The 247,584-nt window shown below is 38.2% G+C and overlaps 2 protein-coding genes across 8 annotated transcripts; both read left to right on the top strand.

The window, feature by feature from the left end:
- Positions 1–20,438: 20,438 nt before the first annotated feature.
- CFAP54 (cilia and flagella associated protein 54) lies at positions 20,439–138,533 on the top strand. 3 transcript variants are annotated; one of them, XM_052774684.1, is made up of 69 exons: positions 20,439–20,611; positions 26,794–26,899; positions 31,258–31,401; positions 33,474–33,649; positions 35,447–35,501; positions 36,822–36,965; positions 37,394–37,507; positions 37,607–37,708; positions 43,777–43,975; positions 45,061–45,156; positions 46,278–46,390; positions 46,504–46,672; positions 47,295–47,380; positions 49,365–49,499; positions 50,438–50,588; positions 52,413–52,471; positions 53,485–53,613; positions 54,300–54,447; positions 55,267–55,344; positions 55,428–55,549; positions 58,897–59,070; positions 62,297–62,389; positions 64,787–64,972; positions 65,983–66,125; positions 68,734–68,881; positions 69,786–69,941; positions 71,601–71,723; positions 73,861–74,004; positions 75,383–75,479; positions 78,443–78,532; positions 79,675–79,801; positions 80,692–80,803; positions 81,762–81,910; positions 83,495–83,725; positions 84,149–84,285; positions 86,021–86,202; positions 86,905–87,132; positions 87,343–87,566; positions 87,664–87,799; positions 89,464–89,578; positions 90,591–90,743; positions 91,268–91,465; positions 92,371–92,458; positions 92,906–93,112; positions 94,698–94,764; positions 96,961–97,143; positions 99,321–99,407; positions 100,436–100,558; positions 103,179–103,232; positions 104,635–104,851; positions 105,264–105,358; positions 106,874–107,043; positions 111,869–111,971; positions 113,417–113,555; positions 114,509–114,666; positions 114,862–115,047; positions 115,780–115,906; positions 117,349–117,504; positions 118,630–118,738; positions 121,255–121,360; positions 122,131–122,223; positions 122,747–122,888; positions 125,024–125,224; positions 126,468–126,676; positions 129,745–129,930; positions 131,319–131,425; positions 132,247–132,436; positions 133,780–133,857; positions 136,398–138,533. In XM_052774684.1, the coding sequence occupies exons 1-69, from the start codon at positions 20,439–20,441 to the stop codon at positions 136,515–136,517; spliced, it is 9,546 nt and encodes a 3,181-aa protein (XP_052630644.1). In that variant the 3' UTR covers positions 136,518–138,533. The 3 variants fall into 3 exon arrangements, with proteins under 3 accessions (XP_052630644.1, XP_052630645.1, XP_052630646.1); XM_052774685.1 differs by lacking the exons at positions 20,439–20,611; positions 26,794–26,899 and adding an exon at positions 30,034–30,308; XM_052774686.1 differs by lacking the exons at positions 20,439–20,611; positions 26,794–26,899; positions 31,258–31,401 and adding an exon at positions 33,140–33,358.
- A 5,662-nt stretch (positions 138,534–144,195) lies between these two features.
- Positions 144,196–171,354, top strand: NEDD1 (NEDD1 gamma-tubulin ring complex targeting factor). Of its 5 annotated transcripts, none has more exons than XM_052774538.1 (15): positions 144,196–144,306; positions 145,424–145,567; positions 147,486–147,580; positions 149,028–149,144; positions 150,336–150,476; positions 157,826–158,055; positions 159,225–159,426; positions 160,380–160,566; positions 163,437–163,568; positions 163,769–163,816; positions 164,287–164,510; positions 165,258–165,414; positions 165,726–165,882; positions 168,222–168,288; positions 168,998–171,354. In XM_052774538.1, exons 2-15 carry the CDS (start codon positions 145,432–145,434, stop codon positions 169,100–169,102), a joined length of 1,998 nt encoding a protein of 665 aa, XP_052630498.1. In that variant the 5' UTR covers positions 144,196–144,306; positions 145,424–145,431; the 3' UTR covers positions 169,103–171,354. The 5 variants fall into 5 exon arrangements, with proteins under 5 accessions (XP_052630498.1, XP_052630502.1, XP_052630499.1 ...); XM_052774539.1 differs by having other exon boundaries at positions 144,210–144,302; XM_052774541.1 differs by lacking the exon at positions 144,196–144,306 and adding an exon at positions 144,364–144,458.
- The last annotated feature ends 76,230 nt before the right edge of the window (positions 171,355–247,584 follow it).

Raw genomic sequence — 247,584 nt, 5'->3', positions numbered from 1 at the left:
CCTTATTGTAATGGTTGCTCTCTCCAGAGAGTTTTAGGACTTAAGTGAAATTGCTTTCAGTCATGACACCTGGTTACTTTCCTATAATCCTGTTACATAAAAATGAAGTTTGTTCTAGCAAAGATGGTATCTATTCCAGTGAAGATGAAACCAGATCATTCTCAAATTTATGTTTTTAAGCCTGGACAGGAGGGTGTGGAGAGACATGGGAATAAAAGAAGTGGGACTGGAGCTAAAATGTGATGTAGAGAATATGAAGAGTATGAGAAAAGGCACATGAAAATAGAACCAGTATACATAGTGGATGTTGGAGATGAAATTAAGTACAGGAAATCTGGGGACAGAGTGAAGTGGGTTGAGGGAAACATAGGTACTGTAGGGAGGACTGAGTACTGCGCACGTTGTTCTGTGCGCCGCAAGTCAAGGCTACACGATGGTTGTGTTGTTGATGTGTGGAAAATTCCTTATATATTCTAGAGATCCTTGTGCATGCTCAGAGCAACTACTTTTTGGATTTTTTTGTGCACTGGCAGCTGGCTGTCAGGACTGCTTTCAAGTTTATAATGGCAGCTTTTGAGATGTCAATGGCAGATCGTCTATGCAAAACAAGCACTAAGGTAAGAGAAGGGGGACAGGATGGATGAAAGAGAATGCAAGAGAAAAGATACAGAAAAAGAATGCAGGAAATTAGGAGGTAAGTAGATGTAGGGCTTTATCTGGCAGTCTAGGCCAAAGGCTTTTACTCTCTTATAATCTTAGCAACACTAACTATGCAGGGTAGATAGGTAGAATTAAGACGTTACTTTTTAATGCACTACTGCCCCAGCTAGTTGCCCTACCCTTCTGCTGGAAGTTGTTACACCCTGAGGGAGAGGAGATGGGAACCATACCTGTTTCCCTGTATAGCGTGGCAATTAGCTTTAACCACTAGTGAGGGCAGTGAGGCAGGTGAGTCAGATGCCTATAGTTTCTTCTGCCACACCTCCTACAAGGACGGTACCCTCTGGCAGATGGGTGGGACAACGCGGTGTAGTCTGTAATTTTTTTTAAATCGGCACAGCCAGATCAGTCAGGCTTCTCTTCACTAATTTTTGCTGTCCTATGAATCGTCCTGCTTTAAGGCAGCCGTGTGTATATTCATATGTTGGTGCTAGATTTGGAAGGCTGCAACCAAGTGAGAGAGAAAAAAGGGTGGCATAAAAATGGAAGGGTATAGGTGGCAGCTTCTGCCTGCTCATGGAAAGAAAAGCTTTCTCTTAGGTGCCAGTGAGAAACTTTACATTTCTGCATGTGCATTTAAGGTTGAATTTTGATCCTGGGCTGGCTTTCTTAAGGAGAACCAAAAAAAAGAGACAATTGATTAAACTAGTATGTAACATATGGAATATTTCTGACACCGAGAAGATCAAAGTGCACCATCAAATGAGACGAATAATTTTGACAGATGTAAAGATAAAAAAAGAAGAGGCCACTCATAAATCCCAATTGGTTTAATCTTGGAATTCCTCACTGATTTCTTTTTGTGTAGCTTCTTGTTACTTACTTTGCCAAATCGTTGATTGATCAACTAAACTGTTCTCTAAGTCAAGCACAGCATTTTTTAAGGTCTGTTTCAGCACAGTATAAAATAATTAGAGCTATAAACAAGAAAGAAGCAGGAATGCCACAAACCCCCACATATCTATTACTTGTCATCTGTAGAGTCTAGCTGTTACCACAGAAGCATGTTAAAATTAAATGCTGAGCTTTATTTAACATACTTATTTGTTCTCTCCTTCTTTGCCTTTACCATTCTTGTTTCAAAGCTCTTTTGTTCACTTCACAACATGGCATATTCATGGTCACGTAGATACTTATAATCCACAATAAATTGCTGTACAATTATACTTAGCTTTTAAAAACAAGCAAATGTTCAGTCGGAGCTTTTGTAGCCACTACATAGGTGGCTGTTACAGTTCGTGAAGTATTTTGCAGGACAGATATTAATTTCCAGCAGTTTGTAGACCATACAGAATTTAGGATAAATGTCTACTAGAAATTAAAAAGAAAAATAATAAAAAAGAGGAGGGAAATATGTAATTGAAATTCGATATTAGCATGACTTCTTGTCATTAGCATTGTCATGCAATATTTTGTTTTAAAAATTAATTTACTTTTTTTATAATTCATCAAAACAGTTTATTTTGCCCACCAATAAGCTCTCCATAGAAACAGTCGTATCTTAGTAACATACCAAGAATAGAGTTCAGGGAATACACTGCATCTGTGTATACTACCCTTAAAGAGACATTTGTAGTTGTTTAATGGAATAAAGGGAAAGTTAAAAGGGAAAGTTGTCTTTCCGCAATTGTAGTGGCCACAGCGCTGCAACGCGACATGTCTCGGTGCTTCCTAGATTGATCTCCTTACATGTGAGATACAGGTGACTTCTGCCTGCGTTATTCCTTGGCCTTTGTGGGAGCATATCAGCAAAGATGTCAAACTGCTGTCCGTTGCAGCTGAGGTTTTATTTTTTGGTTTTGTTTTAATCGGATACTAGCGAATGAACTACACAGACACTCTTTGCTTTGGGCCATTGTCAGCTGAATTCAAAACTGTTTTGACTACTGCCTGATTTTTTTCCTAGTCTTTCTACATAGAAAAATCTTGAAAATCTTATCACTGGTGTCACCCCGTGCGGATCTGTAGTTGCTCTGTTGGGCACTACTTTTCCACCATGTCAGAGTCCAGCTGGACGACTCCAGATGACCCTAGCTTTACCAGCTCTCTTACTGTTTAGCCTCTCTCCTTTTTGCTCTCCCGTGGTTGCTGTAGGGCCCCTGTTTGTCCTCTGGCACCTAACTTTGTTCTCTCTGTTCCTTCCCCGCGCAGCATGCTCTCTGAACTGATCCAGGGCAACGATTACGATGACATTTGAGCTTCTCTGCAGCACCGTGTCGATATTTACACTGAGCTGATTATTAGCAAGTTAAGCATATGACTACACTGTAAAACCTACTTAGTTTAACCGGTGCGTCAGGGGAAAAGAAGCAGGAAGCAAAGAATGGTGCAGCGGCTATGTGTACCTTACGTGTTTGACCTGGGCCTTAGCCCCAGATGGGGTGGGAGCCCTGCTATTATTTTGTCCAGTTAGAAAGGGACAAGACATGCTTTTCAGCTGATTCTTAGACCGCTTTTTAGTTTATTAATTGCTGCATCCCAGCCGAGAGTAATGTCTGCCTTGGCTGGTATTCTTCTCTGATTCAGAATAACCCAGGCCATTTAACACTACTGTAGAGGAGAGGGTGTCCTAACCCCGGCCCTCCACAGAGGCTTTTAAGATGTCAAGCAACAGAACATCCTACCTCAGGTTTTGATTAAGGGAAAGAGTAGTTATCAGTTTTGGTTTCAGGCCCAGACTAACTGAGGGAATGAAGACAGAGTCAAGATAGCTCTTGTCTCAGCATGCAGTTATTAAAAGAACATGTCTGGAGGCAAAGAAGAGGCCTAGGAACCGGGAGAAACCAGGCCGATTTAAAAAGAAACTCTCTTTCCCTCTCTGTGGGGAGAATGAGGCAGAGAGGAAGCATCTGCTGAAGCATGGTTTTAAAAATTCTGTATTTGTGTAGTTAATCAAAATTTGCAGCACCGGCAGGCGAGCTATTTCAGAATAAGAAATGGGGACGTTTGGGTACTATGAACCGCTGCTGATGTTTTAGGAGGCTGAGGTGTGAAAAAAAGCAGAAGAGTTTTAGAAGCCATGGGGGCTTTTACACCCTTCTCTCACAACCTATGTTTGCCCACCCCAGCCTAGAGATGCTCTTCCCTCAGTTCTCTTTGGCTACGGCATCTCCATGCTCAGGTCTTACGCAGTTGTCAGTCCTCGCTCTACAGCCTGCATCATCTTTCAGCAGCCACAGTTTGCTTCCTTTGCCTTCCACGCGGATGGTAATGGGGCAGATAAGGGACCTTTTCCTGGTGGTGAGCATGGATGTGGGAAAAGGAAGAAGACAGAGCACCGATAGGAGAGCAGGAAGGCCCGCAGCGATATTGAAAGGTGGTCTATATGGAGGGAAGAGATTCAGCCTAAAGCAGCTGGTCTCCCCTCCTAGGTCCTTAGCGGAATTGGCAGATTGCTGCCCTCAGGAGCTGTCAAAGGCTGTGTCTACGTTAGCAATTTGTCTCAAAGCCATAGTGCAGTTTGGAGGAAAATCCTGTCATTGTCTCCATTTACCAGGTGGTGTTTCAGTTCTCAGAGTGGTTTTGGTGCATACAAACTAAACTCCTTAAGGAGGAAATTAAAACAGAAGCTCTGCTTCAAATCTGCTCCACATGCACCCTAGTGCTAATGGGGACAGTAGGTTCCAAAATAGCGTGTGAGCTGCACAGTCACAAGGTCCTCCAGCACATACCTAACACTTCTTCTCCTCAGAAAGCTTTGAAACACATGTGTAGCGGAGGTGTTTGGCTCCAGGGACCAGGCTAAATATAATCCAGAATAAGCCCCAAAACACATATCATGGAAAAATGAGGTGCCTTGGTATCAACTGTTTCATTCTACTGATCCACTCCTAATGTGCTGAATTACTTTCTCACGAAAATACCGCCTATTTTGCCTGTACCTTGAGCTGGCTTTGGGATATGGCAAATCTAACATAAACATGTACCTAGAATGTTTCTTGTATCTGGTAGGGGGGATGTGCACCAAGTTTCATTATATATGTTAGCTTTTAAGACAGTGCTTTCATCACTATTAATGTTGCTCATCTTAACTTGAATGGAAGAGATACAGGAAAATCTGCCAGCAATCACAGTAGTAGGTGTGCTGGTACTGTAGCTGAGGATACAGGGAGAGCTGTGGAATTGTACCCCAAGATGGGTAAAGGCACATGGGCTGAAAGCTGCATTTAGTAAGATGCCTATCCACCAAGAAAAAAAAAAAAAAAAGACAGGCATTGCTGCGTGAATAACTGTGACAATATAATTGTCTCCTAAATGGAAGCTACTACATGCCTGCTACAAGAGTAGAAGAAACCAAACAATTTTTAAGCCAGAATGATGAATAGATGTAGCAGTCAATACTTACTAATTACAAAATGATATAAATTCTTAACTGTTGTATTGTCTTCTTTTTTCACTTTTCCTATGATTTCCATTTATTTATGAGCTTCTTTATTTGCATAGCTCAGTGACAACACTGATCTAAGCTCCTGCAAGTACTGTGTGCTCTGTGCTGCTACTGTCACAGTCAAGGTTTAGTTGTAGCTACTCCTAGGAGCCATAATGTGCCCCCATCCCTCACATATCCTACTGTGAATTGAAAACATGTTCTAACAAAATGTTATGAAAGAGCATGCAAGATTACAAAGACATTTTTTGGTATGGAAAATTCTCGTGTTCTTTAGGAAGCTGTGATTTGTACAGTTTAATCTTTTTTTCTTACCATGTCAGATAAACCTAGACATTCTGCTCTCAGATGATAGCATGTTTGGAGATCTGAGAGAAACAGGGAGCTGCTGGAACATATTGCAGAAGCCTAAAGCACTTAGCAACAGAGAGAGTGTGGGATGCAGCGACAGAAGCCAGAATGTGGAAACAAGTGACATTGAGGCGGCTGTTTGGGAAAGAAGAGCTTTTACTTTGTGTATAATTTCAGTAATTCTAAAGAACTTCACAGTGTGGGAGGTCACTGTGGTCTCTGACTCTGCATATATTCTTCTCTGTGTGACTGTTTTTCAAGCTCCTATGATAATTATTACCCAAGAGTGCTGGATGTATTAATTTCCTTTTGTATTTCCTGTTTCTCTCAAAACCCAGAGAAGCAAAATTAAGATACTTGTTTTGCTTCAATTTATCCTGTTAAAACATACTCATGTGACATGCGCTATGAAGAGATGCGTATCAGGAAATAGCTTGATTGCAGAGCTTGATTCTCCACATAATAATATAACTCTCTTTCTGCATACAGTGAAGCAGCATTCTTATTTTGTAATAGGTCCAGTCTTTAAAATCATAATGTGTTCTGGAGTGATACAAGCATTCACCATGATGACTTTTAGTGCTTTGTACTAGAACATCCTGGTAGTGTACACTAATGATGGATGTCAAATAACTAGTAAAGAGAAGATGGCTGAGGTGCTGACCAGGGTAAACAGGGTTGAGGTAAAGAAAAATGTCTCCAACATCACAGGGAGTTTTAGAAGGGGATTTAGAAATCAGACTGTTTCTAAGCTCTGCAGGTCCCACTGAGGTAGAAATGATCTGGAGAACTGGAATTTTACTCAGCAATTGCTGGAAACTATTTTACTGAATGCATATGCATATGCATCTGCAAATGCAAAACCCTCCCTTCCTCTGAACAGTTATTGTGCACTTTAAATTGAGGGGTTGCACAGCTGTAGGGTTGAAACAAAGGCCATAGGCTATACAGGATGCTTAAGGAATTCGGAAACCTTATCATAAACATTACGTTTTGTATTTAATGAGGGTTGAACTAGCCATTAGCTTGTATTTTCTTTTTCCTCTCTTTAAATCTCTCTTGTGGTTTGCATTATTCAGTAATCTAATTGTGTCCACTTTTTAGGTATTCTCTATTGAAAATAATAGTCAAAGGAAATGATAGAGATGTACTAAATTGTGATAATAACAGAGGTGCTACAGAAATGCATAGAACAGAAAACAAGATTAATAAATTAATATATAATAATGATGCCTGAGCAACTATTAGTATTGAAAGCTAACAAATTTATCTACTCATTGAATAGTCCAGAGTAGAATAGTTTCAGAGTACTGTTGATATTCTTTAACCCCACATGTGATCTGTCATTGGGTAACCAGCCTTTTAAAGGGAATTGGATTCAGCCTAAATAGTGATCAACTGTGTACTTCCAAAATGCTGCAGTAATTTCAGTTATTAAAATGCAGTAATCACCTTACACTAAGTGGCAAAATGAAAAAAGTAAAATAAAATTAAATTAAATAAAAAAAGGAGACAAAATGAAGTCACTAGATCAAAGCTGGGTAAGAAACGTATTACCAAGAAAATTAATAAATTACAGAGACATCCCTAGACTGTAAGGGAAGTGTAGCGTAGGCAAGGCATTATCAAATCATTCAGGCTACAACAGGGTGAACCTGAAAAGTCATCCCATGACACTTACGAACAGTGATCTCTTCAAGCCTTCCAAAACACACTGGGACCTCTTACAGCTCATTAATGAAGAGAAGATGATCTTGGCCTGAACCTCCCTAGCTCCCTTTGCCTAGGAACAACGCTGAAGAAATGCTCCGCCATTTATACCCTCAGGGCAAAACACTTTCCTTGAGGAAGTTTCCCACAGGTCCCTGTCTGCAAACTTCTCAGGGACTAAGCGCCAGACTGTGTCTCTACATTTTAATGTCTCTTTTCCATATTAATAGCTGCTACAGAGCCCCAGAGAGGAAGTATCACCTGTTGAAGAGGTTTAAAGACCTGAAATTCCAGCACCATTGCTAAAACATATGCCTTGACCTACTCCCACTTAATGTTTTTCCTTTCTTCTTACTTTCCTCTTCTGTTGCTCTCAGCTACTGCTTTTCGATTCTTCTAAGGAAGACCATTATCTCATTATCTCAGATCTCTGCTGTACCCAGCATACATAATTGCCACTGTCAACCCTAAATTCTCTGACTCAGAAAAAGTAAGTCAGAGGCTTGAGGGAGCTCCACCTGCTCTGTGGAGATCTGCCGACCCTCTCACCTTCCCATTCAGCACTCCCACTCTCTGCCTTCTACTCCAACTGCTTCTCCGAAAAACATCTTAAATAATGGAAATTGTAGGAGCAGTAACATTAGCCCCCACCTTTGCCTCTGCTGAAAATCTTCATTTTTATTTTTAAATGGTGCAAAAGCTTTTCCAAAGACAAAAAAGAAACATTTCAGGATGCCACCGATACCATATTCTTCACAATAACAAATAAAGACCCTTTTCCCTAGAAAACGAGCCTGGAACCTGCCTTTTAATGTGTGAAGGCAGCCAGCATCACTATCACGCAGGGAGCTGGTGCTAGATACTCGTCAGGGTTGCTGTTATCAAAGGAAAGTTTGCCCGGTTTTAGATCTGAGAAACTGAGGCCTAGGGTCTGCCACAGCTAACTTAATCTTGTTGCTTGCCCCAAAACCCAAACTGCAACAAGCATACATATGAAAGTGAAAGTATCTCTTTTAGGAAGAATTCTAAACAAGGTATTATTTTTTCTTTTTCATGTATTTGCCTCTTCTGTCCAGACTGTCTCTCACAGTTCTCCTGAGCAGCCTCTGGGGCTGTACGTGAGAGACCTACTTCCATCAGTGTTCAAGGCGTGATTTCTTTTCTCTTAAGGGAAGACTCCCCTCCTGAGACCCTACTCTTAAACATCACAGGCACTTAGGATGCTGCAGCCCACTTTCCTTTCTTTTCCTCTGCTGTTCCTTGTGACTTCTCCCCTTCACCCCTTTGTTCTGTCTTTGCCTCCTTGCCCAGTGCTTTCTGTGGATTCCTATATTCTCTCTGGGCTCCCTCCTCTTCTCCCCCCCAAAAAAGAATACCACTTGCATGCTCTTTTCCACCCCGTACAACTACAACAGAAGTTGTACTATCAGCTACTACAGCTCCTTCTCCCTGTATGCCAGATGCCACATCTTACAGCCCTTGAGCTTTCCAAGGCAAATCGCAGTCTCTTACTGCATCCCACTAGCAACAGTCTCTCCCATCTTGTCATCTCCGTATTTTTATGTTCCCAGATCCTTTACTTTGTGCACCTGTGGGACTATGAATACTGGCCATTAAATGTGCACCCACACTATGCAAAGTAGTACCTTATCAGAAATACACAACATGATCCCAGATACACTGACTTCAGAGACAGACTGTTCTGGTACGTCCTTCTGCTGTAATTACATTGTTTTCGTATTTCCACACAGCACAGCGCTATGCCAAGTGGCTAAGCCTGTTTAGAGCTGGCTCAGATGCTGCATCTGATGTCAGATCAGGCAACAGAGTCATCTGACTTCTCACTGAAATTGGCATTTGGCGTTATAGCGCTGGTCAACTCATTTCCTTTTCTTCTTACATGTCCCTGAAAACACACCAATTTGCACTCTCCCTGAACTATCAGGCTCTTGCGAACTATAGATCATATACGTGCTGAAAAGCCAGAGAGGAGAAGCACATTCTTTGGAGCATGCAAGTTGCTGAGTGACGGGTAGGTGGGTATTGCTGGGATATCTGAAAGAACAGCAGGAGCAGTATTATAGTAGGATAGACATTATTCTCAGACATTCTTCAATATGTGTTTTAAGAAATTATTACGGGTTCTCTGGAGCAACCATGCACATCTGCAGCACAGATAAGGGCAGGCTCTCTATTCTCTCAGTCCCTGCAAATGATTGTAGGAAAACAGTGTGGACAGAGCCATCACACTGAATCTTCCTGTCTGTGACTGATCTGCTGCCGACCAACCGAGCTGCACAGACAAGTGGTCTCTGGGTTAGGGTCAGCATTTACATGTAGATGGTCTATGGAGAGTAGCCTGGAAAAAATGGAGGCTCCTAGGAAAAGACCTGATGCATTAAGTTTGTTATTTTAAGGAAACAAACCAAAGATCTAAAGAAAAGGACACTGTAATTCCAGAGCTGAAGAACACTTTTTGTAGCAGAGCTTCATGATGTGGTCCTTTTTTCTTCACTAAATCATGAGACAAATTACAAACCAGGGGCATAGGCCCTATTCGTAAACTTTAACCTTGAAACAGATACGACACCATATGCAACGCACTGGTATGTTTTGTTAGGTATTTGTAATCACTGCAGTTTTGTCATCTATGTTAATGGCACTGAGGAGACACTGAAAATCTTCTCTTTAGCTCTTTAAGACAGAAGATGTAGTTCTGTGGCAAGTAAGAAATGTTTAATTTGTGGCATAAAGTTTGTAAGCAATTTCTCTCTCCTCTCTCTGCAAAGAAAAGTGGAGGTAGCAGTGGTGTCTTAGAAGGCTTTTTCTTCAAGTATAGATATTTTAAAAAGTAGCTCTCCAGAAATGGCATAGTTCTTTCTCATATCGCTTCAAAAAATTTTGTTTCCTAATTAGCAAAGTAGGCTATGGCTATATTAACAAGGAAAGCAGTGCAATCGGAGCAGATCTGTACTGTCCCAGGGACCAAATGTTCACATAATACACATTTTGGGGGTTTTACTTTGAACTTGTTCTAGTCTGTTCCTAGGGACTGAATCTCCAGTACCAGTTGGAGGATGTCAGGTGTGCTCGTGGAGCGCACATTTCAGCTTAGTTCCATTCAGAGGGAGTTTAGCCCATGCACTCAAGATCACTCCGTAAGATGAAACAAGTGCAGGAGCTGGGGATGCTTCAAAAGTACACTCTTGATCACAACCAAATTGCTAATGTAGATGCACCCAGAATCTCAAATCTACAAATTAGCTTGGGATTTTTTAATTCATGTTTGATACCTAGTGATTATGTTTCTGATGACTAAATTATATTTAAGTTACCTTTGTGCTAACTCAGATGGATGTATAATGCTTTAGTTCAGTGAAGTTGCGTCTACCTTCTCTAAGGAATCACTCTGTCAGTCTTGTAATGGAATTATACAGGTACAACATAAAAAAATTTGCTCCTTTAAGGATAATTTATTAAGCAACTCTATTGCTAACAATACAGAAGAAGGAATAAAGTCTAGCTCACTTACTTTGATTCTACAAAGGTAAATACCATGACTTTGTCTCTAAATGTAATAGATATGCCAGAGTATATAAAGTAGATCCACTGAGTAAAAAATAGCCATTTTAATATATCCATATCTAACAGATGAAGCGCCATATGTCCACATGAAAGCATTCTAGCAAAATTTGGTAGCAAGCAAAACTTGCTACCAAAATTTCATCTACATTTGTGTGGCTAAGGTCTACACGCCTTTTATTACTGCATCAATTAAACATGGTAAAGTGCTGATAGCAATTTCTGGTTTTCCTTAAGTGCCATCATATGGAGAAAAAGCAATAGTTCGATCTTTCTAATTTGGAATTCTGAGGGAGAAAAGGGTAAAGATTACAATTTTATTTAGAGTATCTCTTGGATGAAAATAAAAAATGTAAAGAACAGACTGATAGTATGCTGACCAGAAATGTATGTAGTTGTATCTATAATGTATATAATTGTCTTTTGTGTTTTATAAAATGGCAATACAAATTGCTGTGCTAAAGGAATGGATGGTACTATTAGCATATTTGTAAGCAGCTAATGGATGGGTTCAGAGTAATCTTTGGAGAATGTGAAGTCCAAGTCTCTTGTTCATTAGAAAATGGATACTGTAAGGGTTGTCAGCTTGGCGGTTTAAGACTTCAACAGAATGAAAAAACTGCAAGAATTAGGACCTGTTGCCCTTTTTCTCTAAAAACCTATAATAGGGATATTGAAAACAGACCTTAAAAATGTCATGTATAAGATCGCAAATTAATAAGATGATTGAAGGATTCTTCATCCTTCACATAACTTTCCAAAAATCACATCACTGTTAAATAGGGATTCCCAACAGACTATATATATTCCAGATAGTTGCCGATACTGTTTTATTAATTTTTTTTCTTTGTTATGTAGCATCAAAGTGTATGTTAAGGCTCACAAGCTAAACTTTACTGAATTACAAATAACCAAGACCTTTATTCCGTTATTGTTTTGGTATTTTATATAGGTATGTATCTTTTACTGCTTCCCTTTCTCTGCATTCCTTTTTGTTCATCTCAAAAGAGAGAGCTCTCAGCCTAAAGTTTCACGAGTCCTGCTCAGTCCTGGAATACTACTCCATCTGAGTTCTCTCTGCATCAGAGAGAAGTTCAAATGTACAGCTAATAAACTTCACTTACTCTGCCTATTAAGAGAGGTATGTTTACAATTTTGTGGAGGGTCTTTCAGTCCGAGGAATAAGGATTAAATGATCTCATTCTGATTGATAAAACAGTGTTTCCAAGTTACTCTATTGACACTTAATATCATTTAAATAAAGTTTTATAAAATTCTGAAGTATTTTTAAAGTAGACTAAATGTTTAAATATAAGCCCTAGCCAAAACTTCTAGTAAAAAGACAATCTGAATAAAATCAAAACAGAAAAAAATCCTAGGCATTAGATAGAAATAACAATAAAAACGCATAGCAAACAAGGGTGGCTCAGTAAGAGAAGAAAGAGATATAAAAGTATTAGCTATTTCAAACCTATTGCAGTCAAAACTAGAAATCACTTGCCACACTGATTATGAGATGCAGGACCAAACACCAGGAAGAGTAATTTTTTTTTTTTTATTTAATAAAGGCACTCCACTCCCATTAAGCATTTGCACACTATTATTCCTTTTGAAACTAATACTGAAAATAATGGTCCGCCCTTTGAAGTGTTAAGGAAAAAAGGGCTAAAGGAAGGCTTACTTCAACCATATTAGCTCTAACAAATCTACTTCTGCTCTCCAGCTTAATTTCTGCAGGCTTACGTATCAGTGACAATCAGTGGTTTACCACCAAAAGAAGTCAGAATCCCTGCAGGAAACACCTGCACTTCTACCCATTCTTGTCAGCAGCTGGTTGCAAGTCTGGGATTTTAATCTTCCTTCTAGCAACTATTTACTCTTCTTTAGTGTCATTATACTTTTTGATATTGTAGCTTTTCCTACAGCCCTACTAGGGATTTAATGAACCAGTATCTGCATTTCTATAGATATACTGATAAACATATAATCCTGTTTCTGGACAGTTTTTATTTCATAAAACATAATCAGGCAACAGCACCAATTGCTCTAAAAAGAAATTATTCTAGTTTTTACTTAAACTGAAATAAAGCCAACATGCCCATGTTCCCCTCTTCTAGAAACTAGACAAATAACCTTCCCACATGTATGTAGAATGCAAAACAATTACTTGTTCTCAAACATTAATTTTCTAAAATTCTAAAGTACTGAGATAAAAGCCCACAATGACATAATTACATATATCATTATTAGAAATAATATCGTGAGAAATAATATATGCCAAGGTAATATAATAATATCTACCAAAGGCTCAGAATGGTATATATTACTAGAAAGAATAACCTAGAAAATATAGTTACATAGAATAATAAAAAAAAGTATTGTTGAAAAATATGAAATATCCAAATAACTATGTGAAGACAAAGATATTTTTTCTACTTCCTTGAATAAGCAAGGCTTAATAACCAACAAATAACTACTCTTCCACATTGAGTAATTTTCTACTGCTGACTTTTAAGCTGCTAAATCTCCTAGTCCAAGGTCAGGCTACTGCCCGAAACAATTTCTGTCAGCTGCTTGAACAAACCTCAATCAGCAGATACTTTGACCTTGGAGTGAAATATTCTGGCAAGTGAATGAGAAACTAATAAGAATGGAAAATGGAAGCAATGATGCCAAAAAGTTTCATACTGTAATGCAATAAGAAATGGCCTGAACAGAAATGCATTGATCTAAAAATATTGGAGGTCATCACCAGGTTATTTTAGGTCTCCCTTTGTTTGTTGCCAGTGGTTAATTCCTAGAAGAGTCTATTTTGATCCTGTGAGTACTCCCAGACCACATGCACAACAGAGAAAGTGTTATGATAAGGATGCATTTGGCTACTCAGGAATTATATATACAAACAATAGTGTTCTTTCCCCAAGATTATTTCGGTCTATCTACAGCATTTGTAGCAGCTCAGAATTATAACAGCAAATGTGCAGCAGGAGAGCACAAATAAAAATACACTTCCATATTTGGCTTAAAGAGAGATTTGGGGAGGTCTTCAGAACTAATTTATTTCTTGGAATAGGCTATGCTTCCTCGCATTTAAAGTTAGTCTTGAGAATCTTTATGACATGAAGAAAATGGATGATGGTTTTAAACAAAACATGTCGCTACTTTTTTTCCAAAATCAAATCTTAACTACTAGATGCCTAGCAATCAGCTAAACCAGAATTCATTTCTGCGCTCCCTCTCTGCTGCTTCTTTTCTCACGTTCCATAGAAAATATAGCCATCTTGCCTGTCCCTCTGCTCAAGAGATTGGATGTTGTCTTTAGCTCAGGCGACTCTCTAGGTTTTTATACATACAGCTAAGTGTTCTGCATTTTTAGTGTGTTTCCAAGATGCAGCTTTCATGCACATCACTAAAAATCTTGTTCAGACTTTCACCTTTTAATGAGTGGAAGGGATTTACAGGGCTTTTGCGGAAGACTTCTTTACTATTGCTCTAAACTAGCCTTAGGCATAGCTTCTTCATTAGAAGAACCCCTACAGCTTCCTGAGGTTTGAGACAAGATCTTTGAGTGAGACAAGAAGTTTACCTCCATGGTCTGTCTAGTGAACCAAAATTAGTACATCCTCAGAAGAAATATTTGCAGGTCCCTGGAAGTCTTTCCAAAATAAGCTATATCAATTAATGTCTACTTGAGTAGAATGTAGTTGTAAACTGGAATAAAGCATATCTTAATCAAATAAAGAAAATAACAGAAATTTTAGGCAAACTATCTCATTGAAGGAATAGTTCCATCTTTTGGAAAGTCACTAGTGGACTTTAATGTGTCCAACTGTTACCTTAGGGACTTAAGTCCATAAAGCAGATCTCAGAATCTGTGGTGTTTCAACTTAAACCTCTTACAAACTGCTGCATCTCCCTTCCCAAAGACTGGTTAACCCACTCAATGCATAACAATACAGCCTGAGTGGGTGACTCAAATCTCACAGATTGTTCACACAAATATTACACATTCCTACACTTACTTTGGAGGGGGAAAAAAAAATCAACTCAACAAGATCACTTCTCCCATATAACACATTTTCTGCAAATCAACTGAAATTCATCTATATGCTTAAGAATATTTCCCTAATGATAAAAAGAAACTGAGAAAACCTTTTTGTGAGCATTCACACTCACATTAAAAAAAAAAAAATTACTTCTATATTATAACCTTGAAAGCTTACACTTCATCTCTAGAATTTGGCACTGAAACCTTTCATATGATAGAACCAAAACACAGTGACAACTGTCACCCCAAACGCGAACGCAGCTCTGTAGGAACCTGGCAGTTGCACAGTTCTCAGTCATGGCAGTTCTTTCTCGTGTTGATCACTCTTTTCCCTTCCTCTTACTACACTGACACACTAGATCATAAAGGAAGCCAAGAACCGTTTTAGAGTAAAAACTTAGCATTTTCCTTCTCTTAGCATTCACTTGCGTTAAAACTCTCCCAGATCTGCTTTCAGTGTATCTTAAAGGACCATCAGTTGCTTGTCAAAAGATTCACAAGCTTCAGCTACTTTATTAATGTATGTTCCAGCGTTCAGAGGCCATTCCATTGTTTGCCAAATTTTGTATACAGCTCAGTGACAGGAACAGGGCTGGAATAGTGTACAAACGTGTGTCACCATCTCAGCAAAGGACTCAATCTGCTGCTTTGTTTGAAAAGCTATCTGTGTTGTGTCCTAAATAAGCCATTTCCACCATCTTTTCACATTTCCTTACCTTTCCAGTCAAGCACATACCTTCCTAATTCATGACATGTTTCTTCATGGTACAGGAAAAAATACAAATGCTGTCAAAACATGACAGTGTGTATCTCACCTCCTTACTAACTTTTCCATTGAAAGGCAGGAGGTAGCCCTTAGTTAAGGTAAGGAATCCACAAATTCTGTTTGAATATAAAGACAGATTTAAGCAAGGCATCTGAGTCTAAAGACACTCACTATCAGTAAGCCACAAGCAGCTCTACCAAACAGCCCTAAAACATGACGGGCAGAAGGATGGGAAGGAAATTATGACAGTATAATCCCTAATAGCTACCCATAAAAGCCCTGTATTCCTATATGTGTCTCATCAGTTGTAGGTATAGGCAAGTGCCACAGATTGCAATAGCAATAAACTTGCACATCTGCTTCTCCTCTCTGCTTCCCGTACAGTTAGTTATTTCAAAGGTACATTGATTCCAGCAAGCGGTTTGCCTCTTGTAAGCTTAGTACAAGTTCTTCCTTTTTCTCCTCCCATTGGACAACTTCATCGCATTTATAAAGTGTGCTCCTGGCATTCAGCAACTTAGTTCACCTCTTCCAGCTATCTGATGGCTTTTTAAGGACCTTTGTCAGGCAACTTAGAGCTATTCTTTTGTATCTCATCTGATTCCCCTATACCATGTGAATAGCAAATGCTGTACTGTCATATAAGACATTTTGTTTCCTTGACCTTGTTATCCTTGCCTAACTCACAAACTGAATTTCTCCATAAGAATCAGCACATACCTGCCACCGCTTCTTTCTCTAGTTACTTCTCCTTTTTAAATGCAACAATGCACTCCCACTCAAAGGGGGAGAACTGTGGATTCTCACTGGCACTTAAAACCAGGCAGGCATGCCGTAAGTAGAGTAAATGCAGATCCCAGTTCTGAATATGCTAGTCCATAAATATGTTAAACATTATTTTGAAGTCCCATGTCTTCATTGGCCTATCAGCCTGAAGACACAAAGTGATGGCTCAGAATCACCTCAACTCAGACTTTTTTTCCTAAAAGCGTCAAGGAAGAGATGACATAAATTTAGCTCTTTCATCTCTGGGAACTGTCAAGTTACCTTGCAGAAGCCTGGTAATACAGCTTCCATGACTGCCTCTGTCTGTGAATATCAAACAGCAAAATCTATAGGCACCATAATTCAGGTGTACATGTGCTACGAGCATCCTAGGAAGGGATCTGAACATGCATCTCAGAATTACTCATAGGAAACAAACTTTGACTGACGTACTAAATAGGACTTGGCAGACGTTACCTCAGCCCCTGTACCCCGATACCACTGGACACTCTTCCTGCCCAGCTCTGCCGTGGTCATAGAGCGTTTCCCCCCTTTGTTTGCTCTTAGTAACCTCTGCTGTTCACACAAGTGGAACCGACACACGAGAAGTAAGCACGCAGCTTGATGAGTTAGCAGCAAAGTTTTTCCCCTTTCTGACTCAAGCATACTCTTAGCCCTACAGCTATGAGAGCAGACACTTCCTATATGGGTTTTTACTAAGTTAACTTTTTGTGGGTCCTTCTGTTTCTGAGGCAGCTTCCTCCTATCTGACCTGGTCGTATTAAATCACAGGTTGCTATGACCTCTCTGCTTGGGTCAATGGATTTACCTAAATTCCATTTCTTGGGATCCTGTCTGTGCCAACCCTCCATAAGCTCACCTACTTTCTCCCTAATTTTATCATAATTCAGATTACTATCTAAATGTTCGCCTACCAATGATGAATAAATCATTAGCCTTCCAATCAAAAAATCACATTTTTTTAGGGTGTAGGGACATACGCAATTCAAAGAATTGCTGTAAACTTTCCAAGTCATACAGGTACTGGTATGTATACTCCAATTTTGAGGAAATTCTCCTATTGTGGTTGCAACTTCAATAGCCATCACTCTCTTACTGTTTTGTATAGATCAAGCTTTCCTCTGTAAACATCAGATTATGCACACTGTAGGCTTCTGAAGAATCTATAATCTTTTGGAAGTTAAAAAGTTCTATTCGTTTAACTATAAGCCTTTCTGACTTTTGGACCCATTAAATGTTTGACCCATTAAATGTTAGCTGGAGGCTATCTGAAGTGTAAATTTGAGTCTTCTGCAGAACAGTAAACCAGGAATCAGTATAGTAAGCATCCAAAATTGAAATAACATACACGCCATCATGCTTGCTGCGGTGTAGTTCCTTGCTATGGTTCTCCACGGCTTTCCACGCTGGGTGCTGAGAGGGTCAGAACTGCCCTCCTTTTACACTACACCTCCACGTAGCAGGGAGTGCATACTTGGACCCTGTCGAGCTCTGGCCCAGGAATTTTAGTCTGAACACTCTTCATGAGCTGGCTGATCAGCTATGCCCTGGTTAAGCTCCCAGTGGTTAAAGCTTTATCTTTACATAGTTCTGTAATCTTCCCCTTTGGGAAATGGCTATACTCCCTTTCTCTTATCATTCTCTTTGACTCAGTTTGTTTCTATGGCTGAAACACTAACTCAAACTGCTGATGTTACATTCAGTACACCATCTGCTAGCCAAATATTAGAGATATGCAAAGTTTTACTCAGCAGTCTCGTTTCCAGTCTCTCAAGTTCCCCTTGAAGCTTCTAGGCACTGCTGCTTTGTTAAGGGCATGTTTCTTCCTCCCCCCTGAATGTGAAGATCAGCCCTTTGGGATACAGCACCATCTAGTGAAGCAAACTAGCTCAGAGCTTCATAGGGACTTGAAAAGGATGCCACCAGCAGCACTCACAGCGGCACAAGCCGCCTTTCACAAGAGGCCAGTGTTTATTAGTCATCTGGAATCCATCACAGGAAGCTCTTTGGTTAGTGTGGCAAAGCACAGGCAAAATCTTTAGATGTAGCAGTAAGTGCTCCCCAAGCCAAGTTGTCGTATTTCAGTTGTCTTGTAAAATTTGCCTCTGTACCCAGTGATTTCTAAATCCCAGCATCAGCACCTTTGTGCCATGTGTTTTCATTGCAGGGTTTTCTACTGCCTCCACAGAAATCTGAGGAACCGGATCCCTCTTGCAGTCAGCCATTTGCCCCCATCTAAATGCACAGCCACTGTCGCTGGAATTAACTCCATGCATATGAATCGCCTGTAATGATTCCTGCCAACACCTTCCCATAGTCACACGATACCTGTAAGGCGATGGATCCACACAACTCCCAGCAGGTAACAATACAAAATCAGTGTGTAACATGAGTCAGACGCGTTAGTCATAAATGAATTAAAATTTTTGCATATTCCCCATAGTATCTATGTGATTCCCACATCATTTCTCTGGCCTGGCTAATGCAGTATTTTCTGGTTCCCATCATTCAGCATACTGATGCTGCATCTCTCCCATCATTCAAAGGATAGTTCCTTTACTATCATCTATGAATTACCTGCATGCACTTTTCAGGTACTCCTTTGCTTTACCCCTCCCTATTGATCCTTTTCCATTCAATGTCAAGAAACTGCCTTCAACTGGCCCTGGCTGCTGGGATTCATTGCCCACTCACCACATTTCTAAGCTTTCACTTTCATGTTTTCAATTAAGCTGTCCCTTATGCTCATCATGACGACGAACACGGCAACATAGCCAGTCTCCTTCACATCCCTCCCAAACCCCTTTACCATTATGCCTATAAGCAACTTGAAAACACATAGGCTGCTATGACTGCCTCCTATAACATTGATGAAGACGGCCTGGTCGTTTCCCAGTTTGCCACCTTATTGTTTTTAATAGACAGATAAAACTGTTTAGCGGGTTAGCACACTTTCTTCTTTTATCTGTAGTCGTGCAGTAGGGTGGCTCAGTGATGCAATCAGCAAGTTCAAAACGACATCCCTGGTGAAATACGTTATTGCAAAACCATCCCATGAGGTACGTCCTGGCCTCGTCCAAGCTTCCTCCAGCAGCCGTCGCGTGGCAAACCACCTCTGTACTGCAACGCCTTTTGCCAGCAACGGTCCTAGCTGCTGCCGTGACGCTTCTTCGACTGCCTCTTGGCACTTTGCAGCCTCAGAGAGAGAATCATAGAATCATTTAGGTTGGAAAAGACCTTCAAGATCATCAAGTCCAACCATTAACCATGCCCCCCAAAACCATGCCCTGGAGTACCCTGTCCACTCGCTTTTTGAATACCTCCAGGGATGGTGACTCAACCACTTCCCTGGGCAGCCTGTTCCAATGCCTGACAACCCTTTCAGTGAAGAAATTTTTCCTAATATCTAACCTAAATCTCCCTTGCCGCAACTTGAGGCCATTTCCTCTCGTCCTATCACTGGTTATTTGATAGAAGAGACCAGCACCCACCTCACTACAACCCCCCTTCAGGTAGTTGTAGAGAGTGATCAGGTCTCCCCTCAGCCTCCTTTTCTCCAGACTAAAGAACCCCAGCTCCCTCAGCCGCTCCTCACAAGACTTGTGCTCCAGGCCCCTCTCCAGCTTTGTTGCCCTTCTCTGGACACGCTCCAGCACCTCTGTCTTTCCTGCAGTGAGGGGCCCAAAACTGAACACGGGACTGGAGGTGCGGCCTCACCAGTGCCGAGTCCAGGGGAACAACCACCTCCCTTCTCCTGCTGGCCACGCTATTTCCGATAGAGGAAAAAAGCTCTTTCACCCGCTGGCGTTGAGGTGCGAGGACTCGCGGCTCGCACCCCTCCACCTGTGCGAGACCCCTCGCTCGCCCCCGCCCGCGGGGGGGGCCACAACCCGACCCCTGCCCCGACGCCCCCTTCCCCGGGGTCTGAGGGCAGATTTCACCCCTGAAGCGGGAGGGGGGTTCCGCGGGGAGCTCTCAGCACCGCCACCCGGCCCCAGAGGCCTCCGCCTCCGCCGCCCCGCCGGGCCGTTGCCCGCGGCCGTTGCCTGGCGACGCCGGCGCTTTCCCGCCGCGGCCGGGCCCGGAGCATGGCGGAACCCGCCGGGCCGCCCCCGCCGGCCGCTTTCTTCGGGGCCGTAGCGCCGGGTAACCCGGTGGTAGACAGCTTGGAAGCCGAGCTGCGAGACGTCCTGCGCTCCCTGCGGCGGCTGGGAGGCGAGGGGGAGGCCGAGCCGCAGCAGCACGACCTGCACCGCCGCGGGTAGGGGCCGTCTCCTCATGGTCCCCGCGTCGCCAACCGCTCGGGGAACCGCTCGCCATTCCCGCCTGCCCCTGCCTCAAAACCTCCCCTTCCCTCACCGCTCCCCTCTTTCTTCCTTCGCTCTCCGCCTCCAGCCCCTTCCCCTCGGCCTCCCCTTCCCTCACCGCGTCCCACAGGCCTGGCAGCCCCTTCCCTCCCTGTCGTTCACCTGGCTCAGCCGTGTGCCAAAACGCCCGCAATCCGCCTTCCCCCCGCTTTTTTTTTTTTTAATAATTAACCCCCCTCCAAAACCTGAACACCCCCCTTTTTTCAGCACTTCCTAGAAGGGAAGCCTTCATGGGAAAAGCACAAGGTGGTGTGGAAGTTGGCAGCACCGCTGTTGGCTGTATCAGAGCTGCCTGAATTTTCTGGTAGGAAAATCCCTTCCCAGCGCTGGAGCAACTGGCAGCCCACCAGCATGTGGTACTGCGTGCGAGGGTGAATACTTGTGGGCACGTACGTGCCTTTAAAAGATGCGCTCGCAGTAGGGCTACATGAGGATAACGCCACACAGCTCTTTCTGTGCATATGTCTGTGTCTACGTTGGTGTATTTTTATACACATAGATGCAGGCAGAGCATATGGCAAGTATAATTGCGCATATTTGTTTGCTCGCATACATGCATGTCTGTGGGTATGCATCAATCTAGATTTTGTAATGCAGTTAAGATAGAGCAACTGGAATGGGTGTATGATTCATAGTGCGTGCATATGTCTTGTACAGACTGTGCATTTCTCATGTAGCTCTCCCTATTGCATTTAGGCACATTATGAGGTAAGAGTTAACTGCTTCCTTTAAGGTAAATGGTTGGTTTTCTATCGTTATCATCTGAGCAGTGTCCTATTCTAAATTTACAACATAAAACCTGAAAGTTTCCCAGGTTACCAAAATTTAATTCAAAACCAGCACAGGAGTTAGGTTGCAGGGTGGTTAGTTTATCTCTTAGGTGCAGCTTCTACCCTTATGTATTTCACTCAGTACTTTCCTAGATGTAGTCCACAAATGACCCTTCCCCAAAGGAGCTGTATACATTTTCAGGAGGTACTCAGATTCTGCAGCCTGGCATTTGTCTGCACTGGAGATCTCTCCTTTTCTAAGCTATCTGGATTTCTAATTTATTTATGTGGCACGTTCATCTTCAGGTCTAGGTCTAGATCTATCATACAGGTATCAGTCCCCAGGCTTTTTCCTCTAGTGTTTTGAATCTCAGTATGTTGGCTTTTTATATTGCTTCAGCAGCTGATTTCAGTGCTTTGCTATTTTTAAGCCTTTCTGTAGCTTTAGACTTTTTTTTTTGCTTTAGCTGCTCTGTACTCTTTACTTTGAAAGTTATCCCCTCTAGGCCCCTTAGAAGAAGGAATGCCACTCAGCTGCTTCAGACACCACCAAAATTGCTGATAATGAACACATTTATTGTATCTTCTACACATTCATCGTATCTTCTGATTGGGAGTTGGGCACCCTGAATCTGATCGGTTTGCAATGTCATGCCAAGTTACCAGTTTTTGTGAACAGTGTCTCCAAGCCTTTCTTTACTTTGCCCTCTGGAATATTTTGACCTGAGTAGGCTCTGCCTTATTCAAACTGGTATTCTGTAGATGTGACCCATGTCCACACATAACTTGGTTGGCATGAGAGCATTTTCTCATCCGAAGAATTCTGCAGCATTCGTCATGGAGTTGAGAACTAACGCTACCTCGGTCTTGATCACAGAAGTCACTGGTAGTGATGATCCATACCAAAATTCCAGAGCATTGAGAACATCGTGTAACACGAAGCTCCCAGTAGCTCTGCATCCTCCCGTGTTCTTCATTTGTATAGGGGCAGTACAGAGGTAGAAGACTGAAAATCTGATTATTAGCGTATGTTCAGGCAGCTAGCAAAGTCATGACTATTTATTTGTGATTGTTAAATTTCAGGGTTGTTTCTCCCTTACCTCATTGTTTGATAACTCAAAAATGGAGTGTGTGCTGCTTGTAGAACCAGCCTTAGTCTAGTTGTTCCTAAGAATTTCTGCAGGTAATGGCTATTACAGATGCTTTCCTAAATGCTCTAAAGACTGCTTGCTGTGTCATTTGTCAAGCTACTTTTCCTGGCATGGGTTGACATCAAAGTGTTCTTGTTATTTGAGGAGCAAGAAAACCAGCTTCCACATGGCAAGTATGTTCAGTTTAGAAAAATAAAATTGTCAGCTTCCTTCCTCCAATGCTGTCAGCCTTTGGTGTTGATAAGTCAACAGTAAGGCTGTAATTTAGGTACTTACAATGTTCTAATGTAAAAAACAAAAATTACTGAGGACCTGCCCTGTACTGGAATCATGAATCTTTTCAATCAGAAGAAGTAGCAATCAAAAGTATTTTTCCCTCAACTAAACGAGAAGTTGTTTTACCCCAATTCTCTGGGCAACGGGGCCATCAAAAGATTACCTTGAACTATTGATTTTCTCTCATGTTGTGTGGCTTAGCCACCCTTATTTAATGACATCTTTTGATCAGTATCAGAGAATTCTTTACTGCCTGTAGTAAAGACTTTTGGCCCAGAAGTATAGCCATGTGGGCCTTACCCTGTGCACACTATTATGGGTTGACCTTAGGGAAATTTTTTTTATTATTCATAGAGTGGTTGGAAATAATTAAACTTCACCTCTGAGCTCCAACAGCCCAGTATTTTTTTAAGAATTCACTTGCTTAACTTGTTATTCTGGTGTCCTACAGCCTGTTTAAAGGAAAGGCTGATGAGCTGTTTGGGAAGTGTCTCACTCTCCTCCTTTGTCTGTGTCAAAGAAACATTCCTGTGTCATGAACTCACTTGTAGTTAGTCATGGCATTGTAGCAGATATGGTTTACCTTAATCTTCCCATTGAAGTTGAAAGTCTAGTCAGATTTGTCGCTACTTTACTAAACTAATTTATTACAGATTTGTTACTTGCTTATCACATTTAAGAATCTCATGTTAATATGAATATTCAAAACAAAAAATGAAGATGACCGTCACTGGGGACTTTCCAGCTGATCAGTCTTAAAGAAATTTATTAGTCTCACCTTCCAGAGCTTTATCCACAGTCATTCTTACTATCAGTAACTTTACAGCCCTACAACCTGATAATTACCTTTTTTTTTCCTTCTTTCTCCCTCCACCCCAGAGTATCCATCAAACCTCTTGGACTCTGTAAGTCTTTTCCTAACCTTCTTCCTTTGATGGTCCAAGGGAACTCTGCTCAGATGCGTAACAGATTCCTTTGCTCTGCAGCCTGTTTTGGGTTTGTGTGGCGGGGTTTTGGTGGCAGGGGAGGGGCTGCAGGGGTGGCTCCTGTGAGAAGCTGCTAGAAGCTTCCCTGGCTTCAAGCCGGACCCACCTCTGGCCCAAGGCCGAGCCCATCAGTGACAGTGGTAACACCTGTGGGAGAGCAGATTTAAGAGGGGAAACCTGCAGTGGGGGAAGAGATTGGAATGTGAAGTCCCTGTGCAGATACCCAGGTTAGCGAAGGAGGGGAGGAGGGTTGCTGGAGGAGGGGATGCCCCCGCAGCCCGTGGTGAGATGGCAGGCTGTCCCCCCCAGCCCATGGAGGGGAGTGGGGGAGCAGATGCCCACCTGCAGCCCGGGGAGAGAGGAGCCCACGCCGGAGCAGGGGGATGCCCCCCAGGATGGCCGGGACTCCATGGGAAAGCCTGCGCTGGAGCAGGCTGTGCCTGAAGGACTGCAGCCCGCGGAAGGGACCCACGCTGGAGCTGTTTGGGAAGAACTGCAGCCCGTGGGAAGGACCCATGTTGGAGAAGTATGTGGAGGGCTGTCTCCCATGGGAGGGACCCCACGGTGGAGCAGGGGATGAGTGAGGAGTCCTCCCCCTGAGGAGGAAGGAGTGGCAGAGACAAGGTGGGATGAACTGACCCCAACCCCCATTCCCCATCCCCCTGCGCTGCCAGGGGGAGGAGGGAGAGAATTCAGGAGTGAAGTTAAGCCCAGGAAGAAGGGAGGGGTGGGGGGAAGGTGTTTTGAGATTTGCTTTTACTTCCTATTATCCTTGTTTTGATTTGATTGGTAGTAAATTAAATTGATTTTGTTTCTTCCCCAAGTTGAGCCTGAGTTTTCCCTGTGACCATAAGTGGGGAGTGATCCCTCCCTGTCCTTGTTTCGACCCACGAGCAAGTGTTTCTTTATATTTCCTCCTCATCTCACTGGGGCTGGAGGCGGGAGCGAGTGAGTGGCTTTGTGGTGCTTTGTTACCGGCTGGGCTTAAACCACGACATAGCCTCTTTGCAGATTTATGCCTACTAACTGGAGTGGGTACTTCTCTCAGTATAAGTCAGCAGCCACCCAGGCTGTTAATTGCTTATGGATGGACCAGGAGGGACTCATTCCCCATTTGGAAGGTGCTCTTCATTAAACTGGGCTATGGTTTCCTTTAAAAACATAATGCCTTAGAATGTTTTACCCACATTGTTGCTTTTGGCCTAGTTTGTGCTGTTACTGCATTTTTCATTTAGGATACACCTCTAGAATGTCCTACTTATTTCTTAGCTACTTACTTTCAACAACTAAGAATTGTGCCGAGATGGTACTTTTAGAAAAAAAAGGATTATGACTGTTGTAATTCTTTGGTGTAAAGATCATTTTGACTGGTTTCTCATACAGCCATCTGTTTCACCTTGAAATGTGAAGGTGGCTTACAGCCTTCTGTGTGGAAAAAATGATGGTACTTATTGTGCTTTTTTTTTTTACTGGGAGTTGTCTTATAAGCTGAAATGAAGAGCTTTCTGGGAGACTGTGAGAATGGATTCCAGGTTCCTGAATGTCAGAAAACAGTTTAAGAAAGTGTCTTGCATTCTAGTCTACCATCACTGTCTTGAGAGATTGAAAGTTCCACTCCCTCACACCAGTAAGGATAAGGTTTACATGTGAGAATTCAGCTAGAAGGTGATTTTCAAACATTAATTCCGCTCTCTTCAGTTGTTTTCCTTCCTTATAAATTGCTACCTATGAATAATTTACCTGTTGTGGTTTCACAAGGCACTCTTTACTGAGGTTTCTGTACAAGTGATTTGTTAAGAGAATAAATGTAAGAGAGGCCTGGAACTGTCAACACTGTCAATACTATTAATAATTTGGTAACAGGATTCTTTTCTGAAAAATCCCTGTGCTTGTTATCAGTCTGTCTGATCAATTATTGTTTTCCACTTTGAATATAGCTTTCTTGAAGAAGTCTAGGGTGGGCAAGTTGTACACATGAGGGCACTAGTCCATCAAAGAGCAGTCAGAAGGGACTATAATACTGGTGTGATGTAGTCAGTTCCTCTGTAGAGGAGGCAAACTGCTTAGAGCCAGTTACCTTTTATGGGAGGCTTGCTGGTTCTGCCAAGTAAGTAATTTGTTACACAAAGTCATACTTGATGACAACTGTGGCTAGAATAACAGGCAGAGGCAACAGAAGAGCATTGCAACTGTTGCCATAAAATCTTTTCTATTTTAACAAATGTGTCATTTGCTTCTCTCTGAATCCTACCCTTTATGATTTAAAATTCCTGAACATTTCATGCCAAATGCAGTTCATGCTAGAGGCTTTGTAATGACTTTCTTTTGTGATTCGTGGTATAGCTCTGTATACCATAGCTCTGTATACTTTATAGCTCTATGGTTTATTCCATGGCTACCAGTTCCCAACTTTGCTGCTAGCTGGCATGCATTGTTATTTTGGGATCTTTTTTCCTGCTCTTAGCATTTGTAGTTTCCAGTCCAATAATTGCTGTGAGCTGTAATTCACTGAGTTTCTTTAAAATATCAAATTGCTTCTTCACACAGAATTTTTCAAATACTAGCTGAAAGGTGCGGCAGATTTTCCACTTGTGTGACCATGTTTGAACAATGCAAGGGGGTTAATACTAAGACATTTGATTAAGAATTTACACAGGAGAAAATTCATCCTATTTTAAATGTGTGATAAAAACTCGTGACAGAAATGAAACCCAGAAATGTCCTTGGCTGCCTGTTAAATCCAGTTTTAATGATCACTTGTTTTGAAGTATGTAGAGGTTCAAATAGATTTGGAAGAAAGGAGTTTTCACAATTTGAAGTTTTCCTGATTTGTTTACTTGTTTTATCTTGTTTACAGTTTAATCTGAAACCTTTTCGCCTGTATCTTTTTTAGAGCAAATACTTTGTTTAATATTTGGATCAAATATAAGCCTCGACTGCCAGAGTGGTATTACAATGAAAAACTTCTGAAAGTTGGTGATTCCCTTGCTCAGATCAAAGTAAGTCATATGAAAACAGAAAAGGCTCAGTCACAGTCTTTGTTTCATTATGTTTCTATGCCACTTTAATTTTTAATCATATTTTACTGGAAGCTATTTAGAAAGTAACAAAAACTTTTACAAAATAATTCCAGTGAGAGCTGGTGGTTTGTATCTCTTTCTTATTATTGTAAAATTGCTCTGATTTTTTGATCTATTTTCTATATCTGTATTTTCTATGCACCCATTGCCTTTTTAAACACCCCAAAATCTTTCTTTAATATTTGTTTGATGTTTCAGCATGGTAGAGTACAATATCTGACTGTGCCTATAGGTGCTGCTTAAGTACAAATTGATAATGAGAGCAGCGGTGGTTTGTTCCACTGAAATGTCAACTCAGTGCTCAGTTAACCAAACGTGAATGTAAAGAATGGTCAGGAGAGGAACAGAGAACAAAAACCAGAGTGCAATTACACATCATACAACTGTATGTATCGATGATGCTCCTGCATCTTGAATTCTGTGTGGACTTCTGGTCTGCTCCAAAAAAGTAAATTGCAACTAAAAAAGATTCAGGAGCTAGATTGTTGAAGACTGAGAGTATTTGGGGGATGTTTCACTACATAACTCTATTTTTATACTCTTACCTAGACACCTGTTATTGGCTACTGTTGGAGAACATCTGTTATTAGCTACTGTTGGAGATGGGGTACTGGGCTAGTAACTATTGGTCTGACTCAATAAGGCTGGTTTTATGTTATATTCTTACATAATAATTGTCCTTTGTGTCTGCTGGGAAAAAAGCCCTCAAAGGTGTGCTACTTATTACCTCAGTGATATTTGTGTCAGAAGATCATGTCGTAAAATCTCGGGCTTTCAAGGGTAATTACTAAACAACACTCGGAAGCAGCTCAGAGATGTACAGTTGAAAGCTAGTTGCAAGTCATTCCTTTTAGGATTGAAGAAGGGTGTGTGGTCCTGAGTGATACAGTTATGAAGCAGAAATACTGAAGGATTACAGAATTATAGGTTAATTTATTATAAAGGTTCAGTACTTGAAAAGTTGCTTGAGAGAACACACTTAAAGTTTGTAGAGAATTAGCATAACTTAGAGTAAGGGACAGCTGCTGAATAGACGTTATCTGCTTGGTGTGATTTTGTGTTTGTAATGATCCGTCAGTGGATTTTTCTACTTTTTGGCACAAACATGAGAAGATATTTATTTGGTCAATAATACTTTTCTAGCTTAAAACTCTGGCTATTTAGTCTGTCTGGGTTACAAGGCAGTCAAGTATATATTTTAACTGTGTCCTTCAGTCTTTCAGGCCTATGTCAGGCACAGATTTTTGATATTAGTCTTCGAAAAAGTTGATTGTAATAGAAAAATTGTAATTATAGCACAAAGTTTAGTGAAAGCCTATAATTTATTAGTAGAATTCTTCCATGCTTTTGGATAGGTTTCTGTAAGTTCTACTTAAATTTTGAACATAATGGGAATAAAAAATTAAGTTAAACCAAGTTTGTATCCTTTTCAGAATGGGAGTATTCAATTTTAATTCCCCCCCACCCTGGAAAGAGGAACAGATAACTGACATTGCGTTTAAATTGAAAATAATTTTTAAGAACAGTCTATTGACTTTTGCATTAGGAAAGCAGTTAAATGCCAGTTGTCACCTGTATTCACCATTTTTCATTCTGTGCAGCAGATGACACTATTAGATTCTGTCTTTTCCCCTAGAAAAGAAGAGGGCATAATTGAAAATGTATCAAGATAGCTTGAGGGGCCATCTTTTGGAGAAACACATCCAGTGAAACTGTTCTTCCACTATTATGTCCTTTGCTTATGGAATCCAGCAAGGATAAATGCTATTTTATGCTATTTATGTAAAGTGTATATATGTGGCTACTAGGTGAGCTTTTCCACAGACCATGGCAAAGGTATGAGTATTATGCAGATGTTACAAAGTCTTGCATATCTTTCACTGCATCTGCCCTAAAGAATTCCACAAAAGTGGCCTGCCTTCTGAATAAAGAATAGCAAGCTGAAGCTAAACTTCAGCAGCACTCAACACTTATTGGTAGGTTGAAGAAGGCATATAGAAGCATCCATAACTGTGTATCCATTGTAATTGGAGGTATAGGCTCATGGTGTAGGTTTAGGAATACTCACAGAGATTCTTAAGCTTCAATAACTGCATTTGTTAATAGCCTCTTTATTGACTAGGCAATTCCATTCATGTTTTCTTCATGTTTGTGTTTTCCTCAAGTTTTCATAGCTTCTGGGCCCTAGGAATTGCTTAGAATATTGCATGAAGCTTTTAGTGCTTGGGAACTGCTGCTCTCACAGCATACTCAGTAAGGTTATTTCAAACGCATCAAACCCTTCTCTCTGTACTTTACATTGGCTTCCCGTAGCACAACTCAAATGTAGTAATTTGGTCCTTATGTTCAAGGTGCTTAATGACCTGGCCCTAGATTGCATAAAAATAATCTAGAATTCTGAGTAAAGACTTCTGCTTGCGACTTCAATCCTCTAGTGTAATATGGTTTTCTGCAGTAAAGATGAAGTTATCAGTGTCATTGAAAAAGTTGTTTTGCTGGCCAGCCTAAAACTTCGAAATGAGTTCTCTGTGGAACTCACATTTCTATGTGCATTTCTTTGACTTTACAAACTTAGTTTTCATTCTATGAATTTTTTTCCCTGGAGAAAAAAAGGAACTAAAAACATGAGATGGATGTTAGTTATAGATTTTAATGCATTACTGGAAAGATGAATGTGGTGTAACACCAAGTTAAGCAGGCTAGAGCCTATTCCATAAGTATCCCTCTTGACTCCTAGTTGAAAACTACTGGTGATTATTTCAAATTTTAAGCCGCCTTTATGTTATATAATACTTAATGGTGCGTAGTCTTTAAAAATGACTTATTGAATATGAGTAGTCAATGGGTAAGCAGCAACTTAACTTTCTGTCCTCCTGCAATTTTTTTAATGCCTTCTCACTTTAGATTCCTTCCTATTATACATCTGCTATGTATCTTTTAGGACACACCTAAATTCATTATGTCATATATCTGGAAAGTAGTTAGCGCATTAGTCATCATACTCATCAGTACTGACTCATTTTTTTCCCCTCCCTCTCTGCCTGTATCTGCCTGTTATCTCTGGTCATATACATATATTTTAAACTGTTTGGGAGAGAAATTACCTTTTTGTTCTATATCAGTAACTAGGTTAATAGTATTCTGATACATGACTTTGGATTCAAAGAGTTATCACAGCCAGAATCTAGCTATTAGATGATACAAATGACTGACTGCCCATAGCTGTCTGTGGAAAGTAAAAGTTTCTGTGTATGGCTGCTGCTTTCACACAGCAAAGAGGACAATAGGGCCATGTGAGTTAGACTCCTCAGATGATTAAAAATTAAAGGTAAGTGTTAGTGTGGTGGTAGAAATTTATATTAAAAAAAGTGAGTGCGAGGAAATACTTCTGAATTTCTGTGATTAAACATTAAAGGATCATTTTTATGAATACAAATTGGTTACTTTTTCCCCCAGAATTTATCATGATTGGGGGGGTGTGTGTGTGTAGAATTAGTGAAGTTGGTAGAGAAACCTCTAAATCTTTGCTGCAGGAAGTGGTGGAGGTGATTCAGTAAATGGCACTTCCTCATCTGAGTCAGAGCTGAACCATAGACTCAGCATGATGTTAGAGTGGCTCAACATGCTGCTGGGGAGCTCTTTTTTGAATGAGACATAAAGCTCAACATCCTGTTTCTTAACAGTTCTTAAAGACCCAGTGGCAGTTTCTGGTCTATTAATGCTGACTTCTTGGCCACATGTAAATTCCGGTTGTCATTTGTTTAATTTTTTTTTTAGTGCGTCTTATTCTTCCTCTTCTCTTCATCTCTGCTTCTATTAAAAAAAAGGGGGTTGACATCAGGGAAATGGGAGAGAGAAGTGATGATGTCTGTATATTGTTTGTAAAGTTCTACATTATGAAGTACTTTTCTCAGAAGTGTAGTATCATTATCATTATTTTGCAAAGCTGCAGGACATTCCAGGAACCCTTTGAGTTTATTACATTAGCCCAGGATCATACTTTACAATTGTTCTTTGATATGTCATATTTCTGATTAAAATAAACAGAAACTCCCAAACCACAAGCTCTTCTTTTAAGTACTTCAACCTTTCATATAGTGAGTGTTCACATGAGAAATTACATTGCTAAATGTTTGTACAAAACTTTAGTGTTTTACTTCCAGCTGCTCTTTCACATTGATAAATTTTTTTACATAAAGATAATAAAAATAATAAGTTTTATAGAAATAGAAGTGTAATATAAAAACTATAAAAAGAACATATTATTCTTTCTTCAGGAATATAAGTTGGCACTTCTGCAGTGCTATGGAAGATACCTTCAGCAGTTCGTTTCTGTAAACCTTGATGATATAAATGATGTGCATCAATTTAAATCCACCTTTTTTCCAAATGGTTTCAGAGACAAAAATGCAGCACTTACGGTAGGTTGTTTTGTTTTTTTTTTTTTTGTCAAAGACATTCACAGATTCTAAATAAGTAGCCTATTTTATTCTCCACAAATGTACTTCATATTAATTAAATATTAATGTTAACTAATCTTTAATAGTTTGTCAATATAGATTGTATTGAGATTTAACAGTCATATGTATGATGTGAACATCCAGAGTTGGTGTACATTTTTGAGGATATAAGTGCTTATGCTGTCGTGGCATAAGCCAACTACTATCAACTTAATGTTAAAAAGGCAATTTTCTCTGAACGGGTTATTCTGTAACTGTCTACAGCAGTTTTTGCTCTGAAACAGTTGCTATTAACTGTTGTCAGAATCAGGATGTGGGCAAAATTTGATAACTGTCCTGCAATTGTAGAAATTTCTGTGTGGTGTGATCTAAGAACTGGGCAGAGCACAGGAGAATTAAAACATTGTACTGTAGTTTGTACTATAAATGTGCAAAAATACTAAATGTAAAAAAAGGTCATGACAGTAAAAAAGCAGCATTGCATTACTATCAATAGCTTATTTGCTCACTATGAACAAAAGAGGCAGCATGCTGAATAGTTTTATAAGTGCTCTAAGCTCTGGGAAGCTGAGTGACCTCAAGAGTATGTTGCCATCTTTTTGTGTTAATTGCTTATCAAGGTAGGGGCTTGCAATTTATCATTTCTTATCCATGGAAGAGAGTGTTTGAGTAGGTATAGGGGGAATGCTAAAAACATGTTAGATGTTACCTTAAGCAGTTCTTTGCTGAGAAGCTCTGTTTTCAGTACATGGTGGATTTTTCAAAATAAACTAATGCAAGTTATTCTGTGATCAAGAACAAAAAAGGAAACTGCAGGCATCTCCTGTGTATTGAGCTAATCAAATTCATATTCTTCTAGTTAGAGTTAGATTGTAAATAGGTGTTTAGTGAGGAGAAAAAAGCAGACAGTTCACTTAAAAGCTAGAAGCAGATGTCATGATAGAAGAGATACTCTGTTTATATATATACATATCTTTTTCAAACATAGTTCAGCTTCCTAGAGAGAATATGATCAAAGACTATGTTAATCCATTTTATTTTGGTTTTTAAAAAAATGCCTTGTAAATAAATTTGAAGTTCCAGAGATGGTTTCTCCTGTTTTTCTATATGTCTGCCTAGACCTTGAACCAATCATAGTGCCAGATGTTATCACGAGTCTATACTAAAATGCCTGTTTTATAACTTGGCATTTAGACACTGAGATATCCCTAAATTTTCAGATATGGAATCTAGCCTGACAATGATCTCTACAATTGGAAATGGATAATGATAATGTGTCAAATGATTATATCTAAAGGCTTTATATGTAAATTTTTTTTGCCAGGTTTCTGCAGCTAGCTTTTGGTTTTTAATGTAACACTAAGGAGATCATAGAAATGGAGTTCCAGGGCTTGAAACTTCCAGTTTCAGTGAGTTAAATGCAAAAAATAATATAATTTCAAATATTACCAGGTTAGTAGGCTTCTGAGAGGTTGATAGGTACTGACTGGCTGTGTCCCACTTAGCTTGCTTTCTCACATGTTAGTTTCTTCAGGTGATGCTGTACTCTAGATGAGCCTGAGATCACATTATGTGAGGTATTACAAGGAAGAGAAGGAACTAAGCATCTGTAGAAAAGAAAAGTTATGAGTGAGAAATAAGGTATCTGTGATACAGATGGAGAAGTGCAGAGAAGTGAAGACTTGCCTTAATTTACAGAGAAGCCAAGAATTAAATCCAGATTCTTTGAATATCAGTTTAATGCCTCATTCATCCTTTCTCCCTACGCCCCTTTCAGCAGCTCTAGTGCACTAGGTGCATTTTTGTCCTGTGACACAGTGGAAACGGACCCAGGCTAATGGTACAGCAGCCTTAAAGCTTTAGCACTTTCTCCATATTCTAATGCTCCTTTCAGTGTCACGCTGATTTTTTTTTTCTGGTATGCTTGATCTTTTCATACTCACCATTTTGTTCTACTTTGCTGATGTGAAACTGACATATGCATCTATTTTAACTGTATACATTAATTTAATGTATGTTTCCATGTATTTTAGTTCCGTGCTTTGCAAGAGAGAAATGTTTGCATTTATCAGATGATTTGCAGCAGTGACAGAAATCTTCAGAATCAAGAGTCCCTGCAGACTTGTTTCAATGTCTTGTCCTCATTACGACTCACTATGCAAGTGGCTCTACCTCAGGAGAATTTGTGTTGGCTTATCTACAATGGTACCTCAGGCTTTCCATTTACATTTCTTTGCTAAGCAAACCTGTGGAGGGAAACTTTATAAGTATTCTTTTAAGGTCAACCTAAGGGTCATGAATAAATCTCTAGATAGTCTTCAATCACAGCAGGTTTTTTGTAATTTTTTGTTTTTCTAAAATAAGGGATTTTTACATTGAAGCTTCTACATAGTATGCCTTTTTCAGGTGGACTGTTGTAAAAGTAATAGCTTTTTCATCATAATTGATCAGAGTGTACTAATAAAATGAAATCTAACAGCATAATAAGGGCATTTTTTGAGTGAACTCTAATTAAAAAAAAACCTTCAAGATTTTTTGGTCAATAAAATGTTTGTGTTAATGAGTTTGGTTTGGGGTTTTTTTTTTTTTCAAAAAGGGCATTGCAGATGTAATGTCAATCTTTTTCTACTTATATCTTTGTATTTTTTAAATGAACTTTAAGGCTAGAGTTAATAAAACTATTCTAAAAAATACTATGACATTTAAGAATTTGAATCTCTATATTTTAGTGTGCTACTTAAATGCTTGAATTAGCAAAAAAATTGAGGAAAAAATGGAACTTCTGTGAACTAGATACACAGAATTGTGTATCAAGATTTTTATTTCAAGAACAACAACAGTATATTTTTGCTTTAAAAGGCAATGTTATTTAGTCAAAAGTCAAAAGACTATTATTAATTCGTTCTACTGTGGTCAATGGTTGCAATATAAATTGAGGAGATATGTTTTTAATTAAATTTTGGAAAATTTACTTTCTCCAAGGTATAATTGGTCAAAATTTTTACTGGGACTGCCATTGCCCTCAGTCCCTACTTTTGAGGTGTGGTTTTTGTTTGTCTGTTTCTATGGGAAAAGAATTAAAACTAGAATGTACTCACCTGCCATTCTCAAGTCCCACTACCTGTGTGTGAGACAGGTCTTTGTACCAAGCCTAGCCAATAGTCTAATCTGATTAGAAGTAGGCAATAACTCAGATTTTCCCCAGTTACTGAGCATTTTTCTGCAATTTCTGGAGTAGATTTTGTGCCTCATTACACATTTGACTGATAAAAAGAAATCTTCCTAATGCTTGCTCCATTCTTGCTTATTGGCATAATAACACCCTTCTAGCTAAGACAGTTGACATTGTGATGTTTCCTGCTGCCACAGGTGTCCCTTTCTGAACACTTATACAGACAGAAGAATAGACTTCCCCCCCCCCCGAACTGCACTATCTTTTATACTTCCAGGGCTGATTTTTGAAAAGCAATTTTGTGACATAGCCTAAATTAAGTAAAACTTTGACAGGATTTTATTTGTAAGTCACTTTGATGCTCTTGAAAACTCTAGTCGCAATCAATTTTCTTCATTTCACTCATCATACTTAATATCACATAATAGTGGTGTTGTCTGCGAGGACAGTGCCATGACAGACTAAAAGAATCATGTAAGGTAAGGTCTGTGAGGAGAGCTAATATTTTCTTTAAAGAGGATAAAAATAAGATTTTTTTTTTTCTCCATCAGTTACTTAAAAATTTGCTATAGTACATTTCAAAAAGATTTCATTCTTTTGTTATACTACTTCATTGCGTAGGTATGTTTGAAGCTAATATTGCCCAAGAATTTAAGGGCTTCATCTTCTCTAATTTAAAAGTAGTTACAGAAAAATCATTAGTTTATTTTTTAGCCTCTGGAAATAACAACCCAGATATTAAGAAAAATTTTCAGTTGGTTAGCTTAACAGATTTAATGTAGGATTATGGAACTTGCCTGTTTTTCATTTATTTTAATTTATTTTTGCAGGTACTATTCATATTTACACCATATGCAGACATTTGATGATGATAGGTCAGTCAGCTAAGGTATGGCAAAATAAATAGAAACATTTGAAAAATTTACAGAAGATTGGAAAATGCACCCGTATTTTGCATAACACTGTACCCTGACTTTTCTGTTTCAATGTCATTGCCAATAGTAGCACTTTGTCACAAGGGAATAAAATGTCTAGGTTGCAAAATGGCCGATTTCTAAGCCCTCCTGCCTTCATGACTCTGCTCCTTCCTCAGTTGTGGGATAGACCCCAGCATAATGTCTTGCTGGTCTTAGAGATGGGGTATGTTAGACTGTGTCAGAGGATTCTAGATGCTTGGTTTTGGACAACTATAGCAAGTCCCAAGAATTGGCCTTTTGTTTCTTAAAATGTGGAAATGTACTGACACCTGGTGGCTAGGTTTTTAGTTGTAAATACTTGATAAAAATGATCCGGCCTTCCCCCCTGCCCTTTTCTTTTTAACTATGAATGTAATTTTTGTTTGTCTTGGCTTTACTTTTTTCTCCTAGAACTTGTACATAGTCTGACTCAGCCTTAATCCGGTATATTTTCTTATCTGTTGATTATATTAATCTTTTATGGAGCAGGAAAGATTTTTTTTTTCTTTGAACATCTTTTATTGAAATCAGAAGTGATTTAGCACCTCCTTTAACAGAGGAATTGATCATAGGTATTTCAGATTCTTTAAATTCAGACAAAAAGAAAACTTGTATATTGACTTAATTTAGGACTAAGGTTGTGCATATTTTGTGTACCTCAGGAAACAGCTGACCCAAAGAAAATACAAGGGGAAGATATTGTTCAATCAATTTAGTAGGACTAATTCTTAAAATTAAACTGCTGTAATGACTATGCTGGCCCTAAAGTTAAGAGCCGATAGTATAGTTCCATAGTTGTAAATTATTCTAAGCGCAGGCTGTCACTAAAGGCGGCAGACTCCATTGCATCCCAAATAAGCTTGCCGATCTAGTTGAAAACTAACTTAGAAAAAAATGGTCACCAGAGCTGATACAAAGGAGAGGGATAACTCTCAAGAGCAGATGAGAGAACGGTTGGACCTCTGTCTGGTGGCAAGGCTGTAGTGAACTAGAGTGGTTAAGGTAGTTTGGAGGCTAAAATATAATGCTTGACCACAGTTTCAGATGGGAAAAACCTGATAATATGCAGGAGGAATGCTTTGTAGTCAATAAAACATGTTAAAAATTAATACAATTTCTGTGATTCCCCCCCCCCCCCTTTTAATTTGTCCTACCAGGTGAGGATAAGTCTTTGTATGTGTCCTTTAGTAATAGGAAGTATATTTATATAGGTTAAAATGCATTCAGTTTGAAACTGGATTTCTTTAATACAGGTGCTGGAATACTTGCTGTGGGCCAGTATATGTATGGAATCATCCATTCCACTCTTATCTGTACATTACTTGACGTGGAGAGCCACCCTGTATACTGCAGTTTCTCAGTGTTATTTTGATTGTCAAGCCAGCGTTCATGGAGAGGTATCCTGATTTATCATACGTAGTATTTCAGATGCAATCAAATGGGAAATAAATATTTATTTAAACATTCCTGCTTATTATCAGATCATATGTGTTTAGAGTTCTCCCCATATTCCAAAATTTAACTGCAAAGTGGAGGTGTGTCTCAACATGTAAATGAGTAATCAATTCAAAGTTAAATACAATAGTACTTTTAATATAATCATAGTCATAGACTTCTAGCATTAAGTAGTGGCTAGCCCCCATGCATATATACAAAAAGTATTTTGCTAAGGTTTTCTTTTCCTTTTCAATTGTTATTTGTGACCTGGCTTTCATTGCAGCTCTTTGCAGTTGTCTGAATTTAAGAATGATGTGATTCTAAAATTAAATACCAACATACAGAATATGAAATGAGTATAATGGTTTTTTTTCAATACTTTGGACAGATATTTGCTCGCCGTGGTCTGATAAAAATTGATGAACTGAAGCAATTCGAAAATACCAGTTCTTCGCTGGAAAATTCAGAGACAAAAAGGGTTTTTAGAGAGGCCACTCTAAAGGTATCATTCTGCAATTCATTATAAATGGGTAGAGTAGTTACAATCTCTATGAAAAGAACACATAACACAGTTATTTACTTTCTTTTTTCTTTGTGTCAGATGTCAGTAATGATTTTCAAGAGAGCAGTATATGAATCCAGAAGAAAACCAAAAAGCTTCTTTCGACCTAAGTTAAGAGTTAGCCTGAAAGAAGCACGAAATGTAAGTCTAACATTTTGTGTAGTCCTTCTCTTTGTTTATGATTTGCATGTGATGAATATGTGATATAATTCTGCATAATACACATGGTGCTATTCACAAGAAGAAAGTTTTACTTTTTCAGTTTCATAGGTAACATAACTTATTAAAACTCAGGACAAACTTGAAAGGAGGGAAGGAGTCGTAATTATTACTTTAGAAAATACTGATTTTGCTAGTGTTTTTTTTCCTTTAGCTATAAAAAAAAGAGAAATCTTGTTCAAATTCATACTAAGTGTATCGGAGTCCTGAGTTTGCCCTGCCCTGTTAAATTACTGTGAAGATAAAGGCATACTTCGGAAAAAAGTTACTGTGTTTTTAAATGTTTTTGTACTTGCATTGGAGAACTCTCTTAGGTCTTGAGAGACTGTTTTTGAAGGCCACTTACTTTTTCTGCAAGGTACTGTGAATTAGAGAAAGGCATCCAGGATACATAGTAGACTTTTAAGGAAGTAATGAATTTCCTCAAATTTCTCTCTTTCCTTGTGTTCTTTACAGCCAGTATCAAAAAGGAGTGATCCATTTTATTATAAATAATCAAAGAAAATGCTTCTTTTGTGTGAGTGCATTGTCCCTTTTTTGGTCAGCATGGAGACTTTAATATTTCAAACTTCAGTAGTTAAGTTTATGCCATTATGCTACTATGTGGGTTTGTAACGGTTATGCATCTTACTTAGATTGTATCATCCATTTTTGGTCATAGGTCAGTAGGTCTTTTGAATTCAAGACCTTTCCTAGATGCAGGACTGCACAGATAGAATAGAAAGTTCTCATTTTGATTTTACTGCACCAAAGAGGATGCTTATATCTGAGTGGTTATTCCCTCTGTGATGGACAGATGGTTGTTCTGCTTCCCTACTGTTTGCAACTGTGATTTAAAGAAATTTAATTCCTGCAGTATTCCATAGGAAGCTGGTGGAGAGGAGCGACTGAAAGTACTAATCAGCAAGCTCCCAAAAACACACTCTTACTGAGTACTGTTGCCTGCTCATTGGGATGCTTTGCACCCGTGTAAGCAAAAGAGTGCGATCTCTTTGCGCTGTGACACCCTCTTGTGATAAAAAGCATTATTCTGTGGAATGTTGTTAGCTGATGGTGATATAAATATAGTTAGTCTGGCTTTATGGAGTAAATTATTTTCTTTTGCAAATACTGCATTATGAAGAATTACTGTTATTGCAGTATCATAGGAGTAAAGATGTTGGTTGCATGGGACTTCTGGAAGTCATTTAGTCCAGCCTCTGACTTGAAGCATGACTTTTGCCAGCGATAGATCAAATCAGCTGTGGCTTTGTCTTCAAAACCTTCAATGAAGGAGATTCTGTAGTCAATCTAGATAACCTCTTCCAGTACTGCACTACCCTCCTAATTAACATACTTTTCCTAATGTCCAGTCTGCAAGTCATCCCTGATGCTTTCAGAGTCATCTGAAATGAAGTCATCTAGTCCAGTCCCCCAAAGTTGAAACTGTGGTAATTAGTCCTTGTTGTACTATCTGTTTCTACTCAGAAGAGTTTGGCTTCTTTTCCTTGATAAGTCTTCAAGTACTTGTGAGCAGCTATTAGGTCACCCATTAACCTCCTCTTTGCCAGACTAAGGCATCCTCAGCCTATTCTTTTACATTTTATGCCCCTAACCATCTTGGTAGACCTCCATGGGACCCTGTCCTGTTTCTTAGCATCCTTCTTACACGGAAGAGCCCCAAAGTGGACATAGTACTCTAGGTGGAGCCTCATGAGTTCTAAGTAAGGGAAGGAAATAACCTCTCAGTGTGCTCTACACTTCTAGTGTAACCCAGTCTGCAGTTTGCTGCCTTTGTGACAAGAGGACACTGCTGGCTCAAGTTTAACAACCAGATCTTTTTTGGCAGCGCTGCTACTCCAAAAGTTGGTTTCCAGTCTGTACAGATGCGTTCTTCCCCAGATGCAGAGCTTGGCACTTCTCCCAGTAGAACTACATCCTCAAGTTTTTCAAGGTCTCCTCGGACTGAAATTCCATCATCCTTTAATTCTCATGATGTAGATATAGATCCATTACATAGGTACCTCATAATATAATGGCAAAATTGAGCAATCTCAATTGCATGTTTTGAAAGGCAAAAGAAAAGAGATACTACAGAGTGACATCTTTGTCACAGTTTATCTGATGCTAGAACAGATTCAAACATTCAGAGCTGAATGAATAGGTTAAATCTGGATTTTTTTGTTCATAATTATCCAATTTATTCATAAAATACTTTGGGATAAGCTACACAAAAACATGTACTGCACTAGGTACAGTAAAACCCAAATAATTTGAAATAAGAATGATGTGGTTTCTGTTTTAAATAATTGTTTAATAATGATATAATTTTTATTGAATTATTTCTTTGCCATTAATCTATATTATGTTGTTTTTTTTAAAGAAAATTGGCTGTATTAGAGAGACTTACCAGAAGCAACTGAGATTGCTCATTGGAACTGCTTATGGTTAATAGTAAAATTATGATGAAGTTATACCAATATGTTACAGATATGTGATTGTACTGAACACTTCTCTTACATAAGTTATTCATCAAAGCTTTTTAAAAGATTATCTGATACTTCAGTTTCAAATCATTGACTTGAATTGTAATTAATATTAAACAGCTGTGTGGACAGCACAATTGATCTGTTCCAAACCTCACTTACTGGAAATTTCCCATTATCCAAGATAGGGCCCAAACCTCAACATGTTCAAGTATGTGTGGTTTGCACATATAAAGGTACTTGTCAACTTTCTTGAAGTCAATTGATTCTGGAAGACTTAAGTACTTCTGAATGGTGATCATCTGAAAGTCTTGCTGAACAATTAGGATATTAGGAACTCGGCATGCTTTCAAATAGGGTGTGTGCTCATCAGGCACCCGCCATGTAACTAAGAACCCATGTCTGTCACATAGTAGGAATCGCATGCATCTGATCTCCAGAAGCTTGACAAATCTTCAGTAATTGATTTTGTTCTGCAGTGTCTGTTTGACTTTCTGACAAAACTGAATGCCTGAAGTTAACAACAAATTGTTAGAAATTACACTGTTCATAACTCCCCCACCAAAAGTCTTTTGCTTCTAAAATGTGCTACAACAGTTTTCATTATCTTAAGAAGGAATCGTATTGAATTTTCATATTTGTTTCTGCATGCCTTTTGTAGTTTTACAAGATTTGTTGAATGATGTAAAATCTGAAAGCACTGTTTTAATAATTATTTCAGAATATTTTGTAGGTTTATTAAGTGTCAAGTAAATGCAAAAATATGGGACATTTAGTTTTGCCTAATGTTTTGACTTTCCAAACAATTTCCTTTTTTAATTATAGAACATCTACAATGTAGTATCACAAGTAGAATAGTTATATTTAGAGCTCAGTCCAGCATGTTACAGGGCACATTATGCTTGGACTAGCAAAAAATTAAAGCTTTTCCTTCTCTTCTAGTATGTATGCAGTGGAATTTGATTTTGTACTTAAATCACCTTGAAAAATGGAAACAAGCTAGTCTAATCTATTTAGTTAAAGTTACCTTTCATTTTGAGTTTCTTCTGCACCAGTGCAATGTTTGTTTTCTAAACATGACAAGACAATGCTTATGCAAAAATATTAGTAGTAGTAAATTACATGCCCGTTCTGCTCTGCATTTTAATGAAGGTATTTAAACAAACCCTGCAATTTGTGCTTAGCTTGTCCTGGAATATATGTGATGTATATTGCTTTCTGCTTGCATAGATCTGATTTCTAGATTGGGATTATAAAAACAAATCTGCAGTGTGGGGAAAAAGATACATTGAATACAATGACACAAGATATTAAAAAAACCCGTATAGTTTGCTTTGAAATTTTTTTAGTCTGCGAACTTCATATTATGAGGATTTACTAAAAAAAAAGAAAAAGTTGAAAATTCGTTTTGGAGTTATTTTGTTAAGATAATGTGCATCACAGGATCACAGAAGGTTGGAAGTGACCTCTGGAGATCATCTGGTCCAACCCCCCTGCTCAAGCAGGGCCACCTAGAGCTGGTTGCCCAGGACCATGTCCAGTTGGGTTTTGAATGCCTCCAAGGATGGAGACTCCACACCCTCTCTGGGCAACCTCTGCCAGTGCTTGGTCACCCTCCCAGTGAAAAAGTGTTTCCTGATATTTAGAGGGAACCTCAAATGTTTCAGTTTGTGCCCCTTGCCTCTGGTCCTGTCACTGGGCACCACTGAAAAGAGCCTGGATCTGTCCTCTGTGTACCCTCCTTTTGGGTATTTATGTACATTGATGGATCCCCCTGAGCCTTCTCCAGGCTGAACAGTCCCATCTCTCTCAGCCTTTCCCCATAGGAGAGATGCTCCAGTTCCTTAAACATCTTGGAGGCCCTTTGTTGGACTCTTTCCAGTATAACTGTGTCTCTCACTGGGGAGCCCAGAACTGGACCCAGTATGCCAGGTGTGGCCTCACCAGTAGAGGGGAAGGATCCCCTCCCTTGACCTGCTGGCTGTACTGTGTCTAAGGCAACCCAGGGTACTGTGAGCCTTTTTTGCTGCAAGGACACACTGCTGGCTCATGTTCAACTTGGTGTCCACCAGGACCCCTGAGTCCTTTTCTGCCAAGCTGCTTTCCAGCTGGGTGGGCCCCCAGCATGTACTGGTGTATGGGTTTGTTCCTGCCCAAGTGTAGATCTTTGCACTTCTCCTTGTTGAATGTCATGAGGTTCCTATCAACCTGTCGAGGTCCCTCTGGATGGCAGCATGACCTTCTGGTGTATCAGCCGCTCCTCCCAGTTTTGTGTCATCTGCAAACTTGCTGGGGGTTATGGGAGGCAGTGCCAAAGGCCTTTCTGAAGTATAGGTAGACAACATCCACTGTTCTCCCCTAATCGACCAGGCAAGTGATTTTGACGTAGAAGTGTATGAAGTTGGTGAAGCATGATTTCCCCTTTGTGAATCCATGCTGACTACTTCTGATGGTTTTGTTGTCCTTTGTGTGCCTCAAAATGGTTTCCAGGATTAGCTGCTCTGTCAGGATCCAAAATTAAATATATTTTGTGTTTACTTTTACTATAGTCCTAGCAGAAACAGTTCCTCTTTCTTTGGAAAAGACAGGTAGCTATAGTATTGATGAGGCTTACTCATTATGTAAGTTATTTGAAAACAAAAATAACCCTTTAGCTTTATTACTCTAAATGCTGTCAGATATTGTACAGATCAGTCTTTTTTTTTCATCAGGTACACATCTGAGCTTGTCTGTAAGTATTACTTTGGAAGCTAAAATAAAGGATGAGGATCCAGCAAAGCAAGAAGGAAATTCCCAAATTTTTGCCTAGTTAAATGTGCCTAGAAACCTATCTAAAGGGGTTTTATTTGGGAAAGTGCTGAATAAATAGAACTGAAATGTTGATGGATTATGAGCAACATTTTAAAGTACTGTATCTCTGATTTACTTTATGTCTGGTAGTGGTTTGGTAACCACGTAAACAGAACATTGAAATAAAATTTCAAAATATTTTCTTATATAGATTTCTGATTTCTTAGCTGTCAATAGTGCAAATATATTTTTGTGTGTTCTGTCTTGTACTTCTATGTTATGCTGTTTGAAATGTGCAAGTGGGGGAATATAACTGTTCTACTTTCACTGTAGTGCTGAGCATCCTGATCTTTTTCTGATTTTCTGCAAAGTGTGTAGAACTTGGCTCCTTATGGTCAAGTCTGTATCATTATAAGGAGAAATCTGGGTGGCTTTAAACTAAATGGCTTAATACTCTCAGTCATAATTTCTATTGTATTGTTTTCTAAGTAAAATACCATGCAGCAGTGCGTCTGGTTGCTATGAAATTATGGCACTTCTCAAGTACTGTACTCACTTAGCATGAGGCTTTGCTATGCCTTTGAAGCATGAAATTCATAACAACAATATATTTTACAGTATATTATTTTCTGTTTTAAACGTGTACTTGCTTTCTGATGGACAACTGTTTTGAAAGACATCTTGTTTTAACTCGGTTTAGATATTACAAGGCTTACATTACCTTTTCTTACTCAGTTGCCATGGCCTCGCACTACTACTGAACGGCTGCTGACAGAAATGTTTGATGGTGTTGCAGCTCAGTTCCTTGCCATCTTGGAAGCTTTGTCTGACAGTAGCAGGCGTGTGTTGCACCCTGCTCCACCTGTTCCTGATGAAATTGAAATTCGTGATGTCATTTCGGAGCTTTTTTTTGCAGGCCTGGAAATCCTTTCAGGTAACAGCGTAAAGAAGCAAAAAGAGTGTTGGTGAGGAGCCCAGACCTCCATTTTATTATTTTTTTTCTTTGCTATAGAAGAGAGAACTTGCCTGAAGGCATATGTTTCATTTCTAACAATAGCACCTGTAAAAGCAGGCAATCTTTCTTATCTTCATAAAATTTAAGATAAAAATCTGGGTTGATCTCTGTGGTCTATTATATCAGTAAAAATCTACAGTAACTTACACATGTCTTTTCTGAATACAGTGGAGTTCACTTCCTTCATAGCAGCCCATAGGGTGCTGTGCCTTGGATTTGTGGCTAAAAGTGTTGATAACATACCAGTGTTTTGACTATTGCTGAGCAGTGCTTGCAGAGCATCAAGGCTGTCTCTCCAACCCTCCTCCCCACCAAGGCCAGTAGGCTGGGGGTGGGCAGGAGGCTGGGAGAGGACATAGCTGGGACAGCTGACCCCAACTCATCCAACAGCTCTTCCCTGCCATATGATGTCACGCTCACCAATAAAACCTGGGGCTAAGGGAGAGGATGGGGGGACTTTAGTGGTTATGGCATTTGTCTTCCCAAGCAACTGCTACACATTCTGAGGCCCTGCTTTTCAGGAAGTGGCTGGATATCTGCCTGCCTATGGGAAACAGTGAATGAATTCCTTTTTTGCTTTGCTTGCACACACAGCTTTTGCTTTTCTTGTTAAACTGCCTTTATCGCAACCTAAAAGCTTTTCTACCTTATTTTCTCCCTCTGCCCTGTTGAGGAGGGGGAGTGAGAGAGTAGCTGGGTGGAGGTCTGGAAGCCAGGCAAGGTCAACATACCATGGTGTTTCATGTATTTTTTCAAAAAAAATCACTCAAAGTTAGATTTAAAAACTTGAGGAAAAACATTGGACTTGATGATTCCTTCCAAACCTTTTTTGCTGGGCTCTGGACTGAATATAGCTATAGGTATAGAGATATTTTGTTAATAAAAGAATACATAGAGACTAAATACACTTCAGAATCATATTTCCTTGATATGATTACTGGCTAATTGGAATATAACAAGTCAAATACAATATAAACTGATTTAATGAATTGTCTTTATTAAAGGTGGAGTAAGCAGTACTGGTATTCAAGGAAGTGATTGCGCTGATCATTTTGGTATAATTAATGCATCATCAACCCTTCTGCAGTTGATACTAACAGGTAAACTAGCTTTGAATTTTCAAAGGATTCTGTGCCCGGTGATGCAAATGCTTGGTGAGGAGAATTCGTTTTCATGTTAGTAGCAGTTCTGTGCGTAGAGGGACTGCAAAATGCTGTCCTGTTTGCGTCAGAAATGCTTGTTTTTACATATAATGTTAAGGCATTCAAAAAGGGTTATGTACAGATATCATTACGATTTTCTTAACGCAAGTATTTAAATAGCATATAGTAATATGTGGACATTGTAATCACATAATGTTCAGCATAGCAGTTCACCTAGATGTGTTAATGCCCCTAAACAATCATTCAAAGGCCAAATTCTGCAATAATGTCCTGGTACGTTCTTATGGAAGAGAAGTGGGATGCAGTAACAGAAGGACTGTCATAAGCTTGTTGAGATCCTTGGACCAATCATTGTGCTGCTTTGGAAAATAACAGCTGTCTATTACTAAGTTAATATTGCTAACTGAGTGACCACGTGGCCAAGTGATAGGACAATGATCGTGGCATATTCTTAGGACTGCAGAACACTGCTGACTATATTAGCTAAGTCACTTGCTTAGAGTTCCAAGGACCAGGAAATCCCTTTTCTGCCTTACTGTGGTTTGGATAAACTTGAAGAGTGAGAAAATAGACTCCCTATATGTACACGCACATTTTCTGATACAGTAATGAGAAACGCTCATGTAACTTGCAAAAAATTGTTCATGTTTCTATGCTTTTTTAAAATCTAAATTTCTGGTAAGAAGGGTCATTATGGGGTGATACCCAGATTTAAGATCTTTCTGCAACAGGAGGGACTAGATCCTTGATATTCTCTACACAGCTACATTAATATCAATAATAGTACAGCCTCTTTGGAATGTAACAGGACATTACCGATGTATCATTAAAGTAGTATGTAAGCATAGACATTACAGCAAAATAATAAAGCTATTGTATCTTGTAGAGCTATTAAAACATCCTTCAAGATTATGCTTATTGTTCAAAAACATATGTGGAGTTTTATCTTTGTATTTATCAGTACCCAAATTATTAAATTAAATTAAACTTAAATTAAAATTCTGAATATACATATATATATATAAAAACCAGATAAAATATTTTTGTCATCACTGCAGGAGAAAAGAGGGTGTCTGGAGATGCTGCTGTGAAATTCATAAAATTAGCTTTCAGCTATGAAGAGTGGGATGTGTTTGATTCTGCTATTGAATTTGTTGTTAATTTTCTTCAGGTAATCCGGATGCTATTTAGACATTCTTTGTGTAGTCTTTTCCTATGAGCATAAGGAAGAGTCAAAGTACATATTTTTAAGACAAATTTCTGTTGTTTTTTTCTCTCAATTAGGCTCAAGATGACCCAACATGGAAGAAAGCTGAAATGGAACTCAAACTTCTTACACTGATGCAACCTTTACTATTTCCAAGGAAATTTAAACGTGGTTTTTCTGCTAGTGAAAATAATACCAAAGAAGCTAGGATGCCTCATGGTTCTGAAAAGAAGCAAACATTTAGAAGTGGGTGTTGTTCAGTTATAGCTGTGTTTGCATTTCAAATATTTTTTTCAGCAAGAAATTTTGTTTATTATTTAAAAACTATGTAATATGGTGCATGCAGTATTCTTTGACAAAAGCTAGCAACTGAGAAACTGACACCTATTGAATTTTGTCCAGTTTTCATTTGCTAAAACATAACTTCATACCATTTCCCTCAAGTATGAAAATGCCTGATGTATGTTAAACATACATCAAGTTATATGCACAGAAGTAAAATGAATGGATGTTTTCAGACAGGTTTTCAGGAAACAAGTGAAACAGACATGTTTGACTTATGTAAAATTTCTTGACATCGAAGCAAGAAAAACTTGTTAAAGCAACCGTAATGTAATTCTATGACATTCCAAAAAACTGCAAATATCTTGAAAATTTTCTGTTTCCAAAACCAGAAATGCTCACTTTTCACAGAAGTGAATAAACTTGGGAATATCTGTCCCCTTTGTATTTACTGTTTATTAGACCATATTATCTGTTGGCATAAATTCGTAAGTCAATTCACTCAGATGTTATCAAACATAGATTTGTAACTAGAAATAATGTCTTGCCTTGCCTTTTGTTTCTTTTCTGTAAACAATGAATGCAGACAATTCCCTAAAGCATGGAGAGCCTTCTCATGATCTTATTATTTTGGCAACAACAGTGTTTTCCTATGCCTCCACATCTAAGCAGGTAATACCAGAATTAGAGACGTTTCTTCTCAATGACTCACTTAATCTGTAATGAATGCATATAATTGAAGACCAAAGGAATCAGTTGCATGATTAACAAACTGCAAGAATATAAAAAATGTACTTATGAAATGTGATCAATTTCTGTTGGTTTTTTTTTTAAATATTTGTTTCTTTTTTTTTTTTGTTGGTGCTATGTAATCAGGCTACTTTAAAAATGTTTAATAGATATTAAATCTATTTGGAAGACCATAGGGCTAATTGCACATTTCAGTTAATCAAGCAGAGATGGAATTTCTTTAAGTATATTACTTTTAGGTGGGCAAATACACTCGGCTGTAGAAAACACTTTTGCAATATTTGTAGAAATGGGAGCAGTTACCCTAAGGAATGATAATAGCAGTGGTATGCCTGCAACTTAAGGTAAATTCTCACTGCAAACAAGCAGCAGCAACAACAAAACCATAGAGAGTGGGACTTCTTGTGCTGAAGTCTCTAGTACAGAATAATCCCATTATATATCTGATGGCTTATTCCCAGAGTAACCACTTCTAGCTTACTTGCTCAAACTGAGATTTCTCTTAATATGCTGCTGTGAGGGGGAAAAAAAATTACAGTGCAATGTCTCCACTAGCATTTACATTAAAATAGTTTGTGATCCAAAAGACTAATGAAAAATTTTCCTTAGTAAAAAAAACCTGTTCTCCTAACATGGCATACATCTTATCTAAAATAAATTTTGCAGTTATAACTTGAATATTGCCCCAGTTTGAGTGTAGCTGGGGCACACACATTTTTAGCTTTAGTGTAATATTTTCAGTCGAAATATCTTGCCTGTGAGGAGTTATACCTTTAGATAGCATGATTTGTCAGCTTTTTGACGTGACCGCTGTATCATGGAGACAGGTTACCTGGATTTAAACTCTTCTGGTTCTTCTACACTTTCCCACAAATCTCCTCAGTACCTAATCTGTCCCGGGAAGAAGGATGAATTCTCCCCTGATTAACAGAGAATTCACTGATGGTGAAGTTACATGATATAGCTGAGCCAATCTAACAGCTTGCTGCCACAAAATAAGTGGCAGAAGTCATCTTGATTTACTTCTTTTTTCAGTCTTTTTCTCCCCCCACTTCTCAATATCTCTGAAATCTTACGCTCATACGCATACGAGTATACAGATAGTGTGGATATAGCAGGCTTGAGTTTCATTGCACCTGAGATGCTAGTCCAACTCTGGTATAAATGGGGATAAAGATGTGTACTGATCCTTAATCACTCTTCAGAATGTGTTTAACACAGTGTAGACAGACTCTATTGCCTTTTAAAATATATTAATTAGGAGGTTAACTGAACAGAGTTTTGAATTTGATAATTATTCTTTTCACAAGATGCAGATATGTTTTAACATTTCTTTCAACTGTTAGATACTCCACTCCAACCTTTTTTCCAGTTGTTAAAGTTGTTCACTGCTCCCTCACCTGAGATGCACCAACAACCCATGGAAGTACTCTGTCAATGCAAAATGAAACCTAGTAATTTAGATAATCTTCTGCAAATATTTAAATACTGCAATAAAAAAATAATTTAATAAAAAAACCCCAATCTGTTAAATTACATTACTTAGTCTCCCCAGCATGTATTGATTATTCTAGTATTTCAAAGATAGTTAATTTGCTTGTCTCTCTCATGTAATTTTCATCTCACTGCTTTCCTTGTATGTGTTACTTTAAAGAGCTTGACAAAAAAAAAAAAGAAAAAAAACCAACCCACCACTAAAACCACGTGTATTGTTGGGAGAAGAAAAGCTTAGGTGGTCTACCAGAAATTACTTAAGAAATATTTAAGCTTTCAAAATGTTGTCATCCCTCATAAGGAAGTTAAATATGAAAAGGGTTTATTTACTTTGGAAAATTTTGAGACTGTTTATGTATGGAGTGTTTATATACATACCTGTTTCTACAAATACATTGTTTTTTCTTTCCAGAATATGCAACCTGACAAAGAAATACTTGTTGATGTACTAATGTTTTTGTGGCAGAGGTGTAAAACAGGCCTTCAGCGAATCCAAATGAGTGGAAGTGACTACTTAAAATACATCCACAAATACAAAGCTTACCAAGTACTCCTTTATCTTAATGTATCTCTCTTAATATGAATGCAGTCTGTTATAGTAAAGCCAAGATAAAATATTGGTATCCAGTCTAAGTACATTTTCTTATGGTAAAATGCAGATAAATCTTCTTCACTGAAAATGAGAATTGTATATACACTTTGAACACACTGTGCTCCCATATGCCAGTATCAAAATATCTCTTAGCCTTTTCCCAGTAAAGTAACCCATTCTCTGCCAGTGGGCCATGGTGAAAAGAAGCGAAAATAGTGAAAGCATTCGGGCATGAAGTAAGAAGAAGCATTTAGTGTGTTGTGGTGGAAAATATCAATATATTTCAAGAAAGTTCCCTAGGTCAGTTGAAGAAAATGGCAAAAATCTCACAGCTTAAGAGAAGGGGGCTGGGGGTCAATAGTATTTGGCCCACTGGATAGAGCCCCAGCCTTACCTTGAGCTTTTTCTGAGACTGAGAGGCTCTTGGTGCAATGCAGTCTTCTGAAGGATAATTTACACTAGTTTCTCTGGGCTGCCAGTTGATGCTAACCAAACAGTTTCTGGAGGAGTTAATTTTGTGGCCCTGATCCCAATAGTAAAATTGTTCAGAGATTCCCCAGAACGTAGTGTACGGTTACTTTCCTCTGTGTGTGGCACAGGAGCATTCTCTTTTATAGTGTTTAAGTGGGAAGATATGGGAATAAATGAGAGGCAAATGATCAAATCTGCTGGAAGGCTTACCACACTAGGGCAAGTGTCACTCTGCATCTTAGTCTGGTGGCACTCAGAAGAAGGCGGCAAATCCAAGAAAGGTTTTGTGTCCATGTTTATCAATATTTTTAAACAATGTTGAGTGCAAAACCCTATCTACCTCTGTAATACATAAATATCTTTCCAAAAATTTGTCTTGATTCTGTCTTGATTCTTTTTCTTTCCCCTCCCCCCATTTTTAGTGGATTCATGTACTCTGGATAATAAATGAAGTTATTCAGAAGAGCAGTGTAGCAGACACTAATGCTGTAATGCTGGCAGAGATAACCTTACATCTAGCTGCAATATTGGAAAACGTAGCTGATTCTACAAGTAAATCTCAGAAAAAAGCAGGTAAACCTTTCAACAAAATTTAGTTTTCTTTCAAGAATGGTTTTCAAGATTGGAACTTTTCTGAGTTGGAAACTTTGACCAATAAACATATTCAAAAATTATTGTAAAGAGATTGTTGAGAGTAGAATTTTTTTTTTTTTGTACACACAATTTCATCCATGATCGGAGCTAATGAAACCTGGTTTTCAAAGGATTTATGCCTTATTTCCTTACATTTCCAGTTCTACCGAAGTAACCCTATTTTGAGTCACATCTTTTAGGACTCACCCTCCTCAGAGGTCTTCTACATGTCTTTTAGCCCCTTCAGAGTAGCTTCAGATCACTTCTATATTCTCTGAATATTGGCTAGGCAGATGGCAGTATGTGCTGCAGCTCATTTAGAGCATTCAAGTGGTGGTTGAGTAGTGGCAGGCCAAACAGACGAGGGAAATATTGAGGTCATACTGAAGCTTTTGCTTTTATTGGGTTATTACTTTGGATGTCTTGTCTACACAAGTCTTGATTTTTGTATAAGAATTCAATTGTCTTTGAACTTGAACTTAAGTTGGCTGACATTCTTGAGATATAATGCAATCACAATCACATTAAACAAATTTCCTTCCAAAACCTGTCTAATGCTGTAAAATATTAATATTTAGACATACTTTTAAAAGTTCTCTGTTGTTGTGGATGTAGTATCTTGAAATATGAATCATAGTTCTCATAAATGTTTTACAGTAATGAGAGAGTAGATTTTAAGGACCCTTTTAGAGCATATTTAGGAACAGAAGAAAATGACAATACCTTCTTCTCTTTTGAAAGTAAGAAAATCTTGGAACACTGCTATTCATTATAAAGGTAGAGTAGGTATTGTTTTCTGTGATGTTATGAAAATCATACTGTTCTGACGGAGATTGGATGAAACCTCATTGTAGCATCACTGCTATTCTTTTTCATTCAGTTTAAATATGTCTTCTTGGAGGAAAAAAAGCTGAATAGGTAGGAGCCATTGGTCAAAACAGGCTGATAAAGAGCTAGTCAAGCACATGTTTATGCTGAGAAGAGTCTTTTTACTGAATGAATGCTGAGTGAATATACATTTTCTTATTTATGAGAAAGAGACAGTGAACAAGCAGAAATAAACAGGCAAAAGTGGCACAAGGAGTACAGGAGTGACTAGAAGGATGTCCCTCTCAAAGGGCAAAAAATGATTTTATTTTGGTGAAAAAATAAAATGTTGATGGGCTAGAGTGCTGTAACAAAGAAAGTGCTTCCTCTTGTTTTGGAAAGGAAAACACAGTTCTGGATGCGTTCTTTGTAAATGAAAATAATTTAAACAATCCAAATGAATGTTAAAACTGTGATAATACCCCTTCAAGGAATATTAAATTGAGATAGTATATATCATAAAAATATAACCTCACGTATTTAAAAATTCTTCTGTAAGTTAAATTAGCATTAAACCCACTGTGAATTAGACAACAATAGATTTGAATTGATTTAAAAATGGAAGATTGATATGAATGCTACAACAATGTGAGGAACTACAAAATGAGACCAAGTCTCATTGGCTTGGATATAATGTTGCTGTGAAATATAGGGTACATTTAAAAATACTATGTTATTAGATAACCATATACTGAATTAGTATAATTGTACATATGTAGCTATTGTGTTTAAACCCTGAAAAGCTTTTCAAGAAACAATATCATTACTTCTCATAGTCAAGTACTCCAGAATTGAATTATTGCTAGACTCTTAAGTTAGTAGTGGAGCTAATCAAACGCTACAAAATTTTCTGAGTATATTTCATTTTCACTTTCTGATTTTCTTCCTATAAAAAAGGAAAAAGAAGTGCCTTAGTCTCGCAAGATGAAACCTGTGATGTGCCTGAAATACTGATGGTAATATCTAATTTGTTTTCATTAATACAGTGGTTTTTGAATAGCATAAGAACACTTATTTCTGCTTGAAGCTTTTCATACAATTTTGTATTTAGTTTTATAAAGCTGAAATGTTTCACACAATCATGCTAGTGCAGAGGAAAAAAGCAAAGATATTTTTTCAAATGAAATAAAGTCTGAGAATTTTCCTGTAGTCTTTTTTAGTAATCTGTGATATCGAAGAAGTTTTATTTGAAACTTTTTTTACAGTGTGGTCATACTGATTTCCACTATACACTCGTTTTTATGCCAATGTGTAGTACCAGCTTTACATGGTTTAATAGCACGTTTTTTAAAAATTGTGAAAACTTTAGTCTCTGCTTCATTTAGGAAAATATTTTGGGTTGTGCTTTTGCTTGTTTGTTTTTGCAAGGGTGATGTGGAATAGATGGAACATCCTGAGTGTCCTTGCTTTGTTCAGTGTGTTCAGTTCTCAGCACTTTGCAGAAGTGTCCGGTCAAATAGTTCAAAATTACTTACTAAAACACATTTAGAAGAAAAGACATACATTAGTCTGAGGATTCAGGAATTTTGTCAATGATATGTCTTAATGCTTGCACACATGGAGGAGCTTTAATTCAGTGACAGTCTACTTAAAAGTGGTGTTTTCTGAAAAATCAATGTTTTCTTAACAGCATCTAACGGAACACTGAAAATATGCTTGTGAAAAATACTGTGTTTGTCAACTTAATTCTCTAAGTTCAGTTTCATTCTGCTGTAAGCTAACTCTGAGTTAGTAAATTGTTTTTTGAGAGCTGAAGGAAAATCAGTCCTAAATTAATAAAAAACAACTTGAAATTTAAAACATTGATATTAGTACATGAAAGCATGGGGAACAGTGCCTGTGTAAAGATTATTTGACAGTGTTTAAAAAGTAACAGCTAAAAATAATAGCACTTTACTTTTGATAGTCCATATTATAGCTTTTAATGCTGTTATCTAATAAAACATGTTTCTATGTATTTTCATGTCAGAAAAGTCCTACAGAACAATTACAAGTTGCTTATGAAAGTCTTGAAAATGCAATTAATGGAATGAACACATCTCGCTCAATGACCCTTTTACCAGATGGAAAGTCAATATTTGACAACTGCTGTACAAAGGTAAAGTCTACAAAAGGCTAGGCTGCAACAAAATCGATAAATAATATATTGGATTTTGATGACATGACTCATATTTTCTTCATACTTAGAAATCTTAGCATTATCAAATGTACCTCATCTTCCTGCCCCATGAAAGAAGAAAATAGAAAAAATAAATCTCTGTGTAGCAGAAATAGCATTTTTCTCTTTCAGTATTAAACTATGAACTCTTTTAGGTTTTCTTTGCCATTTCCTTTTGGAAAGAATTATAATTTGTATCTTTCTCCTATAAAATAAAAGCAGAAGTCCTTTTCATATTTATTGCTTGCAACTGTTTGTTATTAAAATTAATTTTTGCTGTTGAGGGGAGTTCAGAATTTCTAAATATTATCATTCTACACCAATATGATCTTTGTTTTGTGGACTGGTAACACAATAAAACATTTTTCTGCAGTTTCATATTTATTATTAATCCATTTTCCTATTGATTCTCAGGTTTTGTCTAGTTTTCTTTGTCCATTATCCATGCTTTCTCTGTCTAGTCATTCTCCTTCCTTCCATGCTTTTTTGAATGACTGCATATTACAGATATGACAAATCTCAGTGTTTGTTAATTTACTGAAATAATAATATCAGTGTCCAGACAAATGCAGTAAGCTAAGTAATAAAAGTTCGTGTTTGCTTAATTGCCACTTCCTATTTATTAGGTGGACTCAAATGATCAGAATTTGGATTCTGTTTTGGGATGTGCTAATGATAAGACAGGAACAGGTAATGGTTTTTTAATGGATTTACACTTGGAGCTCATTCAGGCCCAACATCGAGTAGCTGTGAAACTTCTTAAAATGACGCAAGGTAGGTTTCGGTAAAGCTAAATGGTCTTCATAGCCTGATTAGAGTCCTCTGTTAATATATTTTGTAATACTAAGAAAAAAAAGGAGTATCTACTTTCTGAAGAGGAGCTGATATTGGGCAGTTTCTATGTCACGTACAGACAAAAATAATGTACTGAATTTGCAGAATTTAGATTTACCACATGATACTAGTCTCTAACCTCTACTCAAACAATGCGAGTTAAACTTTGCTAACAACTACTGGATTTGATTCCTAGACAGTTTGTTGTGGTATTTCAGTTCTAATATTAACTGTTACAGTGCTAGTAAGGGAGAGTTGGGGGATGCTCTGCAAATTTTTTTTCTGTAATGCTGATTTTCCCTCTGGAGAATGACTTGAATAATTTATTCAATGCTCTTTGTAATCTGAATTTCTACTCCTGTGAAGTTGTCCTTAGCTCTTCCCAGTCAGCAGATATCCCACTCTTGCCAAATGCCTTCTGAAGAAACTCTAGTTGGTCTCCCATTCCTAGTGTTTGGGTTTTTTTTAAATTAAAAGCTAGTATTAGTTTGACACTGTGGAGCTCCCCTGTGCACTGCTCCCTATGATCAAACAAGATCCCTCTTTTCCTGTGATGTTAGTGTAACTGCTAAAGATGTTAGAGCATGAAGGTGGAATATTTTTAGTGGCATGATCAGTCCAAGAGTTTCTCCTTAAACCAAAGCAAAGAACATGGGATGGAGCAGAGCTTTACTACAAAACTACATGTTAACTCCTCTCACTGAAATTTTCTCAATAGCACTATCAGAATGAATAACTCAGGATTTCCTTCCCACATAGGTGCTCAAAAGGATGACAGAAGTCTTAAGTCTCGCAAGTCTCATGTGAAGAATAATAAAGATTTTCATTATTTAACAGGTAAGGCTTATTAATTAAGATTTTAGAAGTATAATAAATTATTGCTGCTGTTTTATAAATGTCTTAAAATATCTATTTTACAGAGGCACTTATAATGAGAAAAATAAAAAAGAATAAGCTATCCAGAGCAATCTTTTTGATGCAAAAGGCTGCACAGAAGTTCCCTGAAGAGTTAACCACTTCTTCCCAAAGGCAGCTACTGGAGGTAATAAAAAAAATCTTATGGTAGAAATTCTTTCTTATTATCATAGTTTTACATGTTCTGTAGAATTAAAACTTGGATTACTCCTTCTTATAAAAAGAAGTAAAAATGGAAGGAACTTGAGGGACATTGAGTGTTTTTAACTTCTGTTGTCAAATTTTCCCTGAGAATTTTCATTATGATGAAAGACTGAAGTAGCTTAAAACAAGGAAAGAGTACAGCCCCAAATTTTGTGCATACATGCAGATTGTAGGAAACCTGAAAGTAGATATGATCTTTCTTTTTATGCTTAATCAGCTAGACTTTGCAGTTATGAACCTATGCCTTGCCAAAATGTAATGCAGATTTCCTTCTCCCAGTTTCAACCTTCAACATCCTTTGTTTTCTGAGATCTGTAAGAGTCTTAGATTACTTTGGCTGGTGATGATGACATGGGCTTCATTTTATTCTTACTAGATAAACAGTTTAGAAGTTGGAGATTTTGGAATTTATTGAGGCTAAAAGTAGATTCTTCACGGGCTCATTTTGAAGTCTTTTGAAATCAATGGGAGTCTTTCCATTGAGCTTTGTACCAGCATCTTCCATGCAAATTGCCTTCTTATTAGTGGGGCATAAAATTTCTTTATAGTCTGTACAACAGATAACAGAATCTGCAATTGTCGTTATATAATATATGAAAAAGTATTTTAAACAAGAAGTTACTAGAAAGTGTTTTTAAGTGCTACAAATTTGGATGCATGATAATTAACACACGTATCTTTTATGTCAGAAGAATGCAAAAACTGGGTCAGAAAACACATATACTAAAAACCTCACATATTTGTAAACCACTAAAAATCTCATATATTTGTAAAATATGTGGTATTTATGAATATAAGATGTAGTGATATGGTATGAAAGTTGGAACTGGAGTGAAGACTTACAAGCAATTCCCAAGAAACGTGTGGTTATCCCAAACAAACATTTGCAAAGGCCTTATACTGTCCTTCACTATATTTTAATTCTGCGCACTTTTCACAGAGAAAGATGTAGGTAAAATAACGTAATATATTTGCAGCCAGTTGCCAGAAAATGTCAGAACTAACTTTGCCTGGACAAACTTAGCATGATCTTTGATATTTGTACTATGATGAAATATTTAATTACATGCTCAATTAATTTTCATCCTTGAGGTGGATGGTGCTCACTTCATGAACAGCAAATCCATACCTTTGTTTTCATGCTTCTGTGTAGGGGATTTTGCCTTTTTTATTGTAGAACATCCAAGAGGTCTATATAGAATTACTCATATCTTCTGGTCTTTTCTACTGTACTCAGCACAATATGATATAAGTCTGTTCTTATTATGCTGCAAAATAGGAAAGCGGGGTTTTGTTTTGTTTTTTTTTTAAGAAACATACAAATAACCTTTTCTCATGCAGTAAACCACCAGGCAGGTATGGAAGCTTCTGAGTCATACGTGTATACTCATTTATATCATACTACTTAACTACTTGAGCTACTGTGTCCCCTTTATTTATTTTTTTTTTATTTCTCTCACAGTTTCATTCTTCCTTCCTGTCCTATATGTCTAGTTGGACATCCAGGTCTTTACAGAATTGGGTACACTGGTAGTTCTTGTGGGCCAGCTGTAATATTGAATTAATGTGATTAAGCTAATACCACAGGGCAAGTCTGTGGCAGAGGCAGGGATAAAACGTGGTTTTTTTATAGTGACATTTGGCTTCCTCAGCCAATAAGATTATTCTTTCTTCTCTTGCAACACTGCCACATATATAATCTCCCAAGTTCTGCAATTAATGAAGTACAGGTCACGCAGTACTACTCTCAGTCACAACACTACCTTTATCCAAACTGGGTTCCATCCTTGCACTAATAAGAAATACGTCCTCAGAGAAAGAGTCTGTAATTCTTTTAATTAAGAATTGTATCATAGTACAGCTTACCATAAAGAAGTACAATTTTTAAGGAAGCAATGAAGTTTCTAATTACCGATTGCAAAAGTTGAATGGTTGTGTGAGGGAAAGAGTCATTCCATATCTCTTTATCTTATATCCTTCCTTAAACATTTCTCACTAGGGTAGATGCAACCCTAATCTAAAGGGGCAGGGAGTGGGGTGAAGTGAGGGGCTGTGCAGATGATAAGCTACGTGATGTGATTAAAGCTCTATTAAATCTTAGCTCCCCGTCTCACTGCAAATCTATGGCTAGTTTTTGGTCACTTTTGAATGTGAGATACAAGGCTTATTCAATCTGTGATCTGACCCAGTATGGTTGTTCTTACAGCCTTATAAATGTATGAGGACAGAAACAAGGAACTCTTAAGGTGCAAGATTATAGGACTGTCACTGAATAACCGCTAACTTGGCATTTTCTTTCCAGTTTATCTTTCAGACTCAGTTCGGCCTAAATCCTTGGTCCAGTGTATAGTACTAAAAGACTTCAAATAAAAACCCTAGTTGTAGGAATATGTCATCTCTCTTCTCCCAAAAGCATATAATTTGTCCAAGGCGTCCTCAATCTCTTCATCTCTGGGAGCTGGCCTTTTTGGCTTTGATTTGCACTGGACAGCTGCCACAAGTAAAGATACAAAAGTACTAAGTTCTTAATGTTAAATTTCCAGGTTAAGTTTCTCTTACCCTGACAACACAAACAAAGTGAAGAAACCTACCCATTTGCCATTCAGTCCAGTAAGAAAAAATGTACCCTGATCTCCAACCAAATGGCCACATAATTACTATGTGCAGGAGGCCCCCACATTTTTGGAAGACACTAATAGACTGTCAGTCAGCTCTCAGCTTTCTCCAGCTAACCAAGGGAAGTGGCTTAGCCCTACTTTTTCTGGGCCTGCATTCTCCTCCCTTTTCTTTATTTCTGGACTTTCTTTCTTTCCTCTGTTTCCAGAGTACAGAAAATTGGTCTAACCACTTCCACAGCTCCTTCAGAAATTCCACCGGTTAGGTGTCCAGCTCTCTCCTAAATAAGAGTTTATCTTTTGTTTCTTGTTGGAGCTAATCACTGGTTGACACTAATTGCTAATCAATGTTATTTGTGATCACTCTCTTTTCCTATAGGTCCTTCCAAAATTGGATATGCCTCAGCCCTGCCTCTTTCATATGCAGCTCTGCATTCTCTTTATTGTATATTATGAAATTAATCTGCGTATGTAAGGCTTACACAAAGTACCATTCATCCTCATTTAGGATCTAAGATGATATGAAAATCTATAAAAATTTTCTGCACAGCAGTGAATTTTTGTAAGATCATTTTGAAAACCATTTATAAGTGTTAAATCTGTCCGATTGTTATGTCTTAATAGTTTTTCCCTTTTGTTTTAATTTAATTTATAGGCAGCACTAACTTTAATTGAGCAGGTTGAAGCTGAACAAAGTGCATTGTATCACAGTCTCAAAGAAGCTTTGAGCAGCAAGAAAAAAAGCAGGACTCCTCCTCCTCCTCTATTACTTTCTAGATCACATTGCTCCATGACATTTAAACCAGCCCCATTCTCTTCAGATATTCAGGTAATGTTTTTCATGATGACTGCGTAAGAAATAACTAAACAATACACAAGAGAGCAAAAGTTGTTTCAACAGTGCTTATACCATCACAGTTTTCTCTGTTGTTCTTGGGAATATTATGTTATTCTGACCTAATTAAGTACGCTTTTTTTTTTTCCTCTGTGAGTCAATTGTGACTCACTGTTTTGATCTTCACATTTACATGAAACTTTCTTCATTTCATGCATCATGTTCCTTGGTGCTTCTGTCGTATAACACTTATTTATTTTTCTTGTGAAAAGCTCATTCTCTTGCTTAGGGGCTGACATACTCCTAGTTACCCCCTGAAAAGATGCAAGGCTGTTGCATCATGTGATGCAAGAAAGTACCACACGCAAGTGTCTGTTAATGAAGTGCTGAAGTGCCATAGTTCAGGTGGAAAAATCTACTTTCTATTGAACACATAGAATCACAGAACTACTCGGATCATAAGGGATTTGAGGAGAGGTCTCTAGTCCAACCTTCTGTTCAAAGTAGGGTTGGCTGTGAGATTAGACAAGGTTGCTCAGGGCTTTGTCCAGTCAGTTCTGAAAACCTCCAAGGATGGAGACTGAACAGCTTCTCTGGGCAACCTGTTCCAACAGGGCAACTTGTTCATGGAGAAAACGTTTTTCCTTATGTACAGTTGGAATCTCTCTTACTTCAGTTTAGGTCTATTGTTTTTCATCCTCCTACCATGCACTACTGTGAAAAGCCTGGCTACATCTTCTTCATCACTTGCTTGCAAGCACTCAGGGGCTCCTGGTAGGTCCCGTGGAGCTACCTCTTCTCCAGGAAGAATAAGCCCAGCTCTCTCAGCCTCTTCTCGCAGGGCTAGTGCTCCAGCTTCTGACCATTTTGGTGGTCCTCTGCTGTAATCACTCTAGTTGTTCAGCATTTCTTGTTAGCTTGATGGGGGGCAGGAGGGAAACTGGCCGTGGTATCTAGATGTAGTCTAATGAGTGCTGAGCAGAGGGTAATAATCACATTCCTCAATCTCCTAACTGTACTTCTGTTAATACAGTTCAAGATGCTTTTAGGCTGCTTTGCTGCCATGGCACACTGCTGGCTCATGTTCAGCTTGCTGTCTAACGTGACCCCCAGATCCTTTTAGTGCTGATCTCCGGCCCATCAGTCCCCAGCCTATATCTTTGCAAGGGATTCTTCCTTCCCAGGTGCAAGACTTTGCATTTGTCCTTGTTAAATTTCATGAGGTTCCTGTGGGCCCGTTCCTCTGGGGTCTCTAAGTCCCTCTGAATAGCAGTCCTGCCTTCAATGATATCAACTGTTTTCCCTCAATTTGGCATCGTCTGCAAACCTGGTGAGTGTGTGCTCACTTTTTAACTCAGGTCATTGCTAAAGATATTAAACAGGACAGGTCCCAGGATAGTGCCCTGCAGTGCTCCGCTTGTTACTACCCTCCAGGTAGAGTACGAACCATTAACAACTACTCTCTGAGTCTGACCTTCCAACTGTTGTTTTACCCATTTATCTGTTCACACACCCATACTGTATCATCCTAACTTGGATATAAGAATACTGGGAGGCAGTGTTGAAAAAAGTGCCTTGCTAAGGTCAAGGTAAATGGCATCTACTCCACTCCCCTCTGCAAATCAAGTAATTTTGTCGTAGAGGCCAATCATGGTGGTCAGCCATGATTTGCCCTTGGTAAATCCATGCTGACTGTTACAAATCACCTTATTGTCCTTCATATGTCCAGAAAGGGTTCAAACAAACTGAAGTATGAAAAATTCACTAGCTGCAGTTTTCTTGAGAGAAATTTTCATAGTGATTTTGCAAGCTTTTTCAAAATAACGATGTGTATAAAACCAGTAGAAACTCAAATCTTATTAATAGTGGCAAGAATATTTCTGTGAACGGTTGTTTTATAACTTGTACTTTTATTGCGGTTTGATTAGTCAATTTCAAAGTAATTAATTAGGGAAAAGTTCTTCCTTTTTATCCCTAATAAACATAAAATTAAAAAAAAATTAATTCTTTAAAGTCTGGTAGTTCATCTGTCTTGGGGCGTGTTAATACTTCATTTTGGTCGATACAGGAGAGTGAATATAACATGTTGGGCCACTAGATGGCACAACGTGATTATTAGTCTTACAGTTTGAGCCCAGCTAGTCTAGAAGAATTTTTTCTAGAGGCACACATAGCTGTTGAGCAGATGTGAAAGGTATCGTTTTATGAAGAACTTTTTAACTGGAAATGGATACTTAGGATTTAATTAGACATATATAGTTCTTGTACTAGAAGTCAAAGTATCTCTAAAATTTCCTGATCTTAAAGTTGCTCATTTGCTGAAAACAATCACCTCTATTTCAATATCTCCTTCTGAAAAAGTCAGGATTCATTGCAAGATAAATCACATGTATTACAAGAAAAATGAATGTTTTAGCTGTACAGAATTTTTTTATGTTGAAAAATGACCTCATCTGCCAAACTTCAGGTCTGTTTAAATGTCTACTGAAGGTAAATAGACTTAGTACAGTTTTTTGTAGAAGTTTAACGCAAGAGAACTTCATCAGATGCATAACTTACTGAAATCCATCTGCCCAGTTCTGCAGAGATGAAATCAAAATTAGTTTCCATGTTTGATCTCACTGGACACGACTGAGCAGTGATCCAGGAATGCGTGCTCACATTCTTCCTTGGTTAAAGATACTGGAAAGTCTAGATGATAGGCCCAATGAGATTATCAGCAGTTTGATGGCATTAAACACCCATTGATTTCAACAGGAACTAAGAACATGGCTTGTTTAGAAAATATTACTGCATTGCTTCATATCTGCATTTGTTGCCTGCTTTTAAGGATCTGTCCTCAAGTAGTTTGGTGAATCACAACCTGATGTCAACTTCAGAAGAATACCATTGCAAGGATCAAATAATGGATCTAGATGACTTTAAATCTACAGGATGACATATAGAGGAGTTTATGCTTTGGGATAGGTTTGAGGTATAGGGAAGCTCAAGGTAGGAGATAGGATCATGGAGAATCATCTGCTTTTATTGCCACTGCAGTATACCAAGTTCTCCAGCTAAATCAATCAACGTTTCTAGTGCAAGTAGACTATATGTTTTTATAACTAAGGGGTTTTTTTTTTTTCAGAGACTGTTTTCACAAAATTAGTACATTCTACATTAGGCAAAAGTTGGAAATGCTATTATGTATCAATTAATTTTGTTCTTGTTTTCTTCAAAGGTTTCGTGGTACAGTATTTTGGGCTCTGTAGCAGGAGGAAGTAATATGAAAGTAAGGTTAAATAACAATAAACTTCCAAATGCAGGAGAAGAGGTAAGACAGAAGTAGAACTCCTTTAGGTTATTCTGTCTTCCTTCAAAAAACCCCAACTTTCTAAATGTATACATCCGATGTCTTTTTTTGATCAGGTAACTGGCCAAGCCCTTGACAACCCTTTTGATCTTTATTTTAAACAATTGAAATTTTGCTAGGCTGAAGGCATACCAAAACCCAAAAAATGTTCTAGGAACCTTTTTTGAATAATGAATTAAATGATTCAAAAGCTTCATGTTAGACCAGTTTCTGTTCCTTCTGTTATAACTCTGTTTTTTGAGTGACATCTAAGAAATACAAAAAGAAGAGAAAGTATATGATGTATTTATAGTGTGCCCCAGTCACTACTCCTTCCAGGGATTCAAAAAAAGAGAAATTCTAAAAAGATATAAAATTTAATATTTTTCTTAATTGTGTAACTTCTATCAGCTATTTCTTCTTAACAAGACCTTACCTTACTTAATTCTGGCAACATGATAATATAACTCCTTCAATAAACTTCATGTTCAGACATGACTGACTTCTAGGTTCACGCTCGTTCCCTTTCATGCTGTGAACATGTGGCATGACAAATCATCCCACACATCTTTGATTACTTATGACTGATCATGTGACTGTGTTTGGTACTCTTTTATATTATTTCTTCATTATAATTTGATGTTTTATTTTCTGAATTTGTTTGGGTTTTTTTGGTTTTGTGTTAGTGTAGTTTTTTTCCCTTTGGATCACACTCTGATGTTCCTGCACAGACTGAGTGAGTTCTGTTTTTCACTCACTTATGCATGGTATTGCATTGTCCATCTGAAGGATGACTGTGATCCATCGAAATACTCTGCATTTTGGGGTTTTAAGAAAAGGGCAAAAAAGCTTCAGCACATCCTCTTCAGCAAATGTTACTGTAGTCTCAGACCTGAGTGATCATTTTTATATCTGGAAATCTTCATGAAGAGTTCTGTTCTCTGCAGGGCAGGTCTCTGTTTTGCATTGTGACAGGAGAATGATCTCAACCTCTTTAGCCCAGTGTTTCAAGCTTTCCTGGTTTTGTGAGCAAGCTCTATACTAACACCGATAGTCTTGTCTTTGGTGATGGAGAGGAAATCTTTCCTTTTGCGCCTGTTCCCCTATCTCCTTCTCAAAAAGGAAGGTGTATACAAAGAGCAGGTGTGTGTAGCTACTGGCAGGAGAGGCTTTGATGTTATTCTTCAATAGTCATATTATCAAATCCAGAGAATCAAGCTTCCTGCGATGTACAGTGAGCTGGTTTCAATATACTATCCTGCTCCAGGCGTATTAAGTGTTTCGTTGGAGACTTTCACCCCACTGCTAGATGTTCTTTCTGTGGACTTGCTGCAATCCATCCAAGCCACTGACTGTCTTAGCTCTGGCAGGCACTGGAGATGCGCAGACCTGCGGTTAACCATAAGCCTCAGCAATGGAATTTCTGGTTGCTTTAGGATATGCTTTTGCAAAATGATGATCTGCAGGCAAAGTCACTATCTGCCTGCTCCATGGAAAAGGTTTGGAATTCTTGGTGGTGGAATGATGTATCAACTTATCAACATGAGAAAAGCTTGCTCTAAAGGCATACTACAGACTGTCGTACAGTAATTTCTGGTCTGCTGCTTCAGGATTCAGACCCAGCATTTGAAGGGATTTCTGTTGTTCAGAGGTCTCCTTATGAAGGCCAGGCAGTATTTGAATAAGAGCACTGCAGTGATGCTACATTATGATGATCTCGTTTCTCATGTTGTGCCTCAGTCACTGTGTTGCTTGTTTGTTATTTAAGACCCTAAAACTTCCCTTTGTGTAAGTTGTCCTGGTTATGGAGGGGAAGGTGGAAAAGCCTGTTAGGAGTGAGCTGTGATGTTAAAGTGCAGGTGGGCAATTACTTGAAGGAAAAGCAGAGAAGATCTTGAAAATCTTGTTTGTTTCGCAAACTCCAAAGTCCTGTTAATGGTGCTGAGAGGACCTGAGACATCCTCTGCCCATATCCACGGAGAAGGGCCGTATGCCTTTTCTCTGGAAGCACAGCTCAGGGCTAGAATGTTTCCAGCTCAATGACTGCAAGCATGCCCACTCACGGTGTGAATGTGCAAATGGACAAAAACGTCTTAGAGAAACTCCAGGTCCTGGTACTTGGCTGTTCTCTTTGGTTATGTGCTCTGTATACTCAACTGCATTTCAGAGAAAACTGACACTTTTCCCCCCTGTCATTTCATTGTTTTCTCATTGTCTTCAAGAACCTAATATTACGTGGAAACGTGACATGTCTGTTAATCTAGGTTGTACTTTGTATGCAAGACCATTAAATAATTTATTTACCAATAAGGTTTTAGAATTTGAGATTTGCTTTTGGTATGTACAGTGGGTGTAACTAGTAAGTATTTTTATTGATAGATACCAGCTGATGGGAAAAGCCTCTTGGAAATACAAGGCTTAGATCCCAATGAGAAATACATATTTGCAGTCGCAGCATATTCTTCTGATGGAAAACTTATTGGTGATGGCATTGGGGAAACGACTAAGCCAATCCTTGCTTATCTACCTCTTTCTGCTACTACTGTTCGAGCCTATCTAACTCAGGTAGGGTTTGATAATAAACACATACATGCTTTAGTCTGGTTGTAATTACTTGTTTTCACTGGTAGCTCTAAAGTGTCTGGTAAAAACTCAAGACTTTCTTGCCAAAACCTTGATAAGCACAAATCACAATTTTAACATAACAAAAGGTATATTTGAGTAACTCAATTTTTAATTCAAAATTATTGGAAATTCCAGTTTAAGGGGAAAGATGTCTATCAGCTAGTTTTCTTATTCCTGTTCCTGTTTTTCACTCTGCATTTAACTTCTTTTTTATAATTTTTTTTTTTTTTTTCATTTTTGTGGTTGACACCAAGTGTTAGAAATCATCTTATTAGTCATTACAGTATGGGATGAAAAATGTGATTGAACTTACCAGGTATCAAATCCAACCATTTTCATATTGAAATTATTTTTGTAGTGGCTTGTGGAAGACCACAGAGGCTCTGTCAGACCTTTATCATAATTTTCTATATTCTTAATAAAGAAAATTTAAAGCAGATTGTGGCAGGAGGTGAATTGTCTAGCCTTATAGATCAGATCATGGGGAACAGTTAGAAGAGTTCCTAAAAAATTCCAGAGTAAGAGGTATCCACATGAATTTATGCCTACTTGTGCGGCTCCGTTTACATCCCATTACCCAGAGCAGCAGGGCATTCTGCAGTATTAACAAAAGGAAAATAAACCTAGATGAAATAATATGCCTTCAAAAACTGCAGCACAATACCTGTAAAGCATTCCACAGAGGGCTGTTAGACCCTTGGTTAACAGTCAAAAACTCCTGTGCCTTCTCTGGCACTAATTCTGAAGGCAAACTAATAGTAGGATCAGATTGCTACTACAGGTGTTATATTCAAATACATCAGAATATACTTACAGAAATTGTAAATTTACATGTTGTGGGGAGGTTTAAAACCTTTCTTTATACTATAATCATATTTGGCTTGGTTATTTGATGAACATGGAAACTTGCTAAATTTTTTTCTTTTGGTGTTTTGGTTTTTTTTTTGTAGGTAGCCTATCAGACTGGCAACTATACATTAGCCAGAGAAGCATTTTCACCACTGTGGGATTATTTTGTTTCAAAGTCTTCTCCACTGCCTGCCAATGCAGCTGTTATTTCTGCAAGTAGTAATTTGACTATATCTGAAAACAGGTAACTGGTAAAAACAAAATTAAAATACTAGTTAATTATAGATGTGCACATTTTATTTTAAAGAGTACGAGGTTGTGAAATTTTATTCAGACTTGTGATATGAAAAACATTCTGAAAAAAAAGGTGTGAAATATGTTATAAAAATATAGTTGTTTATAATTAGCAGAGGAATTTTTTTTTTATTTATGGAACTGCTAGCATTTACACATCTAATTCTTTATGTTTGTTTTCTTCAGATAATTGGGAAACATTTATAAAGTGGCTATTAATTCTGTGTGATGCATTTTCATATGCAAAATAAGTAATATGCCCTGGATTCTTGACTTTCCAATTAAGATAGCAGTAGAGTTCAGAAATTGTGAAAATTTTGTCAATTTTCCAAAATGGGTAAATGCTTGCTAATTTTGTTTTGGGGTGGCTATATAAATCTGCCAATAATCTTTGCGTATACTAAAGCGCTTTAGAAGATATATTTAAAATTAATTAATTTATAAATAAATTTCAAATGTTCAACCATAATATTATGGGTTTTTCATGATGACAAAGCCCAGCTAGAAATTTTGCGATTACATTCACTGAAATTCAGTAGATCCAAATGCAAAAATAAATCAAAACTTACTTAATTCCCAGTTAAAAGAAAGAGACCTGTATGAAATAACAGACATGAAATGCTATAATAAAAAAATAGCTTTAAATGTTAGTCAACTGCTTATAATTTGATAATGAATTATCATCCAGTATAACTGAACACAGATCATCATCTTCACTTGTGTGGAACTCTTTTTAGACTAATTCTTCATTAGGAAAGTTTTGACAAACTTGTGGAAGAGGTATGAAAAAATTTTGCAGCATCTCCATTTCAATTTGACAGACTGGCTTAGTCTTGAAACCATAATGACAAGAAGCAACCTTATTGCATGTGTGTTAATAGTTCTTGAATGTGTCAAGAATTAAAGAAGAAATAAAGAAATGAAGATCTTTGTTTCAAGAAGTAGATACAGGGGGAATTCGTAAAAGTTTTGTGGGAATACTTCCATTTCCTCTTTACAGACAGAATAACCAGTAATCAGCTATCCTGAGACATATAATGTAGCTAGATTTTCTATATATTTTTTTAATATACTTGCATCAGAGCCCAGGGTTTTCTCGTGGTAATGCTGTTTGGATGCAAGCGGATAGTGTAGGCTTGTGCGTGCTTTGAATCCTGTTACAGGAGAAAGTAATGTGTCTAAACGTACTTCTTGTTATTTGGGGCTCAGCCAGACCACTGGTGTGTATCCTGTCTGTCCTTCAAGTGCCACCCCGTGTCTGATACTAGGCATACAGATTGACCAAGGGTCTTGATGTTACATGCCATAAGAGCATTTGGGATTTACCGGCAGCCTGTGGACTGCATCGATGCAGGCAGATAATCACTAGACATCCTATTTCATGACTATGTGGATGTTTTAAATCCATCCCTGGCCTAGGCAACAAAGCAGGAATGCAAGTCTGGCCATTGTGCTTTTACTTTTGCACTTGTTTTTCATTAATATTTTTTCCTAATTGGTTCTGGGTTTTTTTTTTTTTCTTTTTAAACACACGCAGCTCCAGAGATAACATTTGAATGAAGCCACTTGCAGATAAATCAAATGAAGACAGAAAATTTTAAATAGCTGTGCAAAGCAGTTTCAGGGATTTTGGTTTTCTAACAGTTATGTCCAAGCCTAATTTTTTGTTTGTTTGTTTTGTTTGTTTTTTACAATTAATATGGAAGATTCTCAAAGCTGCAGTATCAGAGCTGAAATAAGGCAGTTTCAGTTCTACCGATTGGTAGCTACGAAATTAGATGGACTAGCCTGAAAGGACAGTAGAGGGAGCTGGAAGGAAAGGAAACCTTTTGTTTCCAGATGGAAGCCCTGTTGATACCTTGGTAATGTCAAGTATGTGGATGTGTCTATTTGATCTTCCTTCTTGAGTATCAATCTCTTTTAAGAAATACAATGGAGGAGAAGGAGAAATTTATTTCTTATACTTCAACATCATAGGTTTTTTCCTGTAACAAAAACATTAAAAAAAAAACAACAACAAAAAACCAAGGACAAAATGCCCCTCTGCCCCCAGGGAAGAGAAAAAACAAACAACAGAAAAGTAGGCAGAAGAAAATAGATTCTTTTGAGGCTTGTAATACAAGACATCGGTGATGAAAAGGAGTCTGTTACCAATACTTGGTAATGGACTTCACAACTGCATGCGTCATTGTCAGAATACAGAAAAATAATGTGTAAAAGGAGACAGTTAATAAATAAGTTGTAGCATCTCAAGTTTTCAAAGTAAGTTTCATTGGATTAGATGAAACAACTAAGGAAAAGCTGTCTTAGGATAGTAGAAGGTGGCCAACAATTTGAAAAGGAGTCTTATCCCTTTTATATATTTTTTATGTTAGGAGTTTTAAGCAATTTTTTCAGTTTTATGTATAAATCTTATTTCCAGAAGTAGCTACAGTAATCCTTTTTGTCCATAATTTTAAAATTAAAGACTGCACTTTAATATAATGCAGTTTCAGGCATGCAATATCTGAATCATCATTAACATGCTTTTACCATTCTTTTGCTTTTTTATTTTGTAGGTTACGTTTTGAAGCTGTATCTCAGACTTCTCCTATTACCTTGCACCTTTTTCTGAGGAATATATTTGCTGTCTGTGACATTAATGTCATGGAAGGAGCACTCTTCTGTGATTCCATCTGTTCCAATGAGATACTTTATAAGGAACAAGTATGTGTGGCTTAAAATAATATACTGGATTTGATTTTACTTTTTGATCAGCTTTATTTCATCATTGCAAGATAGATGTTGCAATGTACTAATCCTATTTACAGAATAACTCACAGAAAATGAAGTATCTGGTCTTTCTTTCTGAAGTATTTTAGTAGCTATTGGTTATTTTGTATCCTGGTAGAAAGATGGCTTCTGAATCAGTTATTGCCTAATTCAAAGCCCACTGATTCCAGCTGAGGAAGGATTTTCTTTGACTTCAGTGGTGGTAGACTATAATTTAAGAAAGAAGCATAATCATTGTTATTTTTGTCCTACTAAGATGCTTCTTGGATTTTTAATTCTAAATTCTGATATTTAATACATGTATTTTAATTAATACTGATCTTCTAATGGGGTTTCATGGTTTTAATATACTAAGTTTCTTTTATTTCAGACTTTCTTATAGTATAAGGGCATGTTAATGACACAAAAAACTTTCTCTTTTATTTGGAGAGTCAAGCTTTGCCTCTTGTATTATTACATTCCTATTCTACTCTTTCTTTGCTGAAGTAGTTGTCTCATAAAAACGTGAGCAGTCGATTACTCTGACTTTACTGGATCTGCTCACACATGCAAGGACTGCAGCAGTTAACTGGAAGGGAAAGGAAGGAATTGTTATCCTCCCCTTACCTACTCAGAGAGGTCAGCATGTGAAATTTCCATTCCACACAGGTTGAGGTTGTTAACCAGGCTTTGTAAATCATATGGGTAAATTCAGAGGGCACAATTAATTTTTAAACTTTTATCTTACTTGCTGCTTATACTGCTTTTTAGACTGCCATAACATTTGTCTTCTTTCACTCTCAAATGATTTAAAACAACAGAATTCATATTTGAATCAAAATGTGGTTTTCTTTTACAGGTTGCTAGATTAGCAGAATGCGAAAGACTGGCTGTGGCAATTGAACTTAGCAATTGGTTGAATGATTCAAGTTACACCCTGCAGTCTGTTGTACAATGTTATGGTCTCCTTGCCCCAATTATTTATCACAAGATTTCTTCAGTGCCAGTAGTTCAGGTGAGACATTTTAAGACAAAGCAGCTGGCATCCAAGTCCTGCAGTTGTAGTGATTCAAATTAAACTTATAGTGGAGTGTACAGTGGGAGAGCTAAATATCTAGGCTTTGAGTTCTTAGTAGCTGCTGAAAGAAAAGCCTTTTACAGTTTTATGTGTTCGTAATGCATATATGTTCAGTGTAAGCTGCACAGATTCTACTCTCAGATTTGCTAAAGTAACTGCAGAATATTGATTGTTTCTTCAGGATGATTTGTTGGTATTTTTAAACTATAGGAGAATCTATGATGTAACTTCTACTTGAATGCTATGTGCAGATGGCAACTTTGAGGAGAGAAAAGCAGTATTTGCCTATGGCTTTTTTTTTTTTTTGGAACGTTTGCTTCATGTACAGGTTTTTTTTTTTTCTTCCTAAAAAAAGAAGGCTATTCAATGTTTTGATAATCAAGTCTTTAGTTTCCAGGCATGTGCTCCTTTCCAGAGGCAAGCACCTTCTCTTTGAGAATGGAGTACCTGAATCCTTTCCTGCCATTTCTGAAGCAGCAGATGTGCTTTTTTCGATTCAGCAAGGATACAGTAGAAACATGCAACTTTTTTCCCGTAATTAGGTTTTTTTGTCAGGGAGCAGCAGTACGAGCATGTTTGCTCTGTGGGGAAGGATGAGGCGACTGCAGTGCAGGCAAGGCCCAGACTAGCAGCATCTGAGCGTGGCAGACAGAGCGGGGTGTTGGTAAGAGGATCCACAGAGAGTCCAGAGAAGGTGAAGTTATTGGGCTGGCCCAGGGTCCATGCAGGAGAAAAAGTCAGGAGCTGCAGGAGTTGGAGCCAGAGACTGGAGACAAGGCTCCAACACAAGTGCAGGGTTCATCCAGGAGACAACTGAAGACCAGCACACCAATACCAGAGCTCAAGCAGGGACTGAAGGCTTGTGTCTGAGCTTAATTGGGACTGCTGGGCCCCTGGGCAGAAGATGTGAGAGAAGGCCCCAAGTGAGGCTGCTCAGGGAATGACTATCGGGGCACTCAGGGCCCTGAGAAAAGTTTTTAGGAGTGTTTAGGAAAAAAAATAAAATCTATTTACATACAGGGCTAGCATCTTGCTTAAGAAGTCATTGGCTGTGATGACCTACAAAAGGCATGGCATGGCTAGCCACTGGAAACACCTCCTGTTTCAGATTTCCTAATTAAAGGGGAAAATAATTTAGCTGCATGTTCTTTTCATGTCTGATAGACAAAAATGGGGGAAAGAAGTCTTTTTATTTTTAAAGCATACTGGAAACATTTTTCTTTCATTTAAAATTCTGACCAGCTAGATATATTTTTTAGCAGTTCTCTACTAGGAGTATGTCAGCTCACTGAATTAAGCATTCTTTGATTTCATGTTAATTAAATCAGCAAAAATATCCATCATGTATCTGTAATTTAATAGCTGTGATTTTATGTGAACATGTCATTTATTCCAAAAGGCTGTGGCTTAAATCTTGACACCGTTAAATTAAATGGAAATTTTATTATTGGCTTTTGTAGAGCTAGCATTTCCTCCTATCCATTAGATTTCAAAGTATTTTTAAAGTTCGCCATCAGATACAATAGGCCGTACAGAGGTACAAGCTTGTAAATGTGTTGCGGACTCCAAACTTTGTTTTAACCCTTGTATTTACAGATCCTCATTAAGTGCTTGGCTGTCCTTCAAGAAATTCCAAGTGTTGCTTTGCAGAGGAGGCAGGCAGGACGTTATGAGAGTATTCAGCATATGATAGCTTGTACTTCATTTTATACAGCAAAGGTATGGTGTGTATTATTGTGTTTACAGCTTAGTTTAAGATATAGCTCTTGCCATTTGGAGAAAAAAAAAAAAGATTTAGTAAGCTGGCTGTCAGAGTAGTATCTTAGAGAACTGGCACTCTTAAATAGTAAAGGTATAGAAATATTTATTAGTGTCTTTGTACCAGTGCATTTTATATAATAATGACATTTTGACTTTATAATTGAGAATTTTCATTTGTTCAGAAAATAGACTGTAACTGTGAGTCCATGACATGAAATCTGTATTTTATATCTTTGTGTGTATTTTTACATTTAAGGTAGTACTATTTTCAGTAAGGCCTGTATGTAATATATAAATTTAAAAGTTTAATTACTGCAAATAGGCCATATTTGTAGTTTTAATCAGATTAGCATATCTGGCTTATTTGGCAAGTAGATACAAGTGACTTTATACCATTTAGTCCCACATGCTGGCAGGATACAAACACCTTGACTTTTAACCATAACACATTATCTGTAGATCACATTTATGATTCAGAAACTCAATCTATTTAGTGAGATAAGGAGAGAAGTGGTACCGGTAGGATTTTTTTTCCTCAGGTATAGAGAGTTGAAATACCCGCCACGATAATTGTGTGATGCTGAAAAAGTCAGCTTTCCTCTAGCTTCGGGTACACCTCAGCTAAGGCTGAGCCGTGGCTGACGCTGTGTTGGTGATCCCTCACCCCGGTCTTTATAGGAGCCGGATCTCTGCGCTCACTTCACAAGACCAGATCAGCCTCAAATATCCTTAAAAGTGCACTGCAAGAAGGCCCAGTCTTCATTCTTTCTGTGAAGAAGAGTATTTTAAGCCTTAGCGTTGTCATTTTCTTCGTATTAATCAATTGCGTCATGGCTGTGAGGGCAGCGCCGGGCCACGGCGAGGGCTGGGGGGCCAGGAGCTGAGGGCAGTGACATGGCCGGCCAGGGCAGCACCCGGCCGTCAGGTTCAACCAGGAGTCCAGACCATCGGGTGAGTCTGTGGGGACGAGGCAGGTCTGAGCCGAAGCCTGGAAGTCGATCCGCAGGTCGGGATCGGGTCCGGTGAGGGCAGCTAGGGTCAGGCACAGCCAGCAGCAGGCTGGTCCGTGGCGATGGGAGCAGTCTGAGGTCAAGCTGAGGAGGCAGCCCGCGGGTCGGGAGTCCGGACCAGCGGATCCGTTGCCAGGCCCAGGCACGGCTCGGAGCACGCCGGGAGACCGGCGTTCCCGCCACGTGGGATGGTAGGCTGAGGCACGAGCTGGGGGGGGAGCTCCTGGGCCCATGGCGGGGGGGCCAAGGTGGAGGCTATCAAGGCCAATAAAGCCTATTAAGAACCTCGAAACCTTGACATAGTGCGTGTTTGTTGTTGGATTCCCCAGCTAAATGACTGCTTATACTGCTTTTTTTTTTAATTTTTTTTTTTTTTAATTTTTCCCTTAGAGATAGCATTTCAATGGAATAGCATACGGAATATCAAACAGAATGAGTGAATTGCAAGTGCTTCTGATTAATCCATGGAATATGGTTTTCTGCTGAGTTACAGTTAGGCCATGTACTGTATTTATCCTAAAGTGATCTATACGCGTATGTTGTATCCCAAAGACAAACATCCTAACGTGAAGTTACCTTGCATATAGGAGAAGCACTTTGGCCTTTAGAGCTCTATCTAGAGAAGATAAAGCCATCTAAAAACATTCCCTACACTGTTCATTTATAAATTCCGTAATTTAAAAAATAAATTTCACCAGTCCTTTCACTAATACAGTTGGGATTTTCAAATGTGCACTTGATACCGGAGAGGTAAGTGAGGATCATTTAGTTACCCTTTATATTCTTTGATAGCAGTACTGCCTGAGAACAGGGAGAATGTCAATCACAGCGATAGATACTTCTGGTTAAATCTTTCTATTCTCTGAGGGATAGGTTAAGCAGAAGTAGAACACATAGATAACATATCTGCAATTCCAATTATTTTACAGGTCTATAGTCTTGTTTTTTATATAAAAGGAAACATAAGTATTGGCTAATTAATTTCAATTTCTAATATTAATGCATTTTGACAATTATAAGTAGAAAATAATGAAACATTATGTGTTATGCAAAACAAAAGTATATAACAGGTGATTCTCTAATAGGTACTACGTTCCTGGAAAGAATATGAATTAGCAGTAATTATTGTTAACTACGGGAAAAAATTGTTGGATTCCTCACCAACAACCTCACCCTGCCTGTCAGGAGCTCTAGAAACTGAAGAAACAGACACTAACAAAGAAGTTAAAGTAATTGCTCTGATTTTTACTTTTTCTTTTCTTTAAACACTGTATTATTTTGAAGACTACATTTATAAACTTTTTGTTTTAGAAGTGATTGTATGGAATAAGAGTTTCCTTGTAGAATAAGAGTTCCCAAAGTACAGCTGAGAGGCTTCTATTTAATTGTAGCCATCTTAGTTAAGACCAGTTGCAGATTGCAGTGGGTACAGGGTCTCATCTTGTTGAACTGGAGAGGGGTTAGCAATACTACAGTTCAGAGCCATGAGCATCCTGCAGATATTTATACAAGCATCCCTAACTGATCCTCACATATAGTTTCCAGGAATGCTTTATTGGACAGAAAAAATAATTAAAGAATTGTATGAGTAAAGAGGAGCAAAAATATCCTATACTATGTAGACATTTAGCCTCTCCTTTCATGTTGCAGCTGCTTGAAACAGAGTCATAATAAGAGAGTAACTTAGGAATTGTCTAGACTGAAAAATATTTCTCGATGGAGGAAAAACTTTCAGCCACAAAGACCTTAATACTTAAATTACAAAGGGATGTAGCAGGTTGTGAGGATTTCTTGCAATTCAGAATCGGAGTAAAGTGTTGATTTTCCGTACTTTTCTGTCTGTTTTTTCTTTAAATCATTTTAGAAGAGATTTTACTGGAGAGATTTGAAAAAGAGGAAAGAAAGTAGGAATAATGAGAGAGGAAGAAAGGAAGCAGTGTGAGCATGGAACAGAGATACATTAAAGAAAAGTCAATAAAAAGTCAATCAGCTTACAGGAAAGGATTTCTGTAAGAAAATTTGTAGGACAGTAATAGGATCCAGGACAAAATTTTCTCCGTTGTTTATTGCTGAGTTTGTGTTAGCTGCTCCCAGGTTCATACCGAAAAAGAGAAAGGAATCTAAGATCATAGGAACAATATAATATCTTGAGCCGAGTAGGGCTGACTGAAAATTACACTTTCACTGAAGTGAAAAAAAAAAGAACTTTCTTTCCAGAGAAAGATTTTTATTTCTGTAGGAAGTAAATAATCTACAAAAGATTACTTTTTTCTGGAAAACAACATATTTTGTCAAACAATCTGTTCAAATATGTTGTTGTAGTAGTAGCATGTGGGACTTCCCTAAAAATTTATTTGGTGGCAGAGCAACTCCACTCACTCCCTTGCAGATCTTTCAAGAATGAATCATGGCCAGGTTTTTGAAGCCATACTAAAAAATTTATGAACATCAATTTCATTTCACTTGAATAGAAAAATAAGACAATACTGATGAAATTATCAGATACAGAATTAGAAGACTTGGGATCTAACCTGAACTCCTCTATTGATCTGCTGGTTTTAGTTAGGTAAAAGCTAATTTTTCATAACTACGTATTGGATATTTCAGACCCCTTCTGCAAAGACATCCCATTTAGCTGCAATGGAAAAAGCAACAGAAAATCTAAGTGCTCTTGAATCAAATCTCCTCAGACTGACAAAACCAGGTGGGTGTACTATTAAAACACTTCTTACCTTTTTCTATGGAACTTTCTATGGTTTATTTGTAAAAATTATTTACCTAAGAAGTACTTTTATTTCATGTATCTTCCATGATAAATCAACCAAAATCATAATTTCGGTGGTCTTATTTATACCTGGTAGTGATGTGTATGATGACTTTTATTCATCTTTTTCATAATTTCCACCAAAACACTCATTCCTTCTTAGAAAGGAATGGTCTTTTTTGTTCTATTCTGCAAATATATATGTTCTCCCAATCTGTGTAAATTGGGTTCCATGTTATTTGGGCTTGCTTTATCTTCCTAAATCAGAAAATGCAGTGGCAAAGACCATTGTCCTTTTACAGCATGCCTTACTATCCTTCCAGTGCTAGTAGTAATGACCACTGCAGGAAATTTTAGTGGAGAAAAGGCTTCCTGAAGAAAGCTAACAGAAATTATCCTTTTTGTGAAGAAATTGGATGTATACTAACATTTAATTACCTTGTAACTCAGGAATGAACATATCAACTTATATATATCTTATATCTTAGAGTCTGGATTAAGCACAAGAATTTTCAGGCTAATAGTTCTGCTGAACTTAGATGAATTAATAAGTAGGACTTATAAAGGAAATTTGATTAGAACTTAAAGCCACTACTGATTTTTTTCCCATTATATCTACATGGCATCTTGTACTCCTTGGAGCATGGACAGAATCATAGAATAATTTAGGTTGGAAGGCATTTATTCCAACCCCCTGCTTAAAATACGTACAATTAGATCAGGTTGCTCTGGGACTTGTCCAGTCAAGTTTTGAATCTCTCTGAAGAAAGAGATTTTGCAACCTTGATGGGCAACCTGTTCCAATAGTTGACCACCCTTATGGTTGAAAAGATTTTCTTTGTATCTATTTGGAATTTTATGATTTCCAGCTTGTATCTATTGCCTCTTGTCCTATCAGCGAGGACAGTCTGTTTCCACATTTTGTATTCCTCCTGTTAGGTACGTGTAGACTCCTCTCAGCCTTCTCTTCTTAAGACTGAATAAACCCAGTTCTCACAGCCTCTTCTTGCTTTGCCATGCACTCTAGCTCCTTATCATTTTGGTGGCCCTTCACTGGACTTAACTCCAGTATGTCAGTGTCTGGTACTACAGTGTCCAAAGCCAAACACAGTTATCTAGATGTGGTCTCACAAGTGCTGAGCAGTGGGGAGTAGTCGCTTCCCTTGACCTGCTGGCTATGCTGTTTCTAATACAGCCCAGTAAGCAACTGGTCTTTGCTGACTCATGTTCCAGTTATCGCCCATCATCTCTGTATATGCGTTTGTCTTAGAAGAGAAAGCATTTCTGTAATAAATAGGATAAAAAGAGTGACGCAAAAATTCCATTCATCTGTGCACTGATCCTTCATTTTTTGCTGCTGACATTGATGCCTGCATTCCTGCAGAACAAGATACAGAATGAATTCTGTAAGTTAATTGAAAATTACATTGATTACTTAATAAAATGATGTTCCATTCTTACTTAATAGGAAGTTAAATTAATGGGTTGATCAGTTAGAGAACACATTTTCAGTAATTGGCAAATGCTTGACGGCTGAAGTCTGCTCTGTTGCTGAAATAGTGTATTCATCAATAAGTTTCAGGATACAAATTGAAGAGGATTCTTTTGCTGAGGCCATGCAAAACAAATAACAAAGCTTACAGCTATCCTTACAAATATGTGTAAGTGGTTTAGGACAATGTGCACACTCATAGGGCATGCTGTTAAAAATATTTTGGAAAAAAACCTTGTCATGGGCAATTCTTAAAAGTGGATCGACACTTAGCGATCCATTGATGATGGTCTATGAGAAAGATGAAAAAGAGCTGAATCTGCCTCTTTCATAAGAAACTGAGAAAAACAAAATATTTCATACACGGTACGATTTAAATTTGGAAATTTCAAATGTTTTCCCATTTAAAACTTTTGGGGAGGTATTATTCTTTGTGAAAATGCTCATTTGAAGCAATGTATTTTTGAACTTGTCAAATAGGAGACAGTACTATCAAAGGGTGTGACTTGTCCTGAAAAGAAAATAAAAAAAAAATCTGTTTGTCCTGCTGGCTGTCCTATTTAATTGGACCTGATTTGCATTCAACAGACTTCAACTAACTGCTACCGCTGGAGGGCGTAGCTATCGATCCACTCTCACAACTCGTTGTTCCAGAGTGCATTTTTAACCTCGCTTTTTTCAGGGACTAGCTGCATTGATCTTTTTCAACCACAGAACTTGCCCAGCAGAAAATTTGTAGCTCCGGTTTCTTTACTAAGGCAAAATAGCAACTAGCAAATGCAACATTGTTCTGGTGCTCGTCAGCTGGTAACGCAGTTGTGTTTAACTCTCAGAAGCTTGAATCCAAGTTATCGTTCTCCTATATATTAGATATACTATTTATATCTATATATTGTATATATTATTTACATCTATATTTAATAAATTATTTATAGAATAGAAATATAAATACTTAGGTGAAGAAAAAAAAAATTCCTTTACCTACTTATGCTATCTGTATGCTGAGCATGTATGTAAGCATTAGTCACTAGTAGCATCATGCGTACAGTTCATGCTATATAGCTTTAAATACACTTTTGGACATATCCTTACTGCACATCCTCCTCCACAGATGATTTGTGTGGACCTTTGTTAGACCTCTGATGAACTCCAGACAACCTGCTCATTAGTCTAGTAGCTGGAAGTTCATCAGTCACATCCATAAGCTCTTCATTATTTAAGTGGCACAGCTACTTATGTTAGAAGAAAAGACCAAGCTTTTGAATTTCTCTCTGGATGACAGTGAGAGATTTAAAAGCAAACTCTGTGCTAAAGAAGGATTTTTCTAGTCTTCAGTTATGATTCCAGATAGAGTTTCTGTTGTACACTATCACTGCTTATCATAATGGATTTGATTTGGTTATTGATGTAGTTCATGGATCAGAGCTTACAGGACAGGAAGATCCTTTGTTCCTCTACCCTGTAATTTCATGTTGGACATCAAGCAATGCTTATCGAGAAGGTAGGATAATTGGTGTTTATTTTAATTGTAAAGGCTGCTTTACTTCAGAAGGTTGCCAGTAAAGCTATTTACTTCTTGCTTGGAATAAGCTCTCAGAAACTTTCTCTTTCATTTTGTTCTCAAATATACATAATCAAGTAAAACAGCTTAAAAGAATTTCTTAATATAGTCACATTTAGAAGTGTATGAAATACTTGCAACAAATTATTTTAGATGTTGATGTTAAGTATATGAAATATTAATATTTTAAATAATTTGAATAATGTTTATTTTCTAATAACCTTAAAAATGAGCTCATTTTTTTTAAAGTTGTGTCAGATTTTCAAAGATTCTGTTTGTGTGGAATGTTCTTTTTAAATTGAGATACCCCATTTCCACATGAAATTACGTTACTGAAAGAGGAATTCACAAAAGTCTGAGTACACTTGCATTTTTGAAAGAGGATTTAAGATTGGTATGTAGCCTTTGCCACTGCCTTTTTTTTTTTTTTTTTTTTTACTGATGTTCAAAATATCAATGGAGCCTAGCCTGTAAAATTAGTATAGCTTTCAGATAGGATAAATACATATTTATTTCTTGATGGTAAAAAATTATGAAGACAGCCAAACAGTAAAAGCAGTTTGCAAACAATTAAAAAGCTGCCTAAAATCCAGGCAACGCAGGTCTGCTGCCGCAATGAGAACTGTGTGATGCTTGTACACTAATGTGACTGTCACCGAGAAGAGCAGCCTAAGTGAATAGGATGCAGTTACTGTGTTTATACTTTATTATTTTTTCAGGGTTTTCAGGCATGTGTACAATTAGGCATATTGAATATTGTTATAAAATATTTTTGCGTTATGTACTACATGATACAAAAATAGTTTCAAGCCTGTTTTCTCAGTCCCTAGAATCATTCTAGGACTGTAAATAGAGTGAACTTGTGATTCTGGATACCTGGTCACCAGAAGGAGTATTTAGCAACTGCTGTTGCTTATCATGACCTATCTGATTTTAGTATCAGTATGCCTTTTCTTCATCAGCATGCAACATGAGATAAATATGTGCTTTGAGACATACATAGCTGTAATTATAGCTGAATTCAGAAACCTGTTACAGCATAAATACAAAAACTGTGTTAATTATTTGTTACTTTATTGCAGTGATGAAATTCAGGAAGAAATCACGTTTTCTTGAGTTCTTTGTTCAAGTTTTGCACAAAATCCTGAATGAAGAGAAATTTCAATGTGTTCTGGAATGGGCAGGCAATGTGCAAGTTTACTTGAAGAGGTAGATCTCTATTACAGTAGTAGTGAAAAAATACTACTTAGGTTCCCCAATGTCACGGTTACAGCAGAAACTGTAAATTGTACCTGGTAGAAGACCCATCTGGAGCCATTTCTATGGCTCCTAGTCTGCAGAAGTTTCATGAACACAGAGGATTATATAGCTACAGAAAATACTGTATTGTGACCTCTTTATACATGGAGACTTCTCCCTTGGCTGTATGTGTTCAAAAGTCCTGTCTACCGTCAGCAGTTTCCAGGATTTTCCTTTTCACAGACACCTCTTGGTAATATGGCCATTTGCCATATTGCTATGAGGCAGTGGGGTAACTTAGAGAAGTACATTGGGTTAAATCAAAAGCAAACTGATCAGGGCCTACTGTAGTATCTAAAAAAATTTCTATACTGAAAAGATAAGCAGAACCAAATTGTAAACACTTACTTAAAAGGATCCCAAAGAAATTTAACTATAACTTTGTTAAAAACGCACACCAGTATTTCTAAAACTTGAAAGGCAAATAATCAATGAAAAGGAGATACATTATAGGGAACAGGAACTGCTGTTACAAAAGACCAAAAAATTTGGACATGAAGAAGTTCTTTGCAGAATCCCGTAGTAGAATTTGGGTAATGAAGCAAACTGTTTTGTTTTACTAGGAGTTAGGAAGGTGAGATAGTTATTACTTATAAATTCATATTTCTATAATAAACCTCCAAAGTGAGCACCTCCTATTTTCTGAAGGAGAAGAAGGAAAGAAAACCTGCTGAATTTAAAACTCCCAATGAAATAGGAGTTACATGTGCTCTGCTCTACCTGTTCCCAAAGATAACCCTTTAACTATGAAAAGAGTTTAACGTGATGATGATGATGATTTTAACGTTTTTGTTTGTCAGGAGGAACGACCACCTTCTCGGTATCAATGGAATTTCAACACAAGAAACACTTTCTCCCACTCTGCCAGAAGGCACGGATAGATACACCACAGGAGTTGTGGAGTTTCAGAAAGTGAGTTATTTTTCAGGAGTCATGTATGTCTTCACTGGGCAGCAATACCATAAGCACAAAAATAAATTTTTGAAAGCTGTCTCATAAAAGCCTCAGCTAGAGACATGCATAATTACTAAAATTTGGGATACAAACTTTAGTCCTCAGCTCACCTCAGCACGCCTAAAACCAGGAAGAAATGTTGGCATGGGATTTATCTGAAAGACCAACAATTGTGAGGAATTTGAGATTAGTCAGAGTAATGCATTCCAAAATCAATGAAAACTTGCCTTTCATCAGATGCCTTTAAAAAAAACCAATATGTTAATAGAAAATGCCTTGGGTACCATCACATTAAGAAAAGGAGATCAGTTTAGGCCTTTTTGTACAATATGTTGTACTTAGATTTTTTTTCATGAGTAGTTGTTCATGAGTAACTCCTTGTGCAGATATTCTAATTGCACAATAAAGGCTTTTTGTACAGAATTCTCTTAAAATAAATTTTTGCTTTCATTGGAAGGTGAGAATAATCTTAATGGATTTGTATTGTTTTGGAGGAAGAGTTTTCTTCCTCATAACCCTCTAGTAATGCTGTAACACTGCTAGCATCTGAGATAGATTAGGAAAAGGGATTTCTGTCTCAGTTTTTGCATTGCAAAGTTTTACTATTTATAGTAATAGGAAAAGAACTATCGTTATTTTTGAGATGAACAACACTGGTATATGAAAGAAAATATCTGGGGACCTGGCTGCCTTCTTAGAGTCAGGCATTTGACATATACCTTCCAGAAAAATTGTAAAGCTTTCTGGAATATTAAATATTTCTTTTGCTGTCTTATTTTGACAAATAGTTCCAGAATTTATTTTCTGTTCTGTTCCTGCATAAACCAAACTGCTGTATACCTCAAGTAATTGATAATGTAGGTATAAATAAGTGTTTGAAATATATTTAAGATTTTCATGGAAGATTTTTTTAAAGAGTATGGAGACCTCACCTTTAAAGAAACCAGAGGCATCAACTTTGAAGAAACCAAGAAAAGAAGCCTTGAGTCCAATTCGAAAAAGACAGACTCTTAGACAGTATTTCATGAAACATCCCAACATAATGGAATCTCCAGAAGCACAAAGGTAAATGAACACAAGTTGTCAGGTTCATATACAGAACAAAAATATTTTGTCTGAAATTTAGTTTACAATTAAGTGTGTATTTTAAAACTTTTTTCTATCAAAAGGATGAATTTGTTCACAGTCCACTTACTCTTCTGTTTTAGTTTGGTATAAAATTGGCTTCCACTCAAGAGAACAAAATCTGTCTCATTTCTATTTCAGAGAATAACTGTTGAAGGTTTTGAAGTCTTTGTATTAATAATCAAAGACTGTATTTCAGTTGTGTTAGCCTGAGCATGTTGATTCGTCATGGTGGAAAAGCTATGTTAATCTGCATACTATAATGCTTTTCAAACTTTGTTGGGGAGCTTACCTGTCAGAAATCTAATAAAGGATGTTTATTTGTTCCTGATGTTCAGGTAGTTTCAGAGTGGTTTTCGTTATCCTTTTGCTAGTCTTTTTGGATTATGTGTTCTGTAGCTTTTGGAACACTGTTTCTTGAGAGAAACAAATGAAAATTCATTCACGTCTTCTTTTGGCAGATAATTGTATATATTTGGTTAACTCGCTAGTAATGGTACCTTGTGATCTAAAAGAATTTGTATTATTGATTACCTGGTGCTTTGGTCACTTATGCTTCCAGCAATTAGCAAGTAGAAAACTAGAAATAGCTGAATATAAGCAATGACATAGTTGATTTGGGAAGTCTTTTAAATTAAGAACCTCAAAAAAGTCTTCCATACACTATCTTCTAAATATTTACCTAAACCGTCCATTTTTCCTCCTCGACAGAAAACACCTGCCTCGCTTAACGTGTTTTTCATGGCTTTCAGTGGGAGAGAGGATGTTTAACTTATCCTGGGCTTTTTGTTTTTTCAGCTACTCTTTCGTATCTTACATAATAACATTGCTGTATAATACAATCATCATTCTATATGGTATACCGTTCTGCCCACGTTTTAAAGGTGGAAAACAGGCAGAAAAATAATTTAGATTGATAAAGGGATCAGTTTACAGTTTCTAAAACAGAAAAAATGAGATTTGATTTGACTACAGCACTGTATGTGTGCCAGGTAATACAGAATTGTTTGATCTGGCAGAGAAACAAAAAAAATCTATGGCCGGAGATTAAAGCCAGGCCTCCAAATTTGAAATAAAATGTTTTCTTCACACTGAGGATGATTAGCTACCAAAACACAGCAATAAAAAGAATGATCCAAATTTATAGTATAATAGTAGACCCTCCATCTCCTGAACAGACTGTGTGAAACATATTGTATTTGCTATAATAATCTGTTTGGATGATTCAGGTACAAAAAACTTCAAACACAGAGCTAAACTCTTTGTAAGTACTAAGACAAATATCTTATGGAAGTTGTTAAAATATAAGCTAGGATTTAGTGTGTGTTACGTGCACTTAAAGAATTTGTTTTTCTTGACGGCAGCAAAAATCCTTTTGCTAGAAATACGTCACATGCTTCTGAGTTAATACAAGTCTGTGGATATGCAGTGGGATACTTCGGTGTGTCATTACCATGATTTTCTTTTCTAGAGCTTAAAGAAAACACAGTTTCATGTTTTGCTACTTCATGTATTTTGGTTTAGGAAATGCAAGAAAGAGTTGCAAAAAGTAGCTCATCGCACCTTAGTGGTACTGCTGAATCCAATTGTTAGTAATTACTTAAACCGAAAGAAGTTTCATCAAATATGTCTTGAAGAGATGCCCTGGAAGTCTCAGATGAATATCTATCTGGCAGTTGCACACTACAACTTATTTAAAAAGAAACTGGAAGAGCAATATAACATTGGAATTTGTGGTTCACAGCATCTGGACAGGTATACCTTACTTCGTTATTAGTGACTGCTATTAATATAGATTATTATGTTATTGCCATTAATGCAAACAGATCTGAATTACAATATCATCAATCAGTTTGTCATATGAACAGTTCAGCTTCCAAATGCAAATTGATTTAATATGTAACAAGTTTTGCTTTCCATCATATGGCTGGTGATGTGCACATTTTTGGTTGCTCGCTTGGCTGGTGAGATGAAAGTTTTGAAATATACTATATTGTGCTATTTTTTGATTCCTTATAACTTTTGGCTATCATTTGTTATTTCTGATTCCTAAAGCTGCTGGAAAGTAATCAAAACTCACTTTTGAGAAACTGAATTTTGTTTGTGTATATCAAAATCCTTTTTAATGTTATAGCTGGGGTTTTTTTTGTGCTTTCTTCTTTTTCTCCCTTTCTGCAGTTACAATATTTTGGATCCTGAATTATTCTCATTAAGTAATTCTGGCACTGTAGTGGTGAGAGAAGCTGTAGAGAGTAACATGAGAACACCAATTCCTCCTCTCCCTAAAAAGTCAGGAATGACTGAAGAACAAACTCGTAAGAACTTCTAAGGGGTGAACAACTACAATCTGTTTCAAGTTTACTTTTTCTTTCTCTTAATTTCTGCCTTGACCTCCATCATTAGTCCTCCACATCACCTTTGGAAAAACACTCAAGCCTATTCAAAGAGAAGGTGTTTCTGGATTTCAAAACTGTCCTCCGTATTTTCTCTTTTCGGCATACCTAGTCTAAAAGAAGTAATAGTCAATAATGGGGCATTTATAATAACTCTGAGCATTGTTTATTGTGTGGATAAATATGTTACTTTTTATTAAGTGGTTATTCTTTATCTTTAGTAACAAGTTTATAAATTTTAATAAATCAGTGATACTAGCTTTTGGTTTGCAGAAGCCACACTACCTAGACCTATTAAATTGATAATATTCCAGATTATTCTAAATGCAATGATAATTGTGATCAGTTTCTGTGGTTGTTAATTGGTCTGTAGTTTCCTTTTGATTTCCTAACAGGTCAATAATTTCCTGAGTAATTCTGTAAGTCTTTCTTAAAATGTTAGACTGATTTTTTAATTACCTTTCAAATTTTAAGTGGAATAATTTAGGTTTCCTTCTCTACTGCTTGCTCCCCAGTGTTTTCCTGTAGCAGAGGCTACCTCAGGGTCAACTTTTTATCTTCTACCACTTTTACTTCAATTCTGTCTTTCACATTTGATAGTTCTATCAGTCCAGCTATTTTCATTAACATCCTTTGAGGTTTCAACAGGAGCCAAAAGGCTCCTCTTTGTAGGTAACTGTGAAATATAGGACTTTGATTACCTCAGATGTTGGTGATAACATACAAGTCAATGCAAAGCAGTCCTCCTAGCCACCATAACTTCAAGAAGAAATCACAAGCCTGGTCTTTCAAGTAGCGCTTGAGGGAACACATTCTTGCCACAGCTGTAGAGAGCAAAATTCTCCTATCATTCCGTGTAGGACTTCCTTAGGTAGGAATCAACCATCCTCTTTGCCTTTTCCAGGGAGGTGTGACAAAAACTAGCAGTTGAATTCACTGGTTCTCTTTGCAACAGCTTACTTTTAGTTATACTCATTTGTCTTGATACTTACAAGTCACTGAGAACTGAGTCACTGAAAGTTGCTGAAAACTAATGAAAATCCTGTTTACTACCTCCTAGCCTTTGCAGCAATTCTGAATGAAAGAATTTCATGAAGTGTGTAGTTTGCCATAGAGTTCAGATACTGTTTAGCTTGAAATTAGTTTCTGCCTGAAACCTATAGCTCAGATATTACTGTATCCCACTACCATGAACCTTTGTGTTTCGCCTTGGAGGATATTTGGTATTGAATAAAGTAATGAAGCAATTCTACACATACCACAGAATTTGTCAGAAATCTTCCCTTCTTCCTATCTTCTCCTTTTAAGAGGCCTCAGTTTCAGAAAGGTTCTTAGGAGCTTGCTACACAGTGATTTCTTCTTAAAACTTAACTTCTATGAGGGTTGTGTTTTGGCTTTGAGGCTGAAAACTGTTTGGTACACATTATTAGTTTGCTCAAACTTTTTTTTATCCCTGCTTCTCCCACTGCTAAAGTAAAAGCATCTTATATTTTAAATATCATAACCTTATAAATATGATAACCTTCACATTGGCATTTCCTAACATTTCAGTGTTTAGCTGCCACAGGAAAATCCTAGCTGGCTGATAATATTTTTTTTATTATTATTTTTTTGAGAACTTTAACTCATTTTTAACCAGTGAACTTTTTGTCTTCAGGCACAGAGAAATCTTCTGAGCAGAGCATTAAACTCAGTGGAACAGATACTCCTCAAACTCAAACGACAAACAATACAGAAATATCCGTCTCTTATTCCCCCAAAGAATACAACCAGTTTCTGCCAAACACCATTTTATTGCAGCATTTTACAAAAATCTTTTTGCATTTAAGAAGAGCGGTGGTAAGATACACTTTCTTATTAAACATTTTATTTATTACTAAGCATTGCATTACAATACTTACTACTTTCTACATTTAAAAAACCCACACTTCAGAAACTTCATAAAAATTTCAGTGGGGAGAAAGCAATGATTTCGCATCTTCCGCAAAATATCCAAGTACAGTGTATGAAATGTCAGACATATCACCTATCATAATGCATATTCCTATCAAACATACAATAATTTTTATAAATTTTTTATTTTTCATTTAGTCTTTGTAACTTTCCTTCTCATGTTTGTTAAATCTTTCTGAAAATACTTGCAGACTTACCTTTCCCTTTACAGGTCTTAGTGAATGCCTCGGTAGTATAAACAGAAGGACCAGTGATTGAATGGAAATGCAGACTGACTACTCCTCCCATAAACCCTTCTAAAACCAAGGAAAAACACATGTATAGGTGGTGTGAATTAATTTTTATTTCTTATTCTCACACCAAAAGCAACAATTAAATTCAATTATAAATTAGTGCTTCTATGAAAATTTCCAAATTAAGGTTCTATAATACTTCATATAAATTGAAATATTGAATGATTTGTTATTAAGGATGATCCATAGACTTCAGTTTTGAAAGATTACTTATACCCAAGCTTTGCAATAAAAGAAGGAAGCTTTTAATTTCTTTATTTCCAAAGTGTAATTATATTTTGAATGATATGAATAGGTTCTTGCTCACCGTGGTGGCCACTGGACGTTGCTTCAAAATGCTTGTCGAGAACTTTGGAACTATACTCAAGAATTACAGTTGCTTGCTAACCATTCACATTCCCATACGGATGCGTTTCCCATTACCAGGGATTTTCTTAGAAACACCATCTGGTTGCCTTTTTATTTGGCATCAGACATGATCATTGATATGATAACTGAACTACAAGCAAGCAGGTCTCTTAAGGTAAAAATTATTTTTATTAAGACAGTATACTCTTTATTATCACATCTTCAGTAGAGAGAGTTTTCTTTCTCCTGCATTATATTCTGTTATCTCCAAATTATTGTCTGTAACAAGTTTTTAGAGGATTACAGTATTTTCTAATCTTTATAATTTGATTTGTCCTAAAAAAAGTTTGAAAATAACAGGTAGAATAATGTTTCTTCACTGTAGATTGTGGATCCTGAAGGAGACTTCTGCATTCCCAGTTGTTTAGGAGGTATTATGGATGAGAATGGTGGCTCTAGTCTCCATCTGCAGTCTCCCCTGGATGACGTGAACGTGGTTGACTTGAAATGGATATGTAATCTGATTCTTAAAACAATAGAATTGTTATATCAAATGAAGAAGTGGGAAGCGCTGGTACACATAGCTGTACAATTTAACATATTTACACAGTAAGTTACACCAACTCTAATAAAAAAATAAAAAGCAACACTATGTAGTTAAATATACTGTTATTTTGCTTAATTACTATACTTTGCTTTTTTTCAGTGAGAGATACACAGAACAAGTGAGTCCGCTGCTGGTGTATGCTCAGAGGCAGCTGCTGGAAAGGATACAGCAATTCAGTGGCCCAGACAGCCATGAATCTCATTTCATAAAATATCTGTCTGATAACGCACATAAGGTGAACCAAAGATTTCTATTTTGGGCACTGACTCTTAATGTGAACTAAATATGGAGAAGTACTTTCACTGATTAGATTAATATGTTTTTTCATAATGTTCACAAATAGTAAATTATAATGAATTAATGGACATAATTGATTGAATTGCATGAAAAGGCTTATATGACATGATTCCAGCAGCAGCAGAGATCTGGACTTGATGACCCAGAGAACATTTCTTCCATGCATAATGTACCCATTCCATATTATGAGCCTAAATCTAATTTCATGTTAGTTCTTGATACCGCTCTTTTAACCTGAAAACATTTATTTGGATATTGTGCAGTCTTTGTGATTAATTAAAGTTAAATACAAAGAGATTGCTTTGTTTCTGCATTGGAACACTGTTCCTAATGACCAAAATTAATCAGAGTTAACCTGAGCACTGACAATACCAATAAAAAACTTGAAAAACTTGATCAGCACCAAAAAAAAAAAGTTCCTCATTAAAAGCCATGGCTCTATGTATTTAGTAAACTGACATTGCCACTTGGAAATTTTTCATGGAATTAGCTATTAAAAATTAGGATTTTCCCTTTTTTTAACCTAAGGCTTATTTCTAAGAAGTTTTGCTAAAGTCAATCGCATGGTTGATATTTTTAATATGTTTCTATTACTAATATAAACGCAGGACTTGAAGGAGCAGGGGGGGAAGTGGGATTTGGAATTCCAAACGAGTTTGTTCTGAACACAAACATGGGGTTCAGGAGCCACTGCCTGGCCTGGAGACAGCACGCTGCTGCCCAGGGCTTGCAGGGACTCAGAAGGCACCCCTGGCTTGCGAAGGGCGGCTGAGGCGCTCCGTCTGGTCTCCCTGTAAGGCTGTTCCCTGCTGACTTCTTTCAGGCTCTGCCCTCGAGGACAGAGTCCTTTGTCTAAAAAAAGGGCAGTGTGGCAAACCATCACCTACTGCTGTAATCTGAGCAATGTCGACAATTAATCATAGTTTTGAAGGACAACTTGCAGCATAGACTAACGTTAGTTAACAGTAATAAGGATAGTTCAAAAAAAGACATCGTCAAGTTAGAAATTTGGAGGGTATGGCTACATTTCACAATGCAGTGCCATTCAGAGAGTCTAGAACTGGCTCTGAATTGGTTCTTATGCTTCTGAAGTGATGTAGCTACATTAGCAAAATAAAATGTCTGTGCTGGATTAGCCCTTTATAGAAGTCTGGAAGTTTGCTTCTCTGACAGGGTTAGACTGCTGCTGTTATCTGCATAGAACTGTTTTGTATATCCCTATGCAGCATTACATTGTGCTTTACAGGCAGTGTGCTCTTCAGGCATACTTATACTGACAGGTTCTTTGCAAGTATGCATTTATCCACGGGAAAAAAATGTGAAATATTTGCTGAACATCGAGTTGCTCGTGATTGTGGCAAATACCAAATAAGATACAAGTTTACTTCATTAACATCTGAACAGTTACATCCAATATTTAGCTGTTGTGAATGTTTCACCTCTTACTGACAAGGGTACTAGTTATGGGTCATTGGTGTCTTTGTAAATTAGTCCTCTTTTATTTTGTCATATGACTGAGTATTTAGATACTTAACTTTAAGCACCAAACATTGATTTTTCTGAATATTATTCAATTATTGTGAAACAAAACTTGCTTTTTAGATGAGTTGCAGAAACTACATAGGACAGAAATTACAGCTGCCTGTTGCCCATTCTGCTAGTGAACAGATTTTTCCTGGATGCTTTTTCTATCCTGAGGTGAAAAATGATTACACAGGTCAGAGCACATTTCAGTATCGTGAGTTCTCTTTTCTCCCAAACCCTTTCCTTTTTTTCATACTGGGATATTTCTTTTTTCCTCCTTATTGTAGGTCTTCCACTGCTCCTACAATCTATTTCTTCTAACATAAACTCAGTTTTGTCTTCAGATTATTTTTCTTGATATTTTGGATGGGTAGTAATGTTGTCAAGACCTTTCCAAATATATTCAGACTGTATCTGAAAGCAGAGAAAAGCAGTTGTCATCCAGATGCCAGATGACCTACAGTATTTTAAGTGAGCTTGGTGGTCTTGGCCCAGTTTTCCATCAGTATTGCTGGATATTCAGCAATATAACCAGAAGTTAATGTGAGCATGCACTGTTATCCATAGAATCAATAGAAAAACTGAAGTGAACTATGAGGTGACAAAACACCTCTTTTACCCACAGTTGTTCTTTTCAGTCAGGATTAAAATGTTATAGTCATTAATGGAAGTTTGTAAAGCATAGCTCCTCCTATCACAGGTATGTCAACACATTGCACACAAGGCTTTGTGTTGAATTCAGGTGAGGAAAGTCATTAAACAATAAATAATTCTGTATGTAAGGAGAGCAGGTAATATTATGCATTCAGTGGAGAGAGCATGCCAACTCAGAGGTTTAGTCCACAGAAACTATGGTAATTGTAGTAAATAGGATCGGCAGTTGTAGTAAAAGATTTGTTTCCAGACTTCAGACACCAGAATTCAGAGCAGAGAGCTGAGCTGGCAGATGGAACTCAGGGAATACAGATGTCACAGGACAACTAAAAGGTAACACTGAAAAAGATGTAAATGCTCAGAAGTGTTCCTGGTGGTTAATAATTTTGCTTTAATTCATAATCCGACAGGAAACAAAGGTGACAATTATGTTAATATGTTTTAGTTTTGAAGTTGTGGAATTGTTTAAATATATGTTTTGCAGGGTGATTTACTAAAAATATGTATTTATGTAATGCAAAATTGTTTCCATAATTATTAATTCCTTTTAGATCACAGTCAAGCAAAAGCCCTAGTTCATGTACCTCTTGATGTGAATGATACACTGAAATGTTTTAGAGAAACTCTACAAAAATCTAAATATCACAGCAGAGCACTGAGACACAGCAGAAAACTGCTTTCATTATTTCTTGCACACACACAAGGTGAGTTATTGTAGTGTTTCTCACTTAATAAAGTGTATATGCAGTTAAAATAGTAAAGAGTGAAAGGAATAGATTTTTTTTTAATTCAAGTTTTAGTTGTTATTGACAATTAGAAAAAAACATAGAATATAAAGTTACATATGACGTTCTGTAAGCACAAGCTCTAAGCCTGATTTCCTATCATTTGTGTCTCACAGTTGGATGGTAAATTTTTTTGTCATGCAGCTGTGTCACTTGTCTCTCTGCAGCCAAACCTCTGTCAGAGGACTGACTGGCAGATCTTCCCAAGTTTATTTCCTCTAACAGAGCACGTATTTTCATTTGGTTGCACTGACCAATGAGTTATGTCCAATGAGTTTAATTAGGAGACACCCAGACAGAATCATAGCATAGGAAACCGGATAAAAATAGAGTACACAGGAATTGTATATTTGTTCAAGTAATGTGGTGTGGAAATATTTGTGGTGCTGGAAATAGTATAATACTTTTCCAAACTGATCATATAAATCACTTTTCTGGTCTAGAAAATACTGGAAGAGCAATCAGCAGTCATATCTCTTCAAATAGAAGGCTGGAATTTAATGTGGGAGATGAACTGATATTTCTACCAACACCACGTGACCTTTCTCAAGAAAAATTTAATTTCTCCTGTATGGTTGAGAGTAAACCCATACCACAGTCACAGCTTTCAGTAATTATCTCTTCCTATGAACAAACAATTGGTAATTTTTTTTTTTCATAAATTTCTGTTTACAGCTAAGTTGTAATATCATTCTACCTATCTGTGTTCATATATGTTTATTCCAGTGTTATTTTCCTCTGTCAGACAGCAGTAACTGTCTGAAAGCTGGTTTCCAGAAATAGACAACCTTCTTTCTGTTGATTCAGAAAATCTGCATTAGATCCTAAACAAGCCACTAGTTGGTTCATAACCCCTACAGTTATCTCATCTCATGAAAAAGCATTACTTCAGTGGTGTTATACTGATGAATCCCAAATTAAAAATCTGCAGTGTAATGTTTAGCAGATTAATTTTAGTTCCATGATAGTGGGGGTTTTTTTTCCTACCAAACAGACCTTTTGGATTTTGTGCATTTGAATATGAGACCTGGTTGCTTGGCTTACATCTTACATTCTAGTAGGGCTTTACTCATACAGTTACAGGTCAGCACTACTACCTGGTTTTGCCATATGACAAAATAGGTGAAGTGTAGCAGGTCAACAGATGCCGTAAGTGGTTTTATTAGAAGTAAGGGATCCAGAAATGAGCCAGGGATAGGGCTACTGTACTGTATGTAGGCAGTGTTGTTTAGCAGGGCCAGTGGCCTGCTTCCCAGTTATCTCTTGAAGAGGAAGAAATTTGACAGGTCTGAAAAAACAAAAATACAAAAGTTTAGGTAAACAGGTCCATAAATACGTCCTACTCTAGTTTTTAAAGTTAGTAGAAATAAGAAATTTTATATTTGAAGGTAAAATATACAAGCTTAATAAATCTTTCAAAAATATTCATGCATTGACTTACATGTGAGTGCATGTCTACTTCTCATGCGAAATTTGTTCAAGATTCAGTGACTGATTTAATGACGTGACAATATTTTTTTCTAATTGATTAAAAAATAAATAACAGGAATCCTTGAAATAAACAACCAGAGAGACCTCAAAGTTCAGGCTCTACATGAACTTGGAAATCTTCACTTTTATGCTGGAAACAAAAGGTATATAGTTACTGGATTAAAAAAGAGCATTGTTACATTATTTTTTAATTGGCATTCATAAAGCCTTCACCTGTCTTGTAAGTTTTTGTGCTGTCCTCAAGTCCATGTAACTTCTTTCATCTAACTCACTATTAGCTATATTTTCAGAGGCTTTTTTTCTGGAAATTGTTTATTTTTCTTAGCTAGCTAATTGCAATTAAGCAAATTAATTAAGCATCTCTATGTGTTTTTAAGAAGTAACATCTATTGCTTGATAATTGAATTTTAGTATAAGTCCCAGTAAGTCTGTTAACCAGGAATGGTATCTTTTTGTATTGTAGAAACTGTATTTCAGCTTTTGACCTAATCAGAATTACTTATATCTCATGCAATAAAGGTAAAAGGAAGCGAGTCTTCCACTTTGGAAAATGTCAGCAATATGATGAGAACATTTTTTATGTGTTACAGAGCTGCTTTTAAATATTGGTGTCAAGCCCTTGATGAAACACTCAACATTGCTGATGCTCTTAACAACTGGCAAGAGTTAGGTTTTCTAAAAAATGCTACAGACTGCTTTGCAGTTGGAAGATCAACTGATATTAGTCAGAAATTTCTTTCTCAGGTTGGAGTTTGGGGATGTTTACATGCAGCAGTCTTAGTGGCTAAGATAGCTCAGTAAGTATTTTATCTATATATGTACTTCTTTCATATTTTAAACAAATTGCTCATCCAGGACAGTAAGCAACTTGAAACTAAAGTAAAACCACTAAGGAGTTGCTATAAAAAAGACTCATCAAAAGCAGAGGAGTTTTTTCTTTCAGGAAGAAAGTTGGTCTTTTGGAGAATATTGTTTGTTCCCTTTTCTTGAGTGCTCATCTTTGATCGTAATTGCAGCTGTATATTATATGGAGACATCATTGAAATAAAATGATAAAAAGTCAGAAGCGCAAGGATTTTATGGTCATATTGATTTTCAATTGAAATATCACATCTCCCAAGTCATTGCACATATTAAATATTAATGTATCTTGAGGGCAGATTTACTGCCTAAAGTACTCATTTTCTGGTGAATTACAACTAAATGAAATTTGAATTACTGTATTAAAGTCTAGCATCAATAAATATTTCTGTCCAGTACTCCTTGACTGCTGGTAAAACACTATGGATGTAATTCTGAGCTGTTCCTCAATGTATTGTACAATATAAAAATGTACAAAATATGAAATTTAGAAATATCTAAACCAGCTCTAAATGACCTTAGAAGCTTTATACCCACGAAAGGGCAGAGCTTCATCTGAGTAACCTGTCTTACCTGAGAAGCAGGTCATATTAATAGCACTGTAAAATATCTGTAAACCAAGGTAGCTTTGAAAGTATTAGCGTGGGTATTTCAGGATGAAATGGCACTGCCACATTCAGAATTAGCACCCAAGAGGAAAAGGAGTTGAGTTTAAGTTGATCCTAAACCACAGCTCTTCCAATTCTGAGCTGTGGTGTAGTCTTGGGTCCCGTTAGGCAAGACCCAACCCCTAGCTGCTTTTACAGGGGCTTGTGGCACATATTTGCTGCACTGTGTACTATCCCTTTACTGCTAATATGCCCATTCCAAATTCTGGCAGGGATCTGGAGGGAGCTATCCTCTTGGCTTCTCCCTCAGGCAGATCTTTTTCTATTCAGACCTGACTTGGGCTGTTAAACATCTTTCCTTTGAGTTGCTTTTTCTAGAGCAATTTAGTCTCGGGCTGTAAAATGCAGATTAAAGGATTCTAATATTGTATTAAAGTTTTCTAATATTGTAGATCAGATGAGTACCCTGCTACCCGGATGGTTCAAAGCTCTGACGAAGTACTGTGTGGGATTCATTTAATCTATCTAGACACCTACCATGTGAAAGTCCACAGATGCTAGTTATCTTAGGCTTCCTTTATGGAAGGAAATCCACTTTTAAGGTGTGAGTTGCTTGACCTGCTTTACCTTTCTAGTTTGTCCTGAGATGAGTTTTGCCTTTTGATTGCCTGTTTCTCTCCCTTAATTTTAAAGAGAATCTAGACAACTCCCTTTGTCTAGGTCTGTCTTTGGCCAAATGCTTCTTTCTTTGCATGGCATGGCTGAGCACCTATCTACAGAACAGGCAGCTGTTTTCCAATATGGAAAACACCTAGATTATGTTAGTATCATTATTATACTAAATGGAAAAAAGAGTTTGAATAATTTGTATTGATGGGCACATTCCTATTTCTTATTATTTGTTGTACTTTAGGCATATAACGACATCAAAGATGAGATTAAGAACTAAATACTGCTATTTTTCTGCTATACTTTTTAAGGTAAGAATACAACTTCAGTTAGAATTTGTGAAGTTGACAAATTGCTTCTAAAATTTAAATCTCAATAACCCCCTATTAAAATATTTCTCTTTTCATTTTGATTGTAAAGGAAAACTGGAGATCAGAGGTAATTGACAATTTATGCACATCAGATTAGATGTTTTTATTCTCTGTTTTTTAACATTATTCCTGTATTATAGCCTAAAAATTATCACTTCAATAAGAGGCTAGTGTCTCAGAGAAATAATGAAATACTGAAAAGTGAAGATGGCTAAAATATTTGGCAGTCAAATATATTTTTCTTCTCTTGAAGTGTTCTGCTTAGGAAGAGCTGGATGGCATCAACAATAGCAGAGTGCTCCCTCTCAGATCTGTACAGAGTCTTCACAGATTGTCATAAATTTTCAACCAGGAGAACAGACTCTTCAGAAAAAGAAATTTTTTTAATCTTTTTTAGCATTGAAAGATACTGGTTTGTAATACTAAAATCTCAGCTCTGTAGGAAGTTTGCTCTAAAAATAGAGGATAGTCAAAATGATTCAGTTTCATTTACAAAGAAAATAAGATCATTAAAATTAAGTTTGCAAACTTTCAGAAACCAGCTATAGAGGAAAAAAGGGTTTCAGTTTACTTCTTTTAAAAGGAAGTTTTAAGATACCAGTAACAAAAGTGATACAGGAAAAAGAACTGCAAGTGTTCTGGCAGTCATGCTCCACTGGGGTCAATGCTTACTCATCCAAGCGCAGCATCAGGAAGTTAGCTGGCTTCTTCCAAAACAAACCAATGCCACTTTCTAACATCTTGTGCCAGCCATGGTTGTGACTGTGTGACCTGTGCTAGGCTACGTTTAAAACCTCATTAAGTTCAGCAAAGGGAGAACAAGTTGAAGAATTAAAGGTAAAGGAGAATTTTGACTAGCTTCTAGCACTGTAATTGCTGGTGGTACAAAGCTGAACAATTTTGATTTCTCCTTTTGACAGAAATAGTAGTAAGCATTTGCTCCAGTTGTATAATAGTAGAAATAATTGTGACTGGGCTGAAGTAGGTCTGATATTAATTGGGATAGGAGCAGCTTGCAGGGTGAGTGTCTTGAAAAATATAATCAATTACTGTCACTGTATCTTGCGAAGTTCAAGCCCATAATTTTTTCCTTGATTTGGAAAGATTTTCTAACCTTATTTAAATTCTACCTCTGGTATAGGCTGTAGGCTTGTTAATATCTCAGATCTGAGTATGTAAATGCATATTTCTCTAGCATATCATTGCTAATTACAGCAAGATAAACACAATTGGGAAGGAATATCCAACATCAGAGACCATGTTAGCACTCCTCCCTTTTCAAAGGAGGAACATTTAAGTTACTTCCTTAAAGTTCACATCAGTTTTAAGTTATATGATTTAAGCTGCACTAGCTGACCTAGTTAAAGGTGTAACTAGGGTGGAACTAGTTTTTAACTGGCCTTAAAGTCAGCAACTCTCCCAGAAACAATGGCTGAGGTGATGACGGGGCAAGGACTTGCTAAGTAAAATCAAACTAGCTTTCTTAGCTTGTGGGGAAAATAAAAAGATTTTTCTTCTTATGGAAGACATTTTCCATGAAACATCTTTGGACTGGTAAAGAAATGTTTGAACACACCCCCAGAATCATCTCAAATTTTTCCTATGCATTTTCCTTGACTATGGAGATGTTTGAATAAATTATCAAGTTCTTTCTGTCTGCTGATCAGAGGCTTATCCTAAGAATTATCTAAGAAGTCTTTGTGAGAACCCCTAGTGATTTATTAGGTTTTTTTTTCCAGTGCTTCCAGAGATTTCTTTGGGATGCTTTGACTTGGAATCTGAGAGAAACGCTATTTGCTCTTTAGGAAGATTTTTCATTATCTGGGGAGTATTTGCTGAGGAATCTTTCATGATTATTTTTCTACACCTAGATTAGTTTTTCTCTTGCTTGTTCTATGAAATACTGTCCTTAGACTATTTACAGCCTGTTCTTTTTTCCTCCTTCAAGTTCACACGTAAAGCTTTTTTTCTAAAACAGATTTTTCATGGGTTTATCTGGAAGAAACTGGATACTTAAGACATTGACTGAGTTTCATTTATGAAGTCACTTATGAGTCTCAAGGGTTGAAGTTTATTATAGTGTTTCACTAATGCCTATACTTCTTTTCACAAGTAGTTCATTATTTTTACTTTCAGACCCTGTTTAGAGTTTCTCTTCCACATCCGACATCTGACTGTGACTTTGCACAATATGAAACAAATATGCTTATTCCTGGTATTGACTTGTTCTCTGATCGCTACAGAGCTGATACCTCTACTGTAGTTGCAAGTCTGAATTTTCTTATGTTTGAACTACATTGTGCAAAACAAAATTTAATAGTAAGTATTATTTTTATACTCTGGAAATTAATTTTAGGACATTGAGTCTTTTTTTTTGTGTGTGTGTGAGTGTACTTATGAGATACCTCAGAAGCTCTAGCAAAATACCTGTATGGTTAGGTTCTGTGGCACTGCGATAGAGCCAAGGTATAACTTGCTGCCTACAATTTTTAGAATATAGAGGATACTTTTTTATTCAGGAAGATGACAATACATGGTCCACTTAGCTTAGGCATTTTAGAGGAAATTTCCTGTTATATACAGTTTGAAATATACCGTACTGAGAATTACTTTAAATGCGGTATGTCCAGAATGCTTTCAATAATTTTACTTCCACATTCAGTAAATAAAAGTCCCTTCTGCCTTTCTTCTTCTCACATTCTCTTATTCTTCTGTATGGAGCGTTTTTACAGCTTCCCTCTTATGTTGATCATGTGCTTATTTCCTCCATTTAATGACTGACCACTTTGACTTTAATAGAACTTCTTTCAAAGGTGCAGTGCTGTACATTAGAATAAATAGATTGAATTGCTTACTAGTACTGAAAAAGGTGCAATTTTACCTTTGTTCCTGTTTGGTCCTGTATGCTCTAACAGATTTTCATGTCAGGCAATTATTGTATACCTCTATAAATCAACTCTCGGCATGACAGAAAACTCTCCAGCAGAAAAAGTAGATCGTTTTCTCCTGCTTTAATGAGTTGAATCCGGTTATTGAAAAGTCCTGCGAGTGGCAGAGCCAGTGCAAGGGAGGGGAAAAGATTACGTGGCTGGCGGCAGGGGAGTAAGAAAAGGTTGGGGTAGAGATGGAAGAGGAGTTAGAGAGGAGGAGGCAGCAAGATGTTACGCCCTTTTTGTCAGCGAGCCATTCGTTGCATTGATTTCTTCTGGAACTTCAGGCTAAGTGTCTGTCTTACCGCCTGTTGTTGCTTCTTCCCACCATCCTGCTTTACGGGAGTTCGCTTTGTTGTTAAGCTTTGTCTGACTGCCCTCGCTATGGGAGATCAAGTGAGATCAAGGAGCAGTTACCTGGAGGCAGGGACACTTAATTTCACTGCTTGCTTCACGTGGCCGTGCACGTTTTTGATTCTTTCTACACTTGTACTAGCAGAATATAGATCCAGGTCATAGATCATGATCAAAGCAATTGCAGTTTCAGCAGGATAAGAGCTTCATTTCCACTGAATGCTTAATGTGTGGGAATGTTTTGGATGGTGGGCACTAAGTTGATTTGACACTTAAATCAAAATACATCAAGAATCAAGTTTTATTAAAAATAAAACTTCAAAGACTAATTCTGTTGAGCTACCTCAAATATCAGTTGGAAACTGTATGGGTACAATCAAAACATTTGCCTCGAGCATTTTTAATCCAAATTCAGAAGTATTAAGCTACTTTATGAAAACTAAAAGTGCTTTTGACAAAAAAGTAACAATGCTGTTAACATTTTCCAAGCTCGAGGACATTTTAAAGTGAAGAAAAATGTAAAAGCTGAACAGTAATTAAATTTTGGAAGTTCTTTTATTTTCAATAAACAAATACATCTGTTATGAAAGAATCTGCTTTTTCTGAAATATTATATAATAATAAATACAGTGTTTGTATACTTTACTAGAACTCAGTTTTAAAATGTTTTTTGTTAGTTGCCCCTACAAAAACTTTCAATTTGAAATGAATGCAAATAAATTTGTCCATAAGCCTCATCACCATCCAGTTTATTTTATAACTGGTCTCGTTTCACTTAGTTGCAGGATTTCATTGTGTTTATTTTATAAAGCTTACAGAATTCTATTATTCTGTTACTTATACTGAAAAAATTATAGCATCAAAATGCAGTCAGTTTTAGAAATTCCTTATATGAATGTATTTCCAGTAGGTTTACTCACTAATGGTATAGTAGAAAACCCCATCTTGAACACAGGGAATAATTTGGGGAAACTTCAGTTTCTACATTGTGAATCACATATAAGGTAGTATAAGGGGCTAGCTTTAGCTAGCTGAGGAACTTTTCAACACATTCATCCTTCATAGAGCGTAAGAGAAGTAGTGGTGGTATGTGGCAGTGAAAGCAGTATTCCTATATTATCTATATATTTGTGATACATAATTGCAGTGTACATTTCTATAATTGTACCCTTTATGACTTTTATAACTAGATGACCTAATATTTTCCTACAGATTCTACCATTGTTCACATTATACCAATACATTGTTTCTGAGATTTGTAAGGACCCAGCTAAATGTATTGAAGGAAGAATCTTCAAGGTAATCAAACAAACTTTCTTTTTATGACAGCACATTGTATTTCAAATAAGCATTTCATTTCTCTGTTTAATGTAGTAAATTTAATATTTCCTCATATATGACTACTATGAAAAGTAATGCTTTAAAGTCCAGCTGTTGCTTAGTGTTTCTTAGCACAATAGACTGTAGAATAGGACTACTTTCTAAATGCAATTATTATTTATATTCTCAATTTTAGTAGGATGTAGAGTTATTTATACAGTTTTACGGTTCATGTCCTAGAGAGACTGTTAAGTACTTCCATCTTTTGTTCCTATTCTCCATTTAACAAGCATCCTCCTTAACGATACTATCATAAGATTTTTCCTCTCAGATCCAAACTTTTTACTTGGTATTTTTTTTATCTTGTTCCACCATTCTTTTAAATGTTTTCTTAAGTGCAAAACATAAATGACTTTTTGTCTACAATGTCCACTTCTGGATTTATCAGTATCATGGTGGAACCAGGCTGTCAGACTTCTGGGAACAGACTTTTGTCATTTCACTAATGTTTGCTTGTTGGTTTTGTTTTGGTTTTTTCAATCCCTTTTTTTAAAAGGACTCTAACTTGAAGTAAGAGTCAAAGTATTATTGATTTTAGGTATTTTCAGGAAATGCTGGTATGGGTTAGGGAGAGTAGCTGACTACTACAAGACTAAGATGAATAAAATCTATGAAACAGATTTTGATAAGAGGCTGATCTTGTACTGACACTCAAAGCTCTAGCCAGATGAATTAAGTTCTTTTCCTTTGTCAGGAGCAAGTTTTTGAAGAATACCTTTTTGGGTTTTTTTTTCACTTTTGTTTCTCAAAGTGAAAGACCCATCTTTGAGAGTTCACTTATTTACTATAAAATGTCAAAGATTTCTTTCCATTGAAGAACATTCTCCATCAATGTACTACTACTCAGTAGCCAAATCCACTTGAAAACTACTTTGAATACATTTTATTTTGAGCAAAAAGAGTAACTGAAAATTATTTACATCAAAGGCTGTGTTATTTTTTCACAGGTTAAAGTACTTACAGATATAGGATTTTTTACGGAGGCCTTTCATGAACTGGCTTTGCTTAACTGTGGAGAGAGAATTCCATGGAAAATACCTGCAGGATACAGAAAAATTGAACAAATGAAGGTAAACAGCATTAAAGTATAACATCGAACTGTAACACTCAATTCTCTTCATGAAGCTGCACATACTCCGCATCTGCAGGTTATTACACAATCCTAAAAAATTCCAAATTTCTTTCAATAGGCAGGTCAAATAGTAGGCATTGAATGACATCAATTTCTCTCACTGAACAGCAGGAACAAAAATAAATTTTGAAACCCGTATGCTGTCTGTTTTATACAGTAAGTGATGCAAATATACTGCTGGAAAAATGATGAGTGATTTCATATGTAGACATGAAAAATATAGATAGAGTTCTTGCCCCATTAATGGCAAAACTCCCCCTGCCCCAGCCAGGAGCAGGGTAGCTGAGGGGGAGCTGGAGACCAGCCCTGCTGTGGCATCGCTGGGGCAGGGACTGACGGTCCCGGGGGGCTGACGTGGGGTCCTGGGACCTGGGCAGGGTGGGGGGAGCCCCAGGAGATGCTGGGCAGTAAGAGCTATTGGTGCCCTCAGAGCCTTAATAGTCACATCGCAGCAGGTCAATCTCTCTGATTTTCTCCATATCTGAAGCCAAATGGTGATCTTACCTTGATCACTAATGTGCTACAAGGTTATGAAGCTGTTAACAATTGACCTGGGCTTCTTTGTCTTACCTGTGAGCATACCTGTGCAGGCAGATACAGTCCAGAGCTATCAGGCAAGCCTCCCCCATAACAATTATGTAGCCTTTCCTTGTTTTCCAAGTCCATACCAAAATAATCTAATGAGTTATTACTAGACAGGTGTAATCAAGGTCTCCCTTACCTGGGTGGTGCTTTTGGGAAGGTGTCACCCCATGACAAAGTATGTGTGCCAGCACTAGGGAGCTGGACTGAACGTGTGGTAGAAGACTAGTGGGACAGGTAGGGACACCCCTTTTGATAGCAGCGTGGGTTTAACTCGATTGTACAGCGCATTCTATACATGCAATAGGATGATATTTATAATCTGGTTGATAATTACAGGCTGGTGCTGAAAGGGGAATTCTTAACCCACCTCCATGACTTCACATTTGGTTCCCTTACCCTGTGTTGTAGACAGTGAAGCTGGCACTGCAGAGCAAATAGAGTTTAATGAGCTAATTTGAAGGGAACTCTCTCCCCTTCCACCTCAGCAAACCCTGAGAGGGAGTTTCCAGCTGACCCGTGGCCTGACTGTCCTTACGTTGCAGCCTTACAATGGCTATAACCAGCACAGAGCAGCAGTATCTTTTTTGGCAATAGCCAACAAATCTATGAATAAGCTAATTAATAAGGTGATAATTACAATTACATTTATGATAGTATGTCAAATGTTTGCATTTATAAAAACAGAAATATGGACAAGCACTCCTTCTAGAACAGCCTGCAGTGGTACTAGGTTTTAAATTAAACAGGAATTTAATAAAAGTAAAATTAAAATATTTATCAAGAAAGATGACCTTTTTAATTTGCCAGTGACACTTTCATACTAACTGCATGGGAAGATAAGAAACTGAAATCTAGTGTTTTTCCTTAGAGCACAAGCTACATTACATTCTCGCTAGGTTGAGCCATTAAGGGTTATCAGCATCCTCACTGGAGTTGCTTCTGCGAAGCTTCCCTGTTCATGGCTACAGTAGAATGCATTTACTCCTTACTGCTGCTAGTCAGGTTAAAATGCATCTTTAAGTCCTTTCCTTAGTCTGTATATTGTCTGAGGAGCTCACAGAGTTAGGCTGAGGTCTGGTTGATTTGTGACTTGTCTTTTTCTAACTGGATTCACATGTGAGCGTTTGGGCGAACAGCAGAGGAGGTTCAGCATTAGGTGTCTGGCTAGAGTGTGACACGTGTAGAAGCTAAGTACTTTCTGGTCTTCTGAACAGCTCTCAAAATAAGAAGGACCCATGTTCCAGGGAATGATGGAGATGATAGAGGGCTACATCTGGAGTACAGAATTAATAAAAGAGTCAATAAAAACCCACATAGAATCCAAGTGACGGTTGTGTGTAGAGCTCTCAGTTATGACAAAGGCTGGAAATTATCTTTACCTCTGCCTTTTCCTTCCCCTCAGTAGACTGATTTGTCTCCTGATGAAAAGGAAAAGGGTTTTTGAGCAAGGACTAGAATTAGGCTTAGGGTTCAGAAAATTGAAGCATATATAAGTGAAGAAATAGTTGTTTTAAGAGCCCTCAAGGAGTCTGAGGTCTCAAGTTGATCTTGGCTTGTAGCTCTTGTTTTCATTCCATTCACAGATCTGTGCTCTGGTGAATAGCAGAGGAGGCATGTGCTAAATCTGGAGTTAAGTTTGGGATTCAGAAATGTAAAGAACATGAAGACAATTGATGGTTGGTGTCTATAGAGCTCCTAGAATTTGGAAAAGGATTTTTGCTGGTTTATGCTTTTTTCTTCCCTTGCTTCAAGTTGAATAGTCCTGGTGAATGGCATAGGTATAGGGATAGTTTTGGGTCTCGGGTTATGTTTCAGAAACATAGAGCCTGTAGAAGCCAAGTAGTTGTTGGTGTATTCAGAGCCTTCAAAGTATAGTTGGAAATGCACTACACTTGTCCACTGCTCTGCTAACGCACTTATTTTATACTTATATGGTAACATATTACTTATTTTTGGTTTTGTCCATTTTACAGGCCTTATCGAAATTTGACTCCTCAAAATCTCTCCTGACTGTTACAAATTTACAGGTAAAAAAAATCTGAAAGAGCTAAAAATTTTATGCTAGACATAAATATTTATTTCTCTGGCATCAATTAGAGATTATTTGGTTCAGAAAATATACTTGTTGTTAGTAAAAACCAGTAAATAGAAAACATACTCTCCTCAACAGTTTACCATTTCCTAAATTTTAAATTATATGGCTGACCTTGCAAGGGAGAGACAAGTACCATTATCACCATTTTTCAGATGAGAGATCAAATATGCACAAATCTGTGACTTGTCTGTGCAAAGCATACTAGTAGAATTATTCAGGTTTTGTCATGATATGTAGGGTCTGGTGTTTATCCTGCTAAAATACCAAGAACATCAGTCATCTAGCCTTATAATTTCTATCAATCAGAGCTGTCCTCATAGATTTGTCCTAATTCAGAATGGGGTTGAAGTCTATTTCTCAGTGGGGGGGAAGGTGAATCTGTAAACCAGTTAATGAACAGTCATTTCTCATTTTAATTAAAATCACATGTTCATCAATGACTTCATTTTTGTTTTTCAGTTTTAATAATTTTTTTTCGTTTGCCTTGTCACAGATCCATTGAGCCAGTAGGGGTAAATGTTAGCAGAATGTGGAAAAGCAGCTGTACCATAAAAACAAATTGATAAAGTAGAAAAAACCCCCACTTTTTTCCTCCACTTTTCTCTCTTTTGTTTACAGGAAGCTTGTGTGTCTCCTACAACAGTCGATATTATAAGACACAAATGAGATGTCTATCTTGACAGCTTTTGATCTAGCTAGTTTCAGATTTATTTTGAAGTTGTGCTTTATCTTGAGCTTCTGATTTGAACACTTCACAGTCTATATGGGGCTCTTATTGGTCTCCTTATGATTTTGCAAAGCTGTGTAGACTTTCAACTTCTAAATTTATTAATCTAAAGTGAGAATATTAAAATCAAGATAAAACAAGGGTGCTATAATGAATAACAAAGATTCTATGAAATACGCTACAATGGTCTGATACAAGAATTTTTTTCCTTGCTTAATCCTTCTAGTTAGGGTAAATTGTAACAACAGACTTTCCTTTGAGTTGAGATTTCTGAACTACAGATTTACCTACATATTTTTTGTGACCACCTTAGCTCAAAGGGTGCTATGGACAATGCAGAAAACTAGAACTCAGAGTAATAGCTATAACTTCGTAGATGCACCTTCTAGTGGAAAACTGATCACTGAGGCTGTAGGAAGTGCTACTAAGGGGTGAATTAAGTTTGGAAAGGAAAACAGCAAGTCATCCATAATGACTAAGACCTTAGTACTATTATTAATGTTAATTGTTGATAAACATTGTTACTGATAGAAGCAGAATATGCCTTGAACAAGAAAAATGTAAAATATAAAATTTCAAATAGTCCCAATTGTTAACTTTTTTGTAGGTACTGGAAGACATATTTAATTGGAGTCTGTCTTTAACAATGGTGCCGCTGTGCAACCAACAAATTACGAATAAATTAACCTTAGCTAAAATGTATTTCATCATTTGTCTTTCTGCCACAATAAATAATATACCTGAAAAAGTGGAAAAACACATCTATTCTGTTGATAACAACAGCTTGAAGGAGCCAAGCAGAATTACAGCATCACATGTAAAAGGTAATTACAAGGGTGGTGGAAAAGTGCATTTATTCTACAACTTGTTTCAAGCATAGATTTTCCACTTTTAACTCCATATGCATTAACATGTCATATTATAAAGAATATTCATGTTAAATGTTGCTGGGAAAATCAGTCATTATTGAAATAATAAGCATTAAGATTTTTGAACATTTTTTTAGCTAATATCTCTAATATTATTAGAGCTGTATTCCATTCTTCCTCACTTATTTTGATACTGAAAGTCCCAGTTATAAATAGAGAAAAAAGGGGCATATTCATCAAATTACTGAGAATCCTTTGGTTCTGCATCTATTAACCTAGAATCATAGAATCATTTAGGTTGGAAAAGACCTTTAAGATCAAGTCCAACTGTTAACCTCTGAAATTTCATCTGAAATGTATTTTACAGTTGAAACTGATAAAAATTCAAGACAACAGGAACAAAGAGGCACAATGGTGCAGCTCGTTGACTGTAAAGATGAATTAAATATGGCCATGCTGAAGGTAATTTTGGGGTTTAGGAAAAAAGGCTTAAGAAACTGCAGATTGATCTAAAAACATTGCTAATGCTTTCAGTGTAACAGAAATTATGATGGGAGGATGGCATGAGTAAGACAACTAGAAATTTCTCTTTCTAATCTGATTGTAATCTTACTAGCCATACATGAAGTCTTGGTGTTTTGGTGCAGTTTTTCAAACGGTCTCCTTGGGAAATATTGTCATGATCAAATCTCAGTATGACTGTTTCAGCATCAAGGGTAAAGACTGAATGGGATTTCAAGGATAAAATCATCTTTCAGAGGCTGGCGCCTGTACAACATGTCAGAGACCCTTTGATGGGGCAGTATGCTCTACATATAAATGGAAAACCATTCTCTACCATATGTAAATGTGACAAATTTTTCATGTTCCTCTTTCTGATACTTTATTTTGGAGAAAACATACCACAGCTTATTAGCTTCTTTGTTTGAAGGGAGTTGGTTTGTTTCTTTGTTTGTTTGTTTCTTTATTTAGTATTTGTTTTGTTTAATTGTAATTCATGCTTGGCAGTTTTGCATCACAAAAAGACCAAAATTGAGGGCTGACATACTCTTCTTTCAGAGGCATCTTCCACTTTGGATGTATCTACTTTTGGCCATCTTTACAAACAAAGTAACGTACAAAATACATATGGAGAAATGGAGGATGATTTCGTATGGTAATTGGTATATGCCATACACTAGAAACTTGAAAGTTGTAGTATAGCTTGAAAACAGCATCTTGAAAATAACTAAAATAGAAATGTTAAATTAATTTGAATGGGACTTGTTTAAGAGACATATTTCTTACCCTTCTGATTTTTCTTTAACCATTCTATTCTTTTGGGGTTTTTTGAATAGAGCTCTGAATTCATTGAGGAAACTGGTCAAAAAAAGATATTGGATGATACAAACTGTTGAATTATTTCTGAATTCTGCTGAGAGCTCTGTGATTGAGATTTTATTTAAAATTAACTTTCTTTTAGATTTGGTTTTTACAGCTTCTTACAACTTTGTTTGTTGGAAGGACTGTAAATAGCAGTTGAACTTTCAGGATACATACTGCACTCAAGGATCTGTTAAAGTATAGAAAAGAATGTAATACTTGAAACATGTTTGATGTTGTATTTTAATATTATTGTTTAAAATTACTAAGCATAGTAAGAAGTATAGAATAAAATTACCAAGTATAGCTGTAAGATAATGATAAGAATGCAAAATTATTGAGTAGTATTACTAAGCCTTAAAATATGTAGTTAAGCATAAATTGCAATAGTACAGGTACAGTTAAGATGTTGCTACTTTCAACACATTGAATCTGTAAACCTGAAAAAAGCAAAATTAATCTCCCATGCTATTTATAGAAAAGGCATATTGTATTCAAGTTGATTTGGTTTAGGGTGCGATGGATAGTAGGCTATAAGAGAATAAAATACTTTTTAAGAAATTTTTATTTCTTTCATTATTATTTGAAATCATACAATACTGTGTTCTTCTCTAGGGGATTTTATTGATAGAAGCTGAAGAAAGTCTTAGCCATCTTGTGCAGAACATACAGGACAAATACGATGGGGAGGTATCTCGGTGTTCTGCTGAAGATTTAGAGGCTCTTATTGAGGCCAAACTTCAGCTTGCTGCTATTTCTCAGCAAAGACATCAAGCAGCTTTCAGGTAAGTAATATTATGAACACCCTTATGTTGCGTAGCCTTGACTGCAGAAGATTAAAAAAAAAAAATCCAGCAATTTTTTCTTTGAATTCTTTACATTTACATTAATATTCTAAATCTTAGTAACCAACCATAACAACCCCAGCAGTATATCTACAAATGTAAGTTACACTGGAATTTCATCTTTTATTATTGCTTTATTTTACTTTTTAAAAGATCATCAGTTATTGGCCTATGATTTCTCTGAGGTGTTTTTGTGAGTGTTATACAAAAACAAAGAAAAAGCTGCAATGTTCACTGTTTTTGTTAAAGTAGAAGTCTGAATATGTTAGGTCATGCATTTTTTATAATTTTAAAGTGTACAGCAAAGCGCTAATGTTACCTCTGAACTCCTGAATTCTGCTTTGTTCTAGAATGCCCTGTATTACTGTCCTAAAAGAACATTTCCTCTTGATGTACTTATTGGTGTTGGATTAAAATGTTAAAATTATATTTTTAAAATTAATTTGATTAAAAAGCATTGATGTAACCTTTAACATATTAGAACAGAATTTAGCAGGCATTAGTTATTTGTTAGCAATAGTGTGTGAAATACTGTTGTATTTACATGATCTGCCAGATATTTTCTCCAAATTATAATTTCCAAATTCTGTGACTTTTTTTTTGAGGCTCTGAATTCTTTTGGAGAACTTAATGAAATTAAAATTGTGCTGTTCTTTGAATATATGGGGCATACAGAAACATATTAACTCTTTAAGATGTTAAATTCGGAACGTGTTTTTGATCTTTTAGCTAGGAGGATTCTTCTGTTTAGCATACCTGTGATTTTAGATTAATTTGTATAAGAAGGCTAATAGTTTAACAATACATCATTTTTATTAGTGTCAAGCTCTTTTTATCTAATTTTTTATTAGGTTGAAAAATCTTTGAGGGTACCAATTTTTAACTAGAGATGCAGCATATAGAGGTGTAGCACTGTCACTTGCCAGACTGTATTGAGATTAGGTAGAATGTAATCAGTATTTGTAACTTTTGTTAGGTCTAATCTGACTGAACACATGAAAATTATTACAGTAAATCTTACATTATAATAAGCACCAAGCAAAATGCGAAATTGACATATTTTTATTGTTGGAATACTGGTGAAGATTGCTGTAACGCTGTTACTGATGAAGCAGTAGGTGATTCAGCAGGTCAACAGAAAAATCAGTCTCAATTTTTTTTTTCCTTTTTACCCAATTAACAAAAAATAAATGTTTTCTTCTATGTCAGAAGCAAACTATCTTCATTCTCCCAGCTGTCTCGGATGAATAAACAAACCTCCAAATCAGAGAGCCTTTAAATAGCACAATTCCTTTTTAGCTGCTATGGTAGAGCAATAGAAAAATAAAATTAACAAGGACAGGAGCTTCACAGTGCTGTATAGAGTACTGAACTGAAGACAGTAAGAGTGCTGCAGTGTGGTCTTTCACCTGGGTTTTGTTTATGTTATTTTGAAAGATAAAAGTTTCCCAAAAGTTCAGATATTATGGCTGTAATAATTTAGTAGAAATGTCATTAGTGAAGATGTGAAGTAAGAACTTGTAGGCTATTTGTGGACATTTCTCATCGTGAAATATCAATCTATTTCAGTGCCTTTTGAATTAGATTAATTTACCATAAATTTGTCAAAGAGAAAACAACAAATCATTGGACAGTGACCTCATCATGCTTTTGAGTCCCATGTGAATTTTATAAAATTATTGTATTAGTAACTAAGGACCAGTATCCAGACTTATGAAATATCCTGTGCATAAACCTGGTTTAGCTTGATCCTAGGTTTGCTAAAACCTGTTTTAGTAGAGTTCTGACCCAGACTCTCTCACCCTGCTAAACTGGTTCCAGTATGCAGGCCATTTTTGGTGCAGGACCCTTCTTTTTGACATGCAGTTATATCCTGAGTGTAGTTTCTCTTTGGCTTATAACTTGCCTTAGACTGAAGAAACTTTTTTTAGAGTATCAGGGGTTCCAATGGATGTCAAGCATTTTATGGTTCCTTTTTTGGGAGACTCAAATTTTTCATAGGTGTTTAATGGGCCTTCTATATTGATAGTGGGCAGATAGCAGGAAAAGAACCCCACCAACAAACAAAGCAAGGGTTTGGGATTTTTTAACCTATTTTGCAATTTTCTTGTACTGCCATCCATGGAAACTGCTGATATATCTGCCTCAGATACAAATGAAACATTCCTTCAGACAGCTGAATGTTTCCTGCCTGCCAGCCTAGAAATCAAACTTTGCATGATATTACAGAAATTCATCATTTTTTTCCTTTGGCGAAATGACTTAGTGGTGAAATTGTTATAGTCAGCTGTACTTCCCTATTTTGATCATCTTGTCACTTTCTGATTCAGCTGATGAAAGGATGTGTATTTTGTCAAGGGAAATATATAGACGCATCACTCTTACTGACAGCAGAAGAGGGTCACAAAAATTTCATCAAGGGAAGCTTCTACATTACAGCTTCTGTCTTGCAAAAAATTTATGCCTCAGAATAAGTTTATGTATAGGACTAATTCTGTTGATCTCAAGGACAGTACTTACATGGTGTCCCCTCTAAGTATGTGAGCTTTCTAATTACCCAGATATATGCTTGTCTGCTTAAAACAATACATATAAGAATCTTTGGGCTTGTGGTCTACCTTTTACTCATGAAATTTATGTGTAAGCATGTAGGTAAAAATGGCCTCATTTTCAGAATTGCTAAATGTTGACAACAGCAGTAAACTGGAGGCAGTGGTGCTCAGGAAGTTAGGTTAATATTTCTTAAAAGCCTGCATATACTCTTGGGTGCTGCACCTTTTCCAACTTACTTGAGAAATGTTAGCTGTAGCATCTCAAAGAATGTTTTGAGAAATGTCAGGTTTTGCTGTAATTTTAACCTTGATGCCTGGTTTCAGGGGAAAACTCTTCTTAATAAAAAGAAAGAAAAGCAGTTGGGATATTTCATTGCGTTATCCTTTCTGTCTGTGTTGCATTTATAAGCAGATTCTGTTTCATCTTTTCCATTGTGAGAGAGAAGGTTATCATCAAATTCAACATTGATTTATTCTGGTTTCATTTAGTCAAATAAATCTGAGGTAAAGGGATGATGGAGGAGATTCATAAGGATTGAATTCTGGGAGCTGAAAGACGAGATATTAACAGTTTTGGTTCTCATTGTTACTTTGGGGTCGTTTTGTGCTGAATTGGTGTAATCCATCCAAGTCTGCTTTACAAAACCACCAAGCAGGATAGAATCAGAAATGACAGGAAGGCTTTAACTACCCTCTTATGTCTGGAGGTTATCCATCCTGCGGTTAGATACATGTTGGCAGAATAATGTGAGTAATTTCAGAGCAGTGCTGCTCTTGTTCTGACTTCTTTGTGCATGATCAAGAACTTTGCCTTTACAACGATTAGTCTAGAACTTCTCAAAAGCAGTAAATTCACACAGAGCCTGAATCTCTCTTGCATTAAAAGCTCTTTACAGTGTTCTGGCAGTGTGAAAAGGACTTACGGTGTTCATAAATTTTTTTTTTTTTTCCTTTTTCTTCATAGCAGCCAGTCTCTATGTAAAAAGACAGCATAGATGAGAATTGTGGTTATACATTTTTAACAATCAACCTGCTGAAAAATCTTTTAAGAGGTGAGCTAGGGATACCCTCAGGTACTTTTGCATCATTAGGAAAATATGTTTCAGCGGGTAGAGAATAAGTAGAATTGTAAAAAAAAAAAAAAAAAAAACCCAACCCCAAAAATGTATTAGGGAAGAGGTAGGAAAGTAGAGATTTACAGATGTAGGGGAAAATGTACAATTACAGATGGGAAACTAATACCATGAGACATTGTTTTTGGCAGTTCTCAGGATATTTTGAGTAGCGTGTTCTTTGGGCAACAAATCCTGTTGTGAAAAAGATCCTACTATGTTGGTTTTGCAAGTGTCTTCATATCATGAAAATTATAGTATTCACAAAGTCTGCTGTTATACATTGTTATAGATGTCATGAAAATTGAGCAGTATATCTGAAAGCTTTAAAAAGACAGGATAAAAAGGAAAAACCCCTAGTAGTTAATATTTTAAGAAACCTGAAATATTTTGAGATCCCAACTCACAATTTTTTGAAATGTGGGTTTGAATGCTGCACCAGTCCTAACAGTGTCTGTATCTTTCTAGATCCTGTTTGGAGTGAATTCCAGAAAAGGATTTATGAGTGGGAGTGGGGGGCAGTGGGCTCAGTGCCATGTGATTGCTTACTGACAAGGTTTTGCCAGGATGGCACATGGCTCAATTTTTGGTTGATGGTGTTTACTAAGATCCTGTGAGTATTTGGTCATGTGGATTTAACAGAAGGTTTAACATATAGCCTGGAAAGGCTTTAAGGAGGAAGGTGTTTTCTTATCTCTCCAGTTGTGGATGAGATACAGAACTCTCCTATTTTAGTCATTTTCGGTATTTTTACATCTTCTAATTTCTAAAAGCCCATCTCTGAAGACAGATATGTGTAACTGAAACTTATAGTGGAGTTCTGTTTTGATTGCTCCAACAGATATATCTTGGTTTATCCATTATTATCAGGGTATGTCTGTTACTGGCAAAACTTTTACTGCTGTTTTCTCACTTTCATACTGCAGTGCCTACAAATTACAGAATATAATCCAAGTGCAATTTTTTTGTTCTATTGAAGCAAAAATTGATAACTGCTGACAGACATCTCTGACGTAATCAGAAATGAAGTAACCATTATAATAAAAGCATAAAATGGCAAATATCATTAGTATTTTTTAATAACATTGTTCTGTATCACAGTGTTGCTTTGGCTTTCTCTGCAATTCGACTTCTCCAAAATGCAGAAATTTTTAGGACGGAAGTGACACATTTTCAAGAAGAAAAGGATGAAAGGGAGTGTTTGGTATGTGTGGATATTTGTTTTAAACTACTGTTGCTTAGTATATGAAGTCTTGTATTGAGTGATTTTCAGAATACTAGAACATAGCAGTCATCTGTATTATGTGGTTACCATTAACCTGGGGAGAAAGTGTTGTATGACATGCTTCAGATACCTGCTTGCCTATAGTGTATTCAATATGTCTATAATCATAATTTTAATTTGTACGTGGTTAGGAATTACAGGTTTTGTTTGTATACTCTCAAATGGCAGCATTGAAAATCTTTTGTTCAAAACCACCCAAACAAACAGAAAGTGAAAAAATAGGTATCAGGTGAAAATCTTGTATTATTCAGTTAAGGTATTTTAGGTTTTTTGATTGAAAACCTACTTCAGAGTATCCTCTTTCAAAGAACCAGACCAACCACTTCACGTCATTGCTGTGTTCCAAATTCAGCAAGATTTCAGCTGACTTCTGTTGTCTAACACATAGGGATACGGACCTATACTTTGGAAAGCCAATGTGCAAAACCTATTGGTAATACACCACACACTCTCGAGCGTGCAGTAAGTCAAACTGACTCACGTGGACAGAGCAATTGAGCAGTGAGGCCAGATTTGTAACACACGTAACGAGACTGGACTTTTCTTGTGTGCAGTGTAATTATTCTCTGTCTGTGTTGCATATCAGGGTCTTCTGTCTTTCTGCACTTGCTCCTACATTTTCTTAGGACTGCCCTGTAGCCAGTAACTGAGTTATGGCTATTTTTTTGACTCCTTTGCATCAATGCAAGTCACTCATTATGATTTTTTGTATAACACAGGTGGTGCACTGTCCATTTATTGCTTGCTAGAACAAATCTTTAGAATATAGACTATAGAATTTTAGTAATAGAAAGACTGTTCATAATACGTGAAGATGGCACAGGGAGTTGAGGTGAGAATTCTCCCAAACACTTCCAGTACTATATTACATTAATATTTGTTTCTAATCACCAGAAACACTAAAAAGCTAGAAATCAAAAATGAAAAATTTCTTTCTAATCACTAGTGAGGTACCCGAACTTGATATTGATCCTGCTCTACAATTAGACTTTTATGTGCATTAGAGTTTTGTGTAATGTGTCTGTTTGAGGAATAAAATCCAAACTATTAGAATTACTCTCCATGAAGAATATAGTATATGGATATATTTATGGACTGTCCCATAAAAACTGGTTTAATTATCATTTGTTACAATTCTTTTTTTTTTTTTCCTATATGTTAGAAGTTAAATAATAAACAGCCTCCTGTTATTAACAAATATGTATCTACCCTTCAAATAAACTTCTGGTTATAATTATGTTGTTATTTGTAATATATTTGTATTAGTTGGATTTATTTTTAGACTGACACTGCTCTGTTGCTTTGTTTGTAATAAAGTAGTTGACTCGGAAAGTAACATTTCTCTTGCTTTTGGAAATTATTAGGATGCTTACGTTGAAGATGTTCGACTGCCTCACAGTATAACAGCACAAGATCACATGAATGTACATCTGTGGCTAAGGTGTCGTACAATGTTAGTGACTGCACTAGTAACACAGATACTTGGTGTTGGTGATATGGAAGGTATTACCCTTTTTTGGTTTAGACTTTTGGATTATAATGGGCAAGTGAGCCTATTCAGACACAATTCTTATTCATAAATAAAAAATATTAACATTAGTTTGGGGGCTGTATTATCACTGAGCAATTATTTGTATTAAATTCATCCAATGCAATAAGGAAAATACATTCCTGAGTACAGTCTCTCCCTAGAGCCTGTAAACACAGAGCATTATAATCATTTTCATTTAATGATAATTATCTTTTGATAAATCACTTGTGTGTGAAAAAGTTTCAGATGTTCTAATGTAATTAAGTATGCCTGTTTGAAAAAACAGTTGCTACATACTTCTAGTTTCAAAAGTCTCAAAAGTTTTTTTCACTTTTTATATCTCCAATAAATGAAATGTTCCTATATATCCCCCCCAAATGGTCCAGATTCTTTTTTTTAAAGAATTTAAGCGAGACTACAAAATACATTTATTGCAGTTTGATTGTGAATAAAATGTTTTTCATTCCTTAGTTCTATGAACTTGGTATAAACTCTGACGCTCACTTAAGTATCAAAATCACAGTCTAGGTCTGTAGCCAAACTCTTATTTAATCTCTTCTGGATAATTCCTGTGAAGGCTGTTACTGTTTTGGGATGATAACTAAGATCAGATTTTTGAATATGTAGAATATGTTTTATGGGTGAGAATGACGTCTGATCTACAAAATCTAATTATTTCTTCTGGTGGCTTACATATAAAAAATGTATTTGCATGAACTTAAACCAAGTGCAGTTTAAAAACTAAGTAGTTTTTCTTTCTTTTTAAAGTGAGTTTGGCACAGAATCGATGAAATGGTAAATGTGGAATCTATAATGTCAGATTTTCTGTAACTTTTTAGTGTGGAAGTGACTTCTTAAGAATGGTAGAAGATACAGTAAAGTCTTTTCTATTGTATTTTTACTATTATGTATTCCCTTCTTTTAGAAAATGATGTGGCTGAACGCAGAAGTGTGATAAAAGAAGTAATACTAGAGGCAGAAGCCTTTGGTGACAGCGAGACTCAGGCTGAAATGATGGTGCAAGCTGCAATTCTTGACCTGCAAGAAAAACGTCCCGTGGCAGGCATTAAACTTCTATTGCAGGTTTGAGCACAAAGGAGAAACTGTTCGCTTTTCTTTGATGCATTTTTCATGTAGTCAGAACAGCTGATGCCAGCATTAAATAAGCTTGAAATAGTGCCTCTAAAATAGATTTTTTTTCACTTTGTGTGATTTGTCCTCATAAATAGTCAGCAAAAGTTGTAACTACTTTGGTTTATGTTGTCTATGTCTAAACAGAATATCATCAGTTTACTCCAAGAGGATACATTTATTTCCTCTCCAGCTTCTTTGACTCTTGTGAAAAGTATCATTCTGCTGGCAGACATACTAACGCTGCAAACAGGAGAGGATACAGAACATTGCTCTTCTACAGCGGAACCATTAAACTTACTAATTTTGGCACATGAGCTTACCATTAAAGCAGTGAGTATAAGTTGGTGATTTACACAGCATTTGCAAATCCTTTCAATAATCTTAACTATCTATTCTGGAAGCTATTGTAACAATTTATTAAAAAGGGCTATTCCTATTAACTGATCACTTCAGTTTTCCCTAGATCACATGGTGTAAAGAGTAATTCATCTTGCCAAACTTATTTATGCATATTCATCATGCATACTCATGCATGTAGTCTGGTATTTTCATACAATTTAAAAATATTGAATAGTTGCAAAATGTACATCCATATGTGAAAACTGAAGTAGGTAGTTGACTTTACAGCATGTCCCCATCGCCTTATTTCCACAAATGAAAAGTTTGACTGGTCCACACATGTTATTTTCTTTTTCTTTTCTGGCCTTTGTTGGATGTCACATTTCTTTGTAGAAATGACAGTTTCTTTCTAGGGCTTCGGTTACTTGGGAGATCTATTTCTTAAAGACTGATTTGAGGGAGCTTGCTTTTAGAAACCAAAGCCTAACATTAATAAATTTGATCAAGAGTTCCTTGAAATTGTTCATTTGCTACCAAACTCCTCTGCAAAGACGACAAGTACAAACTGAAGTAAAGGAGTTCAGGAGCATCAAGCCCTTTTCTAGTGCTCTTTTACAAGACACATTTGAGTTCCAGGCTTTTGCTATACGTAACTTACTTTTTCAAATTGCTGTTTAATTTGCTGTCTGCAACTTGATTTTACAAAGCATACTCTTTTCATAGATTTTTGTTTGTGGAGAACCCATTGAATGGCAAACAGAAGACAGTACATTGACTTGCCTGGTCCTACCTACAAAAAATATCTACTTGCCACATATCAACTTGCTAGCCCAAGTCAAAATGAGAATTGGTAAGAAAAATGCAAGTCATTATTATTTTTAATTTTTCATTAATTTTCATTCATATTTCACGCAACAGCAGATAAACTGATGCATCAGAAGTGAATGTAGTAAATCAGTTGTTTTCATTATACAAATAAAATACTTGGAAAACCAACAGTAGATGCCTGTTTGGCTCCATGCAATGTGTGTAAGCAAGGTACAATTCTTATGGGAACTATGATCAACAAAGGCTTAAATAGTAATGTTATAGCTTGATGAAACTAATGGGAACTTCAGTTTTTTTAAGTGGTAGTTAACAATCTTTTCCAACTTCTGTACAAAGCATTCATTCTGTGAAAACTTCCTGTATATGTTCCATCTCTCTGGAAGCAGTTATCTGGGAACTAACTAAGGTATCAAATCATATGGAATAATAGTGATAGTTTTCTATCCCAATAAAATACATAGTGTCTGTTATTGTTGTCACCCTTTAATTGAACAACTTTTCTTGCTAACTTTTCTTTATATAGAAACTTGGAAATATGCTGAATAGTAACAAAAGATAACCTTTAAGATCTGTCAGACTTGTTGCTGTATAGCAAATATAGGGAAAGGGATATTGTCTCCATGTTCCTTCTGCTAAACTTAATTTGGCGTATATCAGATTTACAATGGACTAGAATATCTAGAAATCACTTACTGCACTTTGGTTCGCATTGTGGAGCAGCCTCAGAGTGTTCTGGATTCTTTTTCAGGAAGATATGCTCCAGGAGCACATCGGTGCATCCCAACCACTACTTTGTATTCAGCCCTTAGGACTAGAATAGCAGTAGTCTGAAGTAAACACTCTGAAATGCATCTGCTGTGGCTGTCAGGCCTTTAACACCAGCTGGTTTGCTCTAGAGATCCACTCTTATTGTGCTTTTTACTGCTTGTCAGTGCAGGCATGGCCAGACTCACTCATACTAATGGCCATGCTTGACCAGTTCCTGTTTCTGAATCCACATTTTTAGGAAGAGCCTATGAATACAGATGAATATTGGGGAGTACAGTTTAAGAGGTATGCAATATGTCAAAGAAGCCTTTAGCACTGGTTAGTACAAAAGGCATTTGGGAATTTGGAAATCCTCAGAGAGGTTTAAGTTTTGCCTACAACTGCCAGGTGAAATAAAGTTATGAAATGGCTTACTCCTAGTCTTTCCAGATAGTTTGTGAAAGGGTTGATTTGTGTAGCCTGAGCTTCTTCTGGCTGGCCTAGGTAAACCTCAATGGCATCATAAAGTAGTGAAACAACATTATAATTCTGTATTTATATCCATTAATCACTTGGATTTTTGAGAATTGGATTGTAACAGTAGATACGTAATAGCATTTATCTAAGGAAGTTCCTTCTTTTTGCATAAATTGGTTTTCTATTATATAATTTACTAAAACTGTCATTTTTTTGTTGTTTTTTTTTTTTTTTAATTAGGACTCACATTAGCTGAAAAAGTAGCTTGTACACCTGCAAGAGGAGATCCACTGCAATGGCTACGTGCTGTCAAACATTTAGAATCAGCATTGGAGCTTTGCAGAGCATCTGCAACAAAAAAATTAGATATGGAAGCTGAACTTCTTTTTCAGATAGGTAAATAAAACCCAGTTTGTACACCATGATTGCCTTCCTAGGCAGTGTTATGCATGTGGCCTCTCTTAAAATGGAGATATTTCACTGTAATAGAACAGATTTGGATATTTCTCACTCTGTCTAGCTGCAGGACTCTCTCTCTGTATGTTACCAGGGATCAAAGGGTGTAGCCAATGAGATTAAGGACACTGTAGAAAGCTAATCAGCTTCTTTGCATCAGTTTGAACTAAAGGTGATGAAAGGCTCAAAGTATTTCTAAATGATTTTAAAAAGCTAATGAATTACACAGTTTGCATGCATTTGGATTTTAGTGGCATTATGTTCTGCACCAGGAGGTGTTGGTTTGTTAGGATTCCAGCCAGAAAGGCACTCAAGACTCTGTAAAGTATCTCTTAAAATGCCATTTATTGGAGTTAACACTCCAATAGTTATAAAGAAAAAGAGGATAGTGTAAATAATCTTATGTCCCTACAGATGCTGAGAACTCCAAGTTGTGCAGTATTGAACGTGCTTCCAATAGGGGAGTGGCACAACATGCAGATCCTGGCTCTGGAAAGGTTGCCTCATTTTGGTCTTTTGAGCTGTTAGAGGATTTTCTTAAAAGAAAACAATTCTATTCATCATTTCTACCATCAAACAAAAAGCATATTCGCATACAAACTCCTTGCTGCGCTTTTACAGAAAGGGCAGGTGGTGGAATCACTGGTACTGAGAAGATGCTGCCAGCAGGCTCTTGTGTTACAGCTAGCTGGCTGCATTGATCCTGTGGGCAAACGATGCGCACAGCACAACACCGGCCCGAAGGCCACGCTGTATGGGCGGCATGGCACAGCACTGTGCCTGTGCGTTAACTCCTCCATGTACAACAGTCTTCTAGTTAGGATCACTACATGTTAGGAGTTGTCATGATTCCAAAGTTTGATTATTTTAGCTACTCTGTGAAGTGATTTGCTATACAAGCATTGTGCATTACATTTTAAACAAACCAGAAAAGATTTTGCTTATCGGGAAGAGAATAAGTGGTGCACTACGTTGTTCAACTTCCCTGGAGGGAAAAACAGGTTGGGTCTTACAGAAAAAAAAAAAAAAAATCTTGCAAATCTGCTTTCTATATTTCTTTCTTAGGTAAGGTAGAACGCCAGATAACTGAAGCAGGCAATAACAGGTCATCTCGAGCTGTTGAAACCCTGTTGGAAGCTATAAAACTCAGCCAGCAACATGATCAAAAACTTGAGTAAGAAACTAGCTATATAACTTCCAAAAGAATTTTAATCACACATGAATATAGTGTTTTGACAGTTTTCTGAGATTTGGTGTGGGACTTCTATTATGAAGTATCTTTTATGTTTTGGAGAGTTTTCTTCTGTTGCAGTATAGAAGAGCTACTGTATATTTACTCCCTTACTTAAAACAAATGCTGGGAACATTATTTAAAAGCATATTTTAGAGTATACAAAGTTACAGATTTTTCTTCTATTTCCAAATTTGTACCCTCTCTGTCAACACCAGGAACAGAGCTATCAATTAAACTGGGGTTTTATTCATATTTCAGAAGATGAGCTGTGGTCTGCCCCCTTCCAGATAATTTAAATCCAGCTTGAAAAGGTTAGCAGCCAGAAACAGTCAGAAGAAAGAGGCAGAAGGAGTATAGGAAATGTGTTTGTAACAGATATCAGGACAGTGACTTTGGCATTAGTTATCAGCATAGAAGATGCCTGAAGAGCTGAGCCAAGCCAGCCAATAAATTCTGTCAAGCAGCTCTGATCCATTGGACTTTAGTTTTTTTAGTTTCTTGACCAGTCTTAATGAATAATGTGCCACGTCTGGTTACAGACAGCGTAAAGGCAGCGATTCACCTTGCTTGTTTGGGTATTCTGTTACTTAAGTTAATGAACCAGAACTCTGAACATAGAAGCAGCAGCATAGTAATAAACCTCTACGTGCAGTCAGCATGATGGAAGATAGTACAGAAATGGACTGTGGTGATGTTTTGCAAGTTTAATTTGCTACACTCTTATTTAATTTACTGCCCTCTTTCTAAAAGAATGTACAGCAACATTGATGGACCTTGGCTTTCTTATTTTAGAGAACTAAACATCCCAATCACCTGTATATAAGCCTGCTGATATCTATGGGATTGTTTAATTAAAGTTGTTTCTTGATGTCTCAAAACCTTTTTTGTTAGCAAGACTAGAAAGTTAACTAAATTGTCACCAACTAAGTGTAGAACTTGCCATCTTCCCACTTAGTTTGCCTTATCTTGAACTGTACAGCACTCTTTGACTTTTGTATTTTGCTTTACACAAATCATACCAAAGCTGGAGTTTATTGTACTACATAAGCAGCTAACCCTGTGCAATATGACTCTGGCCAGAACAGTAACTACATGAGCAGGAGTTTGTTGCTATGCTTAGGAAAGCTAATTCATAGGCGAGACCTGGAGAGCTCTACAGAGCCAGGAGGAACCTGCCTAAAAAGACTGTTCTAAACCTACAGGGAATAGAAACGTTGGAGAAGTTCTCCAGATACAGTGATTTTTAGCAGGTTGAGGGAAGTAATTCTGCTCCTCTACTCCACTCTGGTGAGACCCCACCTGCAGTACTGCGTTCTGCTCTCGGGTCCTCAGCACAGGAAAGACATGGACCTGTTGGAGCGGGTCCGGAGGAGGGACACGAAAATATTCAGAGCGATGGAGCACCTCTTCTGTGAGGACAGGCTGAGAGAGTTGGGGTTGTTCAGCCCGGAGGAGAGAAGGCTCCAGGGAGACCTTACTGCAGCCTTTCAACACTTAAAGGCGGCTTATAAGAAAGGCGGGGACAGACTTTTTAACAGGGCTTGTAGTGATAGGACAAGGGGTAATGGTTTTAAAGTAAAAGAGGGTAGATTCAGACTAGATATAAGGAAGAAGTCTTTTTACTACAAATGTACAATTTGTAGATGCCCTAACCCTGGAAACATTCAAGGTCAGGCTGGACAGGGCTCTGAGCAACCTGATCTAGTTGAAGATGTCAGTGCTCACTGCAGGGGAGTTGGACTAGGTGACCTTTAAAGGTCCCTTCCAACCCAACCCATTCTATGATTCTATGATTTTTGCCTGGTTTATAATACTACTATACTACTGTAAAAATAACTGAAAGGAGAAGGAAGTATAGGAGGAGAACAGGAATTGGTGAGCATAGTCTGTCTGAAGATGTAGAGTGTTCTGGTACAGAATTCCGAACTGAGAAGGTTCCTCAGCTGAGCCCAATGAAGAAATGAGAGACTGTTTTCGTCACTGTGGGTACTTACGCTGATTCTTGGAAGAGTTTGACTGAAGACTCATATCCAAATTCAGCCAGCCATGTTTCAGGAAAACCAGGACAATGAATGCCTTAACTTGAGAAAGGAAGAGGAACCCATACAGGTTCTGTACAGAACGATCACTTCCCTTACAGAATTACAGTTTTCTTACTAAATGTTTGCAATTTATTTATGGAATATTTGTAACATAATGCAAATTGTATTTGATGTACTCTTAAATCAATGTGTTATTTCTTACACATACCATAGGGATGATTTAGACATAGTAAGACTTTAGAACAGGATCACATGGCTTTCTGGAAGAAGGTACACTTTAAGTAGATGATGAGGGCTGGATGAATGATTTATTTGGTGAGGCTGTCTATCTAGTCTTACGCAGGAGTCGGATTGTATCGTTGTAATGCTTACTTCGATAGTAACATTGATTGATCTGTGTGTTGTTTCTTACAGGTTAATAAGAAGATCATACCTTGAAATAGCACTATTATATTTGCATTTTGCCACAAATAATGAGGATGTGTCACAGCCAGATAAGATGGTGCCTTCCAAATCAAACGTATGTTTTCTATCTTTTGGGTAGTGGCCTCTTCAAAGCAGGAAATATATTTCTGTTAGAACACTGTGCACCTTGCCAGACTATTACTTACAGTGCCTTATAAATCATACTGATACTGAAAATCCTACTAGAAAAATCACACAAAGAAATCATAGAGTACAGCAGTAGAATTTTATCTCGTTTGATGTTATTTCTCATGTTTATTGCATTGAATGATAACGTTTAAAATATTTTTCTGTATAAAATAGGAAGAAACAGAACCAACAGTGTTTTCATTTCTGATTATGTACTAATTAATTTGTACCTTGCAAAGAAAACATAACATTCAATCCTGTTTTTTAAGTGCTAATATTTATACTTTAACAAATTTCAATTTTTCAGTACAAATATGAGTGACAGCATGAGAAATATAAAAGGCTTTAGCCACGTTAAAGTGGCTAAAAGCCATAGATTCAAAGTATAATGTGTAACATAAGAGAAAGGAGGTAATTAAGATTCCAGAAAATGGAAAATTATAGCAAAACTGGATACAATAGTGACCATAGTATGAGCTGATCTGTGAAAATTTTTACAGGACCAGCCAATTATTATGGTCTGGATAATTTTTTTCAATTTTAGCAATTAATTCATGGATTTACAATCAATTCTGATTTTTACAACTTGCAAATAAAACAATAATTCTGTAAGTAGGAGGACTTTTTTCTATATTTAAAATATATTTCACCATAATATATTTGGAATCCTAATTATGAACTGGTGTAAAATTTTAGAACTCTTCTGGAGAGCTCTCTTCTCCTGAGGAAGCTCTGAAATCAGAAGGCTACAAAGTACAGTCCTGGATTGCAGTAAGAGCAGCTACACAGGTTGGTGCAATATTCTGAAGAAGTAATTTTGGGGTTTTTTTAGTTTCATCTTATGCTACTTACACATGCAAACAAGACAATGCAAACAAGACAAGAATTAAGGTTTCCTGAAATTTCTAGCATGGGTCTCATTTGAGGAAATGAAAATTACACTGAGTAGTGCATTTAATCTCTCTTGGACAGATCTGACTCTGTTTACCTCAACTTTGATTCAGTGCAAATAAAACAGCACACTGCCTGATACGTGTGCGCATGTATTTGACATGTGGGTAGACATCAGTGGCATCCAGGCGAGGATATCTGATTTGAAATCACTATGTAGTAATTAAGCTGTCAGCAGTAATGATTTATTTAAGTATAGTATGTACCATATGTCAGAGAGAAACAGAATATTTTCCTGACTTTAAAAAATATGGTATGTTGAGTAATTAATTTTTTGTCATCATCTTGGTAATCTCAGATTTTTAAATCTATGTAAATATTGTAGTGAACTGGTTCTGAATAAAATAAATATTATTTTTAGGTCAGTGAAGCTGTGCTTGCTTCTCAGCTATTAATTGGAATGAAGAGTGTTAAAGAACACAGCATGAAGGACGCAGTGCAACAGAAAATCCCAGAATTTGCTTCCATGGATCTTCTTGCTTCGTACAGAGATTTCTCATCTGGTATTCCTTTATACCTAGTAATATTAGAACATTAAATAACTAATAAACTATATATGCCATGTAATCTAGTAACACATTTAATACCTAATTTTCATTTATGAAAAATTACAAGCCAAATTTGCAAAGTAAAAGCAAAATCCTCATCCTGCATAGCAGCACAAAATATTGAGTAGAGTAATGGGTCTTTAAATATCAGCCTGTGCATGTGTTCAACAGGTTAAGAAAAATTGCACTGTTTGCATACTGTGGCTCAGAAAGACAGAGTGCACATACTGCCATACTTTTAGAAAAACAGATGGACCTTTGTCACAGGACTTCCCCAGACTGCTAGAATAGGTCTTGACCCCCCTATCAGTCATCACTGCTTTTTTTTCTCCAAACATTGATTTAGAACAGATTTTTTTTCCCTAGGTATATTAGCTTTTCCTTGGAGATTTTCAGTTTTAATTTTGATTTTGCAAAGACATGTTGGTGTTGAATAGCTTGTCTCTCCCTGCCTCCCTGCCCCCCCCCCCCCCCCCCCAAAACCCCAAACAAACAAACACCGAAACCAACAAACCCAATCTCTTGCAATCATCTGCCTGGATACTGTATCTAAAAGTCAAAGTCAGTATAATAACAAAATTTTCACTGTCTTTCCAGTCCAATGGATTATCATTTAGAGATGCTTCCATTAGCTTGATAGAACTTTGCCTTTCCCTTGTTTATTTCCAACTTCTGCGTTTATTTTACAGCTAATGGAGTTGATGAAATGGAAGTTTTTGATTTAAAAAAAACCAAAACCACCAATGAAACTAAGAATTCTGGGATAATGGTTGCCAGATGTTATATGAACACTAAGGCAAAAGATCTATATTTATTTTTAAGCTGGGAACCATTAATTTAGTGACAAAATTTCAGTTCAGTGGCTTAATTTCAATCTTCCCAAGTGACTGACAAAGATTGAATTGCTCTGCCTGATAGTTGCTGGCAAAGCTGAGCAATGTCTGCTTACTGTACAGTGTTTAAACATATGTGTTTTGATTGGTTTATGAAAACAAGTGTTGTATGCTAAGACTTTCCATCAATCTGATTGTTTTGTACTAGCTCCATTTGCTTATAATTACAGATCATTTCTTCTTTTAGCAAATGCAGCAGGTGTTTCTCCTGATAGTTCTGTTATGCAATATAAAGAAGAATAGAAATGGTAGAAAAGCAATAGTAGGCCAAAATATATAAAGGTAAATTGAAATGGAAATGATCAGCACAGCATGCTAAATATTTTCTGTAAAACCATTAGTGAAACACATTCTTTAAGTTTCATCTATAAACAATGTGGCCATTTAAACTAAATTCTTTTTTTACAATTGACAGTGAAATATCAGGAATAATGGAGACTTTCAGATTTTGTAGAAGAACACATAATTATTTTCTGGAAGTTTACTATTTGGAATTACTGTAACATAATGTTTGTTCAATTTGGAATGAGAAACAGAGCAGAAGGATTGTGTGGGCTTTTGAGAGCGCCATGTACAGTGAAAAAAATATTGAATATAAACAGTGATATAAAGATAACTACTGATTTTTTTTCCTCTTCTTGCATAAGTATAACTTTTAGGCAGCACCAAAAAAAAAAAAAGATGTTTTTAGTTCATAGTCAAGAACACATTTAATTGATAATGTGCTTAATAGCTAAAAGGGACTGGATTGAAGCTAACAATAAACATTTCAGAGTACCTAACTCTTCTGAGTTCAGGTCTATATGACTGGGAAGTTCAAAAGCTTCATCAGCTTATGACTGATGACTCCTAGTATTGTTTCCACTTAGTAAATATCTGCTATTGAACAATGTATAGAAATAATGGCTTTATATTTCAATTCAGAGAGAGAGCGAGAGCACCTTGCTCTCTACCCCTTTTAGCTTCTTGCAAGGACCAGTCAGATTCCTGGCTATGATCTGAGAAATATATTCTTTAGTAGTTCAACTAATATTAAAGCAGAATAGAAAGAATTTTCCTCTTATGAAAAACATAATCAGGTTCACAAGTCAGATTTTTTTAGTTACAGATTAGTCAATTCCAACACAATGCAGAAATAGCTTTTGAATTGCAACCATTCACTTAATGTGTATTGTTGAACTGTTATTGGATTTGCAGATGGATACAATGCTGCCTCTGAAAGTCCCAAAGCATCTTCTACTGAAAACAAACAAATCATACAAGATGAGCAGAGCCAAAGTGAAAGAACAGAAAGTCTTGCCACCAAGGCCAGCCAGAAGAAAGAGACAATAACATGGGTTCACTTAATTCGCTACCACAGTTATTTAAAAAGACTTCATAACACAAACCTCCTTTTTGGTATGAATATTTTCTTCCTTCTAGAAAACTGCCATAGGTGAGATATTGCTCTTGGGGGCCAACAGTGTCAGATTCAAAGGCCATTGTCTGAGACAGTCTCATTTTGAGTTTCTTTAAAGTGCATAAATGTGAAAAAATCTTCACTGAAATCAAGATTTATGTCAGTTTACAAGTGTTGCAAGTGAGGATGTTATTACCTTTTTTCATAATTGTTCATAAGCCTTCATGATACCAGCAAAAGCATCCCTCAAAATTTAATTGCTATTACTATATCTGAAGCATTTTTTAAAAAGTCATAATCTGTATTTATTTTAGTTCTAGATACATCAGACTTAAGTCACATCAGAAATAAATCTGTTCAGTCTGGGGTCCTGTTTGCGAGAACTGAGCGTAGTGTGAACGGGAAGGCTAAGCATTATTGAATGTGTTTTGAATAAAACCCCAGATGTTATGTGCATACTTGGTTTATTTAACTGTAAACAAAAGACAGTAATAGATAGCACCTTTCAAAGAGAGTAAGAATCCATTGATTTCAGGGCTCTAATACTATGCATCTACTCCTGAAGGCCAGCTGCTGCATATACAAGTGACGACCTAATAGGTGAGAACAGAACTAGGTTGTACATAGAGGTGCTGCCTGGAGAGAAACCTAGCAACTCTGAAAATTTTGGAGAGGGTTGTGGTTTTTTGCTTGCAGCACCAAATGAAAGGGAAGTATTCTACCTCACCACAGAACTATAAGGACAGTAAGGTATCTACAAGTAGGTGTCAAAATGTGCATGTATATCTCAGCTGTAATTACCAGTGATGGAGTGTAGGGAGCGACTCAGCTGATCAGCCAGTAGCTGTCTAAATTAGGGTCTTAACAGCTCTTAGAGCTTCTTTTGACCGTATTGAATAAATATGCATTTATTCTAGAGGGTGTTTAGACATCTAGTGAACATACTGATGCTTACACATCTAAACTTAAGTACCTAAACCTCAAAACTGCACCTTCCGTTTTGTGCTACTTTATAATGTCTAGACAGAGCTTGTTTCATTATCAGATCTCCAGTGCAAAATTGCAATACAAATAGCATAACCTAGTAATAGTTAAGGACAATCGGTATAATTGTTGGAAATGCATTTATTTGATATTGAATCGGTTTACGTATTTTACTATATTTTCAAAATTTATTAAGTAGCTGTAGAAACTTTACTTTTTAATGGCAAATGATGAGGTAATAAAAATCTCTTTTCAAAGCTGCCCCGAACTCAGGACCTGGATCATTTTCTGCAAGAGATGGACACCTTAGTTCTGTTTTTGACACAGGGATTGTTCTACGCATAGCAGAAATGCATTCCTTTCTTAAAAAATATTTGTTTGAATATTCAATGTGTTGTCCTGAGAATTTCCCAGAAGAGCTACATGATGTAGAATTGCCACTTGGTAGGCTAGCTGATTCTTCAAAGGTACTTATTTTCTTTCTGATGTTTCAAAAATATGTATTATACTTGCATTTTGCTCAGATTCTTGCTAGTTCCACTGGTGATATTTCTGAGAGCACTACAGAAGAATAAAATTCATTATGCAGAGGATCAGTGCAAAACCAAAATTCTGTGCAAACGGTGAAGGACATAGTTAACAAATGCATATATCCTTGTGTTATTCACTCCTGCAAAAATGATCTCTATCCCTTGCCCAGTGTGTTTAAACCCTAGAAGATTAAGCAGAATGATATTTAAGAAGATTTTATTATTAGTTAAGTTGGCTGTGCTATTTGGTAGGACTGAGGCTTTTAATCTTGTAGATCTCCATGTTTCATACCAAAAATGTCCTGGTGTTTGCTTTGTAATTTGTATGTAAAAGCCTCCATATTGTTAATTTGGTCTATAATAAAAACATAATTTAAAAAAATATATAATTAATATTTTCTCAAAATTTGTTGAAGGCCTTGTGTGCCAATTTTTTTACTGATTTTCAGCTGGCTAGAAAATCAATCTTTTCAGATCTCTGGCTTGCGAACAGCCTATTTGAGCTTTCAAATGTAGGCAGCTCAGACTATATTACTCAGAGAAATCTTGAACTGGAATTCTGGAGCCTACGCTGACCATGGCATATGTATTGAATATTGAATGGTAGAAGTCTTTGAAGATTCAATGTAAAAATAATGGTCTTCAAAGTTTCTCCATCCCACTTCTCACATTAATAATCATCCTAACACTAAAAAATTAAAATGACAGGGTTACTCTCTGTGGTTTATTTTTTACTTATTATGTTCAGTATTAGATGGAGATGGGGGAGCCTTGAGGAGTGGGAACTTGTTATCTTATAAAAATGAATTAAAATACTTTTGTGAAAGTAGCTTTTCTAGAGTTGGTGAACTTTCTGCAGTGTTGGACAGCATATCATTACTCATTTCCCAACAAAGAGCTGACTGTGCCACTGAATAAATTGTAAATATATGGTATGTGACATTTATAACAGCCATCGTATATCAAAAATTATTTTACTCTGTCTGCTCTTTTTTTGACATAATTAGTATTACACTGTCCTAGAATAATAAGCTTCAGAGCTTACTGTCATGTTCATGACAGGTGCAAGCTGCATAATCATGTGTTAGCTTCACTGTTGTAGACAGCTAACAAGCATAAAGCTCTTACTTTTTTAAATTCTAAGCTTCATTGATTTTTATTACAACATTTTTGGAAGCTTTAACTATTCAGAAGGCTGTGTAAGTTCTTCTAAAAATGTTACTGTAATTTGATACTGGGATTTTTAACAGTACAAATAGGTAAACTTTTTGAAAGAATGATTTTTATGTACAAGGTTGTTTCGCTTACAGGTGTCTTTGTAATTCTATTTTTGACTCTTGAAGTTTTTTTCAGCTCTGCTGAACAAAGAATCCAAATTACATTAAGGGGGTTATAATTAAAACTGTGTGTCCTTTTACATTTTGCATGCTTGTTTTTTATTCCACTCCATGATAGTATGTAGGACTGGAAACACTTAACTAAGACAGTTTGTTGTTTTCAGGCTTTTGAGAAAGTTGAATAGATAAATACTTACGTATGTAATTCAGCAACCCTCCAGTTTGACAAGAGCAGTTGTAATGTCCTTCCTCAAAATGATTCAATATTATGTAAATAACAAAAGATGCAGTTCAGTGAAAAAGAAAACACACCATATGTTTTAGAAAGAAATACGTGTCGTAAAATGGACTTTTAAGAGCTCTAGTTCAGGGGCATGGCATAAATTACGTTGTTCCCACCTCCATATATGTGTTTTCTCGTAATTTTGTTCACACTGCATGCTAGCAGGATAGTGGGTGATTCATTGCCAAACTACAGAGCCTGAATGTAAAAGATCCTTGTAGTAGGTGAGTGGCGCACGCACACCTCGCGGCATACCGTGGGTTACGGCCACTGTTATCACCGCCTCAATGTTTAGGGTCTCTGTGGCAGGGATCATCCCCAGTTAACTGTCCCACGCCATACTGAAGGCATATCCATATGCTGAAATGCATGACTTCATCTTTATCTTCAGTTCTACTATATTTTGATACAGGATGGGAACAGGCTTTACGAAGTAAGATTATGTCACTGTGAAAAAAATCTTCTGCTCACCTGCGTTTACTGCCCTGTATTGGTCATGAGCTGTAAAATTCTCCAGTTTTTTTTCAGCAATGAACATTCAAAATTAAAAAAGAACTAACTCCCCAGGCAGCTGTTTTCAGTGTTCACATTTCGGAGACACTAACAACCTTTTCAAATAGCTTCAGCATTCCCCAAAAATGTCACTGTTTGGCCTCCTCTGTTCTTTGCAGATCTGCGTAACACTTTGAAAAGTAGAAGAAATGGTATGGTGCTGTTCAGCCTTTAAATCAAATATTTTACAACTTTAGAAAAAGCTTTTATTCATGAATGAATGTTCCTTCACAGTATTCCTCTGTTACTTCCCTGGTAAATGACAGCCAAACAGTAACTATTTGATGAATAGCCTGCTAATGTTCCATATATATTTTAGTAAATATGACATATGACAAATCCTCACAAATTAAGTGACTGAATTTTCCATATGTATCACCCTTTGTTAGTTACACAAGTAATGAAAAAACAAATAGGTAAACATAAGTAAAGCATTAGTCTGACATTCAGTTTACTATTTTAATTATCAGTATGTATAGCTGACAAATTACTTTTTCAGCACTAAATTTTGTATGGTCAGCAAGTCAAATAATATCTTTTAAGAAAAAAAGTAACGCCATAAAGAAGATAAGTCAAAGGTAACAATTATTGTCACTGTAGGTGTCTCTAAGTCAGCCCAGAGGTCCTTTGTGTTACCTTTAGAAATGTCTCATCATGTGAACACTGAAAAGCCTTAACTTGGTAAAATGGACACCTTTTAAAATTGCCCATTTATCTAAATAAGCATATATTTGTGCAGGAGTGAAAGTCATACAGATTCTAGTAGACACTAGATTATAACAGATTTTGCATGTTACACTAGAAAAAATACAAAATTTTCTTCTGTGTTTCAGGTGTCTCTCGAAATTACTGGAATTACATCAAAGATGTCACATGTGAGAACAGCTTCTCCGGTGTTTGTCATTGCAGAAGCAAACAGTCCGATGGAGAGTAGGGCAGCAAATGCTTCAAATAAGGAAATTAATATTCAGTGGTACATTCCTTCTCTGGCAAAGCCATCAAACGATACAGAGACTAAGGTATAACTACACCAAAGCAGTTCCTTAGGTATTGGAACAAATTAGGTCTTATTTCCAATGAATATTTGTGCTATGACTGATTAGCTTTTTAATTGAATTATACATATGCTGATTGGCAAGCTGGACAGCAGGGAGCTGTATATTTACTGTGCTGCAAACCTGCTATGCAGGACAAACAGAATGCCCCGACAGTTTTTTGGTGGCAGGCCAAAGAAATACTTTGTTCACCATATAGAGCTTCCAGGCCATGTTGTATTCATGCCTCTTGCAGGTCCTTGATGTCTTTAAGACCTCCACTCTGTTAGGTTTGCTCAGAGCTGACCAATACATTCAAACAATACTGTTTGGTGGGAGGCTGTTGGAAAAGCAGATACACGTATACGGGGAAAATGGGATTTTGTAAACTTCATTTCCCTAAGAAATCAGACGAAATATGAAAGATGACAGAGATTGGAGAGTTGCAGGAAAGCAAGAGACTAGGACATGGAATTTGTTTTAGTTTTAAACAAGGGAACAGCAGGTTCGTAGGCAAAAGTTCTGCTACTGCAATAGAAATCCATGATCTCCAAACTTTTTGGCATAGCAGATCAGTGTCAAAATTTCCACTAGACCCTTTTCATCTCTATTAGTGAGCTGATAGAAGCCCTGTGAAGTTAGTGCAAATGTACTTTTGAATATAGTTTTGCAGGTTACTTTAGCATGACTTTACAGATCATTAGAGATCCAGAGACAACTCTTGAAAACAACTAATATGTGAATACCATATTCTTGACATTCTCCATGTAGTCAAAATATTCAGCTACTGCTAGGAAGCACATTTTCAATCATAATAGCAAATTATTTCAGTGAAAGGTGAGAATTTTCCATTTCATTTTCTTGTGCTCTTACATTGATACAGCTTTATTAGATGGGTGAGTTATGTGCACTTCATGCATTTAAATCTAGTATGATGACAGCCAATTTAGCAAATTTATAGCAAATTTAACTAATTATATGTAGCAAATATAACTAATTACATAGGGCCTTTGGAAATTCAGTAAAAGCTCTCTGTTCAGCCTACCTGAAGTTGGAACTTTGGACATGAGAGTAAGTGGGATTGATTGACCAGGATCAGGACAACACTGGGATTTTGATGGTGACTCTATAGGGTATAATTAATTTTCAAACCTGTGTAAATTATATCCATAATTAAATTGCTTTAAAACCTATAAAAACTGAGTATAGTACAAATTCATGAGGCCACACTCCCCCCCTTTTTTGAGAGTCAGTTATTTAAGTCTTCATCAGTACACTGTATTTGATAGTCGTTATAATCTAGTATCACTGAAATAGCTCAGGTCTACTATAGCATACTGCATTACAGCTTACCCATTCCATCTCTTTCACAGGTTTTGCTGCTTTATGCTTATAATACAAAGCCCGTCAAGATTAGCAACATCAAGATTTTCAGTTCAATGTCTATGTTTTCAGGCCACTTGTGGATTCCGTTGGCTAGGTAAATAATCATTGACTTTATGCTGTTATTTCATGCTATATTAAGGATCAGTCAACCATTTAGGATGAGAGAAAATAAAGTACAAAATATCAAAGAACTGTAAATCTTTAAAGTATTTATTTTTGCTTTTCAGAAATTTTTCACTATAAAAACTGTAAGATATCGTACACAGCATTAAACCCATCCAAACATATGCCTTTTCAGTACATTAGCATTTTAGTTTTGATTCTTAAAGAACTGAGTAACACACGCTGATTATATTACACTGGCATAGCAACGTAAGAAAACGCTAGCAAATCTAAGAAGCAGTCCCAGCAGTTATTCCCATTCTCTCACTGGATCAGCTGCTTTCTCCATCCCATATTACAACTCTGAGCATGCAAGAATTTTTCTCAGTTGTAGCCCCAGACTCAGCCCTTCATTTTACATCCTGTGGTGTTTTTCATCACTTCTTCCTTGTCATTCATCTAGTCTCAAGATTTTTTGGAACTGCTGAGCAGGTGGAGGGGAAGGAATAACGGGCCAAGAAGAGTTGCAGCCCCTGCCACCCTTGTCCTGGTTGGATGAGAAAATCTTTTCTTAGAGAGACATGCTTAAAATACTTCTTACCATTTTTAGTGCAAGAAGCAAATGCATTCCATATTTTCACTTTCTTTAATGAAAAACATCTTTTTGTAAAATTATGAGATCAGTTTTGAAAAAGAAAATGTAGAACTTAATCAATATGTAATAAAAGCTAGGTCAGTTTAATTATGTCCTGGGAACAACAAATGTTGTCGTTTTATAAGAGCAATAATGAAAAAAATCTTGTCTTCGTGCAGAGTTATTTCTTTACAGAAGAAATTATCTAACCTGAAGCAGCAAGTTGAAATGTTGATGCAAAGTTCTAAAAGCTTGTCTTCAGCTTCAGAACCTACAAGTTTTCTCGAAGAAAGTGAAACTTTGAAAAAAATTCCTTCAATAAAACCCAAAATTAATGTTGCAAAAGTGCATCTTGATGAAAAAACAGAAGTAAGTGAGAACAGTTCTGCTCTTAAATATGTCTGACTTTAAGATGTCTGTTTTGGGTAAATAAATGACATGTAACTTGGAAGGCAGACATAAAAGATTAAACTTCCCTCACCCCTTTCAAGAAATGTTGAAATATTTTCACTTTTCATTTAATATTTAACTTTTTCTTTGCCTTATATATTGCTTGTCCCTTTACAAAAATATCAGGCATCTTCAGCCTTCCACTTGAAAAATAAAGGCTACACCTTCAGGTACATAGATTTGAAAATTGATGCCTAATTTATAGTAATCTACATCTGAAAATGCTTGGTAGAGTGCTAAATTAGCATGGTGATCAACCCAAAAGTGCTTTTTAAAAATCAGTTACACATCTTCAATGCAAAATGGGCAGTGATGGTTTCTGAAACAAGAACCTTCTAATAATGTTATTGAGAGAGGACTAAAACTGGCAGTGAATTTATTTTCATTTTCTCTATGCCACCTTCCTCTTTTCTTTCTATTAGCAAGGCTGAATATGGTCCGCAACCAAATAACTCCCCCACATACGTACACAAAAGAGGTAATTTCAGAATTTTCCATGTGGTCTGTTTGAGATAATGTCATTGGAATAGAATGTTGCCACAGCATAGCTGCTGCTTGATAAATGCCAAGGCAAAATAGACGTTTATTTTCAAAGTGGGAGACATTTATCATGTGACAGGATTCTCTTTATATCTATTATATGAAATGATTAATGATGTAGAGGCTGTCATTTTGTCTGATGGATGCTGTGAAATAGTGACAATTGTGCACTGTGCCATTATTACGAGGCTGTATTTTGACCAGCTTGGAGAACAAATGATGTTTTGGCCAATCACAGTGTTTTCAGGAGGGTAGACAGAGCTGTCCTTTAGTGGGTGGTTCTGATTACCTGAAGGGGTTTGCTCAAACTTTCATTAATATATGTCAGTAATTGGAAAAACAATGTTTAGAATACTAACAAGATTAACGTGCTATGCATTATACATGTATAAATATCATCTTGTCAAGAGTGTTTGTTTATAATGTCTTCAGTAAACATGTAGCAAAAGTATGCTCGCTCACTGGATTTAATACCTCAGCCAGGGGCAATTTTGCCTCAGTAGAAACTGCAAGGTTTGGGCTCTTGTGTGTGTACAGCAAACACAACTATTTGTACTGCAGAAAATTTATATTCATCAGCTAAGGTTTATTTTGCTGTGAATTCAATTAGAATAACCTCAAACTTGATTGTTCTGAAAAATTTTGTAAAGCTAAGCCATCTATTAGCTTATCAGAGGGGATTGATAGTACAGCATTGTTTTTTTCTTGTTTTATACCATTAGGAAATGGCGAAAAGGTGTTTATCTGAAGTCAAAGCACTGCTGTCTGTTGTTCCAGCTCTGTCCTTGCCATTAACTGAGGTATGCTGTTCTCATTAATAGCAAAAATCTGTTTTCTAAAAGAAAACAATTGTTCAGTTAAACTGAAACATGGATTATACCACTAGGTATCTTCCCATTTTTTTCCTCATACATCGTTGGCCTTTCTGTTTGGGTTTTATTTTTTCATCTTTACAAATAAAACACAAATGTGCATGATTACTAACTGTGAATATCTTCACTGTTCATTAGAATCACCTTTTTATACATACAAAAATGTTTTAAAAATGAATCTCACTCACAATGGGTTCATCTCGGTTATCTGCCATTCTCTGGTCATTGTTTACACAGACTCCAGTGAATTTCCACGGTGCAATCGCCAAATGTAATTTCCTTCCATCCCTGTATTTTTACAGTTATTCAGGCTTTCATTCTATTTTCTTTAGCTTTCTCTGCCTTGCCCATGACACGTCCTGAGAGGTAGCATGCCATTTTTTTGTCCATGCTGTTATGTTCAACTTGTTACCCAGTTGTAGCCAGTATCCCAGAGGAGACGATGGGAACCGGCCCATAGCAGGCAGCAGTACTCTTCAGGGTTCTCGGCCACCCTAGGGGGATCAGGAAAGGACCACAGCTGCCAGGGCTCAAGGAACTCCAAGGAAGATTTTGGAATCCACCGTAACATATAACTCCCCCCCATTAATCCTCAAATATCTTGCCTGTAATTCTTCACAATGATAAAATGGATAAGGCATCCACTGTACTCTTCTCTTCCAGTCAGGTAGCTCTTCCTACCAGAACAGAATCCCGAGTTTTATCTGGGAACAGTTTGGCTAGTGGCCTGTTATAAAGAGGTTATCTGTAATGCTGTCCTGTGCGTCCTGCAGTCTGGTACCTAGGAGTACGTACTTCCCTTTTATACATCTTGCACCATTCTTGTCACCCCTTGTTATCTGTCCTGAAGGTGTCTCTCACAGGACTCCCAGACCTTCATATCACCCAATCTGGCTTTATCAATGCATCAGAATACATACACGTTCATTCTGCAAATCCCTACTTTTCACAGTCCCACTGAAATATCTTCCATGGTAGAGAGATTTGACAGATACCTAGGGAAAGGTACAGCTCAGCTTTCACAGAATCACGTGGACCTCCTGGACCTGTTTTATATTCTCGTGAATCCCTCTTCACTATCCCTGCTTCTATTTGTGGGTCTACGATGAAAGTGAGGGAGCAGATTTAGGGGTGTCCTTCCAGTAAGAATATGATGTTAACTGCTCTGTTTTGTTCTGGCTAAATGCCATAACAAGCTAAAATGTTTCGACAGGTGGAACAACGGGCTTTTCATCACAAAGTTTCAGGTAGAGACTTCAAACTAAGATCCTATTAGATATGGCAGATTTGGTTGAGCAAGTGAAGCTTAATCCTTCAAGACGCTATCTTCATTCTTCTCTGAAGCCAACAGAACTTGTAGAGTGTCCAGCACTTCATTACGTATTGCATATTTCTAAGTAGCATTTCCAAACTTTCAAATAAGTTGTACGTGTGCATTACCCAGTCGTCTTGGCTAGAGGTGGAAAGCTCCGAGTGGGACTACGTATACCATAGGGTAGTACATTCCCTTTGTTTTCAAGCATGCAGGAGAAAGCAGCAGATACACTGCTTATATGTAGTGTTACAGAATTTTTCCCCACCACACACTTTTTTGTTGCTCGTCTTCTTGTAAATTAATTGGACAAAGTCAGTTCTCATTTGTGGTATTTGTTTTCTTATTCTCTGAGCTGTCACACTTTTAACTCCTATCATGTTTCCAGCTTCTCTCCTTTGATTCTCTTTTTTTCTGTTCAGGTGTCTTACAGTGCTTTTGATTCAGCACTGAATTACATTTCTAAGTGGACAAAGTGCATTTTTATTGAATTATTCATTTAAAATTATTTGACTGTTCATGTTTTAAGAATAAAAATTGATCAGCTGCCTTGTTTTTAAAGCTCTTCAATGAATAGCTATGTTCTTGAGGGAGACAACGCATAGTCTTTGGGAGTTCCAATCTTAAATGTTAAAAGTAAATTTATAAATAAAATAATTGCATTAAAAATTAACCTCTCTAGATAGCCTGTTCCAAGCTTCTCTTCCCTTAGTTAGTTTTTCTTAATCTCTAAATCAGCTAAATAGTTCTTTTCCATGTCCAATGGGCATACAGACAGTTCATCATTGCCCTCAGTTTCACCTTTTAGTTAGCTCAATTCTTTCAACTCCTCATCTTAGGAAAAGCTTTCCAAGTTACTAATCGTTCCTGCTGCTCTTCTCTGATATCTTCATTTTACCTACAGAGGATCAGGGTAAACTTCGTGAGCAAGACTGTTCACAGAAATCTCCTCCCCTTTATCCTGTTTTACTAGTTTCCTGCAAGAGATGTCATTAACCACAAATTTATATTGAAGCAATGCGTATTTCTAAATTATTCATTGGTTGTAGGTCAGAAATCTGGCTTTAATATGGAGCTATTTGTATATATGTACTTTTTGGTACCTGTAAGCTTAATAAAGTTATTTATTTGGGGTTTTTTTTCCTGTTTTTTTCAGATCCCGTTTGATGTTACTTTGCAATCAATAGCAAGTTTGGAAGATATGTTTGATCCTGCCAATGGATGTATAATAACTGAAGAAAGTCTCTTCAATTGGATCATTTCTCTGTTTCACTAAATTCTATTTTTGCAATAACTTAATCAGTTGCTGAGTGCTATAGATTTAGACTTAAGTTCTGGTGTTAATCAAACCACCTCATTAATCACACCAGGATTTGGCTCCTAATGTGTTTCATAATTTTCATTTTTAGCTTATTTCTAATTATTAAAAAATTAATAGTTTTTAAAATGAAAATACACTTTTAGGAATTAAATGTATTAAAAGTAGTTTCTCAATAAGAGGATTAAAATTTTGATTTATTCAATCATCTATAATTAAGTGAGTTTGTTGGGGGTTTTCTAGCTTTTCAGTAATTTCTTATTGTTTAGAAAAGCTGAATAAGCTTGTAACCTTCTAGCATCCACTAATAGATACTGTTTTTTCCCCGAAGTTTTATTCTCATCAGCAATTTTTTAATTGCTTTTGCAGTTATCAAAAGTTGGTTTTATTTCTGAGGTTGAGAAATTTTTTTTGGCCTAAAATCATCACTGAGTTTGTTCTTTTACACTTTTATTTGGAAACTAGCATATCAGACTTTTCTATCTTTTGTTAAAGAAAAACACATCTCGGTTTGTTGAGGGTGAAAACGATCATTCAGATGTCTCCATAAATTCAAAGCATTTTTCTGGGGGTGGGGCAGGAAGCCATTTTAAAAAATAAAATGGTTCTTTATAGAACATTTTTGGACATCATTCTAAAATGCTAACAAAACCTCTATTTACGTTGTTAATGCTGTAAATATTAAAGTGCTGAAGAAAACTGATGAGTCGTAACAACGGCCACCTGAGGCAATATGCTTGTCCAGTGTTAGAGATGGGGAATTTGACATGAAAAAGCGCGTGAGTTGCACAAGGCCGCACGAGAGAGTGCTCACGGCCGTTTGGTTTTGCTCGCATCACAAGGCCAGGCACTTTCTCCCCAGTCACAGTAACTTGTTCGCAACAAACAGCAAAAAAACCCCAGGACATTTGGGCGGGAGCCCTCTGAGACTTGGCCTATCCCTAGCTATGCTTCTGTGTAGCCATGAAAATTCAGGACTAATAGTTACCATTCTTGGGTTCAGTTTCTGAGAAAAATAAACAATTGGGGTGAAACGCCAGCCCCTTTCACTAGAGTCAGGCTCTCCCTGTGCTGTAGCCTGGTGGTAAAACGATAAAATATTTTGAGCTATTTGGAAATGGCAGCTTTACCTTGGCTTGTGCTTTTCAGAGAAATGTTACCTGGTTGGGTGAAGTTTCTTTTATGGAGGGGGAGAGAGAGAGGGAGGTAAAAGATTCAGCATAATGAGCATCTCAAATGTGATCAGTAACAGGAAGAAATAGGGTGAGGTTTTCTGCTATTTTTCTTTATTCCTATGAAAGAAAGAAGACTGGATGGATTTTTGTGGCTTTTTAAAAGTTGTGCTATTTTTTATTTTGTGTAGCCTTTTCTGGAATGCTGTAGATAGCAGGAAAATTAGAAGGATTATGATACAATGATAAAAAGAAAGTAAAAACTGAATAATTGATAGGGAAGATATTTTTGCAAGATAATTTTAAAACTGAGTTAGAATGGTTATCTAACTCAGCGGCCTAACAGCAAGTTTGGAGGAGATATTCCTTAGCATTATTCTTTCAATTAAAAGAATTTATTGTTCTGCAATTCTTCAAAAAGCGGGAAAGATAAAAATTGACATTACTCCCTTTTCTTTTACAAGGAACAAGTAGAAAATTGCAGCTTTTTTCGGAAAAGCTATCCAGTCTTTCCTTGTGCTTTGTAAAAAGTATAAACCCTTTTCTTTTTGGGGTCACCTTGAGGATTATCATAGGACTTTTGTGCAGCTTAATTAGTATTTGTAAAACACTCTATAGTATCAGGTGAAAATGGAAGTAAAGTTCTACTACAGACAAGGTGTTTCTTCAGTGCTGCCAGTTTGGACCTTGTTGTAATTCCTATACTTGAAAGAGAAATATTAAATAAAATCCTTTACAGATGCATTTAAAATATATTGCACTTTCTAAGATATTTTTGTTGAAACAAAAATATTACCCTACCATCTCCTTTAACACAGCGCAGTAAGATAGTAACATTGAAATGTTGACCTCACTGTATCCATAGCAGCAGATTTTACTCTCATAAACACAGGATTAAGTATTCAATGCAGGTTTTAGAAGAAAACATTGGAGAAAACATTATTCTTTTAGCATATAATTAAACTCCTTAGTTAAAATCTGCTTGTAAGGAAGGAAGCTCATATATAAATGTCTCCAGTAATTGCACAGAAAAGAAGTATAAAGCTAATTGTGAAGTAAATTGCTTCTTGTTTTATCTATTGTAGTAGTTTGGGTGGGTTTTTCCTTAGCAATGCATGCAGACTAAAGCTTTCAATACGTGAGACTAGAGTAAACGTGTCAGCACCACGCTCAATTAAATTTGTATAGAATACTTGTCTGTGTCACCATCTCCAAAATAAAAAAGGAAGAGGGGAAAAGCACTTTGATTTCACAGTCTGAAGTGTAAGGGGAGGGCCCTCCTGCTATGTGAAGGTCTGCTCTGTGATCTGCCCCGTACAACACTGCCGAAGGGCTACTTACCACCTCGACAGCTTTGAACCGCTGGCATGTTTACCAATTCTTTTCAAATTTTAACTGAAATATTTCCCCATTCCACATCTGTGAAAGGAATGGGTAGTGTTTCCCTATCTGATAAGTTGTGGGATGGGGCAAGGAAAGAGAGCGAGCGCGCGCTGCGAGGACAAATTGAAAGGATTCTGAAATGAATGACATTTTATCTTCAGTGCATCCCCTGGGCGAGGGACAAGAAGGATCCTGCACGGGCTAAAGAGCAGTAAAAAAGGGTGGTTTGTTTGTTTGGTTTTTTAAATTCCTTTGGTATTGTCTGTTCTGTGAACTGAATGAAGTAAGCGTCCTGAGAACAAAACCAGCTTCTGGTCCTGTAATTAATAACTGCATCATCAAGAATGTGCTAGGGCTCAAACTGAAATTGAACAGGGAGCTTAATCTTGGCAGGTCTGAATGGGTTTTAGAATACTTCAATTTTTCAAATACTGTTTCAATATACTTTTAAGTTATATTGCTGCCTTGATAGAGAGTTGTATATTCAAGGCATTCACCGGATTTGTCTCCTGCCTACAAATATATAGCAACCTGAAATTATTTCTGGTTAAATTAATTTTATGATGTGGAAATTGGTAATTTCACACAGATTTGTTCAATTGTATGTGATTGGTTTTTAAATTCCACTACAGCACCAGTTCACGCTCATTTTTTGTTGGCCTAAGTATTTATCCAGTTTTTGGATGACATCAATCTAACAAAATAGTCCTAGTAATTAGCCTCACTATGCCTCAGTTTCTTTATCTGAAGATAACAGTAACCCCCTCATCAGTGAGGGATTTGAAGTTTTCTGCATCAACATTTGGAAAATATTTTCAGATCCTTGAATGAAAGAGGGAGGAAATTTAGGTTATTATTTAGTTGAGACGCAATGTAAAGGGGATAGTCATTTGTTTCCAAATCCATTTTCAGTGAAATCCAAGAAGAAAGATTTTTAAAAAGAATAATGATGGAACTAGAATTAATTGTTGGAATTACAGGCTAATATGCTGAACTAATTAAGCCAGCAAAGAGTTCCATTTATGTTTGCCAAAGATTTTATTTGAGTTAAAGATACTGAGTACATCATCAAATGAGAGAAGTGAAAATATGAAGCATAGGTTAATCTTTAAAATAGAGTGGGTGAAAGGGTCCAGAGGCAAGTGCTGAAGTCAAATATTTACCACTGCAATTTAATTTTCCACTGTGAAACCCCAGAGATAATTAGAATTATTCTCATTTATCTCCCATGTCAGCATGATTTAGGATTCCACTTAACGTGCAAAGAAAAAAAAGTACGTGTTGAAGCAAATTACGCCAAAAAAATCTCCGTGTCACACAGTGGAAAACCAGAATACGCTACATAAGAAATCATCACAAGGTGATGGATCCGGCTCTATAGTCTATCTGGGCTGTTCTCAGGACAGCTGTGTGGAGGGTGAACCTCTGTAAAGAGCCAGTTCACCTTCAGGGCTGGTTTCGCTCCTGGCCAGACACCCAGAACTGAACGTTTCGGCAGCCACCAAAAAATAACAATGTCCTAGGCAAAGCTCCTGGATCCTTGGCAGTCGTGTGTTCTCCTCGCCGAGGCCTGGGGGGGGTCGGCATAGGAGCCTCTGCGATGGGTTCTCCACGTGGGAGAACTGCAAGTGCCTGACGGCTCTCACGGCTGCTCTGCAACGCGGGAGCAGAATGAGGTCTGCGCTTCATGCTTCGCACCTTGCTTCGTGGATACTGGCGTCATATAGCTAGAACATGGCAGAGCTAGAGGTAAACATCAAGATTCTGTTTATCCTATAAAATTACTGTATACATTTTATTATCGCACAACAGGTAGTGTATTAATTAGTGCTGTTACGTTCTTACGATTCCACTACCAAGTGGAATAATACCAACTATTTCAAAACTGCTTTAAAGAACAATTATAACCGTGAAGAAATGCAGGCTGTTTTTTCCCCAGCATCCTGACTGGGCTTATCCCACAGGAACTCTGCGGCTCATCCTTCAGAACCTCGTGTCACTGCTGCTACACTGAAAACCTTTTTTTATGGGCAAAGAGGAAATCAATGTAAGTTTAAAGCCAAAAATTTATTAGTAGAATTGAAATCTTAGCCTAATCCAAGAGTCACTATTAATCCAGCTCTAATTATTATGGGAAAAGAAAGAATACTTCTATGCAGAAAAAGCTTAAATGATAATAATAGCAATACAGTTAAAATTGTTATATAAACTGTTACTATTTTTACCCTTCTTCACCTGTGTAATGCTCACACTTCTGCTGCTCCCCTGGGTCTGAAGGTCAGTGGGTCTGGGCTTGTGTGTGTGTGACGAGCTGCTAGGGCAAGTCATCACATTTGGAGTCATGGGCCAGGCAGAATATGATGTTTTCTTCTCCCTCACTCTAGGATCAATTTGGGGTAATTTTCATATGTTTACCACACTTTTACATCTTGCTTTTTCTTCGTGGGTTTGCAGTTCCATATTACATCTAAATCCAATCTATATGGTGTTTTACATATGTTAGGTACTTGGTTTTAGTTCTCTTTGTCACCCATGAAAACTGTTTTTGTCCAGCACCAGCTCTGCGAATCTTTAACTGCCGGTGAGTCATTTATAGCCGTGAGGTCTCCAGCGCTGGGGATGTGCCCCATCCCTTCTCATCCCACGCCCGTCCTCCTCTGCTGCGTCCTCAGCCTCCACTTCTTGACGCCTCTGCTGTCCTGCCCAGATTGCATTTCTCTACGTTGCATCATTATGTCAGTTGTGAGGCAACCACTGTTTTTTTTTCTTCAGTGGTAGGAAATTGGAATTTTTGATCTGTTTTAAAATCTGAACGTGCGTGTAGCAATAAGCTTGATGAAAGGAGTGCATCCTGCACTTGGAAGATGGAAATTGTTATTACCTGGTGGAGGGCTGTACAAAATCATTAGTCACAGGCTGTATATTTGGCTGAGATTCCCAGAGATGGGCCAACTCTCCTCATTTGGAAAGCTCCGTGAAGAGGATTTCCCTTCCACCTCCAAGGCAGTTTCCCTCCAAACCAGATCTGTCTGTCTGCGGTGTGAGGTTTCTCAGGGAGTCTCTTTCACAGCCTTGCACAGTTGCTTGGAAAACCCTGCCTTGTGCAGGCGGCCTTCCTCCTTTTCAGCGGCAGCACCGCTCTAAGAATTGGGCTAAAACTAAGACAAAGAACTGCTTTAAGAATTGGGCTTCTTGCTGCAGTCCTTTCCCCAAAGGTGATACAACCAAGATGTCCCAGTGGTTTCTTATAAATACCAAGAAGAAACACAGCACAGTCACTGGCATAAAAAAACACCAATAAAGGTCCTAGCAGCAGGAAAAACTGATTTAATTGAGGGGGTGTCTCAGAACAAAGCAAAAAAATGCTGGTCATGTTTACTTAAAAACCTGAAAATTTTGAATTGCTCAGCTTCAAGGCTTGAGGGCTTGGAAGGCAGGTACTCGCCTTCCTGTCTGTAAACACAGTTACGCTCCACAGTGAGGAGATAAACAAAAAAGCCAGAGGGTGTTGCTACGGGAAAGAAAAAGCTTTTGATTCTATGTACTGAAGATAGAACAGAGTATTGGCCTTAGAAGTGACACATGATTGGTTTAAAAGCAGTTTAGGACAATAAAGTGGAGTGGGGGATAGAAGACTTGTAGGAATGCTGTAGATCCCTTAAGACTCAGGTATCTGAGAAGACAGGTGATAAATGATATAAAACATGACTAATGATTGGTTAATGAGGATGAATAGATGCAATAAAGACATGATCCTCATTGCTGTAGGGAAATAATAATGGCATTTTGTGTAACAGTGACGTGAGTTTCTTTCCTGATTCCGAGTTCACTTATACAGACTAGAAATGAAATGAACCTGGAAAATCCAAACTCCATCTGCAAAGGAAAGTGAAGGGGGCATTTCAGACCTACCGATTCTGAGACTACATAAGGTAAAGACTCATTTGAAACCAGGTCTCTACCGAAACACTTAATTTTGCTACAGTTTTCACATCAAATATCCCTTTAAAGACAATCTTTTACTAAATAATTTTCTACTTAGGTTTAGAAAGCAGAGGCGGTGAAAATACATACTACCTTTGAGGAAGTGCTACTTTTGTTTTACCAGATAAGAATTTAAAAAAACCCCTTTTTCTGTAAAATTGGGCATGACCCGAAGAACAGCTCTATTCCAAGCCAGGACAGGGATGCAACAATTCTGTGTGACTTGATGTTACTGGAAGTAAGCACAACGGGTGTAACGGGGTGTGTTACAAATGGGTATGTTGTTAACACAAAGTCTCTAATTAAAAACGGACTTGAGCTGACAGCTACAGATCAGGGGCTTGCTTCTCAGTCCGGGATGTGTTTATCGCTATTCTTTATTATGATCTGTCCCCAAGATGTCCCAGTGAAGAACAAGGACTGGCCCGGCTGTGCTGGGTGCTCTTTACTCAGTATTAAAAACACAGCCCTTCCTCCAAGTTCACCATTTAAAACGCGGCAGGTCCCGGACCCGGCGCCCCTCAAAACCAACCTATCGCGGGGAGCACGATCGATTCCTTAACCCGTGGCTGGCGCCAGCTTCTCCCCGGCGGTTTCCAGGCGGTGCTCTGGGGCCGGTGTCCCCTCACCCCCCCCCGACACGACCCCCTCTCCCCAGAGGCCCCGAGCGGGCGGCACACGCTGACCAGCCAGACCTCCAGGTCCGGCACTACGGGCCCCCTCAGACACCCACACTCGGTCCAGACCCTCAGCCGGGCCCGCCCGGGCAAAGGCAAAGCCTCCGCCGGGGTGTCCCGGCCGGCCGCCGCTCCCCGGGGCCGTCGCCTCAGAACCGGGCGATACCGCAGGGAACGGCCCGAAAGGCGGGAACGGCGCGCGCTCCCGCCCCGCCCCTTCCTTCCGGGCCACCGTAGGCGGCGGTGGGGGTGGGGGGGGGTTGGACGCGAAGGCGCGCGCGCGGGGGCTGTTGGGACGGGTGGCGAAGTTGGGCCGCGGCGCGGCAAACCGGCCCGCGAGGGAGGGCGCGCGGCAAAGGGCGGCGCTCATTGGCCGGCGAAGGGCGAGCGGACCCCGTCGAGAACTGGGAGCAGGAAGGTCTCAGCCAATCGCGGTGGCCGGCGCCTGAGGGGGGGCCCCGATCCCTCAGGAGGCGCCGGTGGCCGGTGAGGGGAAGGGGCTCGGGCTCGGCCCGGTGCCCGCCCCGGCAGGTGGGTTAACGGCGGTCGGCGGTGGAGGGAGAGCCCGGAACGCGGGGGCGGCCCGCAGCGGGGTCCCGCCTTGAGCGGGAGCGCGGGGCCGGGCGGTTGGCGGGGCCGTGGGGCGCGGAGAGCGGGTCGTCCCGCGGCCTCCGGGGCTGAAGGTGGGGAGCGGGGAGAGAAGGCCCGTGAGAGGCGGGAGGAGTAGGGAAGGAGCGGGGAGCAGCTCCGCCGGCTGATGGCTTGGGTAACGGCCGAGGGAGGCGGTTGTGGAACTTGAGCGTCCCGAGTGGTGTTGTTGAGTGTTGTGCACCTCTCGGACGTTCTCGGCAGTGAGAATTCGCGGCCCAAAGCTGTGTGGAAGTGTCCCGGAAACTTTTGGCTAAAGGGTGGTTCTGCTTTCAGGTGAAGGAAAGCCTTCTGAGTCCTTGTTTGTTGCTGGTTTAAAATTACCCAGAGTTAAAAGCTGAGAATAAACTTTACACACCTGGAATCGGTTAGCCTGGTTTTAACTCTTAAAACGGTGTCGGTCCAAACAAATGGTAGTACCTTGGTGGTCTTTTTGGTTTTTTAATGTTGTGTAAGTTGCGTTGAAAGGTGACTCATTGTCGCTCGTGTTCTTCCGTTAAAGGCTTAGTTTAAAGGATTCTCGGATGACTCCTTTAAGGTGGTGAGATAAACGCTGAAGTGAGTCCTTCAGATCCAAACTTCCAGCCTTCCCCTCCCAACAGTCGGTTTGATTCTGGTTTGTGTATCTCCATCTGCTGGTGGGAAATGAGTCCCTGAGATGCTCACGGCTTCGTGTTAGGCAGCTGTAAACTCTGTGGAGATACAAGCATCATTTTAGTCTCTTGATGCCGTAGAGGGGCTGGCTTTTCCTTTGTGAAAAGGAAAGCATACCTTTCCTGCAAGAATTAAAGTAACAAAAGTGCGGAGTGTCTGCTGCTTTCAGTAGTATATTCAGCTGAACAGTACTAATTGTGTAACTCCAATTCAATGTCCCTGTTATCAAGAAGACAATATTAAATGGTATATGGGAAATTATTTTTCACTTGTGAAGTTGCTTGTTGTATATTTTTACTTCTTATTTATATGTATTTTAATTTTTTATTTATTTTTGCAAAAACAGGTGCAGCCATGCAAGAAAGCATACGTTTTGCTTCATCAGGAGATGACGTTAAAATATGGGATTCCTCATCTCTAACTGTGGTGGAGCAGTTCAACCCACATACACCCCCACATCCAGTCAGCTCACTATGTTGGGCCAGCAATAGTATCCTTTACAGTTTCAGCCATAGTTTTGTGGGCGTTCTGCGAAATTTCAGTGAATTTTTTTTATTAAAGTGTCTGTAAATCACAGGCCTGATACAGTTTTGAAGTCTTGTATAAAAAGATTTGTATGTATTGTGAAGAAAACGTTGTGGTTCTCTGTGTTGAAGCGATTTACAAAATGAACTCATGCTGGTGAATGCTTCTGAAGAAGTTTCTCTTTCTTTAGGAGGCTAACACTTTTTTAATGATTATGATATGCTTGAATTGCCTACCAACTGTAAAGCTTACTCATTTGTTTCTTCGATAGTTGATTACAATATTCACTTTCAAGGCAGTGCTTAATTTACTGACAAGGTTGAACAAAACAATTGCTCGTGTAGTAAAATTCTATACATAGTGTAGAGAGGAAAACTGTAATGAAAGGTTTGTTTGTTTGTTTTCCTTGAACAGCTTCTCATTGATTCTGATAGTCTCTGATAGTGTACACTTACCTCTTTCTCTGTAGGCCCTGGTTTTCTTTGTGCTGTTTGTAGCATTTACAGAGGAAGCACAAATGTGTTGGATGTGTAGGAAAACATCCATAGGATGGTGGTGATTTATGCATGAAAATGGATCTGGCCTGTTTAGAACTTTCACCTCTGTCTTGGAAGCCTATTACAGAATAGTGATATGAGGTGCCGGGTGTTAGGTAAATATACAAGAAACTTCATGAAAACAATGGACTGTCAGGTGAACAGCTTGACTGTCATGGGAACAGGCAGTGATGTCTGATCTTGATGTAAAAGAAGGACAGGATGCTGGCACTTAACAATTAGGTCCTGCAAGTTCTGAATCTCTGTCCTCTAAGTCTGCAAATAAGTGGATGTATGAGAGAAAAGTTAAAATAATTAGAGCACAAATGAATGTTTTAGGTATGGAGCTTGCAAAGAAATTGAAGCATAGATATAGTATTTTTATATGTATATGCACTTATATGTGTTGTTTAGTAAACTTTAGCAATAGGCAGTCTGTCTTGTAATGCTTTCTTCTGCCTAGTCTCCTCTCCATCCCCCGAAACTGCAACAATGAACTATCTTACTCCTATATGCTTTTGAATGTTTGTTAGGGGTAGAGCATTGGGTTTGGTACTGCATAATTCTATAAGCTAAAATGGTGCCTTAAAATAATGAAAGAAATAGCAAGCACTAATCTGCCTACCAGTTCTTTAGTGTTAAGTCCAGCCAATTAACCTGTATTCTTAAATAAACAAATATAAAATCACAATGAGCATTGCCCTGAAGACATTCAGGACATGGATCTAAATGATTACTTGATTCGTTTGTTGGGGGTGCAGAGGCAGTTTCCCTGCTCTGTACTTCTGTATTGAAGGCTTTTCTTACTACTTTGAGGGAGGTGGTGTCATGAAAGGTTCTTTTGGGGGGTTTTGTTTTTCTCCCCTCAGTACAGAGGGAGACAAATTAGCAAACATTCATTGTACTCGAGAAACTATATAGTGAAATAGTTTAACGTTTGTCACCAACAGGTTCTTTAAATCCATAGTCTGCTAACAGCAACAGACATTCCTTTGAACTTTAGTGATAAATGGGGTTCTTACTTGGGAGTGGTGGGGAAACAAAATTGTAGAGCAGATAAGCTGCCTTAGTGGTGAAGAGCTCTTAAATAATATCTGCCAGATATTTCTTCTCTTCTCTCTGAAAGAAATTGCTTTTCCTTGTATTGGGAAGTAAGGGCTGTAGTTAATGCAAGAGCTTTTTAATGAAAGCTTGGAAAATAGCCTTATGTTTCTATTTCTAGGTCCCTTCAAGGTACAGTACTTTAGACTGTTTAGCCAATCTGTCTTCTGTTCGGTAGGGGAAACTTACTGTTGCTTTTATTAATCACCAGTATAATACAATTATGGTCCATAACTTGTGACTAAGATAGATACCTGGCCACTGCTTCTGCTGCTGGTGATAAAATAGTTGTTTCAAGCTGTAAAAGCAAACCTGTTCCACTCTTTGAAATAGGTGAAGGAGTAAGTATGAGTAATGCTGGTCCCTGTTTTTACCCCCGCCCCACTCCACCTTGTGTACTGTTTGTATCACATCTGTTCTGCATATTGGGGTCAATTTAATTTTACTGTTGTTAGAGTTATGACATGTATGTAAAAACATTTTTTTGTGCATAGTTAAATACATATAAAGAGCGAGGGGAATAGTGGTTTTTAAATAGTTCTACCAGTAAGAGAATACATATGCAGTTGTACTAGCTTCTGATGCTGGTAGCTTTCTGCTAGGGTAATTTGCCTGTTGAGCCGCAGTGTGATAGCCCAAGGGAGGCAGTGGTTTGAACTTGATCTAATGTGTAGGCGATGGAACAGAGCTCAAGTCTGAACTTAGTTTTCCACCTTGAATTGTCAGTATTATGCATGCTTGTGCATTGTACATTGAAAAACTTAAGAGTCTATCTAAAGGTTGTTCTTGGAGTGCACACGCAGTAGCTTCTGGAAACATGTGAAATAGTAGCACTTCTGTTATGGTCAGGGTTTTTTTCCTGTTAAGTGGAAGCATGGCACTATGAACTCTTCAGAAAGCTGGACTTAGTTTTAGAAGAGTCTCTCGTCGTGGTTGTTTGAATGATTTGTTAGTGTTCTAAACCATTCTAATTATTCTCTTTGGATAGCTATTGTAATGCTAATTTGGACTGGAAATTTTCAGAAAAGGTGTTCAAACCCGGCTTTTAGGTTGCTGAAGCAAACGCTTTCAAAGGTGAAGTGTTTGTCCTGGAGATTTCACTAAATCTGATCTGTAACTAATGCAATCATTTCCAATTTTTCCATGTCAATAATTAGATGGACTTGTTTTTTCATAGTTCAAATCTCAGGAACTTAAAAGTGAATTTTCAACGTGATAGAACTGAATAATAATTTGTCCTCGATGTAGATCTATCATTAAGATTGACATTTTTTTCAAAAGCTGGTACTTCAGTGATTATTTTAAAAAGAATCACTTTACCGAATTATGAGGTTTGCTGCTATAATATTCTTTGTAATGTTTAGGGAATGTGAAGTACATGACTTAGACAACTTCTTGATTTTCTTTTAAGGAGTTTTTTTTCTAAACTTAGCATTTTCTTTTTAAAACTCAGTACCTGAATAGAAGTCTATGATTGCACTTTAGGGAGCTATAATTTAAAGGGAAAATGCATATTGAAGGAAAAGGCGCTAAAAAAATTTGGAATGGGAAAATGTGAGCATTTGGGAGTTTATTAATTTATGTATTTAGATCTTAAAGTCTATTAAACATATGCCCAAACTAGACTGGATTTTAAATGCCTTTTGACTGTAGTGTAGCAATGGTTCCATTGGTCAGTGGGACTATTTGTGTTAATGAAGATGAAAACACACATCAATATGCTTTTCAGTAGATTTGAATAAATCCCTGCATTATCTTTAACATACCTTTTTTTCCCTTCTCCATCAGGCAAAACAGACATGTGTGAGCTTGAATTCTAGTTCTTCATATATTGCGAGTGGAGGCCTTGATAACACAGTTAATATCTGGGATCTGAAATCCAGAAGGGTTTACCGTAGCCTTAAGGTAAGTTTGTCTGAGGAAGAGCTGTAGCTTTCATGTGTTATAGGTTTTGCTGTCAACTGTAAAAAACAACAAGAAAAAAAAACTTTCTCGAAGTCATGTATCTGTAGGATCAAGTTCGCAGATAGGAGCTAGCACACATACATGTCTTGTTCAAGTTTGTGTTCTTTATGTGCTGTAAATAGCAAATTTAATTTAACAAGCATACTTAACTTGATGTCTGCGGAGTACAATTCTATAATAAAGTATGTTTAAATTTTCAGAATAGGCTTCTTATTTTGCGAATTTGTATTGATACTCTCTGATGGGGATTTTTTCCAGGGGCAGCATTTCAGATAATTGCTGTTTCCGACATGTCAAACAAGACACTTTTGTATTTGTAGAATACTGTAGTAGAACTAATGTTATGCAAAACTGAGACATGGTTGTCGTCTAACTGATCCAGTATGAATTCTCTAAAACCTTGTTGTGATGCACAAAACTTAGGATGGTCTAGTATATTTCCACGATGCCTTCAGTAGATGATTTGCCCTTATTTAGGATCACTGTTAAAGAGGCTATAAAACTTTAGCTTTGATTTATTCTTTTTTTCTTGGACTTTTAAAGTTACAGTTAGAAACAAAACTACTAAGTAGCTAATACAATACTTTAAATATCTTTTTTCTCCTTTTTTGGGCTAGGAGTACTCGATTGTCTTCCCCTGTATATTCAGTAAACACAATATCATCATTGCAAATGACTATACTAAAAAGCTATTTGGTAATTATAGGTGTTAATGCTAAAGGTGACAGAAGGGGAAGTTGGCAGTAGTACATCAGATTCACAGAAAGTCTATTCAAATATCACTGGTTTCTGGAAGACTTACAATAACATTAATGACACCTGTGGTAGATGCCTCTATGGTTCTCTCATTAAAATATTATATATAATTACAGCATCATCTTTACTAATTTATTAAAACAATCTTTTGAAAAGAATCACACAGTGGTTCAAATATAATGGCTGATCTTCAGTGTGTTCTGCTGCTGTTTTCTGGGATATTCCATAATAACTCTTAAATAATCTTTTTAAATGTTACAGCTGGTCAGAAAAAAACCCATCAAACTGAAGTTTTCTGCAAAAGCACGGATTAGGAAGGAATATGGTTATCCTGAATGTCTTTAACCCTTTCCCTCTAACCTCTCTCCCCCACAGGATCATAAAGATGAAGTCACATGTATTACATATAATTGGAATGATTGCTACATTGCTTCTGGATCTTTGAGTGGTGAAATTATCCTACACAGTGTTACCACCAATTTATCAAGTACTCCCTTTGGTTATGGCAGCCGTCAGGTAGGCTATCTGTATTAAGTTCCTTTCAGGTATGAAGCTTTAGTTCACAGTGTTTAGAAATTGAAAGTACATATCAAGAGCTTTTAAGTTTTGTTAATCTGTTTCCTTTTAATTTTTAAGAGTGCAGTTACAGAAAAGAAAAAACTAGACCATTGTGTGTATTCTAGCCTTAAACAATAGGTAACACTGAAATACAAATTTCTCAAGTACCTTTACTTATGTACAGGTTACAGCAAATTTTACTTTGTAGACTCTGATTTCTCAAGAACAAACTTCTACACATCTTAAAACTGAACAAAAACCAGTTGGCTTTACAAACCAAAGCAGGATTTCAATGTACGACTCAATGTATGTTGTTGCAAAGAACAAAGACCATGTAGCCTGTGTTCTGACTTACCCAAAGTAATCAAATGTTCACCTGAACAGAGCCATCTGTACAGTAGGGGTGTATATAAGCCTGCATTTGGAAATAATAAATTTATTTAATCTGGAGATGAAAATTGCACAGCTGCTCAAACTGAAAAGTGATGAGATTTTATATTACCTACTTAGGTGTTTAGGCAAGATTTTGGATAACTAGTTTGAAGGAAAACTGTGCAAAAGACAAACACAAACCATATGTGCTACTTAAGGGCCTTGGTAGGGTTTTCCACTGGAATTCCTTCTTGTAGACTCAAAGGATACTGGAGAATTGGTGGGTATCACTAGGGGAATTCCCTTGATACCAGGGCATCTGCAGTAGTAAATGAGCTGTGTTGTCCCATTGGAAGTTCCAGCGTGCATTCTTAGTGTGAATGTTGTTTTAGGCACAGCCAAGTGTTTGCATTCTAGGCATTCTTTTATTTTTTACTGAGTCATTTTTACAGTGATAAGAGCTGCCTAGGGGATGCAGAACCATTGCTTTGGTTCTAAACCTGACCTTTAATATTGCAGGGAATACTGAAGTTGTGACTTATTTTCTGTTACTGCAGCAGCTTTTTCAGTCCTAGATTGCAGATAGAGTGTAAAGTTAAATTTTTCTCCTGTCGAGCATGAACAATATAACTTGATGAAGAATCTCTTACAACTTTATAGCATCACGGGAATTGTGGTATACTTTCTGTTGAAAAATCTCTGTTAAATTCAAACTGTCTCTGCTCTTGGGTGCTGCAGTGTCTTTGATCCATCACTATAGTCTCATACTTATATTGAAGCAAAATTGTACTTCATACCTGGTTTGATCTTAAAAATCCATCTATATAGTCGGTTCATTTTTCTGATTTGATTGTTATGATCTTATGAAAAATGTGGATGTGAGACAGGAGGTACAGGGATATCCATGGCTGGATTACACAGCGGAGGTGAATATCCAGAGTGGGGGCTATGTTGCTAGCTAATTGGAAGATGAAAAAAATTCTTATGAGGATGATTTGCATCAACCTGTTTGATATATTCAAGTCTTTCCACCAAAAAGTGATTAGGAATAAGTGATGCAGTGAATAGCTATTTTGGCAGATGAAATCAAGAGGCCTACTGCAAAGCTGATTGACCTTTAAGATGGATAAGGATATTTGAAGTGTTAAATCAAAGTAATTGCAAGCACAGAGCTATTGTTCACTTTCTAAAGGGCCTGTAACATTTTCTAAAGGGGGGCAGTTATTTGATTGCAGCCTTAATTTAAAATGGAATCGAGCTGTAATTGTGTAATGGGATGACTACTTGGATGTCCCAGTTTATCAGCTTATCTTACATCCTAAAAATTATCTTTGCTCTTATGTGCAAAAGTAGCTTTATTTTTGGGTTTGGGTTTTAACTGGTACTTGTAGAGAATTGCAGGATTAATTGTGTAGTGAAGCAAATATCTGAAGACTTGTGTAATTCTGTTTAAATTTAAAAAGCCTTTACTCGATTTATAGTTTAGGGGCCCGGTTTTTGAAGAGTAAGCTTGAATAGATACACAGTGTATTGTCCTGCTTGATCCTGGCACTAGCTGTCTGGCTTAGTAAGGGTCACCACTTCCTAGTAACTTTTTTTACAACTGGGGAATGTGAGGTCAAACTAACCTTATAAAATTTAGCTTGTCTCTGTTTGAGCATGGTGGAATGTAGTTTCCTTGCCAGTTAATTTCTGATATTGTATAGACTCTACAAGTAGTAGAATAGCACAAGGTTGCAGTGTTTTCTGTGACTATAAACAATTTTCTTTTCATATGAGTTTTGGCCTATATTCTATTAATTGATTTTGATTTAGAAACACCTTTGTGCTTTATTAGAGTTGAGTTCTTGCACAGAGCTGTTTGCAGATCCCATAATTTGTCTTTGCTGTTGGTATTCATTTAGACTACCAGATTCTTATCTGCTTGCTGTTGTGAAGGTGAATTAAGGTTTGTTTTGAAACATAATGTTTGTTCAAGTCTTCCCTGCCTGGTGCTGTTCTCCTAGCAACAGGATTTAGTTTAGTTGTTTGAACAGCTGGCTAATTTGTAGAGAAGTGTGATGAGTTCTGGTCACTCCATATAGTGAAATAGCTTTAAAAGCTGAAGACTATCAACTGTGTTTACATCTGCCTTCTCACTTATAAGGCTCACCAAGGTATAAAGGAGATTAAGAAACTGTACTATCTTTAAATAAGGTAATCAATTATGCTAGACTACTTTTGGTTTAGTTTTGGGCTTTTCTCTTGGTTTCCAGTGGTGAAAGGCCTTAAGTGTAGCTAGTCCTCCTCAGCAACAGACCAACCATTTTCTGAAGTGCACTGTTCCTTGTTCAGCTGTCTTATTGTGAAGCTTAAAGATAAAATGTACTTTTATTTTCTGCAGAAAATCTACTCCAATCACTGCGAAGGCAAAAAGATGTATATGGCTTTTTGTGCTACATTGACTGGTAAAGTGTTCCAAAGAGGACTTAATTTTCTCTTTGTGGGTTCAGCACTTTGCGCTAAATGTGTTTTCTGGTAGTTCTCTGTGTGCAGAATTTCCAGAGATCATCAGGAGTTGTACTTCTGAAGCAAGTTTCACTACATCTTAATATTTGCCTCTTTCTTTTTTTTTTTTTTTTTTTTTGGTTCAATTTTGACAGATTAGTTCCAAAACATGACTCCTTCCAAATAATTGCATCATTCCTAACAATCTTGAAATGAGTTTAGTATCAATGACTAAAATAATTAGAAAACAGATGACCCCTTCCCACTTCTGTTCAGACATTTACTTATGCATATTTGAGTTTCACCTAGTGAATGGCTATGCTGACTTAAAATAAAGCAAGTATCTTAAATATTGCCCTAGATCCAATTCGGGTAAGATGCTTAAGCTTGCCTAGTCAGATTTTTCCCGGTGAAACATGTCCTACACCTTTGCCATTTGATTTTGTGGATGAAATTGTAATCTGTAAACATTCTTGGGCTTCTTTTCAGAAAAGTACCAATGTTTAACTTGTCTCCCACATCCTTAGCTAATTTTTTTCTTGTAACTAGTAAACCTTGCAGTTAAACCGTGTGGGTTGTGTGCCCATTTTAGGCTTGGGATTCCTATTGCTGGCAGTACAAAGGCCAAGGAACTGTATTGGGGCTGTTTTCAGCTAGGCTGGGTTGGAGGCCTTAGTGTTCAAAATCCGAGTAACAGAACTTTTGTTTCTAATCTGTAACTTAAGAAAAGGGACAGGAAATGACAAATGAAGTTCAGCTTCTTCAGGGGAAAAACCTGACTAGGAGTGTACCAAAGTTCTGTGTGACTTCATCATGCCAAGCAAAAATTGACTTTTTTTTTTTTTAAGACTATTTGGTGAAGACTGACTACGCATTAGTTTCTTGTCACTAAGATAGACAAAAACATTAGAAAATATAAGAAATAAGATAAAGAAACATGTATTGAAATTAAAAATAGATGATAGAATCTGATCTAGAATATTATGCATGACAGCTCAAAAATGTTTACAGAATTAGGATTGACAGAGGTACAGAGGGGTTAGAAGTAGGTAAGAAGTCTGGTAAAGAGAAAAGAAAGGAACTGAAGAAAATAGAAAAACCTCTTAAATAAAGACATAAAGGGATACACAGTTAAACAGTAATGTTCAGTGACATAAACATAATGTAAACAAAAAAACCATTTTCTCTGAACACAGTTGATCGTGATGATTTTTGGTTTTTAGCATTGTCTTTGGCAATAAATGTAATCAGAGGGAGAAGGCTGGAAAAGTAACTTGAGAATTACAACAAAAGGAATGTTATAAAGGAGATAAGTTTTGGTTTTAACTGATTGGAAGAGACTTATTCCTAGCATTAGATTATCCTGGATCCGTCTCCTGTGGTGGGTGAGGAGGGGTCCCTTTTACCTTTTTCAGAACTTCAGTATCGAACACTTTCATTCATACGGTGTAGGACTAAATAGCTCCAACGTCTGATCAAGTGTAATAGTTCATCTCTTCCTGTACAGGGAGTCCCATTCCCTTGCAGCACTGGGTCACAAAAAAGATATTTTTCTGTGTATACTTGTCAGATTTCATAGTGGTTGTATGTGTATTTTAACTTCACTCCAGTGAATGCTGGATAGCATGTTGGGTTTTTGTTTGTTTTGTTATAAAGTTCATGTAGAGTTAAGTCAACATTTTAAAGATAAAGACAGAATGCTACTTGATGAAGCCTAATCTCATTCGAAAATACAGTTTCTAATTTGCTCTTTGATTATGGATGGGGTGGGAAACGAGGAAAATGTACCTAAGACTTAATGCAAGTGATGTAGTTTGACCACCTGCATCTTAATCCTTGATGCTTTCCCATATGAGGCTTGGTTGTCTGCTGTTTCTAACTGTGCGAAGCTTAAGGCTATATTTTTTCACCTAGATGTTTCTCAGGTAAAGTATTTTCTGTAGAAAACTTCAAATTTAAGTGACTCACTCTGGGAGGAGAAATGTTTTGGTTTTGTCTTGTCAAGCAGCCTTTCAGAAATGAGGTTCTTTCGTGCCTCCAACTGTCTGGGCAAGAATTTGAAACTTGGACATGTAGCATACTGTCAGGGACACCAATATGATGCATTTGACTGTCTCATAAAAGTGTGCACAGATTTAGGCGCTTCCATTCCTTGAGTCTGATCTAACAATTGCATTGTTGCAAGTGAAGTTTGTTGCTAACCTAATTCACTGAAAGTGAGGAGTGAATAGGATTTTCTCCACACCTCACACCTCCTTCATCGGCAACGTGAAATTAAACTGTGAAGCTGCTCTGAGGAAGCACCATGACTTCAATGAGAAGTGGGGAACAGATGTAATATGGGGAAGGTATATATATGAAAAAACAATTGAGAACTAGCCTTGGGCCTGTGAGACTGGAAGGAAAAATGAGAAAAGAAAATGGGAGACTTGGCAGGATAGCAAAGGATGTTTGAGGAGAACTAGGAGAGAGTAATTGTGGTGGGCAGGAGAACAGAGGAGGGAGAAAATGGACCATGAGCAGATGCCAGGGCAGTAAGGAAGGTATCTGGAGGTAAAGAAGTGAGATAACTGTGAGGAGCAGGCATGTTTCCCGTGTAGCTCATGTATGTAATTGAAGCTGTTATTCCTGATTGTCTCAATATTTCTTTTTTCAATGTAAATAAACTGAAAAATGCTGATAAAAATATCTCCGTTGTATCCAGTAGAGTACCGTATTAATTGTAAACAGTCATCTTCTGTCCTGTTTGAATATGCAGTTGAGCGTGCTGCTGCTTTGTGGAGCAATTAGGCTTCCAGTGAGACATGCAATACAAGTGCTAGAAATTACGTTGGAGGCATATGAACCAACAAATATCTCCATTGAAATGAAGTGAAAGAGAGAAATAGGATAAGAATCCAGTACAGTGCGTTGTGTTGTGGATTACACTAGAATAATATAATAGCTTTTTGAGAGCATTTTCAGACAAATAAAATGTAATGGCTCTCATCTGTCTGGACTTGAGTAAAGCACTTGATTCAGTGCCTTGTGAGAAAATATTAGAGAGGATGGAGGTTTAGAAAGGAATTGAGGGTGTGTAAGAAATAGGCTGTGGGAAAGAAGACAGTAGGTAATATTGAAAGAACAGTATTTGGGTTATCAGTAGTTAATCTTGTTTAATATTTTCAGTAACGGCTATGATATGAGAAGTAGAGCTATGATGAGACACAGTTGGAAGGTATTGCCTGTAAGAGACGATTGTGACTATCTAAAAATGATTGAAATAATAGATGTGAGAACAACAATGATAGTATAGAAATCAAGGTACCAGGCTTAGGTCACAAGTGAGGCTTTTTGTGTTGGACTGGGATTTGAAAATTCCCAAGGGAAAGAATGACTTGGGCTTCTTGATCATAAAATGGCAATGAGCAACCAAAACAGGCTGGATCACAAAAAAGAAAATGCAGTCTAGGATACGTCAGGATAAGTATAAAATGGATGAAGTGTTACTGCCTTTGTAAGGCAGTAGCAAAATTGTTTTATGATGATACAAGATTCTGGTTGTCCATATTCAGGAAAGATTCAAGCTGGGAGAGTTACAAAGAAACTGTGATGGTACTGAAAAACCAGTCTTAGGAAACTGAGTCTTGCTTCTGGTTTATAGCAAAATAAGCCCGAAAGAAGGTGAGGTGGCTGTTTATTAAAACAGGGAAAAGCAGCACTAGGGAGTTAGGAAACAATTTAAGTGTAAGGGTGTTGTTGTCATGGAGGTGAATTAGTCCAAATGGGTCATCAACAAAATTAATCTGGAAATTGAGTATTGTGATTTAGTATTAGAGCAGATAGGTTCCGAAACATCCTCTGAAGCAAGATGGTGGAAACAAAATACTTACGTGCTTCTGAAAGGCAAATTAAGTTCCTGTATTACATGGTTCTGCAATAGCAAGGCTGCGTGTGATAAATCAGGCATATTACCCTCTTCTGTGGTCCTAGCTCTCAGGGTGAAGTCTGTTCTTCTGCAGGACCTACGTACTTGCATAACTCTGGAGTCTGTGTGTCTTACCAAATTGCCCTATATCCAACTACTTAAAATCAGTGGAGGGGAATTAAGTGTAACATTCTTGGCAGGAGACCAATGAGTGAAATAATGTAGCTTTTCACTGCTTCGATTTTAGGTGTGGCTGGTCTTTTTTTTGTAGTGGGTATGATGGCATGATACTTGCTGACAAACCAAGAAACTTTTCTAGAAGAAACAACAAGTCTGCCCCCTGACAGCAAAAATGGCATTGTAATGTGAAATGACCTTTTTTATTTTTTTTACTTTTTATTTTTTAGAGTGGCTAGCCTGTGTAAACTACTTTACCTTAATGTAACATCTGTATTCCTGATGTGGTGTGTATGTTTATAAAATAAATTAATATGGTGTTTAGTAGTGGTACTACAATTCATTTTTTATGTCTGTTTTACAGCCTATTCGACACTTGAAATATTCAACCTTTAAGAAATCCTTGCTGGGCAGTGTTTCTGACAGTGGAAATGTAACTCTATGGGATGTAAATAGCCAGAACCCATATCATAATTTTGAAAATACTCATAAAGCACCAGCTTCAGAAATCTGCTTTTCTCCAGTCAATAAGCTGCTGCTTGTAACTGTAGGTTTGGATAAAAGAATTATTCTCTATGACACTTCAAGTAAAAAGTGAGTATTTTAAAGACTTGATTTTATAGGATCCTTATTTGGTTTTTATAAACTGAAAAAGCATGCCTAACTATGACATGAAATATTTAATTCAGACCACATTCAGAATGGTTGAAGTGGTGGCATATCACTAACGGAGAACCTGTGCCAAGGTCCGTTTTGCTTTTTTATTTAACGAACAAACCAACCCAGATGAACAATCAAAAAACCCAAGGCGTGTGGGAACTAATTGAGGTGCTACATGTGAGTGACCTCTCCCAAGTGCTTGTGTGTGGGCTTTTCTTGTTGATACAGAGCAATTGGCTTCTGTAAGGAGCAGTGCAGCCTGCGAGGACCTGCACCCACCTGAGCTTAGCTTGTCTGCTTTTCTAGTTCAAGGTACAAGACACAACTGTGGTGCACAGAGTTGCTGAGGTAGTGAGCCTTAAATATGGGAGAGCATTGGCTGAAAAAGCAGAAAGTGTGGGGTGTAGGTGATGGGACTGTGTAGTAAGAGGGTAGGATGGCAAGTGGTTTCATGGGAATTTGGTTCTAGTGCGAGCTGTGCTTTCACTTTAGCTGAATAGAAGCAGGAGTCTGGCTCTAGTTTGGAGGGGTGGAGCAGAAGGATGCAAACTAGGACCTGAAGTTCTTCCTAGACTTGTGGGAAAGTTAGAGTTGATAGGCTTGGGAAACTACAGGGTGTATGTAGTATGATTGCTGCTGGAAATGATGATACTAGTAAATAATTTAGGTGCCAGAACTGCTGTTATGAGGCAATTTGATCCTGTCCTGGTGAAATCTTTTTGACCATATGCAGTCTTTAATTTAAGCATAAACACTTACTATACTGGAACAGGCTCCCCAGGGAAGTGGTCATGGCTCCAAGCCTGTCAGATTTCAAGGAGCACCTGGATGATGCTTTTAGTCACATAGTTTAGTTTTTAGGTAGTCCTGCAAGGAGCAGGGAGTTGAACTCGATGATCCTCATGGGTTCCTTCCAACTTGAGATATTCTGTGATTATATAAGCCTAATCCACTGGTTACTTGGACTGGAGAAGTGGAACTACTGACCTGTAGCTGAATTATGAAAGGTTTTATATTTTTTTTTTTTTAGATAACTCTGTTTTGAAAAGTCTAACTTTTGAACCCTAAAAGCTTCTTTATCCTCACCTTTCTCCTGTTTGAAGGTTACTGACAACAATAGTAGCTGATTTTCCTCTGACAACAGTAGACTTCATGCCTGATGGTACTACTTTGGCTATAGGATGTTCCCGGGGAAAAATCTGCCAGTATGACTTAAGACAACTGACATCACCAGTGAAAACAGTTATTGCTCACAAAGGCTGTGTGAAATGCATACGTCTTCAGTTCAGTAGCACTTTTTCCAAGGTAAAAAAAAAATTTCCTTTTTATTGCTCAATATGCAGATTAATGAAAGCAAAGCATTAAGTTCTAAAAAAAGTTAGCATTCAGTTTCTAAGCATTATAGATGCCAACAAAAGTGGTTCATACCAACATAGAAATTATAAACTGCTCAGTCTTAAGTGTCATTTTAGGGTGTTTTATTGTGGAATTCCCCCATGCCCAGCCTCAGTATAGAAATGAGTGAAACTTCAGTCTTAAGTTTCCTGGTGTGAATGTGCTGCCATTGCAGATCGGTTTGTGGCACCTTAGATTCATTTGTAGGCAGTAGCAGAAAGGTCTGTAATGGCCCATCCACTTAAGGGGAAGACACAGAGCTGCCCGTCTTGAGGTGTTTTGCATGGTCTTATATATGGCCTTTTGCAGGCACATATAAATAAATGGTGGAGAAGTTGATTAAATAATAAAGGCTTAAGAGGTTCTTCCAAGACTTAATTAGGCTCTACTGTATCCAGAAACCCCACGTGTCCATTCAGTGGAGAAGGAGAGAACCTTTGAAGTGGATTCTTCACCGCTCTGGGACTTTTCCTCCTCTTCTAGCACACTTGCTGTTAGTGGTTGACTATTGCTTTACAATTTGGAGCCCCTGATAACGTAATCTCTTATTTTTCCTATGCCTAAGCCTAGGATCAAAATTGGCTTGTGCCAGGTCACTCCATTGGTACCTTAAGTTCTGTTGCTATTCTTTTGCAGGACCACACAGTATTCATATAATAATACAGATGTTTCCCACATGCTTTGAAGTTACATTAAGATACTTTTTTTAATATTTGTGAAGGCATATCTCCTAGGCAACCTTTGCAACTTGAACTGTATTTTTTTTTTCTAGTATTTTGAAACAGAAAGAATATTGGCTTATATTTTTACTTTTAGCTGAAGGAATAATAACTTCTCTTAATTTGTTCTATTTTTTTCTTCAGTCTAACCTTACGGGTTCTTCAAATAAACCTGCTTCCAAAAGAGTAGAAGTCAAAGCTGGTAGTAATCTTGGAGGAATTCAAAATCCTGGCATCAAAAACATTGCCTCTCAAGCATCAGCAACAGTTTCATCTCATCTGACATTGCCAAATGAGAACAAGGGAGGAGATGTTCTTCAGGAGAAAACAGGTAGTGTTGTCTTCCTCCTCTTATAATCATATTTGGCATAACATAAAAGATGGAAGGAATATTTTGTATCTTGACCATTACAGTATAAAAATTTCACTGAGGAAAGGGAATTTCTTTGGAAGAACTGGATGTTCGTGTGTGCACATCTGCACCTTCTTTTCCCTCCCCTACTGCATTACACATGAGACTGTGAGAAGTGAATTGGGTCCTACTACAAGCTTTAGACACAGGAAATCTAAAATTCTGGACTTGAAGTAAAAGTATGTATTTAAAGGAGAAAACTCTATGGTGATATTGTGGGGCTGTTTCTTGCTTTCTGACTTCCTGTAGATTGTCCTTATGTACATAATGTATTTTCTGACACAACGTCTGTATGGAGTGCAGAGCTAATGGTTTGTAATTCTATTAATAAACAGAAGTAACAGACTTCACCTAAAAAAACCCCAACCAACCAAAACACAGAAAAAAAACCCCTAGTCCAAACACCCAAGCAAGAACTGAACTGTATTTTTGTGTGAGGCATGATTCCAATATCACATGGTAGGAAAGATGTTAAATATAGTTGCAAGTATGATTAGTTGTATAACTGTACTTGCTATTTACGCTTCTGAAATTAACAAGTTCTTTATAAGAATTCTGAGCATTATTCTAAAATTCTGCCACTATATGAAATGTACTTTTAAAATTTTATTTAATTCAAGGGTTCTGAAAATATGGTCAAATTAGTAACACTGTTAGTTTGATTCTTGAAAAAGAATCCTGAAGCCGTTTTAATGCAACAGCACTTTCCCCCTCCTTTTTTAAATAAGGAGAAATACATTTAGCAACAGTAATTAGGCAATAAGCCACTGCAGTTCATAGAGATGTGTATTAATGACCTCCCCTGGGTATGCAGTGAAGTACAAGGTGAAGTAGAATGCTTCCTATGTATGCAAGAAGTGTTGCTAATCAACATTACTGAATGGTGTGGAAAATTTTATTTCAATTAAAATATGATTTATTATCTTTATTTGAAGATGTAAGGGGTAACAGCCATTAAACAGGACCATGCATAATAAATAAATGTTTTAAGGAAATAAAGGCTTACCAAGTAAACCAAATATTTTTCATTAAACTGAGTGTTCACTTTAGAAGTAAAGACCTCTGTATACTTCAGAAGGTACGGTCTTTAAACTTAAAAATGGGAATGGATGAGAGACCACAAGCTATATTTGTTCTGTGGAAGCTCTTCTAGACCCTGATTATGGGGTTTAACTTCAGAGAAATAAGGGGCATTCAGTAAAGTGATCTGATAGCATATTTAAAACAAAAAAAATCTCTTCATACAGCTTATAAATGGGCTGGGGCTTTTTGTCACAGGTATTTTAAAGTACAAAAGAATAAATGGAGTCAGGGTGCGATAAGAAGTTTGGATGTACTTTGAGCTGGCTTCCCATAAACTTCTATTTAACAGTCATCCTCTGGTTTAGGTACTTATTACATCTAGATTATGGGGAACGGGTAAAAATATACAAAAGACGTTTTGCTCTATTTTATATTATGCTTTTTCTGTGTAGATCCTCTGTAGATTCTGGCACAGGTTGATACTGCACTTCTAGTTTGACTCAGTGCGCCAAGTATTTACTTAACTAGCAAGTGCCATCCTATGTATGTGTCACAACTGATGTATCTGAAGGTGTGGAAAATGTGATATATTAATACATTTAAAAGTGAAATCTTAAACATGACTCAAGTTCCAGTTTATGTAAATACTTGGACATGATGAATTGTAGTCATCCACACAGTCACATTTGGATCACTTGAACAAGTAATCCCACATAGAGAATTAGTGACAGGTTTTATGAACAGTGGTTTGTTTATTTTTTTTTTAAATTAAAGTAGGTACAAAATAAAGCTTTTGCATGTACAGGTGATTTATTTATAGGAGAATTATTTATGTATTGCATAGCATTAATGTTCTTTGCCTAGATCTTAACTTATACAAGCAAAGTCTAGGTACTTTTAGAGTTAGGAGTTCAGTGAGGGCAGAATAGCAGCTTGCCTACAGTCCTGATCTGGTTTTCAAACATATTAAATTGTGAAAGGTATTTAGGTGGTTATCGTAGCAGTTCAATTCACTTCTCCATGTATTCCTCATCTAAAAACTGTAGTTTGAATAATTACTGGTGGTTTTTTGGACTTAAGATATACTTCCATTCTTCAGAAAACTGTTCCTGCTACCATGCACACAAAAGCTAACTTTTTTTTCCCTGGATTGGGTCAGGGAGGGGGCTTGAGGGTGGAGTGGGGAAAGGTCTAGGAACAAGTTTCTTCTGTCTCCAACTGTAACCCCACTCTGATTTCCTAATGTTAGGATATTCTCTGCTCATTTCTAATATCGGGTAAGCTTTAAAATAGGTGTTTCATAGGATTTCCGTTAGAATGCTTAATGACCCCAGTGAAGCAGGTTTCTTTTCTTGCAGAATAAATTCAAATTTTCATCATCTGAATGTGGTTATTTTCTTAGCAGAAGGTGCATTCACTAGTTTTCATTTCAGCTGATACACCATAAATTTGCTGCATCCATCATGTAGATTTTTTTTGAAAATGAGTGAATTCTCCAGTTTGACAACTCTCCTTTTTAAAAAGAGGAGAGGGATCCAAGTGTATCTTATTTTTGTTAGTAAGTATCTTAGCTTTTAGTTATATTCACCTGCATTGACAGCCCAAATGAGGAAGTTGAAGTTGACCCTCTGACTGGAATCCGTAGAAGGTTCTAAAGTGCTTGCTGGACTTACCAGGCATCATACTGGCGGTGAGATTGTTTAGGTATAAAGAATGTTATTTTGGGAAAATGTCAATTACTAACTGAATGTTACTGTCCTTTTAAGGCTTTCCCCATAGTGGCAGCTTGGATGTGATTCCATCTAAAGAAACAGATCATGGGAAAAGTGCTGATTTAAATAATTTTGATGGTTTGGGTCGAAGTAGTTTAGGAGATGTGTTTTCTCCAGTCAGAGATGGTAAGTTGCCAATACTGAAATTTGTAAAGCATCATTTATCTGCATGTAGTGTGATATTTTGACATTTGTGTGTTACCAACCGCTGTACCTACTTGGTATTTTAATTTGTCTTTGATTATGAACTTGATGCTATGATACGAATATTGACGTAGGTTTCATTAAATAAACACTTAGTTTGTCTGTGTTCTGGTATGTTGTAGATATTATTGCAAGTAAAGTGAATGAAGATCCTCAAGGAAAAGGAGATGGTAAACATACTTTCAGTACACTTTTCTTCGTCACTGGTAGGCCTTTGGAGGCCTATGCTAGTTCTTACATGCTAATTTTGTTGTACTATTGAAAATAAACAAACAATGAAAGCAGACACTGAAAGAAATGAACTTTTCTGGAAATTGTCTAACACATTGAGGTGGTAAGACACAACACGGTAACAGGAAATCAAGAGTATTGTCCTAAAGTGATTTTGTTTTTCCTTTATGCAATTTATAGTGATATATAGAGGCTTTTCATGTTTTATTACTTTAATAAGGACAGTGACAGTGTAAGTTGGATTTAAGGATTTAGTTTTTGTGGGGTGCATTTTTGGGTGATTTTTTTTGTTGTTGTTGTGTTGTTTATTTCTTTTGCATGGGTGTACAGGCGTTTTCAGTATGGGTTTGATTTGATGTGTGTGCTTGTTTTTTGTCCTGCATGTTTCACCTTTCCCTTTTCATTTTAGGTCTGGATTTTCAGCCCTACTTTTTGGGTTTGGATTTTCTCCCACAGCTCCCCACTGCCTTTCCGGTAAAAAGAAGCCCAGTGGGCAGTAGCGCACAACCGGTATGGTCTAGCCCATTACATGCACTTATGGGATCTCCAATTAAGGAAGAGGAAGAACATTCAGAGACTGACACTAAGAAAATAAATCTTGGAAAACAAGAATCTAAAGAAGTCTTAAAGCAGGTATACTATACTAATTCTTGTTATGAGTGGTCGTCTTAGAATCTTGACAGAATACTACTACTTGAAGGAAAAATCCTTAATAGCGTCCCAGCTAATCTTTATTTTGCAGCTCTGTTCACACTATTGACACAAATCTGTAAAATGTTGTTCAGTTTAAGCGCATCGGCCTTCAGCAATGCAAGATAAATGTTATGTTTCTCTTAAGTAAGCTCAGGTTACAAAAGTTCACAGGAACAAAACCGGGCTAGCCTGAGGAATATTTTGATTTTTCTAGTAAATCAAGAATGATAATTAGTTGGTTGCACCAGTATGATTGTTTGTTGCTTATTAGGTCAATTCCACCCTCTTCCTTCCCTATCCTTCATCTCTCTCTTCTTCCTTCTTGAGATACCTTTGATAGGCTTCTGCTGAGACCATATCTCCTATTGTATTGCTCTTGAGAAGTCTGAGTTTGCTAGGAATGATGTTTGTAACTTCACCGAAAAATGTTTGATATGAAAACTAAGAGGCCCATGCCTTTTGCACTCCTTTCTGTGTCTGCGCACTTGAGGCAATTTTGAATATTTTAGCAATCAGTTTTTAAGATGTCTTGCTAGGAAATGAAAAGCATATGTTTTTGAGTAGATTCCTAAAACCAAAAATGTTTGAAAGTGCGTTCCTGAAAACTTAGCCTTCAAGTGCAATTAGATAATTGTAATAAGTAGAGTTCACCTTCCTTTTTTTTTAAATTATTATTTTTATTGTCAGCTTTCAAAATCAAGCTCATCAAGTGCGGAATCTGTAACTTTAAGTCCTCCACCACCATCCACTGCTGTAAAGGCTCCTGATACAAATGAGAGACTAGTGAAGAATATTCAGGCTCACCCTGCATATGATCTACCAGTAAATGGTACTACCTCAACAAGTAAGTTGATCATTTTGGCTCAGTTTTAGGCGTGGTTGATTGTGAACTGATGTGAAACCTGATAAAATGGCCTTAGCATTAAAACAGAACATCCAGTCTTGATTATTCTGTAAATCCAGTTAGCCCTCCTAGAACATCTCTAATTGCCTCTGAAAAGACTCATTCTAAATCTCATTATTTTTTTTTTACTAGATGGTATTTGAGATAAAATATTGACAAGCCTCAAGACAAATAAAAAACCCCTCTTGTACTCCATTACACTGATTTTGTAAAAAAATTTATTTAATTTTATTTTATTTCTAATTGTAAAGGTCCAAAGGTAACATCACCTGTCACTGCTGGAGTTGCCAGTTCATTGTCAGAAAAAATAGTGGAAACCATTGGGAGTAGCAGACCAAATGCACCTCTGACATCAATCCAAATAAACTTCATTCAGAATATGATACAAGAAACAATGGATGACTTCAGGTACTGGTATTCATGGAGAACATTTTTGTTTTCAATGACATGTTTTCTTAGTAAGAAGTTTTAGCATCTGCTTTAACAAATTTCTACTTGTGTTAGGAAATGACACCATTAATAGCCCTAATCTTGGAAATCTGGGTATGAAACTTCATTTTTAATAGCTCTGAATGACTAATTAGACTGATGTCTCTGAGGACTGTTAATGCATGGCTTTGCCAACATGTTTTCAGAATGAGTGTTTGAATACTTCTCGGATGGTAAATTTATCTGCATAACGAGGTCCTTACTGCTTTCCTGAAGCCTTGTGCTGATTGTTTCCCTCCCTGCTCATCCCCTGTCCCAGCGGGAGAAATTTCTCTTAAAGTTGACATTGTGGAGAGTTTGATCTAGACAGTTGACTTGTATTTGCTTTGATTGTTGTTAGCTTGGCATATGTAAGGTGAAATACTGTATGTATTTCTACTGGTGAAGCTTTACATTAAAATAATGTCTGTGCTGTAAATGATAGTTGGTGTCAGAATACTTTGTGTTTGTGGATACCTAACTAGCATTCCACTTGTCATGAAAGAAGTAAGTCAAATCAGCATGGATTTAGAGTGGAGTTTGAAGGAGATGGAGCAGTTGAGGGAGTTGTATCTATGGGATCACTTCCGAACCCATGTTTAAGATTAAGTAGGTTGATGCCAGTGGTGGAGGGGAAAAGGATTGCTGGGCAGGGAAAGTGTTGCTGACAAAAACCAATGCAAAACGAGCTTAGCAGGTCTGTGTGCTATGGCTGTTCTGTATCTGCCAACAGAAAAAGACATTGAATGTTATTAAATGTCTTTAAATAAGAATACAGTATAGTAAAACTCCCCTGGGATTTTTTGGCGATAATCGCACATCTGATTAAAACCCGTAACTTTCACATGACTTAAAGTGCACTCCATGGATTGCAGATGTGTTTTCTTTAAAGTCTGTGTTCAGGCATCCCAGTGTTGGGAGGTGTTCTTGTCAGTCTTGTACTTCTACTATCTCAGATCTGGAGCCTCAGAGATGGTGTTTCTCTACTGACCCACACTTCTTGGAGTGGCTGGAAGGCTCTGCTGGCCCTTTTCCCAGTTGTAAATTGTGGATACATTCAAACTGAATGTAAAAGATGGATTGTACTGAGGTCAGTAAGAGGGAAGGGAGCCATTGCAAACTTCTCATTGATAAAAATACCTTTCACCCTCTGGAATCTGAGGAAAGGATTTTTACCATTCTTGCCTGAAATCATTCCTCTTCAAGTAATGGGGAAAAAACGAGGACCTGAGAAAAGGACCAGGAGGCATATTATAACTCATTTGTTTCCAAAAAGCTGCTTGTTTCTTGAACTTCCTGTCTTTGGGAGATAACCTACATCTTTGGGTTTCTAAGCTGCCGGTTGGCATCTATGCTCGATGTACTCGAAGATTGTCTGCCTCCAATAGGAGTTCTGAAGCACAGTAACCTGTGGAAATAGAAAGTGAAGAATATATTCCCTTTGGGTTTGCTATATGTTTTAGGAAAGGAGAATGAAATAAAATCTGTGTGTGTCTACTTAAGAAATGCCTTATTTCTCAGGCCGTTGGTACCCATAGCACAGTGTTCAGTCTCAGACAGTTGCACTGTGATGTGCTGTTCAGGAAGAGCATAGGAGCTTGCCTGCTTTTCTGTGGGCTGTTCTCTTTGTTCTTCCTCAGCATCTGGAACTCTTTGTGTTAGTGTAGTGTTCAGAGAGTATTTCCAAGCTTGGTTCTTGTAGTGTGGAATAGTTGTCCGTGAATTGACAAATTCATGTCAATTCATGGACAGCTCTGCCACTACACCTTATGTAGATTAACCTGGAGCATTCTGTGGGCTTGAGGATAATGTGTCATTTATCACAGTTGATGTTTTGGGCCCTCTTTCAAAAGAGTGCTGAAAGTGATGTACTGAAAAGCTGCATCTTCAGTTACAGATAAATATCTTTCTCTGTGGTACTTGTGATCAAGGGACTGAAAATCAGCTTTGAATAGTAAAAATGAGAGAAGTTGACAGCTTGCAAATGAAAAAAAAATCTTGATATTGCCATTTATATCGATATTTATATTTCTAAAGAGAAAAAAATCCTGTCTTTTTATACACTGAAAAAATGGTACTTATGAAAGTCAACATTGTAACAAAAGTATTCCAGAAAATAAGCGGTAGGGGAGTATGTTTCATGGCTTGAGGGTTTTTAGACTCATGTTTCACAATGTCATGAAGGTGAGGAATTGTCAAGTTCTGGGTGCTGAAGATTGGAGAGAATTACAGCTTCCTAAATAAAACTAAGGACTGTCCTTATGCAATTCTTCCCCCAGAGAAGCATGCCATCGAGATATTGTGAATTTGCAAGTGGAGATGATCAAGCAGTTCCATGTGCAGTTGGTATGTACAAAGAGCACGGTGGGAAATACGTTCGGTTTTCATTTTTAGTAATACCAAGGCATGCCAACTGCTTCTCTCAAAACCGAAAGTCAATTTTGCTTATTAAGAGCAAGAAAGGGAGGATTAGATGTGAAGGAGGGGGAAACTATGAATTGGAATCTGTTAAACTGTTTTATGCTTGAGAAATAAAGGGAACATATGCATTGGGTAGATATCATGAATTCCATATTTCAAGAGTTATAAAAAGACAAAAGGGAAACAAATTCAGCTGTCCTTTGGAAAGGACCAAGAGCTGGGGTAAGGAGGAGATAGATAGATAGAATTCAAATAGAAAGCTTCACTTATAGGTACTGCATGCATACTGAACTGTGTTCTGTGTTCTTTAACTTCACCTTTTTATGAATCTTTGTTCTTTTGATCTGCATTAAAAAGACCTTTTCTCAGTACTGAACATCTTAATGGAACCTGCATTAGTAGATTCTCATCCTGAAGAAGTGCAAAATATCCTTTGATAAAATATTCACTAATGTATTAATGATCAAAATAGTGTATGCCAGCATAAAAAAAATAATCTCGCTTTTCTTGTCAAAAGTTTTTAAAAACAGTGTTATCTAGGTTATTTAATTTTCAAAAGGGATATGAAAATGGATAGGATAAAACGAATAATTAACTTTATAGCTACTGATTGGGACTTTCTTCTTTTCTCTAGAATGAAATGCATGCTTTACTTGAAAGATATTCTGTAAATGAAAGCTTAGTAGCGGAAATTGAGAGACTACGAGAGGAAAACAAAAGACTGAGGACTCACTTCTGAAAGATTTACACTGCTATTTTTATTAGCATGAACTCACTACAGGTGGTGTGTTGCTTAAGACAGATCATCCCTCATCACTGAAGTATTGTATGAAGACCTGCTATTATTTTGAACATGAATCTTTTTCTTCTAAATGGTGTAAGATACTATATGTAATTATAAAATTTGTAACAGATAAACACTGTATAAAGAATATTTGCATACTCATGCTAACTGCCTTGAAATACATCCTTCTAACAGAAAAACTAAAAGGATAAGTACATTATCAGAGTTTTAGCAATATGTGAAGTGCCTTTTTGTAAACAAAATCAAACCAGGACGGATGCCTCTTTCTGTAAGAATTTTTTTATATACCTACTTTTCTATCTGCTGCTTTATTTTACTGCTGTCAGAAACAATCACTGTAGCTTGCCTTTTGGATACTTTTCTTGGAGAAAAAGGGGAGAGAAAGCTCATCTTCTGCATGACGTGAAGCCTTGTTTATAAGGAGCTGGAAAGTACAGTATTCAGTTAACTTTGTTCAACTGGCAACTCTTCTATCCTGATTAAAACTAGAGCTTGAAAATATTCCAAAATTCAGTGCCATGATCTTTCTTACTATATTTGTAAGTCTGAAATTTGTGCTTGTCTGCTGTGAACTTTGTTGCAAATGCTACTTTAACTGCACAATGAGACTTTTGTTACAACTTTAGCTATGGAACTAGAATTCTTTTTATTTACACATATTTGAATATTGTCATAACTTGTCCAATTTGAATGCAACTGTAGACTTCAAAATGTAAGTGTACTCAGCCATTAATAATATAGCATTGTGTAAATGCGCTCTTTCAGTCTTTGACTTAAGCATCTTTTGCACCCCCCCGCCACCCCTTCCTTTTTATTCGTAGTGAACAACACTTAATATTGAGTAGTTGTGTTGTGGTTTTGAATCTTGTTGGTTTAGTGTTATTGTAGCCTTTCTGAGATAGCTGCATACCAAATCTAACTAGTAGCTTAGTTGTATGATTAACATAGCAAACAGTAAAGAGAAATCATTGCTTCAGTAGCATAATGGTATGATACTTGTATGTAAACATTTTTGAAATGAAGCTCAGTATGAAGTCCTGACTCTGCTGAAGCTCATGGGAGGTTTGGCTTGGCCTTTATTTGTGCCAAGAGATTAAATTAAATTAAAACTTCAATTTTAAATTAATTTAAAAATTAAATTAAAATCTTAAATTAAATTAAAAATTTCTCTGAAAGACTTCTACAACTGTTTCTTGCTATTTAAATTGTTCAGAGGCTTCTTAATTTTCCCACTAATATTTGGTTGTTTCTTTTCACATAGAACTCAAACAAGGAAGGTCTGAAAACACGGTGAGTTAATTAGTTACAACATCTAGTGTTTAAATCCATGATGGCACTCTTCTCCTGAATGAGAAAGCCATAATATATAGTGTAACTTATTTTTATATGTTATAAAACTAAAAAAACCCCCTATCTATACCTTTTCCCTATCTTTAACTGCTTTTTCTAATAAGAGATGTCCTTTTTTTTCATGTTGGTTAATGACAAATACAATCTTGTAGCAAAATGAGGGTGTTCAAGTAGTCTTTGATATTAGGGGCAGGACTTTAAATGTCTGCAGTTCTACTGCTTTTATAAGCTTTTAAAAATATTTCTATATCGCATATAACTTCATGGTGAAAGGAAGCAAAGTAAGTTACTTTTTTTTTTTTTTTTAGTAATTTGACACACAAGGTAGAGAACTTATAAAAGTTCGTAGGATGTGTAAGCTTGACACATTGACCGCACAGTTCGTGAAGACAATAGTGTTGACGGTTGCAAAAATATCTTGCCGTTCTTCTACATGCTTTGCAGTGTTAATGAAGTAACCTTGCATATTTGCATATCTTGATTTGTTACCAAGTGCTCTTGCTAGTATACCCAGATGACAGCAGGGAATTAGACAAGTATCTTGGGTATTTGGCTTGTAGGTAATTTGTTTTCTTGACTCAGAGCTGTATAATGTTTTTCTTAATTCCCAAATGGAGGTGATTATAGCAAAAGTGATTAAAAGGAGGTATTTTGGCCTTTTTTTAAAGGCTTTTAGGGCTTTTTCCCATATCTCAGGATTACTGTAGCGCAAGTGGCTACACATGCTCTGTGGAGACCCAATATGCCTATCACTACAGGGGTATGTTTTTGCCTTGTACACAAAGCTGATTTGTATGTTAAAATAAAGCTTGTTTTATCCTTTTTGAGGAAAAAAATGCTGTGGTGACCTACTTATTAAAGAGAATAATCTATATTGTGATTGTTCTACCTCAGCAGGCAAGCGCCTGATCCAAAGAATATTTAGGGATCTACCTAAAATTCTTCAGTAATCTCTCTCTTTTTTATTTTTTTTTTTTTTCCTGCCTCTGTGGCTTCATGTCGACCATCAAATCATTTTCACAGAAATGTTCATATTATGTCATGCTTCTGGAGTAAAGAACAGATGTACAGTTCCTCCTTCCAACTTGGAAACTGTTACAGTCATGACAGAGGGATCATGTTCATAGCTAAAAATAATGTTCCAGCAGATGTTTTGGGTGGGGGGAATTATCTTGTCACCTAAAGCTCCTGGTGAGTTGGAGATCCTGCATCTTCGTAATACTTAACTTATGGATGCTTCTTTTTTTAATTCCCTTCTCTCTCATGTACATAAGACTTTCTGTGATAGGAAGTTTATTTGCAGTTTCAAGGTATGTAGGCTTTTGTCATGGTTTTAAGCCAGCTGCCAACAAAGCACCACAAAGCTGGTTGCTCACTCCTCCCCCCTGTGGTGGGATGGGGAGGCAAAAATATAAAGAAACACTCGTGGGTCGAGACAAGGACAAGGAGGGATCACTCCCCACTTATGGTCACGGGCAAAAGACAGGCTCAACTTCGGGAAGAAACAAAATCAGTTTAACTTGTTACTAATCAAATCAAAACAAGGATAATAGGAAGTAAAACCGAATCTCAAAACACCTTTACCCACCCCTCCCTTCTTCCCAGGCTTGACTTTGCTCCCGATTTTCTCTCCCTCCTCCCCCAGCGGCGCAGGGGGACGGGGAATGGGGGTCGGGGTCAGTTCATCCCACCTTGTCTCTGCTGCTCCTTCCTCCTCAGGGGGAGGACTCCTCACTCGTCCCCTGCTCCACTGTGGATTCCTCCCACAGGAGACAGTCCTTCACATACTTCTCCAACGTGGGTCCTTCCCGTGGGCTGCAGTTCTTCCCAAACGGCTCCAGCGTGGGTCCCTTCTGTGGGCTGCAGTCCTTCAGGCACAGCCTGCTCCAGCGCGGGATTTCCCATGGAGTCCCGGCCATCTTGGGGGTCATGCCCCTGCTCCGGCGTGGGCTCCTCTCTCCCCGGGCTGCAGGTGGGCATCTGCTCCCCCGCTCCCCTCCATGGGCTGGGGGGGAGACAGCCTGCCATCTCACCACGGGCTGCAGGGACATCCCCTCCTCTGCCGCCTTCCTCACTGACCTTGGTGTCTGCAGAGGGGTTTCTCTCACATCCCACTCCTCTGTCTGCTGCAGGTTTTCCAGCAGGTGGGTTTTCTTTTTCCCCCCTTCTTAAACCTGTTCTCCCAGAGGTGCTACCACTGTCGCTGATGGGCTCGGCCTTGGCCAGCGGCAGGTCCGACTTGGAGCCAGGGAAGCTTCTAGCAGCTTCTCACAGCAGCCACCCCTGCAGCCCCTCCCCTGCCATCAAAAGCCCACCACACAAACCCAAAACAGCTTTGAAAACTGATTTTGACTAATTGATTTATTCTCGTAAAAATGCAAAATGCGAGTGTATCCTTACTTCCTGGCAACAGCCCACCAGTACCTGATCCACACGCTCTGCTGTTCATAAACACCACAACAATGATGAATTTGGAAGTTGCTCCCTGCCCCTTCTGTATGAGGAACAGGACATATGGAAGGGAAGAATATGCTTTACAGACTGCATTGCCAAACTGTAGAGTTCCTTGCTAACAGATACCCTGGATACTAAAACTTAAGATGAAAAACAGTCACAGATTATTTGGATATAAAGATAAGAGATCTGATACTGCTGAGTACTTAGGACTGATGGGTGACGTGCTATATACTTGCCAGCCAGTGTACTTGTGTCTGCGTGATCATCACTGGTGCGCGGCAAGAGCTGCACCTTCTGGTCTGGTTCAGTACGGCCAGTTTTGCATTACCTCTTGCAGTGCATCTGGGGGATGCGGATTAACAAATTCTCTATGAACAAACTATGGAAAGAATCTCGTACTCTTCCTTAAGCATCCTGTGCCACGCACTGGCAAAGATAAGATGCGAGGCTAGAGGGACAAGAATAAAAAATTCTGAAGTGTTTTCCAGATAAACTGTGAAATTAGCTGTAAGTCTGGATATCTCCCTGTAGACAAGAAAGTACAAACAGTACCTGTATTCTGACACTTCACGTTTTCATACTTGTCTCTGGCGCAGCTATAGTACAAGGAAACATAACAGTGGAATCATACTCAAGATTTCAAAAATAATTGTAAACACATCCTTTTTAGTTCATTTTGGCAGTCCAAACAGTGATACATTTGTGGGACTAAGAGCCATGAGAAACAATCATTCAGGTGTGGACAATGATCTGTCATATCCAGTATCACGTCTGTATCAGTTGCCAATAGCAGTTTCTGCTAAATAGTCGCTTTTACTGAAGTTGCGGGCTCATATGAGATGTTTTCATTTCTTCCTGTGGAAAGCTAGCCTATGGTTAGAATGCATACCTAATGTTTTCAAAATAAACTTGACAGCAGCTTTTTGGGGGCAGTGCATATAATAAACTCTGGATTTTCAAGAGCGTCTTTATGAGATAGGGGGGTGATGACACAAGAAAAATTATTCTTGGTCCAGAAGGCACCTCAGATTTGAGAGCAAGTTTAGAAAGCTCCATTAAATCTGCAGAAACTTCCAGGTTATTCTCTCTTCACTTGGTTTTAGACAACTGGTGACTAAAGCAAAGGGAAGAGAAGCGTAGACTGTTGATATTTATTCCTTAGCCTCAGTGGTACATAAAACACTTAGAACTAAACTCAGGTAGCAAGCGTCGTTCTTTTATCTGGGCAAACTGTATCAGAACTGGAGATGTTTGGCAGAGCAACAACTGCGCCTTTTTTTTTTTTGGACTGTGCCCATCTTGAAGCAGTTCTGGTCTCCAAATGCTGCTGCAGCATGAACAGTAATGCCCATGGTGTTTTGGGGCTCCACCATGCCAGAATTTTCTGTCTGGCTTGGGGCTGTACAATCAGCTAATTAGTGTCCTAAGCCATCCACTCTCCATCATGTACTAGCACTAGCAGATCTCGGAAACAACTTCACAGCTTTGTATCACCTGCTGTCTTACATAGGCACTGGCCTAGCTGTAGACACGACTGCCTTTGGAGGGAGTTTAAAACTGTCATTGTACCTCTGAGGATCACGTGAAATCTGTTCTAGCTGTAGAAACTTCTGTTGTTCTTATTAGCAGAATATTGTTCTCCCTTAGTTCTAACAGGTGCGAGTTGCAGCACAAATGGTCATGCATTGGGCTCTACATCTCTCAAATTCATCACTTGTCCTCTCATTCTAGCTGAAAATACCAAGGCTCATGTAATTGAAAGTTATTATGGTTCCCATCCAATTTCTTACACTACAAAGTTCTGTCCCTATATGGAAATTACTGAGAGACAATGCTTTTTCAGACTATTATTTTGCAAGAATGATAATTCTGATTTATTCTTTTCATCCCTACTTGTCCTCTGAGTAATGGAGAAGGAAAGAAACTACACAGAGAAAAGGACACATGAGAAAAGAATACAATTTCCTATACAGGTTATTTACATACAAGTGCCTTCACAAGTTATAAAAACAAGTATTAGCTAAATACAGGGCAGAAGTGTTTCAGAATTCATTTTTAAAAATTAGTGCTATAAATAAATACTAGTTGCATTACTAGAGCGCTACTTACCAGAATGGCTGAATACCCAGAGGTGTCCAGCTGGAGATATTTTTTATAATTATCAAGTTGCAGACGGTGAGCTGTGTTTCTGAATAGCGAGTTCTTTATATTTTCATAAGATCTCGGGCTGGCCAATCAAAAATTAGGGCAAACAAACCCAATTAATCATTTTTTTTTGAAAGTTTCAGGCTAAGTAGATGCAACTTGTCCCCCTAATTTCATAGCTGCTAAACTCAAGCAGTTCTGGGTTTATGCTGTTCAGTTCTCATCACTGAACTTCCTTATCGGTCAAAATGCTGATGCAATTTGTTATCCAAGTCTACCCAGATAAACAAAATGGTGCAAGATCTATCTAGTGCTTTAATAGTCAGAGCACTTTTGTCCGCTGCTTACTATCATCCACTCAAGTTTTAAATTTCCAACATTACACAAGCATCTGCAGACTTGTCCTGTAATTATTTTATTACTGAAGTCTGTCCTCTTGACAGGAAAAGTCAGCAACTCTTAAAAATTAAGGCAAATTTAAATTAAATAGACCCTGCAGCCTCATGCCACGGTACACAAAATTCTTCCCATGCCACGTTGGCCTTAAAGGAATCGCATGTGCGCTGGAGCTCACACTCCCGCTCTTCCCCACACTGTGGGGAAGGAATGTCACTGTGCTGCATCCAAAATACTTGTCCCCCGAGTCCGATGTCTTATCAGCTCCTCTGGCTGTGGGAAAGACGCTGACTCCTTGCCTCTCAGCAATGGCAGAAGCAATTCCAAGTCTCCTTCCCCTCAGAGGCATTTGGCCCCGCTCCTCGACCCCTTCTCCGGGGCGGTGCACAGCAAAGTCTCCTTGTGCCGGCACCCGGACCCTGCCGCAGGGCTTCCTTCCCCACCAGACGGAGGTCACGCCGTTCACGGAGGCAGGTACAGGGTACAGGTGGAGCTCGCGAATATCTACATAAATGCCATTGCTTGTTTCCATAGTAACTGTGATGCTTCAGAAAGGAGAAGACAAAAAAGCCAGGGACAACAGGAGACATGCAGGGAGGCGAAGGCACTTCAGTGACACGTATCCGAGTTGCCCTGTGCTATTCTGAAGTGACAGAAAACCCAACTGTGGCAGACAAGTGTTCTCCAACGATGATACTATGATTTCTGTAACTGCCCATCCCGTAATTGATTTTGCTATTTATTTTGTTTAGTTTGGGATTTTTTAATGGTTACTTTCTACACCAGCTGTTAGGCAAACAGCAATGGCATTGGTGTGACTGTTCGATATCTCCACCTGTAAGTGCAATACAGATGCCAGTGGTGCCAATGCTTTGAAAGCTACACCATGCTTTTTAGAAATACAGGAATTTTTGTATAAAACCCACATGGGTGTACCACTGGGACTGAACAAGATAAGCATTGCTCTACCTTTTTAAAAACGTTTATCTTTGTAAAGTTGAAAGGTACTTCAATTTCATGTAGTTAATTGAGAGTACTTAAGCGATGCTGACATGTTTAATGCCAAGTCAAGACATGTAGCGTATGCATTTATTTCACTGTTTAAAGCAGCTGACTTGTGTTTCTGCCTTATTTAAGTGGCAGTTGTGTGACAAACTTCCTGGGAACAGTTATCTCCTACTGAGCGAGGGAAGTGGTAGCTTGTCAGTATTTCAATCCCAACAATGACCAAGGCTTTTATACTTGCACAAATGACAAAAGTCTCTCCACCACCTAACAATCATCTTTGTCAAGAGGTCTCACTCGGTGCAAGGCAAAGAAATTCAAGTATTTCACATCTAGTCCTTAGATTTCACCAATGATTTATTTGCTTTGCTTGTGGCTTTTGCCTCTTTCCACCGGTTCAGTCTCTGCACGCATAGTACCAGAGTTACTAGGAAGACCACTGAACAGGACCGTGGAGGTTTGTCTTTCTGAGAGATTCGGTGTCGATTACGATGCTGTCAGTCGGTTTAGCAGCTTCCTTTCTGGACAGAGAGTTTGACTAGAGGGGAGAGTCCACCTTTCAGATTACTGCGTTGTGCCTATCTTGCCCTCCTTTCCCAGGAATTGACACTGGGCTGGAGAAACCTGACTGTACTTGTTGATCACAGCCAGCATCCTTGGGAAGAAGGGAGAAGGAGAGACAGACCTAATGATGACTGAGCAATTAACCTGGTTCACCTGCTAATCTGCTTTGAAGATGGGGACCTTGAAGCTGATCTGCAATTGAAGAGAAAACCCTAACTACTGGCACAACAGCTCCTCTCAAGTGAGATGCTGAAAAAAACCCCCAAACCCTCTAATGTCTCCCTTACACAGCAGATCAGCTGTTTCATATTTTTCTACACTGAAGCTGCTTTTCTGGCCTTCACTCTTCCTAGTAAATTGCTAGGTAGTAACCTATCCTAGGGACCACGAGGCTCGGCTAATAGAACCCAGCTCCAGCTGCGGAGGAAAAGATGGAGACATTTCTTGCCACTGTTGCTGTGTGTTAAGAGCATCTAGGAGCGAAAACAACTGTCAGAGGATTTACAGCCCTTGCCACACACTGAGTCACAGCACTGAGGATTCAATAACGGGAGCCCTCCAGGTCCTTGAAACGCTTCTTTCAATGAGCAGCCACTCCATCACACCAAGGCTAAGCGTAAACAAACTTTTCTATCCATACACTTACCTCAGCCGCCTATTGGGTTTTCCCGATAATGCCATGGCATGCTCCAGAGGAGAAAGCAGCAGAGTCAGCTACTCCTGGTAGTACTATTTCAGCATCAGGGATCCAACTTACGTCCCTGAGGGTGTGATCCCTTGAGGCGTCGAACTTCGGAGGGCTCGTCTGAGGGCTTTTTAAAAATAAAAGAAATTAGTTCCCGTGGGGCGGTGTGATGAACAGGGACGTGGGAGAGGTGGCGGGAAGGATGGAGTTGAACGTGCCCGGGGCGAGGAACGAGCGGGACCTCTGCTCAGCTTGAGGGGACACGAAGCGGCCATCCTGCGCGGCTGGGCCCTCGCTCCAGAACGTTCTGCGCCCGCAGCCCACACGCTGAGGTGGGCGAATCCTCCTCTCCCCGCCTCACAGCTCCCGAACCCGCACGGCCAGAGCCTTTCCCCTCCCCGGAGAACCTCTCTGTCCCGGGGGGAGCCGCTCCGAGGGCGGGACGGGACGGGACGGGACGGGACGGTGTGTGGAGACGGCGTGGCGGGAGGGAGGGAAGGCGATGAGGGCGGGCGGCCGGGGGTGCCCCCGTGTGTGTGTGACGCTCCCCTGTCAGGCAGGAGCTAAGCCCCGCTGGGTTTCGCATCCCAGAGACGCGTTATCTGTCAGTTTTACGGCTTCACGAGGGATTACAGGTGTAACTATTGGCAAAGCGGTCCCTAGCGCCGGGCTTGTGGTCTTCGAGCCGCGCTGACAGAAACTCGGTACGACGGACCGGCCTCCCGCCACCCGCCGTCTGTCCGACTCCGTCCGCTCGGCGGGCGGGCAGGGAGGGAAGGAAGGAGGGAGGCAGGCAGGGAGGGAAGGAGGCAGGCAGGGAAGGAGGCAGGGAGGGAAGGAGGCAGGCAGGGAGGCAGGGAGGGAGGCAGGCGGTCGGGCGGGCAGTACCTCCCGGCCCCCGCAGAGGGCAGGCCCGCCCCGCGCCTCCGCGTTCCCTCAGCGGCGGCTTCCGCCCCGCGGGTGGGCCCGGCTCCTCGCCTGTCCTCCCCGCTCCACCCGCGGCCGTGGGGGGGGATAAATTCCGAGCTCGGAGGAGTGCGGGTGAGCGGGTTTGTAAAGGTGTTGGACAGGGTGCGGGGGGTGGGGGGGGGATAGGCGGGCTGGGTGCGGGGGGAGCGGTGATGGCCGCGGTCGGTAAGGGATGGATGAGCGGGAGCGGCGCCGGGCGGGTAAGGCTTTCCTCCTGGAGTCGGGCATGGCACGGCGCTGGTGGTGTGGAGCAGGTTGTGTCCCGTTTGAGGAAGCCTCTTAAATAAATTTTCGTTCCCGCGCTTACGCTGAAGAGGTGCAAAGTAAATCAGGTTTCGTTTTAGAGTTTTAGGTGGAAGCGGTAGCGCGGTGTTAAACGCGTTTCAAAGAGCTTTAATGATTATTTTTGTTTTAATTGATAATTGTTCTTCGTCATTGATATATGACATATTCACCAGGACGTATGTTGTTTTCTAGGGATGGAAGGAAGACGTGAAAGAAGAAATAGGATGCTACCAGATGATCTCTTTCGCCTTGGCTCACTTCCTTCCACTGTGAAAATAGTAAACTTCCTAAGACTAAGAGCAAGGGAAAAAGAAGTCTAAACTATTTTAGTGAGTATTTTTAACCTCTCTGATAGAGAACCAGACCTTCTCTAACCCAGTATTTTTGTATTTACACAGCTCTAATAGTAGAGTGAGACTGCACATGACCCTATCTATAGTCAAAGCCCCGGAGGATTTTCGACCTTGTGGGGTACCCTGCTTCAACTCTTGGCTGCAGTGAATGGTTATGTAGTGGAGCTCAAGCAGGTCAAACAGAAAGATTAGTCAGTATTTCTGTTTCAATTCAGGTAGAGCAGGGACTAGAAATAAAATTCTCCTCATTGCTAAGTGCCCTAAGAACGTCTTCTTTGTCATAAGCTTTTGGTAATTGTCGAACTCACTCTCATTTGCCAGAAAAGTTACCTTAAGTCTTGAAATAGTCACAGGATGGGAGAACTATTCCCTGCTTAATGCGAGGTTTGACAGCTGTCAGGGAACAGCCATCCTTGTTAATGTCGCATCTGTGTGAGATAACCAAGAGAAAGTGCTAGATGTGACTCCGGGTTGGCTGGGCTGCATCAGCATGCATGGGAGTGCTCACTCTGGTGGAATTAGGGCTCTGTACGACTCGGTCCTTTCTTTGAGAGGAGTGGAAACGTACAGTCTCACCTTCTCCTTCCCTTTGATGTGGGTTTTGAAGACAGCATCTCTCAACTCCAAAAGGAGAAGTCTTGCTTACAGAATCTATGCTCTCTCGATGGCTACTACTGTGTGGCAGACATAAAGAGATATATATAAATATATATATGTATATGTAGGTTCTGGTCCTGTGAATGAGCCGAATCATGGGATAGTCTTATTTAGTGCCTTCCAGAGCTTGGATGGAAACTGTGGCATGAGGTTGCTCAGTGTTGTCAGGATTTTAGTAGTTCTTCATGTACCTTGCAGGAGAGCATGGGGGTCCGTCAAGTGCTTAGGGGGGGCTGTGTGGCAACTTTAGCACTTACCTTTTGGACTTAGATGCTTAAAGGAGCATTTAAGTACCTAACAGTCTTGGAGCTTTCACGTAGATTCAGACACTTGTTTTCGCTTGTTGGAAATTCAGGTCAGGCTGTTCTTTACAGGTTAAAAGAGTTACCGATGTGACAGGAAAAAAAAATCTACGGAGGTGATGATACCCAGAATAAGGCCAGATGACCTTAAAGCTAATTATACAGGGTGAGAAATTGAGATCGGAGTTGTTATTTGTGGCTACAATTTAAGGTATCGATTGCATTCTGAGCTATCTTGACTATCTTGTTTGTATCTTTTAACAATAACAAAATTTCCTATCAGCTTCTGGTCAGTAGGAGAGGGAATAGAAGTAAAGGCAACAGTGAGGTTTTAAAGCCTCTGTCTCACTAGTTTCCACTCTTTCAGGCTTCAGTGCTTATTAGAGCACAGCAGAGCATGTCCTTAGAGCTGAATCACCTTTTTCTTGTTTTGTAGCCGTTTCAACTTGACAGGAGTTTTCTTTTGAGACTGTGTTTATGTGTGAAATGGCTGTAGTTCAGGAAGGGAGAGGAAATTCATGTTCATTTCTGAAGACAGTGGATTCTGTGGTCACTCACACCCTTCTCAGGAGTGAGTGGGATGGCTTTGTGGATGCCATAGGGGGGACTGGCTTATCCTGGGGTAGTCTCTTAGTTTTGATAGCATGCAGCTGGGATGGGAGCTGTGGTCCTAGGGTGAAAAAAATCTCAGTAGGTGGTATAGGTATTACAAAGGTCTTTGCTCCTCTCTTGTTTATTGAGAGAGAGACTTCGAACTAAGCTTTGTGTTGAGTGAAGAGCTGAGAGGCGGAGGAGAGAGCAACATACCTGGGTAACATGTTCAAGAGGATCTTCACCGATGAGCCTTTGGGTTGCTGTCCTATAACAGCACTATGGGTAGGAGAAGATGTTTGGAGATGTGTCCATGGTAGCATCATAGGTGTGACGCAAGAAGAAGTTTGATGGTTGGTGCTTCTAGGTGCTATGGAAGAGGCAAGGAGAAATGTGTGTGGGTGTATGTCCTCCATCTGTGTGCAGAAGGGCTCACTGGTCAGAGATGTGGTGATGCATGCTTTCTCACATGCTGTGGCTGGAGGGGGACCTTGGACACTGACAACTGAATGTAGCATTTGAGACTTTATTTGGCTACCTTCCTACTGTGGCTGGCTTATGAAAGTGTCCTTGACACTTGGAGAAGGGGATGGATGCTGAACTTGGCTGGCTAGCCTTGCTGGGCGCCCCCTCCAGCCAGTGAGGAGACATCATTTGTGTGGGGGCAAATGGGAGCGTAATTCCCTGGGAGAATGTTTTCCTCCATTGGGGGTATGGCTGGAAGTCCAGGTAGATAATTCAAGAGCTCAGAGTTGGGTACTACATATACATCCTCCCCTTCATCCGTTTGTAGTCATGTCCTGGCTCGTCTCAGGTTCACTGCCTGTCCTGAACATTGCTGTTTAATAGTACACTTAAAGGAATGAGGACAAGGAAAGAGCAAGGTGCCTGTGAAGTCACAAAGGAGTCATTTTCACATGACTGGAAGACCTTTTTCTCCCTTTTTCTGATTCTTCCCTACAGTCTATGGACCGTTTTTATGTTTCATTTGTTTATTAATGGTGACGGCCGTTGGCATTTAAAACAGAAACCAGAAAACGCCCACATTTCATCTGACATTAAGCAAAAGCAATGATTCAGGGTTCATATATTTTAATGATGTTGGTTAAAGCAGTGTATGTGCATATTTCTTTATAAGTTATTGTGAATATTTATTTTTAAAACCTTTTTCTTCATCCTAGCTACTTTACGATGGCTTTTATTTATTCTTCATCTATCACTGTGCTGATGTTGAGCTTCTGCTTTTTTTTCTAGAAAATCTAGTAGAGTGCTATTCTGTTTACTTGGAGAAAAGTAGTATATTTCTGACTAAATAGGCTGAAATAATGCAGTAAAGAACAGTGTCACAAATGTTCATAAAAGCAAGGTTTGTCAGCTTGAGAAAGAGGTACTGCTGCTTTACTCTGTGTTTCTGAATTGTTAGGGTAAAGTCCTGGCATAAGCACTGTGGTCTGGATTAATACTCTGTTTCTGATGTTAGCTAGAATCTAGTGCCTCAGGAAGGCATGAGACATGGTGTTGTGAGTAATTACTGAATAACCAGCCCAGAAAGAAGGTTTTCCTTGGGTCTGTTGGACAAAGATTTGCTTTTTGTATTTCTTAATTTTTTTTTTTAGATTTATCTTCTACTTTAAAACAGTATAATGGGGAATGTTTCACATTCAATGTAAATGACTTCCTGTTTTTACTCTTAACAGTGGTCTATAGGAACATCGTGGGTTTTGACAATTAACTTGGAGTTCAGTGATTTTTTTTTTTTTTCCCTTAAAACAAGATCATCCCAGTTTATGGTAGTTTAATTGTGTGGATTTTCTGTAAAAACAGAGTAGAGTGGCACCTTCTTTACCTTCCCTGTAGCTTTACTTAATGTGTATTTCTAGTGTGTGCCCCCTTATTTGTTTCCTTTCACTGTGACCTTTCATTACCATGTAATGGGGGAGCGAGCTTAAAATGGTTTCAAGAGACCATTTCTTAATGTGAAGACTCTCCAGGGCTGTCAGAAATAACTAACAATTAATGCAAGTACCATTCTAATGCTTGTTTGGAGTTGAGTCATACTGATGCTTGTAGCATGAATTTGTAGTGGAGGGAAAACAGGCGCCGTGTCCTTGGAGCAATACAGTTTTGGGTTTGAAGAACCATAAAGGAGATCTTAAGTGGGTGAAACCCAGGAGGAGGTAGTAAATAAAACAAGACTGAATGCTAATGGGTGTTTGGTATGAGAGAATTAAGCTGAGTAATCTGAGGAGGTGTTGAAGCAGAGGAAAACAAAACCAAAGTCAAATTATGCTTGAGACCGTATGTGAAGGTTGATGGTTATTTGGTTTGAAATGTATTACGAAAGCAAGCAGAGATGAACCTGTGGTTATAATTGAAAATACAGCACCTAAAATGTGGCTGAGGCAGGGCAGAATAATGAACCCTAATTTCCTTAAGCTGCATGAGATAAACAACTTGTAAATAAATTTGAAACAAGTTAGGATATTATCCTGTTTTAAGGAACAGCAGCTTTTAAAAGTGAAAATTATTATGTTCATTTTATTTCTTGATTGCTCGGCTGAAGACAAATGGCTGGATTTTGCTCTCAGAGATCGTAAAGCTGCATTATGGGAAGTTATCAGGTTATCCTGAAATTAGGGGAGAGACATAACCAACTGGTACAAAACGTGAGAGTTTCATAGTCTCAGAATGAGTGTTATAATGGAAATACTCGGGAAACCGCTTTAACTTCTAGACGGTGTTTTCTGAGAGAAGGATAGACACACTGCTACGACAGTGGAAGCCATGAAAACCACCAAGGCTGAGACAGAAAACCCACGATTAATTTTGTTATCTTAATAGTCATGTGGTGATCCACACAAAGCACTAGAGAATTTTAATTTCGAATGAATTGTTACTTTACATGCATTCTTTCTAAGTAATAAAGCTGAAATTATTTGTAACAGAGCTCAACTGAAGTAGGTGGATCTATACCAGTGGAGGATTTGTTCTTCAGGTTTCCTGTTCTGTATTCATTAGAACAATTGGGAAACTGTTATTTCCATAATATAATGCACTGGTTGTTTTGAGAGCTCATTCCCAAGCAATGTGCTAATTGGCGTTGAAATAGTGCTGTGCATTGGTGCCCCCTTGTGATTTGGAGTTACGGATGATCATATTTATTAGTGACTTTAGAAATTAAACCTCTCATGCATGTTTTAACTGTGCTTCTGTAAGGGCTGAGTGAATAAATGCATCATATTTTGAAACACGGAGTTCAGAGAGGTTGTTCTCTGTTACAAGATGGCTGGGCAAGTCAGACTTGCAGCAGAGCTTTCCTTGCAGGCTCCCGTGCTAAAGTTTTTTGAGCACTGGATAGGGTTGCAAAGATGCGACAGAAGGTACAATATATATCCTGGTCTGATTTTGCAGTAAGCTAGAAACCATTTAGCAACTTCTAATTGAAAAGCAAGACAGACGCTTAGAAAGAGGAGCATAGCATATAAACAGATGCCTGAAACTTAAGAACTGAGTTGCACCTCACATAGTTTTTCTGCATGTTCTGTTGCCAAGATGCTATGCTTTTATATTGATAGTGCTTCACTACATTGTTGGGTTTTGGAGCTGGAAAGAGTTTGGACTTTTTACAGCTTAGTAAAGGACAGTGAGCACTTCAGCAGTTTGGAATTTAGATTGAAAATTTTAACTGGATATTCCTGAGAAGCTCATCAGGGACACAAAATTGATTAAGACCTTCCTTCCTCCCTGCCACCCCCCCAGTTTAGATTTCTGAATCAGCTTGATTAGATGAACGACTCTGTTCTTAACTTTTCAGATTTGCTCAGACTGTCTCCAGAGTAAGGAAGACGATATTGCACTGGATTTCATTTGGTTCGTGTCAGTGATTTCACGACTGCAAGAACGGGGAATGTGTTTCATTTTCAAATTAAAGGTTACGTTTTGGTGAGGTCCCACACTCAAGGAGCGATTTCTCCAGCAGTTTCTACAGTGAACGAAAGCCTGGTGCGTGGTTGTGTGCCAAGATTGATGGTTGTGTTCTGGCTGCTGAAACTCTCCTGCCTCGGACTCGTGTCATCTCTGGGCCAACTCTTAACATGAGAGACATCGAAGGTATAAAACTGGTGGGTAATTAGATGTTTTACTGATGAATATTGATTCAATTATATAATTTAACTATAATATGTGCAAATGGGAGTGAAGTGCAGAGTGAAAGAGGCATTGTGGGCCTCTATCTGTGAAACGTGAATTAATTCGAACAATATAGAGAACATTAGAGACTTCGGCAGTATTTTTGTGAGTGCTATATATGCCTCATTTTAATTGCTTGATGCTATTCTACCAAGCTGCATGAAATTAAATAAAAGGGAACTTACAATGGAACAAACAGGAAATGAAATAATAAATGGAGTAAGATGCCTCTGGAGAGAATGGCGAGGGTTGTGCAGTAATGTTTGAGAAGTTATTAGATGTGAGAGTCCCACCTGGGTGCTCCAGAAGCCTTGTTTTTCTCACACCTGTATAAAACTGCATCATGGAGAGGAGTGAAGGTGGGAAAGGCTGTATGCATGAGTAGCAGGGGCTGGAAGCACAGGCTTTCAGAATGGGATATGGAACGAGTGTTGTGTTATACCTATTCCTTCCCTCCTCCTGTATCGCTCACTCTGGCGAGTTTGGATTGGATAGGACATAACCACAACAAACAAAGAAACAAAAATTTGTGAATATCCGAGTCAACAAAGTCTGCTTTCCTACAGTATTGCTCTCCCTTGAGCCACCCACCCAAGTTGATATCCATCGTCCCCCGCTCCTCAGTTGCCCTTACACTTCAGTACCTCTTGTTTTCCTCCAGTTGCCCACCATTACTTGCAGTCTCCCCACCCATCCCTGAAAACAGTGAGCAGTACTCCTTGTATGCTTTGAGCCCTGTGCTGTAGATGGTTGAAACTCTGTCAGGCTCAGAATTTGCTAGAAGAGCACAACCTGTCAGACTGCATGGTATGTTTTCAGCCATCTTACATTAGTCCAGGAGGGCAGTTTTGGCTAACTTTGTAGGTTGTGGGTAAACTTCATACTGTGCAAACATCATCGGCAATTAAGACTTGTCTGGGTTCCCTCTTCTGTAAGGTGCAGGTGTTGCTATCATCGTTAGGGCTTCTTAAGCTGTTTCTTCTAGTGCCATCAAAAATGGAAGCACTTGCATAGGCTAGTTATCATCACTTTTACTGCTACACTGCCTGATGCTGGTCAACTGGGAGAAATTTGTCCCTTCATAAATGGAATTTTAGTATAAGGTGGAATTGTTTGCATTGCCTCTTCTGAAATGTATGGGCTTTGCAGTGCCACGGTTGCGTTAAGGTCTTGTGTTCAGCATGCTACCGGGATTCGGAGTGTAGAGAGAGAACCAGTCTGCTGCGTATGAGGCTGGCATATACTGTTAGTCTGTTTTCTGAACACAATTGTATGTTAAGCCTTATGTTTACATCTTAGTCAATGTGCCTTTTTTTTTTTTTTTTTTCCCCCCCATAATACAGTGGAGTTAGCATTTCTGCTGACTGCAGCTCCCACTGGAGCTGATTGAGCTGGTATTTCTGTTCTCTAAGCCTCCTGTTTGTGGTTTCCATAAAGCTGAAAGTAGTTCTTGGTGCTGATCGTGGTTTTTTTCTGGCCTAAAATTTCATCCCAATTTCATCTGTACCAGATAACCCTTCTTGAGTTTATCTAGTCTTTTCCAAAATTAAAAAGAAAGCTCTATCTGTGAAGTTTGCTTAATTCTAAATAGTCTCTGATATTTCTGCTAGAGTAAACATCTTTTGCTCTACTTGTAGTCTAATTTTTGGAGTGAGTTTAATATGGGACTCAAGGTATCAAAAACATTTGGCTTATTGAGCTGTAAGATGGAAATACTCCTTTTCTATCAGGCCTGCAAGCTCCCTCCTGGTAAGCTGTAGTAAACTCTTAAGGATTGGGATTGAAGCTTTTCATGCTAGCTGCCTTTTTTGTTTGTTGTCTCATCAAAATGTTTAGGATTCTTTCTGAGAATGAATTTCTGGGGAAAAAAAAGTATTGTTTTGTCACTTGCAAACACAGTGTCATGGGCTTTGCAGGGTAGGTTTGGCAGAAGCTTGCATTTTTAGAGGAAAATGGTTCTTTTGCTGCTTCTATTTAATTCTTGCCAAGTTTAGAAGTCTCTGAAAAATGTGTGCCAGTAGTAAAATGCTGAAAGCTTACCTGTCATCTCTCTGCAATTAAACAGCGGATGTCCCATCCTCACTGAGCAAGCAAGAATGTTGCATCCCAGGATTACTGGGAGCTCAAACAGACTTTCCTAAGGAGTTCCCTGTTGCTGCAGGCTGAGGTTAAATTGCATCCTGAAACAGAAAAGGGAGCTTCTGTTTCCATCAGGTTGTCTAAATGCAGAAGAAATACAAGCCAGGCTGTGTCAGGAGGTGGGAAGAGGGAAGGAATGAGACGGTAGGGATTTGGACAGGGGCCCTGGTGACTCAGGGTGGGAACGGGAGGGAGGTTGCCTTGGAAGACAGGAGCTCGATTAGAAGATGCTGTGGCTGCTCAGAGATGTGTCTCTGAATCTCTTTTTAGGTCCTCAACCCTCACCTCCCTCTGGTTTCTATAAGGGGCTACACAAGCATGAGAAAGGGATCCCTGTGAGAGCCTAAATTCTGTCTTTGGAGCAGGGTTTGAGTACCAGGTCTTGCACATTGATTTCTGCCTGCCTGCATAGCACGAGTGCAGCCACTGCATTTGCACTTTGAGTTCTCTCACGCAGAGATAAGTGTCTGTTGGCACTGAGATGGAGAGAGTGTTTATACTTTTTGTCTGGTAAAGTGTTCATGTGTACCTTATTTGAGCTCTGATTATATATATATTTTTACTCTGTTCTTGTATTGTTTTGGGAAAACATGTTGCTATTAGTAGACATGCACCTGAGACATGGTTTAAATAGGATGGAAGTTATCTGAAACAAGAATTGTCTTGAGGGTTTTTTTTTTTATATGCCTTCAAAGGGTTTTGATTCATGTTTTATGTGATTGAGTTTGTAGTGTGGGTTTTACCAGTTCCATACAGGAGGCAGCAAATACAAATGGTGCGATCTAAAAGCTCAGCCAGTCTAAATTCCTGCTGAACTGCTGCATTAAACACCAGTTTCACCGATTGCGCTCGTGGATCCTGCTGACCTGTTAAGCTCCACTGCTTTATCCACGACTGCATCATTTCTAAGTACGTTTGGTAAAGCCTTGAGGCTTTGCCAGGGCTTCTGGCAGGAACTGTATGTATACCTAACAAGTCACAGTCACAGTCCTGGAGGGTTTGCCATCTGAATTGAGGAAGGCACAGCAGATAAGTGACACACATGAGCAGAGGGAAAAGAAGAGGTGAGAACGGGATGGCATGGTCAGATGTGGCTTGGTTTGGTGTTGAAGTTGGTGGGCAGGGCCACCCCGTCATCAGGTTAAGTCTCTGCTAGCAGGGTCAGGCACCCCATATATTCTTCTACAGGTGAAGCTTCTTGTCAGAAACAGCTTAGCTCCATCCCAGCATCAGTCATTTCCCCTGGTTCCTTTTACTGAAAAGCTGCTCTAGAACCAAACTCTTTAGCAGTCAAACCCCTGTAATTTTGAGTTTAAATTTATTCATGTGCATATTAATAAATGCCCATGTATTGCTCTTTGTCCTCTGGTTTGAAGGACTGTTCTTTCTCATCTTGGCTTAGACAAATCCAGTGTTTCTTACATGAAAAAACAAGGCTTTTATCTCCTGAGCATGCTTTTCAGTAGAGTTGTTGCTGCAAGCATGCCTCTGTTGACGCACCTGAAATACCTTTGAGCTCACTAGTTGGCAGACTGTTGGCAGCACAGTCACCCCGGTGTAAAGGTCGGTGCCAGGTAACCAGTTTAATGCTCAGGAAGTTTATTGGGTGGAATTTGCTGTTCGTGCCATGTGCTGTGTTGGCCTAGCTGTGCTGCCAGCTGCACCCAGGATTTTGAAGAGGCTGAAGAATCCATATTCCTTTAGGCTTTCCTCCCCAAATATCACCCATGCTTGTGTGAGTATCCTAGGGGTTTTCTGCGCTTGCCCGAGTTTGTTTTTCCGTGGTGAGCTGACCAGAATCATTCATGCTGTCCATAATTAAAGCACTCCACATGCCTGGACAATGTTGCCAATGGCATCCTGTCGCTGCCCGTGATGTACAGTGTATGTTGTTCGTCTGCTTGCATTGTTTCTTAGATGGCTTTAAGAAGCCTGGGCGAAGATCCCAATCTGCAGAAGAGAGGAGGAAGCTGCTCCTTTGTGGGGAGCTGTGGTCATGCCCAGGCAGAGCAGCCTCTCTGTGAGCAGGGAGGGGAGTCTGTAGCTGAAGAAGAAAGAGACTGTCATGGGGAGCATGGAGAGTAGTGGCTTCCAAGAGGCCATTGTAAGAGTTTGTTGCCATTCAGACAGCTCCTGAATAATCAAGTCAAAAAGCAGAGACCTGCCCTTGTAGGGGTTCAGTGGGCAAGGGGAGGCCAGGGTATAGTCCCTTCTTACTTCTGTTGTCTTCCCTACTCAGTCTGAGTATTCTAGTTTTGTTTCTGATAGAACCTAGCTTTCTTGAACTTGAAGACCTAAGTCTGCTGTAGAAAACTTGTGGTCTTCTTTGGAAGGTTCACTGTAATGTGATCTACCTCAAAGCTCTGGCCAACCTCAGGGCCCTTCTCCAAAACAGTTCCAAAAGCATCATCAGTTGCATTTGCCTGTTCTCGTGTCTGCACTTTCTTGGTCTCATGATGGTGCCGTGGTGATAGTTTGGAGTCATCCTGCACTGTAGCAATTCTTACAGGTGCTGCATCTTGCACTGTTAAACCTTGTCTTTTGTTCATTGTCATGCTTTTCTTCCTTTCTGATGCTCAGCTCCAGTTGAGCAGACCAGTCTGAAGGAACTTCCTTAGTAAGGAGCTTTCTGCCTGGTACTTTCCACTTACTCTTGTTTCTCCTTTAAGTAGTTTATCTGATTTATACATTTTATACTTTTGCTGACTTTTTCCACTTTTTCCAGTTTAGCCTGTGTAGTACTTTGGCAAATGACTTATTAAAATCCAGATAGATTACATTCACATTTTTTGTGGGAATAAAATAGAAAAGAAAGATTTTGGACTAGTGTGACATTATCTGTCTTCTGTAATTCATTTGATTTCCTTTGTTTTCCATTCTTTCCTCAAGATTTGTGTGCTATCTGTAGATGACTGATCTGTCTGTACTACCAAAATGACTTTTTTCCCTCTGTCTTTCCTCTCAAGTACAGGCACCATATTTGGTTTTCTTCAGTCATGTGGTACTTCGTCATTTGATGGATTTATTTAATATCCATGCTATCAGACTGGCAATTTCATGTACCAGTTCTTCTGGTGTTCTGTGATTAAGATCGTTCTGCCACCCAGACTTGACAGCAATAAGCTCATTGGATTTTGCTTCCATCTCAGTAATTTCTATCTCTGAGAACTCATTCTTATTAGCTGTCATGTGTCTGGTCCACTATTCAGCATCCGTTTGGCTTTTTTGAAAATGAGTGGAGATAGTAATTTGTTTTGGGAGCTGTGCATACATTTCATGTGAAGTCTACCCTACTCCAATTAACTTCATGCTTCTTTAATGTACTGGGTGGTGGGTTTTTTGGGTGTGGGGTTTTTTTTGTTTGTTTGTTTGTTTTTAAATAATTAAAATGTGGCTAAAGGACTGTCTCATACTCCATATTCTCTTTACAGTCCGTCTGGTTCATTTTCAGCAATAGTGCCATCATCTCTGTATCTCCTGAACTCTGAGGACACAGGTGCTTGTGAGTTTTAGGACAGCACAAGGAATTCAGCAGTTAGCCTCTCCCACGTTTGAGATCTATTCTTACTGTTTCTCCTTCACTTGCAGTAAGTACCCAGTTGGGGCTGCACCCTTCTCTTACAAGACTTTCTTCCTTTGGGGCAGAGGCTGATTTAACACCTCTGGCACTGCTTCCTTCAAGAAACTCAACTTCACTACACAAACATCATGGAGGGTCTCTGCTTTTTTAATGTATTTGTGGAAGTAAAGAAATTGATTGTGGGAGAGCAGAAGGATGATGTGGGTTGCCTTGCAAATAAAAAGACAATGAGAGCAAGTGCATGCAGCTCTGTAACAAGTATGATGGACTGCAGATAGATCTTTTCATTAATCTGGAGCTAGATACTTCTTTTAGCGTTGGGCCTTTTGTGACTTACTGTGGAAGAAGCCCAATATTTCTGAAATACTCCAGAGCAGCTCCATTGCCAGTGGAGCAGATCACAAAATAAAACCCAGAATTTTAAAGTGTTTCTATGGAAGAATTTGAATGCATTGATCTATCTTTCTGGGTTTTTTTAGAAGTCTAGCAATTAGAGGCTTTGCAGACTTTCAATGTCAGCTTTTTCTTTCTGAAGAAAGTTCACACACAAAGGATGGTCTGATCTTGGAGTGGGTGCAGAAGCAGCGTGCTTTTTCAAAAATTTTAGCCAGCTGTAATTGCTCCATGCCAAGGACCGAGCTATACAATGAGTCCTGAATTAATCTAAACTGCACCAGTCCAATTCTGTGTGGACAATTCATGGATGCTTTGTTACCTTCTGCAAGCAGATCAAAACCACAGAGTGGCAGGGAGGTGTTTTTAGTTTTCATTCAGTGTTTCTGTGGAAGCACAGAAATTAAGAAAGGGTGCCTAGCTTAAAAGGGCACAGAAACAATTGCAAGTGGGATGCTGCAGTTGCTAGCTTTACTCAAAGGTCCGTGTCTGCTGCCGTGGGTAAGATGTGTTCACTGTGAACCATCCAGCCGAGAAACTGCAGCAGTCTGGAAGCTGAAGCAGTTTGTGACCTGAGGAAGAGGATGAGGGCTTTACTGTAATAGCCTGATCATAAGTCAGCTCTCCAGCCTGGTTTGGTGTTTTCAGCATCACGCACAGTCTGCCAATTGCCCTTTCTCCTCCTCCGAAGAGGGACAGAGGAAGATACAGAAGTGGAGGTGAGCAGTTACTGCTCATTGTGAGAGGAGGTTGGGAAAGTAGGAATAAGGAGATAGTGCTGAGCAGTGGGAGAAAGATGACCACATCTTGTGTCCCAGTGTAAGAATACAACTGGGTTCCAGCTATCAGTGTGTGATCAGACTACAAAAGAAGATGGCAGAGCTGGGCATGTGAAGAACCTGCTCAGTTCTGGCAGGGTTTGGTAGCTCCGCTGCTGTGAGATTCAGACTGAGCTATGCTGTTCCCGAGTCATCTCGGCAGTACTGCTGTTTCTAGACATTGCCTGACCTTGTGAGCCCTGGTAGGGCCAGGTCGGCTCCATGAAGAGCTGCTTGGGTTTCTAAGGAGTTTATCAGGTTGGAGCACCGACCCCTGAAATGAATCCGGATTTTCTTGCTGTGCTAATGCTGAGTTAGCCAGTCTTCCCAGGACTGGAGTGCTGAAGATCCTGTGCAGATCCACCTGTGTCTTTGCAGGTATCACTACAGGTCTGTTAGGGCCAAATCAGGGCAGGAGACGAGTCCCTGGGAACCAGAGCTGACTCCACGTGGATTGTGGTCTTGCTCAGAAAGCCACACCTTTTTCCATAATACCTTATCATTAAGGTTCAGGTACCCTAACCTCAATTTTATTGGAGAAAATGGACATTAGTTCCAAAAGTAACTGGCTGGGGAAAGCAGTGTTCTCCGAGCAAACTGCACACACTGTAGAACAAAGGCAAGTTGGACTAGTTGGAGCTGCATCTGCAGTAGGTGGCTGTTTTGTCCTACCAAGACTAGTGTGTGTGTGTATGATGGTTTTTTTAGATGACATTCAGTATGTTTATGGAAGAAGTCTTCTGATAGGTAGAGGTGAGCCTATAGCAAGAGTGTTCTGATACATGTTTTTAGCTGTCTGTTTTCATAGTATTCAGGAAAGGATAGGTGTTTGATTATGTGTGTATTCTGTACCATGACCATGTTATGCAAATGCTAGGTAGGCTTCAAGCTTCTGTGGCTCACTTATGAGGAACCAACAGAACTTAATGGGATTTTTCCTTTTTTCACTATAGATGCAATCGACTCTCTTTCTACCTTCAGGATCATCTGAGAAAGCAGGGAGCTAGTTAGATTTGCTATTGCAGGTCCCCCATGCCCATTGACAGTCCCCTTGATCTCTGACTGTCCCTGTTTCACACCAGATTTGTGTCTTCCATTGTTCTGCTCTACAACTGGAGATTGTTGTAGGGTGTTGGGAAGTTTTACATCTGTGGTAAATGTGAGCATGAAGAATAGATGATTTGTGGATGCAGAAAGAATGCAGTTACTTGTTTTCTATTTGAGTATCAAAACACAGTCTCAGCCTGTAATATACACTGGAGGCATAGCCCTTTAAGCATGAGTTGAAGTCCTTGCTAAATTTTTACATTTGCTTTCTTCTGTTCTGTCCATATTGCCTCAGCTTCATGTGGACTGAATTTTAGCTACTCTGCTTAGCCAAAACTATAAAAGCAATTAGCTGTTCCTCTGGATGGTCAGGCATGTAGGAGAGAGCATGATAAGAAATTGCCACTGAGGTGGTTGTAGCGCACATCATCTCTGTGTATGCATTGACAGAAATGGATGTCCAAGAAGAGCTCCCTCGTAAGAGCTCTCAGCTGAAAATGTTTCCTTTACAGGTGTCTGTAACTGTCTCTTGCTGTGAAGAGAGAGAAATGAAGCAACTGCAATTCTGTAATCTGTATAGTTGGGTTTTGTGCTTTGGTTTGGGTTTTTTTTTTTTCAATGTTGGTGGGAGGAAATGGTGGAGCAGTTTTGTAAACACTACTAAAGCTCAGTGTCTGGAGTGGCACTGGATTTGATAAAAAACCTTATCAGAAACCCTGCAGTTTACAGGATTCAATAGAACTATGAGGTTGATTACGTAAATGGTATTTAAAAGGCTGGAGAGGATGACCAGCAATGTTTGTTCTCTTTCATTAAAGACGAATCAACAGCAGGATGCAGAACTTTGCAATTCAGAAGTTTCAGGCTATGGTAGCAAATTAGAAGATCAAATTACAGCAGTACTTTGATTTAAAAAACAAAACAAAACAAACCCCACAAAACACATGGAAAGGTGGTACTGTAGGATATTATAATTTCCTTTGTCTGAAAATATCAGTTTGATATATAAATGGTATCATTTATGAATGAGAAGCTGCGGAGTTGTATTTATGTTAGTGTGAGAATTTAATTTCTCCTCCAGTTTTCTTTACTGGAGGCCATCACAGTTTGTACAAGCAGCTATGTGTGTGTGATAATGACTAATAGGGTGCCCGTTATTGGTATATGTATATTGAATCTCTTAAAGCTATTAGTTTAAATGCTTTAGGTTTATTATTAAAAATGTAGAATTAGATTCTTGCTTAAATAGATAACAAACATAACCTCAAGGAGATAAAATATTTTATAATGTATTAGAATCTTATGGATGCTTAAACTAAAACTGTGTTTGCAAACAAGTTTTTTTTAAATCTGATTAGCTCTTTGTTGGAGTCTCTGCTCTGTAATGTTTGGATTGCCAGAGACCACAGGGAATATCTCTTTCCGTTGTAATTAAAATTGAACAGGGGCATGTTTATGTTACATCTTTGAAAGCCCCTCTTTGAAAGCATGCAAGAGAGCCCCCTTCAGCAAGGGAAATGCTGTAGGCAAATGTAGTGTATGTTGATACAAGCATATGTTTTTTAACGAAGAAAGCTTAGAGACCAAAGTTTGACAACAGCAGAGATAACTGAAATGACAATTTCTTAGGCAAATGCACCAACCTAAAATCTATATAATTGATTACGACATGAACACAATGAAATAAAGGTGAAGAATCACAAAATCTCATCAACCAAAAGCTCTGAAGTGGTTGGAGGGAGAGGGGTTGTGTGGAGCAGGGTGGATAATTATTCAGACGCCTGTGATCTCTCCAGCACAAACTCTGTTCTGTGCCGCCACTGAGGTCAGCATTGCTTAGCATTTTGCAGCCTTACTGCTGTAAATGCGCTTGAGAAATCATGGTTATATTGTGAAGGTGACCAGGTTTTAAGTTCAGTAAACCATCCCCCTCATCCCTACGAGCTAAAACCAAGTGGTTTTCTTTCTGGTCCTGTTTTGAGAGATCAGAGTCTGTTCTGCTGCTCCTTAACATCCCCAGAGCTCTGTGTTGCTGTCGCAAGGGTTGTTTTCCTCTCTTGCCCCGCTCTAATCTGAAATTCCTCGTGGGTGATGCCGCGACGTTTAACTTCTGCCTGAGATTTGAGACTCTGGGTATACTGTTCGGTCTCGGTTTCTTTCCTAAAACTTTGTGGTGTTGCACTTGGATGCTGTTCGGCATTGTGCTGGGTGTCCCTGGAGGGTTTTGGGGGTGGGCAGCTGCAGTGGTGGCCTCTGAGAAGACTGGCCAGCTCCAGAGGATCCACTGCAGGACACAGCTAAGCCCATCGGCCACGGCTGTTGCACCTCTCTAAAAAACTTTTTTAAAACGGAGGAAAAAATGCCAGGCAGAGAGAGGAGGAGGGAAAGAGTGTGACAAACAGCAGAGGGAAACAGAGGTCAGAGGAGGAGGAGGAGGAGGAGATGCTTCATGGTGCCTGAGCAGATACTGCAGCCTGAGGAGGAGCCCACGCTGGAGACGAAATTCTTCCTGAAGGACAGTGGCCTTTGGGGAGAGCCCCCCCCAGAGCAGGAGAAGAGAGTGAGAGGGAAATGGTGGCAGAGAGGAACCGCTGCGTCCTGACTGTAATGCCTTCGTCCCCCTATTCCCCCTGTGCCGCTCAGGGGTGGCGGGGTGGAGGAGTCTGGAGGAGTGAAGTTGAGTCTGAGAGGGAAGGGAGGAAGGGTGTTGCTTTAATGTTTGTCTGTGTTTCTTTGGCAATAAATTGAATGAATTTTCCCCATGTCGGATCCGTCTTGCCTGTGAAGGTAATTGGTAAGCAATATCTCTGCCTTTATCTCCACCCACAAGCTTTCTCATCCTATTTTCTCCCCCTGTCCTGCTGAGGAGGAGAAGTGAGCAAGCGGCTGTTTGCCAGGGTTAACCCACCACAAGCATAAAGTTCTGGAGGAGGAGGCAGATACTGGTCTGCCTTCTTATGGCAAGAAACTTTAGCAGTGTGTTATGCCACTCGTTGCATGTTAGGAACAATTATTCTATGAAAAGCAACAGCAGCAGAGATTTTATTCTAAAAAATAACAGTATGAAATAGTCTTGTACTGCTTTTAATTTCAATACATTTTATTTTATCTGGAATTTTGATTAATCTGTATTATCTCTCGTCTTCCCCCATTACTGTGGGTAGTTGAGAATTCAGTCCCGTGGCTGGGCAGGTCGGGGCTGTGGGGAGCTGGAGATCAGTCCTGCTGCTCTATTGCTGGGGTAGGCACTGATGGTCCCGGGGGGCTGACATGGGGTCCTGGGACCTGGGCAGGGTGGGGGGAATCCTGGGGGTCCGGGCAGGGACTGATGGTGCTGGGGGTGCCCTTGGGATCCTGACAAAGCCTGTCTGATATTTTATTGAAGTTTGTGACAAAAGACTTAGAGCAGTTTAAAAAAAATAATTCTGTTGTAAAGTTGCACTGACTTCAGTCAGTTTATGGATGGCATTAACTCTACAAGTATCTGTCTGCATGATTTGGACTTTTGATTTTAGGAGGTATTTCTCCTAAGTTCAGTATAAAGCAGGATGAGACATTAGGGATGTTCGCAACATGAAACAGATGGCTGTTTCTTTGGAGGAAGCTAGTCAGAGAATTGCAGCTCTGTCTAATTAAGCAGTTGACAGGTTGAGTCTCTCATCTTTTCTGAGCAGTCTGCAGCAAAATTTAAAACCCTAATCCTGGAAATAGTTAATTATAAGCATAATTTTGGCCATGCAAGTTGTTTCATTGAACTGAATGGGATTTCTCCAGTGATCAGTCATGTGTGCTGAGGTGTTTCCAGGGTTTGCATCTTTAATCTGTAAAGATCTAGAGTAAGGTTTCTCAAGCTCAGGGAGAGCTAATTTCTGTTGACTTTCTGTGATATTGAAGGCCCTAAAGCCAAAGTACTGAGAAAAATGTAGACACTTCACCTCCACAAACTTCAGGAGCCTAAGCCCACTTCTAAGTACTCAGCTGTTGAAGTTCTACCCTTATTGCTGAGTGTGCAGGTTTTTCAAAACTATTTTTGTTTCTAGCAGGACTTTCAGAGGCACCAGGACAGGTGAGTTATCCAACCACCAGGTATATGAAAGGAGGATAGTTTCAGTTACTAAAAATGCTTTTAATATCCACCAGGTGCCTCTACGTCTTCTTAGCTCAGTTTGAAATGAGATTAAGCCCAAGTAACTTCCAGCATTTTGGGGAAATTTGACTTTGATAAGGATTTTGAAACATCCCTGAAAAAGTTTGTTGAGGCAGAAGTGTTGCTTCAGTTTTGGGCAAGGGAAGGTGGTTTGCTCATGGCAGGAAGCAGGGTATAGAAGAAGGATGAAAAGCACATGAACTTGTCTTTTTTGTTCTGCTTTGCCTTTGAAAAGCATAGGTGTATCCATTAAAATACATTGGGTTTTATCTTCCTCATTTTGAAATCTACGAATTTAAAATAGCGGCACTTAAACCTTTTGCTCCTAGTTTCAATTCTAGAAATACTTGTTTGAAGGACTGCATACTTGTACCGCTTTCTCCTTCATGTTGCTGAGAACAGAATGACAGCAACACTTAACATTTTCCATCCACATGAGGAAACTTCAGCGTTTCTCATATTATGGATGAGAATAATGAGTAAAGTGGAGATTGAGGTTTGCTGAATTATAAAACATAGCTGTTTGATCTTGTATGAGTTTGTTGATCTGATTTGTAGTGGATCAAAAAAGGGCCATTTCTCATTATTTTGTGCTTTCCTAGATGACATATTTCAGTATAGCTGAAGTGTGCTATTACTATGAGAAGTATGGAGAAAGCCATAGGTTTTCTGTCCTCTGGCAGTACGTGTAAAGTAAAAATGAACCATTAAAATTAGGACGGGGTGGTATATATTCTAATCTATGTAAAGGTTTTGTTTTGAACACGTGCATTTCAAATTGTCTCTAAGAACAGCAAAGCTTTTAATACGTGGCTTCTATTGACCTGTGTTGATTTTTTTTATTAACAGGTTGTCGCTTAACATTATAATTCATAGTTCATTGATATGACACTGTCAAATGTTCTGCAGTGCTTTTCACAGTTTAACAAAACAAAATTTAAGACATTGCTAAAGGACTGGTATCTGTCTCTAGAGCAACTAGGTGAGAATTACTGCAGAGATGTATCTCTTCAAAGTACCCAGCCTTCTTGGTGAAGTGCGGATATATTTGATAAAGTTACACACCTTACTTTTGTTTTTATAAATGTCTGTGTCTTGCTGCTTAGTTCTTCTAAATGTGGGATGTAGGAAATGGAACAGATGTTTGGATAACTACTTACTGAGCTCATGGAAGAAATGCGTAAAGTGGTGTGTTCATCGTTATAATGAAACTATCATTACATTTGCTTGTGAGGTTTGAATTGGGTTCTTAACAGGAGCATGTTCAACAGGCAAAAAAAAATATTAAATGGCATAAAACATCATGTGATGTTCGGATAATGAAAAATGTATCACTTAACAGTGTTTGCATTATTCAGAGTTATACACATACAAGTGTCTGCTCTAATCCCTTGCCAGTATGTTGTCTTGGTAACCAGCTACCTGCACACCTGCTCGGCTTCTGCAAGTGAGGGAAAATGGATGGTTATTGGCCACAAATATATTGAAATGGAATATAAAAATCTAGCAGAATATTAATATTTAATAAGGCTGTGCCTTCTAACTTCAGTGTTTAGTCTCTAACAGCAAGTTTTATACCTGAACTAAAAGAGATTTGACATCATTTGCGTTGCTTCTTTCTGCAAAGCAGGGAGAAGTCAAATTCGAATTTGTACCTGAAGATCCTATAACACAAAGGAAGAATATCAGTGGTGTGTATACTAAAATAATACTGTGTTATGCTAGTGACAGTCTGTTGAGTGAATGTTTTGGACTAATTAATAAATGTTGAGGAATTAATCACTTTTCAAAACAGTTCCCGTCTGTCACTGAACTAAATTGTCAGTTCCATACACGTGCTGATCTGAGAAACAGAAACTGGGGGGGAAGATAAAATGCCGGTAGGACTAGCCCTGAAAATATCTTCTGCTTTGGCTGAACTTCATTGGCAGATATTTACCTTGAAATGATTTCTCCTGGTATAAATACAACCTTTTGCTGTATCCCAAGAACTTAACACTGGGCCTTTAGGAGGTGGTAAAGAAGGCATAGAGGCTTGTGTGGGCTTTTTGTTCTTTAAATGCCAACTTACAAATAACTCCTAGAAAAATGGGATTTTTGACTGACTAGTATCTCATAACTAGATCTAGAAAAATCTAAAGAAAGCAAAAAGGTGAGTAAAATACCTAAACAGGTGAGAATAGGTACCTAAACAGTCTTTTGGCACAGAGGCACCTGGTGCGCAATAGCAGCCAGAAGTAAGCCAGAGAAGCTATGGGCTTGTGGTATGTATGATGCTGCGTGCAAACTGATTGTACCCCACTAAGAAATGTCTTCCTGATGCAGGGCCAGAGTGAGCTTGCACTTACTGACTGCTGTAGTTGTAAACCTTTGCTGATAAATATGTATATACATACATATGTATAGCCACAGATGACAAATAAAAAGTTATAATGCTGAAAAGAGCAACTACTTGAAGTTAACCAAATGCTTATTTAGTTTACAGATTGTCTACTGGCTATGATAATGCATGACAGTCCAGTATTTCTGAAGTCGTGGATATTCTAGACATCCATTCATATAGTATTACATACAGTTCTGAAGGTATAGAGGAGGCCCGGGCAATATTTTGAATCATGGGGCCACATTACTTTAGAAGGATTTCTCATCATATTACAAAAATGGAATGCATTCATGCCTTTGTTCATTCTTTCAGTTGTGTTCTAAAATATTAAGCATTAGGAAATGAAAAGTTAAATGGAGTTAGAAGACCAGCTTTTTTTTAAAAGGCAGCCTGAACCTGTATTCATGTTAAGGCGCAAGTGGCTCTTTCTAATAACTACCCTGCGGTGCTCCTTTAAAAATGCCCTTACGTCAGTTGGTTTTGTAATGCAGGGTCTTACATAAATTTCTGGTACAAAGAGTTGAACTGTGTGATCTGGTAAGGAGGAATTCAGCTTCCAAAAAAAGGGCAAGAAATTTATTTTCTAAATTATGTGTAAACATCTTGTGTTCAAAAGCTGGGTTTAGTCTTATTGTTTCTGTTCATATTTCAGTAGCCTTGACAGCATGCTAGATACTGCCCACGCAGAGAAAGGCAGTTTCATTGCCCTAATGTATAGATCCCATTGCACAAGACACATGGCAAAAACAAATGAATCATCGCAGGAAGAGTTTCAAACTTGAGCTATATTTAATCCTATGCTTGCTCAGAAGTTTTTACAAGATCGGCGATATAAGATGAGCTGGGTCTTTTTTTAGGACTCTGTGTGTGGGTATGTGTGTAATTTATATACATACACAAATATAAAAATGGAGTCCTGTACATTTCACATGGCCAAGGCTAGCTGTTGATATAAGTCTCTAAGGGTAAATCTAATGTTATTGTATTGGCAGTTCTGAAGGCTGGAGGTCATAATAGCTTTATAGGAATTATGATTTTCTTTCCTTTTGTAATTCTCCGATACTGTAGAAATATACTTGTTCAGGTATACTGCTTTTGGCACTAGAATGATAGGCTTGGACAAGTGGAAGGACAATTTTGATTGTATTGTGCTTTACGGGTTATGTGGTATCAAGCCCAAAGATTTTGTTAACTTTCAGATTTACACCTCAGGATAAAAGTGGATTTACTTTCACAGGAATGTGAACTTAATAAGATGACAACATTTTGAAGTATAAATTCAAACCCTGTAGTTGAGAAGTACGAGAAAGCACTGCTCTCGCTTTTAGATTGGTTATTCCATCTCGGCCATGTGGGAAGGGTGTGTGCAACAGTGAATCTAGTTAAAATTACACCCTTACTCATCCCGCTCCCCTCTCCTCAGCCCCGTGGAGACACAGCTGGAGGGCTGGGTCCAGCGCCGCCTTTATTTCCCAGTACAAGATACGGACTTACTGGAGCGAGTCCAGCAAAGGGCCAGGAAGACGATGAAAGGGCTTGGAGCATCTGACACGCGAGGAGAGGCTGAGCGAGCTGGGAGTGTTCAGCCTGGAGAAGGGAAGCTCGGGGGGATCCTATCCGCGTGCGTAAATACCTGACGGGAGGAAGGAAAAAAGACGGAGCCAGGCTCTTCTCAGTGGAGCCCAGCGACAGGACAAGAGGAAACAGGCACAAACTGCAACACAGGAAATTCTGTTTGAATGCATTAAAAATTTATTCTTTAAGGGTGATTGAACACTGGACAAGGCTGCCCGCAGAGTTTGTGGCATCTCCATCCTTGGACATATTCAAAACCTGACTGGACGCAGCCCTGAGCAACCTGCTGTAGTTGACCTTGCTTTGAGCAGGGGGTTTAGATGAGGTGGCCTTCAGAGGTCCCTTCCAACATGAATGATTTTGTTAAATTAGTCAGAAAAAAATTGGTAATTGTTTCTATCAGTTCTGTTTACTCTTTCATCCTGTCGAAGCATAAGCAGTTTCTCTCTCATGTTAATGAACTGATGGTGGTCACTGTTAATATAACACCGGCATCCAAAGGTTATGTTTAAAGATAAGCACGTACATTAAACAAATGCCTGTATTTGAATGATGTGCTTAAACTCCAAGGTCCTTTCATTCCTAAAAGCTGAGTGTATACTTGCTTCATTGCTAGGTAAGGCTTAGGAAATCAGAATCTCCAGCACGCTGAAATGAATCCCTTCACATGCCCACCTGCAGCGTGCCGGGAGCATGGCAGTGCTGCACGTGGCGACTTTGGGCACAGGTGTGTGTCCAGCTCCCTCGACTTTGGGAAATTCTAGTTATTATCACCAGAGGACGTTATAAATTCCCTTCCAACAGCACTCTGTCTATCTGCTGGGCGAAGTATGCAGGCAGGGTTTCACAGCCAGCCAGCCCCAAGATGGGTCTGAAGTCTTTTTTTTCCATGTTCTGCTGAACTATTTCTGCCTTTAGCTTTAATTAAAACATGAAAGCTTTAAAAATGTTTGTCAATTATAAACTGTGGATGTCAAGAGTCAGATCAAAAGGAAAACAGTGAAATAAAAGGGCAATATTTAAGGGCTGTATTTTCAGAACTAGCCTCTCTGCCTATGTTTCATCTCGAGCCTGTAATCACCAGCAGCTGTGAGCGAGAGGGGATACGAACATTATTATTTTAGTGTACAAACCTAGTTCTGAATAAACCCTTTCTTGCGGATGTGTTTCTGGGCACCAACAGAAAAACTCATTGTGAAGTGTTAGTACTGTTTTATTATGCAGGATTGTCGTTGACAGTGCACTATGGAAAGGAGCAATTTGCTTGTATAAGGGTAGAATAAAGTGCCTTCAAGTTAAAAAAAAAACTGTAACAAAAAACCCAAAACAACAAAAGAAAACCAAAGTCATAACAGAAATCATAACTATACTGTCTAGAATGCTGCTTAGGACAGAAATTAAGTAATTTTGTGCTAAGATGAAAGTTAGGCATGCAGCTTCAAGAGGAATGTGTATTTTCACTACAGTACTCTTTGAAGTACCAGTGTAAATGCGGAAGTGACTACCAGCTCCAGGTGGGCAGTTTTGGCAAATCAAGATTAATTTGATTCCCACATCTCATTGCATTGCTGAGTATGACTTCCTCTGCAGTTTTCCTCAGATTTTAGAGCTCATTGTGATTATTTGAGCATTTTGCTGGATCCATTTCTGGACTTCTGAGCATATAACCTCTAGAAGTAACTTCAGATGCACTTTGGTCCAGAAGAAAACTTCTGAAGTGATGTATAATGGGGACAAGTGTATGGGCATTACTTTCACTTCTCATTAGATCTTTGGTCTGTGGTTGTTTCAGAAGCATGAGGAGATACTAGTAATTTTTCATAGGTTGTGTATATGCTGTGTAGCAACAGCTTTACCTGTAAAGAAGTTGCTAATCATGCTCTAACATAAAGCCTTCCTGAAACAGTTAAGTAAGTCTAAACTAGTTTCCTTAAATATATTTTAATCCATGTGATAATACTTCTATTAATCAAAACTCTAAAGATGAAATTTGATGGCTGTGCATGGAAAATTGAGATATAGGAAGGGGAGGAGCGGTCTGTGTGCAGTAATTTTGGTCAGTGGTTGCAGACAACGATGCAGCTGTGAAGGTCAGATTGAACAGAATTGCCTCCATACCTATTTTCCATTGGAGTAATTGATGTGAAGGAGGCAAGATTAGCCTTTAACTTTTGTATGGTGTCAGCAGCATATTTAAGCACACACTTATGTTTCTTCCCGTTACCAAGACATTAGAGAGATAGGTGGTAACCACCAAATTAAAGCAGTTTTTCAGTGGTGGCGGCTCATCAGCTGATTCCTGCGCTGGGGCTGGGTGCTGCAGCAACACGTCCCGTTAGCTGTGCAGGTGTTCTCTGCTCCCTTCTGACTGAATGATCCTCTGGGTTTGGGACCTGTCACCCCAAATCCAGACAAGGAAGGGTGAGGCTGGTTTGGATGTTATTAGTTTCCTAGTCTAATGGCTTGTCAGTGTATATGCATCAAGCGTGCTGGCCTTATTCCTTCTTTATTTCCAGTGACTTAAATTTGACATTGCTGCCTGAAGAATGTTTATTTTCTTTAAGGAGAAATGTTTCTGAAAAAGTTTGTCTTTCAAAGATGAGATCATGAGTGAAAATAGCACTGCAGCTATTTTACCACTGATTATACTGATAAGCTTTCTATCTTTTCTTTGGTCATCACTGTAGTAAATTTGTTAGGATTAAAAATGAAATGATCAGTACAATCTGTAAAAGAAAAAAAGACAGTTATGGGTTTGAGTCTATGAGCAAAGCCCCAGTGAAATGTTGAAGGTGAATAAGTTTTATACTGCTAATTCTAGAGGATCTTTGGTTTGATTTTAAGACCAGGCTAGACTTTGATTTTAGTGATGCATCTGGAAACCACAGAGCACAGATGAAGTCTTTATGAGTTGGTCTGCTTATTTTACTGTAGTTGTGTTCTTCTCTGCACTGCTCCCCTCTCCACGTCCATTTGGAAAATGGTTGGTGTAAATCACTGGTCATACGGCAGAAGGAAAAATGGCATTTTCAAATGAAATGTAAATGTTTCAAAATGGTCATCGTTGGTGGAAGCCCTGCACTTTATGTTATCCGGATATACTCAATGATAAATGTTAGTTATATTGATCTGATTTAGTATTTTTATGGGATATGCAGTCTTTATCAGCAGACCTTGAGAAAGCATGAAACAAAAGCCCCCACTTTCAGATTAGCATATAGTTAAAATCTAATTAAGGCAGTACCCATTATACAGGGTTATAATTTACAATTTAAAACAATTGCCTTGTAAATCAACTAAATATGCATTAAAACAAACAAACAAACCTTAGCAATTCTTGACCTTTTAAAATCGGAGTAATCAATCCAGGCTTGTTTTCTGCTTTAATGCATCCTGGCACCTCAAGTTTAAATGCCAAGTGGTGTTTCTTTTCTCTCGTGTGGGTCTGAGGACATTTGTCGTAGAAGTTAAGCAGAATGACAGCTTGCTTTGTCTGATGGGTAGAGCTCTTGACTGTGCTGTTTTTACTTTCCTCCATAATAAGTCGTTAATAGAAATTCACTGGCCTGCAGGGCAGAGTTAATTTGTCACAAATACTGAGTTGATGTAACAGGAATGGAATGCAGTAGAACAATAGGGAGGGATTTTTTGGATGTGGGCTCTTTTTGACTTGGTGATATCAAACATTTTCCAGTAAAGAAGTTCTGTCTTAACACAGTGAAATTTCCTTGCTTTTAAGTAATCATGCCATGTTTGAAAAAGTATGTTCACTGCTGTATGTTTGAACAAAGGGAAAAACTGGAGATTTTTTTTCCCTTATGTTTCTGTATTGCATAGTCAAATATTTCAATGCTATTGAAAATATTTTTGTGTATGAATCAGTGTTTCATAAGAGTTGCTATTAATCAAGCAATATTCTGAGAAAAAATATCTTTACTTGCTTGGGGTTTTTTGTTGTTGTTTCCCAGTTGGAAAATGTGATTTTCTTTTTCAGGATTTAAATTATCCAGGTTTCACTCTTAAGGTGCTTTTTGCTCAATTTGAATAGTCTAATACTATCATTTTCAAAACCAGAAAATGCTCATAACAGGAATTATTTTTGAAAAAAAAGTAAAAGATGTAAATACCCTAATGCAAAAATTGCAAAGCAAGGCTAGGACCCATGGCAGTATCTTAAGAAAGTTCATGCAGGCCTTACATGCAAGAAGTAAACTGTTCCAAACTCGCTCTCCTGATAGTAGCTAGTCTTTTAGATCCTACATTGGTTTTTAACTGGCTGAGTGAAGAAACCCTATTTATTTTCTGAGTTGCTAAATTAATGTAAGCTGTTAGAGCTGCAGTGTTGGTATACTATTATTTAAATGGATATTCCATATCAGACTTTGCCATTTTTTAAAGATTAAGTTTTTATTTCTGTCATGCTGATGAGATGGGCATTTTTTTAACCTGGCTGTGTTTAAAAAAAAATGTATTTTGCTGTTGTCATTTTTCATGTCATGTTTCTGTGATTTAAATAACTAAGATCTTTGAAAAACTTTTTATATATACCTTAGAAAAACGGTTATATTTGTGATGTGTGGTGAGAAAGCAAGTCTGGTCTAAAATGGCAGACTGTGTGTCTGTGCTTAGTGCTCAGATTGTCTCCCATAAGAAGCTATACCTTAAGTGGTTATCAAGGAGATGGCAGCATGTTTTCTGCCATCTTCATTCCAAGCTGTATTTGTTGACAGGCAGTAGGAATGCAGTTGTAGTTTCTAGGACTGTGTGTGAGGTAGAAATGTAATGTTATCTAAAATGAGGTGCAAGTTCCTTGCATAAAGGCGTAGACTTCCTATTGTAAAATTAAGCTTGAATTTACTGCCTGTAGTTAGCATTTGACAGACTTTCTAGCCTCCCTAGAATGAAGATGAAATGGAAGAGATCTGTTGGAAATCCTCAGAACTGTTGTTGATCCAACTGAAGTTGATCCAATGGTGGTGAAAGTTTGTTGTAGGATAGTTATTTCTGGTGTTTATAAAAGAAAGAAGCAAGCTTGGTCTTTCAAACATAAATATCCATTTCTGTAAAGCAGAAGTACCTATTTTCAGGGGGAAGAATTGTGAAGAAAAAATGGTGCCTTCTTCCAAAGATGTCCCTGCCAATGGCAGGGCGTTGGACTAGATGACCTTTAAAGGTCCCTTCCAACCCAAACCATTCTAAGACAATATGTAAGTGAGGACATGGTACATACCACGCTTCAGCTTAAGCAGGAGGTCATCAAAATACCCTTGTGAACGTTTGCAGTTGGCACTGTCTTAAACCTTTTGGGATCTCAGCCTAAGGTAGGAACAAAAGGACAAATGATCAGTAAATTTCACTTCAGAATGGCATAAGACAAAGCAAATTACGTAGCTTGATACTGGCTTGCATGTATATAAAATTCCACTACACTATACACTTCAATTATAAGAGAGAAGAAAATGCTTCATTTCATGAAGTACCTCAAAGAGTGAGATGTTTAGAAAATACTTCCAGCACCACAGTAACCTTTATGAGTTTTGATAGCACTTGAAATACTCCCCTAACTATGGTTTTATTTGTTGCTTATTATAATCTGTGTTCTTGATGGTAATTCTGCAAGACAGAACCAGAAGATGACATGCCTTCCCACTGCTTGATATAAATCTCCTCTGATACAAAACGAGTTGAGCTGCAGTGAACTTAAATGCTAATGCTGAAGACATCAGGCGACCTGCTGTTTAGTATCAGAAAGTTTTAACTTTGGCTTACTCCCACATCTTCCTTGTTCCAGTGTAAATTAAATTGGCACCTCACCATGGCTAATGACAAAAAGCTGTTCCTACTTGCAAACAAGGAAGTTGTATGATCAAAAGTCACTAATAACAGGCATTGCACCAAGTCAGTGCATGCAATGTAGTGCAGGCTTCACTCAGCTAATGAATAATCCCAGTCCTACGTAAAGAAAGGTGTAAAAATTATCAAATAGTTTTGACCATATGGATGTGACATTCTGTCTTTAGGAGAAACAGTCAGTATTTTTCTCAGGCTCTTAATCTCCATGATGTCAGAATGTATTCTCTATATATACTGAATATTATATTATGTAATTATTTTCTACAATACATATTCATCCTTTCATGAATTACTTTTACCTTGAAAATAATGACCTTTCATTGATAAGGTATCACAGCTTCCTTCCTTTCTTTACTCTATGAACTTTTATGTAATGAACTGAAGTAAATGATAATTAGTCTTTCATTTAAGCCTTTCAGAGGCTTAAATGGTCTAGGTTCTTCTCCAATTTTCATCTAATCAGCAGAAGAAAATTTTGAAGTCTTTACCTTTCTGCTAGAAGTCTGATCCTGCTGAATAATTCTGTTTCTTAAACTTTGCAGGATTTAGATGATTGGCTAAGTGTGGGAGGATACATGAGTTGTGCTTCTTAGCTGGGGCAGGTGTAGCTCATCTCTAGTGAGCTGCCTTCAGTCTCTTCCACCTGTGGAAAGAGGGGATCTAATCTGGATCTGTCTCCACGGTAACTGAAAGAAAAAGCTGAAATCAGGCACTGCAGCTGGTGGGGAAGTTCAGCCCTCCCAATGGGGATGGTGAAGAAGGGCTAAGGAAAAATGAATTTCTGTTTTGTATCCAATGGGGTGTCTTGCAGTTCTTGATTTGAAGCTGTCATTTTCTTGTTTAACTACACAAAGCAGGTATAGTCTGACTCTAGAAAACATTGCCTGTTTGCGTGCCTTCAATCCATAGTACTTTGTCCTCTTTATCATTGAGATACTAACTTTGTAGTAAGGCTAAAGTCATTATATCTTAAGTCCTCCATCCCCTCTTTCCCACAGCCTATTTTTCAGTCGGCTGTTGCTAAATCCCATCGTTTAGAGTCTGTGGATTTATGTGGAGTTGTGTGTTGGGCAGAGCTCATCCCATGATGATCACGTGCTCAAAGGTAATGCTCAATTCTAACTCTGAGCAGGATGAAGAAGGTCCATCGCATCCAAGGAGAGTCTTTAAATGCATTGAGAATTCAGTGGTGTGCTTCTTGGTTCATTTGAAAGAGCTAGTTATAGTCCTGGGTTAAACTAGTTGCAAGGTTAATTTATTTATATTTCTGTTATTCATCTGATAGGGCACTAATTTTGTATTAAAATTATATCCTTGGTTTACATTGGGAGATGGAGAAATGAAAAATTTTGAAAGTATAGTGAGAATCTCCTAGTCTGCTCCTTTCCTACTTTTCTTGGATTTTACATTAGTGAGTTGTATTGACTGCTGATTTCTTTTATATTGATTATAGTTCAGATTATAGTTCTCTGAAGGTGGTCCTACATCATGCATAGTTGTAATTTTAGCTCAGGTTTTCTGGCACATTGATAGTTGGCTCCTGGCAAAAGTCTCAACTCGGGAAAAGAAGCTTTACCACTTGGTTCTGATTTTAGTAGCTGCTATTCTGAAGTATTATGGAAAGGGTAAGAGAAAGACAGTTTGTTGGTCAAAATCTCGATAAAGCACCTTGTTTTGTGATTGACAATTTCTTCCAAAGAAGTATGAAAAGTATTTGCCTGTCTTTTTATGTTCTGTATATTAGTGTATTGCTATAAATTTTTTAAACAAAGATGAGTTTTATTGTTGACATTTTAGATGTTGAAGTGTGTTATACATATGGACAGTGTCTTGGGGTGTTGGCAACATAGTTTAAACAAATTACAGTTACTGTGGTTTCATAAATTAATTTGAGCAAATTGGTTTGTTCGGACTTTGTGGACCTGCTTTCAGCATGTGGGACTCGATGATCTCAAAGGTCTTTTCCAACATAAACAATTCTATGATTCTATGTTTTGTTGCTGCAAGCATTGGAAACACTTTCAAGAAACTGCAGTGAGAATGTGATGGAGGACAACAAAAATATAATGTAAAGAAAAAGATTTCTACAGTTCTCTAAATGCAGATGTAAGGGTTTTGCTGATCTGTTGCGCAGATTAACATATTGGCTGGCTGGAAAGGACCTGTTTAGTTTAATTTCTTCTTTGATGTTATCTGCAAAATGGAAGGTACAGTAAACTTTTTTTTTGTTGATAAATAATATTTCTGTGTCCTTTCTCTGGCAAAGTTCAGTATTAGTTGTTAATGTGATAATTAAGGTATTTTAAAATAGTTTTCCTTATGTTGGAATGGATGGATATATGATGCATATGAATATTCAAACTGTGGTATTTTCCTTCTATTTATAACCTTTCTTTGGTCATTGGATCCTTGATCTTGAATATATTTATTTATTTTTGCGATGTTTGTAAAGAACACCTCCAGAGATTGTTAACATTTGTCAGCTCTTGGAATGACAGCTCCAGTCACTATAGAAGACAAGTAATTTTCCTCTTGAAGAAAAGGGATGCTAATCTCCACCTACAGTAACATGTTTTGAGAAACATAATGCACTAAGAAAATGTACCAATTACTTGCCTGAAAATTGCTTCCCTTCTGGAAGATAGACAATCATAACATTTTTGGACTTTTTTTTTTTTTTTACTAGTTTCATAACATAACTCCCTCTTTTGCAAAGTAAAACTTCACGTTTCCAAGAACAGATGAATGTTCTATCAACTGTTGGAGCATTGTTGTACTTTGGCATGGCATTTCAGATTTCAGTCCAGGTTATGACTCTTGTCCAGGCTCTGTAACTAGAAAACAAATAGGCTCTGCTTTATTAAGAGAATGAATAAGTAATGAGCCAGTATGGCTCCTATATGCTCCCATGTGTTTTACTTACAGCTGTGAGGGTGGTTCTTACGCTGTAGCCCGTGATGGGCAGCTTTTATTGGTGGGAAGCTGGTTTTCAGATGTAGTTTCTTAACTGGCTTTTAGAAGCCCATTACTGATTTCTACCTACAAGTAATGTAGGGATAGTAGGTGGAAAGTATATGTATGTGTGTATATCTCAATGTAATTGTTTGCATATACTAAATATACTAAGCCAAAAGAGTGAGGAAAATGGCAATTATATTAAGTTGCTTAATTGTGTATAATGAAATTTTTAATTTACTGCAACCTACTGAAACTATGATTGACCTAATAAAGATTATACCCTGTTGCTTGTATTGTTTCCTATTTAAATCAGCAGGAGTATATTAAAAAAACCTGCTTAATTGTTAAGAAATTAGATTGAGATGTAGAAGGAAAATAAAAACACAATAATATAAAAATTGACTCTATTTAATAAGCAGTTAGACAAAACTATATTTTTTAAGATGTTTTGTGCCACAGGCTTATGGCATTAGCAAATGAGTCATATCAAGTCACTTGGAAAGATTTCTAACACTTCAGCTGGAAGCCATTCACAGACATGTTGTCTGAAAATAAAGGACTCTCTTGGTTTCATCCCCAACGTCATGGGCCTCTTAAGGGGCAGAAAGATGCGCAGTAAATGGTCTTGAAGGGCAAGGGGGAGCGAAGGAGAGAAAAGGCTTAATTACAGTTCAGTCTAAAGACCTGTTCTGTGATTAACAGGCCATTAAGCTACACCAATGAGTAGCTCCTTCCCAGGGCAATTTTTGTTGTGGGACTAAATGGAAAGAGGAATGTTGGAGTTGTGTCTGGCCCCTTTCTGCTACGCGCTTCCTCCCATCCCACCACTGTGCTTTCCTGGTGCTCAGACCCACCTGCGAAACATGTTCCTCCTTCCTCTGCTGCCATCACTTCTGCAGCCTTGTCTCTTCGTGTCCTTGTGAGACCACGCTTCGTTAGCAGCGTAGCTGTTAGCTGCTGTTGCCCTCTACGAGGGAATAGACAAAGGGAACTGCAGAGGTGGAAGGAGATGAGAAAAGTTTCGGCTGAAGTTTGAGTCCCGTGCAGAGTTGCAGAAACAACAGGCTTCTAGTAGGATGTAATTGAGGCAATTAGGAAAAAAGTCATGCCAGTATAAAGGCTGGAACATCTGTTTAATGGTTTAGAAGAAGTTTAACGTTCGACTTCACTAATGGCACTGAAACTTTTTATCATTAATGTTCACTAAAGAATGACTCACTCTCTGATGTTTTAACGACTTTTTGAGAAGGAGTCTTCCAGCTGGAGCTCTGCAACTGTTGCATTTGAAGTAATAACACTCCTGGAGAATTCCAGCAGGATAAAACCTATTTTGGGGTGGTTTGTTATGCATATTTTTGGCATTTGACTAATCCAGTTCTACTTCTTGTTACTGGGCCCACTTATTGTCTGTATTGGTACAGTGTGCTAGTGCATAACTCCATCATAAGAACTGAAACATTTCAAATGCTAAAGAAAAGTTCTATGTAAATTCTCTTGTACTTTGTTTATATGTGGGGAAGTACACAGCTGAAGTAAAGACTTTGTGTAAGGAGGATTGCTGTATTAACTGTAAGCCTGCCAATCCAATTAACTGTTTAACAATTTGAATATTTTTTCCAGAAACACTTCCCCCCCCCCCCCGCCCCTTAGCAATTTTCATCATCCCTCTGTTACTTTTAAGCTAGCTGTATCTTTGGAAAAGTAATAAAAGCTTATTTCCTGTGTAACTTGGTTTGTATACTCATGGCTGTCACATTAATCTGGTGTTAGTATTAGATTTTAATAAAAGGCTACATAGCAAGAAGAAAGAGGCTTGCTGATAGTGTAGAATATTCCATATAATTTAGGTTTTTTATTTTTAATATTTATGGTTTTGGTGTATTGGGAGTGTTATTGGACTTTGCCAAACATCTTTTATAAAAAAAACCCAAACAAACAAAACCCCAAATACAGTAGTTATGTTGAGGCAATATTAAGGCAGTAAAAAAAGAAAAAAGCTGAAAGAGTAGAAATCTGCAAAAAGCTCATCTTTTGCCTGGCTTTGGGATTCAGAGAAAGGAAGAGAGTATTAACAGTAAAGTTACGTTGGTTACCGGCAGTTGCATTTTCCATTTTAAGTTCTCGTGAAATTTTGTGTATTTTGGGGGGTTAACATAAAACAGCATTTAAGAATGGATTTTGGGGGCATGTGTGATCGAATTCTCCTGGAAGGTTTATATAGGGCATGCTTGTATAATTAATTACCACCACAGTGCCTCCCTTCTCTCTGCTTCCACGTCCAGTGGGTTAGAGGCAATCTGATGGCCTTCTACTTCTTGGTAAACAAATGAATCGGTTCAGGTTGCTTCTTACCTCTGGGGCTGCGGTTTGCCTGGTCTCGTGTTTAAGATGACAGGTACATCTTGTTGGGTGAGACGATTGTAAGAAAGAATATGGCTGAGATGGTACTACTTTAAACAAACAAGCGATTCACCTATGCCCTGCTCTTGCAGGGGAGAAGGATCTGTCTGTTAGTAAGTCCTGAAAGTTACTGCCATTGCCTTATTTGGCATCTATCATGTAAGCTGTTGTGCCTTTTTTTAAAAATTACATTATAGTTTTAATGAAAACAAGGGGGAGCCCTTCCTCCCTTCCCAAAGAACTGTTAAAATCAGTATCTTCATATGTAAACTTAATTTACTATCTACTATTGGGGGAGGAGAGGAAGGAAGGGAAAGACAAGAAGAAATTCAGTTTGCTGGTGAATTTCTTGTGTCCATCAGGTAACAAAACTTCTAAACCCTGCCAGTAGTGGATGTTCAAAATTAATGTGGCTCCTGAAGATCCACGTTTTAACAGTGCTTGTTATACTGGCCACCCCAAATTCCACTGAAGCCAGTTGTTTTTGTGTATCGCAGCACCTCTCGAAATTAAGATAAAGAGAATGGCTAAACTTAGACCGTGTGCAGAGTTACGGGCTTGTGATACCTTGAGACCGCAATCAGTGCAGAGGCTTCTTTCCTACTCTCCAAGCTGGAATTTTTTTTTTTTTTTAAACATTTTCTACAGGGACAGTGATCTAGTACAAGTTTACAAAAGGATGAGTTTGAACACGCGCTAAAGATATGCAACAGCCTAGGGGTGAGAACAATGACTATTGCTATGAATTCCCAACAATTTAGTTCATTAATAAGAAAACGAGATGGGGATCTGTGTGTGCACATCCATATGCCTACTCTCAGTCTTTCTAGTTAGTGTGGGTTTTGTGGATACTTGTAGAATGTATACGTGCTGCTTCTGTTAGAAAAATGTTTCTTTGCTGTCTCTCACTGCTTACAGGTTCTTGTCACTGTCTGTTTATACATTGGTTTCAGGTCTTAGGGGAATTTGCTGTAATTTATTCTGTGAATGTAGTGTGTGAAGTAGTGTAGGGAAATAACACTAAGTCATTATTAAGTACAGCTATAGTAAGCTCTATGTGTTTCTAAAAGCCAATAGTAACAGTAAAGTTCAGGGCTGTGACACTTTTTTTTTTTTTTTTCTTACAGATTTACAGTAATCTGAGCAAAGTTCCTTGGAATCTGGCTCCTTGGAAGTGTCAAGGTTAAAAAACCCCAACAAAGCTCTACTTTTCTTTCCTTTTATCACTTTCTAACAGCAAGAATAGAAGACAGATGGTTCAGTTTTTCCAACATACTTTCATAGGACTTAAAATGCAATTGATTATATTCTTGAGAGAGATTTACTTTAGAATTATATTTTGAGTTTTGGAGGTCTCAATACTCTTTGCAAAATGACTACTGCTAGTCTGTTCTACTTTCAACAGAAAATATTTCTGTCCGCTTACATTTGAGAGAGCGCACGAAATGTAGTTTGTTTGCCTGGGAGCCTTAAAAGCAAAGCAGAGTTCTTGTATGCCAGAGAGATGAGGCAGGGTGAAAGCATCACAGATATGGTTTATGTGTGTCCTTTCTTGGGGTTAATAACCTCCTTTGGTTTATCAGAGGCAGGTCCTGCTGAGGGGGGGACTCTGCTTTTATAGCCAAGATTCACACTTGCATTGTCCAGCTGGGCTTTTGATTTCAGGGGTTGCTATTGTTAAAATCTGGCTTGGTAGGGGAGCAAGAACGGTGCTGGTTATGGATTACTTTGAGTTAGTGGCTGTTAGGAGGGGAAGGTGGCTTTTATCTCTTCTGGAAAACTTGATATGAGAGTCAATGAAATGTCATGAAAACTGCATAATGATGTTAAAATAGTATATATCATTGGTAACTTCAGGATATCTTCATGTCTAGTTCATGATGGATGGGCTCATGTGGGAGAGGAGAGGAAAAAGCAGCAGTCTGCTGCCCATCTTAAATTTCTAAATGCCATACAAGACGTGCAAGAAATAGAGGAAGAGCTGAAATCCTTATCAGGTAGTCAAAGTTATATGCTATAACAAATTTGATGAAGTGATTCAGAGGCTTGAATATTTATATTGCCTTATTAATAGGAGTGACATTGGTTTATCAAGGTTGTACATGCTCTGAGGTCCAGACTGCAGTGGAATTTGAGTGTGCAAGTCTATGAGTAATTATTAAAAGGGAAAAAAGGGATTTTATGTTGATCTTCCCTTGTACCTAGCATGATTATTGTACATGACAGAGGGGTAGAAAGAGGAAGAGAAAGATTGCTGTTGTATTGGCTGATTCTGATGAATGTCATCCTTAGGCATTTAGGGAAATGGGTGAAATATTCATGTTCAAGAAAACATTGAGGGAGGGTGAATTTTCAGAAAGATGGAAAAAGGTAAGAGAATGGAAGTGAAAGAGGAGCATCAGAGAATTGCAGACAATTTACCTGACTTAAAGTGCTGGAGCTCACAATCTTTGGCAAATACTTTGGGAAAAAAAAAAAACAAACAACCCCAACAAAAAAACCCCACCCAAACCCCAAAGAGGGAAGTAACTTCATCTAACGTATGGGGAGAGCTGTGGGGTCTCTGCTGCTTGAAGTCCTAGTTGGAGAAGTTATGTGGCTGTCTGTAGCAGAAGTGATTGAGCCTACCAGGGGCAGGGGCTGGATTAAATGACCTTTTGAGACCACCTTAATGTGTCATCTTGTTTTCTGGAAAGTTTTCTTTAAAGAAAAAAAAAAAGAGAAAAATAAACATTTATGAGTCAACCAAAAATGTTAGAGCAGTATTCCTCAGTAATATCCAGTGTGGCCTTTTAATATGAGATTGCTTCTGGTATTTCTCACTCATCTGTTTACCAATTATTATCATTATCTTGATTGTTTTTTCCTAGGGAAAACCAGAACAAAATCCCACCCTAAGTCATGAAGTTTCTTATGGGAAGAGAAATGTCAAAAATGTAATTCGTTTGGGAAATTTAATTGCTGAGTCCTTTTCTTGGTCTTCCCTGCAGTGTGTCATAGGTATTTTACTCTAGTCTTTCAGAAAATAGTGTAAAGTAACAAAGTGTATAAGGTGTCCATTTTCCATTAGCTTTATTGTTAACTGCATATTCTGTTTATAGGGACTTGCTGTAGTATAACATGGTCCAAATATTTTATTATTCAGGAAGCAGCATTTTAGCTCATTTACATGACAGGGAACATTTTTTAAAAACCTCTATGTTGAGTTACTGTCAAGGCAGCAAAGCATATCACTGGTAACTTTATTGCTGTTATCTAGCTAAATATTACTAATTTTATTTATTTTTTTAACTAGCTTCATACTTTTGAGATGTGTATCACTATGCTTAAGAAATCTTTTTGGGTATTTTTATATTGACATTCTTCCTTTGTCTGCTTTTTTCAAATGGATGTGCATTAGGGGACGAAAGTTGTAAATTTAAAAATATTAGATGGCACACAGCAGTGACATGAGCATTTTTCTGTAAAATGCATCCTTTAATCTATTTGTGGCCTGCCTGCTTAAGGAAATGAGGCATATGCCGTTACTCCGTCTCTATCTGTGCTCTAATTAATAGCTTTTGGATCTTTTGGCCAGTTTAAAGCAAGATCTTGAAATTGTTGAGGTCTTAGAGGTTGTATGAAAATTGGTGTTGACATGGAGTGGAGACCCATGTTAATGCCCCCATTGTGAAGAAGGAAGGGAGAGTTCTGCTCTTATCACCTTTATTGTCAGTATTTATTGTTGGAAGGAGCTAGAGGCATCAGTGGGAGAAGAGGGAACAAGATAAGAGTACTGTGTTGAGGAGTCTAGGAATAAACTTGGATATCTAATGGCATGGCTCTGGGGATGTTGGGAGAATATGAGCTATTACAATGGCAGATGTTAGGAATATGAAGGAAAACGGGATTGTGAGGGACACGGGAGACGCCAGGCTAATTCGTTTAGCTGCTCAAAGAACAGTAAGTTCTTTTACTTGTTCTTCTGTTCCTGAAATAGTTACTTCTGTTGACTGAAATTCAGTCACAGATGACCAGACATTGACTGCAAATTAATGAAAAAAGACTATGGTAATGTTTATGAGCTTCTGATTATGCTTTGGTTGTACTGAAGAGACTTTCATAATACAGTAGAGAAAATTTTGTGCTCTGCATCCCATTTCCCTTCTGAAATTATTCCTGGCCACTATGGCACTTCTGTGGTTGCATTTCCCATTTCTTCTAGCCTTTCCTTTAAGAAATGTTAGTAATCACTCACTCTTCTGTAACAAGCATTGAAGAACACCTGGGGGGGTGGGGAGACTTTAAGGTGTATGTTTTCAATCACATCACTCATAGAAGGGTCCAGCCTTACAAATCCACAGACAAAATTAAAACTAGAAATAAGGCATAACAGGTTATTATCTATATCCGGCACATGGTATTAGGCAGATTGCACATCTGATCTCACTGACTAGCAACCCTTGTATTACAGCAATTTATATTCCTAAGAATGTTCTGAGTGAAAATAACTATTCTTACAAAAATTACTTGGAGGAGGGAAGAGGTCTTGGGTGAAAGAGGAGATCTGAGATACGATATGTCTCGTATTTGCACATTGTTTCCTTTCTATGTATTAAGTTTCAGCTGAGATATTTTAAAACTAGTAACAAGTGATCCACCCCTGAAAGAGTACCTGCTGTGGTTTAACGCTGGCCAGCAACTCAGCACCACACAGCCGCTGTCTCACTTCCCCCCCACCCAGTGGGATGGGGGAGAGAATTGGGGAAAAAAAAAAGTAAAAGTTGTGCGTTGAGATAAATAGAGTTTAATAGGACAGAACAGGAAAGGAAAATAATAATAATAGAATATACAAAACAAGTGATGTACGATACAATTGCTCACCACCTGCTGACTGATGCCCAGCCAGTCCCTGAGCCGTAGTGTCCCCTGGCCAACTCCCCCCAGTTTATATACTGGACATGATGTCATATGGTATGGAATACCCCTTTGGCCAGTTTGGGTTAGCTGTCCTGTCCCCTCCCAACTTCTTGCACACCCCCAGCCTCTGCTGTTAGGGCAGTATGCGAAGCTGAAAAGTCCTTGACTTCATATAAACACTGCTTAGCAACAACTAAAACGTCAGTGTGTTATCGGCATTCTTCTCATCCTAAATCCAAAAGACAGCACTATACCAGATACTAGGAAGAAAATTAACTTTATTCCAGCTGAAACCAGCACAGTACCTAAGGTATTTTATACATCCGTGTGTGAAATGTTTAAACTTTTTTATTTCATATATGATTTAATGGAACCTTATCATAATAGTTTCCTCATCTTTCTCCAAGATTGGTATGGTTCTACCCATTTATGAGATGGAGGAACAGATATGGAGATGTCATCTGCTATAGCCAGGTTTATGGATTGTTACATGCTCTGCAACTCATCTGAATCTTAAGTGTGTTTTATAGCTGTGTGAAGAAGTGTTTTGGGCAAGAACTGAGCAAATTCTTATCAACTAGCTTAGTCTGAAACTGAAGAAATCTAACAATGTTGAAATTCATATTCCCCCCCCCCCAATTAAAAGATTTGACTTTTTTTTTTTTTTTTGAAAGAATAAAAGACAAGGAGCAAGACTAACATCTCAGAATGCTACCATAACAAATTCCTGAATAACGTAACTCATCCAGAAAGTGTTGAACCCTCTGAATAATACCAGAAAATCATCAAATCTTTTGTTTCAGAAAGCTCTGAAGATCTACAGGACTGGAGATCTGATCTCCATTCCACAGGAAGATCTCCATTTTGCCCACCACTTATTGTGAATTACTCACCATATGCTGTGATTAACTTTCAGGTGTTCTCAAGGTGAATTGTGTTACCGTTGCTCTTCATAGAGCAAACTGTCATAAAAGCATCTTTCTTGCAAAATGCATAATTCATAGTTATGATCTCATGATTTACATAAAATGAAGTCAAGGACCCAAGTCCTCTATCTTAAAGATATCTGCTTTCAAAACAAATCCAGGACCATGAATAAGATTATTAGCTGTCCAGATGATAAGCACCCATGAATCCGAGTCTTGGATGACATAAACCTACATTATCACCTTTTCGCAATGCAGCTCTCTATATGTTGGCAACATTGAAATATACCACTTGCGCTGGCGCAATTACAGATAATATAGTTGATCAGTAGTTTGCATGTTGAAGGTAATTCATAGTAATTTTTCATATCATTCAGCAATTTCATAGAATATGATAGGACTCTTTGTGTTCAACTTTCCCAGTCACTGCTTTGAAACTTCACAGTAAAATTGAAATTAGTGAGACAAATGAAGCCTCATCTTTTTTTCTACTGCAGATCATGTTGATATTACCATAAGGTTAATTAAATTGTATAGCCACAGAAGCCAAACACTAGATAAACATTATCATTTCTATGCTAGGAGGATATGACCTCTGTTTATGTTCTTATCAAAATATCCATGAAATCTGTTACCTGTGGCCATCATTCAGAATTGCAGAGAGCAAGACTCCTCAAAGAATATGAGGGTAGTAATCTAGTCGTTTCAAAAGTCCAATTCATTGAACTCTGCTAGCCTGAAGATATAGTCTGATATAATGAAGATTTTTTTCTATTTCTCCATGTTCCAGTGTGAACCACCTAGCCTCAGTCAGCTAGTTTCTTGTGTGCTCCTTTTATGTTTTCATCACTTCTAGAACAAATTGTTTCTACAAAGTGCTTATACTGGGTCTCTGCTCTGAATTTATTCCTTGATAAGCCTTTCTTTCTCTATTGAGTATTGAGGAGCCACAGAAAGTTAGCTGCCTATCTAAGGACCTAAGCTTCAGTGGTGTGAATATCCATCCTTTCTGGAAACCAGACAAACCTTTAAAAAACAAAACAAAACTTAAATTTTTCAAGATGGGATTGTTACACAAATCACTTCTGCCTTTTTTTTTTTTTACGTGTGTGTGTGTGTGATTGTTGTTAATACCCTCAGATTTTGAAGTAGTATCTGTGCAGTATCTGTACAGTAGTACTATAGTATCAGCTCAATGCGAGGAGTAGAAGTACGGTTAATTATTTCTTATGATACCATACTGAGAAATACTTGTTATCACATGTAGCTGAATGAGGTTTGTTGCAGACAGATGATGCAAATTGCAGGCAGGAGATAATGCAAAAAACATTGGTAGAAGAGAGATTCAGGACATGTTGGGAAAGTTACTGCTCAGGTTTAGTTGCTCTGACAGACCTGTGATAAAGGCTGTGGTGGTTGTTGCAATCTCAGTCAAAGCCTGGTAATTAAGACCATGAGTGGTCCTTAATGAATTATTGTTAATGCTTTGACTATCTGATAACCCAGTATTAAACTAGAAGAACTTTTCAGAGACTTCAGATTAAAAAAAACCCCAAAGCTCTTAGATGGAAGGGAAACTTAAAGTCAACAACCAAATAAATCATTGGAAAGAGCATTCTTGGCTTCATCGATATACTATACTCAGGGAATTTATTATGCGAGCAATAACAATTTCATGTGTAGTCCCTGAGGAACCATGACTGTTGAGGAGACCTCAGCTTCATTTCCAGCTCTATGAAAAACTAGCAGGCAAAAGCATTTTGGACAGATAACAAGAAGCCCAAAGTAAAATGATACAGATCCCATAGGGAACTGGACCCATGGTAGTCATGTAAAACTGCAGAATAAATCTGCCTTGTCAGTAGGGAAATATAGGTGAATCCAAAAGAATGGATCATGTAGCAAATTGATACCACAGTCATGAGCACAACCCTGTCCTTAGGCATCCAGCCTGGAGCACAACTTGAATAGATCATGCTATCTCACATTCAGTAAACTTATAGCAAGCCTGAAGGCTATTTGTGTTCTGTGAAGATCTAAGTGTTCTTTAGCATTGTCTGTTTTTACAACATTTCAGGCTATTGGCCTGACCTTTAATCCTCAGTTGGCCTGCTGTTCAGGATTTGAAATACCTGAATACTTGGTTCAGCTTTATATGGGGTGATCACTTTGATCCTAGATCAAAGATACAAGCACAAAACTGTTTTAATTAAAATGTTGTGGTGTATTTCAGAGATACGTTGGTAGAGTTTTCCAGCTTGCCTGATTCTGTCAGGTTGTAGAAGCAAAGTCTTGAAAGTTAATGCTCTTTTCCTCTCTTTCCCCAGACTGCTGTTTACAAGAGCTGAAAATTGTTCATGTTTTCAGTGTGTGAAATGCAGCTCCCTTTGAACATATCCTAGGGGATGTAGCTGGGAAAAGGCTATCTTACTTAATGTCTAATTAAAGTCTTGTAGTTTTTTAAAGCTCTGCCTTTCACTGCAGTGGAAAACTTCCAAGGTTTCTGAATTCTGAAGTTTGCAAGCAGAAGTTGAGCAAGTTTCTGGGAGCCTGGCTTGAGGGACCAAGCCTCCATGAAGTTTGGTCCTTTTCAGATATTTTTTTTTCCCTCTGCTTCCCATGTGAATTAAACAGTACAAATGGCCTGTTGCTGTGGGGTTTTTTGGGTGTCTTGTTTTGTGTGTGTGTGCAGCATGCTGGTGTTGTGGTTTTTTTTTTGTTGTTGTTTGTTTTTTTCTCAGGGTCCTGCTTCTTCTGAAAATTGATAGTGTGTTCCTTGGCATATAGCTTTTGTTCATGCGAGAAACTTTCATGCCAATTGTCTTCATTAGAAAAAAGACTGATGACTTTCCAGAAATAAGGTGCCCTGTCTGCAATACTAGGTACCACAGGTTAATGTCAGCCTCTGTCTAATATGTGAATGCACTAAGTTGTCAAATCAATGACTCGTGCAAGTGTGGTACTGAATGGGTGTTGTCAGCACAAGGGAGACTCAGTATTGGATTTCAGGAACTAGAAGGTTGTTACTCCTATAAAGGTGAGGTGTTTATAGCCATGGAACTGACGGAAGAAGATTGTGGGTTTGGTTAGGTATTTATTAGTTTCCAGTGCACTCTGTTTGGGTAGACTTTCAACAGAAGAGTGCCTACAGTGAAAATAAAACAATGGTCTTCTCTGGAAGCCAGAAGGCAGGACTTGAGAAGGACCGTTCCATACTTGCCTTATTTCTTACATTGTTTCTCTGAGCAGGAGCTGTTTTCTGCTGGTTTAGATGGCCTCTTGATCTGATGCAGAAAAGAATGTTGCCTGAATGATGTTTGGGAGGTTCATCACCTGTGCTGGGTCTGCTGTCTTGACCAGGACCTGACCTGGAGTGCTGGATCTCAAGGGTGTAGAACCCTGAGAAGATCACAGGGACATCATTGCTGCTGCTTTTCTGGTCAGTCTGTAACTTGTTATGAGGCTGGGCTTCCAGCCTCTGTCATCTTTGCCTCCAGGAGTATGGCCTCTGAGCTGGACATTGATCTCTGGAACACTCAGGCCTGTACTACCATGGGGACCTTGTCAGTCTAACTTTAGGATATCGCTACTTACAAGGTACGGTGTGACTGCGGTCCAGGAGCTTGTTGTTGGCACTGAAGTCACCTCGCACGTATTGGGTAGGTAAACTGATGGAGTGCTTTCGACTGGGCAGTGCCTGCTTCCAGAGATAAGCCAGCTGGGTCCATTATGTGGGTTCTTTATTCAGCCCAGCAGCACTGTCGTTAAGTATGGGGCTGGTTGTATCACCCTGTCTGTCTTTCCCATTCTGCCGCGTAGCAACCTGCTCAAATGAAATCAGCGTTATCACTCCGCTTGCTAAGGATAACGAAGCTCTGAGTCAGGGAGAAATGTTCTTCCAACCTCAGGTAGGGTCACCTTTGTTGCAGACTGGCGGCTGTGCTCAGGCTGCAGAAGCTGTGCTTCCAGAAGCTCTCTTGGGGCATACGTGGTAGCTGTGCCTCTTGGAATTGGCAATTGCTCCACACCAGGCATGCAGGAACGACCTGAGGGTCTCCTCAGTAACTACTCACGTTGGAGATCGGGTAGCACAGAAAGTATTTGAAGAAATTGAATTCCAAAGAGGAGAAAGACAAATGTCTCCCCTTTGATACTGTTTCACCAAAGGAGCAGTAAAAGTCAGTGGGACTTTGCCTCAGGACTTTGGTTCAAAACTCCCATCTTCAAAGGTAGTAGGTAATGCTCAGACTGTAGGTGAGACCTACCACCTGCATGGGCTTCTTCAGATGGGTTTTGCTTCTGAAGCAGGGGGTCTTTTACGACACTGAAGTTGTTATTGCTGGGTTTGGTTTGATTGCTTTTTTTACTGGCCTTCAGCTTGTTTTTTGTAGGGGTAGAGAATCTATAGCTAAGTGGTTATTTATTTGAATCTTGTTGTGTTTGTCAGTTATTGTGCAAAACAATGTATGACACTGAGCATGAGGGCAGAATTTTTCATTAACTGTCTTAAGTCCAGTGAACCTCCCCAGATAATCCTTCTCCTTCCTGACTTTGTGGGGAAGAAAAATAAGGTAATTGTGCTTTCAGGGATGTCAGTAGAAATATTTCAGAATTTAGATGAAGAGCAATTGAATGTTTTGGTTTAGCTCTATGCTCTGTTCTTATTTGTTCTAGATTTGATTTTCTGCCTTGTCTTCTGTAGCAAAAGGAGTCTTTAAGCTTTTTCCCTGCTCCTCTCTCCCCAACACCTTCATGAGCCTCCTCTTTCCCTCTGGGTATTTTCTTGGTAATACGTGTTTTTGTTAGTTTTACTTTTGAAATGGGATCACAGGTTTGGTGATATTGACTGAGCACATAACTAAAAAACCTACAGTGGCTAGGCTTTGTGTTTCACATTATGCAAGCAGTCTACAAAGATCACCACTTAGTTAAAGCAACTGTGAAGTATTCCTCTAAGAGATTAAAGGGTTACTTAAAAATATGTTTGCATGATTAAGAATTTTAGATTGGTGCAGCCTCCCTAGTCATAAATGATAATCGAAACAGGAGTCAGGATTGATCAGTGGATTTCCATGCTCCTCTGCACCTCAACTGTTTTTAATTTCCAGCCTAACACATTTGAAGATCACTTTGAAGTTATGGTGTCAAGATGGACCTTTTTCCACTGGGTAACTTTTGGAGTAGGCCACGGCATGCAAAGATAAGCTATAAGCTGGTGTTGCCAAACTTTCGTAGTTGGTACCTTTTTCCCCCCTATTTGAATGTTTTCATGGCACTCTCTCAAAATATTAGCTGATTATTCTTTCTCTGTAAATAAGTGGATAGATACAACTTTATAATACTTTTCCTTTTGTAGGTAACAACATAGATAAAAATGTGCATTCAGACAAAATGTACTTGAATTTTAATTAAATTCAAAGGTTTCTGTCTTTCCCCTAGTAGTACTTCTTGTTAATGAGATAGATGAGTCTGCTTGGAGTCACAAATCTGTTTAGGAGCAGTGGGAAGTTCCAGACATAAAAGTAGCTCATTCTCAGTACATTACTGTACTTGTTTTCAACAACAGCTTTTCCAGAAAATTCTGCTTCGTGCAGATATGAAGTACAAAAAGAAGCGTTGTTGGAACATGTGGTGAAAGGATAATGTACATCCTTATTCATAGCGTATTCAAACCATGTATAGTTGAAGTAGAAAAAGCAGCATTGTTGGAACATGTGGTGAAAGGGTAATGTACATCCTTATCTCATTGCATATCCAAACCACGTATAGTTGTTGTCTTCCTGTAATTTGAGTAATTCATCACAAGAGCAGCCATGCATCTTGTACACCTTGTAGTTCTGTGGTTTTTGTTGATCAGTTCTTCAACAATATGAACATAAATTAATGTCCTTCTAATGTGAGGATCATCCACAGGGAAGAATGCTTCGCATATGGTCTTCAGTTTGAACAGCTGTCTGAAAAGCTTTGATTAAGCTGGATGGGTGCTAGCATCTTTTAGAACTGTCCTTTCAGGTCATTTGCAGATTCAAGTAAGCACTGCATCAACGTGTGCTAGATTCGTGTTGTCCAAGGTACCCTTTATGACTGTCAGAGTGAGAGGAAGTGAGCAGCCTGGCTTGAAGGTAGTAGGGTTGTTGCTGTCTAGCATGTGCAACTCTCTGCACTAATCTAGGGAGAAAGGCTTTAACCTTGGTTTACCAGAAATGGAGACCAAAGCCCAAAGAGAAGTGGAGGAATAAGGGCCAGAGAAGTACTTGAATGGCAGAATTATAAGTGAGCCTTTCACGCTTTCCCTGGTGGCCCATCTCAAGTACCTGTACAGAAACACACAGTGCATAGGAAGCAAAAGGGAAGAATAAGAAGTCTGTGTACCATCACAGGACCTTCTTAGGGTCACAGAAGTGTGGTGTGGGATAGATCACGCAAATGATGTGCTGCAGTGGATGAATACAGACTCTTTAGAAGTACTGGCTGGTAAGATGGAAGGCTTGTGCTCCACACCAAATAGTGGCTTGAATTTGCAAAGCCAGATTTGTTTTGGAAAGAGTAACAAGCCGGTCAAGATCAAAGGAGAGTCCAACATGAATGTGTCTCAGTGAGCATCTACTGCAGACTACCTGACTGAGCAAAGGAATTGTATGAAGCCTTCTTTAGAGAACTGGAGGAAGCTTGACTGAAAACACTGTTTCTTGCGAGTGACTTCGACCTGTCAACATCTGCTGGAAGGGTAACGTGGTGTGACACGAGCAATCGAGAAGATATTTGGAATGTGCTGAGGATGTTTTTTGATGCAAATGCTGGCCCCATCAATCAAAGAAGAAGGTGGTCTGCTGGACCTACTGCTCATGAGTAAAGAGGACCTGGTGAAGAGTGTGAGGGTCTGTGGTAGCCCTGGCTACACAGCCATGAGGTGATGGAGTTTAGGATCATGAGGGAAGTGAGGAAGGTGAATAGCAGGATTTGGACCCTGGACTTCAGGGTTCTGTAATATCTTGGTGGCTAAACTGATGAGATACTGATTAGGCAGACTATAAGGTAGGTGGAAAACTGGCTTGACTGCTGGGTTCAAAGGCGTAGGGTCAATGGTCTGAAGTCCAGCTGGTCGCCAGTTACTGGTGACCTAGTAGTTTCATTTGGCTCAGTGCCGGAGCTGGTACTGCTTAACATCTTCATAATAACCTGTATGATTCTATGGCATGCAATCTCAGTAAGTTTGCCCTATGTCGCTCTTTTGGAGGGAAGTGGTCGATTTGCTGGAGCACAGGACTGCCATTCAGAGTGTTCTCAACAGGCTGAAGAAATGGGCTCAGAGGAACCTTGCCTTCAGCAAAGGCAAATGCAAATTTCTGCAGTTAGGATGGAACAGCCCCATGCAACACTGACAACTGCCTGGCTAGAAAGCAGCTTTGCAGAACACCAAGATAAAAAGAGAGCTGAAGCATAAAAAGCTGAGGGCTGGATTGGCTCAGTATAGAGAAGAGAAGACTGAAGGGGAAGTCTGAGGGGCAACTCTAGTTGCTGTCTTCAGTTGTCTAAAGGGAGATGATAGAGAAGTCGGAGCAAGACTCTTCTTGGAGGTGCTTATTAGAAGGAGAAGAGAAAACAACCAAAAGCTGCAGAAAGGGAGGTTCAGTCGGGGAGGGGCGAGAAATAATTATGGTGGTCAGCATCAGAAAAGGTGGTTAGGTTATGGTACCTCCACTCTGGCAATGTTAAAAACTCAGTAAGATCCTCAGCAAGTTAATCTAGCATCAGAGTTGCCTCTTTTTGGAGTGAGGAGTTGTACGTTCCTGAAGACCCTTTCAACCCAAATTATTGTGTTTCTAATACTTTTCAGTTCATCAACTGAGTCTTCTCCATCTAAGAACTAGTTATTTGGGGTTTGGGTTTTTTTGGTCCTTTCTGCTTCTTTTGGGAAATTCATTCATGCAGATATACTAGATTAGGTCAGATCAGAGATGTGATAAGCTCAGTCTGTTGGTGGCCTATAAGTAGGTGCTTAGAGCAGAGCAAATATACACATGCCTGTATTTGTGTTTCCCCAGGACAGTGTCTTAGCCTTCTGTGGTGTGCAGCTCTGGGTTGTCATGTGCTAGAAGAGAATGAGTCTTTATGATAAAATTTCATAGACGTGCTCCACACAGACACTTTCTTCTTGTAGTTCTTAATACTTTGTCAACACCTATAAATTTAGCATATCCAAAGAAAGGCAAAAACAAGTTGTGACAGCAAAGGCATGGATAAAATTTAGGACTGACATTTTTGCAGACACACAATTCCTTTTAAAAACTGAAATCTGTTAAAGAAATAGAGAACATCATATTTGTTAATCAGCATTGTGTTGTCACTCTCCATATTTATTATGAAACACATTTTTATAACCATGAAATAAATGAGTAAATGAATAAATAAAAAAGAACTTGGCTGTGGATGAGTAATCAAAGCAATTCAGCCAGCTGATCCATACCAGATGTCAGCAGATTTTTATTTTAAACCATGAGTAAGGCATTTTGAAATTTATCTTTACTTTTCAGATACTCTGGGTGAATATTTCTACTTTTACTGCTTCTGCTTCTTTTGCCAAGGATCTGAATCAATGTTATAAAAATTGTAAAAGCAACACAGAAGATTTCCATTTCTCTTGTGCTACCATATTACCATGTAGTGGAAGTGGGCACAGCCCGGGCTAGTGTTGAATCTGAGTTAAAGGACAGCATCGTCAGCCAATTTATTGCTCATTCCTGCATTGCTTTAAGACTTACGATTTTCTGACATTGGATAATGGGTATCCAAAAGTAATGATGATACCCTCTTCCAGCAGACATTCTGCTTCAGAAGAAGTGTTCACAGGCAGAGTCTGCATTTTGAAGGTATTTGAGATGCTGTACTGTGTGCCTGTATGTCCAAAGACAATTGTTAAGTAAGCAGTACAGTGCAAGTGAGGACCTGCATAGAAAGCCACTTATCTTTTAGTTCTCTTTCATTCTACATAGTATTTGTAGTATGAAGAAGTAATTCTGTAATCCTCGGAATTGTTGGTGTGCAATTATCTTGTTCCTTCATCTGTTACTTGGGCAGGTTTGAAAACAGAATAAGGTAGAGACTTTACTTTCACTGTTGCCTATGCTAAGATATACTGAACAAATTGTTCTTTTAGGTAGATTTTTTTGTAAATCCTGTTAGCTGATAGATTTGGGACAATAACACAGTCACAGTATTTTTCCTGGGGATGCAGCGATTCCTGCTGTATCTCAAAGCACTTCAGGCATACACAGTGCTCCGAGGGCAAAAACGACAGGTCTTGTGCCAAAGCGTGCAACTCGGTAAGCACGCTTTGTGTGTTTTAACTCTAGTGATTGCGGATGCCCGTCTGTACAGGGGGGAGCCTGCTGCCTGCAAGGTGCTTACTGCACCGCTCATATTACTGAGGGCTTCAAGGGCTTTGTGCCTGCCTGGGAACGCAGATAACTGGTTCAGGGGAGGGTGAGGACAGATGATAACAATACAAGTGCAGTGGCATTTAAATGATGTTGAGTTTATCATCTCCTTTTTACATACACCAAACAGGTGAATTTAGCTTTTTTTTTTTTTTTTTTTTTTTTTTAATCCCCCTACCATTGTTCTGTGTGCTTGGACATTGCTCTCCCACCTTAGTTGGTGTCTTCGACAGTCCTGGCAAGATTGATGCAGCATCTTTTTGAAAGGTTATGCCAGAGGTTTCTCCACCCCGCTTTGTACTTCCTTCCCAGTGCTGCAGGGGTTTTGGCTGCTGGGCTCATGGCAGAAGTGTGCTTTCAGGCAGATGAAGCCACTCTTGAGGGATAACAGACCAAAAGAGAGGGAACAGTTACAGAAAAGAGTTAAAGATGGTTGTTCAATACTAATAGCTCCTTCTGAGTGCTTGTAGAGGGTTGTGCCACAGCTTATTTGATGCAGAAGACCTCAATGTTGAATAAAATTGGGGAGTTGATTTTTTTAATCAAAGATATCAGGGTTTTTCAGTCATTGCTGAACACTACAACTTGCAGTAGATCTTTACAGCTTGCAGTAGAGTTTGTGGAAAATGTTTGAAATGCCATGGAAGTGAGATTAATAGGTGCTTTAACAAAATTTGAAAATACAGTTGATGTAAGTGAATGTGGTGAACACTGGTATCTTTTAAGTTTAGTCTCAGAGAATTCAAGTTTTTGACTGTATTTGCATCTCACTATTTAGATTTAAGAAGAGATTAGTGCCAGAGGGATTCACTCAAACAACCTATCTACTTTCCATCTTACAAAAAAAAAAAAAAAAAAAATCACTTCCCAAAATGGTTGCTGAAGACCAGCTAGAAGCTTGATGCATTCACAGAGATCCAGGCTCTCGTTCTGCTGACGTAGAGCGCCAAGGCATCGGTTTCCAGGGAGCACATCTTCACTTTGCCTTAGCTGCCAAAACCGGTCACTTAGGCATTAATGATGGGAAATGTTTTGCAGGTGTTGTCCTTTGTATCTTACCTGGTTTAATAATAAACATTCTCACTTCTCAGATATAAGGATTTTAGAGGACAGCAGTGAAAGAATTTTGTTTAGTGGGTTTTTTCCCTTTTCCTCCCTAGGTTTGTATGTGCTGGCACCTGTAGCTGTGCTGGGGAATTACTCAAGTGCTGTGGTACCCTCAAATTTTATTCCCTCTTGTAAGTGCTTGTGGATGGGCTTCCTACCTTGACACCTTTTTGGCCCACAACTGGAATACAGAGTGCTAGAAAAGGAAAATTTTGTCTGCAAACTAGAGGTACCAGAACTTTAGTTCAGGGTTAGTGTTTCTTAGCTGGAATACAGTCATGCCAGTCACTATTCATGCAACACTAAAAATGCACATACAATACTATAACCAAACCGAAACGTCCCCATTGAGATGGCCTCCCCAGGTCTGTTTAGTTTGTTGTGTTGTTTAAGTCAATCTCCCTTTAACTCATTACTAGTTCTAGCTATGGTGCTAATTATATTTTCTTGTAAGATTTGTTTTTTGAGAGCAGATTGGTGGTAAAAGTATGCCGAGAAATTCTCTGCTTAAAAGGAAGACTTTCTTGCTGAATTTTATTTGCATTTCTGTTTAGCTGTTCTGGATCTTGACATATGTTTTTAAGGAGGTAGAAATCAGCATTGCTGCTTCCAAAAAGTTTCAGTGAATATTTTTGTCATTCTGCATGCTTCTGAACAGACACCTGCATTAGTGACTGAGGGTGGGCTGGCTCGTGCGTGAATTCAAGTTAATTAGTCAAGTAGAGACTGCAGTTCTTGTTTTTATTCAGAAAATGGAATTTTTTACAAAGGACGAAAATTTTTCTTTTGAAGCAGCAGCCAAGGCATCGATAGACTTTCTATGTGTGTATATTTATATACTGCAGTTTATAGGCTACATGCAGCTCTCCCCACTCAAAACTGCAGTGTCTTGTTGTGTTAGACATGAAGCCTTGCAATCCAAATACCCTCTTCTGAAATCCTTGGTACAGAACTATACTGAGTAGTAAAATTTAGGTTTTGTGATACCTTGCAAAACTAATCTTGTAAACATAAATTAGCTAAACATTAAGTTTTCAATAGCTTTTTTAACAAGAGCTTTTTCAGTTGAATGGTTTGTTAAATTTTGTAGCAGTTCTGAAATAAAAATATCCACCGCATTTTCTTAATTGATTATGGAAATTGAGTACAACTTAATGTTATGCTCGAAAGAAAACAAATCTAGAAGCAGCAGCTCACCCCAAGCAGTGGTCTGATGGAAACCAAACATTTTGAAAACAACTTAGTGTTATGGGAAGAGAAATTATGCTCAGCACAGTTCCTTTTGCCATGTTGACTGGCATCTGCTCTGTGGGGAGCAATTTGCCTGTCCTGCCAAGGAGAAAAAAGTATGGTAACGCGCTGGCAGCTGCTAACGGCAGTGACTCAGCTACCAGAAAGATGTGGAGAGAAAACACATCTATTCTCTGAGCAGAATTATATAAAGGCTCCATTCCTTTTGGTTAGAGATCTTATCCTTTCCTGTCTTGAAGTGCTCAGAATCAGAAGACACAGATAGGGATATTCTGCTATTGTTTTGTTGGTATCTCCTGTTTCTGAATCTACGTGGTGATTGGGAGCACAGCTGAAGAGCAAGCTAGCTGACATTTCAGCAGAGCATATATTGACCACTGGTTTTCCTTCTGTATCACTGCTTCATGGAAGTACTGCTCTGCTGCGTTGTCTGAGGGAAAAGATTTAAATATCAATTCATACCGTTCATGTCTTTGACTACAAGTTTTTGAAGTCAATTGAATTGATAGTTATCTCTTGCTAACTTTTATCTCTCTGACTTGTATTTGAACACTGCATGGCCATAATGAGGAGAAGGTGATAAGGCCATTGCCAGACAGACACCATCTCTGTGCGTTTAACAGGGCTGAGGTTTGATTCTGCTGCTGCCCACATTATTGTGTCATGGGTTTTTTTTCCTTCCTCTCTACCTTGTTGTTCCTCTGTGGCCGGCCATGACTTAGGTGCTGCCGGTTGCCGTTAGTGCTCAGGATTTATGAGCCAGCTTTCATAGCAGGTAGCGCATTCCTGGCGAGAATTAGGCGTACAAAGGGTCCTGGATTATCACTCGGTGCTGGTGTGGTCATGAAAAACATGTGGTCGCATTGTAGGGACTGATTGTTTCTCAAGAAGTCCATTCACTAGCAAGGAAATACTGAGGAAACACTATTAAATAAAATTGAAGTATTAACAGTGGTGATTTTTCAGTTAAGCTTCAGAGAAAGTATGACAGTATCCTCCCCTCTCCCTCCAAAAGTACCCTCAAGATAAATCCAGTGTTACAGTAGAGGAAGAATTTTTATTGACTCCACTTGGAATTGTTGCTTATTTATGCCTGGCTAATCTTGGGGGTCACTTGAGCAATGTCAATGGGAGCTCGACAGAAAACAGCGTTTGTGTGTAGTTCTTAAAGTGATGTTTTTATCAGGTGCTTTAGCCTATGTTAGACTCTTGATTAATTCCATGTTGTAACAAAACCTAAAATATTCTTCTGGCTGTTGATTTTTGTGTCTGCGTATGTTTTTGATTTTTGTCACACAATAAAATAGACCATTTTCTCAGTATTTTGTATAATGGCGGAGCAGAATGTTACGACTCTATCTACTTGGCAAAATGTCTTGCTGAGATATAAATAGATTTCTAATGACTGTCAGGCTCTGTGCCTAAGATATTTCCTTGTAGATATCTCATTACAGAACTAACATCATCAATAAAATAGCTGAAATATTTTGCAAATGCAGGAATATTTTTTACATCAGTAACTGCAAGGAAAATACCTACCATATGCATAATTTGAGGCTGATTTAAAAACTGTAATTTATCATAATTATCTACATATTATAATGGCAAAACACACTGAATTGCTTTTGACTGGACTGGTATTATGATGAGAAGGAAAGTTAACAGCAGATGGCCCTACTGTCAAAACTGTGGTCTCTTAACCCAAAATGAAGTAGCAGACTGAACATAACATGTTTCTGGCTCCTTTTTCTGATTTTCAGCATTAAGTATGAACTAGCATTTGGTGGGGTTGTGAATGTTTACAGATCAATAGAAATAGTCTTAGCTGGGGATAAAAATAGCAAAGAAAACTTGACTAGATAGGATTCCTCATCAAATTATGACTTAGACTTTCTAAAGGATATCAAGTTGTTTAAAACATTGAACTGGACTGGAAAGCAAATTATTTCCAAAATATTAGAACCTATTATAACAGTGTTTTCTGCCCTTTTACCTCCATATGTGCATCTTCTACTTCCATAGAGCAATGAAAAAAGTGCTTAATCTTCTATACCTGTCTGGCTGTGAACAAATAGATTAGCAGTTGAAAAAACAGGTAATTTTGCAGTGCTTCAATTAAGTTCAGCTTTGCTGCATCAATTGCAATATGCCTGAAGGATTTGTCTTATATTAATCACAATGTGCATGCACAGATGTGGTGCTGTAAAAATCCCAGCATTTCCACTCACAGAATGCCTCAGAGAATTGAAGAATTTAAGATTACATTTGTACAAAGTTAAATTACAGAATGGGGGAGAAAAAGGATTTTTTTTTTTTTTTTTTTTTTTAACTGTCTAGCCAGAGAGAATCACAATAAGCAGGTGGTACATTATACTGCTGGATGGTCAATGAAAGTAAATTAGATGCTTCAGCTGATAGAAAAGAAATGCTGGTCTGATCAGCTTAAATAAATGTGACATGTTATTTGTGAAATAATGCGAATAGCAAGATGTGGTTTAACCCCAAAGTTTGTTTGTTTGTATATATGTATGTACATTTTGTGTGTGCTTCCTATTATAGATTTTATAACATTTAATCTTCTAGGCTAAAATAATGGGTGAATTTATTAGAAAGCAGAACTCATTACAGGGAGAGATTTATTATTTGCTTTGTGTTAAAATAGATCTTGTTCAGATGTGCCTGTCAATGGGACAATGTAATTTGTTCATCGTAGTAACTATACGTAAAAGGAAAACAGTGGGGCAAAGATATTTTGCACTTAAACATTTTCATCTTCTATCATGCAATCATAAGAGAAAGATTTTAGAAGATATCCCACTGTTTTAAGGGCTAACTGAAATAACTTAGTAGATTTGTTATGTCTTAAAATTTAATTCAGATCTAAATGGTCTACCAAAAAACTGTTTTAGAATAATTGTTATGGCTGAGATGATGCGTATTTATATATATTGTTTAATTTCTTTTCAATACATCATCATTTGGTATTGTTGTTTCTGAAAACTGACAGCCGGTTGCCAGTTACAATCTATCTTATGCCTATTTCAGGAGGCAGTTAGTTTTTTAATGTTTACGTTTGACCCTTAGGCTGTATAATCTAGACCCTTGTTTCAGCTACTGTAGATACACAGCATAATGACATCTTTTACGGTGTTATGTAGGCATACAGGGAGGAGTTGCTCAGACTTTCTATGCTCTTTCAAAACCTAAAAGGTTATACTTTGAATAATTCACTACCCATACTAATAAACTGTATGCAGTAAGCATATAATTTTTGTCTAGCCTACTGTGTCATAGTAGACACAAAGATAGGTACTCTTGGATACTCTTAAAATCAGTTGTACAAAAGCTTGTCATAAATTTCCCATTCTTTATTTTTCCTTGGAATCATCCTTGTCTTTTTAAGAGGCTCTCAAGATATGTTTTCTCTGAACTTCTAGTAATGTGGTAGTTTGCTTTTACCCCATGCTGGTCTTCTGAGCATCCTCTAAGAAGGTTTCTGTGATCCAAAGTGAAGTTCCAAGTTCAAATTAATTAAAATATCTCATTATTTAAATCTGATTCATGTACTGTAGAGGTTGTTTGGGAGGCTTTAATGAATAAAGTTTGAATTAAAGTGACAAAACTTAATGATTCACTTATCTCCTGCTAATATTTCCCTACATTCCCTTACAAAATATTAATGCAGTACACAGGGGTCTTGGAAGTATGTTGAAGAGCATAATTTCACAAGAGTTTCTAAACTTTTACCTGCTAAGATATATTTTAAAATGGATGCCTTATACAATTCTGGCAACATTCTGACTGCTGATGGAGAACCTTATTTCTCGTTCCTTCTGTGCAGTTTTGCTACACTCTTTTGCACTCTCCAAAACCTAAGCAAAAAGGTGAAATCCATTTGCAAAAATTCATTGATTTTGATGGTTTAAATTTTTTCGTATAATACTTTTATTTTTACTGTGCCTTCAATTTTTGTATTGCCTTTTTTAACCTCTGTTGAACTTCTAATTAATTTCTATTTATTGTTCATCATAATGCTTTGCTCTCTCATTATAAAGGCTATATTCCCTATATTTTTATGAGTCAGCAGAGGGGTGAATTGTGGAACATGTGGTAACTATCAAGCTTCCGAAAACCTTTCTGTAAAAAGAAACCCCATTTTTGTTTGTAGCAGGTTGACAATTGAATGCTTGAGGAGTGAAAGCAGAGCAGAAAACCAGGAAAGGAATGAAAGGCTAGATATAAAAATACGTAAACGTTCTGAATGTGACAATGAAAGAATGAATAGAATCGCTATAGTAAAATTAAAATAGTAAGTAAGGAAGTCGCTTTAAAATTATGGCTTGACATTTTTAGTCCAGTAAAGTGTTCTGGCATGAGTTAAACAGTTTGATCTCACAATGATGGCTTAGGTTTAGAGCAAAGGAGTAATAATCTCCATCAGTCTGCGTTCACAGGGAAGTCTTTCTTCCTCATGTAACTAATTAGAATTAAATAGCCTTGTGTTTAGCTTTTTAAAGTATGTATGGTCACATTCCCTCTGTTTCAACCCTGAATAGTATTCAGCTGTCTTCCTCTGTAGAATTATTGTTCTTGCTTCAAAGATGAGGTCACGGTTTAGTTGTGAAAGAACTAACTGGCTGTTTTTTACTGCTGCAAAATGGTTAAGTTCGGTATTTTTTTCTCTTGCTTACACCTGAAAACAAGTGGAGGGGAAAAATGAAAATAATATTTATTCGAAATGAGTCTAGAGTTCTTAAAGGCTTGGAGGTCGGCACTGTGGTGTTGCACATGGCAGCAAACCAGCAGATTTTGGCAATACAGACACAACACAATGCCTCTAACGTTTTTCTTTTTCCTGCTGGAACAGGCAGGCTCTGAAGGCCTGCATTGACAGGTAATGAGATCTAATAAGCAAGGGGAAAAGGGGTGGGTGGGAATGAAAGAATGAGGGAATATCCATATTCATTATTTAATCAAATAAAATTCTCTTAGAGGATTCTGGGAATACTCAGTCCTTGCTTCAAAAGCTTCTCTGTGATAGCTGTAAACAAATTACCTTACGAATAACTTCTTAATCAAGGAAGAGTAGAGCTGTTCTCTACTTGATCTCTCCCTTTGGGTGGTCCCAGTCAGAGAGCAGCAGCCTTCCTCCTGATGGCTTGGCTTCAGAAAAGCTATATGGTATTATGCTGACAGCTGTAGACCTCTTTTTGTTAGGGATAACAAACATCCTGTGCTGAGGACAGCATCAAGCCCAGCTTGCAGTATGCCCAATTAGAGAAGCTAAAATCTCATTTGTTTCACCATGGGAGTCTCTGAAAGCACACCGTTTTGTCCTCATTACAGTATTTTTAACTTTACAAAAACAATTTCATTATGGAAATTAAAGAAGCTCATTTAGTCTTTGCATTTATGCTGAACTTAATAAATTCCACAAGTATTTCAGCTGCCCTAGTATGCAGGCTTTTTCTTCTTTATCTCAGTAAAAAGTTGTTTTAAAAAGTATTTGCAGAGACTATTTCATAAAGGAATGTGCCATTTTGATATACTGTTTTTTTATTATTAAAATGAACACATTTCTGGACTCCTTTGTAGGTCATTGTCCTTCGTTGAACATCCAAGCATTGACCGGCATTTGCTGTGTTGATACCCATGTACAAGGGATGGTCAAGTCTGCAGTTTTCCTCCAGGTACTTGAGATATTTTTATATTTGTGATGTTCTAAAATATAATTTCTTTCATAAGAATCTTGAAATCTTTCGTGGTTCAATACAACTGACAAGAAGCAGAGCAGTGCTTTCCTAGGATTGCAGTAAAAGTTAAGGATCTCTGTTCAAAGTTGTACAAGAAAATCTTACCAAGTATTTTAAATTAGTTATGGATATATCTTCTGTTTGTACCATTTAAATTAGTTATGGATATATCTTCTGTTTGCACCGTGAGAGACTTTGTCCTTTTCTAAAACGTGAAAAAGGGAAGAGGACAACTACTTTCCCATAATGTGTTATAGGAAGAAAAGTGAAATAGAGATGCTGACAAACTCTTATATTGTCTAAAGGTGTTTACTGATGAGAAAGGAGAGAGGCCACTGAGACCGTTTTGTCACTCCACAGTCAAAAGTATTTGCAAACAATACTGAAAAATGAATAACCAAAATAGGAAATAGTGCAAATTTGCTACTGAGTATGTTATGTAAATAATGTGGTTTGTCATAAGGTAGGGAGCCTAGAAGGACCATTGTTAGGTGACAGGCTGGGTTCTTGATTTTTCATAGTTTTTAACTACCCTTTTTGGTTTTGAGTCTTCCCAATGGAAAGAAGAGAGCTAAACCTATGGTCGTGATATTCTGATTAATGATTTACCTTCATTAAAGTAGTAGTAGTGCAGGACATGATCAACAGAAAATCCCAACAAATCCAGGGTCATGGTATCCAATACTCTACCTAAGATTGCTTTATTATAGCATTTCACAAATTACCATATAATTTACATAAAATGAGCAGAGGTGAGGCAAGAGTTGTGAGGAGGGGTGGTTACAGTACATAACGCTTTCAGGAACAGAGTAGTTGGGTGCTTTTGAGTAGAATGACTGTACGAATGGGAATTTTAACCTGAGTGAAAGGTATGGGTAGAGTAGTGAGTGGAGAGGAGATTACATATGCATGCATGTATCATGAGTATGCAAGCATGCTCAACATATTTATGTGCCAAGCCAGTCAAGTAATATTGCCAAACATGCCAGCAGGGAGGGGTGGAGGGAGGCTAATGTGAAAGCTTATTGCATGTGTGAGCTGTGCCATATTGTGTGAGCACATTTTGATCAAAGTAATATGAGCCTTCATGAAAATCCTAATAAATGTGTCTTAATTACGTAGTCTTAATTAGGTATCCATCTTGGAAGTAATGCAGGTTTACATGTGTGACTAGCCAGAGAGGCTCCATCACTTATTCCCATTTTTTTCCCCAAGTCAGCCTCTCAATCTGTTTCGTGTATTCTACTTTTTTCAGACTCAGTGTGTGGTAATGAAATGTACCCTTTGGAATGGAGAGGTATCTGGAAGAGTTCTTAGTATGATTTTACTCAGGACACTTTGCTGTACTCTACTATATAAGTCGATGAAGAGCTGTCAGATGATAATATCTTTTAGTCCCTAGCAATGCAGGCTAGGGATTGGATGCCTTGAAGTACAGGTGAAAAGGCTGTTTATCCCATTAACTACATGTGAAACACTTTAGTCCCCCTGAAATGTTTCTTAAAGGTGAAATAAATCAATAAAAGGAGGTTGCCATAACTGTGCACTTACTATATAGTTCTGAAAACAAACTAAATTGATTGTAAGCATCTGTTATTATGTATTTTTCTCCCTTGGAATATGTCCCAGTGGCTTGTTCTTTGTTAGAATGATCCTGTTTACTTAATAAGCTATAAATATGTTGATCTCAAGTCAACAAAGGTGTTTTCAACATACACAGCATTATAAATAAACCAAATCTTTTCTTATGTCTCTTAGGGGCAGCAGTAGGAGAAAGGTAATCAGTATCAGTGGGGCACCTGAGGCTTTTCTGGTCTCAGGTGCCAAATTCTTCTTTCTGGCTGCCGGTGCTGGCACTGTTGCTACCGCTCCATTTTTTCTTGCCTTTGTAGGCAGGAGCTGGAAGGAAATAGGAATGAATGAGAGAGAGGCAACCTCATTCCACTGCTCTTCATCTTTCCTCTGCTGTCACTGGAGCTGCCCCATCGGCTTCCTCAAATTCCCTGTCTTAAGATTTATTTAGACTGCTGTGAGGTGTCTGCATCTAGCTTAACTAGCTGAGTCATTTTTCAGACAAGTATCTGTCTAGCTTGCTTCAAAAGTGGGTGGTGTTTAGCAGCCATAATAATTTGTTTCTCCTGTAGCTTGCTTTTCCAGTGAAACTATGGCATTTTCCATAGTCAGAACATGTGCTATCTTTTTTTGTTTGTTTATTTAACTAAGGTAAAGTGATGCAAAAGGCTGTGAGAAAGTTTTTTCCCTTAAAATGATTGCGTTTCAGTTCTTCAAAGGTGTTTGGGTTTTTTTTTCCTCCTGAAACCCCAAATCCTTATGTTATTGAGAGCTGAGGTGTTGATTTCATCGTTTTGCTCTCTATTTTTGGCTCTTCAGCAATGTGATATGAAGTAGAAGCTGGTGCTTCTACTGACTCTTTAAATAAGTGAACATAAATAAAAATATTAAAACAGAGGATTGGTGCAAATGGTTAGCCTGCAGTTGGCATGCACCAGGTATTCTCTTAAATTACAAACACAGTCTCAATCTCTCTTCGGTTCTTCTTTGGAGATATTCAAAACTTGACTGAACATGGCCCTAAGTGACCTGATGCAGCATAAAAGTTGGCCTGGCTTTGAGTGAGAACTTGGTCAAGGTGACCTCCAAGGTCCCTTCCAACCCAAATTATGCTATAATTCAAAGTCTCAGTAGGGAAGGCCTAGCAGATGCTGGACATCCAGTTCCAGTGGCTAGTTTAACTGGAAGCATAATTCTTCACCAAAACTTGCTTTAAACAGCTGGGAGAAGCAGGGCCACAAATAAGCAGTGACCTGAAACTAATTCTGTGAATTCCTCATGGTCCTGAGCTGGCACTGCCACCAAAAGCACAGCAGTGTGCTATTCCTTTTTCTCTCCCTTTCTCTTTTTTTAAATTCTTTTTCTTCCTCCTGCTCTTCCGCTTTTCTCTGTGGACATCCCATATCCCTACCTGGTTAATGGACCAACCATTGTGTAGCTTCACTGTGAACAGATCAGGGGACTGATCTAGCTGAAAAATTTATTTTTAATGGGCTGAATTTTAGTTGGATTGGGGGTTTTTTTGAACTTCTGAGACAGAACTTGTCTGAACTGCAAAAAATGTGTGAGGACATGGATGTCTTGGGAACAAACTGGACTGGGAAATTTGTAATATTTTGATTTTTTTTTACTCTATATGTAATGAAACAAGTAATATAAGGCGATGGTGGCGTTGGAGATCTTTATTTATTCATACAAATCTAAAGAAGAGAATGGGATTCCTGTTGAGCCTGAATAATGGCAGTCTTCAGTCATTTGGTGTCCTCTGAGATTTACTTTTGTTCACTATGTCAGATGTCATTTTATGTGTTGGAAAACATCAGGGCTCCATCTTGGATAAACTGCATAAAAAAATGTAGTTTCTCTAGCTTTCTTTCAAAGCCAGTTAAAGTGTAAAGCTGAAATAATACAATGTGGTTAAATTATAGATCAAGCAGTTGTGCAGATGTATCCTTGAACTGTACTCCGTCCATTTTATGCTATTATAAACTACTGAAACAGTATGTTTACTTCCTTTATAAATCAAGCAAATCTTGTTTTTATTGCAGAGAGTGGGAGGTGAGGTAATAGTGGAGTGGGAGGATAATTTAGAATAGAGGTACCTGCAACATGCAGATACAGTGCTCCAGAGTATTAGGATATGTTGTATTCCTTTTGAAAAGTTGTTTGTAATGATGGTTAATAGCATCCCACAAGAGGAAGCAGCCTGTAAGTATGCTGAAATCCAATGAAAGTTGAGCTATAAAGTTCAGGATCATTTATATCAGACGAGAATCTTAATAGGAGGGCAATCAACAATTTTGTCAGGAGCTCAGTCCATAATCCTTCAATTTCTTGAAAGATAGTGAGTGGTCTGACTTGGCTATTTTCTAGAACTGTATACTTGGTAGTTATCAGAAACTGAAAGGACGATAATGTAGAAAAGAGTTGGAGAAAAGATAGTAATTCTAACTGGTAATGAGGCAATGTGTTCCAGCCAGAATTTCTTTTCCAGCTGGCATGTAACAAAATGAAGAAAAATGGAAAGTAAACATTTAACCTCCATCTTATTTTTCCTCCTAGTTAGGATGTCCTATTGTGGTTTAACAGAGCTGCCATCCTTTAACTCAACTCTGTCTACTCAGTAAACAAGAGGGTCCACTAGTGCCAGTGCTGCTTCTGCATCAGGTATTTCATCCTCAGGAAAGAAAACCACCTGCTTGGAACGCATCCCTTAGTATGCACATACGCATCTGATCTGATAGAGTAAACAACTACTTTTCACAGGGTCATGTAATATATTTTTCTAGAGTGGAACAAGCTGCTGTTTTGGGTTGAGGAGTTACCAGCTGAATGAAGCTCTGAAAATTTGGAAGGACAGATTTTGGCAAGAGAGAGCAAATGAAAATAATAGAGCTCTGTCCTCTGAAAAAAATATCTTTGCAGGAAGTTTTTCATAGCAACCTGGTAGGAAACGTACCTATCAAAACAAATGCTGGCTTTTAAGAAATGGCTTCTAGACTCATCTCTGTTGTGTTTACAATTGTTGCTTTGACTGGTTTTGGTTTCCATTAAGGAAAAAAGGTTAGCAGTGTTGCAGCAAAGTCCTTTTGGGTTGAAATGTTGACATCAAAATTGGTGTGAGATTTATCATGAGTATATATACTTATGTGTGTGTGTATGTATGTGTATATATACGTGACATCTGATGGCAACATCAATGAATGAAGGAGTAATAAAACTTGATTTTTAAGGAATTCTGGTGTTCGTTCATCAGGTAGCTTTGGAGAAAATTGGAAGGGAGGACAGAATTAAATGCTGACTGGCCAGCTAGGCTCCCATTTAAAGAAGTCTGGTGAAAAAGTGATGTTAGATATAATGAACAATGTGATGGTGTTCAGATATGGCAAATTCAGTGGTTTCTTTAAACAAAAGCCTTTCCTCAGAGCAGGTGTGGTCATGAACATATGGCTTTGGAAATGAATGGGAAAATGTTTACCTGTTGTATCCTACTTAGTGAAAATAGTTGCAACCCTTCCCCTTCATCTGGTCCTTTGCTCTGGTAGAGCTCTCCTTACCCTCCCCTCTCCACCCATGCAAGTTCAGTATCACTTTAATGTCTGTCCTCTACCTAGAGTTGTAGGGAATTCTTTCTGTTGTGGTTATGCATTTAACAGTTGGGCTGCTTATGCCAGCTTAATCACCCCTTTTCTCCTCATCATGACTCTCTTCATTGTTTATTATGTAACCAGATTCATGTAAATCTGCCTTGAAACAGTTATCATATTTAAAACAAGTAAGTATCTAGCAGGCTTTCCACAATTATCCTGGGTGTATGCAGAAGACAAAGTAACTTTAGAAAAATCTCTTCCTTATGAGTACTTTCCAAGCAGCAAAGTATTAGATTACACCTTAATCAACAAGTTAAAACAATTTTACTGCGTAGGCCTTTGATTAGGACAACGCAAAATATGCAAATTTTATATGATACACAAGTTTCATTTGTTATGGAGTCTCGGCAGATCCAGTGGGCTATCGGTGAAAGGACATTGACCAAGAAATGTAACCATCTTTTGTACAAGACATTGAAATCTCTTGTAAATGGAAATAAACAAGTTCAATAGAAACTTTGACCCAAACGGATCATTAGTTGCAGCCTACAGATTCTTTTTCAAATCATTAACTGCATCTCACGGTGTATTGCAAAGAAAGAAATGGAGGCTACTGCTTAATGAGTCTTTCTTTAAAATAGATCAGACAGCCTAGCTTCTTACAATTGGCCAATTTAGGAGTTAGAAAATGGTTTAATTTAATTCAACCACTAGGGCTTTGTAAATGAGTATGTATGTATATGTGTGTTACGTGCAATAGGAAAACTGTCAGATGTGTTATATACTTAATTTACTGTAAATTCTCAGCTGTCCTGCCTATATTTTGCCTATTAATCTGTCATGGACTTTAACACTTCAGACACCTATTTCTAAACAGCCCAAATGATTATCTTATTTTCTCTATCAAAATTAACTTGTCATATGAATAATTCTTTTAACAACCAGGGATGAATTTCTCTTAGTCTGTGTATTTTATTGTGCTGTTGTGCATGCACGGCCACACGAACATGAATACACTGTTACTCCCACTTGTTGTCAAACCTGGGATAGTATTTTGTTCTGAGCTCATGATGGATTTCTCGTTTGTATCTCTCGGTCTACCAGGTTTTAAAAAGGAAAGATTTGTGCTATGTATATATAGAAATACACAGAAGTAGGTGTATTCTATGAATCGGTGCTTGATTTTTATATATCACTTAACGTTGAGAGGTTTGCCTCATCAATTAAATAGGCAGCAGTAAGGCATTGTTATAAGAATTGCTATTTTTTTTCCTCCCAAATAAATGCCGATACAAATTTGTAATCCCCTGTATTTTCCTGACTTTCTCGGGATTTTTTTAAAAGTAATATCCTTGAAAAATCTACCGTATTTCATTTTTTACCATAAAGCCACAGTGACGTTAACATATAATCAAAGGAGCAATTAGGAAAAATTACTTTCATTATTACTTAACTCACTGTATAGATCCGCAGGAGAGCGGGCCACACTTTGTTTTGGGAAGGCTACAAGCAGGAGACGTGTTCAGCGACATCCATTCTGGCACCTCCCATGATGCCCATGAAGGTAATGCTTATTACTAATGTAAACGTTGGGGTCTTGGGGCAGGAGGGAGCGGGACCAGACGGGGATGTGAATCCCGCCGCTGTCCTGCCCCTGCGTTTGGACAGTCGGCTCGGTGTGGAGCTCTGCCCAGGCTCAGGGACGTTGCCGGTGCCGAAGTTGCTGTAGGACAGCAGTGTGACCGAGGTCCCAAGGCTCCACGGGGCAGCATCCACCCTTTTTTCTGTAAGTCGGGGTGTGAGCGGACAGTGAGCCAGCCCTGGCAGCGCAGGTGCCAGCTTCTGCTGAAAGCTTCTGCGGGCACCTGCATGCAGGCTGTGAGCTGCGCAGAAGAGCTACAGATAAGGTTTTCTTTTGGTGTACTGGTACCGTTCTCTTCTCTTCTTTCCTGTTCTCAGTCAAAATGCAAATTGTCTCAGAAAGTAAGTTCTTTCACTGTAACGTGACATAAGAATGTCTGTAATGGGGGGTTCAGAACAAAAGCTGTTAGGTTTATGCTGTATCCCATCTCCAGGAGAGGCCGATAGCAGATGCTTAGATGGAAAAAAATTAACAGAACAAACTTACAGTGCTTTCCATTTCTTTACCCTCCCCTCTTCCAGCAATTTCATAGGTGGATAGCTTCACAATGGTGTTGCCGCAAGAAGGGAAGGAAGACAGCAATTGAGGGTTTTATTTATTTATTTTTTTAATATTTAGTTTTCTCAAATGCTACCCTAATGCTTGAGTCATCTGTTCTTTGGGGCAGAGTTTTTCATACTTTAATCTCATTTTGCAATCATAGTTTGATTGATATATTAATAGCAATAAAGGTGACAGCAAGAAACTTTAAATGTGTATGTTTCATTACTTAATTTTCCCATTGAATTGCTAGCTACTGTTCTCCCCTAGTTTTTTTTTAGAACTGCCTATTTAAATTTAAATAAGATATTATTACTGATTGTTCAGTTGTGTAATTTTAACTCACATTTATTGATGTCTTTTGTATTATATTATCCATTCTCACATATGATTATTAAACTTGTGATTTAAAATTACAGAGAATTATCGAACAATGACTGTTAGAGTGGAAGTTTTGCATTGTATCATTATTTTATATTTAGGCTTGAATTAACAGCAACATAAACCTGGAAATATTTTGACATTTGATTTTTTTTTTTTTTTCTTTCTTCCTTTGTTGGCTGATTGAAATGGTGTTTTGCTTTGAATGGCATTTCTGTGCAAGACCCTGGTATGGTAACTGTGGAAGCACTGGTCAATCTGAAATTTTAAGAATTCTTTTGGGCATCTCTGGGTAGAATTTTATTCATTTTGGTGATGACTGGAAGAGTAGATGAATAGTTGCACCATCAACTTTGCTGTCTATTTATGTCTGTTGCGGTTACCTTGAATGAATGGTTACCTTCCAGCCTAAAAGCATCACCATCCCTTTTTCAGTTTTAAAATGTTAACTCACATAACGGATTTGCTTCTCAGTCTGCAAGAAAAGAATGATTTGGCACTGTGAGGAGATGATTCAGGTGTATGTAAGCCCTCACAGGGGATAAAAAAGCGGGGCCAGGCTTCTGGCATGGCAGATGGGATGGAAGACTGGGTGATCATACTATGGACTGGGTGGAGGAGGAAATGGGGAATGGGGATTTGGGACCCTCCTCAGTATGGTGAGGGAAAAGCAATGGTATGTGTGGCTGGGAGGAAGAAGGTTGCTGAGTGGTCTTCAGGTAGAAGAGAGAGTGTGTCCTGCAGAGGACAGGAAAGCAGAGAAATCCTTGGGCATGTAAAGTGACATCATCTAGTTTTATTTTAAACAAGGAGCAGGTCGTAACATGGGGAATAAGGCTGGTGGCAGATAGCAGGCTTCAAATTGGAATACTTCTGAAAAACAATTTATTGGCTTTTACATGGTTGAAATAAATGAGGTTTGGCCATTTCCTAAAAGCATGAATCTGGAAGTCTCTTGCTCTTTGCTTATAAAAATAGATGATGCTGCTGAGATCCAGCAGCGGCAGTGCCAGTGGGTAGAGACTGCTGCTGAGCTGCTTGTTGTTTGTCCTTTCTTTCCTGAAAGACTTGGCAAGAAGACTGTCTGAAAGATTTTTATCCAACTGGAACCTCAGCTGACTTGTTGTGACTCTTCCCTTAGGATTTGATGACATTGCTCAACTCCAAAATATTTCGTAGCCCTGTTTGAAGCCAGGCTTTTTTACCCGTTTCAGCTCTTACAGAAGTCTTGTGGCTCTGGCTGATACTTGAGGCCCACAGAGTTTGTGAACACAGGGTTTGTCTGAAAGGAAATGGGTATTTCTACTTTTTGTTGTATGTTAGAGCTTTGTAGTTATATTTTATTATGAAGTACAGGTTCTTATGCTTTGCATTTTCTCCCATCTGAAAACTGTCTGAAGCCAGGCAGTTACTCTTTATTGATTCCCTACATCTTTTAAAACATCAGGTGGCCCTCACTGATTTTTTTTTTTCTTTTTTTTTTTTTCTTTTTTATTCCTTTTAGAAAATGCTTTAGCCTATACAAGATGCAGTAACTTTATGGAAAGTGTAATGTGTGAAGTCAGAGTTTACAAGGAAAGGGACACAGAAATATTTGATACTTTTGGGGTTAAAACTGTGTCAGTGTCATTTTGAAGGATCAGCGAACTTTAAAGAAATGTGCGCAGGCTCTTCCAAAGCATTATAACGTAACCTAGAATTTATCTGTAGAATGTCTTTGTATTCTAAAGTTAAAAGGAATAATTGAAGCTTGCAGAAAGGAATCAGGAAAACACTGTAACTCTAGATGCTACTGGTGGCTGTGCATATGGGATCATTTTTAATGATCTATAGCTTGCAAATAGTTGGAGAATTTTCTCTTTTACTTCACTGAAAAGAACAGCTTGCAGCAATGGATATATTTTACAGTTGCATCAAGTGCACAGTTACTAAGTGAGGATGGGAAGCCTGATAGTTTTACTTCTAGTAAAGCTGGCCTCCAGAGGATTTTATTAAAGGAATTTTATTTTTTTTAACAGCTGAACTGAAAAAAAAAAACCTCTCATGAAACAGAGCCAACTGACCGTATTGCTAACCACATTCCTGCAAAACTTCAGGAACTTCAAGAAATCAGTGTAGTTTAAGTTTCTATGCAGTGTTATTTGAGAGCATGGAGTACGGTTCCCTTTGTTCTAAATGCAGTATGAATTATCACACTACTCTCACTTTTGTTTCATGGATGCAGTTCTCTTTCTTACCTGGTGGTAGTTATGACTTATGCATTAACCTGGATGGTTCCATGGGTCCTCAGTCTTTACAGGTTCATGAACAAATGTCATGGCACAAGGAAAGATGCATCTGTCGGGAGTGTAGAGTAATTGTCTTGTGGAAAACCAAAACATCTTTTTCCTTATATAAAAATATTCTTTTTGTAATATCCCGATGTATTTTAAAATACAGGAAATTGTGTACAGTATATCAAACCTTAATGCAGAGTGTGGTGGACCATTATTCTTTTTTTTGCCAAGCTTTTTTAGTTGATGCAGATTCCTGCGATAGGATATAGGAATAGCATTAGGTTAGGAGTAGGGTTTCCATCTTAAAACCAAAACAATCCCCTCCTTCACCTCCCCAAGCAAACAACCCCCTCCAAAACAAAACAAAAAACCTCTCACTAAAATCTAAAACACTAAAAAAAAAAAAAGCTTATTTCAATATTATATCTGGAGTATTTGTATAGGTGAAGAACAGTGTGTGTTGTGCAGCAATCTGTATGTACGCTCAAGAGAATTTTTTTTTTTTTTTACTGGAAAATGTAAATATGACAACTTACTGGATAGACACAAAGAATAAGAGTAAAAAGGAAGCTGACATGGTTTTTAGAATAGAATCAAAAGAGATTTTCAATAAAATATGAAAGTTAGTTTTAGTTAAACTATCTTTTTAATTATTGAAACATCCTTTTTAGTTACTGAAAAGACTGAGATTCTGTAAATGAGTACTTCATAGTTCTGTCATACAAATGGTACCTTTTACCCTCCTGTCGTGGTTTAACCCCAGCTGGCAACTCAGCCCCAGACAGCCGCTTGCTCACTCCCCCCACCCAGTGGGATGGGGGAGAGAATCGGAAGAGTAGAAGTGAGAAAACTCATGGGTTGATATAAAGACAGTTCAACAGGGAAAGCAAAAGCTGCGCATGCAAGCAAAGCAAACCAAGGAATTCATTCCCCACTTCCCATCGGCAGGCAGGTGTTCAGCCCAGGGCTCCATCACACGTAACAGTGACTTGGGAATACAAACACCATCACTCCGAACGTCCCCGCTTCCTTCTCCTTCCCCCAGTTTTATATGCTGAGCATGACGTCCTATAGTCTGGAATATCCCTTGGGTCAGTCGGGGTCAGCTGTCCCGGCTGTGTCCCCTCCCAACTCCTCGTGCCCCCCCAGCCTGCTCGCTGCTGGGGTGGGGGGAGAAGCAGAAGAGGCCTTGGCTCTGTCTAAGCACTGCTCGGCAGTTAAAGAAAACATCCCTGAGTTACCAACACTGTTTCCAGCACAAATCCAAAACATAGCCCCCTACTAGCTACTGTGAAGAAAATTAACTCTATCCCAGCCAAAACCAGCAGAGTTACCTAGGAAGCCCGCAAGTAATTATACACTCATTGAAGCTCAATGCTGCTCCTCCTTAGTAGGGAAGAATGCAGGGAGTACGTGCATCTCCTATACCAGAAGATTAAATTTCAGATATATTATGAAACTGGAAAAGAACTGTTATGAAGTCTGTGGGTTTTGAAGTGTTTCTAGGTCATACTCTTTAAAAATACATGCATTTTATTCTGAGAATGATTGATTTTCTCTCTTTCAGGATATTCAGTCCTGTCCCTCATATACTAATTCTTTCTTACTTCCCCCCGCCCCCAAATGTCCGTAAATATTGAATACGTAATATTGTGTCAGAAGACCCCAGACTCTGCCAGTATAGGTGGCCTCACAACTTGTTACTTTTTGAATTTAAATTGGGAAAAGTCTTCTAAGAATGTTACATTACTATGGCTTGTGAACTGGGGAAAGGGCGTGGAGCATGGGAGTTCGCTTTCTGC

Source organism: Harpia harpyja, chromosome 23 (assembly GCF_026419915.1).
Source record: "Harpia harpyja isolate bHarHar1 chromosome 23, bHarHar1 primary haplotype, whole genome shotgun sequence".
NCBI classification, from domain to species: Eukaryota; Metazoa; Chordata; class Aves; order Accipitriformes; family Accipitridae; genus Harpia; species Harpia harpyja.
Note: the sequence above shows the minus strand (reverse complement) of the source record. Positions and strands in the feature narration are given on the sequence as shown.

Excerpts from the sequence above, each read along its gene's own strand:
- NEDD1 (XM_052774538.1), top strand. The coding sequence starts at position 145,432 with ATGCAAGAAAGCATACGTTTTGCTTCATCAGGAGATGACGTTAAAATA. Across the intron at positions 163,817-164,286 it reads TCCTCAAGGAAAAGGAGATG|GTCTGGATTTTCAGCCCTAC; the intron begins GTAAACATACTT and ends TTTTCATTTTAG. Across the intron at positions 164,511-165,257 it reads CTAAAGAAGTCTTAAAGCAG|CTTTCAAAATCAAGCTCATC; the intron begins GTATACTATACT and ends TTTTATTGTCAG.
- CFAP54 (XM_052774684.1), top strand. The coding sequence starts at position 20,439 with ATGGCGGAACCCGCCGGGCCGCCCCCGCCGGCCGCTTTCTTCGGGGCC. Across the intron at positions 20,612-26,793 it reads CACGACCTGCACCGCCGCGG|AGCAAATACTTTGTTTAATA; the intron begins GTAGGGGCCGTC and ends TATCTTTTTTAG. Across the intron at positions 47,381-49,364 it reads ATGCCTCCACATCTAAGCAG|AATATGCAACCTGACAAAGA; the intron begins GTAATACCAGAA and ends TTTTCTTTCCAG.